Source organism: Bos indicus x Bos taurus, chromosome 28 (assembly GCF_003369695.1).
Source record: "Bos indicus x Bos taurus breed Angus x Brahman F1 hybrid chromosome 28, Bos_hybrid_MaternalHap_v2.0, whole genome shotgun sequence".
Lineage (NCBI taxonomy): Eukaryota > Metazoa > Chordata > Mammalia > Artiodactyla > Bovidae > Bos > Bos indicus x Bos taurus.
The window spans coordinates 35,749,836-36,037,042 of NC_040103.1; the positions used below are offsets into that span (position 1 = coordinate 35,749,836).

Below are 287,207 nucleotides of genomic sequence, written 5' to 3' on the forward strand. Positions count from 1 at the left end.
TCGCTTAGTCAGGTCCGACTCTGCGACTCCATGGATGGCAGCATGCCAGGCTTCCCTGTCCTTCAACCTTCTCCCAGAGCTTGCTCAAACTCACGTCCATTGAGTCGGTGATACCATCCAACCATCTTATCCTCTGTCAACCCCTTCTGCCTTCAGTCTTCCCCAGCATCAGGGTCTTTCCTAATGAGTCAGATTTTCACATCAGATGACCAAAGTATTGGAGTTTCAGCTTCATCAAAAGTCCTTCCAATGAATATTCAGGATTGATTTCCTTTAGGATTGACTGGTTTGAGCTCCTCACCATCTAAGGGACTCTCAAGAGTCTTCTCCAACACTACAGTTCAAAAGCATCAATTCTTAGGCACTCAGCTTTCTTTATCATCCAGCTCTCACATCTGTACATGAATACTGAAAAAGCCATAACTTTGACTCTATGGACCTTTGTTGGCAAAGTGATGCCTCTGCTTTTTAATATGCTGTCTAGACTTATCATAGCTTTTCTTTCAAGTAGCAAGTGTCTTTTAATTTCATGGCTGCAGTCACCATCTGCAGTGATTTTGAAGCCCAAGAAAATAAAGTCTGTCACTGTTTCCATTGTTTCCTCATCTATTTGCCATGAAGTGATGGGACTGGATGGCATGGTCTTAGTTTTCTGAATGTTGAGCTTTAAGCCAACTTTTTCACTCTCTTCTTTCACTTTTATCGAAAGTCTCTTTAGTTCTTCTTCACTTTCTGCCATAAGGATGATGTCATCTGCATATCTGAGATTATTGGTGTTTCTCCCAGCAGTCTTGATTCCAGCTTGTGCTTCATCCAGCCCAGCATTTCACATGATGTACTCTGCCTATATGCTTATACATAGAGCCAAGCCTAATCAGATGGATCTTTCTATGCATTGAAGAAATATTTCCTTTTTGTGTTTGTTTCTATGGAGACTTATTTAGCCCTGGATTTTGTGCAGAGCCTTCATATTTCTTGCTAATGATGCTAGGAAGATATAAGCACACCAAGGAGCAGATTGAACATAATAATGGTAATTTACTGAGTGCCTGTCAGGTTCAAGCATGGCTCTGGGAGAGACAAAGTCCCTGCCCTCCTGGAGCTTAGAGAGCAAGCTGAGCCAATGATGAAGATGAAGCTAGAGGAAGGACAGAAGCCACCATTCAGATCACCTTGTATAGTTCAGGATCTTATAAATGTGGCCAGCTCCAATCTGGGTCTGAACCAATGGAGCCTCCAAACAAGCAGTCCACGTCATGATACTGGGTCAAGTCGTCTAAGAGGAGTCAGGTGTGACTGGTTTCAGGTGTGAAGTGAAATTTTTGCAAAGGAGATGATGTGTTTGTATGTGTGTTTTGCTTGGCCATCCATGCATCTATCCAGTCAAGTAGAGATGAATTAAAATCCCAGCTCTACCTTTTCTTTGCTCTATGACCTTGGCCAAATCACTTATCCTCTCTAAGCCTCCAGGGCTCATCTTTAAGTGGAGGGTAGCAAAGTTTTCTTTACAGAACAGACATGAGAATTACCTGAGATTACTTACGTAAAGCACTTAGGATTGGGCCAGACAGATCATGCAACATAGTAACTGGTAGTTGTTAGTTTCACTATTGTAACAATTACATTAACACAAACTACTACGTGTCAAGCATAGCTAGAAACCATGCTTGGCTCTTCATAAAACAGAGAAATCAACTTAGTATAATATTTGCACTGAACGAGTTTCTAATCCAGCGGAAGAGCAAATTATACACCAAACAATAATCACACAAGACTGACTGGAATCATGTCCCAAGAGAGGAACCACAAGGCATAAGAGAATCCAAGGCAGAAGTTGCTGTGCGTGTAGGAAAGGAGAATTAGTCTAGACCTTTGGATCTGAACACAAGTAGGGGAAGCAGGGGCAAAGATCGGGCCTATGGACCCAAGATGGTGCAGAGGGAGCCAATCCCACCAGCCAGGGTTGCTTTTCCTAGGAAAAACAGAACACAGCTGGCAGCCTAGTAGGAGCACCCAGGCAATATCCTTGAGAAAGCGTCCTTCTTCTCCAAGGCTTGCAGTAACTGACAAACTAGGTCTAATAGATGCCTCCCTTGAGGTCTCATGGATTCCTCAAGAATTCCTCATGAAGAGAAGAAACATGGATCTGCTCAGAGAAGTTTCCAAAGTGCCAGAGAAAGACTAAGCTCCTCTCTTAAGTCCTAGAGCCTCCTACATTCCATGATCACCTGAGGACACATTCAGCCACCCCCATCTGTAACACTGTCTTTACAGCTAGCCCAGGCCTCATAAATCAACCTCTAGCATAGATACATTCCTGCTGAGAGCATGGATGAAATTTTCAAGAAGGAGATGGCTTCGATCTGGGCCTCAGTGGGATTTGCTGAAGAGGCTCTAGAAAGGGAGAAGAGAGAAGTAAGACAGAGGCAGAGGCTGGAATGCATAGACTCTGTGCACACTGTACATCTAGTAAATGATCAGACTCTGCTGGAGCAGATGACACCCGTATTATTGGCAAAAAGTCCTATTTCAAAGTGCTCCAAAGACTGCTTACATTGTCCTGGGTTTTATGCTAAGATCTGTCATGCATTATCTCATCACATTTTCAACACTGCTGCTGCTGCTGCTGCTAAGTCGCTTCAGTCGTGTCCAACTCTGTGCGACCCCATAGACAGCAGCCCATCAGGCTCTGCCATCCCTGGGATTCTCCAGGCAAGAACACTGGAGTGGGTTGCCATTTCCTTCTCCATTGTGTGAAAGTGGAAAGTGAAAGGGAAGTCGCTCGGTTGTGTCTGACTCTAGCGACCCCATGGACTGCAGCCTACCAGGCTCCTCCATCCATGGGATTTTCTAGGCAAGAGTACTGGAGTGGCTTGCCATTGCCTTCTCCAATTTTCAACACTAGATTCTGTTATCTTTGTTTTTCTTTAATTAAGGCTGAGTGAGATAAGTGACTATCTAAGACTACAGTTGTTGCTCAGTTGCTAAGTCCTATCTGACTCTTTTGTGACTCCATGGACTGTAGCCCATCCGGTTCCTCTATCCATGGGATTTTTCAGGCAAAAATAGTGCAGTGGGTTGCCATTTCCTTCTCCAGGGGAGCTTCTTGACCCAGAGACTGAACCAGCGTCTTCTGCATTGGCATGCGGATTCTTTACCACTGAGCCACTTGGGAAGCAAGGCTACAGAGATAAAGCCTATTAAACTAGAATTTAATCCTGACCCTAAGTTTAAGCTTAAGTCACTATGCAGTGTTAGCTTCCAATGATGTTGTTGTTCAGTCACTAGGTCGTATCTGACTTTGCAACCCCATGGACTGCAGAACAAAGGCTTCCCTGTCCTTCACTATCTTCCGGACCTTGCTCAAACTCATGTCCATTGAGATGGTGATGCTATCTAACCATCTTATCCTCTGTCACCCCCTTCTCCTCCAGTCCAGTTTTTCCAAGCATCAGGGTCTTTTCCAATCAGTGGGCTCTTCGGATGAGGTGGCCAAAGTATTGAAGCTTCAGCTTCAGCATCAGTCCTTCCAATGAATATTCAGGGTTGATTTCCTTTAGGATTGACTGATCTGATCTCCTTGCTGTCCAGGGGACTCCCAAAAGTCTTCTCCAGCACCACAATTCAAAAACATCAATTCTTTAGTGCTCAGCCTTCTGTTTGATCCAACTCTCACATCCATACATGACTACTGGAAAAACCATAGCTTCGACTATATGGACCTTTGTTGGCAAAGTGATGTCTTGGCTTTTTAATATGCTGTCTAGGTTGGTCATAGCTTTCCTTCCAAGAAGCAAGTGTCTTTTAATTTCATGACTGCAGTCACCATCCACAGTGATTCTGGAACCCAAGGAAATAAAATCTGTCACTGCTTCCACTTTTTCCCCTTCTATTTGCCATGAAGTGACGGGACCAGATGCCATGATCTTTGTTTTGGGGATGTTAAATTTTAAGCCAACTTTTTCACTCTCCTCTTTCACCCTTATCAATAGGCTCTTTAGTTCCTCTTCACTTTCTGCCATCAGAGTGGTATGACCTGCATATCTGAGGTTATTGATATTTCTCCTGGCAATCTTGATTCCTGCTTATGATTCATCCAGCCCAGCATTTTGCATGATGTACTCTGCATAGAAGTTAAATAAACATGGTGACAATACAACTTTGTCATACCTCTCTCCCAATTTTGAACCAGTCAGTTGTTCCATGTAAAGTTCTAACTGTTGCTACCTGACCCACATACAGGTTTCTCGGGAGACAGGTAAGATGGTCTGGTATTCCCATCTCTTTGAGAATTTTGCAAAGTTTCTTGTGATCCACACAGTCAAAGATTTTCATGTAGTCAATGAAGCAGAAGTAGATGTTTTTCTGGAATTCTCTTGCTTTCTTTATGATCCAGGGATGTTGACAATTTGATCTCTGGTTCCTCTGCCTCTTCTAACCAGCTTGAACATCTGGAAGTTCTGAAAGTTCTCAGTTCACTTACTGCTGAAGTCTAGCATGAAGGATTTTGAGCATAACCTTACTAGCATGTGAAATGAGTGCAATTGTCCAGCAGTTTGAACATTCTTTGGACTCCCCTTCTTTGGAATTGGAATGAAAACTGACCTCTTCCAGTCCTCTGGCCACTGCTGAGCTTTCCAAATTTGCTGACACATTGAGAGCTCCACTTTAACAGCATCATCTTTTAGTATTTCAAATAGCTCAGTTGGAATTCCATTATATATACTAGTTTTGTTTGTAGTAATGCTTCCTAAGGCCCACTTGCCTTCACACTCCAGGATGTCTGGCTCTAAGTGAGTGACCGCACCACCGTGGTTATCCTGGTCATTAAGACCATTTTTGTATAGTTCTGTGTATTCTTCCCACTTTTTCTTGCTTCTGAATACCAGACCACCTTACCTGCCTCCTGAGAAACCTATTTGCAGGTCAAGAAGCAACAGTTAGAACTGAACATGGAACAACAGACTGGTTCAAAATTGGGAAAGGAGTACATCAAGGCTGTATATTGTCACCCTGTTTATTTAACTTATATACAGAGTACATTATGCAAAATGCCAGGCTGGATGTATCACAAACTTGAATCAAGGTTGCTGGGAGAAATATCAATAACTTCAGATATGCAGAAGACACCACCTTTATGGCAGAAAGTGAAGAGGAACTAAGAAGCCTCTCAATGAAGGTGAAAGAGAAGAGTGAAAAAGCTGACTTAAAACTCAACATTCAAAAAATGAAGATCATGACATCCGGTCCCATCACTTCTTGGCAAATAGATGGAGAAACAATGGAAACAGTGATAGACTTTATGTTTGGGGGCTCCAAAATCACTGCAGATGGTGACTGAAGCCATGAAATTAAAAGACGCTTGCTCCTTGGAAGAAAAGCTATGACCAACCTAGACAGCGTATTAAAAGGCAGAGACATTATTTTGCCAACAAAGGTCTGTCTAGTCAAAGCTATGATTTTTTCAGTAGTCATGTACAGATGTGAGAGATAGACCATAAAAAAGGCTGAGTGCTGAAGAACTGATGCTTTTGAACTGTGGTGCTGGAGAAAACTTTTGAGTCCCTTGGACAGCAAAGAGATCAAACCAGTCAATCTTAAAGGAAATCAACCCTGAATATTCATTGGAAGGACTGATGCTGAAGCTGAATCTCTAGTACTTTGGCCACCTGATGCAAAGAGCCAACTCATTAGAAAAGACCCTGATGCTGAGAAAGATAGAAGGCAGGAGGAGAAGGGGACAGCAGAGGATGAGATGGTTGGATGGCATCACCGACTCAATTGGACATAAATTTGAGCAAGCTCCAGGAGATAGTGAAGGACATGGGAGCCCAGCGTGCTGCAGTCCATGGGGTTGCACAGAGTCAGACATGACTGAGTGATTGAACAACAACGAGAAGAAGATAGGGCCTTGAATACTAACAAAGAATATTGCACTTAGAGAAGCTCAAGTTCTGGAGTGAGAACACTTAGGAAATATGCAAGGTTGTAGTGGAATCTCCTTAAGCCTGAGCAGAGAGATGTATGCAGACCAAGCCAACACTCAACCCTTATCTTAGCAGAAGAACTCTGATTTGAGATACGGTAATGTCTGCTGGGAGTGTGACTCCAGATCTAGGGCACAGGGAACATCTTCCAGGTATAGTGCCATTCCTTAGGAAGAGTTTAGGCTTCTGTTATCTTTAGAAGCCAAAGACCACTCAACTTGTTTCCATGGGTATACATATTGGTGCCCAGTAAAAATGAGCTACCCAGGAGGCTGATGAAGAGAAGAGAGTGGAACCGATGAGAATTTAGTGCATTGAAGGGCCTCCCCTCCTGCCCTGACTCTGCTTGGGACCACCACTGACTTGGGCTCCTCCTTTCCCCAAAGAAGGAGGAGGGGAAACTCACCAGAGCTGATGGAGAGCCAGGTTGCTCGAATAAGAAAAGCATCCAGCCGTGAGTCAGGTCACCCCGAATGTGGATGATGACCTTAGGCAAATCTTTGGGCCATTTGTAAAATAGAAGGACAAACCCAGTGATCCTGAAGAACCTTTGCTTTGTTTTATTGTTATTGTTGCTTTGTGGTTTAAAAAAAATGGGCAACATAAAGTTTACTGCCTTCATCATTTTCAAGTACATGGTTCAGTAGTGTAAAGTATATTTATGTTGTTGTGCAACAGATCTCCAGATCTGTTAACTCCATTAAACCCCCAAGCCACTTTGTCTTTCTGTGAATTAGATGACTCTAAATGGAGAAGGCAATGGCACCCCACTCCAGTACTTTTGCCTGGAAAATCCCATGGATGGAGGAGCCTGGTAGGCTGCAGTCCATGGGGTTGCTAAGAGTCAGACACAACTGAGCGACTTCACTTTCACTTTTTCACTTTCATGCATTGGAGAAGGAAATGGCAACCCACTCCAGTGTTCTTGCCTGGAGAATCCCAGGGACAGGGGAGCCTGGTGGGTTGACGTCTATGGGGTCACACAGAGTCGGACACGACTGTAGTGACTTAGCAGCAGCAGATACATCATATGGAGAAAGCAATGGCACCCCACTCCAGTACTCTTGCCTGGAAAATCCCGTGGGCGGAGGAGCCTGGTAGGCTGCAGTCCATGGGGTCGCGAAGAGTCGGACACAATTGAGCGACTTCACTTTCACTTTTCACGTTCATACATTGGAGAAGGAAATGGCAACCCACTCCAGTGTTCTTGCCTGGGGGAGGCTGGTGGGCTGCCATCTATGGGGTCGCACAGAGTCGGACACGACTGAAGCAACTTAGCAGCAGCAGCAGATACATCATATAACTGGAATCATACAAAATTTGTCTTTTGTGGCTGGCTTACTTCATTTAGTATGATGTCCTCTGGGTTCATCTGTGTTGTAGCATGTGACAAGATTTCCTGCCTTTTAAGGCTGAAGAATATTCCGTTGCATATATATGCCACATTTTGTTTATCCAGTCGCCAGCTGATAGATCTTTGGTTGCATCCACCTCTTGGCTATTGTAAATAATGCTGTTATGAACATAGGTATGCAAATATCTTTCCAAGATGATGTTGAAAGCTCATGCTCTCTGTATACCGGTGCTACATCAAACCTTGGAGACAGTTTTGAGTGAAGTAGAAAAGGATAGCTTTACCAGACAAAGGGAGACACAGTGGGATCCTGCCTCAAAAAAACTATGTGTCCCAACTTGGAGAGGATAGTAAGAAGTTTTATGATTCAAAGAGGGTGTGATCAATTTGAAGACATTCTTCTGATGGGTTGGTGGTGAAGTATGTAGGAGTCAGCATCATCAACCTTCAGGTTCCAACTGGTCTGGAGTTAGGGTTAGGGTTAAAGTATGCTTGTGGGGCAGCATGCCATCGTTGATCTTAACTTCTCCTACCTGGAGAGGGCTTCAGCATTTCCAAAATAGTTCAAAGATATTATCAAGGGTATCCCTTGATGGGCTTTCGTGGTGGCTCAGACAGTAAAGAATCCTCCTGCAATGCAGAAGACCTGGGTTTCATCCCTGGGTTGGGAAGATCCCCTGGAGGAGGGCATGGCAAGCCACTCCGGTATTCTTGCCTGGAGAATCCCCATGGACAGAGGAGCCTGGTGGGCTACAGTCCATGGGGTCACAAAGCGTCGGATGTGACTGAGTGACTAAGCACAGCGCATCCCTTGATATAGAAGCAGGACCTTGCCCAAGACCGCACTATTGTTTCTCCTGCTTAAATCTGACCGTTGGACCTCAGGGAAGGTCATGGAAGCTGAATGAAGGCTATTTCTTGTAATCAAAGAAATGGGGAACATAAAAAGTCTTTGTGCCCAGGAACCACACAGGACCCTGCTTAGTATCAAAGATCCAGCTTGACTCTTGGGTTTAACATACAATCAACTTGGTTGCATGTTTTATTAGTACGTTCTTTAAACGAACAAATAAATAAACATGAAGCCTTCTGAGGAGTGAACTAACTGAAATTAACATTTCAGAGACTGCTGGGTGACATTAATTTGGGAAGTTTGGACACTCAAAGCTAAGATTTTGGTATTCAATAGAGTCCCAAAGCTGCACCCCCCAAGAAGGTACAGACCAGACTTAAATTGTACTGAATAGCCTTAAATTGTACCCCTAGAACAGCTCTAAATTGGGGCCTTGCAGAGAAAGTCCTGGAATCATTATGAACTTTAGTCACAATATTATCTAGGAAACCCTTTCAGCAAAGATGAGTATCTAGTAATATAAATCGTTTGCTAGATGAAGCTATGCATTTACTTGTTGGAAAATATGGAAGACTACATTCCAGGTGTTCAGAAAAAACATTCTTCAAATTCAGTCATGTATACTACACCCCCAGGGAAAAATATTTAGGAGCCGTACAGCATCCTTTGGAAGAAAGATTTGCCTTTTCTCTCCTGAGTAGCGTGGTTGAAAGGTCTGGCCAGTGATCAAGCTGGTAGGCATGTTACTAAATATTGGAACTTCTGACTTCAGCACAATGACTCAGTGGGGTGGTGAGTGTTTGTTAGATGCTTAATATTTCAGTAAAGGTGTGCCTGCTGGTTGGTGTGCAGAAGTAACTTAAATCACTAATCACAGAATCCTCTTTGGAGAAAACTGTTGTGAAACCTGGCTGATCCATTGAAACCTTCCTCTCTGGGTTCGTTTCCACAATGAGAATGTGTATATCAGGATAGTAGTGGGAGAGCCAAGCCATTCTTCTTAATAACAGTTGCCAAGTCCCTGTCTGGGAGTATGGCTGTGATTAACACAGTCTCTACCCTCGAGGTCCTACTCCAGTGGGGGAGGCAGAGAGAGGTAGGCAGTGTGGGAACAGAAATAAAAACAATCCTCAGGAGCCCAGAGGAGTGAAATTAACTCAGGTAGAGTGCGAGGAAAGCACTGCACAGATGACAACTGACCTGGGTGTTGAAGAACAAGGAGGAGTTTCACAGGCAGAAAAGCATAAGGAAGCACAGTTTAGACTGGAGGAAACAGCACATGCAAAGATACCTTGATGTTTGGAAACGCATATGAGTGGCAGGATGGCTGAGTAGCAGACGGTTGAGGCTGAGGCTGAGACTTGAGAAGCCTTCTTGATGAAGTGTGAGAACCCCAGAAGAGGGCTGCTGTGTCCCTGTTGGGTGGATCCAGTCCCATTCCTGGTCTTTCTGGCTGCCCACAGTGTCCAACCAGGGCTTACACTGTGCAGCTGTGTACCCAGAACCAAGGATGGAAAAGGCATTGATTCATGGGTGGCACAAGCATTGCTTTAATGGCCATTTGCAGGGAGGAGGCATTCAATCAGCAAAGAGGAGGCCTTGCCTGCTTAGAGGGGAGGCTTCCTGTGGTGAAGCTGAGGAGCGTGTGAGGAATATTCACCTCTTGGCTCTTTCCTGCAGCAGCTCTGGCCATCCCAGTCATTGACTTGATGCTCATTAACATTCCTGGGAGGCAGAAACAGCATGCACTGGCTCCAGCCAGGTCCTTGGGTGTCTTGGCAGCGTGCCAATGAAGGGAAGCTGGTGGCACTTTGAGATATCAGCAAGAGAACATAAGGCAAGGTGACTGCAGGCGGGGAGGAAGCCTTCATCTTCTCCCAGAAGGATTGGCTGGTGGCAGCCTACTATTGTCCAAAACTTGTTATCTGTGGTTTGGGAGACAGTGCTTTTTATCATCTCAACCACGCTTCTTCTTTCTGGGACATAGACTATACTGAATGAGACACTAAGAAAAGAGACAAAAATTAGACAGTGTTAAGCCAGTCTAGACTCTTTATGGGATGCTCTTCCTTCTAAATGTTTTTAGGAAGAAATTGAGTCTCCCCAGAGAAGCTCTAATGAATATGGAGCGGCCTGTCTTGCTACACAGGATTCTTTTCACCTGGGAGTTCTGAGTGTCTTCTCTAGCCTCCAGAAAGTGTAGGTGATCTTTAAAAATAATAATTAATAATTCAATGAGACATGGGCAGAGCTAGGAAGAACTATAGAGAGCTCCTAGAGGAGAAGGATGCCCAAAATGTGGAATACAAGGAAACTTTTTTTTTATCAGTGCAGCTATTTTCCTTTTAATTATATTGCTTTAAAAGTACCAACATGAGCCTACATGTTGAAAAGTAAATCTTTCTCCTTCCCAGAATGGAACCATCGTTATGAGTTTGTGGGGTTTCCTTCTAGAACTTGTGCTATGCACATACAGCATCAGAGTGTATCAAAACAGACCTACATGTAGCTGGATGAAGAAGAGTCAGAGAGACAGGACCAGAGTGGGATGCAGAGAGGGACAAACACACAGCTGATGTCAGCTGTTCCTTCCGGTTATCAGGAACAGGGAATAAGAAGAGCCTAACTCTTGGGAACAGAGTGAGGAATAGAAGTTTTCTGTTTCTAGTCAGTTAAGCAGAGTTACGTAAGGAGAAACAAGCCAATACTTGGGAGGAAGGAGAGGCCAGAGAAGCCAGATCCAGATTTCTAAGACTAATGGAAGAGACGCAATTGGGGTTACCCAACACAACGGAGGGCCTGAGCCCTCTCTGCCCCGGATTGCTGCAGGGTCTTTGTAGAGACTGGACTGTAAGCCCTAAAGCACTGAAGAGTGGCTTCAAGGATCTAATGCCAAGTGTGCTGTCAGCGGAGAAAACTACAGGGCTTGATTGAAAACACCAAATTTGGTGAGGATGTGGAGCAGCTGGAACTCCTACACACTGCTGGTGGGAATGAAAATCATACAGACAGTTTAGAAAACAGTTTGAGACCGTCTTATAAAGTTAAACATACACTGACCATATGACCACTCCTAGACATTGATCCAAGAGAAATGATAACAGATGTCCAGAGGTTGCAGACAAATGTTCCCAGCAGCTTTATTCATAGCTGACAAAAAGCCAGAAACAACCCAAATACATCCATCAACTGGTGAATGGAAAAACAAAGTCTAGCATACATACACAATGGAATACTTCTTAGCAACAAGAAGGAATGAAGTACTGGTGTGTGTGTGTGTGTTAGTTGCTCCGTCATGTCCAACTCTTTGTGGCCTATAGACTGTAGTCTGGCAGGCTTCTCTGTCCATGGAATTCTCCAGGCAAGAATATTGGTGTGGATTGCCATTCCCTTCTCCAGGGGATCTTTCCGACCCAGGGTTCAAGCCCGGGTCTCCCACTTTGAGGGCAGATTCTTCACCATCTGAGCCACAGGGAAGCTACAAAGGACTAGTGTACACAGCAACAAAGGCTTGAAAGCACTATTCTAAGAGAAAGAAGCCAAATAAATACTGTGTATTGTATGATTCCATTGATATGACATGCTACAAAAAAAACTATAGTGATAGAAAGCAGACCAGTGACCTCCTGAGGCTAGCGGTCTGGGGAAGGGATTGACCACAAAGGGCCATGAAAGAACTATTGATCATGGGTAACAGAAGTGTTCCATTCGACAACTGTGCAGGTGGTCGTAGACGACTGTATATGCGGGTTTCATCAGTTAAAACCGGTGAATTTTATCTCAATTCTTTAATAAAAAATTGTACTTTACTAAAGCTGATAAAACTGCTTTTAAAGAAAATTTTTGTGGTTTTATTGTAGCATGAGGCATTGAAACATCTGAACAAATCAGTATCTGAGCGGTGAGGCAGCTGCTTTCTCCTTCATTTCTTGGGTTATTAGAGCCTGTCAGTAGATTAGGAAAAAAAGACAATCTTTTGCATTACTTAAGTCTTTCCAAGGCATATGCTGGTACAACACAAATCTCTCCTGTCAGATGCAACTTATTTTTTTTTTTAATTCAAGCAAAAATAAGGAAGGAAATTGATAACTGGATTGAGAGATGGGATCTAACTAGAGGAAAAGCAGACTTCTTTTAGAATATCATTAGGAAGTGAAGTGAAGTGAAAGTCACTCAGTTGTGTCTGATTCTTTGTGATCACACAGACTGGGGTCAACTTTGAATACGTATATCTTAAAATGTAGTTGAAATGGACAATGATTCAGAAAAATATGACTTAATAAAGTGAATCAATAGAAAAGTTCTTAGCTGGTTTTACTATGCTAGCATAACCCAGATGCCCCTGAAACTATCAAGGACAGTGAGGAGTTTGAGGGAGCAAGACTTCTTTTTGTTAAATATATATTTTTTATTAAATTTTTTTTTATATTGGAGTATAGCTGATTAACAATGTTGTGATAGTTTCAGGTGGGCAGTAAGGGACTCAGCCATACATATATATGTGTCCGAGGGAGTAAGACTTTTGACACCAACTTCAAGTTTAGGGCTCTTGAAACCACACTTAGGTTTGATAATTCACTTGGGGAACCTGTAGATCTCACTGAATGCTGTTATGCTAGCAGTTATATTTTATTATAGGGAAAAGATATAGATTAAAATTAGCCAAGGGAAGAAGTACATAGGGCCAAGTCTAAGAAAGTGCCAAACTCAGAGCTTCCGGTCATCCTCTTACTGTGGAGTCATGAAAAGTGTTACTTTTCCAGCAGTGATGTGTGACAATATTCAGAATACTGGTGACCAGGGAAGCTCACTTGGACCTTAGTGTCCAGAAAAAAAAAAAAAAAACAAGTGAGAAGGAAATTAATAGCCGGATGGAAAACTGGGATATAATTATAGATAAAGCAGAGGTTTTAGAAAACATTGTATTCGCCTGAATGGCTTTATGGTGTATTCTGATACTTGGTAAGATACACTTTGTCTCATTGTTCTTTCATGTAACTTGCACAACTACTTTCAGGCGTTTGGGCTTCCCTCATAACTCAGTTGGTAAAGAATCTGACTACAACGCAGGAGACCCTTGTTTGATCTCTGGGTTGGGAAGATTTCCCGGAGAAGGTAAAGGCTACCCACTCCAGTATTCTGGCCTGGAGAATTCCATGGACGTTATAGTCCATGAGGTTGCAAAGAGTCGGACACGACTGAGTGACTTTCACTTCACTTCACTTCAGACATTTACGTTTCCTTATAAAACTTGGATGTTATATTAGTTCAGCTTCATTGAGTTACAAGTGCACACTGTTTACCCTCCATGAGTGAGTTTAATTGCTGTGTAAAAATCTTCTAAGAGATGACATAGTGACTTGGCACTAAAGTGAAAAAGTCATTGTGAACACAGTTTTCATGGAAATAGCAACTGAAAAAATAAATTTATATTAGTAAACGAAATTTGGTTATCAAAGGAACGACTTCATTTTTCTGTTTTCCTGCAAAGCAACAATCAAAATAAAAGACATTTATAGAGCCAAGAAATAAAGCTATCCCCCAATCACCCCTCACACACATATGAATTCTATTATATTTCACAAGATCCATGCCAAAGGATTATAAAGCAAAGGAAAATTCCTCAAATATCTTGATATAGATAAAAGAAATTCCAAAGCAATAAGAGATTGTTATCACAATTCATGTGTTTTGAAGGACTGCCATTAAGATGTAAAACATCTATTTATCAAAACTTCCTGTTGATTTTGAGCAGAAGACAATAGTGGAACTGTTTTTAAGAAATGCTGCATTATCAGTGTTTCTAATAACCCAAGGATAATCAGTTCAGTTCAGTCATGTCCGACTCTTTGCGACCCCATGAACCACAGCAGGCCAGGCCTCCCTGTCCATCACCAACTCCCAGAGTCCACCCAAACCCATATCCATTGAGTCGGTGATGCCATCCAACCATCTCATCCTCTGTCGTTCCCTTCTCCTCCTGCCCTCAATCTTTCCCAGCATCAGGGTTTTTCAAATGAGTCAGCTCTTCGCATCAGGTGGCCAAATACTGGAGTTTCAGCTTCAACAGTCCTTCCAATGAACACCCAGGACTGATCTCCTTTAGGATGGACTGGTTGGATCTCCTTGCAGTTCAAGGGACTCTCAAGAGGCTTCTCCAACACCATAGTTCAAAAGCATCAATTCTTCGGTGCTCAGCTTTCTTTATAGTCCAACTCTCACATCCATACATGACCACTGGAAAAACCATAGCCTTGATTAGGCAGAACTTTGTTGACAAAGTAATGTCTCTGCTTTTTAATATGCTGTCTAGATTGGTCATAACTTTCCTTCCAAGGAGCAAGTGTCTTTTAATTTCATGGCTGCAGTCAAAATCTGCAGTGATTTTGGAGCCCAGAAAAATAAAGTCAACCACTCTTTCCACTGTTTCCCCATCTGTTTTCCATGAAGTGATAGGACCGAATGCCATGGTCTTAGTTTTCCGAATGTTGAACTTTAAGCCAACTTTTTCACTCTCCTCTTTCACTTTCATCAAGAGGCTCTTTAATTCTTCTTCACTTTCTGCCATAAGTGTGGTGTCATCTGCATGTCTGAGCTTATTGATATTTCTCCCGGCAATCTTGATTCCAGCTTGTGCTTCCTCCAGCCCAGCGTTTCTCATGATGTACTCTGCATATAAGTTAAATAAGCAGGTGACAATATACAGCCTTGACGTACTCCTTTTCCTATTTGGAACCAGTCTGTTGTTTCATGTCAAGTCCTAACTGTTGCTTCCTGACCTGAATACAGATTTCTCAAGAGGCAGGTCAGGTGATCTGGTATGTCCATCTCTTTCAGAATTTTCCACCGTTTATTGTGATCCACACTGTCAAAGGCTTTGGCATAGTCAATAAAGCAGAAATAGATGTTTTTTGGAACTCTCTTGCTTTTTCCATGATCCAGCAGATGTTGGCAATTTGATCTCTGGTTCCTCTGCCTTTTCTAAAACCAGCTTGAACATCTGGAAGTTTACAGTTCACATATTGCTGAAGCCTGGCTTGGAGAATTTTGAGCATTACTTTGCTAGCATGTGAGATGAGTGCAACTGTGCAGTAGTTTGAGCATTCTTTGGCATTGCCTTTCTTTGGGATTGGAATGAAAACTAAACTTTTCCAGTCCTGTGGCCACTGCTGAGTTTTCCAAATTTGCTGGCATATTGAGTGCAGTACTTTCACAGCATCATCTTTTAGGATTTGAAATAGCTCAACTGGAATTCCATCACCTCCACTAGCTTTGTTTGTAGTGATGCTTCCTAAGGCCCACTTGACTTCATATTCTAGGATGTCTGGCTCTAGTTGAGTGTGACTGATCACACCATGGTGATTATCTGGGTCATGAAGATCTTTTTTGTACAGTTCTTCTGTGTATTCTTGCCACCTCTTCTTAATATCTTCTGCTTCTGTTAGGTCCATACCATTTCTGTCCTTTATTGAGCCCATCTTTGCATGAAATGTTCCCTTCATATCTCTCATTTTCTTGAAGAGATCTCTAGTCTTTCCCATTCTATTGTTTTCCTCTATTTCTTTGCATTGATTGCTGAGGAAGGCTTTCTTATCTCTCCTTGCTATTCTTTGGAACTCTGCATTCAAAGAGATATATCTTTCCTTTTCTCCTTTGCTTTTTGCTTCTCTTCTTTTCACAGCTATTTGTAAGGCCTCCCCAGACAGCCACTTTGTTTTTTTGCATTTCTTTTTCTTAGGGATGGTCTTGATTCCTATCTCCTGTACAATGTCATAAACCTCCGTCTGTCTATCAGATCTAGTCCCTTAAATCTATTTCTCACTTCCACTGTATAATCATAAGGGATTTGATTTAGGTCATACCTGAATGGTTTATGGTTTTCCCCACTTTCTTCAATTTAAGTCTGAATTTGGCAATAAGGAGTTCATGATCTGAGCCACAGTCAGCTCCTGGTCTTGTTTTTGTTGACTGTATAGAGCTTCTCCATCTTTGGCTGCAAAGAATATAATCAATCTGATTTCAGTGTTGACCATCTGGTGGTGTCCATGTGTAGAGTCTCCTTTTGTGTTGTTGGAAGAGAGTGTTTGCTATGACCAGTGAGTTCTCTTGGCAGAACTCTATTAGCCTTTGCCCTGCTTCATTCTGTACTCCAAGGCCAAATTTGCCTGTTACTCCAGGTGTTTGACTTCCTACTTTTGCATTCCAGTCCCCTATAATGAAAAGGACATCTTTTTTGGGTGTTCTAAAAGGTCTTGTATGTCTTCAGCATGCAACTGTTCAACTTCAACTTCTTCAGCATTACTGGTTGGGACATAAACTTGGATTACTGTGATATTGAATGGTTTGCCTTGGAAACAAACAGAGATCATTCTGTTGTTTTTGAGATTGCATCCAAGTACTGCGTTTTGGACTCTTTTGTTGACTATGAGAGCTACTCCATTTCTTCTAAGGGATTCCTGACCACAGTAGTAGATATAATGGTCATCTGAGTTAAATTCACCCATTCCAGTCCATCTTAGTTTGCTGATTCCTAGAATGTCGATGTTCACTCTTGCTATCTCCTGTTTGACCATTTCCAATTTACCTTGATTCATAGACCTGACATTCCAGGTTCCTATGCAATATTGCTCTTTACAGCATCGGACCTTGCTTCTATCACCAGTCACATCCACAACCGGGTGTTGTTTTTGCTTTGGCTCCATCCCTTCATTCTTTCTGGGGTTATTTCTCCACTGATCTCCAGTAACATATTGGGCACCTACCGACCTGAGGAGTTCATCTTTCAGTGTCCTATCAGTTTGCCTTTTCATACTGTTCATGAGGTTCTCAAGGCAAGAATACTGAAGTGGTTTGGCATTCCCGTCTCTGTGACAAATGCAGACATCAACGATTCTGAGTCTAAAAATGCAGAAGAGTTAAACTTTTGATGTAAAGATGTTTTAGGAATACCTTAACACATTAATTTCACTTCTATTTATCCTTTAAATTGTGCATGCAGTGATGTATGAGATAGACACTAACCCAGGCTTAGACCAATCAGAGCACAGAAATAGTCTGTCTACCATGACTGGCCAATCAGAGTGAGGCTCTTGACTTTGTTCCCTTCTTAGTCTAACTGGCCCCTCCCCATGCTGGGTCTTGGAAAGCATCCTTTGACCATAAGAGGAAACAGACTTAACATGAACCAACACATGGCTAACAGAGCAAAGAAGCAAAAGGACCTGGATACTTGATGACTATATTGAACCACAGGAGCACCTCGGGGCAGCACGTGTTTGGTCTCTGTTACTCGCTTTAGAAGCAAGCTTTAGAACTAAAGCTCTCTAATCGAATAAATGTGGATGGAGCAAATATAATAAGTGAGGACACTCAAGGCAGCCCTGCTGTGTCAACCGAGGGACCGAATGATCGAGCATACCATCCAGCTCTGGGTTAGTCATTGATCCATCTGGTGAACCAGGTATTGTCTACTGAGGGCTCCAGAGAGGTTTTGCTGTGAGGCACACTGTGGAGGGAGAGCATCTTTATAATACTTTTTAAAAAATAAGGAAGAGTGGAATTTGGAGATATTGGCAAGTAGAAAGATAGCTGGAGCTGATCCACGCACATCTGTTTCTGTGCTTCATACATGTTTCCAGATCTTGATTTGACTTTTACGCATCCACAGAATGAGAACCTGGCCTGAGAAGATGAAATCAAGCACCTATTTTTACTTTACTTTCATGTTGATGCTAGCTGCTTCCAGAACCGTTCCCAATGAGCCAGACACTTGGCAGGACCACCAACTTCAAGAATCATGTTATGCTGTTGGCCTGGATTACTGCTGAGTGAACAGATGAAGATAGGTCAGTCTACAGGCAGCTGTGACACTGAAAGAATCACAAATTTTTACTTACAAATCTCTGCCTCCTGTTAGCAATGTTTTCTGCCTGCCCCAGGGGATTTGTGAAGGATGGAACAGTTTCCCTGCCCCTATCGAGAGGGTAACACAGCTAAGTTGTCACAAAGCCCCTAGTCAACCCTCAGTTCTACTCCCCTAAATTCAAAATCTAGGTTATTTCATGGTCTTCAGGACACCAGAACTACTTTTCTCTTTAAAGCTTGGCAGATTGGTATTGGTGTTTTTAATCCTTGAGTTTTGTGAGTTTTCCTGTGCCTACTTGCTCATAACTTATTCTTCTAGTCTGATGACCACTTTTTAATGAGTTCAGCCTGTGCCTTCTTGGACCAGTTGGGAGTGTGAGGAGTGTGCTAATTAGCTATCAGATCTAGCTTGACTTTTGAAATCCAGAGCTTTGGAATGCTACAAAAATGTAAATATAATCCTGGCTTTTTGCATTTGGTAATTATCCAGAGCTGCAGCCTCAGGGAGCCTTCCACCTTAGGATTCTGAAACCCACAACCCCTGGATGGTTCTGTCATTAATGGTCAGTCTCCAGGGACCCATACCCAAGGGAAATGGTTTCCTGTTTTGTTCTAAGTGGCTCTTCTTCCCTGCAACCTTTCTCCCTGTTGACTAAATATCCTATTTCAGGATGGCTAGAAAAAGCCTTTTCCCTCTCCCCTTCATGCCGTAAGAAGGTATTTATTAACAGGAGTGAGAAAGGCCCTCTGGGGTAAACTGTCTTCTTATGACTACACTTACACTGAACCAAATTATATCAAATATTTTCAGGCCTTCAAATACCTACTTCTGCAAGAAATCTGCAAGATCACCCACAGATCGCTCTCACCTCCAGCCTAGAAACACCTTCTCTTTTACAACACTTCTCATCTATACCTCCGTACTGGCCTTGGGCCAGGCTCTGGGCTCCTAACGATGAAGAAAAGGAATTCACCATCTGCTAAAGGACAGGTCTCTTAAAGCAAGGATCTCCATCCTCCAGAATCCGATGATCTGAGGTGGGACTGATATAATAATAATAGAAATAAGTGAAGTTGCTCAGTCCTGTCTGACTCTTTTCAAACCCATGGACTGTAGCCTGCCAGGCTCCTCCGTCTATGGGATTTTCCAGACAAGAATACTGGAGTGGGTTGCCATTTCCTTCAATAATAGAAATAAAGTGCACAATAAAAGTAATGTGTTTGAATCATCCTGAAACCACCACCACCCCATCCCCACATCTGTGGAAAAATTGTCTTCCATGAAAGTCTCTGGTGCCAAAAGGTTGGGGACCGTAGACTTAAATGGCCCATAAATTTACAAGATACTTGGAGTCTGAATTGGGAGGGTTGGGAAGGTGAACCAGACCTCTGGACTTTGCACATCAGTAGGCAGTGCCAGGTGAACTCAGGGGGCAAAATACAGTGAGTGTGTCAGCCCTGCTATGCTGTTTCATTGCACGCTACCTGTGACTGATCAGTTGTCCCAGTGATATTTTAAGTGTTGATCAGTTCTTCCTATCTCTGAAAAGGCGTTCTCTCAATCGCTGACTTTTATAAAATAGTGTGAACATTTAACACATAACAAGTAAACGAATGTATGGAAGAACCATTTGGGTCAGACTAGACCCTGACTTCAGAATCTGTGAAGTCTGGCAACATCCCAGGAGCCAGCGCTCCAGGCTGACACTCACCACCCTCTACCCAACAGACAGCACTCTGAAGGTGAATAAGGTTGCGGGATGGGGGTCAGAGGCTGGCAATTGTGAATTTGCTCCTAAAGCTTGAAGGGACACTCACCACAATGCGTCCGACCTAAAGCTTCTCGCTCCCTATACAAAACAAAAACCCCCCAAAGACAGAAAAGCCTTGAAAAATTAACTGCTCAAAAACGGTGAGGACTGAAACTCTAATACTTTGGCCACCTGATGCAAAGAACTGATTCATTGGAAAAGACCCTGATGCTGGGAAAGATTGAAGGCAGGAGGAGAGGGGAAGACAGAGGATGAGATGGTTGGATAGCATCATAGACTCTACGGACATGAGTTTGAGTAAACTCCGGGAGTTGGCGATGGACAGGGAAGCCTGGCGTGCTGCAGCCCATGGGGTCGCAAAAAGTCGGACACGACTGAGCGACTGAACTGACTGAAAGGGGCTGTCCTCGGGCTACAGGGCTTCCACATCCAAATAGTGCACGAGAGCCTCCTTTTGCTCCAGAAGGCGCTCCTGACAAATGAGTCAGGACTCTAGGGTCACCGCTAGCGAAGGACTGAGCTAAGCTGGAGCTGCGAGAACGAGGGGCCGGAGGATAGCGGGTCTCGAGAGCCACAGAGGGTTAGACGCGCGTTCGGAGTGAGAGACAGCGCCACAGCGCCGCAGGCACCGAGCCGCGGTGGGCGGGGCGGGTCACTTGGGCGTGGCCCGCGCGGCGGCGCAGGCGCGAACCTGCGCAGGCGCGGGGGCCACCCCTGCGACCCCTTGGGCCGGGGAGGGTTTATCAGTCAACCCACCCGGCATCCTACGCTAGAGGAGGCGGGAGGCCGGGGAGCGAGAGTCGTAGGCGCGGCGCGCTGGGGGTCCGCGAGGCTCGTGACGTCCGCGAAGGCAAGTGAGGAAACTGAGGTAGGACGGGGCGAGCGAGGCCGGTTGGCGCGGGCAGGTTAGCTGGATGCCGGACTCGTTAGGTCCGCCCGGCGATCAGCTTCGGGGCCCGCGGGAAGCTGCTTCCGAGCCGGCCGGCTGCGGCCGCACCTGCTGAGCCCGAGGCGGCCCCCACTCCCGCGGAGGACGACGCCCCTCCCACCCCAGTGCCCCGCGCTCCGCGAAAAAGCCAGCGTTTGCGGTCAGAAAACCAGGTTTCGGGACTGGCGTTGATCCGTTCGGCCAAAAATCACCCTTTTCACCGCCCCCAGGCTTTGAGAGAGGCTGATTGCACAGGCCTGCCTAGATTATTAGGACAAAGAACTGAGAAACGGACTCTTGTCCTGGCGCGTCTGTCCTGTGGGGCCGAGCCGGGATGAGCCTGGGGTTGTTTCCCAGGGGGTGGCGGGCGGACCAGCTGGCAATGTGCAGGTAGAGGCCGAGAACCTGGTCATGCGGGGCTCTGTGTTTTATGGGGTAGCGATTTCTCGCTTTTTTCATAATCTCAGAGGCACCTGTTTTGCCTCCCTCCTACAAAGGCAACTGAAAAGAGCCCAACCGTACGGATTTTAAAACACTGTGCTGAAGTGTGGGAATGAAAAATCAAGGCACTGATGATCAGACAGTCGCACCTCGAAGTTGTTGTAGGGATCAGAGCTGAAGCAGTTGGAGAAGGTGGTTAAGGCCCAGCCTGGCCAGGGTCGTGGGGAGACAGCACCCCCAGAGAGGCCATATGCCAGCTTGGGCTTCAGCCCCAGCTGACTCTGGGCTTCTTTTTGTTTACACACGAGGCTGTTTCCACAGCCCAGCTCCCTACCCCTCCGTTTAGTTTTTTTTTTTTTTAATGTATTTTCCTTTGAACTTGGCAGATGATTAAAAACAGAAAATAATTACTTCGGATTTATTTAGCTAAGCCTTGTCCGGGAGCCAGCTTGGGAAGTCTCGGATGCTCCTGTTTCGGCTCAGTCGGGCAGATGAGAAACCCTGTCTCCTTGGAACGTATCCAGCCATTAGGAATCCTCCATCTTCATGTATAGACAACATTTTAGGGGCAACCACTGACTAATCTAGAAATGAGTAAGAATTACACCTCACATTCTGTCACTCTTTGTAAGGTAGCTTACAAAGCACCATGCATGCATTTAATCCTTCAGTTCTACAACTCTGTAGGTTACCTTTTGTAATTTGGTAATCATTCCTGTTTTACTAATGCAGAGCCTTGTCCAGCTTCTTACAGCTTGCAGCAATTTGAATTAGGTTTGAGTTATCCTTGGTGTGAACCTTCTTATCTTGCCGTTCTTTATAAAGGCATGCCATTTATTTGAGATCTTATGCAGTGTTCCTGAGGTGAATGAAGACACTTCTTACTTAATCTGCTCCTGTCACTTAAAGAGTGCTAGGAAAGTCTGGTGAGGACTGGAATTCTGGGGCTTGAAGCCCCAGGATCTGTTAGTATCCCAGAAATAAGGCAGCTCTCCTGCCAGCTGGGTACTTGCCTTTTTGTGAAATGTTGAGCAGAAACACTCCAAATGTCCCTCTGCTGAGGCGTGTGTGGCAAGAACTCTCTGGAGGGAACCAGCCTCACCCCTGAACTCAGTAGCCTCTGGCCCAGGGAGATTACAGCTGGGCAGGGCCCTTTGCCTTTTCTGGTGCTGGCGGGCTGTAGAAGGACAGCCTGGAGTATGCACTGTAGAGTGGGCAGAGGGGCCAGAGAAAAGCCAGGGTTCCCTCCAGACCCAGAACTTATGCCCAGGAGGCAGGCCTGCAGTGACACAGCTGGAGCAGCTGTTCAGTGTTTGGTGTCTGTTCTGCTTCACATCTCCTGCCCTTATAAGAGAATGAGTGAAGCGGAGTCCTGCAAAGAAGAGAACAGTGCTGCTTTGCAGTTCATTCCTCATTGCTCTTCTCATATTTTCTTCCTGAAAGTGCCCTTATTTTAAAGGAGCGCTGAGGTTCAGAGGGACAAGGTGAACTCTCAGAATCAAAGAGGAAGAAATAGGATTTTTGTCCTGAAGCCCAGTGTCTTTCATAGATTGAGCTTGCCTTCCCATCCACACTCATATAACTGAGCCCAGACTGGAGGCTATGCAAGCAGACGGCAGAATGGCCAGGGGTTTTGCAGGGCAGAGGGTGGGAGAAGCCTCAGGATACTGATGAGAGGAAAAGATGTCTCCCAGTCCTCACATTCCTTACACTGGCAAGTTTCCCAGTAACTGAGATGCCCTCTTGTTCTGCATTCAGCATCTGATCAGAACTTTGAATCTGGCATCTGGGAGACAGTCATCCCAAGGAGCAGAGCAGGAAGTTGGAGACTGAGGCAAGTAGGTGAGAGCTCCTTGCACCTGGCTAGTTCCTGGTGGTTGATGACAAGGGTGGGTGAGAGTGCGTCCCCTATTGCTCCTGGGGCCGTAGGTGCCATGACACCAGGCTGCTAAATTGTCATTTTCAAGGCTATCTTTTTATCATCCAGAACTGAGACGACCTTGTGACCGTGGGGAGGAGAGGTACAGAATGGCTTCTCAGCCAAGAATGGGCAATGTGACTCTCAAGAAAACATTTGACTTCGAATTATAAACTGCTTGCAAAGCACTGGACTTGGGAGAGATTAGTGCTCTCTCTAGCCACATGATTTCCCAGGCTCTGTTCAGGAGCAGTTTTGCTTTCAGCCTTCTTCAGACCAGTGAGCCTACTTGAGGATCTCTGGGCCCCTTTCCTGAGCCCCACACTGTTGCAGCCTCTGCAGGTGTGTCCAGTGCAGGCTAAATAGCCATGAACTGGGAGTTGGGAGCCCTGAGACCCAGCGTAGTCACTAACCAGTCTTCCCCAGAAGTGACCTGGGACTAGCTGGTTCCATCTCTGGGCCTTAATTTCTTCTTTTACTTCGTGAAAGAGGGGCTGAACTAGAACTCTGAAGGAACGTGCATTAGCGAGAGCAAAGAAAAGAAGATGAAGCATGCTTTCCAGCCTCCTAGTTTCTTCTGTCTTCCTGAGGACCCCTTTCTTCCTCCTGCCCTGTCTCTGCCTCAAGACAGCTCATTCTGAGTAGGGAAGATTCCCTGGGTGGGGCTTGGTTGGGCAGGTGTACCCTTAATGTTTGGAATATGATGCTGTCTCTACTTGTTTCGGGCATGAATTAACCCACCCAGTGCTGATACCTTGTTTTAGTAAGACTTTTATCAGTTCTTGCCCAGAGGCAGCTCCTTGAACAGGCAGAATGAGGCCTGGGGAAGCCGAGGGTGAGGCTGCACACACCCAGCAGGGGAGCAGTAGTGGCACGTGTCCCCATAACTTTCTGGATGTCAGAACCCTGGAGGTGCAGTCGTGCAGTAGTTCAGAGTCTTTGGATGGCAGAGCTGAGACAACCTCATAAATTTGTCAGTTCCCTCCTGTGTATGGATGAGGAGACCCAGGCCCAGAGCGTCTTCAGAGCTTGCGTAGGATCACCCTACCAATGAGCAGAGGAGCTAGGAACCCACCTAAGGTCACCTAAGCCCCAGGCTCAGGTATTTTCTTTAAGGTCAAACAAGCTACAAAGTCGTTCCCACTCTGCCTCACTGTGGAGTTGAAAGGGTAAAATTGAGATCATTGCATCCAGACATTTAATGCCTAGCAATTGACAGGATTTATGTTAAATAGATTCCTGCTGAATTTGCAGGAATGGATAAAGATGGCAGCTCCTACCCTCAGATTGATCCACCATATTGTGTAGATAGACGTGTAAATAACTAAATACACTAAGTCCATCTGCTTGTGCAATGTGCAAAAGTTATGTGTGTGTTTGCACACATGCATGCAGTCTGACCAGAGGTGAGGGAGCAGTCAGTTGTCAGGACTTTGAGGAAAGGCTCCGGGAAGAGAGTGTTAACCTGTGCCGTGCCTTTACCTAGTTGGCCTGGGTGGGGAGGGCATTCTGGATAACGGAAACAACACGAGCTGCAGTGCGGAGGCCTAACAAGACATGTTATAGTCCTTGCACATTGAGTGACCAAGGAGGGTGCTGAAATGGCTGGGAGTGAGGCAAGAATGGTGGCCTGAAGCTGAACTGTGAAGGGCCCTGGTGGTGGGTTGCAGAGTTTGTTTACAGTGAAAATCTGAAGGCAAGGGAAGGATGTGATCCGGCTGGAGAGTGTAACAGTTGATCTGCCTACAGCACGGAGAATAAGCAGAAGAGGGCTTGGAGCCAGCCAACCTCAGATCTGTAGTTACTGAGGCCAGGTGCAAAGTAACAAGGGCTTCACTCTGGACAGCAGCAGTGAAGGTGAGAAGAGGGCGGGTACTGAACCCATTGCATAGGATGGACAGAACTTCCTGACTGATTTTGCACGGGTGATGAGGGAGAATGAAGAAGAAAATGCACTTCTCAGTTTCTGGCTTGCACAGTTGGCTCCATGCTTGTGTCATTCACTGAGCTGGGGAAAAGGAACTCTGGAAGAGAAACTGACTTTAGTGGATGTCAGCTTTTGGTCACAGAGATAAACTATAGAACTCTCGAGTGGAAACTTCGAGTCCAGAGCAGCACATGGAACATGGAAGTCAATCCTAAGGTGGTGGGTGAAGCACCGGCCATAGGTGAGGTCACTGAGGCACGGAGTGTGGGTTTCGAGGTGTCTCGAAGTGGCAGGAAAAGAAGGGAAGGCAGAGGGAGGTGAAGAAGAGACAGTGGTAAGTGGCCTCAGTGGTGTGGGGTGGAGGATGGGGCAAGGAGGCTGTCTGCCTAACTTGCACTGCTCATCGCACAACAGGCCAGTAAATCGAGAGACAGGGTGTCAGGGGAAAGAATAGTGATTTTATTCAGAAAGCCACTAGGCCAAGAAGACAGTGGACTGGTGTCGCAAAGAATCATGTTACCTGAGTTAGAATTCAGCCTTCGTTTATATGGAAAGGGGAGGGGACATGGCTGATTGTTGCAAATTTCTTGATGCAGATGTTCTTTGTTCTTGCAGCTGTCAGAGTAGGTCCGGTCACAGTGTTCCTTTAAACCATCAACAAGACAATTGTTATTTTCTGTTGTGCAACTTTTTAAAGATCAAAGCCTTGAGAACACCTTTCATGTGTATTTCAGGCTCTAGGCAATGTTCTTTCACAAAGGTGCAGTAAGTACCAGCTGACTAAGCACAGAGCACGAGGGTTAGAGCTAAAGGAATAGAGCCAGCGTGGAGTCAGGCTTGTTTGTCTGTTACACAAGCAGCCATGGAGAAAGGGACAGCTCCTTTTATTTCAGTTACTGTGACCCCAGGACTGTGTTAAGGTCTGCGTTAAGGACTTTGCTTCATTAGCCTGCTCCAGAAAGCAGAGAGGGAGTCTGTTGGCACTTGATAAATGTTATAATCTGCATGACTGCAAATGACTCAACATTTGCTCAGTGTTTTGAAGGACTAGGGGGTCTTGGCAGCTGTCCATATTGATGTTTTTTGGAGATTGACTATTGGCAGCTGAAGGTGCCCCACGGTTTGTGGGTGGCCTGGTCCTGCCTACGGAGTGAGTGAGCTTAGGGCCAAAGGCGGGACTCGAGAGCCCAGCCTCCAGCCTTCCCCTGCCACCTGCTCCTTGCCTACTCCTAGCCGGTCAGCAGGAGCCGGGGTGTGTACTCTGTGCATGGGGGATGGTGAGTGCCTGGTTCCCAGGTTTGAAAGGTTGGGTATACGGGACCGTATGTGGTCAAGGGCAGGTGCCTTGTGAAGCTCTGGGTACCGGGGAAGAAATACTCTGAACTTGAGACTGGAGGGGGGTGGAGGTAGGGTCATGATCAGGAACCCAGAATGCACAGGCTCCAAAGTGAGCTGTTCCTGAAAGAATCTTGTGATGCCACTGGGTGCTTTGGAAGCTTTGCCATTCACCTTGTCCAACCCCCTCATTTTGGAGTTGAGGGAAAGGAGGCTGGGGGAGGGATCAAGCCAGCAGGGCCTCAGGAGCCCGGCTGTGTCTCGTGCCCCCATGCTCATCCCAGCCCGGCGCTGCCACTCTGAGCCGCCCCAGCTGTTGTTTGTGGTCTTATCAGGCTTCACCTTCTTCTGTGGGAGAGCCCGGATCAGATAAGTCCCACAGTGGGCAACCGAATACTGTGGTGGTGTCAGGTGAGGATCGGCTCTTCTGTAAACAGCCTCGCTATTATCTTTCAGAGAAGCACTGACCCTTTCCTTAACAGAAGGGGGATAGAGAGGGGAGGAAAGAGAAGAGACCTCTGTCACATGGTGAATTTCCTTTCAACATGTGGTTTGACTGTATGTGATGAATGAAAAAATAAGTTGATCTTTTAAAATTCTAAGACAAAAGACACCAGGCCCTTTGACCTCCAGAAACCCCACCAGTGAACGCTTTGAGAGGCCTGTGTAGTAGAAAGATTCAGGGTCTTAGTGGTCTGGATCCAGGAGACAGTATTGCTGCCTGCTAGCTCTGTGACTGGAAGGAGGTACTGAACTTCTCTAAACTTAACTGTTGTCAGCTGCGCAACAGGAGGCTATGTGCGTGATAAGACTGGAGAGAGAGTGAAATTGAGGCACTCATTTTGGATGGTACTAAGTAAGTGCTTGGAGAAGGCAATGGCACCCCACTCCAGTACTCTTGCCTGGAAAATCCCATGGATGGAGGAGCCTGGTGGGCTGCAGTCCCTGGGGTCGATAAGTCGGACATGACTGAGCGACTTCACTTTCACCTTTTGCTTTCATGCATTGGAGAAGGAAATGGCATCCCACTCCAGTGTTCTTGCCTGGAGAATCCCAGGGACGGGGGAGCCTGGTGGGCTGCTGTCTATGGGGTCGCACAGAGTCGGACACGAACTGAAGAGACTTAGCAAAGTAAGTGCTGCTGTACCGGCCACCCTCTCTCTCCAGTTAGTAGCCTTAGAGGTTCACATGATTCGGCATTGTTCCATGCAGATATTAAGCTTCCCTCTACCTCCAGGCTTCCTTTTGTGAGTGGAAATAGCTGTGATTCAGGTTTCATGGCACATGCCCCAAGGCTTGTTGGGTTGGGAATTGTTTTGCAACTTAGGGGGGCTTGGCTGGGAGGTGGATCTATACACTCTACTTCCTTCTGGCAGAAGGGCCAGCTGCTCGAGGCCCACTGGGAGCATATGTTCCCAGAGAGGCCTGCCTCTCCCCTCTGGTGCTGATAACACTCTCACATCTTAGTGCTTCGGGGCCTGGGGTTGAGGGCGGAGCTCCCCGAAGGGGTGACTCTGTGCTCAAGCCTTCTGGATCACAGCTAGAGGTGCGGATGGGGTGCTGAACAAAGCTCCTGGGGGTTCTGAAGCCCCTGTCTTGTGTTCCAGCTCATGAACTGGAGGTAGAGAGTCAGGGGCCTGTAGGACATTCACACCCAGCCAGTCTGCTGTTTCCCAGGCTTATTGAGCCGCAGCCTGGCCTAGCTCTTCCATCCTGCTCTCTGAGTTTCTCCAAAGCCACTTCCTTCTAGGTGCTTCTGTGGCTCCCCAGACCAGACAGAAGCGTTTTCATCCCTGCACTGCCCTAGCGCAGTGTTGATACCGTGCCTGCGGTGTGGTCTCACCTTTCTTTTTCCCCCTCACCTTTCCACCCTGTTACCGGTGTACTAGGCCTGTAGCTCCTAGAGGACTGTTTATCATTTAGTTAAAATTCCCAAATTGCCACTTATTAAACAGATCAGTGCTGAATAAATGTTTGGAAATAAATGTTGAGTCTATTTGAGCCTGATTCCCTTGTACTCAGGAGCAAACAGGCTCAATGATGATGGATGGGCAGTGGAGAGATGGAGCCTGTTTGTCTCCAGGAACAGCAGTGGTGTGTTAGAAGGATGCAGAGCTGACTGTGAGGGTCCCCGGACTTCCTAAAACTTAATGATGTGTCCCAGGAATTGAAGCGAGTCCTTTGGAAGGGTAGGTGTAAGCTGGCCTTTGTGAGCTGACGCAGAAATGGTATCGAATCTGTGATCAGAGACCGTAGCCTGTGGATCTGAATCATACACACTTATCAGGAGTCCAGGGAGGCTTTGGAAATACGTCAAGGTACAGAAATTGCACCCCGCTCTGGAGAATCTCCTGTTTATAGCAGGCAGGTGAGAGCTGTGGTTTTCCTCCTGATTGTTCTATGAACCATAATCCAATAATGTATAACTTTGCCACATAAAAAAACAAATTGGAAATCGGCCTGTGGAATGTTCTTTCCTGCTTGGCCCAAGTGCTTTGGTCGTCCATAAATCACCATTTCCATCACTCAGTCTTGTCACTCCAATATGCCTGTGAATGGTCTGCCACATCTGATGAAGATGCAGGTTGTGATTCCTTAGTTCTGAGGTAAGACTGGAAATTCTGCAGTTCTCCCTGGTGCCAATGCTGCCAGCCCATGAGAGCACGTTTTGAGGTTATACGACGTGCTTCTCTCCCAGTTCACTTGGTCCCTCCCCCAACACACACACAAATAGACACATACAGCCTCCCCTTCTTTTTCCTCTTCCCTCTGGTACAGATGCCAGATTCCTCTTTCTTAAAGGCTATTTTTGTTGGTTATTCCCAGTTCACACCCCACACCCACTGCCTGGAAGTCCCCTTTTATGTCTGAACTCAAGTCTAAACTTCTCAGGCTGACCTAAACACTAGTCTGGCTTACCTTTTCTGCCCAAAACCATCACCACCAAGTTACTCCCAACCTCACCTCTTGGCAGTGGACCCCTCCCAGCCCCCTCCTTTGGCTATGACGTGCGAATTTCTGGGCCTTTGCTTAAACCTTTGGAGAAGTCCTCTCCTGAGTAGAGTCTCGCAGGGGGAATCAAGTCTTTGGTTAGGTGGGATGAGGTCAAGTGGGTCACAGAGACACAGACACATAGATACTTACCCCAGGACGGTCCCAGTGATCCTAGCAAATAGAGTCATGCTAGTACTTAGGGAGGAAGGCTCCAGTGTAAGTCAGATCCTAGGATGGCTAGTGGGCCAAATGGAAAGACAGAAACTGTAAGTGGTTGTCAGGAAAAGAAGGCTGGATAGGGTATCTGTCACTCTTACAGAGGTGGGTTGCTTCGAGGAGCTTGCACCCAGAAGCACAAGGCTTCCCAACTAGAGGAAGCCCTAGTGCAGCCCCTGAGCACGAGCTGAGGATGAGGCTAGATTCCACAGGACCTGCCTGTGCCTCCATTTCAACCAGCGAGCCCCCTGCCTGACACAGACATCTGTTGCCCAGCCCTCTGAAACAGACTCCCCCCGCCCCGCCACCCCAGCACCATGCTCTTTTCTTACACGATGCCTACTCTCTCAGACTGTGACTCTGTTCCTTCAGCAGACATCTGTGTAGTTCTGTTCACAGGGGGAAATGTCAGATTAATAGTAGCCATCTCTATTAAACTATATAGTAAGGGTAGATATTTAGAGGACATTTGCGTTGTCAACTATGGTTTTATGTAATGCTCCTTTTTTGTTATTTGCTTGTTTTCACTTTGAGCCTGTTTTATTTGTATAATGATCAGAAAATAAAAGTCTTCTCAATTGGGAGAAATGTACTCAGATTGCCTGTCTGCCTCGAGTGAGGTCCTGCTGGGCACTGTTGGGGGCTGGATGAAATAGGAGGACTGGTCTCTCTGTGCCTGAGGGGTTCACAGTGAGGAGGAAGGGTAGGGTAACAAGAAGGGGATCGGCACTCTGAGTAATCTAATTACACAAGAAGCTGCTCCCTCCCCAGGGAGGTGGGAGCTGTGACTCCTGGACTGAAGGCATGGACAGGCATTGAGGAGGAGGGAGGGAAGTGCTGGGGGTTGCAGCCTGGAGGAACACCATCAGACCAGGAGGTGACAGCTTTGGGCATGGGAGAGGGATCAGCAAGAGAGGCTGTCACTCTCTTGCCTGGCTCCTGACCTGGAAGTGAGCTCCTTGGGTCAGGAACCTCCATATGTCCGTCATAACCCCCCAGGCTCCTATGGTGGCGGATCCCTTGATAGCATCCCTTGTCTAGTTCTATCTCTGATGCTGCAGCTCCCCCTCCCTTGGCCTCTGGCACCCTGATTAGCTGTCCAGCCAGAGCCCTGTCCCAGAGATCAGATTACAGCTGTCCTGTGGGAGCAGTAACATCTTCTTCCTTCCTCTCAATCCCCAGAAATGTCTTTCCTCCAGGATCCCAGTTTCTTCGGCATGGGAATGTGGTCCATTGGTGCGGGGGCCATAGGAGTTGCTGCCTTGGCACTGCTCCTGGCCAACACAGACATGTTTCTGGCCAAGCCCGAGAAAGCAGCATTGGAGTATCTGGAGGACATAGACCTGAAAACACTGGAGAAGGGTAAGTGGTGACCCCACCGGTGTCAGTACTTTTCCAGGGCACTGGGTTGCAGGCCTACTTATTTTTTTTCTCTCTGAAGTAGTTTCTTCTTTTTGTTTTCACTGAGAAGGCAGTGTAACATTAGAAAAAATTTAATAACACTTTTAAAATTACTGATAATTTAAATTTTAAATTACCATTACCCTAACACAATAATCTTTTTAATTTTTGAACATTCTTTTCCAGGTGTACATGTTGTAATATGTATTTGTGATCTGAGTGTACATGATTTCTTTTACAGTATAGCTTTTTCTTATCAAAAGCATTATTCATTTTCTCATGTTGTCTCTCTAAATGTAATGATAATTGTTCCGTAATATTTAGTAACAGTGCACCATGGCCAACTCAGCCACGCCTTCCAGAGTGTGGAGTGTGTCCTGAGGGATTCAAGGCGCCTGGGCCTTCCCAGGTGGTGCTAGTGGTAAAGAACCCGCCTGCTAATGCAGGAGACAAGAGACGTGGGTTTGATCCCTGGGTCAGGAAGATCTGCTGGAGGAGGGCATGACAGCCCACTCCAGCATTCTTGCCTGGAGAATCCCATGGACAGAGGAGCCTGGTGGGCCACAGTCCATAGGGTTGCAAAGAGTCAGACATGACTGAAGTGACTTAGCATGCTCACAGGCATGGATCTTCAAAAACAGGAGCTCCTGAGTCAAATAAGTTTGAGAAATATTGTGTGTCCAGTTCCATGTTCCTGATGCGAGCACAGGGCTTTGCTTAGTGAGATGAGGTGTCTGAATTTTCACTGGTACAGGTGTGGGCAGCCTCACCTCTGGTACAGCCAGGGTACCCGAGGAAGCACAGTCACATTTTTAGAATAGACCCGCCTGTCTCCTTCCTGGGGAGCCCACTAGAGCCCCTGCTGGATGGCTGAGAGCCACATGTGGTGACTCAGCTGCCTTCCTGTGCTCTTGGCCTTGGACCTGAAGCTCAGGGGTTTCAGTCGTACCCATACTGTGGGTTCAGTGGGCATGAGGATTAGGTGCAAGTTGGGGCTCACTGACTGGGTGGTCTCCAAGTTGACCCCTCAAAAGGAGACCATCATTTCTGTTCAGTAAGTGAGGAAGCTTGTGAAGGGAAGGCAGGAACTGTGATTGCAGATTTATGATGTAGGTTCCCTTGGTAAGGGACTAAGAAGCCATGGAGACAGAGAGCTCTGTTTCACTATGTTCAACCCAGAATTTCCCCATATGATTTGATTTCAACCCTCTCCCACCTTTATTTTCCTAGGTAACATTTCACAGGCACATGGATTCCTCACTGAAATAATAAGGGATAGTGCTTACTCAGCCCTCACTGACTCTATTACGAGATGCTGCAGTGAGCTCTTTTATATCCATGTTTTAATACCCCTTGTGGCCCAAAGTGGAGCTGCTAGGCGTCTGCATTTACAGATAGGGAAAGGAAGGTTCAGGGAGGAGACATAGCCTGCCTAGGCTCACACCTCGATGCGACTCAGGCTGACCAGAGCCGGGCTTGAGCTGCACTGCTCTGCTACCCGAAGCATCTCCTTCTTGGGCATTTTCTACCCTCTCCTGTGGATAACACTGGAGTTAACATATTGAGGTTAAATTTAGAAAAAAAAAAGTTCAGTTGATTTCTTTAAATACTTCCTTCAGAGTTGGGATTTTCTTGGCCCAGTGCAAGGTCTTGTTCAAGTTTTGGCCATGTGTTAGCCCTAAAGCACTGTTATAAGGTCCACCGAGACCAGCAAAGGAATACACTACTTTTCCAGAAATATTCCAGTTTGGGATATTGCAGTTCACAACTAGATTTTTATGGGGGAGGGGGCTTCTGGTTAGGGAGTAGGGCTCTTCCACTGGATTCATTTTCCTCCAAAAGATGAATATTGCCTGTCTGTGTTTCCTGTTTGACTTTTTCCTCAATGTGTGAAGTACTTTTCCAGGTCCTCTGTTAGGCCTGGTGCTGTTTATGAGGTGCTTAGAGGTCGGGGGCAGCCAAGAGGAAATGATACTGAATTCTCTTTTCTTCTCCTCAGATGCAGTAACTTTTAAAGCGAAGGCGCTCTGGGAGAAGAATGGAGCTGTGATTATGGCTGTGCGGAGGCCAGGCTGCTTCCTCTGTCGGGAGGTGAGTGCACTGGAGGACCTGTTCATAGGAAGGGATCCTAGCAAGTGGGAACTGGGGCATTTCCAGCCAGGACCAGCACTGGCGCAGTCTGTCATTTATTCCAGGTTTTTTGTTTTGGTCTAATTCTCTGTTTCTCTTCATGTAAGAGTTCACCTTATCCTAGGGTTAACCCCATGCTTGACCTTCCTTTGGCAATCCAAGGCCTGTGAGTCTTGTACTCTGTCCTGTACCAGCTCCAATGCCCATGTTCCTGATGTGAGCACAGGGCTTTGCGTACTGAAATGAGGTGTCTGGATTGTCACTGGTACAGGTGTGGGCAGCCTCACCTATGGTGCAGCCTTGGCACCTGGGGAAGCATGGCCACACTTTTAGACTAGACCCACCTGTCTCCTTCTTGGGGAGCCGCTGGCATTCCTGCTGGATGGCTGAGGGCTGGAGGTGGTGACTCCGCTGCCTCCCTCAGCCTTAGATCCGAAACTCGGGGATTTCAGTCTTGCTGATCATGTGAGTACAGTGGGCATGATCGTCTGTTCTCCTGCATTTGGTGCATTTGTCTTTCCTACACTCTGGGCCTGTAGGAGACGGTGTTGGCTGGCCACAGAGTCCCAGGAGTTCATGCCCTTGACCTTTCCATTTTTCTGCAGGAGGCTACAGATTTGTCCTCCCTGAAGCCCAAGTTGGACGAGCTGGGCGTCCCCCTCTATGCAGTGGTAAAGGAGCACATCAAGAATGAAGTTAAGGACTTCCAGCCTTATTTCAAAGGAGAAATCTTCCTGGATGAAAATGTATGTGTGGTGTGAGCCAGTCAGACACAGACTGCTGGGGATGGTGCTCATGCATGAAGAGTTTGGTGGCTCCCAGCCTGTCTGGCCAGGAGCTGAAGTTGGCCTCCCTTTCAGCTTCCCCCAGCCCTCTGAGCAGAGCACGAGTGAAAAAAAAAACTTAAAAACTGTCTTTCAGATTTTACTTGAGCCCTTCCTGACTTGTGACCCAGGAATGGGAGCCTTGAAAATAGCTAAGAGCTCTGCTGGGTCCCCCGCCCTGTAGGGGGGTGCCCAGCAGCAACGCCTGTCCCGTAATTCACTGTGCCCTTATTCTTTCCCCTACACTCGCCTCTGCAGAGTGTAGGACTGTTATCACTTGGTCAGGCCCAAGAAGCCTGTACGTCTGTAGCAAGAGATAGCAAGAGTTGCAAGCTGCAGGGTTCTGTTTGGTCCCGCGCAGTTTAGAGCGCTCTTGGGCGGGAGCTGTGTGTGTGTCAGGGGTGGAAGATGTGAACCAGCAGAAGGCAGGAAGGCAGGCATACGGGCTACTCACATGGGGTCTATCTTCCTCAATCCTGCAGAAAAAGTTCTATGGCCCACAGAGACGGAAGATGATGTTCATGGGATTTGTCCGTCTGGGCGTCTGGCAAAACTTCTTCCGGGCCTGGAATGGAGGCTTTTCTGGAAACCTGGACGGCGAGGGCTTCATTCTTGGGGGAGTCTTTGTGATGGGACCAGGAAAGCAGGTAAATTCCTAGCATTCACTTGGGGGTCTGAGAGCATAAGACACCAGTCTGTTGGTGGGAGGGTGATTTTCCCTAATCGGAGTCTCCCAGCCTTCCTTCCAGAAAGCCAGGGATGATGTGGATGGGGAAGCGGGCTCCTCCTGCTCTCTCGGCACCTCACGCGGGAGCCGCCTCCCCCGTCACAGTAACATCACAGCATAGTGTGAGCCTTGCAGGAGTACCTTGTGAGGGCGATGAGTGAGTGCACCAACCAGGACAGCTCCTCAGTGGCACTGTGGGGGCCTGACCCAGGTTTTCTGATGTCGAGTTCTGTTTTCCACATTAGAACAAAAGCAGAGTCTTTATTCTGTGAAAAATTTACTCCCTTGCAGTGTTCCCTGTCATTGAGGACGGATAGTAAAGTGACGAGAAGGAATGGAAACAGACCTCGCTGGGGGAGCAGCTGGGGGAGCAGCTGGGAGCTGTGGTGGGCGGGGTGCTTTCCGCATGGGGGTCCTGGTGGCAGGGCACAATTCTGTGTACACTCTGGCTTGGGTCCCAGCCATGGGGATCCAAAACAGGGGCCTAGGAGGAGAAGGTGTAGAGAGATGAGGACTCTGTGGGCCCAGGAGGTGGTGGGTAGATGTTCCATGTCAGACTCAGGGCAGTGCCAGCAGAGGCCGGGCAGGTACAGAGCTAGGACAGGGTGCAGTGGGTGCCGGCTCAAGGGCCTGGCAGGAGGACCCAGAGACTCAAGGTCTGACTTCTAAATCTCTAGGCCTGTCTCGCCAACTTTAGGCATGACGTTAATACTTGGGCTCATCTGTAAAAAAGACAGGATTGGGAATTCCCTGGCAGTCCAGTGGTTAGGAGTCAGTACTTCCACTGCAGGGGGAACAGGTTCAATCCCTAGTTGGGGAACTTAAAATCCCACAAGCCTTGTGGCACAGCCAAAAAGACAGGGTTGGTCTTCATGGTGGAGATTCCTACTGACACTGCTAACTGCATACTTTTACCAGGCAGGGAAGAATAAGCTAGTGGGAACAGAAAGCCTTCAATTTTTTTAAAAGAACTTTTTATTTTGTATTGGGGTGTAGCTGATTAACAAGTAGTTGTTGTTCAGTCGCTCAATCGTCCAACTCTGTGTGACCTCGTGGACTCCAGCACACCAGGCCTCTCTATCCTTCACCATTTCCCAGAGCTTGCTTAAACTCATGTCCATTGAGTCGGTGATGCCATCCAACCATCTCATCTTCTGTCATCCTGTTCTCCTCCTGCCTTCAATCTTTCCCAGCATCAGGGTCTTTTCCAATGAGTGGGCTCTTCGGATCAGGTGGCCAAGGTATTGGAGCTTCAGCTTCAGCATCAGTCCTTCCAATGAATATTCAGGATTGATTTCCTTTAGGATTGAGTGGTTTGATCTCCTTGCATTGCAAGGAACTCTCAAGAGTCTTCTTCAACACCACAGTTTGAAAGCATGAACAAACAGTGTTGTGATATTAATAGTTTCAGGTGAACAGCAAAAGGATTCAGCTATACATACACATATATACATTCTCCCCCAAACTCCCCTTCCATCCAGGCTACCACATAACATTGAGCAGAGTTCCATATGCTATACAGTAGGTCCTTGTTGGTTATCCATTTTAAATATATCAGTGTGTACATGTTGATCCCAAACTCCCTAATTATCCCTTCCACCCACCCGCACAACTATAAGTTCATTCTCTAAATCTTTGAGTCTCTTTCTATTTGGTAAGTAAGTTCCTTTGTATTGTTTCTTTTCAGATTCCACATAAGGGATGTCAGACGATATTTCTCCAGAAAGCATTCAATTTTAAGCAGTATTTCAAGTCTTTTTCTTTTAAACCTTGGGTATCTGCAGTTGCTTGTCTGAGAATCTAGCATGATCTGGTGTCTGGTATAACATTAACTTATTTGCTAACTTTCTGGTAAATTTATCAACATGTCTTAGTGACAGGGACTGCCAGTGAGTACCTGCCTTGTGCCAGATGCTCATCTACATGATCTCATGTCTTCTCTGCAGTCAGTCTGGGGTAGTCAGTATTTTTATTCCCACCTACATGTAAGAGAATGGACCTATGAAATAACTCAGCAGGAGAGAAAGTGACTCTCCTGCTGCAGAGACGCCGCCCTTCCCTTGCCCATAGCTCCTTCTTGCAGATGGTTCCCAAAGATCCCTTCCGGGTACCCTTGCAGTTGGGCAGGCCACTTCCTTAGGATCCTTCAGCCTCTCCCCACTCTGGACTCCTAGGATTCCTTCTCTTCCTATCCCTGCCTCTCTCAGCCCCCAGGGCAGGGCCCGGCTCCCCTGCCAGCCTCCTCTTGCCTGGCAGTGACTCACCTGGTGCTCACAGGCTCCCTAAGCCCGGCTGCTCACTCTGATGTTGCTAGGTGTGTTGCTTGACTTTGTTGGTGCCCCTGGAGCTCCTGCCTTCTTCCTTCCTGGTGGAAGGTTGACCAGGCTGGCCCAGCTTCAGGACTCACCTCTGTGTTTCTTGAGAGCAGAGTTTTTGCAGTTCCACTGTGCCAAGTGCCACTCAGTAGGGATTTTCTTTGTAATAATCTTTAAAGCATACTTACTTTTAAAATAATGCACTTTCAACGTAGGAAATATGAAAATGGAGAAGGTGGGGAGAGCTCAGTTAACAGAGTCAACTTGTTAGAACAGAGCTGAGCTGAGGGGCCTTTTATTTTTTTTAGAAAATGATATCTTACTAAATTAGATATTCTCTTTTAACTTAACAGTGTATCATGAACATTTCCTTATGTCATCATATGTTCTTCCTCAGTGTTTCTAATGTCTGCAAACTGCCCTGATGAGCAAGTAAATATAATTTAATTTCCTGCTGTCCTTCCCGGTAGTGGAAGGAGATCACCCTTCCCACAGGGTGGTGATACTTTTTATTTTTTTTTTAAGTCTTTACGAATAATGGTAAAAAGAACATGTTTACAGTGTTTACTTTTCAAATTCAATTTGAGTTTAATTTATTATGTGTCGGAGAACTCTCTAACAAGGATTCCTTGATGCTGATCTCCAGCATATTATTTTGTCTTTTTTACCACTTCAGGGTACTTTGGGGCATACCATGTCTTAGTGCATTATGCTTCACTAAATGCACTAAGACTCATAGGTAAACTGAAGAGAGGGTCACCCTTCTCAGGTCGTCATTGGGTGCCCATCAAGGCCTGACCTCGGAGTTCCACTTCCACACCATCAGGCTTTTCTGAGCAAGCTCCTGTTCTCTTCTGCCTGGAATGTCCTTTTCTCTGCACCTCTCCCTTCACCGTCCATGGTGTATTGTCTGTGAAGCCTTCCTTGATCGCCTGTTACATTAATCACTCCTGACTTCCTGCTCCCAAAGTGCTGCATGTAGAGTCCAGATTATTTTGAGGGAGACTTCCTGATCCACCTTCCCCAAAAGACTGCACTTCTCAAGGACAGAGCCCATCCTGATTTGGATCTCTGTTCCTTGCTGCCCCAAGCATAGGGCTTAATGGACAGCTGGCACTCAGAGTCTGTCTCATGAATTTCTCAAGAGTAAGGACTGATGTAGTCTCTTGTTTCCTTTTAGGGCATTCTTCTCGAGCACCGAGAAAAAGAATTTGGAGACAAAGTAAATCTGACTTCTGTTCTGGAAGCTGCTAGGAAGATCAGACCACAGACTTCGGCCTCAGAGAAACAATGATTGTGTGAAACTGCCCAGCTCAGGGATAACTAGGACTCTCACCTGTGTTTGCAGGATGTGTTGTGGTTCCACTGCTGTCCCTAAGGAGTTATAAACCCATTTATGCCATATTCTCAGTATAGACCATTAACATATTTTAATATTGTACTCTGTGTAGGTCTCATAAGGCAAAATAAGGTCTAATAAGCCCCCAAACAAGACTGATAAAAATCTAAGAAGCTAATAAGGCTTATTTCAGCTAAAACCTGGAAAATCTGAGGCTTAAGGTTGACTGTTACACTTCATCACAAATGTACATGGTGTTTGAGTGCTATTATTTGAAATGATTTTTATCTTCATGTCTTTAAAAATCTTAGAAAAGTTGATGATTGACTTGATTAAAGATACAAAGTTTTTGGCTCATGTTTTCACAGTAATAATGAATGATTTATTTTATAATGTTAAAGTAATACATAAAAGAATTGATGTGCTTTGGATGACTTGATAAAGGTAAATAATAAAGTGAAATCTATTTTCTCATTGTCTTCCATTCTAATCTTGGAAATTTGATTTTCTACAAGGAATGATCTTCTAGAAAGCATGGTTCTGGTTCTAATAAAATTAAGCATCAAAAATTGTCCATAAATACACATTTCTGATAAAACTAACAATAAAAATATTTACCATAATAATGGCTGAATTTATTAAATCATTGGTGTCAAAGATACTGAATGTGAAAAATCAGTGCTCTGCATGTGTATGGGGTATGGTTGGTAAAGGAGTTCCCCTCGTTCTAATGATCTAGGAGATTTCCAAATGACCAGAAAAGTTCATCCTGTCATTCACGTGAGTGATTTTGCTGTCTTTTCTAGAGAAATGACTTGGCATTTAAAATTGGTAGTTGCTTTCTTATTGATGGTCTTTTGGCCTAATTTGGTAACTGAAGGGAAAAAAGGACAGAGAAGATGAAATGTAACTTAATTCATTAGTTTGTTACGTTTGAAATTTTGTCCTGTGAGTAAGTATGATGCCCACAAAAGCCTGAAGGGGACTCTGCCCTAGAGAGTCTGCTCAGGGCACCAGACCAGCCCAGGAGTAGGAAGGCAGGGATGGGAGTCCAGAGGAGAGGAGTACAGTGGTCCCCCTCTACATGTATATGTTCCAAGAACCCCTCCGGCTGCCTGAAAACATGGAAGACGCTGAACCCTATGTATACCGTGTTTTTTCCTATACATGCATACCTATTATAAAGTATAAATTAGACAAGAGATTAAAAACAATAAAATAGAAAAATTATACTCTGATAAAAGTTATGTGACTGTGGTCTCTCTCAAAGTATCTTAATGTACTATACTTATCCTCCTTGTGATGCTGAGATGCTATGTACTGAGATGAAATGAGGTGAATGACGTAGGCATTGTAGGGTCAGGCAACTGCTGACCTGACAGTAAGAAGAAGGATCATCTGTCTGCTCCAAGTGATCCTGGATCCCTGAGCCATGACAGTGTTGGGGTTTGGGTGCCAGAAGCAGATGATGGGGATGCTTGTGCATCCCACGCAGGACAGCGGGACAGAGCAAGATTTCATCATGCTACTCAGAACGGCGTCCAATTTAAAACTTCACAATTTTTTTTTCTGAAATTTTCCATTTAATATTTTCAGAGGGCAGTTGACTTCAGGCAGCTGAAAGGGTGGAAAGCAAAACCATGGATAAGGGGGAACTACTGAATTTACCTAAGGGGCCAAACCGGCCAGGAAGAAGGGAGCCAGTGTTTATCCGGGAAAGCAAGAAATGAAGATGGAGGGTGGACATAAAGCTGGGAAGGTAGGCATATCGGCAATGAGCGTACAGTGAGGAGGGGTGGCTAGTTCAGGACTAAGACCAGGACTGGGTCTGATTTCATGTGGTGGCTGTATGGTGTGTGCAGTAGCCCGTGAGGTGCTGGGCTTCTTGGAGGCAGCGCTCTTCAGTACTTGAAGAGGGTCAACAGTGACTCATCCCCTACTAGCTGTGACCCCTGGGACTCCAGGTAGTGATAGGATTTTCCAGATGAGAATTCTTTGGTGCCTAGGAGACACTTGATTCTGAAACAGTTCTCATACAACCAAAGAAGAGCAGAGCCTGCAAGATGTCGCTGAAATGGATGCCTGGAGAGGAACCAACCTTATTGTGATCTTCTTCATCAGCTGTTTCACTCCTGGGTCCTCGCATGCGTTGTGTCTTCTCTCCCCAATCAGCATGGCGTTACGGAATGAGCACTGGACTGAGTTATGAGGTGAGCTCAAGTTCTAGTTTAACCGTGTGACTTTAAGCAAAGCTCTGACCTTAGGCTCTCAATCGTAGAATGGGCATAGTAATTCCTATCTGTCACTGAGGGCTGTTTATTAGAAGTCATTGAGGGAATGATAAATACGAAACGGTACTTCTCCAACTTTCATATACATGCAAATCACCTAAAGATCTTGTTAAATGAATAAGGTTAGAGAAAAGCCAAACACTAGTTAAAGGCACTGTAGGTGGAGTTTACTTGGTAACCCCTACAGTTAGGGCAGAGGCTTCAGTGCAGAACTGAATTCAGCCAGGCTGTGCACAAAGGTGACTGGAATTTTAAAGGGAAGATGAAGGAGTGGGAGGGGAGATGAGCTGGGATTTGAACAAAGTCAAAGTGGTGGAAAATTACAAACGGCAGGTGGGGGGCACTGATCACTGTGATCAGGCTGTCTCTGCTAACTGGCTCATTCAGCAGGTTAGGTTTCCATCCTTCCACAGAGACTGGAAGATGGAGCCCTATCTGTCTTGCTGAGGACATTTCAGAGGGATGCCCCCAGGTTCTTAAGGAAGATACTCCTGGGTTTCAGGAGATAACATACACATCTTAAAGGGACAGAGAACATTTACAGTTGTGAGGGGTTTTTTCTTTCCTTTTTTTTAAAGTAAATGCTCTAAGGAAAGGGAAAAAAAAACAAAAGGAAGAAAATGGAGTCTGTTTGCTGTCCACCTGAAAATATCACAATGTTGTTAATCAGCTATACTCCAATATAAAATAAAAAGTTTAAAAAAATAAAATATACATCAACTTAAAAAAAGAAAATGTAGGTCAGAGGCCTATGGTCAGATGTTTGGCTGGAGCAATGGGTAAATTCTTTTGACAGCCTTGAGCTTCCCCAGGCAAGGACTCAGGGGGCTGGATCTCCCCAAGAAACCTTGAGTGCTAAAAACTATGCTAGGGAGCATAGTTTTGTTCAGGTCTCCTACTGTGGGGGCTGGACAAAACCATTTATACTGAAAGTTACACAGTTCTCAAGACTGGAGGAGGGGCGGGGCTTGAGTTTTCACACCTCTAACAGGCTCCTGGTAATGATGTTCTAGTGACCCATGGACCACACTTTGAGAAGCAAGAATCTAACGACCCTACAGAGCAAACCTGTTAATATCTGTGTACCTCGGGCTTGAAGCTTCAGCAGCCTTTGACAAGCAGTAGCATGTTCCCTTTTCTTTATTTTATAAACTAATCAAGAATCCATAATAATTTAAACTACCTGCAGAGAGAGAGTCCTTGCAGGAAAGCTGATGGTTCTTAAAAATGTTGGCACGATAGAATTACCTGAGGAAGTTGGAAAGATTCTGATGCCCTGGACACACACCCAGGCCCATTAAATCAGAATCTCGGGGGTGGGACACAGATAAAACATTTCTGAAAGCTCCTGGGTGACTCCAATATGCAACTAAGGTTGAGAAGCATCTTCAAAGAATTTAGCATCAAGTCTAGACCAGCGCTCACACCTTAAAAGAGAATTTACCCAGAACCAGACTGCCTTTGGTAGTCTGTGATGATTTTTGTAAAATGGTCTTTGGATGGCAAGGGTCAGGGATGGCATGGACATGGATGTAGGGGAAGCCTGGGCTGAATCTTCAGGGTGGAGAAGATCTGGGTCGGTGCACAGGATAGTAAAGAGGTCATTTCAGATAGGATCAAGCCTCTGAACCTCAGAGGGAAAGTACGTAGGCATGGGAAAATGGGAGAGCCTACTTTATTTACCTGGTTCTTCGTTCTCTTTCTCAATACACTGATTTCTCAAAAGCATTACCCTTCTCACATCAATGAGGAAACAGCAGATCCAAAGGCCCAAAGGTGGGGATGGGATTGTTATAGTCAAGGAATAAAAAGAAAGCAAGTGTGGCTGTAACAACATAGGTGAGGGGGCAGAGGTAGATGAGACTGTCTAAGAGAGAAAAACAACCCTGACTCATTGGATCTACTCCTTTAGCTCCAACTCCTGTGCTCTTTGCCTGTGCGTAGTCACGCTGGCGCTGCGCCTTTGTGAATGAGTGTTGCCTAAAGCCTGAAAAACACAATAGTCCAGTCTCAAGGCTCTGACTTTTAAAAAGTTGAAGAACAGAAAATAGCACCTGTCTTCTTGGAGGTTTACAGGAACACTGTAGCCACACCTATGTGGACAGTGGCAGTCATAAAGGATCCCTGCATCAAGAAGTATGCAACAACCAGCCACCTGCCTCTCCTTTCAGAGGCCCCAAATTCTAACTCAGGTAATATGGTTTTCGGGACACTAGTCCACCATCTTCTCGGTCTGCTGGCTTTCTAAATAAAGTCGCTATTCCTTGCCCCAACAATCCCTCTCTCGATTTATTGGCCTGGCATGAGGCAAGCAGTATGACCTTGGCCTTGGTAACAAGATGAGAAGGTGGTGAGATAGATGGTGGAAATGTACACCATGTTCTGGCATACCATGGTAAAACGTCTGAATTTTACTGAGAGATGGGAATCCTTTGGAGGGTTTTGAGCAGAGGAATGATTTGACTTACATTATTCTGATTGCTTTTCGATGATCGATGATAGAAGATCAGCCATGGAGACCAGTTAGGATGCTACTGCAATAATCCAAGCAAAAGATAATGATCGCTGGAAGCTGGTGGTAGCCGTAGAGGTGGTGAGAAATTGTCAGATGTATTTGAAGATTGAAGATGGAGCTAAGGGGATTTCCAAATGAATAAATTTGGGACACACACACAAAAAAGAGGAGTCAAAGATGACTCCAAAATCTTTGACCTGAACAACTAACTGCTCGTGAATTTTGCAGTAAAAGAGAGCAGAAAATGATGGTGTAGAAGTAAGGTTTTAATAAGCTGTTAACACAATAGTTGGGATGAATGAACCAGGGGTCTAAGTATCAACTGAGATGCATAAAAACAATCTTAGGTAAAAACCAAGCTTCCCAAGGCTATACTCAGTAGCACACAATTTACATAAAATTTTAAGACTGACCAACAGTAATGTTTAAAGCTTCATACATATGAAGTAAAGTGTAAAAACACATATGGAATGATAAACTGTGTAGCCAGGGCTGTGCACCATCCGGTTGCTTCACACTTTTACAACTAATGCCCAGGCCAGACCCTACTCCAGTTAAACCAGAATTTCTGGGTGTGCATCCAGGATGGATCCAGTATTTTTTAAAAAGCTTCCTAGGGGTTATAGTGTGCAGTCAAGGTGGAAAACACTGGCTTAAATTGAGAAACAACTGTGGTATGTTAGAGAAGTATAAGGAATGTTCCTCATCTATATCTTAAGCCTTGAATAGAGCATCAGTTTAAGAGCTAGATAAGAGACACCCATGCCCTAGTTAGTATGGTGTTCAGTCCAGAAACATGAAAAAACTCTTCTGCTGCTGCTAAGTTGCTTCAGTCATGTCCGACTCTGTTCGACCCCAGAGACGGCAGCCCACCAGGCTCCTCCATCCCTGGGATTCTCCAGGCAAGAACACTGGAGTGGGTTGCCATTTCCTTCTCCAATGCATGAAAGTGAAAATTGAAAGTGAAGTCCCTCAGTCGTGTCTGACTCCTAGCGACCCCATGGACTGCAGCCTACCAGGCTCCTCCGTCCAGCAGATAAGCCCACACTGTCATCTTCCAACATCAAAGAAATGGCTGATTACAAGCTTAGGGCAAAGAATGTGTACAAGCTCACCTGGAATATCTTGTCATATCAGTTATCAAGCAAGTGCTCCAAAACCGCTGAAGGCTTGTAGAAAGAAAGGACTCAAGATCTACCGTGAAGGGTTCTTTCTTGCAAAAGATGGGACAACATGAGCATCTTTAGTTAAGATGGATTAGAACATATAAGATATGTTTAAATTCATAAGTTCACAACAATCCTTTAAAAATTTTTAAACGCTAAAAAAAAAAATTAAAAAGTCTTTGGATGATACTGGAAAATTAATTCATTTTAAAACCTGGGAAAGAAAAAAAGAAATGAGCACTTATCCTGTCTCTCTTGATTCAGAGGAACCAAAGAGTTGGCGAGAGAACCTTCTCATTACACAAGTACATGCTCAGGGCTGGCCCAGCCATATTTAGAATGGGAGAGGTCACGGAGTAGCCAGAGGCAGAGGCCAGGTCTCTGGAAACTCCTCTCCTGGCAGAGCTTCTTTCCAACAAATAATGCCTCAAACTACTCTCTACATCCAGCAAGACACGCTGGTTCCATTTCCTACTTGAAATACTCCCACCATAGACTCAATGAGTTAAAATCTTGATCCTACCCCTCACTTTATGGGGTAAAACAGAGTTACAGAAATATGATGTTATAGGATCCCAAACAGGTCAGTACCAACATTTTGAAGAAGACAAAAAGAGCTCTGAATTAAGCCCCCAGAGCTGAGGCTACAAAACCTTTTGCTGATGGCCACAGGACTGGAAAAGGTGAGTTTTTATTCTGATCCCAAAGAAGGGCAGTGCCAAAGAATGTTCAAACTATTGTACAATTGCACTCATTTTATGCTCAAAATCCTTCAAGCTAGGCTTCAGCAATATGTAAACTGAGGACTTCCAGATGTACAAGCTAGGTTTAGAAAAGGCAGAGGAACTAGAGATCAAATTGCCAACACCCATTGGATCACAGAGAAAGCAAGGGAATTCCAGAAAAACCTCTATTTCCTTTTCATTGACTATGCAAAAGCCTTTGTGTGGATCACCACAAACATTCAGTCCGTCAGTTCAGTCGCTCAGTCATGTCCGATTCTTTGGGAGCCCATGGACTGTGGCATGCCAGGCTTCCCTGTCCATCACCAACTTCTGGAGCTTACTCAAACTCATGTCCATTGAGTTGGTGATGACATCCAACCATCTCATCCTCTGTCGTCCCCTTCTCCTCCTGCCTTCAATCTTTCCCAGCATCAGGATCTTTTCCAATGAGTCAGCTCTTCACATCAGGTGGCCAAAATATTGGAGCTTCAGCTTCAACATCAGTCCTTCCAATGAATATTCAGGACTGATTTCCTTTAGGATTGACTGGTTGGATCTCCCTGCTGTCCAGGGGACTCTCGAGTCTTCTCCAACACCACAGTTCAAAAGCAGCAATTCTTTGGCATTCAACTTTCTTTATAGTTCAACTCTTGCATCCATAAATGACTACTGAAAAAACCAAAGCTTTGACTAGATTGACCTTTGTTGGCAAAGTAGTCTCTGATGCTTTAATATGCTATCTAGGTTGGTCATAGTTTTTCTTCCAAGGAGCAAGCATCTTTTAATTTCATGGCTGCAGTCACCATCTGCAGTGATTTTGGAGCCCCAGAAAATAAAGTCTTTCACTGTTTCTATTAGGGAAATCCCCATCTATTTGCCAAGAAGTGATGGGACCAGATGCCATGATCTTAGTTTTCTGAATGTTGAGTTTTAAGCCAACTTTTTCACGCTCCTCTTTCACTTTCATCAAGAGGCTTTTCAGTTCCTCTACACTTTCTGCCATAAGGGTGGTGTCACCTGCATATCTGAGGTTATTGATATTTCTCCCAGTAATGTTGATTCCAGCTTGTGCTTCATGTAGCCTGGCATTTCACATGATGTACTCTGCATATAAGTTAAATAAGCAAGTGACAATATGCAGCCTTGACGTACTCCTTTCCCGATCTGGAACCAATCTGTTGTTCCAAGTCCAGGTCTAACTGTTGCTTCTTGACCTGCATATAGATTTCTCAGGAGGCAGGTCAGGTGGTCTGGTATTTCCATTTCTTGAAGTATTTTCCACAGTTTGTTGTGATCCACACAGCCAAAGGCTTTGGCATAGTCAATAAAGCAGATGTTTTTCTGGAACTCTCTCACTTTTTCGATGATCCAACGGATGTTGGCAATTTGATCTCTGGTTCCTTTGCCTTTTCTAAATCCAGCTTGAACATCTGGAAGTTCATATATTGTTGAAGCCTGGCTTGGAGAATTTTGAGCATTACTTTGCAAGCATGTGAGATGAGTGCAACTGAGTGGTAGTTTGAGCATTCTTTGGCATTGCCTTTCTTTGGGATAGGAATGAAAACGGCCTTTTCCAGTCCTGTGGCCACTGCTGAGTTTTCCAAATTTGCTGGCATATTGAGTGCAGCATGTTCACAGCATCATCTTTTAGGATTTGAAATGGCTCAACTGGAATTCACCTCCACTAGCTTTGTTCGTAGTGATGCTTCCTAAGGCCCACTTGACTTCGCATTCTAGGATGTCTGGCTCTAGGTGAGTGATCACACCATAGTGGTTATCTAGGTCATGAAGATCTTTTTTGTATAGATCTTCTGTGTATTCTTGCCACGTCTTCTTAATATCTCTCCTTCTGTTAGGTCCATACCATTTCTGTCCTTAATTGTGCCCATCTTTGCATGGAATGTTCCCTACAGTGCAAAATCAGAAAGTGTGATGCCTCTAGATTTGTTCTTTTTTAGGATTTCTTTGGCTATTTAGGGTTTTACGATAGGTTTCCCTAAAAGGTATTCTAAAAATGCCATTAGAAATTTGATAGGGATTACACTGAGTCTGTAAATTCCTTTGGGTAGAATGGATATTTTCACAATATTAATTCTTCCAATCCAGGAACATGGAATATCTTTCCATTTATTTGTGTCTTCTTCTTTTCCTTCCCTTTTTTTTTCTTGTATCCTCTTTAGGCTCTTTCATCAATGTCTTATACTTCTCAGTGTACTGGTCTTTTACCTCCTTGGTTTATTTAATTATTTGGATGCTATTGTAAATGAGATTGCTTTCTTTTTTGCTATAATCTTTTTTATTTCTGAAAATAAAATAATGGCCCTTTTTATTAATGATTTTAATAAACTGAGTCTTTTTTTTTCTTACTAGTCTAGCTAAAGATTTGTCAATTTTGTTGATCCTTTTAAAGAATCAGCTTTTGGTTTTGTTGATTTCCTCTTTACATTTTTTCTACATTTTTATTTCATTTATTTTGGCACTAATCTCTATTATTTCCTTCCTTCTGTTTGTGTTGGGTTTAGTTTGCTCTTCTTTTTTAGTATCTTGAGGTACAAGGTTAGGTTATTGATTTGAGATCTTCCTTTTTTTTTAAATATAGATGTTTACAGCTATAATTTTCCATCTAAGCACTGTGTTGGTTGCATAAACTTTGGTATGCGGTGTTTTTGTTTTCATTCATTTCAAAATATTTCCTAATATCCTTTTTGATTTCATCTTTGACCTTTTAGTTATTTAGGAGTATGTTGTCTGTGTGCTAGTCACTCAGTCATGTCTGACTCTTTGAGACCCCATGGACCCATGAGACCCACCAGGCTCCTCTGTTCATGGGATTTTCCAGGCAAGAATACCAGAGTGGGTTGCCATTCCCCTCCAGCGGATCTTCCCAACCCAGGGATTGAACCCAGGTCTCCTGCATTGCAGGCAAATTCTTTATTGTCTGAACTAACAGGGAAGCGTAATATCCACATAATTGTGAATTCCTCAAATTTCCTTTTGTTAATGATTTCTAATTTCACTCCATTGTGATCAGAGAATAAGCTTTTGTATGATTTCAATTATTTTACTTTTTAAAGATTTATGTGATTGCCTAACATATGGTCTATACTTAAGAATGTTTTTTAGGGAGACTTCCCTGGTCCAGTGGTTAAGAACCCACCTTGCAGTGCAGGGGATGTGAGTTTGATTCCTGGTTGGGGAACTAAGACCCCACATGCCACACAGAAACTAAGCCTGATGCCGTGTGCTGCAACTAAGACGTGAAGCAGCCAAATAAGCGCCCAGAGTGTTTCCCAGGCACTTGAGCAGAATGTGTTCTGTAGTTGCTGTGTGGAATGTGCTTACACATGTCTACCGCGCGCTCACTCACTCAGTTGTGTCTGACTCTTTGTGACCCCATGAACTGTAGCCTGCCAAGCACGTCTGTCCATGGGACTTCCCAGGTAAGAATAGTGGATTGGGTTGCCATTTCCTTCTCCAGTGATAGATGTCTATTAGCTTAGCTATCTATTAACTTAGAAAGCTTAGGTTGCTTTCTTGCTCTTTTAGATAGCTTGTTGTTAGTGTACAGAAATACAATTGATTTTTATATATTGGTTTTATATCTGCAACTTTACTAAATTCATTTATGAGTTTTAGCAGTTTCAGGGTGGCCTTCAGAGTGATCTGTATCATGTGATCTGTAAACAGATTTCATTCTGATGAAATTCTGACTAGATGCCTTTTATTTATTTATTTTTTTCTTGCCAAATTGATTTGACTAAGACTTCCAGTCCTATGTTGGATAGAAATGGTGGTAGTGGGCATCCTTGTCTTATTTCTGATCCTAGGAGGAAAGGCTTTTAACTTTACACCATTGAGTATGACGTGAGCTGTGGGTTGAGGAATAATGCTTCCATACTTAATCTGTCGGTATGGAACAGATCCTTCCATACTTAATCATACTCAATCCTATCATGAAAGGATGTTGAATTTTGTCAAAGGTTAAACGTACTTCTTTCTCTTAAGGTATGACCTAGAAGAAGCATGTATCACTTTTGCTCACATCCTACTGGCCAGGATTAAGGGCTGCACGTGCATTCCTTGGAGATTTCATGGGTTCAGTTTCAGATTACTGCAAAAAAGTAAATATAGAAAATTAAAAAAAAAAGCCAGTCAGATGAATTTTTTTTGGTTTCCCAGTGCATATAAAAGTAATGTTTACACTGTATTGTAATTTGTTAAGTGTGCAGTAGTATTATGTCTAAGAAAATAATGTACATATCTTAATTTAAAAAGTTTGTTGCTAAAAACGCTATCATCTGAGCCTTCTGCAAGTAGTAATCTTTATGCAATAGTAGTAGCATCAGAGATAACTGATCACAGATCACCATAGCAAAAATAAGAATGATGAAAGTTTAAAATATTATGAGAATTACCAAAAATGTGACACAGAGACACAAAGTGAACAAATACTGTTGACAAAAAATGGCGCCTATAAACTTGCTTGATGCAGCATTGCTACAAACCTTTAATTTGTAAACACACATACACAGATAAACAAAGCAAAGCTCAATAAAATGAGGTATGCTTGTACTTAACTGTAACAGTGGCTGGGAGAATGTAGTCTTTCTCATGGATGGGTTTATACCTTGCCAAACTTTGGTGACTCTATCCCTAGAAAAAGAAAACAGAATGGATTTGAGGATTCAACCGACAGCGTCTTCCATAACATCCTGATAAGGGCCTTCCCTCTACCCTTTCTGATTGTGCCTGTCTAGGGGGAGAGAAGACTAGCCTGCTGCCCTTATCGGGAAAATAAACGAACAGTAACAGTATTTGCTTTGAGGAAGAGGGTGCTAGGGACACAGGTGAGAAGAAAATGTCCGTTCCAAAGCCTTTTTGAACTTTAATACATGTGAATGTATTAACTAATTAAATATTTTTAATGAAGTAATAAAATTAGCATTATCCTATCTGCTTAGTAAACCTCTGTATCTGATTTACTGACCAAAAGTTTTTTGCACCCTCACCCTCAGCCCCTCCGAGAGGGTTATAGATGTGGCATGAAGCTCAGGGCACATTAAATTGTATAGAATCAGTATGGCTGGGTAAGCCCAATGGGCCTGCATGGGGAGAGGAGGCCTGGAGAGGAATGCAAATTCAGACAAGCCCTTGGGAGAGTTGCTCTGCCTGTCAGTGGATCCAGTCGGCATTGGGCCTTCCCTGTGCTCTTTCTAATTGTGCCTGTATAGGGGGAGAGAAGACTAGCCTGCTGCCAGGCCCTTATCCCGGCACTGCCCATACTCAAGAGGAGGAGGAGGCCAGGGCCCTGAGGGCCAGAGGGGCTGGGGAGCTGGGCCTAGAGACACAGCCAGCTCCTTGGGTGGGCTGTGCGGCTTGCCCTTTCAAGCAGGAAGCCTTTGACACGTTTGCCAGGCAGGGGCCTCAGCTGCCCTTATCTGGCATTCATCTCTTCCCCAACATTCATGACTCAAAAGAACCTTGAATCAACTTCAGGCCTGTGTGGGGTGAGGGCTGGGGGGCCACCAGCAGTGAATCCCTTACCCTAGAGCACAGGGTCAGCCCCCTTCAGTGGCCCCAGCTGGGCCACAGGGCAGAGCACAGGACAGACACCTTCTCACCCCCGGTGCACAGACAGTGAGAGTGTCCTGCTCCCTGGACTGACTCTCAGCACCCCTTGGGCTCCCCACAGCTTACTCTTTAATGCCCAAGGAACTCTGTGTACACAGAGAAACACAGCCAGCTCCACACTTTGTCTCACATGCAACATGGGAAAGCGGAAACAGTTAACATTTCTTTAAATATTCACATACTATGTCTGACTCTTTGCAACCACAAGGACTGCCCCATGCCAGGCTTCCCTGTCCTTCACTACCTGCGGGATTTTGTTCAAAACTTAGCAAAATCCCGGAGGTAGTGAAGGACTTTTTTGAGCAGTGAAGGACAGGGAAGCCTAGCATGCTGCAGTCCATGGGGTCGCAAAGAATCGGACACGACTTAGCGACTAAACAATAAACCCCCACAGTTAACAAATTGACCTTTTATAATTTTAACAAAGTAGATTGCCCTGAACATTTGAAGTTAAGTGTAGTCAATGACACTCTTCCGAATTCTGATGATTCAGTCTCATAAATGTTTTAAACACCTTTAAAAATCGACCAATAAGACTATAATCATCACAAAACCGGATCTGCATACTCATACTCAAACTGGTTGCAAATGCTAATATGTAGATCAAACTTTATTATCTCGAGTCAGCAGCCCTAGCAGCAGACAAGAGAGGCACTATGCACTCATTTGCCATGCATCACTGCCCTCTCCTGGGGCTCCCATGCAGCAGCTCCACTGGAGTCCCCTCACCAGAGCTCTGTACCCCAAACTGTCCTGGACAGAGTGGCTGGACCAGAGGTGGGTCCTGGACTCTGAGTTAGGGCCCCATGGACTGGTCAGGTATGCAAGGCAGACCAACCTGCAAAGCTAGCACAAAAGTTTTGTCCAAGAAGTGATATAGAGGGTGACAGTCAACCAAGGTAATCAGCTTCTCACTCTTGGGGTACACAAATGTGCCTCTCTGAAAGAGGAAGAGGGCAAGGGCTGAAGACTCACAGAGGGCAGCAGGCAGAGCCCCCGCAAGGAAACTGGGGACCAATTGGCCAGAAGTAGCTGGAGCAGGAGAAAGAAAGGGAGACACTAGGGCCAGAGTGTGAGTGACACTCTGGAAGCTGGTGACATGGGAACATCCAGGCCCATTTCTTCTGAAGGACCTGGCTGAGCGGTGGGGCTGGCTGGTTTCTTCCTTCTGTATTCTCATACAAAGGGAATGGGCAGAAGATGTTCTGAGTTGAGGTGATAATATGTGCTGTGGTCAACTGCACTGGAAACAGAAGCTGATCCAGAGACCTGTGTGCAGGAAGTAAGGGAAGCAGGACAGGGTGGAGGGAGAAATTGAACTGAAACTGAACTCTGGCTTCATCTGACCCCATGGGGAGGCCAGAGCCAGGATCACTCATCACTTGTCCAGAGTGAGGTAAGAGGATTTGGCAAGCTCTGGGTCTAAGAACTCTGGGTGAGGCAGCTTCCTTCAGCCAGAAGCCATTCAACGGATTCCAACACTGGGACCTGAAGGGCAGGCTGTGCAGCCAGCCCTGAACTAGAGGTGGCAGACTGGATCACCGAGTGTGAAGAAGGCCAGTGGTCAAAGCCGTGGTTACGGGGACCTGCTCAGATGTGGTTATGGGGACCAGGCTTGTGGAGTTGTGCAGAGTTCAGGGACATAAACTTCTCAGGGCCTGGGGGAAGGGGAGCATGGAATCAAGTTCTCCTTCTAGACTGAGGCTGGGGCTCATGAGACAGGGCAAGTCTGGTGATGAACATGAAGTGTGGCCAGTGCATGGAAGGTATCTAAAGTCACATCAGCAACAGAGACCTCAGAGAGCCTGTGGAGACGGTGGAAGCAGGGAAGAGAAGAAACATTTACAGGGAAGGGAGATTCGGATACTCGGAGGAGGAGGCGCATAGTCCTGTCTGAGTGGGTAACTAGGAGAGGGGAGCCAGGAGAACTAGTGCTCCAGGAAGGAAGCAGCCTCAGACCAGACCGAAAGCCCTTTTCTCCTGCCCCAACACACAGAGCAGTGGTTCCATAAAGCCAGTTCAGCTGGCTGCCCCTAGATGGCAGTGTGTGCACGCGCAGGAGCTAGCACGCACTGCTCCCCAGGGACAGCCAGCTTCTCTCACGGAACCGGGGGAAAGTCCCCAGAGCTGTGAGGCAGCCAGGCAGAAGCGCTTGTGATGTGTACAGCATCCACCTCTGCTCTGCTCTGCTTCAGGCAGCTGGGGCAGGTGCCTCTCTGTCCCCCTCCCTGGGGTTCCTATCAAGGGTCCCTCCTGGCAGAGCCTGAGCATAGGGGTCCCAGGGGCTCAGTGAATCCCCAAATCCATGTGATCATGACTCTCCAGTCTGGGGTGGAAGATTGAGACACAAAGGTCTGGACATAAAGCCAACAGTTCTGGTTCTACGTCTTATGGGGTGAGTGACTCACTCTGAGCCTACCTTTCCATGTTGTTTTACAAACGCATAGCTTTGTCAAAGTCAGTTCACATGAGATTATTTCAGAAGGAATAATTCTTCACTGTCAAGTGATTTTCACATTTGCACACAGTCCACAGTTCCCCTAGTAGACAGCTTTCAGGGGCAAAGCTGGGGTTGACCTTACTCTTAATCTCGCTGATTGGCACCCTCCCTCTGACGTCTTACTGGCAACATCTGGACCTTCCTGCTTTGGCAAAACTGTCTTCACCCATTTGGAGAAATTACAGTAGGGTTGACTCACAGGCAGTCAAGGCTGGAAGGGCCCTGGGAGGTTACCTACTAAACAACTGTCCCCTCTCTCCCACCCTCAGTTTATAGGTTGGACAACTAAGGAGAGATAGGTAGGACTCCCCGTTACCATCATCTATGACAGTCCTGGCCTCCACCATTAAAGTATGCTCCACTGTGTCCTGTGCTCACACATGGGATCCTATCACAAATCTCTAGGGTCTGGTAGGGATACTTCTGAGGACAGAAGACTCACAGCCGCGGTGGCCGCTGCATATCGGAGCAAGAAGCCCTTGGAAATTTACAAATTCTTTAAAACAGATATTTGGGTAGGCATTGGGTGACAGGCTAACAAATTACTTTCTTTTTACCTTTCTCCACGGCTCTCTGATCTTTTCAAGAAAGGCAACCTTAATTCAAGACAGCTCAGGGTGAAAGATGTTAGCGCCCGGCTCACCTGAGTCCTGCCATACTTGACCCTGACTTCCTCACTCCAAGGGTCACTGATTCCTTCATTCCAGCTCAATCATTCCCACCCGTGGATACATCCCTCTGTCCGACCTAGCCTCGTGCAACCACTCCTGTCTTTTGTAGTCAATGAGGGCCCTCCAGCTCCACTCCCATCTTCTCCTTTCTCTCCGTCTACTGGCCCTTCCAGCTATCACTTCTCTCCCCCAACACCCACAGCTCATGATGCAACACTTCAGTGCTTTCTCTTCAATTGTCTTCAACCCTCTGTACCATTGTTTTCTATTATGCCTTTCCAGCAACTCCCTCCACACTTTGATCAATTCTCCGGTCTGTGCTCTCTACACCGGGACACACCCCAGTCGCTGAGGACTGATGAAGGCTGTCTCATTTGAGCTGTGACTCTGACTCTGGTTCACCATCCTCAAACCTTCCTGCCTGCCTTCCTCAGAAGCTTCTCTCATTTTCTACTAAGTTTCTCTAAAAATCCCTGGATCCCACCAAACAGCCACTTTCTTTCTTTCTTTTTTTTTTTTTTTTAGCCACTTTCTTTTAACAGGTGACCTATTTCTCCTATTTTCAGAAGGAAAAAAAAAAGCCTGCTTTCACTCAGGGACCCCCACTAAACCCACAAACATCTGTATCCAACTCGGCTCTTCAGTTTTTGGTTGCCCACTTGTCCTGAATCCCAGTCCCTCCCACCTTCTCCAGCAAGCATCATCTCTTTTCCTTCAGACTCTTGGATCTCTCCTCTTCTACTGTCTTTCCTGCATCATTTAAACGTCTTCAAGTCTCTCTCTTCATAAAAAATCCAAACAAACCTCTCCTTCAGCCTCTTACCCCCATCATCTTCCAGCTAACGATCTCACTCTGAGCCTCATTTAGTCTCCAGCCCACTTTTGACTCAATTATTCCACTAACCCAGCTCTCTGAAGCTGCCGATCCTCATTATTCCTCAGCTTCATCTTGCAGTCCTCCTTGCAACACTGGAAACTGGGGGCCACTCCTTCCTTCCTGAAACCCTCATTTCCCTTGACTTGTATACATACTACCTTTCTGGCTTTGCACCTGCCTTGCTGATGCTCTTTCTCAGGTTAATTAAGCCCTCTTCTTTTCTCTTTCTGGTTGGCCCCACGTTCATCGGGATTCGGCCTCAGTTACTCTCCCTTCTCAACTCCCAGTCCCAGGATAATTTCCTCTACTTTTATAGTTATTAATCAGCTTCTCTGTGCAGCTCTCTCAAGAATCATTCTCCTTTTCTTTCTGTCAAACAGGCTTGGACTTATTTCTTTAAATTACATTTCCCAGCCTCTCATGGAGCTAAGGACTTCCATGTGACCAGACTTGGCCAATGAGGCATAAGCAGCAGGCAGTGGGGATTTCTGGGAGAGGTGTGCTTTCCTTAACACAGGTGCTGCTCCTTCATCCATTCTGCTCTTTCTCCTGCATATGTGGAATGCAGTTGGGAAGCTGGAGTTGCAGCAGCCACTGTATGACCACAGCTGACTCTGAGGATGCAAGCTTCCCAGTAAGGAGAGCCAGAGCAGACTGACAGGGCAGACCTGGGCCCTGAATGACCAGTCTTGCTCTGCTTACCTTCAAACTTGGCGTTACGTCAGAATTTTCAATAAAGAGAGCAACAAAGAGCAACAAATACCATTTAGTTAAAGCAGTGTGGTTGGGTTGATGTTACAGGAACCGAAAACAAGTTCTGATTAATACAGTTCTCAAATATATAATGTTGCTTAGGTGTTTCTCCTGAACTTCAAACAGCAATTTGGACCTCTTTTCTCTATCCAGAAATCTCTCAAAGGGAAGAGGTCCAAGTTGTGACCCCCTCACCAAATACACACAGAGTCACTTGGATTCCTGGTCTCAGTAAACAGCATCACTGTCCATGCAGCCAGAATTCCTATTAGTCACCATCCTAGTAGTTCCCCCTCAGTTCTACCTCCTAAATATATTTTCAATCTGTTCACCTCTTACCATTTCCTCATTATCAATTTTCTGAACCACTGTACAGGTTCCTTCGTAACTATTTTAAAATTTTGGTCCCTCCAATCCTTCTGCAGCCTTAGGGATCTTCTCAAAGCACAAGTGTAATAATGTTACTATTTTGCCTAAAACCTTTCAGTGACTGCTTAGGGCCTAAGGAATACCAGGCATATATATACTGTAAAACTCTGCCAAGAATTAGGCTGGTCCTGCACCCACCACCTCTTCTTTGGCAAAGATGTTGCTCTACTGACCACAGGGATGGACATGTTGACCTGTACCTGGTGGAACTAGGGAAACCTCTCTCCCTTGCCACAGTGATTGGTTCAAGAGTGGGCACATGACCAGAGTTTGGCCAATTAAAGGCCTTCCTTGGGATTCCTAGAGTGTAGAGTTATGTGGAGTCACATTTCCAACATGGGGCAAGCTCTGAGCACTAGGAGAAACAAAGAGAAAAGGGCTCCTGGTCTGTGTAGCCCACAGGATCAGCCCCTAGTATCCAGAATCGATCGAGTTTCAAGTTCTTCTTTTTGATTTTGTGAATGACTTGAGTATGCTTCTAATAATTTTCCTTCCTTTGGCCTAAGCTAGTTTCGGTAGGGTTCTGTCACTTCCAACCAAAACATCCTGACTAAAGTGAGGACCCTTGGTCGTCTGGCCCTAATAAGGCATCTTTCCAAGAAAACAGAGTTTCTTCTAGCTTAGAGGATGTTTTACAAACGTTATTTCATTTGATTCTTACTACAAGCTTGTGAGGTGGGTTCTACTATCTTGACTTCACAAATAAGTAAGGCTCAGAGATGTAAAATATTTTGCTCATGATCAAGAGGCTGAGAATTAGGAACACTTGGACACCAAATCCCTCTTATATTCAAGGTGTTTCTGTTTATTCCCTACCTCTTGTCCTGTACACACACACAGAGAAGTGCTAGAGTGGAGCCCAGCGTGAGCAAAAGCAGCCCTGGGACAAGGACCAGACTGGGGCGGGGCGGGGGGCGGAGTGGGGCAGTGGGGGAGGGGGGTGATGGGAGGGTTAAAGGAGGAAGTCAGAGGATGGTAATGCCAAGTTCCTCCATTTAAATTTTATAGCCACTCCAGGTCCAGGAGAAGAAAGTACTCTCAGCTTCTTTCTTTTACCCCTCCTTGTACTATTTTCTGTTCTGATAATCTATACCTCAGGCTTGCAGTAGGTGCAATAATTCAGTTATATTCTTGGCAATTACAGTTCTAGGGGCTAGCCCAGAAACTAAATCACCGTTCAAATACAGCCCTTTTATGAGTTGGGACTGTCCATATCTCCATTCTTCCGCTTTAGGTTACATGGTACTTTTTCTTCCTTCTTTCAGTGCTATTGAGATGTAACTGACCTATGGCACTGTGTAAGTTCAAAGTATATGGTAAAATGATTTGATCTACAAGTATCAAAATGATTACCACAATAAATTTAGTGAGCAACCATTAACTCATACATTAAGAGAAACAAAATAAATTTTTCTCCTTGTGATGAGAACTCAGGATTTCTTCTCTGAATGACTTTCATATGTAACATACAGCGGTGTTAATTACATCCCTAGTACTGTATCTCACAACTAGAAGCTTGTCCCTTTCGACAGTCTTCATCCAATCCCCCTCCTGCCCAGGCCCCGCCTCTGGTAACCACAGATTTGATCTCTTTCTCCCGTGAGTCTGCTTTTGAAGCATGTAATTGACCTACAACACTGTCAGTCTCGGTGCACAACATAGTGATTTGATATTTCTGTACATTTCAAAATGATAACCACTGTGATTCCTTTTAGTTTTTAAAAAAGGAAAAGAAAATGGGCCTGCTCTGTTTTGAGTGTCCCTGATGCTCTCTGAAAGCCACAACAAATTATTGTAAAAATGGGTCAGGTAAAGCTTGGTGGGTCTCAAAGGGCAGCTGGGAATGGCAGGTGAGTGTCACAGTAACTCTCAGTGAGGGCTGGTGGGGGTGGGGTGGCGGCCTTGCTGGCTTTAGGGCACTTCCCTCACCCCCTTCATGTCCTGCAGCAGTATGGCCAACTGCGCCAGGAAGCAGCTGTCTCTCTGAGGCTGCTCATGCTGGCAGGACCACTAACATCATGGGGTCCATGATTCACAAAGTTGGCTTTACTCTCTCCTCCTTGTTCTAGGCTCACGACATTCTTCACCATCCAGGGTTAAGCAGAAATCATCAGGTGTGGATGATCATCTTTCCAATCCCAACCTTCACTGGAAATATCGTCTCTGCCTCCACATCCCTCTTAATAATGGTGGGGGCATCCTTCTACCAGAGGGGACAGCACCATTCCTGCCCACATCCCATCTCCTTCTACTTCTTCTTCCGAATCATCACTCCTGCCATCTCTCCTGAGTCATTCCTATCACTCTGCAAGCTTGTTCTACTCCCTCCACATTTGAATAAAATCCAAATATCCTAACCAAAATTAAAATTAGATATGGCTATAAGCACTGGAAAACAAAGGATGAAGTAGGTAGCCCAGAGTAGATACAGCAAATCCCTAAACATCAGGAACCCAAAAACTTGTTGCCCTAACATCCTCAACACACAGCTTCCACTTCAGCATTGAATAAGCCTGCTTGAGCTGCAGCTACATCTTTACATATTCCATTGGTCAGGAGAAAACAATGGCTGAGGCCAGGACACCACTTCCCTTTACAGCTACTTATCCGGTGTTGCACATGCTCACCTCCATTTACTTCCTGTTGGCTAGAACTGAGTCATGTGATCATGCGGAGCCCTGAGGGAGTCCTAGAAACTTGGTTTTAGTCAAGGGAGCTGTGTGGCCAGCTAGAATTGGAAAGTCTATAATAAAGGAAATAGGGGAGAATGGCTGTTAGGGTCATCCAGCATTCTCTGCCAAAGCCTCCTGTCCTTCCGCATCCCTTCTAGACCTCTCCCAGTTCTGTGTTCCCTGTTGGAGAAGCTGTCCAAACACAACCGCTCTACCATGGCGTGGCAGCCACCCACTACTCTAGGAACACTGCCCTTATCATGCGCACCAATGACTTTCATGTTGCCAGAATCAAAGGCTCCTTCCCTTTCTTCATCTTATCTGGTTTCTGAGCAGCATCTAACACAGCTGACCACTCTTTTCTGGAAACACTGTTTTGTCAGTCTCTGGGATATAGCACTCTCTGGTTCTCCTTTCGCTTCCTCAGCCTTTTGAAAAAGAAGCCTTTTTCAGTCTTCTTTCTTGCTCTGACTCTTCTGACTCCTCTGGGTCTCTCTTGAACCCCCCTCCCCCCTTCTACATCTACCTCTTTGGCCTGGGTGACTCCCTCAGATCCCAAGGCATTTACCATCTTTAGAATGATGTCTCTCAAAGCCTCACCTGCAGCCCACGCCTCTCTTCTGGGTGTGTAGTGACTGGACAATTGAACTGGATCTCTGATGGGCATCTTGAACTCAACATAAACACAGGATTCTTGATGTGCCTGTCTGAGCTGTAGTCCCTTTCCTCCAGCCTACCCTAACCAATAAATGAGGCACTGTTCACCCACTTACTCCAGCCAGAAACTTGAAAGTCATCTTTCGTTTCTCCGTTGCCTCCCCCACATCCATCCTATGGATGTCCACGTTCAAAACAGCATCTTTCAACTACTGATCTTAGTGTGGCCATCAGTTTGGTCCAAACCACAATGAGTTTGGGCCAGGGCTGCCATAAGAGTCTAACTGTCGCCTTGCTTTCATTTTTGCCTGCCACCCACCCAATTTATTCTTCACACAGTAGAAAATCAGGATACATTAGTCTTCTGCATAAAACCCTTCAATGCTTTAATGAAAGGTCTCCAACCTAAATCAAATCCCTTATGATTATACAGTGGAAGTGAGAAATAAATTTAAGGGACTAGATCTGATAGACAGAGTGCCTGATGAACTATGGACAGAGGTTCGTTACATTGTACAGGAAACAGGGATCAAGACCATCCCCATGGAAAAGAAATGCAGAAAAGCAAAATGGCTGTCTGGGGAGGTCTTACAAATAGCTGTGAATAGAAGAGAAGTGAAAAGCAAAGGAGAAAAGGAAAGATATAAGCATCTGAATGCAGAGTTCCAAAGAATAGCAAGGAGAGATAAGAACGCCTTCCTCAGCTATCAATGCAAAGAAATAGAGGAAAACAATAGAATGGGAAAGACTAGAGATCTCTTCAAGAAAATGAGAGATACCAAGGTAACATTTCATGCAAAGGTGGGCTCAATAAAGGACAGAAAAGGTATGGACCTAACAGAAGCAGAAGATATTAAGAAGAGGTGGCAAGAATACACAGAAGAACTGTATAAAAAGGAGCTTCACGACCCAGATAATCACGATGGTGTGATCACTCATCTAGAGCCAGACATCCAGGAATGTGAAGTCAAGTGGGCCTTAGAAAGCATCACTATGAACAAAGCTAGTGGAGGTGATGGAATTCCAGTTGAGCTATTTCAAATCCTGAAAGATGATGCTGTGAAAGTGCTGCATTCAATATGCCAGCAAATTTGGAAAACTCAGCAGGGGCCACAGGACTGGAAAAGGTGAGTTTTCATTCCAATCCCAAAGAAAGGCAATGCCAAAGAATGCTCAAACTACCACACAATTACACTCATCTCACATGCTAGTAAAGTAATGCTCAAAATTCTCCAAGCCAGGCTTCAGCAATACGTGAACCGTGAACTTCCAGATGTTCAAGCTGGTTTTAGAAAAGGCAAAGGAACCAGAGATCAAATTGCCAACATCTGCTGGATCATCAAAAAAGCAAGAGAGTTCCAGAAAAACATCTATTTCTGCTTTATTGACTATGCCAAAGCCTTTGACAGTGTGGATCACAATAAACTATGGAAAATTCTGAAAGAGATGGGAATACCAGACCACCTGACCTGCCTCTTGAGAAACCTATATGCAGGTCAGGAAGCAACAGTTAGAACTGGACATGGAATAACAGACTGGTTCCAAATAGAAAAAGGAGTATGTCAAGGCTGTATATTGTCACCCTACTTATTTTACTTATACACAGAGCACATCATGAGAAACGCTGGACTGGAAGAAGTACAAGCTGAGATTAAAGACTGCCGGGAGAAATATCAATAACCTCAGATATGCAGATGACACCACCCTTATGGCAGTAAGTGAAGGGGAACTAAAAAGCCTCTTGATGAAAGTGAAAGAAGAGAGTGAAAAAGTTGGCTTAAAGCTCACCATTCAGAAAACTAAGATCATGGCATCTGGTCCGATCACTTCAGTGGGAAATAGATGGGGAAACAGTGGAAACAGTGTCAGACTTTATTTTTGGGGGCTCCAAAATCACTGCAGATGGTGACTGCAGCCATGAAATCAAAAGACTAAGTTTACTCCTTGGAAGGAAAGTTATGATCAACCTAGATAGCATATTCAAAAGCAGAGACATTACTTTGCCAACAAAAGTCCGTATAGTCAAGGCTATGGTTCTTCCAGTGGTCATGTATGGATATGAGAGTTGGACTGTGAAGAAGGCTGAGCACCAAAAAATTGATGCTCTTGAAATGTGGTGTTGGAGAAGACTCTTGAGAGTCCCTTGGACTGCAAAGAGATCCAGTCCGTCCTAAAGGAGATCAGTCCTGGGTGTTCATTGGAAGGACTGATGCTGAAACTGAAACTCCAATACTTTGGCCACCTCATGCGAAGAGTTGACTCACTGGAAAAGACCCTGATGCTGGGAGGGATTGGGGGCAGAAGGAGAAGGGGACGACAGAGGATGAGATGGCTGGATGGCACCACTGACTTAATGGACACGAGTTTGAGTAAGCTCCAGAAGTTGGTGATGGACAGGTAGGCCTAGCGTGCTGTGATTCATGGGGTCGCAAAGAGTTGGACACAACTGGGCACCTGAACTGAACTGAACCAAACCTAGACACAGTCTTACATGTCTTGGTCCCCGCCCACCTCCCCATATCATCCTGGTTCTCTTTCCCAGGCTCCATACTCTGGCCATATTATTTTTGTTTTTTTTCCTTCCTAGCTCCTTGACACATTCACAACTTACCTTTCTCAGGACCTTGGCACAAGCTGTTCTTGATTTGGGAGAATTTCTCTCCCTGGCTTTTCCCAGCACTATCTCCTCATTCTCTTGACTTGAATTCCAACATCAACTCCTCAAAGACATTTTTCCTGCTGGCTCCACCTAAAGAATTAATGGCTCCTATCTTCTAACCCAGTCCCTTGTTCTTCTCCCAGCATTTACTTCAACTTGCAATTATGTCTCCATCACCAAAAATCAGCTTTATGGAGTAAGAGGCTTCCGCTGTCTTGTTTATGGCTGTATCCTGAGCATCAAATCAGGGCCGGGCACTCAATCAAACACCCACTATCTCCTCTAGATGAACGGATGGGCAGTTCTCCAAGGTCTCTGAGCTGTCTGGGTGTCAGAGGCTGGCTGCATACCCCTTAATAAGAAAAAACTGAGAATGGACCCAACAGTTCCTTTACAAGATCTCCTCCTTACATTGCATTTAACCTGTTGGTTGCTTTTACCATAAGGTGGAGCAACCAGTCTGTTGGCCCAGTTCTAACAGATTCGAATTTCCTGCTGCCCAGCAGAATAGCCTAGTTCTTCCCCACTGAATGAGTTCTAGGCTCAGTGGCGGTGCCTGGGTCTCATTTTTCAGATAGGTGGGTTGAGACCCCAAGAGGTCAGCCTTTTTAACACCAGAGCCCAGTCGGCACTGTGAATACCTGTCTACCACAGGCTGTACCTCTAGCCCCCCTTTCCCCTCAAGAACCCTCTCAGCCATCTTCTCAGGATGAAGGTGAGGGACAAATCTCGGCAGGTGGTCCAAAGAAAGCCTGGTATTTTTAGCACCAAAGCTACCAGGAGCCAGTCTTTACCTGCCGGTGGGTGTGTAAAGGAATAAACGTTAATTTACTATTCTAGGTTGGAATCGTACCCCCACTCCCAGACTCTGAGGCCGGGCAGGAACGCCTTTCTGTATCTTCAATTCAGCCATTTTTCTAACCCTGCGCTCACCTCTCTACCCGGTCACCCTCGTCGTGCCCCGCCGCGAAACGTGGCCCCCAGAGCTCGCGCTCTCAAGGAGGCTGGGTTCCGGTTGGGTCAGTGACAACGCCGACGTGGCGTCCGCATATTGCGGAGGCCCCAAACGCGGGGTGCGGGTCCCGCCTAGGCCTGCGCCACGAACCCACCCGGCGAGCGCCGACCAGAGCCGCCTTCGCCTCCCGCCCCGCCCAGACTGGTTCGAAGGGGCCCGGGGCCCCGCGGGCTCAGCCCGGGCGCGGACTGGAAGGCCGGGAGGGGCGGGGCGGGGGCGGGGCTATAGGCGGGGGCCGGGCGCGGAGGGCGGCGCCGCGCCGGGAGGCCCAGGGAAGCGGCGCCCCTTTCTCAGCAGCCACCCGGCGCCGCGCCCCCGGCCCCGCCCTCCGCGCCCCGCCCCCGCGCTCGGACGGCCTGAGTCGCGCCCTACCGCCCCGCGCCGCCGAACTTGCTCTAACTTCCTTGGCCGAGCCCGGCCGCGTCGCTGCTGTCGCCGCCGCCGCCGCCGCCACCGCTCCCGGGTGAGTAGAGCGCGGAGCCCCCGCTGGAGCGTCGGGCCCTGCCCCGCTCATTGTCTGAAGCCGATCCCCCCCACTCCCCCCAGCGCCCTCTGGGGACAAGGACTGATCCCCTGGTCCAGGTTCGGTCCCTCCAGCGCCCTCGCTCCTGCCCCGGGGCGGCCCGGCGGCCAGCGCTGGCTTTGTCTGCTCAGATAGCCCGCGAGGGGCTGAGGCCTTGGCCCGGACCCCGCTGAGCCGAACTCGGGCGCCGAGCGGAGTGAGAGCCACAGCGGTCGACCCAGCTGGCGCTCGGGGTTCTGTCGCCCTCGCCCTGTCCGCATTCCCGGACGGGTGCCTGCTGGGGCCGGGCGTGGGTGGGAGCACTCGGGGAGGGAGGGATCAGATCGCCGTGGTCGTGGGCTCTGCTCCCCTCCCCAGCCGCGAGCCTTGGGATGGGCACTCCTTTCGGTTCCGCCACAGACCCTCGGCCGCCGGGAGCTCGGGCTAGAGGGTGGAGGGTGGCGCCGACCGGGGAGGGCGGTCCCCTCTCCTGCCCCCCAAGTGTGCTCCCAGTCGCCCACCCTGGCCCTAAGTCCCATTCTGCCCTTCACGGATTTGGGGCGGTCGGAGTTTGAGTAGGTGGTGATCCTGCTTCTCTGTGTTGGTCGTTTGGAGTTGTGCTTGGGAGCAAACCAACTCCTGATATAACTGGAACTTCGGTCGAGTTGGGTCTGTGGCTGTGGAGTTCGTTCGTCCCGGGCCACTGCTCCTGCCCGGTAGGGGTGATGGTATTGGTAGGTAGGGTGTGTGTGTGTATTTGTGTAGGGACTTGTGCATCAGGACCGCTGGGACACGAATCCGGGGGAACACGAAGTTGGTCTCTCGCTGGAAGCAGTCCGTGCTGTTGGGAGTCGTGGGGAAGCGGCTGGCCCCGGTGCTGGCCTGGCAGCTTGATCTGGCAGCAGTGTACCAGTTCGCAGGCTGTCCCTGGTGGTGGGGTCTAGGGGCATCAGGTCAACCTGGGCCCTGAGTGCAGGGCATTGCACTGGAGGCTGTGCAGCTGTGCTCTCTGAACCACAGTCAGCTCCATAGGATTCTTCCCCACTTCTGAGATGGGGGTTGCCCTCTGGTTGATAAAAGTGGGTGGAGCTGCTTGCTAAATCCTTCAGGGTAACCTTTCCCCTTCCCCTTGACCTCAAGGTACAGGAAGTTAGTGCCTGCAGAGTGCTTGGGTCACCCTTCCCTGGTGGTGAAGCGAAAGCTGGCGCCTCGGTCATCAAAGCACCCCAGCACCCCTACATCACCTCTATCGTTCAGTAAGCCCTGTGGAAGGCCGAGCGCCCTTGTTTCCAGGGATCCTTCAAGCACTCTCAGAATGAAACTCATACTCCTCCATGATGGCCCTACATGTCCTTCCAGCTCCTCTGCTATCTCCAAGCTTTGTCTTATCTTGAGGATCCATGATGTCTGGGGGTCAGGCCTTGGAAGCCCAGGCTACTAGATGGATTTCCCCTTCTGTCTTCCTGCATCCTCACATCTCTGAACTCCACTGCTTGAACCACTAAACATGGTCTTCAGTTCATTCAACAAAGCGTGGTTGAGAATCTGTGGGGTGCCAGGCATTGTTGCAAGCACTGTTCTAGGCTCACAGCTCCCTGATTGGCTGTCAGTTCTATGCGGTCTTAGAACCTGGGCTGGACATGTAGTAGATGCTCTGTAGTGTTTACTAAGCTGAACTCAGTCTCAGCTTAGCAGCACTGTTCAGGCACTGGAGTTCAAGCCCACTGGTGCATCCTGAGGTTTGTAGCTGCCTTTAGCAAGAAATTTGGAGAAGGAAATGGCAACCCACTCCAGTGTTCTCTCCTGGAGAATCCCAGGGACGGGAGAGCCTGGTGGGCTGCCGTCTATGGGGTCACACAGAGTCGGACATGACTGAAGTGACTTAGCAACAACTAGCAAGAAAGGGCAGGGAAAGGAAGGCCGCGGAAGGGTTGACTGCTTAGGAAAGTTCCATCCTTTGCCAGCTGGGTAGCTGTGCAAATCTCTGAGGCCGGGTGAGGGTGCCTCCCATCCCTCCCATCCTGCATTTGGGAGTGGGAGGACAGAAGGCATTCTCCCTGGGGGAGGGGAGGGAGCTCTGCCCCATGGGTCCTGGTGGCAGTGAAGTTTCCAGAGAGGCCAGGAAACTGGGAGTTCTAGAAGCTCTGGGTTGTGGAAGCATTTCCTGAGGCCCCACGCTAGGGTTACCTTGTGCTCAGGGATTTGACTTCAACTTTTACTGGGACAGAATTCAGCTTGGCAATGCTTACAAAGTGCCACTGTGCCAGTCCTGGGAAACCTTTGCCAGATTTAAAAACTGGAGGAGTTACGGACAAGCTTATAGCAATTACATGGAATGTTTAAATGTGTAGTAATTGTGTTTATTAAGACAGTGTTTATTGAGACATATCACATACTATTGAAGAAGCTTTGTGTGTGTTCATTTAATCCTTGAAAGAACACAGTGCAGTGGGTAATGTTAATGTCCCACTTTACAGATGGTGAAACCATGGCCCAGAGAGGTCACCGAGTGAGGTCTGAATGTGAACTGGGTTTTCTCATATCTAATTAGATAAATTATATAAAGCCTCCTCTCAGAAGTGATTCAAGTTGATTAGTACACTGAAGAGCCTGGCCCACAGAGGAGCTAGTAAATTCTTCAGTGCAGGTCCCCTCATATCCTCTGCTTCTGAAAGCATTTCATCTGTCTGGGCACAAAGCAGGTGTCTCTGAACCTCTGCTGGTTGACTGTCAGTGTAGCCTTTATCTCCCTAAGGCCAGGGAATGGGAAGACCAGCACTACCTTGCACAGAACACTGGGGAGTGAGTCATTGCCTGTAGCTGTCTAGATAGATCAGGGTTTGCCGTGGTAACAATCCTCAAATCTCAGAGGCCTGAAGCATTGAAGGATTATTTCTTACTCACACCACATCCATCGCATATCTGCTTTATGTTGTTCTCATCATGGGACCCATGCTGATTAATTGGAACGCTCCTAGTTACTTGCACCTGGAGACAGGGAGCACAGTGAATCTCACCCTGGCTCCTAAAGCTTCCACCTAGAAGTGGCGTTTCAGTAGCCAAAGCAGTCACATGGCCATACTTCCCTGCAGGGTGGGGAGCAAAAGAGGACTGGAAACATTTGGGAAACAGCACTGATGTCTGCCACCTGCCCAACACTGTGCTGTCCCTGTAACTTATTTCCAAGGTCTAGATCTGAGTGTTGTGTGTTTCTGTGCCACCAGGAACACCAATCATGAATTAGTCAAAGAAATGTCATTTAGGTTAGAGATGAATTGAGGTGTCACATTTGAAGGGCAGAGGTATGGTGAACAAAAATGCTTATTAGCATAGTAAGAGGTGGTCTGCAGAAGCAACTTGTTCCTCTGACCCTGGACAAGGTATTTTGAGTTCCTTGAGTTCTTCTTTTGCTTATTCATTTATTCAGTCATCAATTCGTGGGCCCAAGGACTGGTGCAGAGACCCTAGCCAGGGATTCTCATTAAGCACTTGTTTATCTCCTTGCCTGGCGCTCGGGGCTGTGAACTGGGTTCCAGGATCCCTGTTTCCTGCTGCTGGGTCCTGTGGCCTTTAAGGAGGGATGGTATTACCCATGGTATGGGAAGCAGGCTCCTGCTCCCTGTCTCTGCCCTGACACATCAATCCTTGGATTTCTTGTCTTCCTCATATTCTGTATGTGGCGAGTAGGGGCAGCCAACTTTCTTAGAAGCAGGAGCAGGCAGAAATACCCCATAGGCTTTGCTCTTCCCCTTCCACCAGTGAGATTCCGAGGCTGAGCTTGCAGGCCTTGGGGTGTGGAAAGGTAAAGTGGTGATGTTACCTGAAGGATGGAGCCACATGGAGATCAGGCTTGGATGTGGGGTTGGGGTGGTTCTCTGGCCTGTGAAGCGGGTGGAACCCCTTTGTTAATTGCATTTTCCCACCTGGGCCACCCTTGCAGGGTGTCTAAGAGCTGGCTACACTTTGCACCCTGCTTTTGTGCTTTGTCGCCTGCTTTGTCCCTGGTGACTTCCAGCAAGGCCAGGAAACCCTGGCGGAGGTGGTGAGACCTCAGGTTCTTCTGCTTGTGGTTAACTCACTATCTTTGGGCATCTTTCCTGCTTTTTCAGGGCTTCTGTTTTCCTATCAGGAATACAGGGAGAGGTAATGGTGATCTACAGCAATGGTCTCGATTTTGGCTGGTCATCAGAGTGCTCAGGGGACTACATACACCAGTTTTTTGAAAGTCTTTGGTCTAAGTGAATGCCAGCATTCCTGGTTTGTCTTATCTTCATTATAACAATGGGGGTAATTCATAATGTGTCAACATCTGTTTTCTCCTTTAACAGCGTGTTTTTTTTGGTTCAGACAGAAAAGTGGTGTGTTGGACTAGTAGAGGGTCTGGCCTGGCCAGTGGGAAACAGTGCCTTTGCTGGTTGAATGTACCAGTGAAGAATGTTGTCCGTCACACAGAGTGGACAGTGATGAGGCCAGCTTTTGAGCTGTACCTACTTTGTCGCTGAGTGATCTAGACAAGCCTTTGAATTTTCTTTCTCCCTTTCTTGAACTTGGTGTTTTCATTTGTAAAATGAGAAGAATCCGCCCTCCCTGTTCGTGGTGGAGTTACTGCGAAGCATACACACTTGGGGTTTGCGATGCAGTATGTGCAGCTCTTGAGTTAGGCTGATATACTCTGCTTTGGGACTGCTGCCATGACTCTGATGGCTCCCAGCAAAGTGCTCACCAGCTGCGGGTTCTGGGAACCCCACTTCCTCCATTCTTGGGCCTGGTGGGGGCTGGGCGGGGCTGGGCAGGGCTGTGGTTTTCTTTTAGGAGGCAGCAGGCCTGGTAATCTGAGATACGGTGGGCCTGGGCAGGCTTCTGGAGGTCTGTTCTGTCTCCCTCACTCCAGAGAGAAGTTCCTGGAGCCCTGGTGTCCATCAGCTGGACAGCTGGAGGGACCGGCCTCTCCCTTCTCGGGCTCTGTCCGCCTGTGTTTAGTGGCTGTGAGCTGTGGTGGTGGGGCCTTTGGGATCCTAGTCAGAGGTGCATTCCTGGTGCTGCCTCTGTGTCCCCCTGGAATTTAGGAGAGCTGAGGCCAGGCTTTCCTGTATAGGTAAGGTTTGGGGAGAAGCCACGCTTTGGGACTGAGTAAGGGTTGACTCCGAGAAAAGGGTTGATGAACCTCCCCCTTCTCTGGCTTTTCCCTGTCTACCTGTACTAATCACTGGGGCCTGTGCCAGTCTATTTTGCAGGGCCCAAAAAGTTAAAAAAAAAAAAAAAGCTTGGAGGAATGTGTAGTCCTGATACTCAGGAGAGGGGCCCTCAAACAGCAGTTGGAATTACAAGAGTGTTTCCTGAATCTCTTCAATCCATACCCTGAGGTCCGAGTGGTGAGCCTGGGAGGGCCGAGGGTAGCAGCGTATCCCTGGACACAGTCCTAAGTCAGGGTCTGCAATTATGCATCAGAAGCCCCCCAGGGCACCGTGGGAAACTCAGGCTTATTGGAAAGTGGCAGGTGGGAATAAGGAATATGATCGCCCCAGCTTCAGATTTGGTCTCCCCTGGAGGGGCAACTGGGCCCCACACACCCTGCTCAAGTTCAGGCCATGGTGTGACTTTCCGCTTTCGGTGTGTTTTGATGCCCAGTCTGGAGAGCCCATTCAAGCTGTGCTCAGGACTAGCTCTTTCCACGCCTCCCGGCTGCAGCCACCAGCTGCTCCAATGAAAGGCTCCGATTGCCCACTTGAGTGACCATTGCTGCGAAGAGACTCTGTTTCCTCTCCAGGTGACTTCCCTGATGTCTGGCTACTCTGTAGCTGGTTTCAGCCCTTTACTTCTGGGCCAGGCAGACAGCATCTGTCCCTGGGGATTCTTGGGGGAGGCCAGCGTCCAGCCTGAAATGCCAGCCCCAGTTGTTCTCACAATCCAGGTCCAGGAAGACTTAGAGCTCCATATTGTTAAAGGAAAAAATATATATATATTATTCTGACACTTGTGAACACAGTAAGGTAGACTTTCTTCAGGACTGTCATGATAGGTGTAAAGACTATAACAATGGAGCTTTGCAGTAAGGGAGAGAGATTGGGCTCACCCCCAAATATTACAGGGAAAAGTGGGAATTTACAGCCAGGGAACAGAGTAGGGGGAGGGGTGGATGGATGGAGAATTTATGAGAGGGTAGGGTAGTTCTTTGTTAACAGACCTAACAGAATTCTTGCTGAAGTCAGGCTAGGGTGATCAGATAACGTGGGGGATGCTGCACTAGGAGGGTGAGGATTTGGTCAGACGTGCAAGGTGACCAGCAGTGGAGGGGTGGGGGATCCTGGCTAAACTGCCTTAGCGGGACTCTTGCTAAAACTGGAATCTAACAGGACAGAGACAGAAGGGGCAGAGGGCTCAGAGGAGCCTGACTGGCTCGGTCAAAGAAACTGTCAGTGTATGAGGCTAGCTCAGCCTTTGTTCGGTCTTGCCCACGCTTCTCGCATTGGCCTGAGCTCATCACTACTCACGCTTGTCACTCAAGGGTGGTACCCTCTTTGTGGGCATCACTCTCTTGTTTCCAGAAACCCTAGTCCTTTTCTTTTCAGCATTTACTGGCTCCTTGGCCCCTGGCTCCCTCACAATTGGCCCCTTGACCACCTTCTGCACCCAGGAAACAGACTTGGGTGAACCCTCGGCCTTGGTTCCCTGGGGCCCACCAGTGCTGGCTGCCCTTGTTGCCAGATGTGTTGGGAGCCAGATAACAGCCTTTTGACTCTGGACAACCCTCCCTACTTGACCCTCTTTCCTCGGCCTCTCTACCTTGTGTTTCCTGTTCTCCGCATTCTGGGCAAACCAGTCCGACAACTTTATGGATCTGTTTCTCTCCCACAGGCCTTGGATACAACTAAACTGCCTGACCTGGGCCAAGGGAGGTACAGTGGGTGACTCTCCCCTCCCCACCCTGCTCCACTGCTGCAGCTCCAGGGCCTTCTGGCCGGATCCCCCCCTACCCCCAACTGCTTCCTTCCGCTGTCTGTGGCCTTCCCATCCTCCTGGTTCTCTCTGACCTTCTTGTCTGTTTGCTCACACCTGCACAGATGACCCTGTTGGGTGTGTCTGCTACTCTTGGAGGTGTTCGCGTCTCAGTAGCCAGCTTTTTAGGAACGACGCCACCCGCTGTTGTGAGGAAAAAAAGGGAGTGTGGAGAAGACCTGCTGGCTGCGGGGCTCGGAGCCTTCTCCACTTCCTGAAGGCTGGCTTCCACCCCAGCAGGGGAACAGTGGCCCTGTGCACCCATCCTGCCTCTGCTGTCATCGTCTCCTTTGTCCTCGTTGTTTCCTGTGAAATACAAGTAATGATATAAACAAGGGGCCTGTCAACAACAAAAGAGCCAGGAGTTGCCTTGAGGTATTCATTCCCAAGGGAGTAGGGCGGAGCCAGTGGCGTGAACCCTGGTGCAGGGGTGTGGTGTGCAGATCTCTCTGGGGCTCCTCTGGGCTGGGGAGTCCTGATGCTCTCTCTGTGGGAAGACAGATGTGGGGAGGGGCAAGGGGGGAGGTGCCAGCTGGGATGCTGTAGGATTCAGTGTGTTGAGCATCAGTGCCTACCTGGGTGTGGGAGCCCTGCCCATTCATGCAGAAAGACTGTGGGAGAGGCCAGCCTTGGTCTGATGGACCACAGCTCCTGAGGGTCCACTGAAGGGCCAGGAACTTGTTTCCAGTAGCTGAGGTCAGAAGGCTCTGGCTGCCTGCGTGATTCTGCTTGTCATGAAGTCTCATTTGTACTCCTTTATTTCCAGCCTCCTTGTTGAACATTGAACACTCATCAGAAAGCCTCTTACAGAGTAGGGGAGCAAAACTTACACCTCCCCCATTTCTAGCCACCTTTCTCTGTGGCCTGGGCACTCTGCAAGTCCTTAGGGGATCTTTGTGGTGGGCTGGGGGTGGGGCAGGGGACCTCTGCTAGGTAGGAGACAGCTCCATCCAGGAAGCACTCACTCCCTGCCTTCCAAGTGGCCTCACTCCAATGGTCTGGCCCATCCTGGTTCTAATAGGCATTGTGTCATACCCCTCAGAAGCCAGAGAGAGACTGAGATTAGTTATTCTGTTGTCCCTTAGGGGGAAAATCACTCGGAGGAAATACATCAGTGCTTCTGAGTGCAGAGTATTTATTGATGTGTCAGTTAAAGTAGGCTTTTAAACAACATGTATGTATCCCTTTAGTAAGGAGGAAGCATGCACACCGATCTCGCAGCTCCATTTTGCAGCTTGCATTTCCTGAAAGGTGCAGGGAGTTTAGTGGTTAAGGGATTGGAGTTTAGAGCTGGGATTTTGGAAAAACTGTTTTTAGCCTGTCCTTGGAGTTGGGCCAGGCCTAGAAATCTGTTGAAATAGCTTTCTTCAGCTGCTAAAATTGGGATGGGTTCATAACATGAGGACCTTGAGCCTCACTGATGATTGGGGAGGGCCCTGAGAAGGGTCTCTGCCTAGGCCTGGGATGCCTGTGACTCAGCGCCCCCTGATCCTGGGGGTCTTACAGTCTCATCACAGATGGAGTGGACCTGGCTACAGATGGTCCTCTGTATGGAATAACTTAGGTTTCCTTTCTGCCTTGGTCAGAATCCGCTCTTGGTCTTCCTAGGAAAACTTTCTGTTTTGGGACCTGGGGAGGACTTGTGAGCCGGGAGCTCTATGAGTTGGTATGTCTGTCTTTATTTCAAAGACCGGCACCCCCCCACCCCACCCCCACCCCTTGCCGCTTCTTATTCTAGGGAACCGCCTGCAGAGAGCTACAAGCCAAATTTTTTGTGCTATAAATGAGGGGTTTTAAATGTCAATTCAGTTTTAACTTTTTTCATTTTTAAAACTACATGTTTTATTTTTAAAAATACATATTTATTTCAAAGATCTGATATGTAGTGAAAATTAGTATTTCCACCCCTGGCTCCTTCACTTCTGCTCCCCTGAGGCCACATAACCATCACCAGATGTTGGGTGCCTAGTGAAGCGTGTCTGTCCTCTTGTTTGTCCCCATGCCGTACACACCTAACGGTGTTCTGATTTCTACCCTCAAGTGTATCTTGGGATTGTTCGATTTCAGCACATGTAGTTCAGGCCATTCTTTCTAACAGTGGCATGGTATTCCTCTGTGTGGTCAATCATGGTTCACTTTATCAGCCCCCTATGGATGGACATTGAGGTTGCTCTCAGTGTTCAGCTGCTACAAGCCAAGCAGCAAGGAATGCCTTGCATGTACACGCTCAGAGGTCTGTTGTAGAGATGGTTAGATGGGGAATCCAGGTGTGGGGTGCTTGACCAGAAAAGAAACATGCTGTTTTGATTCCAAGAGGGAGAATGAACGTTTCTGAGTTTTCCTTGTGGAAGGATCTTGTGTTTATGCCGTCATACCCTCGAGCTGGAGGGGCCATGGTGCTGGCTCGTTCCCATGTGGTCTGAGCATTTCAGCTCAGGTCATCCTGCCTCTGGAGCACCTGGTGTTTGTAGCCTTTGGCTGTGCCCCGTGGGCCGTGCAGCCTGTGCACCCAAAAGTGTGATTATAAGAGTGTGAAGAGGCAGGCAGAGCCGGGGAGGGTCTGGGGAGGCCAGGCGTGGGGAACTTCTCATACGTGGGCTTGAGTGACTCTAGGAGTTTGCAGGAATTGAGCTGGGTATGAAACCTGGAGTCTTGGAGAAACAAACAAGGAACTGGGGATCAGTTTTTAGAAGAAAAGATCCTCCTTGGGTTTCAGGGGTTGGTGTGAGGCCTCTTGTCCAGGTCTCACTAGACCATCCACCGCCCTGAGATCCCCCATCTCCTAGCTGCCCAGCAGCCCTGCCTGGCTTTGTGCAACTTCAGGCTGCTCTGGAGAAGACTGCCCCCTTGTGATTTTAAAAGCCTGTCTAGACGGCACCTGGTGTAAATAATAGATGAGTTTTTCTGTTTTGAGCAGGCAGCCTCCTTGAAGAGCAGATGCAGGGGGTGAGGGCAGGTGAGGTTTTCTTACTGGGGTGGGTTTGAGGGTTCGTGTCTACTGGGAATCCTTCTGGGGGTCCTGGGAGTGCTCTGGCAGTTTCTTCACCCCTGTGGCCACCATGTGCCCCTGAAATGACCATAATATTCCCCTGTCTGGCTCTGGCGACCTCATGCCTAGACAGGGCAGGGCAAGAAGGGAGGAGATTTTAGGACTGGCTGGCAGATAGCTCCCCTAAAAAACAATGTGCTTGGTATGACCCTGCCCTGGTGAGTCTGAGGCCCACATCTCTGCCCTCTCTTTCCCACCATTGCCCTTACATGCTGCCCCGTGAGAAGTCCACAGCTTCCCATGCCCACAGCTCTATTGTATGGGGCCTGGAGCTTGGCGGCATACAAGTTTCTATTGTGGCAGGGTGGCAGCTAGGGCTGACCTGTGGGGCTGAGGAGGTGGGGCCTAGGGACTGACAGTGGAGCTATTCATGGGCTCTGCCCCATTTCCTGCTGCCTCCCATTGTGGACAATTTTGGGGGGAGGGGAGGGGAGGAGGAGAGGGGGTGGCCAGTGCAGCTATTGTTCCTGGCAGTGGGAGCCCATTATGCTTAATAGAAGTCCTTTGATGAACAGATCTTAGCCACTCCAGGGCCCCTGTCCTGTTCTCTGACGTTGGGTGAGCTGCCTAGCCCGACCCTGCCCTCTGTCAGCACTCCCCATCGCAGGAAGTCTGGAAGGATCCTGCCCTTTGGGTACTTCTGTCAAGACTCCCCTTCCTCCCTCTCAAGTCCCCAGGTTCTGCCTGGAACCTCCCTGGGTATGAGCACTGAGCAACTGGGCAAGGAGTAGGGATGCCCAGCCACCTGCCCACTGCCTCTGGGAGTGGGTTTCTGCCTGAGCTCTCTCGGCCCAGCTGCATCCTTGGGTGGGGGCCAGGCGTGTGCCTGGGCAGCTGTCAGTCTTGAGGCCCCCACTTTCCTTTGTACTTCAGCGCCCTGTGTCCCTGTGCCTCACTGGAGTACTCAGCTGCAGAAAAGCCTGCTTGCTGGTCGGCCGGCCTGCAGCCTCCTCGCGCTGCCTGAGCCACAGCCATTTTTCTTTGTTCTGCCATCTCTGGGCTCTTGAATCTCAGGCAGGCGGTGGCAGGCTGGGCAGGCAGCAGGCAGCAGGCACACAGCACCAGCGGAAGCCCTTATGACATGAATCTTCCTACTGAGCCGATGCTATGCGGTCTGCTTGCTGTACCGTCACTTCCCCCAGCTGTACCTCCGGCTCCCCAGTGGTGCTGAGATTTCTCTTTGTTTAAAGAGGGTCTTGCCATCTTATTGGATCACAGTGCTGCTGGTTTGTACAGTGGGGACAGAGAAAGGGCTCGCCTGCTCGTGCCACTGAAGATGTGTAAGAGAGGGGAAGGACTGAATTCATGGATGCCTTTGGGAGCACCGTCCTTCTGGTCTTTGGCAGAAAAAGCCACTCCCAAGTGCAAAATGTGATCTTCCTTTACCTCCTGGTCCTTCTCCATGAAAGAGTCATATCAGGACAAACTCTTAGCATTTAGTGGCAGGGGTAGTTGAGAAAACAGTGATTTTTGTTTTTCGGGGTTTTTTTTTTTCTTTTGAAGGGTCTCTATGGTTGTGGTATTCAGTATTCTTGCCTGGAAAATTTCACGGACAGAGGAGCCTGGTGGGGGCCGCAAGAGTTGGACATGACATAGTGTGCACGCGCCCCCCCAACACACACAGCATGCGCCACCCACACCCCCAACACACACACCCATCATCCCCGGCCCCTTTGCATCTGAATGTCTCTCATCCTCAGTTTTTGGTGGGCAAATTGAGCTTCCTCCTGGGGAGTCTGATTTTACCCAGTGTCAGGTCACAGCCTAAGCTGAGGGTTACTCTTTCTGAAAGTGTGCCCACCCCAGCTCACAAATCTCCAACTTTCTTAACTGCAGTCTGTAATTGTCTCCCTGCCTTTGACATAGAGTTGTTTGATATGAGAACTCCTGAGCTCTCACTACTTTCTGTATTTATCATTTTATCTTTCCAAAACCCATCCATCTTGAGATCAGCCTGGCTGTCTTATCTGACTCTTATCAGCCAGCCTCCTAAATTAGGAAGCAGGTCCCAGGCCTGGACAGGGTTGCCCCCTTGGAGTGCCCTTATTGCAGCAAACGTTGAACCAGACTCAGTAAAAAGAGCTAGGTTCGCTGTCATAAATGTTGAAACACAGATGCACCTTTTAGGGTTTTTTGTTTGTTGTTGTTCTGTCGCTAAGTTATGTCCAACTATTTTATGACCCTGTGGACTGTAGCCCACAGGTCTCCTCTGACCATGGAATTCTCCAGGCAAGAATACTGGAGTGGGTTGCCTTTTGCTTCTCCAGTGGATCTTCCCAAACCAGGAATCAACCCCTTGTCTCCTGCATCGGCGGGTGGATTCTTTACCACTAAGCCGTCAGGGAAGCCCAGTTTTTAGGGTAGTTGGGCCCAAACGAGGGTGGGAAAAGCGTGATTGAGGCAGCATGCTGCTCTGGAAAAGCACAGGGAGGTAAGGCGAAGCGTTGGGTCCCAGCTGTGCCGCTGGCCTTCCGGGTGACCTTGGTCACTCATTTCCATGGGCGTAGGTCTCTGGAAGATGGAAAGGTTGCTCAGATGAACTTTGGTTGTTTTTGAGCCGGGACTTTTTGAGTTCTATGAAACTAAGTCCAAAATGCTTGTTCACTACACAGATCCCCTCTCGCCAACTCTGGGTACGTTTTTGGGAGAAATGTCATTGGACGGGGTTAATGGGGCATCTCTTCCCATGGTTTTTTTCCCCTCATGTTCTTGAGGGACTGGCAGTGGTGATGATAACCTCCCCAGATGTCTGTGGTTTTCACAGGGAAACCCACCCACCAGGAGCCAAAAGCACACAGCAGCCCTCAGGGGCTGAGTGTGACATTGGGAGCCCACTCAGACAGACAGACAGTCTGCCTTAGACAGTAGCACTGGCCCTTATACACTCCCTCTCTGGCAAACCTGGGAGGAGGCAGTGAAGGCTGTTATTTATGTCCTGCCAAAATGAGGCCGGGCTGTTAAAAGTAGAAATAAAACTTACAAGACGGAGATACCCTCTGTATTTAAATATCCTCTTAGTTCTGGGAGGTGGGAGTGGGAGTTAGGGGAATTGGGGGTATGAGGCTGAGGTTACATTTTGTCTCTATTTTGTTAAAAATTCCAGGAGGCAAAATGGGTTTCTGGCTCTTTATCTGCCTTTCCCCACCCAACCTCTACCCCCTGGGGGACCTCCTGTGTCCCTTGGCTTTCCTGCCTTTGTCTGCTGGGCTAGGATTGGCCTCCTCGTCACAGCTCTGGCCTTTGTGCTTCCGCCCTGCCCTGCCCTGCCCTGCCTCACGGGAGGCCTGTGCTCTTGGAAGACATCCAAGGGGCAGGGAGCCCAGCTTTGATAAACATTTGGTTAGAGTAGCTTCCACAGCTGTGAAATGGGAATAAAAATAACCTGTGAGGATGCACTAAAATACCAAACAAATTCCACAGTTAAAGCATCCCTCCAAGAAAGCTGATGACATCCCTGGTTAAGAGGGGTGAGCTTTCCCTGTCACTTGCCCTAAAGGGCCTTTCGCTCCATCAGTGCTGTTGCTTCTCACTCGAGGCCTCTTACACCCTCACTGTGGAGAGTACTGCCCGCAGGCCTGTCAGCGGGCCGGGCTGCCAACACCTGGGAGCCTGTTGCCCTGCAGACTCACCCCACAGCAGCTGAGGCAAAATCTGCATTTAACAAGATTCCCGGGTGATTTGCATGCACTTTCAAGTTTGAGAGGCTCTGTCTCAGACACCTCCGTCCTGCCCTGCCCCACCTTCAAGACTGTTTTCTCTCTTTTGTGGTTTAGTTGTCTGCACCCTCCTTCCCTGCTTAAAGTTGCCTACTTTAAAGGGGTCTGGCTCCGTCTCTGGGACACGAAGATTGCACAGGTAGCCCTGGGCACTGGGGGTGTCTGGGAGGTGGGTCTGGGAACCATGGAAGCCGCCTGAGCTGGCAGCTGCGGGTGCCTCCTCCAAGCCTGTCCTCAAGGTCAACTCTGGGGCACCGGGCCGAGGAGGTAATTGGAGCCCTCCTTTGTGAAAGGGGGCTAAGAGCCTCCCTGGGCCATCTGCTGCCACCTACCCCACCGCATCCGTCCCAGCTGGGCGACATGGCGATCAGAATCAGGTTGTAAATGTTGTTTGCTTTTTGTAGACACACGAAGCATTCTATAAAAAGGTTTTTGGTATATGTTGAAGTTCAAATAAATAGTCCAGAAAACGGACTGTAAATTTATTTTTTGTAGTATTTTTTAGCGGGAAAAATGTTTGAAATGATTTTCCCGATTTCGCTAAGATGGTCTGCCCTCCCCCTGCCTTCAGGTAGAGGTGGGTGGAGGGCCTGTGGGGGTGAGTGTGGGGCCCCAAGCCTGGGGATGCCCCTGGCTGTCTGGAACTGTTTTAGGTACTAAGCTTCTAATCTCTTTGCAGATTTTTCTCAGCTTTTTTCATTAGAGTCCCATCACTGATTTGTGTTTTTTAAAAAAACATCTGCTTCTTCCTTCCCCTCCCTGCTTGTTCCTCTTCTCTCCTACATTTCAGCGCATTTCATTTTACTTATTTTTCTCCAGCAGGCTTCACCTTTTATAGCTTGTTGGGAAAATTTGCTTTCTTCCCTCTGTGAGACTGACCCCAGGCTGTTTGCCTTGCTCAGAGGCCAGGAGCCAGGCTCTGCCCTGGCTTGGTGAGTCCTGTCCGCCCTGGGCAGGATTAGGGGGTGGCCCTCCAGTGCTGACTTCGGGAGTCAACTGGGTTGGTTGGTTGGTTGGTTGTCTTAAAAAGTATATTGCAGTGAACTGTGCAATTTTGGATACAAGGATTTTGAACATCTTAGAGCCACAGTCTTTATGTCTTTCAGGCATGAAGAAATGGAAGAAAAGGTGTTTAATTCTAAGTTTTATATAGTTTGTGTTGCGGGGGAGAGGGTGGGATATCTCTGCAAAGAGAACGTTTCCCACCCACGTTAGACACTCAGGTCACATCCTCGCACTGAGTTGGAGCAGCTCCCCTAAAGGCTGCCCAGGACTCAGTTATTGGAGCAGAATTTATTTCTGCCCGAGAGCAGGCCCACTCGTCACTCAGTACGTCCGTGGCTGTTAGGAGCGTCCCATTCCCCAGCTGTGTTGGTTCTGCTGGGGCAGCCGGCCCGATGGCGCCTTGGTGCCATCCACAGGGCCTGACCCAGAGCTTTGTTGAGACTCCTGGCTGCCACCATGCCGGCTTGTAGTGGTTAAAGCTGCTGCTCTAGGGAACATTTCCTGACCAGCTTCCCGCCTCCTCCTTCCTTCCTGGGCCTCATCCTGCCCTCCTGCGCCTGCCTGACAGCATTTAGCAGAGGGAAGCGTGTCCTGAGCCCCTCCCGTGAGGTGCAGGGCTCACTCGAGTTCTTGGTCTCCACAGCCCCACTCTAGGTGCCTGGCAACAGCAGCAGCAGCCAGGACGTGTAGAAACAGGTCCCGAGGTGTTCGTCTCCCACAATAAAAGCCTTTCCTCCCAGGGACTCGCAGAGCGAGTTAGTACACTGATAGGTTGCTGGACTCTTGGCTTCATTCATTCGTGCTGTGGCCTTGCCTCAAGCCATTTGTGGAGAAGCTCAGGGTGGACAGAAGGCCCAGTCCTCTGGGTCCTGAGGTCCAGAGGTCCCAGCATGCAGGGTTCATGGGTTCTTGTCCATGTTGGAGATGTTGCCATAAACTGGGCCCAGAAACCGCATCTCGTGCGCGTCTGCTTCTGAATGCGGACATTTCATGTGCACATTGGGCTTTCAGAAACAGGCCTGCTGTGATCATCTGGGCTCAGGCTCCCCCTCTGCATTTAAACAGGCGGTTTCACATTCAGCGGCAGAGGGAAGGCCCCTGGAGGCCAGGCCGGTGCCAGGCCTGCTTCCGCAGTGCTTTGAGAGGTGGAGCGGCAGCCGCTGCAGGTGGCCCGGCCCTCACCTGTGTGGGCAGGCAGGTGAGGCATGACTTGCCTGATGTATCATTTTCAAGATCTCTGTTTGGGCCCCAGGATTGTCTGTTGCCCCAGAGTTTTCTTCTCTTCATTTCTTTTTTTAAAGAAAAATGGCCACAACTTCTTACATTTTACTTGAGGTGAGTTACTTTTGTAAACTCTTCATTTGTTTTGTTTGTTTTTTGATCATTCCTCAAGATAGGACTCAGGTTATGCATTTTCGCCGGGAACACCACAGAAATGACATGTCCTTGGTGCATCCCGGCAGGAGGGACAGCCGTTGGCTTGACTCATTGCTGGTGATGACAGTGGTGGTCACTCGGTTAAAGGTGATATCTGTAAGGTTTCTCCATTGCTGAGTTACTATCATGCTCTTTGTAATTAATAAGTGTTCTATGGGGAGATACTTTGAGACCATGTAAACATGCTGTCTCTAATCAAACTTTCGTTGACTAGTTTTAGAGCCTGTTATGGTCTAAAGGTCTTTGTGTGTTCCCGCATTCACATATTGAAATTCTGTCTGGTGCCTGGCTTGATGATGTTAGGACTTTGGGAGGAACTTAGGTCATGGGGGTGGAGTCCTCAAGAACAGGATTGGTGCCCTTACAAGAGACCCCTCAGAGCTCCCTTGCTGCTCCACCATGTGAGGACACAGTGAAGAGGTGCCAGCTTTGAACCAGGATGAGGCTTGAACCCCACTTTGTTGGTGTCTTAATCTTAGACTTCCTAGCCTTCAGAACTATGAGGAATAAACTTCTGTACTTTAGAAATTGCCTGGTCTGTCAGTTTGGTCCAGTCTGGTGTTTTGTTATAATAGCCAGAACAGACTTAACCCATTATCAGTTATTTCTGTCATACTAGAATTCTCCAACCTAGAATTCTATGGTTACTGAATGCTGATGATTTAATTACATAAATTTTTACATTTATCCTTCTGCTGTAAAGAACTTTCCCTTCTCTTCCATTTATATATTATTTATCCATTTATATGTATTAGAATGGAGTCATGGGTTATTTATTCAGTGAGTTAAAATGCATCAGTATTATTTATTTTGGTGCACACATAGTTCCAGATTGGGCCAGTGGGGGGGTCCCTTCAAACTGTCTGCTGTGAAGGACAGCTCTTAAAAATGTGGCTTTCCAGGTCTGTCACATTCACTACTGAACGAGTCTCCATGTGCAGTTTGGAAAAAGCTCCTTGAGTGATTCCCCTGATTCCTGAATTTGGGATCAGCTGGGCCAGACCCATCATTTTCAAGCATGTATGTCATAGAGCCTCCCCTTCCCCCTAGCCACTTGAAGAGAACTGCTCTGCACACCTCATGCTGGGTTTCTGGGTCAGAGTCTCTTTGTACAAAAGCTCCTGTAGCTTAAAAAGTAATAAAAATAGTAAGTTTGAAAATCGCTGGATTAGGTGACCTCCATTCGAGGCCCAGCATGTCTCCCACTGAGCCCTCGCCTCACTGCTTCCTCCTCTGCCCCACGTCCCTCCCTCCCTTGGCTTCTTTCCTGGTGTCAGCACTGAGGGAGACAGATATCTCCTCCCCAGATTAGCGAGGGGCCCCTTGGTGCTTCTCAGACTCAGCAGGTCTGGGGGTTGTGGGGTTTTGGTGGTGGAAGCTCATAATGCTGTGTTGGTTAAAAACAGTTTCAGACAGGAAGCCAAGCTCTTAGAATCCCAGGCCCATTGGAGAGCCCGATGGGGCTCAGAGCTGGTAGCCCAGGTGTTCCTGGACTTCCACCTGGAGGCCTTCCCAGGTCGGGCAGTCAAGGGCCTGAGAGTCTCTGAACTCTGGGAACCTCCCTTCCCCCACACCTGTGTGGCAGGGCTTGTCACCCGGTGATGAGGGACGGTGAGGGGCCCAGCCTAACTCCTGGCTGAGTTTGTAGTGTTTTCCCAGGGTGAAGAGGCAAACTTCTGGACTCCTGCGGTAGTTGCTGCCACCCTGTCCATTTTTGCACTGTTTGTGGCAGACCCTGAGTACGGAGAGTTGGTCCTAAGGGGTATGGGTTAGAGTAGGACTTAGACGCTTCTGGCTCTGAGGGTGAGTCGGAACCGAGTGGGGAGCCTGTGGACTTGAGGCCCTCTTTCCCCTCTGAGTGATAGTGCCCCTAGGCTGAGGTATGATATGATATCCTTCCTGTATGTGAGATTCCCTTGGGCAGTGAGGCAGCCTACTGCCCTGCCTTACGACCATCTCATTTACCCATTTCCCTTGAAAGTCGCCTGTCTCTTCCTAGACTTCTCCCCTTGGGCCTCCCTGTTCCATTGGCCTGTGAATGGTCCCCAGCACACAGTGGGCTCTGAGGACCTGGAGAGTCGAAGGCCTGTGGTGCGCTGTTTGGAGGTGCAGCAGGGCCCCCAACTCTGTTGGGAATATGGCTGCCATTCCTGGGGATTGGCTTGTGGGCAGATACAAGTACTGGAAGCCTCAGAGGTCAGGTGGAAAGGTTGAATCTTGGTCAATGGCCAGGTCTGGAGAATGAGGTAGGGAGGAGCCAGCAGAATAACTTGGTAGAGTTTTAGCTTGGGATATGGGTGGATAGTGTTGTCAGGTCAGCACAGTTCCACTGGGTTCTTTGCCTGGGGCTGTCACATGGCCCAAATCAAAGGGTTGGCAGGGCTATATTCATTTCTGGAGGATTTGGGGCAGAATTTAGTTCCTTGTTGTTTGTTTTAGTACTGAGGCCCTGTTTCCTTGCTAACCGTCAGCCAGGGTTCCCCTGAACTGCTGAAACTTCTCTCTGCTCTTTGCAGGTAGCTCCTCTGTCTTAGATCCAGCAACAATGCATTGCATCCTCATACTTGGAATATGACTACTTCTGCCCTCAGCTGGGAGAAAGCTCTGCTTTTAAGGGCTCATCTAATTACATTGGACCCACTCAGATAGTTTCCCTATTTTAAGTAAATTGATTATTCATCTTGATTACATCCGCAAAATCTCATTTGTCCTTTTATATGGTTATAAATTATACTTCCTGTTTTTCCTTTTTTTTTTACTTTGCTCAGTAAAAAGATGGCAACTAAAATATTTCTGAAGTCTTCCCAGAGATCTGTGGATTTAGTGAACACACCTAATTTTACTTTATTCTAAAACCCCACAGAAGTTAAGATAAAGGGAATTTTAAAAAATGAATCACTCTACAAGGACATGGAGAATGGCAAAGGAAGCAAAAGCAAGAAAAAATGTTCAAATCAGAAATTAGATGGGTGAGTGACCCACTTTGAAATGTAGGAGTTGGTGTCACCATATTATTTTAGGGGGGTTGGAGGGGAGGAGCCTCAGAGCTGGCTGAATATAAGAACTGTTTGAAGGCAGTTCATGTGGTTAAACGCCTTTCTTGTCTCCATGGTGCTTGGTGACTGCATTTTCCCTTTAGTGGGACATTGGAGATTCCTTGTACTAAAGGAAAAACCAAGGGCCTGGGAGATTCCAGTTGTTCTTAGTAAAGCCTTCTATCCCACTTGGCTTCTAGAACTCTGACAGCCAGCCCCTTACCTTCCAAGCAGGAGATTAAGAGACCTCACTGAGGAACCTGGCTGACCTAAAGATGTCGACAACAGGGACTTAGAGCAGATGGGCCAGCCAGATCGCCCTGCACAGAAACTCACCTACCTGCCCAGGGACTCAGTGCTTCTAGTCAATTCTTAGGCATTTACTTCTAGTCATGAGGATTACTAATGATTGCTAATACCTGAAGAAAGCACCTAATGTGAAAGGAAGCAAAACAAATGGGGCAGGGGGAGCAACTTGAAATAAATATTCTACTTGGAGAATATTTTGAAAAAAATTAGACATTTTCTCAGAGAGATAAGAGAAGTACCCATGAAATAGGAATAGGATACTATACAAAAGGAACATTTAGGGAACAAACAAAAAAATTAAAATTTTAAAAGAATAAGGGCAGAGCAAAAATATCAAACCATTAGAATAATTATAAATTTGAAAGAGTTTTCTGGAAAATAGACAAGAAAGATGAAGAGGAGGTGGATAATAGAGCAGAAGAGGTAAGATGTTTGAAGAATCAGCTCAGGTTCCCATATCTATTAATAGGAGTGGCAGAGAAAAATGCAAGTGGGAAAATCACCCAGAAAAAAGTTTCCTAGAAGGATATAGGTTTCCATATCAGATGGACTCATCAAATGTTGAGCTGAGAGAATGAAGATAGGCCAGTACCCTGATCAGTTAGACCAGTACCTTGAAATGTCAGTGTTCTGGGAAGAAAAGGATGATCTTACAAGTTTACAGAGAGAAAGAAATAGGTTAAGTACAAAATCAGGAATCTGAGTGGCTTCAGACCTCCCATTACCCTGGAATGAAGATGATGTTAGGGCACTGCCTTTAGTGTTCTCAGTAGAAATGGCTCCCAACCTAGAATTCTATACACAGCCAAACTTATTCACAAATGAAGGTAAAGTAAAGATGTTTTCAGACATACAGGGTCTGAAAAATTTTCTTCTTGCCCTGAAGATTTCTTCCCCAAAGATGAGCAAAGACTGGCTCTTTCATAGGCTGTATCCCAAATGAGGCCGAGGGAGTTCTTCTGGGCACCAGTCCAGATTAAAGTAGCTCAGAAGGTTCCAGGAGAAATTTCTTCTGGAAGAAGAACTAGAAATAGAACATCTGATGTGAGTGAACTTATTGAGAGGAGATTTGGACAACTGACATTGAATTGGGGGTTGAATATTAATAAATTCATAGAAAATTAAACAGAAAAAATGAGAATTATTGACTCCAGAGAACAAAAAAGTTGTCTAGGAAAAGTAATCATGGCTTACATGGCTCGCTGTGATGACTCACGTGGTCCTAATAATGTAGACTCTGAAAATTAGTGTCGCCATGGGTATGATTGGAGTGGAGATATGGGAAAGGAGTGTGAGGGGAGTGGTTTGGGACAGGTGGCTTGTACAGGAGTAGAGTTACATTTTCGTCTTCAGGGCAGGAAGTGGTGAGGTAACACCTAACAATGAAAAACCAGGGAATAGTAATACAAGCATAGCATGTACTGAATTTTCTAAGACATTTGGAATGTTAACATCAAGACCAGCTAGAAGTTAAGGGAGCCCCTGGAAAGGGGCTGGGGCCTTGGGGCCTAGGATCTGTTTTTGTTTTTTGTTTTTTTTCTGAACACAGCATTTGCAATCATTGATTCTTGCAGGGATATGTTCAGGAATAATTTTTAAAAAAATGAAAATAGCAAATCTGAAACACGTGGCCTGTGATAAGGGCAAGTTTTGTTTCACAGAGCTCAGATGTGTATGGGAGTATGTGTGCATTGGATTGATTGTTCAGTGTGATTCTTGTGTGTGCTAAGTTGCTTCAGCTGTGTTTGACTCTTTGCGACCCTGTGGACTGTAGCCCGCCAGGCTCCTTTGTCCATGGGACTCTCCAGGCAGGAATACTGAAGAGCTTCTTACTGTGGGCCATCGTAAAAAATTTGAAAGCCATTGTCAGTGGCTTCTCATCGCCAGTTCTCTTTGTACACTTGTGAATTGTCTAAGTATTTTACAGTTCAGCATGTGCTACCTTTTTAATTAAATAAAGCCAAGAGACGGAGGAGGCAACAATCTTACAAGTTAATATAATCCCAAAGTAGATGAGCCCTGTTTACAGTGATTGCAGAGGTCATCACACTTGTGGGGCCAGCACCCTCCACCAGCAGTGGCCTCAGTTTACATTTTAGTACAAAGGTGGTCACGGTAAGTGCCACAATAGAAGCCTTTTTAGAAAATCACTTGTAAGCCTACCAACCCACGAAGCCATTTTCATGGTTTTAGCTTCCATTTTGACCTTTAACCACATGCTTACAAATTGTTTCATAATTGCAAGCTAGGATATTTAGATTTTGAATGCTTAACTCCTATTCTCTCTCTTCTTTTGGTTTCTTTCCTTGAGGCAAACTCTTGAGTCATGAGTTTATTGGATTAAGGGTAGGACTTCTTTTTTTTTTTTTTTTATGTCTCTAACTGTATTGCTTACCAAAGGGTAGTAACACTTTATTCCACTCCCAGCAAGGTATGAATGCAACAGCCTCACCATGGGACTGCCAGCAATAGTGGTGGTGATTTTGTTAAAATAAAAAGTGTAAAACAATATCTGTGAGTTGTCTTTAATTTCATTTCCAGTGACTTTGAGTAGTTTTCCATCTAGGAATTGTTTTGTTCTTCAGTTTTAGAATACTGCCCATATCCTTTGTCCATTGGTCTAAAATCAGTCTTCTATTAAGTGTGAATTTCTTTGTGTTGGAAATAGTATTTACCTTTTGTCATAATCACTACAGCTGCAGATAATTTATCATTTGTTTCCTTTTTAATTTTAATGTTACTTTTAATTGTTATATGGGAATTTAAAAGCATATCTGTTCTATATTGATAATTTTGTACTTCACTTAGCTTAAATGTGAAGGATACCCTGTTCTTGAGTGTGTGTGTGTGTTTACTATTTAGATAGACTTTAGTGTATTATTCAATTCCTCTCAGGTTGCTAACCAGCTATCTTAACACTGAAATAATTCTGACTTTCCCTCTTGTTTTAAGAAGTTGATGTTTGGACAAACACAATGCCTCCTGCTTGCCACGTAAAGGCTTTATTCTGTTATAATAACTTTTGGAGTTGAGACAGTTTGAGGACTTGGAATTAATTGTTTTCTCTACAGAAAACACAACATAGCTTTTGGAGAGTTTTCAGTTGTGGTGGTCATTAGTAGCTGTGGAAATTTATCTTCTGTTAAGAAGCAGAATTTTTAGTTTGTGTATTTAGGGTATTCAGGGTAAATGCTTTTGGTGCTGACTGAATTCGTTAGCTGGTAGAGAGCTGAGTTTCGCCTTCCTCTGATGTGACTCTACTCGGGTTAGCAACTATGGTGAGAAGTGAGGGACCATAGTCACTCGAGTCATTTTGGCTGGCTTCTGGGTTGGATCTGGTTCTAGTTACAGCACCACCATCCTCGTCACCTTCTGGGGTTCTTTGAAATGTGGGTAACACCTCAGGCTGGTGGGGGAGCACTCATCAGTCTTTTCTCCTTCCCTGAAGTTCTGAAGCTGCCAAGCCAGACCTCAGATGCTCTTTGCCTTCATTCCGCCCCAAACCCAAGGCTCTGTGTTGGAGGATGTGGCTTAGGCTGGAGTCCAAACAGATCTCACTTTTACCTCCTTCCAGTTAAATTCAGAACTTGCCTATGTGGGGACCTGGATCTTCTGGCTGAAGCTCAGGACCTGCCTCTCTACCCACCCTGGTCCCAGGACAGAGCTGGTGGGTCAAGAGCAAGAGGCAGCTTTCCCTTGCTGCTCCTTTGACGGCGTGTGGTGCGGGACCCCTCTCCCCACCCCCCGCTCAGTCGAGCGCCTTCTCTCCCCATGGGGAGGAGTAAACAAGGGGTGAAGAAAGACTAAACTGCACTGTTTCCATTCAACAGCTTCCTCTTCTGTGGGTTGGAATGGGGAAATAAGTGTCATTAAAACACCCTACCCCAAGACCTCATACGGTTATCTTGGTCCAGCAAAAATGATGCAACGTTCAAGCAAGTGTTCTGGGGGTGAGTGGCAGGCATGTAAGGGGACGTATCTGGGGGTGGTACATCATCTCATGGATGATTAGGGTGTTTCTTTCTGATTATTCCCTAGCATGGACCTGGCTAGTATAGTCTGAGTGTTTAAGTTACCATGGAGTGAAGGCTTGGGGTTTATATCACGGTTGTTGAGATTCTCTATGTGTGGGTTTGAACCCTGACATTTATAAAGGCAGAGTTATTTCCTGGTTGGGTCTTTATGGGGTGAGACCCTGGGAGCCCAGTGGAAGAGGGGGGAACAGGTGCTGAGAAAACCAGCCCCCTGCAGAGAACCCACACTCCAGAGCACTGGCTCCCTGCAGTGTGCATGACAAGGAGCTCGCTGTGGCCATTCCATGTTCTCCCCATGTATGTGGCCGGAGCAGAAGGAGATCAGGGATCTCCGGGTGGAGAGTCCCTGTGTCACCTCAGGGTCATCATTGTTCAGAGGCCCTGGGCTAGGGGGCAGGGATGAGGTCTGCCCTGCTATGGAAAGCATACAGGCCAGTGGTAATTAGCTGGTGTCTTTGTGGAGCCAAGATCCAGGAGAAGGAAGGGAGCCTGGCTTTGTTTACTGCTTCAGAGCTTTAAGGAGAGTTCTTTACTATGGTTAGGTTAAATAACTCCAAGGAGCACCCCTTAGGATTCCTGAACTTCAGGGTATTGTGCCTGAGCAGCCCTCCCCAGTCTCTGGGGACCTTAGGGATCGGCCCCATTTTATTTGAGGCCTTGAGAGGCAGACGCTTGCTCAGGGTCAGGTCATGTGGCCGAAGGAAGGACTGTGTCCAAGAGTTCCTGTTCATCTCCTTGCAGCCGTCCTGTGTGGCCCAGGCTGTGTTCAGGCCTTCTGTGTCCTTACCGGGAGCTGTGTTCATGTGTATTCTGGGAGGGGAGTGTTGTAGAGATGCTGCTCTGCTGGTGGGACGGGGAGGTGGGGATGGGCTGCAGGGTCACTGCCTCCTCCCTGGCTGGTTTCAGGCCAGGCAGGTTGGATACTCCCAGCTGGGCCTTGACCATACTCCCGTCCCTCTGGGAGAGAGGGGGCCAGTGGGCAGTGGTGTCCAGTCTCTGCCTGTTGGTTCTGCTCTGCGGGAAGGATGGTGGAGCAGTCAGAGTACCCATTTCCAGAGGGATGTGGTTTCATGTGCCTGCCTGGCAGCACTTTCTCATAACATTACAGACCAGGGGCCAGGCCGCCAAGGCTGCCTCGGCAGGAAGGGATTCTGTGGTGGCTGCTCCACGGCAAAGTGCAGAAGCTGGTCTCTTACTGGCAGCTGTGGGTGGGTTGTCTCCCCACTGCCAGAGTAGCCTTGTTTGTTTTTGCCCTAGGCCTTGGGTTACCTCTTGTTCCTCTCCTCACCCTGGGAAGTAGGGTGAGTTCTGGGGCTAGGGGTGGGCATTTCCAGTCAGCCTCAGATCCCACCCGAGGATCAGCTTGAGGTGCCTTCCCCACCATTCAGCCACTGTTGGGCAGCAGCGGATAGTGGAGGACTTAAGGATCCGCCTGGGTTGCCATGGTGTTTCAAAAATGAACATAGTGAAGGTGGAGCAGGCCCTCGGAGTGCACTCCTTCTGAGGGCGCCTCCTTTGTAGGCTTTGGACACGGACAAAGGAGAGTTGGCCCCACCCTTCACCCTGGGCAGTTCAGAGTTCTATAATCTAAGCTTTACTGTAGCCCAAGGAGGCCAAAACAGTGATCCTAGAGGGTGGGAGGTTAGGCAGGGGAAGAGGGAATGGGGTGAAGACTGGCTGCTGTGAGTTCACGGGACCTCTCCACCCAGGCCAGGGTGCTCTGCCTTCCTTACCTCTTGAGGGCTGAGCTTGAGAGGTTGTCTCAGAGAATATTAGATGAACAAATGTGACTTCTCCTGACTGGCCACTGTTAGGTCATGCCCAGACTTGCTCTTCATCTCTTCTTCCCAAACTCGACTCTCACTAGTCGAGCCCTCATTTCTTCATTTGGTTCCCTCAACTCCTGGTTGCTTAGCCCCGGGTAGCAGTGGGTGGGAAGAACGTGGATTGCGGGGACCGCTGTCTCTACCCCTACGTTGCCTTGGTGTGGGTCCTGAACGCTGTGCTTTTTGTCCTGCTGTTGGGCAAGTCACATGACCTTTCTGAACTCCTGTTTCCCTGTTGTGAAGTGGGGGAGTAAATACCCAATGAAGAGGTGATGACCTAAATGTTTGGGAAGGTTCCCAGCAGAAGTCCACAAGACACTTTTTAGAAATTGCTATTCTCCATTCTTTGAAAAATTTTCCTCTTATTCTTTTGGCTGTTTATGGAAAGTTGACTTTGCTGATTTTTGTCTAACCTATAGCTGGCATTGATATTAAACCTATGTCTGGACTACTGAAAGAACATGGGACAATTTGGGAATTTCAGGAGTCTGTGTCTTGCCTTTGCTCCTTCCTTGGGGAGCAGATTTTGGGGAGATGGTTTGAAAAATTGAACCTGCCATCTCATCACTCTTCCTCTCTCCACAGATCCTGCTTCTCAGAAGATGCACTATTATAGATATTCTAACGCCGAGGTCAGCTGCTGGTACAAGTACCTCCTCTTCAGCTACAACATCGTCTTCTGGGTGAGTGGCTGAGAGCGGCTGTGTTCTCTGTCCTTAATTAGTAAACCGTTCTTCTTCACGTACTTTGGGTTTACCTGGCCCCCCATGAGGTGGCAGTCATTGCTCTACCCTCATGAAGCCAGTAACAAGTAAATTATAAAATAGACCATAAAGTGCTGTGATGGAGAAGGCCAAGTGATTAAAGACCAGATTAAGGTGCCCTTCTTCAGCCTTGGGGGTTTAGGAAGCCTTGGGGGTTCAGGAATGCTTGGGGCTCTGACCCCGTTTCCCTCCACCCACACTCCAGGAATGCCCCAGTGAGACATCAACTGTAAGGTCCTTTGTGCACACTGGACTGTGGGCCAGGCCCTGTCCTGGTTTCTAGGAGGTAAGGGTGGGCAAGGGTAGTAAAGCCCTGCCCTTGTAATGCTGGGGTTCAACTGGCAGAGGTATTAGCTTAAGAGCCTCAGAGCAGGGAAGGAGAAGCCACTTGGCCAGGGTGCTTGGGAAGGACATTCAGAAGAGAAGGCTTGTGGGCAGAGACCTGAATATTAATGAATACACAGCCATGTGGGGTCTTGGGAAGAAAGCGCTGGGTAGGGAGAGCAGCAGAGGTCCTGAGGCAGGAATGAGCTTGGTGTGTGCAAGAAACAAAAGGAATGCCATGTGGCTGGGTCTGAGTGAGTGCAGGGCATGGGCAACACAGGTTAGGACGTGGGCACAAAGAAGCCAGGTCATGTGGGACTCAGTGGTTCCCAGTAAGTAGCTGGAATTACTTTCTGCTCCTTTTAATAATGCTTGGTAGGTTATAAGTTGGATGGTGTCATCTGATTTTGGAAAGATTCTGAAGAGTGAAGAGATGGATGGTGGTCCCAAGTTCTGAGATGAAATTTGGGGCAGAAGAGTTAGAAAGATCTCTTAGCCAGATACTTGGAGTTGTCAGTTTCCTGGAAATGAAAGTCTTGGCCACCATCGGAGGAAAGGGTGACCAGATTATTGAAGGAGAGGAGAGGAGGAGTCTGAATACGGAGGTGGGGATGCTAGAGGTGGGTTGAGGAGGAGAGTCCACTCCAAAGTTGGCTGTGAGTGAGTGGCCTGAGGTCAAAGGAAGACCAGGATATTTTTGTGTCATGGAAGTCTCAAGAGGAAGCCCTTCATGTAGAGAGGAGTAGGGTGAGAACAGAATATTGACATTGGCTTTGACAAGGTGGAGGTTGTGACCTTGACCAGAACTGCTGGGGAGTGGAAACCCACCTAGAGTTGGCCCAGGAGCTAATGGGACGTGAGAGAGTGGAGACCAGTGACTCATGACAGTTCTTTCAAGGACTCTTGCCTTAATGAAAAGCAGAGAAATTGGGTACTAGCTGGAGACAGTCAAGGGGTTAAGAGGGATATCGGAGCATGTTGGTGGGATTGGTTCAGACAGAGGCAGACATTGATTCTGTGCAGGAGAACAAGACCACGTGACCATACACAGAGACTTTTTAAAACCTCCCTTTAATATAAGCACCGTTTCTGGTGTCTGGGGCTGCAGCCTGTGTCTGGGGGGACCAGATGGAGACAGGAACAGGGTGAGTGGTCATGACGCCACGTGTGCCTCTGCTGAGGATTTTGACATTTCCTATTTGGACTGGGACGCTTGACAATAAGGCAGACTTACCGCACTCCTCAGCTTTTCAGCCTTGTTTTTCCAGCATCATCTCCTGATGATTTATCCGGTGGGGGGCTGGGTTTCTGTCCTGGAGAAATAGGGTGGGATTCAGTGGCTTGGCTGTTTCCCCCAGGACTTTTCTGGTCCCAGACAACCTTTCATTAGCAACCACCTCATTGCCTCTGTAGTAGAGCAGTGCTGAACATTTGAGGTGGTTCCTGTGGACCCCTCCTAATGGGAGGGCTGTGGCTGCCCCTCCCTGAGATGTGTGACGTCCAGACCTGCATTGCTACCTGTGTGGAGGGGAGCCTTCTGGCCCCACCTGGAGTCCCCACCCACCAGCCAGATGCACAGTTCAGAGCCACCTGGTTTAGACCGGCGGTTTGACCTTTTCAGCTTTGTCCACCCAGCTGTTGTACCCCTCAGCCAGCTGGCCAGCTGTGTTTGCTGGCCTTACATCTCGACCTCTGACTCTCATCCTGATTTTTGCATCTGGAGTGAAACTCTCCTGTGGCCGCCGTGGCTGAGGGCCTGGGAATCTCCGTTTCTTCAAAGCCTCTTCAGAACAGATTCTTTGCTCTTGGGAAGCTTTACTAACCTACCCAGTATAATACACTGGCAGCAGCAAATTCAAATTGTAGAGTTCATGAATCCAGAATTGTAGCAGGTCTGTTTGGTTATTGAAGGGGGCTGCAGTGTTATCAGAGTTTTGCAGAATTGGCTATGTGTGTGGTTGAGAGCTAATCATTTTTTAGTTGGTGTCCACTGGGGCAGAATGGGATGGAACAAAAAGGAACAGTCAGGAAAACAAGGACGGAGAGCTTGGTTGGGAAAATGAGAGGGGGAGGCCGCCTGGCCCCTCCCTGCTGAGTTCTAGGCACAGATTTTCTGTCTTCTGTGCAGGGGCTGGAAATGTGGAGTGAGGTCTGAGAACTGGGGTGTAGAGCCCTTCTAGAAGTACATGGTGCAGCCGGGGCTCCTGGGTGCCAGTCTGGACTCCCACCTGAGCTAATTTCTTTATGAATTGCTCTCACCTGCCTGCTTCCTGCTTCACAAGGTTTCTGAAAATGTGTAATATGGTATGCCTTCTCAGAGGAGTTTTCTTTTTTAAATGGAGAAATTACAGAAATAAAACAATATAATGAAACATCCCCCAACCCCATCCCACCACCACCACCATGCTCCCATCAACTGGCTTCAAAAGTTACCAACTCAGCCGATCTTGTTTAATTTATGTCTTCTTCCACCTTGGATTATTTTGCTGGATCGTTCTGCCGAGAGTTTTTGTTTGATTTTGATGAATTAACAGTGAGCAGTGGAGCAGGATGACAGCCTTAATGGTGGACTTGGGCTCAGTAGGCAGGTTTGAATATGAAGAAGCAACTTGTTGATTCTTTGACCAGTTCTAGGTGCTGGAACAAGCAGAGGTTTTATTTAGCAGGTTGCCCCATCCAGAATTATTTTCACAGTAACATTCTTTATAGCAAATACCTGTAGTACTCTTCTTTAAGCTGTCTCTTTCCAACTTTAGGACCAAGATTTTTCCATGGAACATTTAATACTTACTGGAGGCAAGAAACACGGATGCCCCAGTATTTGTGTCTGTTCTGAATTGCATGTTTTACTAGGTGAGCATGGAGCTGGGCTTCATGGGGTTTTCATCACAGGGATGTCAGGGAAATGCTGCCAACACAGCATTTTGAGGACACTAATATTTTTTACCCTTCTTTTGGTTTTTTAAATTTATAATCATTCCTTGGTTGTGTTAGATCTGTCTCTAGGGTGGACTCTCACTTTGACATAGGGAAATGCAAATCAAAACCACAATGAGATACCACTTCTCACCCCTTAGAATGCGTATTATTAAAAACAAGAACATAACAAATGTTGGCGAGGATGCAGAGCGATTGGAATCCCTATGCACCATTGGTGAGAATGGTGCAGCTGCTGTGGAAAAAAAGTATGATGGTTCCTCCAGAAGTGAAAAAATTTACCGAATGATGCAGGCATTCTCCTTCTGGGCATATATCAATAAGAATTTAAAGCAGGATTTTGAAGAGGTATTTGCACACCCTTGTTTATAGCAGCATTATTCAGAATAGCTGAGAGGTAGAAGCCACCCTGGTGTCTACTGAAGGTTGAATGGATAAACAAAATGTAGTCTATACGTGCCATGGACTATTCGGTTCAGTTCAGTTCAGTTGCTCAGTCATATCTGACTCTTTGTGACCCCATGGACTGCAGCACGCCAGGCCTCCTTGTCCATTGCCAGCTCCTGGAGTTTACTCAGACTCATGTCCATTGAATTAGCGATGCCATCCAACCATCTCATCCATGGAATATTACTCAGCCTTAAAAAATAAGGGAGATTCCTACATGTACTCCCACATGGGTAAACCTTGAGGACATTATGCTAAGTGAAATGAGCCAGACACAAAAGGACAAGCACTCTATGATTCCACTTATATGAGGTACGTAGAGTAGTCAGAGACAGAAAGTAGAATGGTGGGAACTAGGGACTGCGGGAAGGGAAAGTGGGAAGTTACTGTTGAACAGGGTGTCAGTTTTACAAGATGGAAAGATACCTGTGGATGGAGGTGATGGTTTGACAATTCTGTGAATGTACTTAATGCCACTGAGTAGTCTTACTTAAAAATGGTTAAGATGGTTAGTTTTATATTATGTGTTCAGTTCAATTCAGTTCAGTTGCTCAGTCGTGTCCGACTCTGCGACCCTATGAATCGCAGCACACCAGGCCTCCCTGTCCATCACCAACTCCCGGAGTTCACTCAGACTCACGTCCATCGAGTCAGTGATGCCATCCAATCATCTCATCCTCATCGTCCCCTTCTCCTCCTGCCCCCAATCCCTCCCAGCATCAGAGTCTTTTCCAATGAGTCAACTCTTCGCATGAGATGGCCAAAGTACTGGAGTTTCAGCTTTAGCATCATTCCTTCCAAAGAAATCCCAGGGCTGATCTCCTTCAGAATGGACTAGTTGGATCTCCTTGCAGTCCAAGGGACTCTCAAGAATCTTCTCCAACACCACAGTTCAAAAGCATCAGTTCTTCGGTACTCAGCCTTCTTCATAGTCCAACTCTCACATCCATACATGACCACAGGAAAAACCATGGCCTTGACTAGACAAACCTTTGTTGGCAAAATAATGTCTCTGCTTTTCAATATGCTATCTAGGTTGGTCATAACTTTCCTTCCAAGGAGTAAGCGTCTTTTAATTTCATGGCTCCAATCACCATCTGCAGTGATTTTGGAGCCCCAAAAAATAGAGTCTGACACTATTTCCTCTGTTTCCCCGTCTATTTCCCATTGAAGTGATGGGACCAGATGCCATGATCTTTGTTTTCTGAATGTTGAGCTTTAAGCCAACTTTTTCACTCTCCTCTTTCACTTTCATCAAGAGGCTTTTTAGTTCCTCTTCACTTTCTGCCATAAGGGTGGTGTCATCTGCATATCTGAGGTTATTGATATTTCTCCCGGCAATCTTGATTCCAGCTTGTGTTTCTTCCAGTCCAGCGTTTCTCACGATGTACTCTGCATAGAAGTTAAATAAGCAGGGTGACAATATACAGCCTTGACGTACTCCTTTTCTTATTTGGAACCAGTCTGTTGTTCCATGTCCAGTTCTAACTGTTGCTTCCTGACCTGCATATAGGTTTCTCAAGAGGCAGGTCAGGTGGTCTGGTATTCCCATCTCTTTCAGAATTTTCCACAGTTTATTGTGATCCACACAGTCAAAGGCTTTGGCATAGTCAATAAAGCAGAAATAGATGTTTTTCTGGAACTCTCTTGCTTTTTCCATGATGCGGCAGATGTTAGCAATTTGATCTCTGGTTCCTCTGCCTTTTCTAAAACCAGCTTGAACATCAGGAAGTTCACGGTTCACATACTGCTGAAGCCTGGCTTGGAGAATTTTGAGCATTACTTTACTAGCGTGTGAGATGAGTGCAATTGTGCAGTAGTTTGAGCATTCTTTGGCATTGCCTTTCTTTGGGATTGGAATGAAAACTGACCTTTTCCAGTACTTTACTGCAATTAATTTTCCTTTTTAAAAAATTATTTATTTATTTTTGTCTGTGCTGGGTCTTCATTGCTGCACGGGCTTTTCTTTAGTTGCAGCAAGCGGGAGCTACTCTCAGTTGCGATGTGCAGACCCCTCAGTGCGGTGGCTTCTCTTGTTGAGGAGCACAGTCTCCAGGGCTTCAGTAGTTGTAGCATGTGGGCTCAGAGGTTGCTGCTCACAGGCTCTAGAGCACAGGCTCAGTGTTTGTGGCACACGGGCTTAGTTGCTCTGTGGCATGTGGGATCCTCCCAGACCAGAGATGGAACCCGTGTCTCCTGCATTGGCAAGCAGGTTCTTTACCACTAAGCCACCAGGGAAGCCTCACTATGATTAAAATTCTTGAAATATCTCACTTTGACTTCAGAGGAAGGGAAGCTGAGAGAGGCATATACAGCCTTTGTCTTTGTTCATTCTCACCCCACCTGATTCTGGAGAGAATTTGGGCTTCCCTGGTTTTACTGAGTGTATCCTCAATGAGGGATGATTCCGATGACGCTGGCAACTCCAGGATTGCTTACCACCTCAAACACTGAGTTTAATCTGCAAAGGTTCTGATGAAGCCCTTGCCAGGATCTATTTCAGAGATGGATTAAAAGTGTAGAACCGAGGCCCCTGGTAGGCACAGACGATCAGCCTGTTTCACAGAGAGCCCCTGCCCTGGGCCTTCTCAGTGACATGAGCCACAGCTTCCTTGCTTGTAAAATGCAGGAATTCGCTCCTGAGCCTCATGTGCAGCCTGTTTCTGGGTGAGAAACATGGACATTTGTGTTCTGTGACCAGCATGGCTTGAGGCCCCTTCCTTCAAAGTAACAGATGCCTCCCATGAGTAGGGTAAGCATGTAATTTGTGGTCCAAGTTGGGAAACTTTAAAGAATGAGAGGTTTTTAAGAATTTTGCCGGAACAGCAGATGTGCCCCAGGACTGCCCCAGGCAAAACAGGACAGTCCCTAATCCTAACCCTGCCCAAGAGAGGCAAAGCCAGTCTAACGTGGAAGGACTTAACAGCAGCTCCCTGCCCTCGCTCCTGTTTGTGGCCTCTCTGTGTGTGGACAGTCTCTTTGACCCTACAATGGGCTGTTGACTCTGGATCGTTCTAACCACTAGAGAATTGCCCTTATTTGAGCTGAACTCTGTCCATGTGATATTGGACCCCAAGGCCTGATCCCCACACAGATGGTTTCTCTGCTTCCGTTTCTTGGTTGTTTAATGCAATTAGAATGGAAAAGTCTAGTGTTTAATAATGTTTGTAGAGTATTTCGCTTTCACTGCTGAGAAGTATTACCTTTTCCCCTTCCAATTTTATATACTGAACTTTTGTATTTGCCTGGAAATTCTGGAGAACTACACAAGGCCTCCCAGCTTTACTGTGTTCCCTCCTACAGGCTCCATTTTCCTGTCTGTGGTCACTCAGTTTCACTTGGTGAAAGTATCCTCATCATCTTGCAGTCTGAGTTTTTGTATTAGCATCACTTAGGATAGAGCATTCCAGGTTGCCAAGTAGACTTCCTGACCACGTCTTTGAAAATTCCCTTATCGGACATTTAGGTTGTCTTTCTACTATCCTGGATAAGGACGTTGTGATTAGCTTTTGTAACACAGATTCTTGCCTTTGGGGAAAGGACGAGAAATTATTTGCTGGGATAGGTTCCCAAGGGTGAGATTAAATGGGTCAGAAGGTGTATCCATTGTTTTGACTGGCCTGACACATTTATATAATCATATTCACCAGAAGGACTGCCCCAGTTCAGAGGAAATAGATTGCCTTATCGTTTGGCCCACACAGGTATGTGTTTGTTTGTGTATTTTTCCATATTTTGGCTTGCCAAGACAGAGGGCAAGGATTACTTAATTATAGACTCCACTTGAACTGGAAGTGGCTGATCCTTGCAGGCCCTCAGCTCCTGATCTCATTGGTTCAGGCGCATCTGAGGCTGGGACCACCAGGAGGAATTTGCAATGATGGGCAGTATGTGTACTGTGATTATTGCCTGGGACATGTGATTATTACACACTCACAGGGTGGTGTCAGGGCTGAGTAACTCTGCTTCTGGCAAATAGTCAGCATGGCCCAGTCTGACGGGGAGATTTGTCATCTGTGGGGGAGTGTCCTACTCCCACCTTGTTTTACCTTTCCCCTCCCAGAAATGTGTTTTAAAAAAATCACGTCTATTGAGGTGTAAATTAAATAGGATAACATGTACCCATTTCGGATGTTCAGTTCACTGAGTTGGCAGCTGTATACTCTGTATAATCACCATCACCACAATAAAGATATCAAAGATTTCCATCACTCCTGCAACAGTCCTTGCACTTTTCTGTAATCATTCTCCCCCCACCCCTCCTCCAGCAACCATTGATCTGCCTTCTGTCATTATAAATTAAATTTCACTCTTGGATCTGGCTTCCTTTAATTTAGGGGATGTTTCTCTGGTTTTTTTTTTTTTTTTTCTGTTTTTAATTTCATGAATTTCTTTAAAAAGTTTAAAAATTTTTTATATTTAAAAATTGTGGTAAAACCTATGTAACAAAACTTAGAATTATAACCATTTTTAAGTGCCCAGTTGAGTGGCATTAAGTGCATTCATATTGCTCTTCATCCATCACCACCATCCATCTCCAGCCTGTTGCGTGGATTTCTGCTTTTTATTATTTTCTCTCTTCTATGTGTTTTGGGATCATGCTGTTCTTTTTCTGTCGTCTTGAGGTGGAAGATTAGGTCATTGATTTTAGATCTTTCTTTTTTCCTATAGTGTAAGTACCTCATTTTATTGTGTTTCCCAGACACAGCAGTTTTAACAAATCGCAGGTTTTCTGGCAACCCCGATTCGAGCAAGTCTATCAGCACCATTTTCCCCAGTAGCAATGGCTCAGTTCATGTCTCTCACATTTTGGTAATCTTTGGAATATTTCAGACTTTTTCATTATTGTATTTGTTATGGGGATCTGTGATTCATCACTATTGTAAAAAAGATTATGAGTTGCTGAAGGCTCAGATGATGGTTAGCATGTTTTAGAAGTATAGTATTTTTAAATTAAGATATGTACATTTTTTTCTTAGTCATAGTGCTATTGCATACTTATTAGACTACAGTATAGTATAAAGACAATCTTTATATGCACTGGGAAACCGAACAGTGTAGTGTGACTTGTCTTATAGTGGTGGTCTGGAACCGAACCCAAGTATGTCCAAGGTATGCCTGTGTTTGGTGATGCTCCATGTTTTTTTGTATCCCACACATTTTGAGATGTTTTCATTTCATTTGGTTAAATATCTTGTAAATGTGTACTGTTTATACAAGTGTCTTTTCTTTCCCTTCCAGGCTTACTGCAGGAGTTTCTCTTTTTTACTGGGTTCCAGCAATTTTATCATGATGTGTGCTGGTGTGTTTTCTTGTGTTCTGTTTGAAGTCCATTGTGCATTTTGGATTTGTGGGTTTATATTTTTCATCAAATTTGGGATGACTTCAATTATTATTTCTTTAAATATATACCCCATCCCCGCCTTGAATTCCTTGTTGTCCCACAGGTCACTGAGATGCTGCTCAGTTTTGTTTTTTCTACCCCCTGCATCATTTAATTTAGATGGTTCCCATTGCTTTCTCTTTGAGTTCACTCATCTTCTGTAGTGTCTAACTGGCAGTTAAACCCATTTAGTGAATCTTTCATTTCTAATGTTGGTTTTTCTGTTTCTTATAGTTCCATTTTAATCTTTTTAATATTTTCTATTTCTCTCTTTGCTTATTTTCCTGTAAATCTGAGTATATTTACAGTATCTGTTTTGAAGTCTTTGCTGATTCCATCTTCTCTCTCATTCCTGTCTTGTTTCCAGTTACTGATTTTTTTTTTCCTTTTTATAGGTCATGTTTTACCTCTTGTCTATCTGGTCACTTTTGTTTGGATGCTAGATACACTTTTTCTGCCCGAGCATTCTTCCTGTCTTGGTCAGCTTGGGCTGCCATTACCACATGCCATTGCTTTTGTTGCCTAAACAATTGAAATGTATTTTCTCCCATTTCTGGAGGCTGGAAGTTTGAAATCAGGGTGCCAGCATGGTCAAGTTCTGGTGAGGGCTGTCTTCCTGGCTTTCACGTGGCTGTCTTTCTGCTGTGTTTTCACATGGCAGAGAGAGAGAGAGAGAGAAAACACAAGCTCTGGTCTCTCTTCCTCTATTCATGGAGGCTCCACCCTCATGACCTCATGTAACCGCACTTAACCTCCCCGTCTCCAAATACCATCACACTGGGGCTGCGGCTTCAAGATGTGAAATTTGGAGTGACATAAATTTCAATCCATATCAAGTCTTTTGAATTTGCATCTTTTGTCTGAGATTCATTCTTGCTGTGGTACGTAGCTGTAGATCATTGATTCTCATTGTTGTGGGATATTCCATTGTGGAAACATATTATTTGAATTACTTGTAGTTTTAGGCTATTAAGACCTGTTGAAGTGATATAGAAACATACCAGGGTTGGAGACCCGAATTATAGGATGTCCTGGGGTTCACGTGGCTGAGCTGAAGGAAATCCTGTCTCAGTTCAGATGGTTTCGGTATGATAGTTTAGTGCAGGACGTGGCTGACTATGGCTTGCACGCCAAACCTGGCTCTCTGCCCGTTTTTGCACATACGACTTTTTTTGGAACAAGCCCTGCCCATTTTCCTGTGAAAACAGCAGAATTGAGTAACTGAAACAGAGACCTTCCACCCAGCAAAGCTGAAAATACTTACTATTTGGCTTCTGGAACTGCCGACCCTCAGCTTAGTATCTTGTTTTCTACTCACTGTTAATCATCCATCTGTGCCAGCAATGGCAGGGACTGGGACAGGGGTGAGGCGGGTTTGGGGGTTCTCACTATCGCCTGGGGCCGCTGCCTGTAACCATCCTCCGCCTTCGTGTCTTTCAAAGGCTGACCAGAGTCAGATCCCTGGCCCAGGCATTGTGTGCGTGGGCCCCCTGTTATCTGGGAGCACAGAGTGTCTGTGGAAGCTGCCCCAGGGCCCTGTGGGGTGTCCTTCCCCATCCTGGCGCGGCCCCTCACAGGGGTTCACAGCCTCTGTGGGAAGGGCACACATGCTTCTGGTTTTCAGAACCGCCCTTCCGGCAGGAGGAAAGGCTGGTGTGTGATAACTGTGTGACCCAGGGCAAGGCACTGACCCGCCCAGGGCCTGTTTCCCTCTGAGATGAGGAAGCTGGGCTCCAGCATCCCTTCCGCCTCCCAGAACTTCCAAACTCCCACCCAGAAGTGGCTGGGTTTAAGCTTTTTTTTTTTTTTAAAGAAGCAGCCCTTTTATGCTTTCTTTATGCTCCAGAGTGGATGCAGTCTGGAAGGGCAGGGCCTCCTCATCTTGACCTCAGCGCACTGGCTGTCAGGGCCAGGTTGGGTCTAAGATCTGTGCCATCTCTGGCATCCTTTCACGTGACCACAGGCATCTCTGGTGTTCCCTGGACTTGCCAGGCCAGGATTTCCAGTTCTGGAGAATGAGTGCCAGGACCATTGGGTTTCCACCTGGCATGGTTTATGGTGGCGGAGCTTAGGGAGCAGGAGAAACAGAGGTCTTTGGAGATCATTGGCTTCCACTGAAGTCGAAGAGAGAAGTGGTTTTCTTAAAGCCACAAGATGAGTTAGGAACAGAGCTGAAACAGTTTTATTATAGCTTTTTCTACTCCCTGCCCTGTTTTCTATCCATCATCCTTTCCCCATTTCACTTGCCTCCAGGAGGCACCTATTTCCTTAAACTCTACTCTTCTGACCTTGTGTCAGGACAAAGCTGTGAGTCATTGGAGGGTGGGGCACAGTGTCTTCAATCCAGCAAATGCTGATAAGGTCTGGAAGGCCCCCCACCCCAGGACTCTGCTCTGCCTCCAAGGCAAGGCAGGGCTCGCTCAGTACCCCAGGGTAAGCACATTATTCGGGATGCTTACTGAATCCTTATGACCCTCCTTTGACCCAGGAGGGGTCACCTTCATTTTGCAAAGGAAAACGGGTTCAGAGAAATTTCTGGACCCACACAAGTCCTCTCACAAGGAACTTGTAGGGTAGAGCTGGAATCAGGACCAACTGACCCATGCTGTTTGTTCAGCGCTGCCCAGGACTCCTTTGGGTTTCAGTGCTTCCTCCTGGGTTTCCTTCTGGTTCTTTTTGGAGCCTCCCTCAGGTAGCCCAGAGGAGCCTGCCTCAGCTAAAGGAATCTACAAGAGTCAGGGGCTGGCAGGCCAGCAGCCTGAAAACATTTACGGCTGCTGGTGGTTTGTCTTGATCTTGTGGAGGAAAGGCACTGGGGCCCGAGCACTTTTACACTGAAATGAAATCTTGTAAGAGATTAGGGCCACTAAATTGTGGGTGATGAGGGGCTGCTTTCAACCTACTTGGTGTTTGAATCCTCCTCCAGTCCGGCGAAACCTAGCCAGGTGTCTACACTTCCATCGTGTCTGGAACCTGCTGGGTAAAGACTTGCCCACTTAGCAAGTTGACTCCATGTGGGCTTCCAGAACAAAGCAGGGCTGGACCAGCCCAGAGTGCCCCAGAGGAAACCTCTCACCTTCTTACACAGGGGACCTTTGCTTCAGGTTATTCCTGAATCTTCACAGTGACCCCCACAGGGGTCCTGACTGGACACAGAGTGATCCTCCATTGGCTTTACTGTTGCACACCCTAGAAGCCCCTTCTGCAGCCTCCCACACCACTGGGCACTTGTGACTGCCCCTTGTGGTGGAGGGCGTATGCTGGTGCCCACTATTCGCGGCTGCCCTGTGCAGTGAGATAACGTGATGTCAGGACAGTCAGAGACACATAGGTTTGTTTCTTGACTTCTCCACCAGCTTGCTATGTGAGTTTAGGCAATAACCAAATCATCCTACATCTGAACTTTCCCATTTGAAAAATAGGGGTAACAGTACCAGTGTTATGGGGTGTGGAGGGCCTCTTTAGGTATATTGTGTTTAATGTAGCATCAGTTACCCAGGAGAGGGTGGTGCTACTCGCCCTGGTGACCACCACAGTGTGCTAACCTGATGGTCCAAGGCTGTCCTCTTTGAGCTCCTCCCAAACTGGTGGGAGTTGGACTCTGTTCTTTGAGAAGGAATTTAATCAGGTCATAGATGAGAAACAAAGGAGGTTACTCTGAGGCTGGAAGGCACTCCCAGATGGTTGGTAGCCAAGAGGGCAGCCCAACTACACAGACCATCTGTCCTGGGGGGTGGGGGCTGGCCAGGGAAGGGGCTCCTCAGGGAGCCATGCCAAGCTGGCCAGAGTCCTGGCTCATTCAAGAGGTTGCTGTTTGAGCTTCCAGACAGGTCACTTCCCTGTCTGGCCCTCCTTCAGTCTTGTCTCTAAAACAACTGTTAGTCCTTGAAGTTCCTGCCTTGGGCCAGTGTTCATTGAACCCATGATCTGGCATGTGACACCCCTCCAACCCCCCACCTCAGTTCCTGTCTTTCTGCTGCAAGTTAACTTTAGTTCTTCCTTTGAAACAGAATGGGAAAAAAAAAAATGTGAGCTCTTATTCTTGGAGCCCTGTTGTTTTGAGAGGAGAACGGGGCTGTGGTGGCACGGAGCTGGTGTCTCAGGCTGATTGTGTTCAGCGAGAGGGCTGCAGGGGCCAGACCTCCCTCACCATCCCGTGTGGTACATGGTGGTGGGTGGGCTGTCCTGGAAAGTGGTCAGGCAACCCTAAACAAAATAGAAAACTTCTCTGCCCTCAGAGGGCTTAAGTAGGGGAGGAGACACAGTAGACAGCTCACGTGGTCTAGGATGAGTACCTTGAAGAAGATCCAGCAGGGAAGGAGGTCAGGACTGACGCGTGGGGAGACAGTCTGCGCATGATGGCAAAGGGAGGTGTGTTTGAGGAGGTGAAATTTGGAGAGACCTGAATGGAGTGAGGGAGGAAGCCAGGAAGGGATGTGGAGGAGGAACCTTCTAGGCTAAGGGATCGAGTCAAAGTTCTGAGGCAGGGGTGAGGTGGGTGAGTTCAAGAAACAATGGTGGGGAGGGATGTCTAGGATTCAGCAGAGATGGCCGGGATTGGGGGCGGGTAGGTGGGTGGGACGGGGGCTGGGGAGATGGGTTGGAGATAGTGTTGGAGATGTGGGCTACAGCCTGGCTACCCAGGCCCTTGTGAGCCACAGGAAGGAGTTTGAATTTTATTCTACGTGTAAAAGGAAGTCATTGGAGCATTTTGAGGAGGAGGGTGATCTGATATTATTAAAGCGTTGTTCTAGTTGCTCAGGACCTGTGGGGAGACAGTGGCGAGGTCCCTGCAGGGGTGATGGCATGGACAGGTGGGAGCAGAGAGGGTTCTTTACGTATTTTGAAGGTAGGACTAATAGCAGGTCCTGGTAGGTTGAATGTGGAGTTGGAGGTCCAGAGTGGTCAAGCCTGAGGTCGAGGTTTTCTGTCTTAAGAGTAGATGGTCAGTAGTGCCATTTAGTGAGAACGGGGCGGGGGTGGGGTGGGGTTGGGAGGAGCCGCTGGGGATCTGGGAGACCACAGCTCCCTTTGGGGGCACGTGAAGATTGAAATGTTGCTGGTCGTATTTAGAGGACAGGTCAAGTAGTCATTGGTGTGTTTGACTCGGGATCAGCTATGGCTGGAGGTTGGGGTTTGTGCGTCAGCTGTGTGAGTTATGAGATTATCCAAGGGTTAGGGGAGGGCAGGGGTCAGGACTGAACAGTGAGGTTCTCCAGCATTTAGAGGCCTCTGATTCCAGTTGAGCTATTTCAAATCCTGAAAGATGATGCTGTGAAAGTTCTGCACTCAATATGCCAGCAAATTTGGAAAACTCAGCAGTGGCCACAGGACTGGAAAAGGTCAGTTTTCATTCCAATCCTAAAGAAAGGCAATGCCAAAGAATGCTCAAACTACCACACAATTGCACTCACCTCACATGCTAGTAAAGTAATGCTCAAAATTCTCCAAGCCAGGCTTCAGCAATACGTGAACCGTGAACTTCCTGATGTTCAAGCTGGTTTTAGAAAAGGCAGAGGAACCAGAGACCAAATTTCCAACATCCGCTGGATCATGGAAAAAACAAGAGAGTTCCAGAAAAACATCTATTTCTGCTTTATTGACTGCCAAAGCCTTTGACTGTGTGGATCACAATAAACTGTGGAAAATTCTGAAAGAGATGGGAATACCAGACCACCTGACCTGCCTCTTGAGAAACCTATATGCAGGTCAGGAAGCAACAGTTAGAACTGGACATGGAACAACACACTGGTTCCAAATAGGAAAAGGAGTACGTCAAGGCTGTATATTGTCACCCTGCTTATTTAACTTCTATGCAGAGTACATCATGAGAAACACTGGGCTGGAAGAAGCACAAGCTGGAATAAAAATTGCTGGGAGAAATATCAATAACCTCAGATATGCAGATGACACCACCCTTATGGCAGAAAGTGAAGAGGAACTAAAAAGCCTCTTGATGAAAGTGAAAGTGGAGAGTGAAAAAGTTGGCTTAAAACTCAACACTCAGAAAACGAAGATCATGGCATCCGGTCCCATCACTTCATGGGAAATAGACAGACTCTATTTTTTGGGGCTCCAAAATCACTGCAGATGGTGATTGCAGCCATGAAATTAAAAGACACTTACTCCTTGAAAGGAAAGTTATGACCAACCTAGGTAGCATATTGAAAAGCAGAGACGTTACTTTGGCAACAAAGGTCTGACTAGTCAAGTCTATGATTTTTCCTGTGGTCGTGTATGGATGTGAGTTGAACTGTGAAGAAAGCTGAGCGCTGAAGAATTGATGCTTTTGAACTGTGGTGTTGGAGAAGCCTCTTGAGAGTCCCTTGGACTGCAAGGAGATCCAACTAGTCCATTCTAAAGGAGATCAGCCCTAGGATTTCTTTGGAAGGAATGATGCTAAAGCCGAAACTCCAGTGCTTTGGCCATCTCATGTGAAGAGCTGACTCATTGGAAAAGACTCTGATGCTGGGAGGGATTGGGGTCAGGAGGAGAAGGGGATGACAGAGGATGAGATGGCTGGATGGCATCACTGACTCGATGGACATGAGTCTGAGTGAACTCCTGGCGTTGGTGGTGGACAGGGAGGCCTGGCGTGCTGCGATTCAAGGGGTCGCAAAGAGTCGGACATGACTGAGTGACTGAACTGAACTGAACTGAAAGAGGGAAAGCCCTCAGAAGAGACTGAGGCGGAATGACAGGGAGAGTGAAAGACAACCATGTGTGTACCCTTCATGTCCCCAAAGCTGAGGGCCTCAGTGGAGGAGGGAATGACCACTGTGCTGGATGAGGGTGGATAAGCTAAGGCAAAAGACTTGACCTCCCAGCTTGGAAAGAGGGAAGTGAGTCATCAGAGACTGTGAGGAATGGTGGGGAGGGAGGTCTATAGGATTCAGCAGAGAGCAACTAGTCACCTTCCAGCTTGCTTACCGCACAGTGTCAGACACTCAGGAATGGAAAGTCATGCACCCCATGAAGGAAAATGAAGTCCTTTATCAGCTGGCTAATCCAATGGGAGGACTGAAAAGTTGGGGATCGGTGTGATGTGGTGGAAGGAACCTCATGTCGGCTCCTTGGCACCCATGTTTCAGCAGCAGAGGGACCTTTGGCCGCGTGGTGCAGTGCTGTCTCCAGTGCTTGAGGTGGTGCCTAGCATTTGCTCAGTGTCCATTGCACGAATGAGTGAGTAAATGAATGAACTGAGACTCAGGATCGGGGTCTTCTCCCTCACTGCTTACTGAATTGTTACTGACCGGAACTTGGGTTCACTCGCCCAACTTGCAGCAAAGCCAGTTAATTGACACGAGGTTGTGGTGAAGGGAAGTACAAGGTTTATTGCAGAAAGCCCAGCAAGTAGAATGGGCAACTTGTGCTCAAAAGACCCCAACTCCCCAAAGGCTTTCAGACATGTGTTTTTATTTATTTATTTATTTATTTTTTAATTTTATTTTTAAACTTTACAGTATTATATTAGTTTTGCCAAATAGCAAAATGAATCTGCCACAGGTATACACATGTTCCCCATCCTAAACCCCCCTCCCTCCTCCCTCCCTGTACCATCCCTCTGGGTTGTTTCAGTGCACCAGCCCCAAGAATCCAGTATCATGCATCGAACCTGCACTGGCAACTCGTTTCATATATGATATTATACATGTTTCAATGCCATTCTCCCAAATCATCCCACCCTCTCCCTCTCCAACAGAGTCCATAAGACTGTTCTATACATCAGTGTCTCTTTTGCTGTCTCGTACACAGGGTTATTGTTACCATCTTTCTAAATTCCATATATATGCGTTAGTATACTGTATTGGTGTTTTTCTTTCTGGCTTACTTCACTCTGTATAATAGGCTCCAGTTTCATCCACCTCATTAGAACTCATTCAAATGTATTCTTTTTAATGGCTGAGTAATACTCCATTGTGTATATGTACCATAGCTTTCTTATCCATTTGTCTGCTGATGGACATCTAGGTTGCTTCCATGTCCTGGCTATTATAAACAGTGCTGTGATGAACATTGGGGTACACGTGTGTCTCTTTTCCTTCTGGTTTCCTCAGCCCACTTTCACCATTACTATTCAACATAGTTTTGGAAGTTTTGGCCACAGCAATCAGAGCAGAAAAAGAAATAAAAGGAATCCAAATTGGAAAATAAGAAGTAAAACTCTGACTATTTGCAGATGACATGATCCTCTACATAGAAAACCCTAAAGACTCCACCAGAAAATTACTAGAACTAATCAATGATTATAGTAAAGTTGCAGGATATAAAATCAACACACAGAAATCCCTTGCATTCCTATACACTAATAATGAGAAAACAGAAAGAGAAATTAAGGAAACAATTCCATTCACCATTGCAACGGAAAGAATAAAATACTTAGGAATATATCTACCTAAAGAAACTAAAGACCTATATATGGAAAACTATAAAACACTGGTGAAAGAAATCAAAGAGGACACTAATAGATGGAGAAATATACCATGTTCATGGATTGGAAGACTCAATATAGTGAAAATGAGTATACTATCCAAAGCAATTTATAGATTCAACGCAATCCCGATCAAGCTACCAACGGTATTCTTCAGAGCTAGAACAAATAATTTCATAGTTTGTATGGAAATGCAAAAAACCTCGAATAGCCAAAGCTATCTTGAGAAAGAAGAATGGAACTGGAGGAATCAACCTACCTGACTTCAGGCTCTACTACAAAGCCACAGTTATCAAGACAGTATGGTACTGGCACAAAGACAAAAATATAAATCAATGGAACAAAATAGAAAGCCCAGAGATAAATCCAGACAAGTGTTTTTAAAGGCAGATGTTCGTAGTGAGGGCCACAGGGTATGTGATTAGCTTGTGGACTTTCTTCTGATTGGTTAGTGTTGAACAGATAATGTTTCAGAAATCTGAATCATCAGCCTTCCCGTTCCAACCAGTCTGGGGTCTACACTTCTTGTGGTCAATGTGTAATTGCCCTCCTCCACAGAGTGGGGGTCTTACTTCTGCAGAACAACTTAAAGATAGTGGTAGATTGTTATCTAAATCCCTTCTGGAGGAATCGGGAGTCCTGTGACTCCTGTGTCATTATTCTAATCATTAACTGCTTGAATCTGCTCTTTGGAACAGGTAGGGGGAGGGGAGGCCAACAAGAAGCAGGGGTCATGGAGGGGCTTGTACCCGGTAAGGTCCTTCAGGGTTCTGCTCGGTTTCAGTCTCCCCTTTTCTTTGATATTCCTTAATCTCAAGGAGAACGGGGTGGGACAAGAAAGGGAATGAAGTTATGGATAGAGCGATTAATCATCAACTTGTCAGGGAACTTGGATTCAGGGAGACTTGGGTTCAGAGTTCTCGTCCTGGCCCTGTCGGCCCCTGTGGTACTTAGTCAAGTTGCGGGGGGCGGGAGCGGGCGGATCAGGTCACTTAGCAGGACTTTTTCACTTGAAGTCCACAGACTGCTGTGGGAACCAGCAATGAGGAGTCTGTGAACCCTCTGAAATTCCCTCCAAAATGTGGGGCATGTGCACATTTTCTGAAAGTGGCCTGTGATCCAGAGGAGGTTGGGAACTCCCGGGCTTTCTCCAAAGGCCTTTCTTCTGAGTCCAGCCTCCTGGGGCTTGCAGTGGGCAGGAGGGTCCTGGATCTGGAGAACACACTTGGGAAACTTGCAGTCACAGAGAACCTTGCCCTGTTGTTTATCACCAGGTCCTGATAAATGGCGGCACAACGCCAGCAGAATGTACGGCAGTTGAGCAGAACAACAGGGGGCTGCTTAATTTCCGAGACCACGAGGTGTTTGCTCTGGAAAACCCTTCCTGGTGTAGGGAGCTGTGGGGTGTATCTGGAGGGTCTCTTTTTGTCATGGGGCAGGTGGGGCACCTTGGCACCAGTGGGCTCCTGTGGATGAGAGGTCAGGGTTGGGGGACACGGTTCTGGGGTTGGCACATGGCTCAGTGCAGGCCTCTTAATTCAGTAACATAACCCAGCGTTCCCTGATCACAGGTGTGTCCCGCCACGAGAGTGTAAGTATGGTAGGGGAGGAAGCTCAGCCTGGCAGCTGCTTTTCTGTGCTTGGAGTATGTCTCCAGGGCTGGGACCCAAGAAGGGTGGCAGTCCTGTGCAGAGCCTTACCTGCACTGGGAGCCCTTGAAGGCGTCACAAGGGATGATGTCCTCTTCACACCAGGCAGTGCACTGCATTGAGAAGGGACTTGTGGAAGAGGAAGGAAGCAGGGTGTGGCTCAGTGTCTCTGACCCCAGAGTCTCTCCTGATCAGAGACTGTTCGAGATCTTTGTTTCTGCTCTCCCAAGCATGGGGCCAGCTGGGGTTGAAGGACTTTGTCCCAGCAGTCGGGGAAGACAGGTGTGAGTTACCTGAAGAGCCTCACTGTCCCACCGTTCAGCTGGAGTCCCTGTCGTCTGCAGGGACCGAGGGGCTGCCTTGCCTGCCCAGCGTGGACATGAGCCAGGAACCCCCTCTGACACTAGCAGTCTGGTCCCTCCTCTGAGAAGCATGTTCGTGGAGCTGGTTTCTGACCTAACTTTCTCTCTCTTTGCCCTGCCCTGCTCAGCTGGCTGGAGTTGTCTTCCTCGGAGTTGGATTATGGGCGTGGAGCGAGAAGGTAGGTGTGACTGTCACTGGAACCCTGAGCAGTAGTCCACCAGGTTCATTCAGCTTTAATTGTCCCTTTCTCCAAACTCCTCCCCAGAGAGCCCCTCCTGTGCAGGGCAATGATTTGTGGTCATTAACCTTTACAGAGCCAGTTCTTGGAAGTTACTTAACTTGTGATGAAAACTCTTGGGGTCCTGTGGCTAGCTTGGCTTCCCTGTGGCAGGTTTGCTGCTAGAGGCCAAGGCTGGGCCAGTTGGGATTTTGAGCCCCATGAGCATGGAGAGCCCTCTCTTCCGTTTCCAGAAGTCCCGAGTCATCCCGGGGCGTGTCCAGAGCTGTGTCCAGGGCAGGCCAGGGGCTACCTTCTGGAATGGACTGTGCCTCTGGAGCCAGCAGGTCCCTGAGCACAGCTGTGGTGATTCCTGAAGCTCTCGTTCTCGCCCATGGATAGGACCCCTGAGTCAGGGAGTTAGGCTCTGGGTTGTGCCCCCTGGGTGCCCTGCAGTGCAGGGGCACATCTTTAGCGCCCACGAACCTCATTGCCCAGCCTATGGAGGATGGGGGAGGAGAGGAAAGCAGGCTCTTACTGTCTGGAAGGACAAGGGGCATTTGGAACTCCAAGGAGGGGGCTAGACCGCATGTGAGCAGAGTGGACCTTTGGTGCACCTTTTGCACCGTAAGTCGGTGGGTACTGGGGAGGTGGAGAGACGAGGCAGGAAACAGTGAGAGCTAAAGCTTTCTCTTAAGCCTAAGGCCCAGGGCCCTCTGTTCCTTCAGTGGAGCCTCTCTTTACTTTCAGAAGGAGGCAGGAGCACTTAGGTCTGCGGGCTTTGTTGCCATGGCCTTGGGAACTGGATACGGTCTGCCTTTAGGTTTAGGCCCCTTTAAGTGCTTGCAGTGCCATGTCCCTTTGCCCTAGTGACCGAGAAGCTGGTGCAAACCATGACTCCTAGCGCCACCGTGTGACCAGAACGGAGCAGCAGCATCTCAGCCAATCGGGCCCAGAGCCTAGGCCTGGCTACCCTGGCTGCCCGGTTCCCCCTGGGCGTCTGGCCTGGCTGCTCTTTGCTTCTTCCTCCGTTGAATCCTGTAGAACTGCTCTGTCCATTCCAGTTCCCATTAGCCAGATGTGGCTGATTATATCTAAATTAATTAAAGTGAAATACAAATTAAAATGCACTTCTTCAGTTCCACTAGGCCTCATTTAAAGTGCTCAATAATAGTACGTGTGACCAGTGGCTGCCATTTTGAACAGCGCAGATATATACAGGACATCTGCATCGTCACGAAAAGTCAGCGGACAGTGCTGTCTTCATCTGTCCCTGGTGCCTGTGCTGTTCACAAGCCTGTTCGTGTTGAAGCTGTTTTCATCTCAAAATAATGGCGTTCTCCATGAATTGAATGCAGAGTCAGCTGCCAGATGACCAAAGGCCAGGGCCTTTGGGTGCCTTGACCACAGGGTCCCCCAGGGCCCCTTCTCACCCCATCTATATCCTACAGGCTACAAAAGAAGCATGGGGTCTGCCTGTGAGGAACTGACAGCCTAGATGGAGTCTGGGAGCAGGAGGGCCACTGGGAGCTGAGGGAGGCAGAGATCTGCTGGGCCTCTAAGAGGGCAGCGGGGCAAGGCCATGCGCTGGCCTGGCACTTAACGAGAAGACAGCCCTGGAAGGCAGCTCCCTGTCCTCATTTAGTTGCAGCTCAGTCCCCCCAGGGCACTCTCAACTCTTCAAGGCTGATGTTACCCTGCTTTCTCTGCCTCTTTCAGGGGGTGCTATCCGACCTCACCAAAGTGACCCGGATGCATGGAATTGACCCGGTGGTGCTGGTGCTGATGGTGGGCGTGGTGATGTTCACCCTGGGCTTTGCTGGCTGCGTGGGGGCCCTGCGGGAGAACATCTGTCTGCTCAACTTTGTGAGTGGCCCGGAGTGGGGGTGGGAGGAAGTATGGTGGGGGAGGTAGGAGTGCAGGCTCTGTAGGACAGGCTTAGCCTTATACCTGCTGGAGTGGGTGGGGCGAGGTAGCCACTCTTACAAGCCTGCCCCAGGATCCGGCAGTGAGGGGAGGAGGCAGCCCTCTGTTCCCTGCTGCCCCCTGAAAAAGGTAAGGTTCCAGGAGACACTCAGATGAAGTAGGCCCTCAGCCGGGGAAAAGTTGGGCCCCTCTGGTTTTCAGCTCCTAGTGGGCAGGGTCACCTGCCCCTCCCTCACCTTTTATCTGCCCCCTGCAGTTCCAGCTATTTGTCTGCTGGTCACCTTTGCCCTTCCTGGCTAAGATCAGAAGATGTCAATAATGTTAGGAAATCTTTTGCCTTCTCCAGTGGGTATGAATCTGTTGGATGTACAGTGCAGAATCCTCGATTTCCTGGCAGAACTTTGAGTTACTAAGAGTTAGTTTTATATTTAGATACACATTTATTTTGAAATGCGTTCAGCTAAAATTAAATAGCACCTGGTGGGGGAAACACATAATCATATTTTGCAATATATTATTTGTTGAATTTATTAGACCAAGCCTTTTATTCTGGGCTTAAATTAAAAAGCAAAACACACTTTTTTTTTTCCCCATGCTTTTCATTTTTGTTTGGTTATCTTGCTTCTCTGTGAATGGAGATTACATTCTGGGAGGCCTTGTACGTATGTATGTTTGTGTGTGTGTGTGTGTCTTATTTTGAGATACTGCTGGCTATAGCATAAATGCTTAGTGTGCGGTGTGGCCAGTGCTAGTGGCTGTGATAACACGAGCTCCGCAGGCCGGAACCCCGCCTTGACAGAGGGGTGTGGACCTGTGGCTGCAGTGGCTTTGACAGAACTCCACCCCCGTGGTGCCTCTGCTCTGCAGACGTTTTAACGCAGTTGACTATTGTATGCACACAGAGTAGGTACTGATAACATTAGCAACTCCAGAGTTGTCAAGAGCCCTGCCAGGGGACTCAGATGTCCTGCATCTCAGGCATGTGACCTGAGTGAACCTCGGTTTCCTTATCCCTAAAGTAGGAGTGACAGATTTCTAGCAAGTGCGATGGCTGTAGGTGTGAGGAGAGAGGTCAGATAGGATGTCTGGGGCACAGTCCCTACACTAAAGGAGCTGGCAGCCTGGTAGGCCAGGATAGCCATTCATTCCTATTGTGGGGTTTCCTTGTTGGAGGGGTGCTCCTTCATAGGAGATGGCTGGCCCATTGTCTTGGAGCTTGCTTGTCCTTTCACTCATCTGACTCTTACCAATAGTGCAGCAATGTGAGCAGGGATGAGGTGAAACCAGGGTACCCAGCCCATCACGTGGGATTCCTCAGCTCCAGCGCAGGTCTCTTGGCTGCCAAGCCCGTGCTCTTAGTGGGAGGCAGAGGTTCTGGGTCAGGTGGGGGTGTGGTCTGGCTGGGAGGCTGAGGTGCGGTGACACCCACTCCCTGCTTGTCCCCCCTGCAGTTCTGCAGCACCATCGTGCTCATCTTTTTCCTGGAGTTGGCCGTGGCCGTGCTGGCCTTCCTGTTCCAGGACTGGGTGAGGGACCGGTTCCGGGAGTTCTTTGAGAGCAACATCAGATCCTACCGGGATGACATTGACCTGCAGAACCTCATTGACTCCCTTCAGAAAGCCGTAAGTACCACGCCCGCCTTCTCCCTGATAGAGCTTGGTTGTCCTGGCTTCAGTCTGTGTGCGTGGCTGGGGGCCCAGGCTGGTGAGGAACATTGGACCCTCCTTCCTCAGCTCTGCCCTCAGCAGGGAGGCCAGGGTGGTGCCACCCCTGCCTCTGAACAGATTAGCTTTGTCCATTCCTGTGTGCTGATGGGCCAGGCTTGCTCAGCGTACTGTCCCCCAAGTGCTTCAGGCAGGCAGTCTAGCTTCACTCGTGACCACCCCCACTCCCTCGGGCCTGGACCTCTCCAGCCCTGACCACGCAGACAGCCACAGTCCCTTGGGCCCTGTGGGCACTGAGGGGCAGAGCTAGGCACATGACTCCCTGTCTGAGGCTATTCCTGTCCCTTTCCTTCCCGGGACCTTTTCCCCTTCCTGTTTGAGAGGACAGAGCCGCCTGGAGCAAACTTCTTTAGACCGAGAGGAATGTAACCTCCCTGGAATATGTCCCCGGAGGTTAGTCTAAGCAGTCCCAGGCGGTGACCTTTTCTCGTCTGACCTCCATCCCCGTTGTGTGTGGCTGCACCTGGAGGCTGGGACCACAGCTGTCCCCCATCCCTTACCTCCCTTCCCCCGGGAGAAACCCACTCCCCACCATGCCGGCCTGTGCAAGGCTGCTGTTTGATCTCTGCTCTACCAGAAAACCTGCTGCTGCTGCTAAGTCACTTCAGTCATGTCCGACTCTGTGCGACCCCATAGATGGCAGCCCACCAGCCTCCCCCGTCCCTGGGATTCTCCAGACAAGAAGACTGGAGTGGGTTGCCATTTCCTTCTCCAATGCAGGAAAGTGGAAAGTGAAAGTGAAGTGGTTCAATCGTGTCCAACTCTTAGCAACCCCATGGACTGCAGCCTACCAGGCTCCTCAGCCCATGGGATTTTCCAGGCAGGAGTACTGGAGTGGGGTGCCATTGCCTTCTCCAGCCAAAAAGCCTAGCTTCCTCAAAAACTTTTTATAGGGAACCTTTTGGTTCTGAGAAGAAAATAGCATTAAAAATAACTTTGATCTGTTCTCCTTATTAACCAGAACTTGTTTGCCCCGTGTTTCACGTATCCTGAGATCGATCCAGCGAAACCCATTTATGTGATCAGAGATCCTTCCTGTGTTGTTGGTAGAGACCCGCGTGCGTCTGTGAGAGTCGGCACCCCACCCCCTCCTGACAGCACTGCCTGAGGCGCCTTTTCCTTTTCTATTCAAGGCTCCTCGATTCCACATAGCCTGGGGCTTGCTGGTATCAAGGATCCAGGTCTCTGCCCTGGCCTTAAAGACACTGTAGTTTCCTCCACTGCCTTCCTCTCCTCATGGTGAAATATTGGGTATTCGTTAGAGCGCCTGGAACCCTGGAGGGTGGTTGTGGGAGAGAGACGGGCTTTTACCTCAGAAATGAAAGTAAAGCAGAAATCCTGGTTGTGGGCTTGTAATTAGGGCTGTAACTGTGTCAGCTCTAAGGACAAGTGCAAAAACAACATCTGGTTGGGACACTGCTGATGTCACAAAGCTGCTCTCAGTGCACTTGGTTTTATGAGTTTTTAGACAAAGGGAGGTTTTCTTTGCTGCTTCACCAGATAGGGACTGCTTGTGGGAAAGGAGGATGAGACCCTGGGTCGGGGGCAAAGCTTCGATTGCATTACCATTCACCCTAGTTGTAACTCTTTCCTTGGGAGTACGTGTTCAGCAGCTGTTTTCTGTAGAGACACAAAAGGTGACTGGGGTCAGCTTGGCCTTTTCTTGGGGAGGAAGGCACACTGACCATGGGAGGTGTTCTCTTGCCAGGTGATAGAGGACCATATAGGAAGGAGAACGAGAAGCCTGCTCTGGGCTGGTTAGGGGGCAGTTGGGGAAGTTCCAGGGTGAGGAGGGAGTAGAGCTGAGGCCAGGGCGCTGCCCGGGGTGTTGGGCCCAGACAGGGCCTGGACGCAGTTCCCTTCCGTAGGACCACCAGGGTCACCTTGGTCACGTCCCTGTGATGGCAGGTCCGTTGGGTGGGCCTTGATTTCTCTGCGTGATACATAGAGGCACACCAAATCCCTCGTCCCTCAGACAGACACCACCCTGTGCTTGGAGCTCTGATGGTCCCTGGCGTTGTGATTGCAGAACCAGTGCTGTGGGGCGTATGGCCCTGAAGACTGGGACCTCAATGTCTACTTCAACTGCAGTGGCGCCAGCTACAGCCGTGAGAAATGTGGGGTGCCCTTCTCCTGCTGCGTGCCTGACCCCGCGGTAAGTCGGCTCACCTGTGGACAGTCCCTCTGGAGTGGAGTGAGCAGTTCCTGCTTCCTTGAGGGCTGTGGCCACTTCTCTCCTGCGGACTCACTGAGCACCTGGCTCCCCTTCCACTTGCCTGGGGCTCGTGCAGCTCTGAAATCCTATATGTAGAAATTCCAGGAACGTTTTCACACGGCCCACCCTGGCTCTAGTGGGTTGGGTGAAGCAGGAGAAAAACAGTGTTACCCCTCCCGGGAGGGGCTCTCACTCAGAGAGCCTGAACAAGATGCTATGAGTGTAATGAACCCAGGTGTCCCTTTCTCTGGAGAAAATGCCCAGTCCTCAGAAGCCTGGGACGATGGGGTACATCGCCATCTGGGGTGACACAGAATTTTTACTGTTCTTTCTTCTTCACTGGTTTTCCTCTCCGGTCTGCAGACTAACATCCTTGAGTTCCAGAAACTGAGCTCTTGGGTGACCTTTTTTTTTTCTTTTGGTTACACTGTGTGGCTTATGGAATCTTAGTTCCCCAACCAGGAATTGAACCTGGGACCTGGCACTGAAAGCTCCAAATCCTAACCAGTGGACTGCCTAGGGAGGTTCCTCGGGTTCCCTTGAAGGAGCGCTCAGTGTTTGCCTGAAGAGGGTCTGAGCCGAGGGGACAGTTACACTGTACTGTCAGTGTGGTCACACTGTTGGTGCTGGGCCACAGGCCCTGGGCAGGTTCCTCAGATCAACAGAGGCTGCAGAGCACAGCTCCACGGTGACTGTGAATTCTTCAGCAAGGGTAGGTTTTCCCCTCTAGCACAGGGATCTGCAGACTGCAACCCCTGTGCCACAGCCGGCCTGCTGTTGGTTTTTGCCTCACCTGTGAGTCAAGAATGGTTTCAGACATTTTTAAGTGAACATAAATCAAAACAAGAATAATTTGTGACATGTGAAAATCATGCAAAATTCAAATTTCATTGTCTATAAATAAAGTTTTATTGAAATACAGCCATGCCCATTCATTTATATATTGTCAATGGCTGTGTTCACGCTCCAACAGCAGAGTTAAAAAGCAGCTACGTAGACGGGTCAGAAATATTTACCGTCTAGTCCTTCATGCAGAAAGTTTTCTGACCCTGTCCTAGCATGAAAGGTTAGCTGGCAGTGTGCTGGAAGGGTGTGTGCTGTAATGGAGTTGGTGCTCATGTTTGGTTGTGACTTTTCTAGAGCTTTCTACCACTAGTTTCTCAAGAGTACAAAAATGACGAATTTTTTCTGTTTTTTCTAACAGCAAAAAGTTGTGAACACACAGTGTGGCTATGACGTCAGGACTCAGGTGAGAGCCCCCATATTGCATATGAATTTTGAATTCTTTAGGTCTATTCCCCAGGGTCTGACTCCCTGATTTAGCACAAGTGCAAATTGGATGGGAAACCCAGGGGAGACTTAAGGAGCCAGAGGTGCCACCTAAGCTGGGAACCAGGCAAGCTTGGAACCAGCACACACATGTTCATGCACACATCCTCCCGAGAACAATGATGCCTGTGATTTCAAACTCTGTGAACTGCAATCCCAAAATCTAGCAGTTGCTACATGAGTGGAAAGAGGTCAGGTGGAAGTTTGGGAGAACAAAGGCTATATGTTGGAGAAGAGGCTCCTTGGAATCCTAGGAGGTATCTGTTATCTAGGGGTCCAGGATGGAGCTGCAGGAGCATATGTCTTGGTCCAGCTGCCGAGTGGAGACAGTGGTGGCAGGGCAGGAGTGGGGCTCAGCCCTCTAAGGGCTTCTTCAGGCTCCACTCGGATGTGAAGAGGTGAGGCCTCACCCAGCCCTTGCTCTGATGGCCTCTGCTGCTGTGAATGACAGCTGGTCTGAAAGAGAGGGATCTCAGGGAACCTGCAGACACCCCTCCTATTGGTCGTGGACACTGGGGATGTGACCCTCCTGTTTGGGAAACCTCAGCTCCCTCTGCAGTGAGCTCCCCTTGACAGGGATGGGCCCGTGTCAGCATCAGCCTCTCCAGTTAATGAATTTTGTCACCATTTGTATTAGTCACTAGGGCTGCCATAACAAAGCGCTCGGGCTGTGGGGAACAGAGGTTTATTTTCTCACAGTTCTGGAGGTTAAAAGTCTGGGATCAAGGCGCCAGTAGGGTTGCTCCCTTCTGAATCCTGTCTCCTTGGCTCAGATGATATCTTCTCCTCCCTGTGTCCTCAAATGGGCTTCTCTCTCTATGTCCTAACCTCTTCTTAGGGGACCCCAGTCATACTGGATTAGGGCCCACTCCAGTGACCTCATTTTAATGTATTTACTTCTTCTTTACAAGCCTGTCTCCAAGTACAGACACACTCTGAGGTCTTGGGGGTTAGGACTTCAACATACAAATTTTAGGGGGACATAATTCAGCTCCTAACACCGCTAACAAATGAATGTTCTGTCAGTGTTTCATGAGTGATGCTGATAGGGGAGGGGGGCCGGAGCTGGTTGCTGTGTGGGGAGGTGGGTGGGGACATAGGAACCGGCTGTGGCCCATCCCTTTGTGCTTCCTGAGCTTCCACTTGGGGTCAGGATTAGAAAGAGCCGGCCGGCTTGTGTCTGCTTATGCAGGCTCTGCTTCCTGGAACCGGTCTCCCATGGGCTAGGGGACACGACCTGAGAAGCTCCTTCCCTTCCCTCTGCTGACTCAGAAGACGCTGAACCCTCTTCTCCCAGTTTCTCTCTTTGAGGCACATCTTTCCCCCGCACCTCCCAGCCTGCTCCCCTTTCTCCAGATACGGGCTGTGGAGTGTGTTGATCTTGAAATCTGTGGAGACCCTCACAGAAAAAGTTAAAGATCACAGTGAGGGAGCCTTTACTTAGGCAGACTGTCCAGGGAGGGGCAGAGGCCAATGCCAGCTGATGTACTTCTGGAGAGTTCTGTCTGTCCATCTGTCCTCGGCATCTCCCTCTCAGATCCCTCATTCCCCACCAACCTTTGCCCTGCCCTTGGCGGGAGCCCACTAGAAAACCAACGTGGGGACAGCCTGCGTGTCACAGGCTCAGGGCAGTGTCGTGTCTCCCTGCAGCTGAAGAGCAAATGGGACGAGTCCATCTTCACGAAAGGCTGCATCCAGGCGCTGGAGAGCTGGCTCCCGCGGAACATCTACATCGTGGCTGGCGTCTTCATCGCCATCTCCCTGCTGCAGGTCTGTTCCCACTGCCCGTGTGGCTTCCTCCCCGCTTATAACCACACCTGTCCCCTTGAGTCAGATTTCACACGGGGAAAGACGCTAGTGGCTCGGGCTAGTCCCCGAGGCCAGGGGTGAGCAGGCTGGCTAGTGTCTGCCAGGAGAAGAACTAGCTAGGGAAAGTCGAGAATTCAGTGAATCAGAGAAACCAGGGGTTTTTCAGTACTACCCAGGGCTTGGAGGAGAAGCCAGCAGCCTTGTGAGCAACTTCTGAAGCAACTGAGGCTGCTGCTCTGTGGAAAAACACACCGTTTAGAAAATGTACAGCTCTGACCTTTCCTGGAAGGAGGGTCACTGACGTGGACTCGGGGTCACCAGCTGTCCATGCCCTTTTCCCTCCTTTGCTCCGTGGCTGGTTGATCTCAGAGGAAAGCCGAGAGACAGGCGCAACGGGAAAAGGAAACAAAAAAACTTACTTGCAAAGCAGGCAAGAACTCAGACTTAAGAAGGAGTGGCTCATCAAATACCAACCACAACAAGAACTTAAAACTGGGGAAAAAGCCAATTTCCTCAGGTCACCGAGTTCACATTAGTCTGTTCTTGGTAGAAAAACATCATTCTTCCCACACGGTTATCCCAGCCACTGAGGTCAGAGTGTAGCTTCAGACATCAGCACAGGCCAGGGCGTATTTATTGTAGAATCCAGGTTTATGGGAAATGTTCAAGATTTGTTATTTTGGGAATCAGAACCAGTCACTGACCCTGTCATTTCCAGTTTCACCCAGCACACAAAGCGTGTTGTGGTTTGCGGTCTGGGATATGCAGGGTCATGTTGCAGGCAGGCCAGAGCATCCCTTGTGCTTCTGTGGTGCTGCAGTTTGCCCCTTCCAGGCTCTTGGGACATGGCAAAGCAGACCCCAGGCTCCTCTGTCTTAACTGTGGGTTGGTCTCCTTTGGTGTGTGCCCGGTTGCTGCTTTCTGTCCTCAGTCTCTGTGGGCAGGTGTGGGGGTGATGGGCAGTGTGGGGTACCCTCTCCAGCATGCCCTCTGGGCCCCGATGCTGATGGCCGCTGCCTCTGCTGCCCTTTGTTTCCAGATATTTGGCATCTTCCTGGCGAGGACCCTGATCTCAGACATTGAGGCGGTGAAGGCAGGCCACCACTTCTGAGGAGCCAGAGGCAGGCAAGCGGAGCTGAGCCACACCGTGGAGGCAGCAGCCCTTCTCCAGCATTAGCGTCATGTCCACAGGGAGAGAAGCAGAAGCACCTGGCCAGAGCCGGCACCCCGCCTTCGGCATCCGCGTGATGTGACCTCTGTTTCTGCTTGCCGGTGCTGAAGACCGAGGGGCCCCCTCTAACCCGCAGAGACTTGTGACTGACACCCCCACGGGGGTCCGCCCAGAGTCAGAGGCTCCGTTTTTAAGTGGGGGAAGTGACTGAGGGACCGACTGCTCTGGTGGCTGCACCCTGGCCTCCATCGCACATGTGGTTGGTGCTGGCCTCAGGGGCAGCCCCATCTTCTGTGGACCTCCGAGTGCCAGCGGGGCCTGCGGTGTCTGCACACATTGGGGGTGTGGGCGGGGATCCTCAGCCACATCCAAGTGAAGTAAGCCTGAGCCAGCACGTGGCTGGTGCCACGGGAGTGCCTCGTCCCCTGTCCCCTCCAGCCCCCCAGGACGGGAACTGCTCCAGCCTAACAGCATTATGCCCTGATGGCACGGGGGGCGGGGGGGGGGGCGGGGGGCGTGGCTTTCCTCTTGAGCGTCAGCTCTCCTTTTCCTAAAGTGTGTAAATAGTTTATTTATAGGGGTAAGAATGTTCTCACACCACGTCTTCATTTCCTCTGGCATTCTCTCAACAGCCTTACGCGGTGTCTGGGACTGACGCCATCCCTTTCAGTTCCCTTGAGTGTCTCTCAAACCAACTCCATCAGCTTCTCCTTATCATCCCTCATCACCTAGCTGCACTCACATACTCCCCCTTTGTCTACGTGCCCCTGACACGCATACCGTCACTCCCCTCCCCACTTGGCCTCACTGTCTTCTGGTCTTGGTGCTACTGAAACTGTTACCCGGAACTTGAATCCTGACCCTTCTCTACCGCAAAGCCAGGGAACCCTAGCCAGAGACAGCCAGCCGGAGACCTTTGGCCAGGGCTCCTCTCCAGGCTGCATGCAAAGGGCCGGCTGGCCGGCCTGGCATTTTTTTGCCTCTCCTTGGACAGAGAAGCCCTGTAGCCAGCCCCTGGGCTGAGCCATGGACCCCAGCCTGTAGCTGGATAGAGGCTCATATATTTCGTTGAAGACTTTCGTGGTGACCCTCCAACCCCTGAAGGGGATATCTGTGGTCATTGTGTCCACCCTTCGTGTCAGGGTTTATTGGGGGCCTGCTTTTGGAAATGAAGTCTGTCTGATGTCCTGAATAACTTCCCGGGGGAAGCTGGGATGTCTGTGCCGCTTTGGCTGGGCTACACTCTAACGCCTCTCTGGATCTTGTCCTGCCAGTTCTGTCCTCCTCGTTCAGGAATGAGCGCTACCTTCACTCACTCGCCGAAGTGTACATGCCGGTGTTTGTTGATGATGTTGGTTTTGTTGTTTTTTACAGTTTTCTCTGTAGACTAGAGGAAGAAGAATGCTTGTGTTTTTAGGAAGTGTGATGCTTTTCTTTGACTGCCAAACTCTTTTATGGAATATATCTTTATATTAATGCTGTTGCTTTGATTGTTTTTGTTTGGGGTCATAGCAAGATGGCATTAAGCACCTCAGTGGTAAACTTGGTTGCCAAGGGAACCAGTGGGATTGGGTGTGAGTAAGCACCACAGGAAGGTAGCCGGTTGACACAATCTGAAATAAATTTCATCAGGTGATTTTTTTTTTTTTTTAGATTCCATGTGCCACTTTCAGTGATTGGAGGTTACGATACAGCAAGCTGGCTTGCTCAGCTGTAAGCACAGGGACTTTGACTCTGTAGGCCCAGAGGCAATGTTATTTTAGGTCATAAGCATATAGCCCCAGGTGGTAAGGTCCAAGCAAAAGAGCCTGGGAACACTGGGCTGGAATCTGAGACTGCGTGAGCTGTGTCCCCCAGACCTGCTGGCCCACGTGTGGAGAGGGTTAGCGGCTGTGCCTGCCTCGCCAGTATGTCTGATCCAGCCCGCCCTAGGGGAGTCAGTGTCCGCAGGCTCTCCCTGCTGGTGTGTGTGCACCGCAGCTGCTCCTCGACAGCTCTGCCGTTCCGTCTATTCAGGTGGACCTGGTGACCCCTTGTAAATATCTTTACAGGTCCCAGCCCAGTTCAGGGTGAAGTCTACCTACCTGTGACTTTTTAGAGTTGGGTTTGTTTCTTATTTTACAGAACTTGCTGACCACTTTCAGCCATCTCTTCTGACTCTGAGTTGTGCTGAGGGTAGAAGAGAAATGCAGGCTAAGGAGTGCTGACATGGCATCTCCAACGCTCTGGACTCTCCGCAGAGCCACAGTGCAGCCTCCTGGTCACGCCCTGCCCAGCCTCCCCTGAGCCCCCAGCCACTCCCTGTCCTCTCAGACCACATAGGCCAGCCTGTGCCTCTGCACGTCCCCTCCTGCCCCACCTCCCCCCCACCCCATACACTCTTGCTTGAAAGTTTCAGGGTCTTTGCTTATCCTTCCTGTGACTCCTGTCCACCTCCTCCTCCTGGAACTGCCATGCTATTATTTTTCCCAGTTGCTCTCCTTCTTGTCCCATCCCACATACCCACCTCCCAGAAAGCTTGCCTACCCAGCTCTGTGCTGCCCTGCTCCAGCTTTCCTTCCCAGGAAGCTGCTTGTCTGGCACTGTCCACCTCCCGCCACTACCCACTGCTTTTCTCACTCGCCTGGAAGCCGCTCAGCCCAGTCACCAGACTCAGTGCCTCTCTCTTGTTCCCTGTGGCTCCTGAAGCCCCAGACCACCCCATCCTCAAAGTCCTCTGCTTCTGCTGCCCAAGCTCCCAGGTGCCTGGCCCCCTCCTGCCCACCCTTGTCCCACCTCTCGCTGCACCTGTGCATGCACCAGTCTCCTTGGGCTCCTTTGACCCCAGGGCAGGGCTGCGGGTGGGGCAGGAAAGCCGGGTGGGGCAGGAAAGCCGTCTGTGCTGGTGCTGGGCTGGACTAGGTTTCCCCACATGAATAACAAGAAAAATGAATGGATCCAGAACTTCCTGGAACAAAGGAAGTACTCAGAGTACCTAACAGTTAAAAGCTGATTCAGTCCCCAGATCAGCTCTGGAGGAAACATTTTTGTGTCCAAAACACAAGAAAGGTAAGTTACCAGTGGAGATTTGGAAGAGGTGGATTGAAACTCTGGGAGCCTTGCCCCTGAAGGAGATTTGGTGCCTGTGAACCTTGCTTCTGAACCACTGATTGGTGCCTGCTGAGGAAAACCAGCACCAAGGGCAAGGCTGTGAGAAGGATCACTTTCCTGAGGAGGATCCAGTTACTGGGCTCTGTGGCAGGTTGACAACCATCCGGAGAAAGTCAGTGAAGATCCCTAGCTCTGTACCTGGATCTGGGTGCCTGGTTGAGTTTGGGGGGCCTTTGGGAGAGCATGACATCATCCCAAAGGACCTCTGTCCCACCCTGGGCTAGAGGCCCTGGTTTTGAGCCGCAGGCTCACTCCCTTTCATGACCAGAGCTGCCGTCTGGGTAGCTTACTTACCTTCATGAGCAGCAGCCTCACTCCCCTCCATGACCAGAGCAAGCCTAGTGGGCAGTGAGAAATCAGGCATAGCTTTCTCTCCCAGAGATACTACTTGGGCAGTAATGGGCATGTCTGGGAGTGTAGGCCATTGCAATCTCAGGGACACAGGGGGAGAGAGCTCCTCAGAACAGGAGGCTGGGTCAGAGCCAGCAGAGGAAGGAGTGAGTCTCGGCAGTGGGGACCACCCAATTGCCTCTTGGCTGGCAAGCTCAGAGTGTGGACTGCAAAAAAGGGGAGGAGATATTGCAGTGGTCCCAGGACATCCTTCTGCCCAGGTGTCCGGAGCTCAGCCAGGTCACCTCTGGGTCCAGTGCCCTCAGCTGTCTGGGTGAGTGGAGTGGCTGTATGACCTTGGGTGGGTGTTTTCTAGCTCCAGGCTCATCCACAGGGTTTGTAGGCTGTCTGTCCCCAAACTGTGGTAACCTGTCCCCAGGGACCCACCTTGGTACAGGCCCTGGCATGTGCTCGCCTGCCATCCAAGAGGATGCTGCCCAGCCTTCCAGGGCAGACTGGGCCTCCTGCAGCACCGTTCTCCTTCATCTGGGTGCTCTCTCCAGAGATGCAGAGAACTGTACACTTTTAGCTCCTGTAAACTCAGCAAGACCTGGTTTATCCTCCTCAAACCCAGGTCTCCTGCATTGCAGGCAGATTCTTTCCAATCTGAGCCACCAGGGAAACCCAAGTGTTAGTCGCTCAATTCTGTCTGACTCTTTGCGGCCCTATGGATTGTAGCCCACCAGGATCCTCTGTCTGTGGGATTCTCCAGGCAAGAGTACTGGAGTGGGTAGCCATTCTCTTCTCCAGGGGATCTTCCCAAACCAGGGATCAAACCCAGGTCTCCTGCATTGCAGGTGGATTCTTTAACATCTGAGCCACCAGGGAAGCCCTCAAAGACTACAGTAAAGATATACTCATTCTCAGAACCCTTTTAGGATCTCCAGGGCACCTCAGGACAAGCCGACATGGGCACTATAATACGGCGACTGTGATACAACTTTGGGATTCAAATGGATACTGTTCTGGTGAACTTGCCAGTTTTAGAGATTCCAGCTTTGGAGAAGGAGGAAGTCTGCCTCACAAAGGTCTGGGAGAGTTCTCTCTTCCTCAGTTTTCTTGCCATGCTCTGCATTTTGTATGCCAGCAGTGGCTTCAAAAGCATGGTTTAATAACTACCAAATTAAATTATCACCTAAGACTCTATCACCTCAAGTGACTTTTAAACTAATCTTTCTCTCTTTTTTCAGTATAAGTCGAGACAGTCCACGCACAGAGTATAAAGTAATAAGTACATGTTCTGTTCCCCAGTGACATCCACCACAAAGTACCCTCCTCGGAAATGTGCATGCATATTCAAGTATCTTTTCCACACAAACGAGAATTGTGTTTTGCAATTAATTCTACTTAACTATATCTCAGAAATATTTCTCCGCGGCCAAATACCCATCCACAATGCATTATCACAGTCCACTGAAGGACTGTCATGAGTGAATGAACCTAGTTTTAGAATGGGGATTGTGTTCACAGTCACAGGTAAAAGAAAACCCAGTTCAAACTGACCGAAACAATGAAGGGAGGTTTTTGGCTCCTGAACCTGGAAAGTCCAGAGGTGGGGTGAGTTTCAGGGTTTGATCTGAGTGACTCAGTGATGCCAGCACTGAGGATCTGGTTTCCTTTCCTGTCTGCTCCACCTGTCACGGTGTTCTCATCACCCAAGGCAGAGGGAGGGAAGACCCCACCATGAACCACCTGGAGCCGCTGAAGAGGACGGCATGGTGGTAAAGCCATTTAGGGGATCCCCCCAGCAGCCCCCTGTGTGTGTTCATCCCACTGAAATGCCGTGGTGGGGGAACCAGACTCCTGTAGAAGAGACGGACATGGGAAAGGCTGCCAATCACCCCTATTACACTCCTGTGGATGAACATTTTGGTTACAGGGTGTTTTGTTCTTACAAGGGCTATTAAGAACCCCACTATATCTTATTATTAGAATTACTTCCAAGAAGGTTTTTGTAAGGAAAACATTTTAAAGAAATTCTCCAGGGAGGTGGGCTGCCATCATAATGAGCAGCTACTCAGGGCTGGAGTGTTCCTGTGCTGCCAGGCTGTTGAGTGGTAAGGGTGGCCTGAGCACCTGGGATGTACGGGCTAGTTCTGGGGTGAGGGGTGGTGGGCAGGGGATGGGTGACGTGTCCTCCAGGAGCCTGTGACCTGCGACAGCACAGCTTCCACAGGGAGGCTGAGCAAGGTGGCCCTGCAATCCACCTTTGCCTTCGGAGACAGCTGGTCCTGTGAGAAAGGAGTGGTTTGAATGGCATCCTTGTGTACAAATGAGGACATGTGCGCTGGAGATCCAGGGCCGCTCTGAGGTTGCCAGGGAGGGAGCTGCAGAGCCCGGCAGACAAGCCTGCAATGGGGCTTTGGGGTCCAGATGGCTCACTGCCTGACTGCTGGGTCGACCCCCTCCTGGAGAAGGGCAGATCACCCTGATGAGCTCAGCCTATTGGTTTGGCCACTTCCCCAGACAGGCAGCTATGTGCCAGAGGCAAAACTAGACAGTGAACCCAGGGTAGGTGGGGAAGCGGGGGCGGTCTTGGCTCTGTGAGGGTGTATTCCCGTGGAGACTGAGTGGGGTTGCCATTGATCCTTTGCAGTACCAGGCTCTCTGCTCTAGATTAAGGCTTGTGCAGGAGCTCGGGCTTGAAAACAAACACCCCAAGCAAATACCTCACTGCCTCAGTTTCTTCATTTCTCAGGTGGAAATAATTTGAGGTCTTGATTTCACAAGGTTTCTGGGAGAATCTGATGAGTTTGTGTAGAGGAGAGACAGCAAGGTAAACTTGAAAGGTGCTATCAGCTGCCCAGCCACCTACTGCTCACTAGCCTGTAGCCTTTGGAAAGTTATTTAACCACTTTGGGTGTTTTTTGTGAAACACACCTCCAACATGAGGTTGTTTCAAGGTTTAAATGAGATGAGGTGGCTCATCTAAGCATTTTAACATAGGTTTAGATGGATTACTTAGTAGGCACCCCTCACAACTACTGCTAATGCAATTATTGAATTCTATCTAACTACCAGTCCCCACCAGGCTCAGCTGCCTGGGTTATGGGAAACAGCTCAAGCTCCCAGCCAGAGCTGGGATCCAGCTCTGCAGCTCCCTCCCTGGCAACCTCAGGGTGGCCCTGGATCTCCAGCGCACAGGAAAGGCTTGTTCCTTTTAGGAACAAGGTTTAGGTCTGTTGGGGGCTCAGCCGGTATTTGAGGTTCAGGGTCTGTTTGCTTTCTATGTCATGGTGGTGGGGAGGCAGAAGACGGGTTTCTTCTTGCCGGGAGTGTGGATCCTGCCAGAAACCAACACAGCCTGAGACGTAGCTACTGAAGCCCCCAGAGGAAGCAGTGTTCCTCTCCGGCCAAGGGGGCCAGCAGGGGGCCACAGCCTGCCTTCAAGAGCTCCTGAAGGGATGATCTGGGGGAGACTGGGGAAGGAACCTGGGTTAAAGGAGCTTGGACGAGAAAGAAGAACCTGAATAGATGCTCTGAAACTAGCAGGATGACGTGTTTGGATGGGATGGGAAGGCTCCTATGGTTGGAGACCATATTTGGTTCCATTCCAGGCAGGGAGAACAGAGATGAGAGAAGTGCTGGGACCCACCCTAGGCCTCAGAGTGAGGGGCTGAGTCCAGCGGAGGGGCCTGGAGCAGGCCTGAAGCCAAGGCCAGGAGGTGGTCCGTGCACCTCCCACCTTGACAAGCGAGTGTGTCCAACCTTGATGCAGGATGGCTGCAGCAGGACTGGAGGCACTCGTGTGTGTGTGTGAGAGACGCATGCAGTCCTGGAGGCATGTGTGTAAGACATGTGCATGCAGTCCTGGAGGCATGTGTGTGTACGTGTGTAAGACACGCATGCAGTCCTGGAGGCATGTGTGTGTGTGTGAGACATGCATGCAGTCCTGGATGCATGTGTGTGTGTGTGTGAGACACGCATGCAGTCCTGGAGGCATGTGCGTGTATGTGTGTAAGACATGTGCATGCAGTTCTGGAGGCACACATGCATGTGGGTGTATATACGTGTGTATGCGCACGCATGCACTACAGGTGCTGGAAGTCCTGCTGTACTAGCCCAGGTCCCCAGGAGGAAATCTTCATTTCCAAGACCTTTCGGATTTTATTTATAGCCCTAAGGTCAGGAGGGCAGCTGGTTAACAGTGTCTTAAGACTGTTCTAAGGCACATGAGCCCAGCAGTCTCACCTTCGGGCTCCACCTCGTGGCGGCACCTTCTTCTGGGTCACATCATCCCCTCTCTCCTAGCCCTCACCGCCGAGCCATTTCAGCCTTACTGTGCCTTTGCAGGGAGCCCGGGGTTGCAAGTTTTGTTTGTAGGTGATTTTGGGGGTCCAAGCAGTCATTATCAGCTGGGGCTGGGAGGAGGGCTGTGTTTTCTTTTTAGTTTTAGATCTGTTCTTGCTTTGTTCTACTTTTAAAAGTCAGCACAGCTATGATCATACATGTGGAGAACTGACCTCTGGGAGGGACTGAGCACCCTGTTGCTAGAGGTAGGCAAACCCAGGCTGGACACCTCCTGTTGGGGGTGATATGGATGGGGCTGCCGGGGAGGTTTGCACTGCATGGCAACTCTTCTCATCCCTGAGAGGCTCTCTTTCCTGTGTATTTTGTCAGATTATTTTTCAAAAATGCGGCATCACTCATCTACATGTTAAGCACATGCGAAAGATTTAACTCATTAATTAAACAATGGATCTGGCAAGATTAACAAGCAGTTCAAAGGAGAAATTGCAGTGGACTATAAATCTAAAAAGAGTAAAGCAAATGTTGAGACTGGCTTTTTTTCAGGGGGAAAGGGTCAATGGTCATTCCCCTTTCCTGAAGGATCATGCAAATATACTATATGCATGTCCATAGACAAGAAGTATTTTGCATTAACTACAACTTAAAGAGTTGTAAAACAGCTCAAAGGCAATGACATTTGAGAATCAGGATCAGATAACTGAAGGCTGTTCTCTAAACCATGCAGAGTTTTCCACCCACAATCTCTTGCTTATTCCAAATTTCCTTCCACTTCTTGTTACTCTGGCAGAGCTCACTTTTAAAAAAAATAGGACCCATTCAGGGAGTCCAAAGGAGCCAACTTCTCACTGTGAAGTGGAGCCGGGGGATGAGGGTGTCTCCTAGGTGCCCTTGGTCAGGGTCAGCCACTATCAGAGGGGTCCTAAGGGCACTGGCTGCCTTCTCAGTGGGGACTGGATGGCTCAGGTCTGCTGCCCAGAGAGCCCACTGTCAGCAAAGCCGCTTTAGGCCCACGGGGTCACCCGCTCCTGCAGACATGTAGGATTTGTCTTCGTTCCTCCAATTGTAAATCTCAGTCACATCCCAAGTTACCCTTCCAGTCTCGCCCATCTAAGCTGAGGGGACTATTGCCCATTAGCTAAATCCAGGCCACAGCCTGGATTTGAGAGCTCCTGGAGGGATGATCCAGGAATGTGGGATCACCAGGGCCCTGAGGATGAAATTGGCTCCTCCAGTCAACAGAACATCCGGTCACCTCTTCTAAAAGTTAGACATCTCACGTGTATCTGAATCTCTTTCCAAGCATAACTGCATTTTGAAGTGAGCTTTCCTCCCCTCTCTGCGGATCTTAAAACAATTCTTGGAAGCTGCAGGGGGTGGGGGGGTCTTTGCAGGATTCTCATATAAAAGAGAATCTGTAAGGATGTTCTAAGAAACTGGGGTGTGGGGGCCCAGTCCCTGGCTGGTGAACTCCCCTCCTTCCTCCGGGCAACACAATTCTTACGCCTGGCCAAGGTGTGCATTAAAAGTTTTCGACTGTGTTTTTGTTTTCTCTTTCTATATTCCACCCTGCACCTTCCTCAATCCCCAAACTGTACGGGGACAAGTGTCAGTCACTGGCCTTGGAGGCAGCAATACTGGTGAACGTCCACGTGGTTCTCAGGAGTGAGGCTGGAATGGGCTCATCTAGGACCAATATTCGTTCCTTCTGTTCCAAGTATCTGCTGCTCAAGGGCAACAGTCAGATAGCCTCATTAAAAAACCTACTTTGGGCAACACTGCTGGGCAGGTGAGGTATGTTTGACATTAGAGGAAGCTTAACACACGGGTGCCACGCATGTTGAGTAGCAGAACTGGGTTTATAGCCCAGGATGTCCACTACAAGGACTGTTCTCACCCTGTCTGAAGACACCAACTCACAGGACACAATCAGTGTACATAGAAGGGGCCGATGTGGGGGCCACACACTGATGTGGTCTAGTGTGGAGGCAGCACAGTGCCAGTGAAACAGACAGAACTGGGGACCATTTCCTCTGTAAAGTGGGGATACTGATAATAACACTGCAGCTTCAGCAACAGTGCGATGATTCTCTATGTGTGACCTCCTAGACCAGCAGCTGTGGTATCACTTGGGAACTCGTTAAACATGCAAATTCTGTGGTCCCACTCTGGGCCTGTGGTAACAGAAACTCAGGAATAGAGCTCAGCTGTCACTGTTGTAACCAGCCCTTTGGTGATTCTGGGGCTTCCCTGATGACTCAGACGGTAAAGAATCTGCCTGCAATGCAGGAGACCCAGGTTTGATCCCTGAGTCAGGAAGATCCCCTGGAAAAGGGAATGGCTACCCACTCCAGTATTTTTGCCTGGAGAAATCCATGGACGGGGGGTTGCAAAGAGTTGGACATGACTGAGCAACTAACACTTTCACTTTCACTTGGTGATTCTAACACAGGTTCAAGTTAGAAGACCACTGCATTAGAGTCAGCATTGGAGAAGGCAATGGCACCCCCTTCCAGTACTCCTGCCTGGAAAATTCCATGGACGGAGGAGCCTGGAAGGCTGCAGTCCATGGGGTCAGTCGCTGAGGGTCGGACACGACTGAGCGACTTCACTTTCAATTTTCACTTTCATGCATTGGAGAAGGAAATGGCAACCCACTCCAGTGTTCTAGCCTGGAGAATCCCAGGGACAGGGGGAGCCTGGTGGGCTGCTGTCTATGGGGTCACACAGAGTCGGACACGACTGAAGTGACTTAGCAGTAGCAGCAGCAGTCTAGTCAGCTGGTGGCTGGAGCAGGGAAGAGGGTGAGGACCCAGTGAGGGAGAATCTTAGGAAAGAGGCCTGGATGCTTGCACATCACTCGTGCCCATGTTCCATCATCTGAAGCCACGTCAGGCTGCCAGCTCAAGGTCTCTCTGTACGCCCAGGAAGAAGAGGCGAGGCTAGATATTGAAGGACACCAGCCGACTTTACCCTAAGTCCCACAGCTTGGGGAAGTGAGGATTGGGGCTGGAATCCCCCTTTGTAGGGAACTGAGAACCCAGCCTGTGGGGGGTTGTTTGCCTAGCTCACAGCCTCTGCTCAGCCTTCTCACTGCTCTGAAAAGCAGCCTGGAGGTAGCAGGCGCCTCTTCAAGCTGAATAGTATGTGGGATCCCACAGGGACAGATGTGGTTTGTGGGCAGATGGTGGCGGGGAGCAGGAGGCACACGTACTCTTGTCCATACCCACCAGGGGTGACCACTGGGGAGGTGAGACACCACTGCATGGCCCCAGAAGGACTGTTTGGCTCAGAACAAGACCCCAGAGGGTGGAGGTGGAGGATGGAAGGGCAGGAACCTGTTAGGGCTCACTAAGACTTAGGTTTAGGTCCTGGATCATTAGCAGCTGTCGACTTTGACAACAAAATTGGCCTTGGAATAATAAAACTGTCTGCCTCATAATCTTATTCTGAAAATTAAAGAAGTTAGGAGAAGAAAGGCCTTAGCACAGTGCCTGTGGCTTCATGGTGGGCATGCAGGAAGTATTGGCAGTGATCTCGGCTCGCTCTTCCAGGCCCGGATGGGAGCCCAGGGCTCCCTGGAGTTCTCAGGTGCTTATAGGGTGAGGGCACTGCTGCTCCTCTCCACTGGGCGGGATGGCCTAGGGGCCTGGTGGGGCCAGGCCTGTGGTTTGGAGGTGACTCTGCAGCTGAGAGGGGCAGCAGGCAGGCCTGGCTGATGCATGGTCTTTAGTAGGTGCCAGGGGACCTGGGGAGGTCTGTGTGGGCGGCTGCCCATAGCACAAGCCTGTTTGCCATCTGCGGTCTCAGAGTCGCCTCCTGCCCTTTGAGTTAATAAGAATCAGTCCTGGGCTGACACAGTCAATCTGTTATACTTGTGCTGAGTGGCCTGGTTCCAGGGGGATTCGGATGGAGTCAAGCGTTTTCCAATTAGCAGGACCAGGGCTCCTGGAGAGGTTTAGGGAGGGGGAATGCAGATAAGCGTAGGCTGTCTGTCTGTGATGGAGAGGGGGCAGCCCGCTCAATACTCCCTCCACCTGAAGACCCAGAGCTCCCTGCTGTACGAGCGGTGTGCAGCCCAAAGGACTCGGCATCCGGTGAGCCGAGGACCATCTCTGGAAACCACCTTTTTTTTTGCTGTGTCACTGGTTTCCTGGGGAGGTGATGAAAGGGGGGCTGGGCAGCAGGAAGGGGGGATGGCTGCCGTCAAAGAGAGAGCGGAGCCGAGGAGGGACCTCCAGTGGGAAATGGGCCATCAGAAACGGCCCTTAGAGAGGGTCTGGCCGAGGTCCTTAGTGTCATGTCCAGTTCACCCCTGCGGCATCCTTGGCAAGACAAATGCAGGACTAGCCAAGTAACATACGGGTCATGATGACCTTAACGGAGAGGAGGTGAAGCAGAAGGGGACTGTGATAACAGGGAGGAGGGTGGGGTACTCTCAGAGAGGCATGGGGCATGGGGACAGGACCAGACTTCACACTGCCCCGTGTTTTCTCTCCATCAGTGTCTCCGCCTCTTGGAACGCTGGCCCGTTCCCAGACTCCTCGAGTGCTGCAGCCACAAGTTCGAACTGTAGTAGAAAATCAGCTGATTTCTCCTTGTTTTGCGTATCGGTCCCAGGCTCAGGAAACACACCTGTGGAGAACTCAGGACTTTTCCTGTAAACCAGAAGGAGTCTGGGGACATAGAATTAGCTCCCAACACCCACCAGCCCCACCTAGTATGTTGATTCACCAAGTTAGTGAGGAACTCAGTCCCATATTAAGGAGCAGGAAACAACTCCCACTGCCACCTACTGTGAGCCTGGCCATGTGGCTCTGACATAACTTACCGCACCCACTGAATGCTGATCAAAGCCTTGTGCAGAGACCTGATTACTTAAGCTCTGAGCCACTGGAAGGTCAGGTCTGGCTGCCTGCAACCCTGGGCTCTGAAGCTAGAATCACAAATGTGTGTGTCTGTGCTTTTTATTTAACATCAGCATTGGTGTCCTCAACCTGTACTCCACCATGTACTCTGACCCCAGCAATTCCATGGTGGGGAAAGCCCCAAGCCCTCCTCATGAACTCTGTTAATACCTGGCACTCGGGCCCACAGGCCTCCCACTGCTATGTCCCTTAATGGTTCCTTTTTGTCCCTCCTCTGTCCTGGCAGAATTAAAGTTCACTTTTTTTCCTCTTTTAAATAAATCTCACAGCAAGCGTTTTGTGAGTTAAATCATTCTGATGAAGATCTGGGGCAGAGTGGTCCACCTTCTCAGGTGTGCAGCCGTCCCTTTGCTTCTTCCCCTGCCTCCTCTGGGCTCAGAGATCCTGGTTTTCAGTCCTGGAGCAACTCAGCTCACCACAGCTTGGCCTCCCAAATGTGCATATATAAACCTGGCATGGTTTCCAGAAGTTCATGGGCCGTTCCTTTTTTTTTTTTTTGGATTTACTTATTTATTTTTGTGCGTGCTGGATTTGAGTTGCGTGCAGGCGCTTCCTCTAGTTGTGGAGAGCAGAAGCTGCTCTCTAGCTGTGGTGCTCGGCTTTCTCACTGCGGTGCCTTCTCTTGTTGCAGGGAACAGGCTCTAGGCACGTCCGCTTCAGTAGTTATGGCTCATGTGCTTAGCTGCCCTGCGGCATGTGGGATCCTAGTTTCTGGACCAGGGATCAAACCCATGTCCCCTGCATGGGCAGATGAAGTTTTAACAGCTGGAGCACTAGGGAAGACCCTGGGCCTTTCCTTTTATTAGGACCTGTTTACTCTCTTTAGAAGGCACTAGGGTTTAAAATACTCTTTTTCCTGATACATTAGACTGGGAGCATCCTACACATGCTTTTCCCCACTAGTAATATATCACGATTACATTTATGCCAACAGATATGCTCAATGTCAGTTCTAATATCTGTATAGTATTTCATTCTATAGACTCACCATGATTTATTAATCTAAGCCCCTTTTATTGAATCCATCTGTTATTTTGAAATTTCCCACGATTATGACTAATGATGCAGTAGTTATTCTTTTGTATGTCACAGAACCCCTAAGGTCATGACCACTGAGGGCGATTCTGGTACAATCACAGGTAACAGGCAAGGATCTAGCTAATTATCCCAGCTCTGATTATTGAATAAATATCCATCCTCTCCCTCACCCCGTTATTAAGTGTCAATTGGATCACATTCTAAATAATGACATATGTATTTGGATCTGAGTATGGGCTTTCTCCGGTTTCCCTGGTGGCTCAGTGGTAAAGAATCCACCTGCAATGCAGGAGACAGTGGTTTGATCCCTGGGTTGGGAGGATCCCCTGGAGAAGGAAATGGCAACCCAGTCTGGTATTCCTGCCTGGAAAACCCCATGGACAGAAGAACCTGGCGGGCTGCAGTTCATGGGGTTGCAAAAGAGTCAGACACAGCTTAGTGATTAAACAACGGCAACTGGGCTTTCTTATTTCGATCTATCTGGTTTTTTGTGAGTGTGTCAGAACTGAAATGTTTGTTTTAGAAGTCTGAATACTGGCAGTATAGAGTTCAACATTCCACTGTATTTTCTAGACTGTTCTCATCTGTTCATTCATTTGGCTAACTTGGGAAACACTTTATCAAAGTGTCTTGCCCACATACCAGTTAAATTTCAGGTTTGGCTTGAAATTCTAGAAATGGATGAATTATTTGAGATTGTATTAGTTATGCTTCGCTGCATGACACATTACCCCAAAGTTCAGCAGCTTGAAATAGCACTTATACATCTTACATCCTGTCTGAGGGTCAGGAAACTAGGACCAGCTTGGCTGGGGGATGCTAGCTCAGGATCTCTCGTCAGGTGGCAGTGAAACTGTTGGCTGGGGCTGCAGTCTTATCTGACCAGATCCTCTGCCACTCACGTAACTGTTGGCAGGAGACTTCAGTTCCTTGACATGTAGGTTTTGTAACATGGTGTCCCCAGAGTGAATGCTGAGAGAGAGAGAAGAAAAGAGAGAGAGGAAGGGAGAGAACCCGAGGAGGAAGCAGAAAAATCTTTTATAACCTAATCTCAGAAGTGACAGATGATCACTTCTGGTGCATGCTATTATTGATCACACAGATGACCCTAGTATGTGTGAGAGAGACCACCCAAAGTCACAGATACCAGGTGTCCGGGATCATCGAGAACCATCTTGAAGGCTAATTAATACAGAGGTGGAGTGAACATGTTACGGTACTGCACCTTTTCAATTGTGAATGCAGTGTGTCCCTGCTGCTGCTGCTGCTGCTAAGCCGCTTCAGTCGTGTCCGACTCTGTGCGACCCCATAGACAGCAGCCCACCAGGCTCCTCTGCCCATGGGATTTTCCAGGCAAGAGTACTGGAGTGGGGTGCCATTATACCGACTTAAATCCTCAGTGTGCTCTCAGCGAGGATATTCACTTTTTTTCACATAGGTCCACACAATGTTTGTTAAATTTATTCGCAGTGTTTCATATCTGGTTCCTATTGTGAACTGGATGTCTTTTAAGTGGCTGTTGCACTCATACAGGGACACTATTGATTTTTATGGCCATGATTTTTCAGGGGAGCTTAACAGGTAACAAAGCAGAAATTCCTCTAGACTGTCACTGAGCCTTTGGATCACAAAACAGAGACCAGATAAGATCTTAAATGTGCTCTTGGGACCAGTTTCCCCAAGTGACTGCGTGCCAGGGAGGTGGGAGGAGAATGTAAGGAAGGCCTTCCCGCAGTCCGTCTTTACGTGGGGCTCGGGGCAGCAGCAGCAGCAGGGCTGCCTGAAGTCAAGATGATGAGGTTCTCTGACCATGACTTGACCCTGCCTTTAAGGGAGCCCTGTGGTCAGGGCCTGGGGGGATAGCCAGGGCAAGTGGCCAGTCCACCTAATGCCCCAGAGACTTAGCCCATCTGCCCGCGACTTCCAGGTATGAATCTCCAATAGCATCTCCTCAGAGCCCTGTTCTGCAGCGTTTACACAGCCTCTGGTCGATTCCCACATGAATGTTCCATCATCCATTCTCATTTCTAGCAGCTACAGTGTTTATCCAGCACCTGCTGCACACCCAGCAGAGCTCTCAGCACCAGGGATCAGCAAAGCACCTGCCCTTGTGATGCTTGTTACAAGTAGGGAGAGAGAGACAACACCAAACCAACTGTAAAATAGTCTTTTACAGAGTAAGTGATACAGGAATAAATAGAGCAGAATAAGGGAGGCTTCCCCGGTGGCTGAGCAGTAAAGTTTCCATCTGCAATGCAGGAGATGCAGTAGACACTGGTTCAATCTCTGGGTTGGGAAGATCTCCTGGAGGAGGAAGTGGCAACCCACTCCAGTATTGTTAACTGGAAAATCTCATGGACAGAGGAGCCTGGTAGGCCACAGTCCATGGGGTCACAAAGAGTCGGACACGACTGAGCATACACGCAACCAAGGAAGGATTGGGAATATAGAGGGGCTAAAAATTTGAGCAAAGACTTGAAGGGGCTGAAGGAGCTAGCTGAGACCTGGGCAGAGGGAACAGCCAGTATAAGGGAGGGAGTGTGTATTTGTGGAAAGGTGAGAATGGGAGTGGTGGTTTACAGGGACTTTGCGGAGGTGGGAGGGGTGGCTGGGAGGAGGCAGATTCTGTAAGCCTTGGACTCTGAGTGAAACAGGAGCCACTGCAGGGTTTCAAGTAGAGGAATGACGTGATCTACACTTTAAAATGACTTTAGATGTAAGCAGATGCCTGATAGGAAACTCTGGGATAAGGAAATGCCCTCTCTTGTGCCCTTGGTCCCCACGGGCCATGCTGCTACAGTCCTCATCACCTCCCTCAGAGACTTTGGCCAGAGTCCGCTGACTTCTCCCAACCTCCTGCTCTTCTGTCTCAGAGAAATGTCTCCAAGTCCTTATGCAGCTTAGGAACCTCTGGTGACAGGAAGGATTATCCCTGCCAAGGTTCTAGCCTTCCTGCTAGGAAGGTCTGGCTTTGTCTGCATGTCCCTCTTTGGGGGTGGGTGCCAGTGTGGGCAAGACTGTGCATGTCCTGTCCCGTGTCCAGAGGCCAGTTTTCTTGGGGGCACATTTCAGCACTTCTCAAATATATTTATTTCACTCACAGGAATTATATATCTTACTCACTATATAAAACAATACAGGACGGACTAAAGTGGGCTTCCTCCCCCTTCCAACAAGAAAGCAAGGAACCATGTGTGTCTTCTTTCATATTCTTCCTTCGTTTATACGAAAACAATCAAACATAGAATTTTACAAATGGATTGCACCATGCACAATACTCTGTCACCTTTCCATTTTTCTGCGCTGGACATTTTCCTCGGCCAAAGCAGACATATAGACTCCATTCTTTGTGACAAGTGTCAGTGTTCCTCATTAGGCCACTCCCCACCCCACTGAGGGACATTCGGGTGGTTTCCAGTTACTTTCGTAAGAACATTGCCTGCGTGCACCCTGCCCCCAGAGGGAACTGCGTTAGCATGCAAAGTTAAACACATCACATCAGCCGATGAAAAATGAAAACAAAATAAAACCAGTTGGAAGGCGGTAAAAGGCCATGTGTAAATACCCCTGGGACTCCTCACCTGGTTCGTTTCCAGTCGCTGGGCGCTATCTCGGCAGGAACTGCCACAGGCTCCTTTGCTCTGCGCTGCCGCCGCCTTGGCGTCCGGGCTCTGGACCGCCGTCGTGTACCGGCGCAGCGCGCCAGCGGCGGGAAGGGGTCCACCTGCGCACAGATCCCGGGGCGTCCGGCGCGCTTGGCCGGTGCTAGCTGCTGGCTCTCCCTCTGGCTCTCCCACGGGCAGGCGCGCCCACTCCGATTGGCCGTCAGGGGGCGCTCCAGGCCGAGTCTAGCGGCCTCCCTCGCCCTGGGACCGCGACCGGCGGGCGGAAGCCAGGCGGGAGGTGGAGCGGGGAGCGGGGCCAGGCAACACCCACCCGCGCCGGCCCTAGCACGTCCTTCCGGAAACCCGATCCAGCCCGCGCCCCGGCCGCGCTCCACGCTCGGCCTCCTGCCCCACTGACCTGGGATAGCCAGGGAGCTCTTTGCCCGCTGGAACACAAAACGGGGCGCTAGCGTCGTCCTTCCCATTTGGCTACCACCCACCCTCTCTCAAACATATCACTCCCACAAGGATGACACTATCACCGCCCTGGCCAGAGGACCAGACCTCTTGCCGATGGCAACCGGCCCGTCCCAGCAGCCCTGTATTGTGCACGCTCTCTGCCCTCCCTGAATGGGGAGGAGAGAGAAGAGGGTGGCTGGCATCCAGAACTACAGCGCTGCATGGCAGGAGCCTGTGTGTGGGGCCTCCATAGTCTGGGTCCTACTGGGACAGGCCAGCCAGACCTGGGGGTGGGGCAGCCTGGCCCTCCATACTTCCTGTGACCCCCTGGGCATAATGAGCACCCACTCACACCTGGGTTCCATCACTCTGGGGTGCCTGATCCACCTTTAGTCCTCTTGGGGAGGGAAGAGGATGTGAAGGTTACCATCCGTCCCAGGCCATAGTGCCAAACTCTGTTTTCTCCTGCTCAGGCTACAAACCATCAAAATATTCATAGTATCTAGTGGATGTCAAATTTGAAAATTAGATGAAGTCCCCAGGTGGCAGCCTATGGAGTGGGTAGCCAGAGACAAGTCTCTTACCTTCTCTGAACCTGTTTCCTTGTCTGAACACAGGGGCAGCTGGGAGTAGCTCTGAGTGCTTGTTGGGGTGAACTTCGGATCTGTTGCATGAGCAACACTATCCATCCTCATGGCCAAAGACAGATGAGCTCCCTCCAAGCAGAAAGCAACATCCCCCTCTGTCCAGGGCGCTTCACATTCAGGGCATGGAGAGCACAGAGAAAACACACTTGTATTGTTTGTGATCATGTCCAGATACTTGCAACAACAACAACAAAAGGACCAGCAGTGACCACAATTGACCCCAGACTGAGCCAGCCCATTCCAGGGGAAAGGGAGAGGATATCTGCCTCCTTCATGTCCTTGAATCCTGTGATCAAGCCCCTCCGGTGTCCCTACTGATTCCATTTGGCTTTCTTCCTTAACTGCAAGCCAGAAAGAAGGGCAGATCTCTTTTCCTCCAAGGCAGAGTGTTAGAAGCATTATCTTAGTAGGCCAACGTCCTGGAAAAGAGAAAGACTGGCAATGATGGAGCAACTAAAGGGAAAGACAGCAGCCGAGAAGCTCCTGGCTGGCTCCTCTGGCCTGTTTGATGTTGACTCAAAAGACATGGAATTCATTGGCAAACCTGCCTCCTCCTCCTCCTCTTACCTTTGGAGGAAAGATCGGTTCCTGGTTGGCTGGGGCAGTGTCATTGATACAGCTGGTGTCATCGTTACCTTCCACTAACAGATCACTCGACACCTGCTGGGCCAGGCAGGGCCAGGCCTGGGCATTGCCCGCAGAGCTGGAGGCTTTGACTCTTCCATCATCTGAGAGCCCAGGGGAGGCCACGACCCAGCCTCTTGGGGACCCAACAGAAGGACTAGACTGTTCCAGGCGCCGGATTGCCATTGCAGGTCTTGGCTGCCTCTTTCCTTCTAGCTGCCTGATCCCTGTTGTTGTCCCGAGCAGAGGAGATGAGTTCGTCGTCAGCTGGGAGCTGTGGCAGAGTGACAATGCTGCACGGAGAAGGGGCTCTGGGAGTGGCTGTGGCGTGAGGAGCCCGGGGTGAGGAGTGGCCTGGGGTGTCCTGCTGGCGTGCGCATCCCAGGCGCGGCCATGCTTCAGCAGATCCTGCATGACATGTACATCGACCCCGAGCTCCTCGCTGAGCTCAGCGATGTGCAGAAGCACATCCTCTTCTACAAAATGCGTGAGGAGCAGCTGAGACGCTGGAGGGAGCGTGAGGCTTGGGAGGCCCTGGCCCAGGTCGAGGGCCTCAGGCCCCCCAAGGTCAAGCGAGGTAGGTGGCTGGGAGTAACCAAAGGCCTGAGCCCTGGCCTCCTGGGAGATGGAAAAGTTGATAATATCAGGCTGCATTCTTTAAAATGTGTACTGATGTGATGAGGGTCAGGGGCTTGAAACCCTTGTTCTGTGAGCATCCTATCCCATTAGCCTGGGCGTCTGTCTTTTATGCAGGGCTCCAAGGCTGCACAGAGGACTGCCTGGGGACCCTGATGGCACGGACAGAGGGCAGGGTGCAGCGAAGACACTCCGTTCCTCCCTCCCTCGCGAGTGCAGCTCAGTGGCTCCAGCACGGTGCCCCGTGCCCCTCCTCCCTGTCCTGTGAGAGGATGCTTTGGGTTGTGCTGGAGCCCCACTGGGCCTCTGGACCTGCATTAAGCATGAGCAGCCCCAAAGGTAGTAGCAACTGCAGATGAGAAGCAAGGGTTCCACCCACATTTCAGGTAGTTGCCATGCAGTGATGTGCCAGCCACGGCTATGGACTGGGGCGCCTGTGAGCGAGGGCACATCTGAAGCAGGCAGGCTGCTGAGTTGTGCGGTACTCGAGACCCTGCTGGGGAGGGCACTGTATATGGGTGCTGCACTTTACCATTCACAAAACCCGTTTGTCTTCTCTCTCATTGGCTGCCCACAACAGCCCTCCTCTTAGCCTCTATACTGTGGGCCAGAGTGAGGTGTAGACTTGATCAGTTTGCAAGTTTTCAGTCTAGGATAAGGTTCTGCCTCTCGATAGACATACAGGCCCCTGAGTGACCTGGCTCCCTCTCTTCACTCCAGGCTCACCATTAGCCCCTGCCATGTTCTGCAGGCTGCACCTGCACCCATCTGGCCATCTTGCTGTAGCCTCTCTCTTTACACACATGATTCTTCTCTTGAGGAATGTTCTCCTGCCTTTGTCCTCCTGACAGACTCCTGCCTCTTGCAGTCTCTTGGGGATGCTCTTGGCACAGGAAGTACTTGCTCCTTGGTGACTGCTTGGACCCATCCCTGCCCTAGCACTTGGCACACTGTCAGTGTCTTTGATCCTTTGCTTGCTTGGCTCTCCCAGGGGACTCAAAGCTCCAGGAGTGAGATCATTCTCCATCCTGTCTTCCACCCTTGGGTCTAACACAGAGTTGTCATAGAGTATGAAATCCCCGTTTTGAGCAAGACGTGGTAGGACCCCAGGGAGGCAAAGCTGTGACTTGGCTGCCTGTGGCTCATGCCAAGGCTGGGACTGCACTGGCAGCTTCATCACTGCTGGTGAAAAAGACAGGCCACTTTCCTGCCCGACCCGCCCAGAGCCCTGGGGCCACATGTCATCGATACCGTGACTCTCCTGGGAGGAAGACAGATGCCTAAAACTTTAACTACAAAAATATTTTTACTACGATTTGTCACACGTTGACATCTACATTTTCATGCATAAATTATACATTAAGCTCATTTGGGTTTCTGGTGCAGAAGACTCTTTTCCAGATAGTTAATTTTCTGATTTATAAAGAATGGAGACGAGGAGGAGTGTGTGTATTCCAGGTCAGAATCCCGCTCAGATGTCAGCTCTTTTCTGCAGTCCCCGAGCTGTCTGGGAAGACCTCGGGGAAGCCCTGGGGGCAGGCTCAGCCCCAGAGGCTGAAGAGCTTCTTGGTATGGGTCTGGGTGCACATTGTCTGCTTCTTGTCCTGGAATCTTGATAAAGGGTTGCAACAAACATCCCACCTGTCCGAGACCTTTAATATTTACCATGTGCTTGCCCTCACTGAATGCCCCCATAGTCCTGTGATCCAGTCTCAGATGAGGAAGCCACAGCCCAATCCTCCAAAGTCACCTAGCTGCTAAAAATGGAGTCAGGATGAATATCCTGTGACTTTGACCATGGTCCAGTGACTGATGTTTTTCTATTCATTCACTTCTGAACTCAGTGCTTCAATTCAATGGATGGTCTGTGCGTGTATTCATTTGTTCATTCATTCATACCTTTAGCCAGCATTGCTAAGCTCTGATCTTGGTGAACTGGACAGAGCTTCAGCTCTTGAATCCATGGGTAAACAGATCAGATCCAAGAGAGCATGCCAACTGGAGTGTCAGGAGTGAGGCTTGGGAAAGAAGCAGCCATGGGGTGGCTCAGGGCAGGGTGTGTGGGCACAGGCTCTATCAGCTGGATCTTTTCCTTCCTTTCACAGACACTTCCTTCCCAGCTGGTGCCTCCCTCCCTCCAGTCTGTCCTGAAGGAAGCGCCTGCTGTGCCCTGTTGTACATGCCAGACTCTTGGGATCCCTGAGCACAGCTTAGTTCCCGTCAGCCTGGAATGACCTCAAACCTCCTCCTGCCTGTTGATCTCCCAAGTCCCATTGGTCCCTGGAGAACTCCATCCCACCCTCTCTCTTCTGAGGACACTTCTCAGCTCCTAGCAGGCCTGACCTTGCTGTCCTTAGGACTCAGGCAGGGCATGGTGCATCCTGACCCCGAGAACGTCTCAGCTTTCCAGTTGCACCTGCAGAGGGTAGGGATGAACACTGGTGATATGGATTATTCCGGTTTACAGAAACTCGGTGGTTGTTCTGGTCCTGGGAGGGTCCCCAGAAGTGAGCTGGGCTGAAAGAGGATGGTCATGGCTGGGCGCATCTCACTCCCCTGATCATGCAGGTGTGTCTTTTTGGTTTAGCTTTGTACTTTGCTGAGACGCTTCTGGTGTTCTGCCCTGTTGTAGAAGGTACAGACCCTTAGCCTATGTTGTTTTCCCATTTCCCATCATATTTGCTAGTTTTTCATGTTTCTGGCAAAATTGATGTCTGATGGAAAATTGTGTTGTTTGTTGAGACTCTGGGAAGGCGTGTTACATTACATTCTGCTAGATTTAAGCCACAGCCATCAAGCATGATGGTGACTGCAGCTCCTCACATGTGATGTGGGTTCTTGCAGCCTTCACAACCTCCTGGCCCTTTCTGGGTTTTCTTGGGGCTAGAGCTGTGTGTCACCTGGAACACTGGATTCAGGACACATGTGTTCCTACTGCTGCGGTGACCCAGGAAGCCTCTCCACCTGGTCTTGCTGGTTCTGGCCACGATTGGCAGTCCCTGTCAGTGTTAAATTGGTTTCTCCGTGACCATCTCCTTATCTGTCTGGACATCCTCTTCCTGGGGTCCAGACCTCTTCCCCCACTCTCCTTCCTGCTCTCTCCTTTCATGTGGCTGACATTGGCCACACTGCAAGCCAGACCTGCAGCCTCACGGAAGTGCCTTATTCTCAACCACCCAGCCAGCCTTGTGCCTGCCCCTCAGTCTGGCCTATGGGAGACTGTAGGTCTGGCTGTCCAGCCCCTACTGCTTCCGTTCCCCAAGGGTCAAGAGGCAGCTCCCACCTGTTAGGCCCACCTCTCTCTGTCCTCCCATCCTATGCCACTCCTACAAGCAGCCCTGACCTGGGGCTAGAGGGAGACACCCGATCCAGCATCCCGTCTGAGCTCTCAGCCATTCCCACTGCACATCTGCCCTGGACTTGGTGCCCAGGTGGGCCTGGTCCATGCTCTAATGAAACTTGTGGGACACAGTCTTTCTCCCTGGACATCCACCTTGTCTCTGTTTCCTGGGAACCTTCCAGTAACCATGGCAACCTCACCTGCTGGGCCTAGACCCTCCTAGCCTCAGTGTGTTCCCTTTCCGGGCGTGGGAACCTGTACTAGCCTGCAGACATTCCCAATGCATCCATCTTCTCAGTGGTCCCCCTGTCTCAGGCTCATGCCCTGTGACCTTTCTCTGCAGAGTAGCCAAAGTGCCCTTTCAACACACTAAGCTCAGGGACCTCCGTGCCCCAGTGGCTTCCATCCACTCAAAGGAACACAAATGCTTCTTGAGGGCCTCTACCCATTCTCCAACCCAGTTTCTCCCTCTTTGGAGTCCCTCTGCGCGGAATGCTCTTTTCCCAAATCCTCATGAGCCTGGGTTCTCCCCTCTGTTCATTTCTCAGTTAAATGTTGAGCTCTTCACTGACTCTTTGCCCTTAAGGAGCCCCACCCTTGTCTTTATTATAACATCCAGCCTGACTTCCCTCAAAGCACTTTACCTCATCTGAAAGTATCATTTTTCTTTTTTTGTGTGGTAAAATATACACAACATAACAGAGAAGGCAATGGCACCCCACTCCAGTACTCTTGCCTGGAAAATCCCATGGATAGAGGAGCCTGGTGGGCTGCAGTCCATGGGGTCGCTAAGAGTGGGACTCGACTGAGCGACTTTCCTTTCACTTTTCACTTTCATGCATTGGAGAAGGCAGTGGCAACCCACTCCAGTGTTCTTGCCTGGAGAATCCTAGGGATGGGGAAGCTTGGTGGGCTTCCGTCTATGGGGTCACACAGAGTTGGACACGACTGACGCAACTTAGCAGCAGCAGCAGCATACACAACATAAAGGTTACTATTTTAACCATTTTAAAGTGTGCAGTTCAGTGACGTTTAGAATATTGTGCAACCACCACCCACGTCATGTACATCACCCCAGAAGGAAAGCCCATATCCATTACTCGGTCATTCCCCATCCTTCCCTCCCACAGCCCCTGGCAAGCACTGATCTGCTTTCTGTCCCTGTGAATCTGCCTTGGAGGTTATCGTCTTCTTTTTCCCTCACGTCTGTTTGCTTGTGTACAGTCTGTCTCCTCCATTAGCCTGCATGTGCCGTGTCAGCATGGCTGGGGCTGCGCCGTGTCCATCCTAGCAAGTGAAGAAAACCTGAGGATTGTGGTTGGGGCCAGCTGTGGGCGGGGAGCAGCTGAGACCCTGGTGTGCTTGGTGTGTCAGAGGGGCTTGACTGAGGAGACAGGTATTAAAGGATTTCTCTTTTGAGTAGAAGGCTGTGAGTTGTGGGATTCCCAGGTGACTCAGTGATAAATCTGCCTGCCACGCAGGAGACATGGGCTTGATCCCTGGGTTGGGAAGATCCCCTGGAGAAGGAAATGGCAAACCATTCCAGGATTCTTGCCTAGGAAATCCCATGGACAGAGGAGCCTGGTGGGCTGTAGTCTGCGGGTTCACACAGAGTCGGACATGACTGAGCGACTGAGCACGCATGCGCACATGACTGAGCGACTGAGCACGCACGCGCACGGTGTGAGCTGTGCAGTGTGACCTCTCCCCTAGACGTTGAAAATCTTCAGTAGAAGTCTAACAGTCTCAGTATACTTGTGTTTCGTGATATATATTGTAGAAGCTGAACTATAGTCTGTAATATATGAAAAGTGTTAGTCACTCGGTCGTATCTGACTCTTTGTGACCCCGTGGACGTAGCCCATCAGGCTCCTCTGTTCCTGTAATTCTCCAGGCAAGAATACTGGAGAGGGTAGCCATTCCCTTCCCCAGGGACCTTCCCCACCGAGGGACTGAACCCCAGTCTCCTCCATTGCCCGTGGATCGTTTACCACCCGAGCCGCCAAGTGGTGGGAATTCTGTCACCTTTTCACTCGTACTTACAACTCATTTCCTTCTCATTTCTTTTTTTTTTTTTTTTAACATACAATTCACCATTTTATTTTTAAAATTCCTTTTAGGCTTTACATTTTGGGTCTATGATCCATTTGAGTTAATCTTTGTATGTGGTGCAAGATGTGACCAGTTGTTGCTGTAATTTTGCATAGAGGTGTTCTTTTCTAGCCACGTTGGTTGCTCTGTCCTGCATACCTTGTGGGACCTTAGCTCACCAGATCAGAGATCAGTCGCTCAGTCGTGTCCGACTCTTTGCGACCCCATGAATCGCAGCACACCAGGCCTCCCTGTCTATCACCAACTCCCGGAGTTCACTCAGACTCACGTCCATCGAGTCAGTGATGCCATCCAGCCATCTCATCCTCTGTCGTCCCCTTCTCCTCCTGCCCCCAATCCCTCCCAGCATCAGAGTCTTCTCCAATGAGTCAACTGGTGGCCAAAGTACTGGAGTTTCAGCTTTAGTATCATTCCTTCCAAAGAAATCCCAGGGCTGATCTTCAGAATGGATTGGTTGGATCTCCTTGCAGTCCAAGGGACTCTCAAGAGTCTTCTCCAACACTACAGTTCAAAATCATCAAATCTTCGGTGCTCAGCCTTCTTCACAGTCCAACTCTCACATCCATACATGACCACGTCAAACCCACACCCCTTGCATTGGAAGGCGGAGTCTTAACCACTGGACGCTGGGTAAGCCCTTCCTTCTCATTTCTTGTTTTAGGGTTTTGACTTCGATTTTTAGGTTGACTGACTCTGCTTTTTTCCTTTGCATCTGCCTAGTGTTCATTTCCTTGTATCTTTTCTTTCCCCCTCATTTGATACTACCGTTTTTTTTTTAAGGGAGTCGACTGAAAAGTGTATATTAAATAGCGTATATTCGTTTAAAGCTTTAAAAATATATACTTGAACCCATTTTATCTTTATCAGGAATGATAAAGATAAAATATCCTTGTTTTTTATTTTAATATCCCTCTCCATGGTTTTGTTGGTATAATCAAGAATTTTGGGTTGATTTTGTTTAGTTATCTCTCAAGACTTATTTTTTATGCCAATAGTGGTTCTATAATCAAGTCATAACAACAATAATTACTTGGACACTAACTCCACTTTGTACTGCTAGTTCTCCACATTTTTTCCTCTGAGGGGAAAGTGAGAAATATTTTATCCCCTCTCTGTGCCCCCTTGTACAAATGATTTGGCCAACCCAGCAGCATACCATTCATTGTTTGGATTCTCAGCACATCACACAGAAGTTATTAAACATCAAGGGAAATCCGTGTTTGAAGCTGTCTCCTGTCCCATCCCTGTTCTTGCTGTCATATGCAGTTGGCATGCTGATTTTCTTCAACTCCCTTTTTAAATTTCTCTCTTAGTTCCAACAGTTTTCCAGTAGCTCCACTTAGAGGACAGTGAGTATGTAGGAACGCTGGGAAATCAAGGGCATGGAAGCCCTGGATTTGGGGACTGTAACTCTTTGGGGTGTCACTCTGCTTCCCCTCATCTGGGATGAGGCAGGGGCTTTCTGGGTGGCAGTGAGGCTGAAGTGCACAAAGTTCTCACGCTGGCTCTGGCCGGGGGCCTCTGCAGCCCCCTGGCTCTCTCCCTGTCCTCCTGGCCTTCCCTGAGCCCAATGCCAGGGTTCTGACAGAGGCAGCTCTGTCAGAGCCCTCGGCTCCCTGTCTCCAGCATTTGCAGAAGCTGCAAAACTACAGACTCACCAGGTAGGCAGTGGGAGGAGCCAGGCAGAAGCTGTTGTGAGAGGATGTGGGGGCATGGCCTTAATCGCTTCTGGTGCCCAGCAGGTGTGGGTGTCCTCAGGGGTGAGGGTGCAGTCTTGTTGAATGTGGACAGAGGTCAGCCTTAGACAGAGCCCTTAACTGTCAGCTCTGAGCATCCTGGATATGGCAGACAACTGAAGGTATGGCCTTGTCCCACTGAAGGTTTTAGGGAAGGGGGCCTGAAGGAGCCCTCTGTTCCTCCTGGAATGGAGGCTCAGGTTCTGGAGGCTAAGGAGGAAGGCCCAGGATTGCAGGAAGAATGAGGCCTCAGAGTAGCTTCTTTCTCTGGAATGAAGGTGAACTCACCTAGATGGAATGTCTCACCCATCCTGGGCCCATGAAGTGCCTGTTTATCTCACCCCCTTAGGGACCTGAGGTTGGGTCCTTTGTGTTTCAAGAAATCTAAGATGGGCAATTGAAGAGTTACAGCCCCCAAATCCAGGGCTTCCAAGCCCCTGATTCCCCAATGTTCCTACAAACTCATTGCCTTTAAGTGGATCTACTGAAAAACTGTTGAACCTAACAGAGAAATCTAAAAAGGGAGTTGAAGAAAATCAGCATGCCCACCTTAGATTCATGAAATCTAAGATGCCAGAGCTTGAAAGACACACTATTTTTATATACTGCTAAGAAAGCTGTAAGTGAAACCATGATACACCATTGTTTATAAGACACATCCTGATTTCAGAAACTTTTAAGATGTGTGTCGTCAAATTAACAAAATAGGTGATTATCTCTGTTTGAATTGAGGTAGAGTTAGAATCCGGGTCCAGGTTTGTTGGGGCTCCAGGTCCCCACACTTGAGTGCACAGCATCTTCCTCCTTCTCACAGCTACTCTTATGGTGAAACAACATATTCCAGGTGACTAAAGACCAATGCAGAAAAAACAAAAACAAAATTCTAGAAGTAATCGAGGAAAAAATGAGAGCATATTGGGGAGAGTGAAGGCTTTCTTAAAATAAGACACAACAAGAAAAATAAGGAAAATAAAGATAAATATGACTAAATTTTTAAAATCTTTATAAAAGGTACCAAACTGAGTTTAAAAAGAAAAACAGGAGAGATAAATGAGAGGAAAATATTTGCAACATTTGTAACAGGCAAAGGACTTGTATCCAGAGATGAAAGAAACTTCCCCAGTCAGCAAAAGAAAAATAGTAGAAAAATGGAGGAAAGATATGAACAAGCCATTCACAAGAGGGAAATTTCAAATCCACAATGACCATGAGGAAAGGTCTTCAGCATCACTAGTAAAGTATGTCATTGCCAATTAAAACAATAATACTGGCAAAAGTTAAAGAAGTTTGATAGTAGTAATGTTGACGGGGATCCTCCTACAAGGCTGCTGCTGCTGATGCTAAGTCGCTTTAGTCGTGTCTGACTCTGTGCGACCGCATGCACGGCTGCCCACCAGGCTTCCTCGCCCCTGGGATTCTCCAGGCAGGAATACTGGAGTGGGTTGCCATTTCCTTCTCCAATGCATGAAAGTGAAAAGGGAAAGTGAAGTTACTCAGTCGTGTCCGACTCTTAGAGACCCCATGGACTGCAGCCTACCAGGCTCCTCCGTCGTGGAATTTTCCAGGCAAGAGTACTGGAGTGGGGTGCCATTGCCTTCTCCGCCTACAGGGCTAAGGAGGGACATATAAAGAGGGAGAGAGTTTCTGCAAGTACCTGAAGAGCTTGGCCCACAAGGATGGGATTCTCTTGCCTGCCTACCCCTCACCATTTTCCTGGATGCTGCCAAGAGCTCATGGGCTGTATATTTTTCTCTAGGTAAAAAAAAAGTTTTTTGGAGTGTAGATGATTTACAGTGCTGTGTTAATTTCAGGTGTACAGCAAAGTGAATCAGTTATGCACACACATATATCCACTTTTCTTAAAAGATTCTTCTCCCACACAGGGCATTACAGAGTGTTGAGCAGAGTTCCCTGTGCTCTACAATAGACCCTTATTAGTTATCCATTTTATATATAGGAATGTGTATGTCAGTTCCAGTCTCCCAGTTTACCCCACCCCCTCTTTCTTCCCTGGTAACTGTAAGTTTATTTCCTGCAGCCCAGGGACTGATTAAACAGATGGAGTTTTGCTCAACTCTGGCTTCTCCTGCCTGCTGCAGGACCCCAGCTGGGCATGCCAGGCTGAGCTGCTCGGGTTGTATTTTCTCCTCTTGCTTGAGAGGTGTTCATGCCTGCCACCTCCCTTCTTCCCTGTCCACCTCACTGCCTCCTCTTCCACCCGGAGGTCAGCAGGGGCAGTTTCTGAGAAAGGCCACCACCTGGTTATCTCGTGACTCCCTGTAACCTGACGCCAGGTCTCAACTCTCCTTAGTGGAGTCATGCTGAAGTAGCAGGTTGCAGGCAGCTGCCGGCCCCTCTGTTATCTCTCGGAGTGGCTAGTAGCATCACTGCTTTCCAGGTTTTCTCACATTAAAAACTAGCAAAGCTTCCTAGGATTCTCTCATTTGAAACCAGATTCTGCATTTAGCTTTGGGGTTTAAATTCTTCAGGTGCATTTCCACACCTGTTTCCCGCCTGTCCTTTCAAAATGACATGATTCGGGGCCTCAGGGAGCATTTATTTTTATCTTACCATCGCATGGATATGCTTATTATCTGGCCACCATGGTTGGGTTCCCTATACATTCCATAAATGATTTCAAACGTTTAAAACTTGTTGTTTCTTTTATAATGGCTGAGAATGTAGTCTATCCAGGTGAGTGCTCTGTGTGCACTCGAAAGAAAGTGTTCCATTATAGTGTGGACTGTTCTATAGTTGTCGGTTAGGTTAAGTTTGTCCATTTCTTGTTTAGACTTCTGTACCTTAACTAATTTTTAAAATTACCTTGTCAAATAATTACCAGGAGAGTTTTTCTTGTTGTTGTTGTCCAGAACAACTTTATTGAGACATAATTCATAAACCATACAAGTCACTAGTACCCTCCAGGCCCCTTTATCCCTGCTCCAGCCTTTAGTAACCACTAATCTTCTTTAGGGGCTTCCCAGGTGGTGCTAGTGGTAAAGAACTTGGCTGCCAATGCAGGAGACATAAGAGACACAGGTCCGATCCCTGGGTTGGGAAGATCCCCTGGAGGAGGGCATGGCAACCCACTCCAATATTCTTGCCTGGAGAATCCCATGGATAGAGGAGCCTGGCGGGCTACAGTCTATAGGGCTGCAAAGAGTCAGACATGACTGAAGTGACTTAGCATGCAGTCTTCTTTAGGTCTCTGGATTTCCCTATTCTGGACTTTCATATGGATGGAATAATATAATATGTGGACTTTCGTGACTGGCTTCCTGCACTTAGCATAATGTTTTCAAGGTCCATCCACAATGTAGCATATATCCGTATGTCATTCTTTTTATGGCTGAATAAGGTTCCATTATATGAATGTATCACATTTTGTTTATCCATTCATCTCTTAAAGGATATTTGGGTTTTCACTTTTGACTATTGTGAATAATGCTTCTGTAAACACTCATGTGCAAGTTTCTGAGTGGATGTATGTTTTCATTTCTCTTGGGTGTGTAGCTATGAGTGGGACTGCCAGATCTTCTGATAACTTTATGTTTAATAACTTGGGGAATTGTAGATTGTTTTCCAAAACAGTTGCACCATTTTAATGTTCCACAAGCAGTGGGTAAGAGCTCCAATTTCTCCACACCCTCACCAATACTCGTTATTATTTATCTTTTTGGTTAAATCCATCCTGGGAGGTGTGAAGTGTTATGTCATTGTGGTTTTGGTTTGTGTTTTCCTGATGAGTAAAGATGTTGAGCATCTTTTCTTGTGCCTATTGGACACCTGTATATCTTCTTTAGAGAAATGTCTAGATCCTTTGCCCATTTTTTGACTGAATTGTCCTTTTATTATTGAGTTGTAAGAATTTTTATGTACTCCAGACACAAGTTCTTTATCAGATATATGATCTGCAAATATTTACTCCCACTCCTTGAGCTGCCCTTTTACTGTCTTGATGGTGTCCTTTGAAAAACAAAAGTTTTAAGTATCAAATTTTGATGACATCCAAATCGTATATATGTTTTTTGCTGTTTATGCGTTTGGTGTCATATCTAAGAAACCACTGTCTAATTTAAGATTATGAAGATTTATGCCTATATCTATATTTTCAAATTTGTTAATACGGAATAGTATATGATATTCTCTTTTATTTATTTATTTGGTTTTGTCTGTGCTGGGTCTTTGTTCCTGCTGCCAGCTTTCTCTAGTTGCAGAGAGTGAGGGCTCCTCTTTGTTGTGGTTGGCAGGCTCTCGATGTGGTGGTTTCTTTTTTTGCAGAGCACAGGCTCCAGGGTGTGCAGGTTTCAGTCACTGTGGTACAGGGGCTTAATTGCTCCATGGCATGCAGAAATCTTCTGGGTCAGGGATCAAACCCATGTCCCCCACGTTGGCAGGCGAATTCTCGTTTACTGTACCACGAGGGAAGTCCCTGATACTCTCTTTTAATCAGTTCATGTTTTACACTCTCTTTTTTATTCCTAATTCCATGTATATATTATATATACACACATAATATATATATATAAACATGTATATGTTTATATATATGTTTTAACTTAATTTAAGCATGCTGGGTGATTTCCTATCATATTAAATTTTTTCAAAGAACAAATGTTTGGTTGTATTTATAATATATATGTCATATATTCACTAATATTAGTTTTTTCTTTGGTAATTATTTTCTCTTTTTATTTTCTTTTATTAATGTCTTAGATTGAGAACTTGGTTTATTCATGTCTCATCTTTTTTTTTTTTAAAAGAAAGCCTTAAAAATTTCTCACTGTAAAATATTTAAACATATAGACAAAAATAATAAGTAGTGTAATATGTACTTACGGACCCATATTACTAACGGTTAAAATGGTGCCTTCTTTGTTTAAAAACAAATTCTTTATTTGGCTGTGCCGGGTCTTAGTTGCAGCATGTGACATAAATTTAGTTCCCTGAACAGGAGTCAAACCCGACCGTCTACACTGGGAGTGCAGAGTCTTAGCTACAGGACCACCAGGGAAGTCCTCCCTTCTTCGTTTTTATTAAAGTGTGAAGTACACTTTAATATCTTTCTAAAATTTCACTCCTCATCACTCTCCCGATATGCAAGCCTATTATAAATACAAAATGTACCATCCTTATATCTTTTCTGTACTTTAATATATATTTTGTAAGCAGTATGTTGCTTAATCATTATATGAATGACATTATACTATATGCAGTCTGAATTTAATTTATTGGTTCTGCATTTTTTAGAGAGATATGTCTGTGTTGTTCAAACCTATTTATTTTTCTTGCTATGGAGTACTGCATTATAAAAACATACCAAAATGTATTTATCTGTTTCCCTTTACTGGTCATTTATGTTGTTTCTGATTTTTAATATTTTGGACAGTGTTTCCATGAACCTTCTATTTCAGGTTTTTCTGGGCGCATGTGTACTTGGAAGTGCTTTGTAATAATGTGTAGCATTTTTAACGTTACTAAATATTTGCCGAATATCATCAAAATGATTGTATCAGTACCTTCTACCATCAGCAATTTATAAGAATTATTGTTGTTCCATATCCTTTCCAACAAGCAGACTTTTCCATCAGACATTTTTATTCTTTCCAGTCTTGTAGGAGTGAAATGGTTGTATTTTTTCATCATCATACACTCACAGTAAAATTGATGGTGGTTTCACTCCTTGATGAAACAGTAAACCTTATTATTTTATTGTGTGACAAACTGGAAGGCTACATAAACCATTTCTGCTGCATACTGAAGTATGATGGCTGTCCTGAGGAAAAGCAGGATGTGATTTTTTGAGTTATATGCTGAACTAGCCTCCTTTGTCATGGAATGCCATTTTTATTTGAAAGAAGACTGACAAACGATGTCTTTTTTCAAACTTGCATATTTGAAAATTAATAAGATGACTCTGTCACGTCAAAGAAAACAACTGATAAAATTTAAGGCAGTGATAAAATTCCAGCTTTCAAGCAAAAATTAGAATTTTTGGAAAACTTATATCAGCCACAATGAGCTTATTGGATTTCCAATACGTAGAGGCTTTTCTTTGAGGTTTGAAGTGATGTTAACAGACATGATTTTATGATATTGTAAAATAAAATGGGTCCACATTTGGAAGATCTGCTCGACTCCATGGACCAGTATTTTCCAAAGGAACATTGAGAAAAGTTGCTAAATCATGCATGAGTGAAAGATCCTTTCAAAGTTCAACATAAACCAATGGATTTTAATTTTATTTTACTTAGAAATTTTAATTTTTAATTTTGAGGTAACCTTAGACTTACAGAAGAGTTGCAAAGTTGTTCAGAGAATTTCCCTTATACGCTGCATCTAGCTTCCACTAATGGTTACATCTTATGTCACCATGATACATTGACCAAAACTAGGAGATTAACATGACCCATGAATTTTAATAGGACAAAGTACAATAAATTCACTGATATTGTTTCAGGTTTCACATCACAACAAACATTTAAGAAACTACCACTTTAGTTTTGGTGTGGTATAATAAAAGATTATCTATAATATCTGAAAAGGCATGGATTTTTCTCTTTTCTTCTCTTTCCTATTATATATCTGTGTGAAGTCAATTTTTTTCATATGCTTCAACTAAAATTATGTATTACAGCAGAGTCCAGCTGCTTTCTATTAAGCTGGACATTCAAAGGATTTGCAAAAATGGAAAATGAAGCCACTCTCCCAATTAAATATTTGTTATTTTAGAATATATAGCTATTTTTTATAAAAGTGCTGTATATGTTATTATGTAATGGATTTGCTATTATTTTATCTTTTTTTGATCATGCCCTGCAGCATGTGGGATCTTAGTTCCTGACCAGGGATTGAATCCCTGCTCCCTGCAGTGGAAGCACAGAGTTTTAACCACTGGACACTAAGGGAGTCCTGATATGTTATTATTTTCAATAAATATATATTACAATTTTCTGTTTTAATTTTGAATATGGTAAATATTGATAGGTATAATCCACATAAACAAAAATTCTTTGAGATGCTCCATATTTTTAAAGAATATAAAGGGGTCTTGAGAGCAAGTTATTTGACAATAGTTGCTTGAAATGATACATAGTATGTAATGAGTTGACTTTTCTACAATGCATCTAGACTAGTGCTATCTGTATACCATTCTTAGAGAACTGAGAAAAAAGTCACCATTCAAATTATGTTTTCTAGGGCTTATTTCTCTCACAGGACTCTAGTAAAGAAAGATTGTTCTAGACATTAATAAGTCAATACATGTAAAATATGTTGAACCATGAATAGCAGATAAGCCTTCAGTATATGTTAACTGTTACTATTGCTTTTATTAATTGGTGCAGTTATTTGACAGTTGTGCATACTCAAGTATCTTCTCTCAGTTGGTTGCTGATTTTTAATTGTCTTTGTGGTATTTTTTTGTGTGAGAAAATTTTTAAGCTTTAATCTGTATTCAAATACATCAACGTTGTCTCTTATATTCTTTTTATGTCTCATAGAAGAAATTCTTTCCTTCCCCAAAGTAATAATGATATGCTTTTATATTTTCCTCTAAAGGTTTCTAAGTGTTCCCTTTCACAGACTCACGAAATCACCTTTGTCAAGGTCGTTGGTGACCTCCATGTTGTTGAATCCAGCGGTCAATTCGGCCTTCATCCTGTTGACCCATCAGTAGCCTTTGACACAGTTGACCTGTCTTTAATCCCCAAAATGCTTTCTCGCCTTGGTTTCTGTGATACTGGGCTCTTTTTGTTGTCCTCCTGCCTCACAGGCTTTTTTGTCCTCATCTCCTTGGGGGTCCTTCTCCTGTCTATATGTTGGAATGTGCTGGACTTCTGTCCTTCCACCTCTTCTAGTTCCTTCCTATACCCACTCTTTATCTGCTCTCATCCATTCTTACGGCTTTAAATATCTATCCAGTGATGCCTATAAAAAATTATATTTTAGTTCTAGTCTCTCCTCTGAACTCTTATTCGATTGCCTGTAGGATGTCTAGCAGACATCTCAAACTTAACTTGGCCCAAACAGAAGTGTTGATTTATCCAAGCTATTTCTTTCATGTTATTCCTTTCAGTAACACCACTTTTCATTCCGTTACTTAAGTGGAAACATTGGAGGTTTCTCGTTCTCTCTCTTTCACAACTCATATCCCAAATTTAAGCAAATATTGCTCTTTCCTCCAGAATATATCTTAAATCTTAACCACTTTATACTGCTTCCACCAGGATCATCTTAGTCCAAGAAACGATTATCTAGCCCCTGGACTATTTCAGACGCTCACTGTCCTACCGGGTGTGCTTGTTCCCTGCTTCCCACATAACGGGGAGAGCGAGCATTTTGAACTATCCATGAGATTATGTCGCCTTCCCCACTTTCCACTTGTCATGACTTCCCATCCCACTTAGAACAAAATCCACAGTCCTTACCCGCGAGGGTCGCTGAATGAACTGAAGCTGATGCTTCTCCAACTGCATTTGCGATTTCCCTTCTTGCTCCCTCTGCTTGCAGCCATTGTAACCTCCTCGCTGCCCCTTGAGCTTGCCAAGCGCATCACCAGCACGTGACTTGAATCCTCCTCCGGCCCCTGTCTCACCTGGAGAACTTTGACTCCCGTCTACCCTGTAGGAGTCACAGTCCTGGTGACCACCATTTCCTTCAGGACCCACGTGGGAGCTGAGGCTTCCACCCTGCAGACTGCTTCACGTCTGTTTAGTATTGAGTCCATGGAAGTATCTCTTGTATTCCTATACATTTGTTCTTGTTATTTTGGTTCTATATTGTTATGTGTTTGGACAAGAGAGATGTTTTCTTAAACTTTTTTTTTAATTTTAACTTTTATTATTTTGGCTGCACCACGTGGTTTGAAGGATCTGAGTTCCCAGACCAGGGATTAAATCTGGGCCCTCGGCAGTGAAAGGGCAGAGTCCTCACTATTGGACAGTGAGGGAATGTGTGGAGAAGGAAGTTTTATCTTCACTGGGACAGCAAAAAGAAAAGGCTTTAAACCTATAATTTTTCTTTTGAGCTTACTGTTACTTGTACTCATATATATATTTTTTTGCTACAACTTTTCCCCTTGATAATGTATAATTTCAGTTTTGATTTGCCCTAAGATCCATGAGTTCTCTAGGAGTATTTTCTTGATGCCTATTCCCCTCATTGATTTCTAAATTTTGTGTCATTATTAGAGAATATGGCCTATAACATTTTTCTCACAAATTGCAAGATCAGAAGAATAAAAGTATATTCTTAAACTTTAAGGGGTAAAGTTCTATAGTTGTTAAGTAAAATTTATTGACTATATTATTCAAAAACTTTATATTATCAATTTTTAAAATCTATTTGGCTTGCCAGCTTCTGAAATAAATATTGTAGAACTCTCCACTATGGATATATATACATTTTCAAATTCTCTTTGAGTTGTTAGGAGTTTTTGTTTTATGTAGTTGTCTGCTATGTTGTCTGTTGTATAAAGTTTTATGACTGTTACAGCTTCTTTGTGGGTTGCATCTTTTATTATCACATAATATTCTTTGCCTTGTCTGACATGTTTGTCCTTGAATTTGCTTTGTCTGACATTGGTACTTCTGCTTTCTTTTTGCTTGCCTTTGCACGGCCTATTGCTGACTATTTTTAACCTTTTTCTTTTTTACGTGTGTGTTATATTTAAACAGTACAGAATTGGATTTTACTTTTTTTTTTTTTTTTGCTTCAGAGAAGCACGGATTCATTATTACTTGCAGCCAGTAAGGAGAATACTTGGCCTTTCTGAAAGCAGTGTCTGGATTTTACTTTTTATTTACATCTGACAGTCTCAGATTTTTAATGGAGAAATTAATTCTGTTCCCCTTTTTGTGTTAAAGAGTATACTTAGGGTTTAGGGCTTCTGTGTTATTTTTCATTGTTCTCTGTATCAGTTAGGAATGTGCTCGGCTGTAAGTGACAGAATGCACCATTAATAGTTGTCTGATTAAAGAAATCTTTCATATTTGTATTACCACATTTCATTTAATAATTAAAGAACTTTATTTCTTGGAGTTCCTCATTTTCCCTAAATAATAAGAAGTCTGGAGGTGTACTGCAGTGGCTCGATTAATTTAGCTTCTCAGTCAGATCGGCAAGGCCTCACCTCCTCTCACATTTCTGCTTACTCATCTCTGGCATGTGGCTTTCTTCCTCATGGCTGAAAAAGTCCTCCAGCAGCTCCTGACATCACTTCTTCATTCCAGACAGGAAGAAGGAGGGGAGGTAAATGAGCAAAGAGTGAACACATTTCTCCTAAGAAGTCTTCACCTTTTGTTTAGAACAAGAAAGCCTTTCGCTGGGACATCTGCCCACATCTTCTTGGTCAAAAGTGGGGATGACTGGTCACTTCTAGGTCGACTACTTGCCAATGAGAACAATATTACATGATGGGTTTAGACCAGTTTCATTTGTCCTTTGAGACTGGAGTAGAAACTTGCCTTTCCTGAAATGCAGGGATCTCTGTTACTTCCCAAATTGGGGTTTTTAGCAAGGGAGGAAGGTGGCTGGGATGGATGGTGAGGAGGTAACTGATAGCATTTGCTATGATAGCTACTCATTTTCTGTTGTTTTCTCTTTTCCTTTTAAGTATTTTTCCAGGATTGACAAACCTGTTATCATGTACCTTTGCCCACAGCTAATTTGGAAGGTCTGCAATTCTGTAGTAGTTGCTTCCTTGCTTCTATCAGTCATAATTAAACTTACATTCCTCTAGTACTGCATTGCTTTTAACATAGTAAAAAGATAGCGATGCCTTTATATATCAGCCAGCGGAGTTAATGCTGCCGTCTGCAATAGATACATTCTGAAATTTCAGTAAGTTATAATGGAGGTCTAGTTCTGATTACGTCACAGCTTGACGTGGATTGGGTAGCTGTGGCATGGCTCGCCTTCGAACACTGACTCATGGATCAGGCCTGTTTTCTCTCCACCATCTTGGAGTCGTCAATTTCCTGCTGGGTGGGTGGGAAAGAGAATGTGGAAAAAGGCACGCTGACTGCAAACAGCCTTAGCCCGAAAGTGGCACAGGTTACTTCCCCTGATGTTTCATAGACTAGAATTCAGTCACGTGGCCCCACGGAATTGAAGGGGACCTGAGAAAAGTCACCTGCTGGGCTCAGGGAGAGGAGGTGGCGTGCTGGGCATAGTGCAGTCACTGTCACAAACTGTCATTCCAGTCATCCATGCATTTGTTTTTCTCTGCATAGATACACTCACTGCCTCCTTAATGGGGGTGCCTGCAAGTCTCACCTGGTCACTGCATCAGCCCAAAGTCCACAGTCTACATGTGTACAGCATTAGGCCCTCTAAGGTCCTGATGTGGCTCAAAAGACATGTCATCCTCACACCCTTGAGACATGATACACAGTGGGGGGAGCAGGGTCAGAATGTCCACTGTGGAAAAGGCGGGAGTATTAGCCCTACTTAGTCACTAGTCTATAGCATCATGAGGTCCTCCAGGTCAGACTCTGTGAGGACCCCCTGCGCTGGCAGTGAAGGGATGACCTTGAATGGACACTGACCGTACTCTGGAGGCTCCTCCTTGTTCATTATTCCCCTAGGCTGCATCCGAAGTGAATACAGAGGATCTCATCCTCCTTGGACCATATAGATATAGACTTTGAAACCTGCCTCCTGGTCATCGAGGTTGGGTGCCCAAGGGTTGTTTAAGTCATTAAGTCCAGACTCAGAGACTTAGTAGGCTTCTTATCTCTTTGCTTCCATGTGCCAGGAGCAACAGCTAAGATTCTTCTCTGGACGTATTTCAAAAATTGCGTTTTCCTTTGCGTCTTTATCCCACGCCTCTACTTTTCAACTGAAGGTCATCTGCATTTAGGCTCTTTGAAAAATAAGTGTGAAAGACTGCACCCTTCGTGTCTTGTTTTAGCCTGGTTCCTCTCAGGAGCACAGACAAGGTTGGGAGACAATCACACAAGAGTTTATTCAGGAAACACCTGTGAGAGAAAAAGGGCCGGGAGCTGGAGGAGGCTGGGAGAGCCATCGCGCTGTAGTCAGTGCAGGCATGACCTTGAGTGAAAGAGAGGGGAGGGAAGGTTGGGTGGAGGCGTTCCAGGCTGTCCAGGGAAGGTTTGTTACAGCCTCTGAGGAGTTGCCCTTCACAGGAGTCTCATGTCTCCCAGGAACCAGCCTGCCATGCTCAGCTGAAGGCTGGGAGCATGACCTTGGGCTCAATTCTTTCTGTTTCTTAAACACTTAAAAAAAAATTAAAAAAAATTTTGGCTGCACCACCCAGCATGTGGGATCTTAGTTCCCTGACCAGGGACTGAACCCGTACTCCCTGCAGTGGAGTCCCAACCACTGGATTGCCAGGGACGTCTCCTCAATTCTTTCTTGAACTCATTTCTTTCCCCTAACATCTTGCCAAACACAGCACCTAGAAACTAATGCATACTCCTAGTGCTGTGTTTTCCAACCTCCTTTCTTAAGAGAGACAAGTTCAGAAGGCATGAGGGTCTTTGTTTTAAGTTACAGTGTCTGACAGCTTTACCAGATGCTTCGTTCCTGCATCACATGAATCTTCAGCCAACCAGCCTGCTAAACACCACTACTAAAGCACTGACAGTCAGTTGATATTCTTGTTGCAGCCTGTACCCCACTTTGGGGTCAGATCTCCATTTTAGTCATGGTTATCAGTGGAATCTATTAGAACAGGCAGACTGAAAAATCTCAGTGACTTAATCCAACACAAATTTATTTCTTGCTCAGGTTATGGGCTGATGTGGGTCAGGGAGATACAGGGGCCGGCTGCTTCCTCTTGCAACACCACCATCTCCAATTCTTTGCTTCCAGTCAACAGACAGGGGAGATGATAGACAGAGATGAGAAATGAGAGAGAGAGAAGACTCAGAAGATCCTTGACTCCAAAGTGCCTTGGCTTATATGAAAGTGTTAGTTGCTCAGTATTGTCCAACTCTTTGCAACTCCATGAACTGTAGCCTACCAGGCTCCTTTGTCCATGGAATTCTCCAGGTAAGAATACTGGAGTGGGTAGCCATTCCCTTCTCCAGGGGATCTTTCCCATCCAGGGATCAAAGTCAGGTCTCCTGCATTGCAAGCAGCTTCCTTACCGTCTGAGCCACCAGGGAAGCTTTGGCTTGGAAGTGACACAAGTCTTCCTTCAGTGAGTCACCTGATGTCTGCTCTGCTGAAGATCTCAGGTCTCTGGGCTTGGACACCAGTTCCAGCCCTGAACACCTGCTCCAGCAGGCTGACCTGGCTGCCATATTGCTCCCTAGAGGGAATGGGAGGGGGAGATGGCTGTGGAACAGGTCAATCTCTGTCTGGCATCCTCTTTGCAGATGACAAGGTTTTGTATGGTGATGTGATGGTTGTGCACCCCTGGTCAACCCAGGTCATTCCTCACTCATTACAACTCTGACCTTTTTTTTTCCCTTCCTTCTCCTTCTTCCTCCTGTTGTGAGGCAGCAAGTGACAAGCACATCCAGTGGCTGCTGGGGACAGATGGCGAGGTCTGGGTCTGGATCATGGGAGAAGGTCCTGGTGACAAGCCCTATGAAGAGATCTCTGAGGAGCTGATTGCAGAGAGAGCGAGGCTGCAGGCGCAGCGGGAAGCCGAGGAACTCTGGTGAGAGGTGCCAGCGGGTGTTGTGGTGGGGAGAGGGTGCTGGTGCCTGAACACGGAGGCTTGGGGTGGGCTCAAATTAAGGATAATAGATTATGGGTGGGAAGGAGAAGCCAGTGCCAGGCAGCTGGCAGGCTGTTTGGAGCTGTGCTAAGATTAGGTGACCAAAGAACTAGTCTTACATCAGGTAGAGCTTGTGGTCCAAGTCCCAGTTCCACTCATTAGTGGGGAGGTGATTCGAGGCCTCAGTTTTCTACACCTGTGGTTTGGGGACCACAACACCTTTTTAATATAGTTGGATTTATTGAGATAATACATTTGATATTCTTTCGCCTCTTCCCTCACTGAGTTGTCCCTAGAACAGCAGGGCAATTTGAATATCACTCTTAAAGTCTGCTTGTTCCTCTTTGTGTTACCTCTGTTTTTCACACAAGATGGACACTGAAGCCTCTGCTGATACTGGGAGGGTCAGACTTCTTTCATAAACAACTTACGACGTATTTGTTGCTAAACTTGGAAGTTTGTATGAGGTCGGTGCCAACATTTTTCCCACAAGTTTTAATCACGGTGTTTTTGTTGTTGTTGTTTTTGACTACACTGGGTCTTCCGTCCTGTATGCAAGCTTTCTCTACTTGCAGCGAGAGGACTTCTCATTGTGGTGGCTTCTTTTGTTGCAGAATGCAGGCTCTAGAGCCCAGGCTCCAGAGAAGGCAAGGGTCTTTGGGGTCGCACAGAGTTGGACACGACTGAAGTGACTTAGCAGCAGCAGCAGCAGCAGAGCCCAGGCTCAGTAGTTGTGGTGCACGGGCTTAGCTGCCCCTCGCATGTGGGATCTGTCTGGACCAGGGATTGAACCCCGGTACCCTGCATTGACAGGCAGATTCCCAACCACTGGACCACCAGGGAAGTCCAATGACAATGTTCTAAATAATAAAATTGTGACATATATTCATGTTGAGGTTTGACAGAAAACAGCAAAATTCTGTAAAGCAATTATCCTTCAATAAAAAAATTAATTAATAAAAAAAATTGTGACATATGACCAATATTGAAAACTATAAAGAATTAATTAAAGAACAACTCAATACCCATCACCTAGGATAAGCATGATGAGGATTAGGGCAATACCTGCTCTGTAAAGTGCTGTATTCACACCTTGATAAATTGATTACTGTAGATCCACAGCATTATTCAAGGTACCTGTATAGTATCCCATTACATGAGGAACTCAACTTATTGATCCTGTTGAGGGACATTTGTGCTGTTTGCCCTTTTTTTTAATGTTATAAAAATCCTCTGATGTGCATCTCCCTACACCTTTGTAAACTCAAGCAAGAAATGGGATTCCTGAGTTTGTTTGTTTTTTTTTTTTTCCTGGCTTCCAAAGCAGTTCTGCTGATTTACATTCCTGTACAGGAGAGGAACGGTTTTTTTCCCACCTTTGCCAACATTTGTGAACCTCAGACACTTGCCATTCTGATAGACCAAGAATGACTGGGCATGGCTTTTATTTGAAATTCTGTTGGCATGTCGTCCCTTCCTTTCCCACGCCTCCTGATATCTGCTGTTCTCTTGAAAGGAAACAGAAGGAGGCAGAGATCACCAAAAAGTTCCGGGATGCTCTGGCCAATGAGAAAGCCCGGATCCTGGCAGAGAAGTGGAAGGTGGAGATGGAGGACCGCAAGGCTGCCAAAGTCCTGGAGGAGCGCATCCATGAGGAATTCAAGGTGGGCCAGTGCCTGGGTGTCGGTGTGAGGCCACCTGTTGCAACCCCCAGGCTGATCTCTGGTTGGACCAGTCCTTGGCCAACCACTCTATGCTTTAGAGCACTCTCATAGTGCTTTATGAGAATAGAAATCAGACGTGTCTGAGTAGGAAGGAGCTTGATATACCATCTTGGCTAATTCACTTCTCCTTGTACAGATGAGGAAATTGAGGGCCAGATAGGGAAGAGACTGTGTGTAGTGGTGATTGGTTTGGGGACAGAGCCAGGATCAGAACTCAGCCCTCTGCATCCCAAACCAAGGGTCCTGAAGTGGGGCCTGAAGAGAGCTGAGTCTGTGGTCAGACCAGCCTGGGATCCAGTTCCAACTCTATTGCTCACTGTTGTGTGACCTTGGGAAGCTTGCTGAACTTCTCTGAGCTTCTTGTTTGTAATATTCGTAATAACAACAATCTCCTTGAGATTTTTGGAGGATTCAAGGAGATGAAAAATGTAAATTTTTCTGCCCAGCACAGGACATTGTTTGTAAGTTTGCATATCTGTTCATTCTGAGACTCAGAGTTTGGAGCTGGTAAAGGAGCTTTACAGTCCTGTAGCAAGAAGCTTAAGTTTCCTGAAAAAAAGCTTAGGTTAATATTTTTTCTTCTGGTTCCTATTTTGAGATTTTTTTTTTTTTTTTGGCTATGTAGGAATAATATATTTCTCAGGGGGTAGAAAACTCAGAAAATACTCTAAATAAAAAGGGAAAAAAAAAAAACAGAGAGAATCATGCTGAATCTCAGCAGTTGTATATTTTTGTGAATTGTATATTAATGGCATTTGCCCATTTTTGAATTTTTAAAAACATTCCCCCTATAATGATTAGATAAAGGGGACATTGGCCTTTTAATATCATTTCTGTTGTAAATATTTTTTCTCAGTGTTGTTGTTGCGGTTTTCTTAATTTTGGTTATAGTGGTTCATGATGTACAGAAGGTTAAAATTTTTATTAGCCAATTATATGAATCTTGTTCTCTATTAGTTGTTTTATGCATAGAAAGACCATCATCACAAGCTTATAAAAATACTAATCTACATTGCTTTGTATGTCTTTCCAGATCTCATTTCTTTGTACTCAATTTTCCTTCACTTTGCTGTGTGGTATGATATATGGCTCTCACTTTATTTTATTCCAAATGGCTAGCCCATTATGTTAACATCATTCACTATGTAAATCATCCTCTCTCCTCTCATTGGATTTCCTGCCTTGATTCTTACTTCTTACTTACTTTTGGATCCTTTTGTGGATTTTTCTTCTTTGACTGATTATTCCTGAGCCAGATGTAATTGTTTAATTGTATGTAACTTTAACATAAATTTTACCATCTATTAAAGTTAGAGTGTATCATTATTCTTCATTTCTAAAATGTCCTTGGCTAATCTCATCCATTTTTTCCCCATTAGAGCTACTTTTGAATTATATTCTCAGTATCCTCTTCTCCCCTAATATCCAAAAAAATCTGTGTGGTGGTTTTCATTGAATTGCATCAATACCATTGCTGTATTTGTGGAAGATGAACATTTTTTATAATATTAAATCATTAAATCTTACTCAGGAATGTGATAAGTTCTTCCTTTTATCCAAAGTTTCTTTTTTTATCTTTGATATAGTTTTTTTTTTTTTTTTTCTAAATACCTATAAATGCACTGGCCACCCAATCCCAAACATTCTCAGTGACATATGAGGACTTCTTTTTTTTTGGACTTGGGTAAAATTTATTGTTTTCTTTAAGTGCTCTATGTTTCTTTTCTTTTAAATTTTATGTTTAATATTTTTATTGTTATTGTGATTGTGCTCATTACTTTTAAACCTACTGCAACTTCTATATATTTGCATTGTTATTGGTCTCCTTATTTAACTTTCCCATGAGTTGCCCTTTTTCTCTAGGAGATTCTTTTGCATTTTTAAGTGAAGGAATATGTACTCTCAAGACACTTCATTAAAAAAAAATTCAAACTTGGAAAAAAGTGGAAAGAAAAACGACATGAGTACTCATATATTAATATTACCACCTACATTTACCGATTATTAATATTTTGCCTCGATTTCATGCTCTTTGCTCTTCTCTTTCTCCGTCCACACATGCATACCCACAGGCGCACACACGGTCACATAGACATACTTGTACTTTTTCGTTGCTGTCAAACACTTTGAGAGAAAACTGCAGACATAGTGCTTTCTAACCCAGGAGTTGGCAAACTATTTTCTGTAGAGGAGCAGATAGTATTTTAGACTCTGTGGGTCATGCTGTCTCTGACACAACTACTCACTAGGACATCATGGCACAAAAGCAGCCACAGACAACATGTAGACAAAAGAGTGAGACTATGGTCCAACAAGATTTTCAAATAATGCCTGTCATTGGCCTGGGAGCTTCCCGATCAAACCTAATCCTTCAGTGTGCGTCTCCCACAAAGAAGGACATTTCCTGTCATAGCCACAAGAATCATTGTCACACTGATTGAAATTAACCATGTAATTCCATAGTAGTGACTCAAATCCCATCCACACTGGAGAGATGCTTAGTTTGTATTGCTGGATTTTGCATAGGAGCCTGGTGGGCCACCGTCCATAGGGTCGCAAAAGAGTCCAACGTGACTTTGCAACTAAACAATAACAATTTAAGTCTGCTGGGGAAGAAAACCAGTACTTTTCACATGTCTCCAGCAGTGAGCATCGCCTGTTCCAATCCCTAGCCTCCCTCCTCCCCAGAGGTGGGCTGAGTCCCAGATGCCGGGAGGGTAGCTTGGCGGACCTGGAGTCTTGGGGCTCGGTTCCCAGCAGAGATTCTCTGATGTCTCCTTGAGGACCTCAGTGATTGAGGGGTAGAAATTGTATGCTGGCTCTGTGTTGGGGTGTATGGAGGAATCAGTAAAGCCATATGTTCACTGAGGAACCCAAATGCAGGCTTTTGTGTTATTTCCAAAGGTTATCGTTATTGTGTGGTTTTTTTTTGTATGTGTTTTTTCTGTGTGAACACATATAAATGTGTTATATGTGTTTAATATACATAGTAAGTATGTCTGCTCTGAGGAGCCTCAGAAGTGCAAGTAGCATCTTTGAGGCCTTGGAAGGCTCATTAAGGAACATCAGATCAGATGTTGGGGCTGGATGGTCCTTGTTAATGAGCTGAGATATTTTCTGTCAGTGCGTCCGTACTTAGTTGCTAAATCATATCCGACTCTGCTACACGCCTGTAGCCCGCCAGGCTCCTCTGTCCGTGGAATTCGCCAGGCAAGAATACTGGAGTGGGTTGCCATTTCCTTCTCCAGGGAATCTTCCCCACCCAGGGATAGAACCCGTGTCACCAGCATCTCCTGCCTTGGCAGGCAGATTTGTTACCACTGAGCCACCTGGGAGCCCCATTTTCTGGCAGAGCTGTCTGTAAATGAACTACCCTTTTATTGTGACAGGCTCTCCATCACAGGAAGTGGTTATGTGTAGGCTGAAACAGTATCTGAGAAGGTTTCAGTGGTGGATTAAATATGCCTGGCAGCAAATACTTGGCCTCTCCTTCCTTTGAGAGGAGGAGTCTGGTTCCCCACCACTGAGCCTCTGTGACCTTGTGGCTAGCCTTGGTCTGTAGGGTGCAGTAGAAATGACTGTGTGTAAATTATGAGGATGGACAAGAGCAGATTGCACCCTCTGGCAAGGCTCACTTTTGGAAGCTGCCTCACAAGAAGCCTTCCTGCCCTAGGTTCCCAGGCTATCTGCAAGGACACCCAGGCTAGCTAAAGAGAGGCTGTGTGAAGGAGCACCTAGGCACCACACACGCGAGTGAAGCCTTTGTGGTTCTTCCAGTCAGTGACCTCAGCCAAGTACTCGACCATGACTGACATAATGTGCAGCCGAAAGGCCACCCAGCCAAGCCTGGCCCGAACTAGTATCTTCAGAATCTCAAGCACATAAAACGTTTGTGTTTTAAGCCACTAGATTTTGCTGATAGCTTGTTGTTATAATACTTAGCAATAGATAACTGCAACAGCTTTGCCAAAGGGATTTACGCAACGGGTTAGAGATTGGTTAGATAATTTTTATTGTGTCTTCCTACATCAAGAGGCTAACATAATACGAATCTTGCATGCAGCAATGCACCGATAACATTCATCTAATTTAATACTTTTTCCCCTGAGACCAGAAGTGGAGGTTGTTTGGAGGAGGGTGGTGGTGGTAGTAATAAACTCCCTGTTCTCAAAGAGCTTACCAGGTGCCAGGGAAGAGAGAATTCTGAGCAGCCACTCAGCCCCAACCATGACCGGAGGCACCTTAGAGGGCAGAGGTCCTTCCAGGAACCCTGCACAAAGACAGAAAATGGAAAGGAGATAAATGGGGTGACAAATGATCTGCTGGGGGAGAGAAAAAAGCACATGATGGGTGGAGGCAGACAAAAATCTGGAAAGACTGGCTGTGAGGCCCTTGAATGCTATGCCAAGGAGGTGGACTATTTTCTGTGGGCAAAGCAGACCTGCGTGTATTCAGAGGGCCATGTTTGATCACGTCTTACGAGGAAAACTGGTGATGTGATTCAAGTGATGAACATTTAGGGTGCTGCTGCTGCTGCTGCTGCTAAGTCGCTTCAGTCACGTCCGACTCTGTGCGACCCCATAGACGGCAGCCCACCAGGCTCCCCCGTCCCTGGGATTCTCCAGGCAAGAACACTGGAGTGGGTTGCCATTTCCTTCTCCAATGCATGAAAGTGAAAAGTGAAAGTGACGTCGCTCAGTCGTGTCTGACTCTTAGCGACCCCATGGACTGCAGTGCACCAGGCTCCTCTGTCCATGGGATTCTCCAGGCAAGAGTACTGGAGTGGGGTGCCATTGCCTTCTGAGGGGAAGCCAATTAGGAGATCTTTGCAATGGTCAAAGTGGGAAATGATGAGGGTCTGGACAGAGTCTGGGACTATGAAGAGATAAAGGGGATGGACAAAGAAACGCTGGTGGTGAAATCAACAATCAGTTAGATGTTGGTATGTGGCGCTAGTGGTAAAGAACCCATCTGCCAATGCAGGAGGCCTAAGAGGCATTACTGACTCAATGGACGTGTGTTTGAGTAGACTCCCAGAGTAGGTGATGGACAGGGAGGCCTGACGTGCTGCAGTCCATGGGGTTGCAGAGTCAGACATGACTGAGAGACTGAACTGAAGAGACTTAGGTTTGATCCCAGGGTCAGGAAGATCCTCTGGAGGAGGGCATGGCAACTCACTCCAGTTTTCTTGCCTGGGAAATCCCATGGACAGAGGAGCCTGGCGGGAGGGCAGAGGAGCCTACAGTCTGTGGAATCTCAAAGAGTTGGACATGACTGAAGCGACTTAGCACATGAAGGAAAGCAGAGAGCAAGGCGTCTGAGCCCCAATTGGAGGGATGGCTAGATGGCACCAGCCTTTTGCATGGGGATCTGGGAAGGAGGTTCAGGCTTGGAGGAGAGAGAATGTGCTTGGAATGGTCATGCTGAGGTTGGTGTTTGTTGCTTTTGTTTTTCCACCCAGAACAGAGAAGAGTGGGGAATGGAGGAGAGGAGAGAACCTGTATGAGAAACCTGGTGGTTGAGGGAGTTTGTCTGGGGAGCCTGGTCATAGGAAATTCATAAAATAGGAGGCATACTCCCAGAACCTTCTGTAGGGTTAAAGACAGAGTTTAAAAATAAGAGCTACAGATAGCTAGAAAACTGTTTTTTTTGTTTTTGTTTTTTTTTTTTTTTAAAACAACATTCTGTTGTGGCTGACACTGTGCTTTGTCACTCAGTCATGTCTGACTCTTTGCGACCCCATGGACTGTAGCCCACCGGGCTCCTCTATCCATGGAGATTCTCCAGGCAAGAACACTGGAGTGGGTAGCCTATCCCTTCTCCAGGGGAACTTCCTGACCCAGGAATCAAACCGGGGTCTCCTGCATTGCAGGCAGATTCTTTACCAGCTGAGTTGCTGGCACTATTTGAATGCAGTTTACATGCATACAGAAGTTTTTTTTTTTTTAGTAAAAAGGTCGTGGAGCCAGATAAAATTTGCATTTTCCCCCGTTTTTTTTTTTTAAACTCCTCAGACTGCTTTTGGGTGCTTCTCTCTCTGCTTCCACCCCCAGCACATGGGCAGCAGGGCTCCTGCTCTGCCCCTCACCCTCGAGGCCTGTGCCCTCCCTTCCCAGCCTGTAAGCCTCCTGCCCCATCCTGCCTCCTCCGGGTTTCCGTGATGGGGAACAGACTCGGCGCAGCTAAGTTCTCCTTTCATTTCCCTCTGTTTTCTACTCCAAGCCATTCTCTTTCTGTTCTTTTTCCTTTAAGGCTGGAGTTCATTTTGGCCACCTCACGACACGCTCTGCAACCATGCTATTGCTGCTTTAATTTCTCTCGAACATTTGTAGACTTTCTCTGAATTTCTCTTGGACAAGGCTGGCATCAGTGAGACACAGCATGGGGCGGTTTACCCTTTCCTCATCACAGATCATCACAAACGCTCTCTTCATCAATTCATTAATTCACCTGATCTTCTGGTCAATGTTTGTGGAACAGCTACTATCTGCCTGGCCCTGTGCGGGGTACTGGTGATAGAAAAATGAATGATACGGGCCTGGCCCTGTCCTTTGGGAGCATGTTGTCCTACAAGACACGATGGTATCACTGGGCCAGGCCAAAACCAAAAAGGACTATGCCTTCCAGAAAAAGCATGTGTCTTCGTGACATTTTCCACTGGGGTGAGATGGACTGCGCGTCTGTGGGCTCCTGTGGTGTCCTGTTACTCATGTGTTATCAGGAGAAGGGGGACTGGATCAGCTGGACAGCTCAGAGGGCTTTGGGCTTGCCAGAAAAAGGCAATCGACTCCTAAGGTGGAAGGCAAGTGTTTGCCTACCTGCCTTTTGGCTGTATTGGCCTTTTGCTGCGAACCCAAAGAAAGATGGCCTTCAGTGATCACAGATGGGCCAAAGGATTCTGAAAGTAGCAACAGTGAGAGTTTCCAGGCAATTTCAGCTGTAAAGGTTGAGCATTTTTGCAAAACCAGGGTGAGGATGATGCCATACTCTTTATTTGTGGTGGAAAATGTCTTCTTTTATCAATTCATTTCTGTGAAGAGCTTACCTTTGCCACAGTAAGTGACCGGTCATGTTCCTTTGAGGTGGAGCTTGATGCAGGTTTCTGGCTCTCTTTTAAAAGTATTTCTTTGTTTCTTTCTTTAGTTATTTGATCTTTAGTTATGGCATGGGGACTGTTAGTTGTGGCACATGAGATCTAATTCTGTGACCAAGGACGGAACCCAGTCCCCCTGCTTGGGAGCATAGAGTCTCAGCCACTGGACCACCAGGGAAGTCCTTGGTTTCTGGTGTTGTCCCATTCTCAGGAGAAAAGAATTGAGTGAACTGTGGAACTGCCATCCATCCATCTATCTGTCTATTTATTGGTAGTAAATTTTCCTCCATCTTTATTGAGGTGTGATTGACAAATCAAAATTGTATGAGAGGAGAAGGCAATGACACCCCACTCCAGTACTCTTGCCTGGAAAATCCCATGGATGGAGGGGCCTGGTGGGCTGCAGTCCATGGGGTCGCTAGGAGTCAGACACGACTGAGCGACTTCACTTTATTTTTTCACTTTCATGCATTGGAGAAGGAAATGGCAACCCACTCCAGTGTTCTTGCCTGGAGAATCCCAGGGACGGGGGAGCCTGGTTCGCTGCTGTCTATGGGGTCACACAGAGTCGGACACGACTGAAGCGACTTAACAGCAGTAGCAGCAGTAAGGTGTACAACGTGACATTTTGATATACATATACATTATGAAATGGTGACACAATCAAGCTGACTAACATATCCATCACCTCACCTACTCTTTTTGTGTGATGAGAGCACTAGTTTGATGAAGCCCATGTCCATTAAATACAGTGTTCATTTATAGTCCTCTTGCTGTACGTTAGATCTCCAGAATTTTTGCATTCTATATAACTGAAGCTTTGTGCCTTTTCGCCACACAGCTAAAGTATCTACAGATAGATTTTTAAAAGTAGTATATGTGTATATACAGCGAAATAGTATTCAGTCTTAGAAGGAAGTCCTGACATTTGTGACAACGCAGATGAACTTGGAGAACATTATGCTAAGTGAAATAAGCTCGACACAGAAGGCCAAATGCTGCATGATCTTACTTAAATGTGGAGTCTAACAAAGTTGAACTTGTAGAAGCAGGGAGTAGAATGGAAGTCGTGGAGTTGGGATAGGAGTGGGTGGGGAGGGAAGTGGGCACTGGCATTTACCATGCTGCTTCCTGTTTCCACAGCTGGTTGGAGTCGGAACACTGTATTTAATTTGAGGTGGTTGGTCAAATGCCATTTATCTATGGTACACCAGTCATAACCCTTTTCTGGGGGTACTAAGTCTCCTTGTTATGGTAAATTGTGTCCAGTTAAAATACATATGTTGAACTCCCAACCCTAGGGTCTCAGGATGTAACTGTATTTGGACCTAAAGGTCTTTATAGAGGAAATTAAGTTCAAATGAGGTTTTCAGGGCAGGCCCTAAATCAATGGCTTCCCAGGTGGCTCAGATGGTAAAGAATCTACCTGCAGTGCAGGAGATCTGGGTTCGATCCCTAGGTTGGGAAGATCTGGAGAAGGGAATGGCAACCCTCTCTAATATTCTTGCTTTGAGAATTCCATGGACCGAGGAGCCTGGCAGGCTACAGTCCAAGCTAAATCAATATGTTTGTTACCCTTAAAAGAAGAGGAAATTTGGACAGAGACATGGGTGAACACAGAGGAAAGACCATGTGCTGCTTATAAGCCAAGAAGAGAGGGCTCAGAAAGAAATCAACCCTGCTGACACTTTGGTCTTGAACTTCTGGCCTCCAGAACTGTGAGACAATAAATATCTGTTGTTTAAGCCTACCTTCCCCAGTCTATGGTGCTTTGTTATGGCAGCCGGGAAAACTAGTATCCTCACAAGGAAGTAAGACTGGGGGGTTGAAAGCCCTCTGGCTCTGACATGCTTCAACTGTCTGTAATTTCCCTGCGATCACTCCTGTTTGGAAGACTTCTGTGAGTGGACGATAGATCTATAGTCCCTGGTGGAAGCTCTCTTGGTTAGTGCGCAGTGTATTGAGCAATGTGGTGACCACAATCCGATTAAGGATTCCTGGGAGAAGAATGGGAAACCCACTTTGTAAACTGTGATGTGCCATGCCAGTGTGACGCTTCGTTTTTATGCTGCTGAGATGCTAGTGACTGATGAAAGTGAAATACAACTTTGGGGTAAAATTCGATTTTTTCTGTTTTGGAGGCAGACAGACTTTGGTTCCAGTTTTGCATCCGTCATTAACTCTCTGCTCTAGTATTTTGCATCTTAAAGAACAACCAACTCACCCTCCCTTTTCTAGCTTAACCCCACATCCCCCTCTGGCTGCTGCTTCCTGTCTCTGCTCATTTTTAGAAGGAAATGTCTTGAAAGGAGTTGTCTGTGATCACTTCCTCTCTCTCCCCCATGCTGCCTGGATGGCTGCCCATTCGCTCCACCAGGGCTGCTGTTGACAAGATCTCACATCTCGTGGTCCTGAGACCACGTTCTGCGGTCCCTTGGTGCTTCTCTGTCATCTCTTGTGGTGTCTCAGTAGCCTGCAGCTCGGCTCACCACCCCCCTTTTCTTCTCAGCTTTTCCTGCAGACGTAGCCCCCCCTGGGTTTTTATCTTACCCCTTGGTCTGCCTTCTCAGTCTCACTTTCTGGCTCCAACTCTTTCTCTCAACTTATAAATGGCTCAGTGCCCCCAAGGCATTCTGGGTGTTTTCTCTGATCTACGTTCTTTCTCTAATTGACAACATCAAGTCCGTGGCTGAGAAACATCACCCCGGTGCAGAAGGCCTCTCACTCAGCCTCTGCAGCCTGAGCTTAAGTCCCTGGGCCCCTTAAGCCCCAGGTTTGTGCATCCCCCTACCCACAGCGGGTCTCTTGGATGTCAGATGGCATCTCAGACTCATTAAAGATAGAATTTTGACTTGTTTTCCTTCCAGCTGTAATGGATAATTCCCTACTCAGACATGCCAAACCCATTTCCAATGCTGGGGCCATTGAGCCTGTGGTTCCCTCTCTCTAGAAGTTTCTTCTCCCTGAGATTCACTCATCAGCCTTCGTATTATTTAGGTCTCAGAGCAGCCCCTTCTCAGAGGATTTCTGGTCACACTGTCTAAAGTAGCTGTCTAGACTCTATCACTTACCCTGTTTTAATTCTCTGTATACTTTATTATATAATATGATATATTGTATAGTGTATTATATAAATATTATATGTAATATGATATATTACATAGTATGATATATAGTACTTCTGATATTCTGATATATTTTTTATTTTACCAGATGAGTGTTTTTCTGTCATTGGAAGGCAAGCTCTGAGAGAGTGAGGCTAAGTGCCTTTTTCACAGCTATGTCCCCAGTGCCTGGAGCAGGCAGAGTCTCGTAGGTGCTCAGTAAGGATTTGGTGAATGACTGGAGAAGCCCCTTAAAATCTTTATCCCTTAATTACTAACTCCTAGAGAGTGGGTCATTAGGAATTTGTCTTTTTTTAGAATTTAAAAACGTGATTGTTGAATTGGAGAAAAATTCTCAATCTGTGTCATTTCAGAAGCGACAAAATCCTTGTTTGTTTGTTTGTTTGTTTTTTAAACGAGGGGCTCAAAACTCAGTTCCCGTCTTCTTTGTTTTTTCTTCTTGATCCATTAAACTATCAGCGGACTGAAAAAATTATAAGCCACAGAAACAGAAAATGAGAGGAGGGGAAGAACAGATGAAAATAATGCCCAAAGAAATTTGGTTTCTGGAAGACAGAGGGAGAGTGATGGGAGGTTAGCGGGCACCTGCAGGAAGGGGCTGGTGGTCCTGAATCAGCTCAGCCCAGAGGCCCCACAGGCTCGAGACTTGGGGACAGCGGGTTCAGTGAAGGATGGCGCTGCGAATGAGGGACTGGGGGCACGTTTCTGCACGGAGCGGCTGGACCCTCAGTTCCCTGCACGCACCTGTCTCTTCAGGCTGCTTCATCCCTCCCTCTGACCGGGAGTGGAAGGGACAACACTGGGGCTCAGCGTATCAGGACAAGTGGGGAGAACAGATGGGGGCGGGTAGGAATCCGGGGGAACAAGCACAGGCTTGAACTCTGAACCGTGGGACCTACAGTCAGGGTTGCCTGTAGGGTATCCAGAACTGGTCACATTGTTTTTTTGGTGGTGTTTTTGTCTATAGCAAGTTAATAATTTGAGCTACATAGACTCAGCCTATTAACTCTATTCTGGTGGCCCAATCTCAGGTGATCCTATTATAAAAATATTCTGTTGGCCAGGAACATTCATCTGCTCACTGGGCTACCCTTCTGGAACCAGGGCTTGGCCACTGGACCTGGGAGTGACTCCATAGTTATGAATCCTGGAGGTCCATAGAGCACTTGGTTAACCCTTTGCATGGAGGAGAGGGTCAGAGAGTACCCTGAAGGGCTGAATGGGACCTGGTCTGGGTTTGGGGCATCTTACCTGAACCTACATCTGCCCCTGCCTGTCCTGGGGTACCATTTCTGGGAAACTTGCAGGGACAATTTGCAAAAAGGTACCTCAAAGCTTTGGTTTCTCATGAATCATGGGGCTCAGGCTAGGGGTCCTGCTTGCTTGAGTCTAAAGGCTGTCCTACCTGTAGCGTGCCTCCTATGCAGACTCCTGGGATGTTGGTGGTCAGGCACCACCCAGGTGGACACAGAAGATGTCAAATAATTGCAGAGAAAGAACCTCCAGGTGTTTCCACCTGAGGGTTCTCAGTGGAGTGGCTGATCCCTCATCCAGTCTTCTTAGAGTGAAACCCAAGGAAACCCCGAATACACACTCCGAGTCTCTGTTTCAGATATACTTTTTTTTTTTTTTTTTTTAGTTTGGCTGCCTTGGGTCTTTAGTTACGACACGTGGTGCTGTGCGGGCTCAGTAGCTGTGGTGTGTGGGCTTAGTTGCTGCAAGGCAAGTGGGATCTTAGTTCCCCAACCAGGAATCAAACATGTGTCCCCTGGATTGCAAGGAGGATTCTTAACCACTGGACCACCAGGGAAGTCCCTCAGAAACACACTTGCTTTCCTCTTTGAATTGTGAGCAGTCAGGGAACACCAGACATCAGAAGAAAACCTCTGACACAAATGATAGGTACCAAATAAAACAAACTTTAAAGAAAAGAACAAAACAAAACAAAAAAACCCAGAAGAAATAGACCTACATCAGAATATGAGGGAGAAAAATCTCTAAAATCCTCAGAGATGAGTTCTGGCGTTTATGAAACAAGTACAGAATGCCACAAAGCAAAAAGGAACAAGCAAAGAATAAAAGAGGGCTTGGGAATTATAAATGTGCTAGCTGAAATAAAAAATTCAGTGGAAGGTTTGGGGGATAAAGTCAGTGAAATCAACCAGGAAGTAGAACAAAAAGGCAAGAGGCAGGAAGTAGGAGAGAAAGGATAAGGCACTTAGAGGGTCAAATCAAGAAGTCCAGCAGTTGACACATAGGAATTCTAGGAAGGAAAAAGCAAAATGAGAGGAGAGAAATTATCAGAAAAATCCGAAGCAGAGATGTAGTAGACTAGGACCTGAAACTCCAATCAAAAGCACCCTGAGTGCCTAGTAATCAATGAAAGAAACTCCACACCAAGACACATCTATTAAAAAGCTTCAGAATTCAGAGATAAAGAGGAAAATAGTGCCTTATGCAGAAGAATGAGAATCCAAGTGGCAGTACTGGATGCTAGAAGATAAGGAAGTGAAGTCCTCTAAGTTCTGCAGGAAAATGATTTTAATCAAATTCTATGCTTAGCTAGCCTAGCAGTTATATGCGAAGGTAACATAGATATTTTGACATGACTCTATATGGATATATAAATAATATACATATGATACAAAATATGTATATAGATCTAGCTATACATATGTTGCTGTTGTTTAGTTGCTAAATTGTGTCTAACTCTTTGTGACCCTCTGGACTGTAGCCCACCAGGCTGCTCTCGTCCAGAGAATTTTCCCAAGCAAGAATACCGGAGGGGGTTGCCATTTCCTCCTCCAGGGAATCTTCCCAACTCAGGGATCCAATGTGCATCTCCTGCATTGGCAGGCAGATTCTTTACCACTGAGCCACCAGGGGAGCCCCTGATGGCTTTACAGTGAACTATATTTATTTTAAAAAAATTTATTTATTTATGGTTGCACTGGGCCTTCATAACTGTGCATGGGTTTTCTCTAGTTGCAGTGAGTAGGGGCTACTTTTTGTCCTGGTGTGCAGGCTACTCATTGCGGTGGCTTCTCTTGTTGCAGAGCCCATGCTTTAAAGCGTGGGCTCAGTAGTTGTGGCATGTGAGCACAGTCATTCTGGGTCATGTGGGATCCTCCTGGACCAGAGATCAAACCTGTGTCCCCGGTATTGGCAGGCAGATTCTTCACCACTGGACCACCAGGGAAGTCCTGTGAACTATATTTAATTATGTACCAATCTTTGATATAATTATGAATTGTGATGTAAATCTATTGTGAGGGTGATGAGAAGAAAAATATGGGTTTACACCAGTGTGGGAAATATAAGTGCTAAATATTCATGTACCAAAAAAAAAAAGGTAGTAATGTCTAGAATCAATAAATCAATAATGGCATTGAAACATGTATAATATCATATATGAAACGAATCGCCAGTCCAGGTTCAATGCATGATACGGGATGCTTGGGGCTGGTGCACTGGGATGACCCAGAGGGATGGTACAGGGAGGGAGGTGGGAGCAGGGTTCAGGATGGGGATCACGTGTATACCCGTGGCTGATTCATGTTGAATCAGCCGTGCCATTCATGTATGGCAAAACCAATACAATATTGTAAAGTAATTAACCTCCAATTAAAATAAATAAATTTATATTAAAAATAAATCAATAATTAGCAGCATTATTCAGACATGGATATAACCACACAAAGGAAAGCTAAAATAATTGAGAATGGTGACCTCTAGGCACTAGATAAGAGTGGGGTACTCTTGCCTGGAAAATCCCATGGACAGAGGAGCCTGGTAGGCTGCAGTCCATGGGGTCGCTAGGATTCGGACACGACTGTATAACTTTCAAGTAGACAACCTGAGTGACTTCACTTTCACTTTTCACTTTCATGCTTTGGAGAAGGAAATGGCAGCCCACTCCAGTGTTCTTGCCTGAAGAATCCCAGGGATGGGGGAACCTGGTGGGCTGCTGTCTCTGGGGTCGCACAGAGTCGGACATGACTGAAGCGACTTAGCTGTAGCAGCAGCAGCAGGTTAGGTAAAGTGGTTTAGAGAATTAATTTTTTTTTTATAACAAGCCCTCTGGCATGATTGACATGTGTGTTCATGTTGCTTTGATTAAACAAAAGTAAAGGAAAATACACACAGCCTTTTTGGAGCTTGAAAGCAGGACAATATTTGGAGATTTGGGGCCCCCGAAACTGTTTTCTCTTTGAAATATCTTCTTTGGAAATGAGGTTAAGATATAATCATATCCTCCACTCTTCCCCAGTAGCATAGTGGACACCTTCAGACCTGAAGGACTCATCTATTGGTGTCATATCTTTTTGGCCTTTTATACAATTCATGAGGTTCTCACAGCAAGTATACTGGGCTGGTTTGCCAATCCCTCTTCTAGTGGGTTAAGTTTTGTCAGAACTCTCTGCTATGACCTGTCCATCTTAGGTGGCCCTGCATGGCATGACTTCACTGAGTTATGCAAGCCCCTTTGCCATGACCAGGTGGTTGATGCAAACAGACGACTCATTGGAAAAGTCCCTGATGCTGGGAAAGATTGAGGGCAGAAGGAGAGGAGGGTGTCAGAGGATGAGATGGCTGGCTGGCATGACTGATGCAAAGAACATGGACTTAGGCAAACTCCGGGAGACGTGAGGGACAGGGAGGCAGGTGTGCTGCAGTCCACCGGTTTGCAAAGGATTAGACATGACTGGGTGACTGAATAGCAACAACAATAATCATATCCTGCTTGACTTGCCTGCAAGAAAACCAGGCTCCCCTCCTCATGCCCACTTCCCTCTTCCCCAGAATGGAAGTGTGACCAAGCGTGGCCCAGAGTTCTCTTATTATTGCAGAAAGCTTCACATATTTTGTTCACATATTTCAAGTCATTTGATCTTTACCATGGCCTGATCAGATGTAACTGTTACCACTTCATGTGTGTAGAGACAGAGTCTGGAGTGGCCTCCTCTGGCCACCTTTCCATGTGACATCTCAGCCCTGACTGCCTGTGACCTGTTACTATCACCTAATGTCATTCTGTCTCCATGTTTTTTAGAGGAAAGAGGAAGAGGAGAGGAAGCGAGGAGAAGAGCAGATTCGCCTCCAGGAAGAGCAGAGGGCGAAGGAACTCTACTGGACCCTGAAGCAGGCCCAGCTGCAAAGCCACCCCAGCGAGAAGGAGGAACGTGAGTGGGAAGAACAGTGTGAGTAGCACTTGCTTTTTTTAAAAAAATTAGTTCAGTTCAGGTCAGTTCAGTCACTCAGTCAGGTCCAACTCTGCGACTCATGGATTGCAGCATGCCTGGCCTCCCTTGTCCATCACCAACTCCCGGAGTTTACCCAAACTCATGTTCATTGAGTCAGTGATGCCATCCAACCATCTCATCCTCTGTCGTCCCCTTCTCCTCCTGCCCTCAATCTTGCCCAGCATCAGGGTCTTTTCAAATGAGTCAGCTCTTCACGTCAGGTGGCCAAAGTATTGGAGTTTCAGTTTCAGCATCAGTCCTTCCAATGAACACTCAGGCCTGATCTCCTTTAGGATGGACTGGTTGGATCTCCTTGCAGTCCAAGGGACTCTCAAGAGTCTTCTCCAACACCACAGTTCAAAAGCATCAATTCTTCGGCACTCAGCTTTCTTTATAGTCCAACTCTCATATCCATACATGACCACTGGAAAAACCATAGCCTTGACTAGGTGGACCTTTGTTGGCAAAGTCATGTCTCTGCTTTTTAATATGCTTTCTAGGTTGGTTATAACTTTTCTTCCAAGGAGTAAGCGTCTTTTAATTTCATGGCTGCAGTCACCATCTGCAGTGATTAGTTAGGTCTGCTGGATCTTCCTTTCCGTCTGCAGTGATTAATTAGGTCACTAGATCTTCCTTTCAGCATGCAGACTCTTAGTTGCGGCATATGGGATCTAGTTCCCTGACTCAGGCCTCCTGCATTGGGAGCTCAAAGTCTTAGCCCCTGGAACACCACGAAGGTCCTAAGCTTTCTTAATGAGGACTGGGAAACTGGCCTGTTTTCTCAGCCACTTTCCTCCCACATGTCTATTTGCTCAGTCATCATTCCAGTTCATCTGCTTAGCCCAGATGCCTTTAATCTGTGTCAACCATGTATATGGTTCTGCTAAGGATCCAGAGGGTAAGAGCTCCATCCTCAAGGAACTTACTTGCCTGTTGGGGAGATTTCTTATACTAAAGAGTAAAACTCTACATTTACTGAGTTACCAATAATTTTCTGGCTGTGTGCTAAGCCCTGGAGATCCAGAGATGAGGGATCATGGTCTGTATCTTGGGGGAACTCGCTGCCCAGGCAGGAGCTAGACACACAGGCTAAGGGCTTTGAGGGAAAAGGTACACGTTCTGTTGGAGCACATGGTGGCTATTCTGGTGGCATTCCAGATGAGAAGGTATAAAGTGAGGCTGCTGGGAGCATGGGGATATCGGACAAAGAGGCTGGAGAAGGTAGATGTATGTGAAAAAGTGAAAATCACTTGGTCATATCTGACTCTCTGCGACGCTATGGACTGTAGCCTGCTAGGCTCTTCTGTCCATGGAATTCTCCAGGCAAGAATACTGGAGTGGGTTGCCATTCCCTTCTCCAGGGGATCTTCCTGACCCAGGGATCAAGCCAAGGTCTCCTGCACTGCAGGCAGATTCTTTACCGTCTGAGCCATTAGAGATGTATAGGTGGCTCTTAATCTTGGAGAGTGTCGGGGGTGGCAAGAAGTTAGGTGGGAAAGAGGAAGTGGAACTAAGCTTGAAGGTGGTGTTTTAATATGTACGCGAGACTTGCTTTAACCAGGTATGGATAGGCATGCAGATGTGGAAACGACTGTTGCAAGAAGTTTTTGCCCACAGATTCCTAGAAATGGAGAGCATGGCATGCCATGCAGGGCCACACAAGAAGCACCAGGGTGAGTCAAAAGGCAGAGGAAACAAGTAGAAAAAGTGGGCAAGAGCCTTTACTATGGAGTCATTGGGAAAGGTAAGGCATGCGTGTGTGCGAGCTCAGTTGCTTCAGTCGTGTTCGACTCTGTGACCCTATGGACTATAGCCTACCAGGCTCCTCTGTCCATGGGATTCTCCAGGCAAGAATACTTGAATGGTTGCTGTGCCCTCCTCTAGGGGATCTTCCTGACCCAGGTATTGAACCGGTGTCTCTTAAGCCTCCTGTATTGGCAGGCGGCTTCTTTACCACTAGCGCCACCTGGGGAGCCCCAGAGGTAAGGCAGGACAGGGTGAACAGACAGGACTGGCTGAAGTGAAGTGGCGTCGCTCAGTGTGTCCAACACTTTGCGACCCTGTGGGCTGTAGCCGACCAGGCTTCTCCGTCTATGGGATTTTCCAGGCAAGAATACTGGAGTGGGTTTTTGAATAATTTCAGCAGGCTCTGGGGTATAGGAGCTGTCTCTAGTTCTCTATACCTGGCACTGGGGTGATGAGGGCAGATGGACAGACTGAGGAGTACAAGAACCAGATAAACGAGGTGGTTGGGGTATGGGCTTTGCATTGGTTGGTTTGCATTTGAAAGGTGCACTTGCAGCTGGGTCCTTTGCTAGCTCTAGGAAATGGCTAGATCTTGGAGGGGCAGTATTTGAAGGACCAGCAAGATCCCAGATGTCAAAACTTCAAAACATACAGGAAATAAAAAGACACGACTTGTATGCATGGACAGAGGAAACTTGTAAAGTCGAGTGACATAGTTCAGGCTGGTTTGGGGAGTGAGAGAGAGGAGGAGACTGTGGCATGATTGACTTTGGAGATGACTAGGGCCACAGCAGGGAGAACAGAGATATGAGGTGCCTTCTGCTGGCTAGCATTCTGATCTTCAGCATTTCACAACCATCTGCCCCATTCATTAGACAGACTTTAAAAAAATTGAGATAAAATTCACACACCATAAAATTCATCCTTTCAAATTATGCAGTTCAGTGGTTTCTAGTATACTCACAAAGTCGCCCCACCATTACCACTCTCCAATCCTAGAACATTTTCATCCCCAGAGAAGGAAACACTGTGCCCACTGGCAGTTACTCACCCCCTCCCACTATATCCCTGGAAATAATCTAATTTCTAATCTAATTTCTGTCTCTATGGATTTGCCTGTTACAGGCAATTCATATAAATAGAATCATGTATTATGTGGTCTTTTGTGTCTGACTTCTTTCATTTAGTGTATCTTCATGTTGTAGCATGGATCAGTCATTCATTCTTTTTTATGACAATAAAATTCTAATGTGTTCTATACCACACATTTGTTTTTCTGTTTATCAGATGATGGCCATTTGGGTTGTTTCTATTTTTTGGCTGTTACAGATAATGTTGCTCTGAGCATTTGTGTATGTTTTTGTGAATATGGATTTTCAATTCTCTTGGATATATATCCAGGAGTGGAATTTCTGAGTCTTATGATAACTCTATGTTTAACACTTTGAGAAACTGCCATTCTGTTTTCCAAACTGACCATACCATTTACATTTCTACAAGCAATGTGTAAGTGTGCCAATGTCTTCACATCCTTGTTAGCACTCGTTTTTGGTGTTTTGTTTAATATCCATCCTAATGAAATGCTATCTTATTGTGATTTTGATTTGCATCTACCTAACACTTGCCACGAAAATACTGAGGATTGTAAGAAGCTACTATGAACGATTATAGTCCAACAAATGAGATAACCTAGAAGAAATGAATCACTTTCAAAAACGTACAACTGAACAGACCAATTACTAATAAGAATGTTGAATCAGTAATAAAAAAATCTGCCAACATAGAAGAGTCCAGGACCAGATGGCTTCACTGATGGATTCTACTGAACATCTAAAAAAGAATGAACACAAATCCTTCTCAAAATATTCCAAAACATTGAAGAGGAGGGGAGGCCAGCATCATCCTTATACCAAAGCCAGACAGAGACAGTATAAGCAAAGAGAGTTACAAGCCACTATCCTTGATACACATAAATGCACAAGAATCCTGTAATATTTTGCTACAAAATATTTGAACATTTGGAAAGGCCCCGTGGAAGAAACGGCAGGTGGTTTGGGAAAGCTGAGTAGGAAAGGGGAAGGTGGAGAAGGGCGTCCCAGCAGAGGGAACAGCACTGAGCAAAAGTGGGGTCCTTGTGTTCTTGGAACACAGTACATGGTTTTAAAAAAACTTATTTATTGCTGCGCTGAGCCTCGTGGCTGTGCGTGGGCTTCCTCTAGTTGTGGCGAGAGGGGGCTGCGCTTTAGCTGAGGTGCTCAGGCTTCCTGCGGTGGCTTTTCTTGTGGAGCACGGACTCTAGACACACGGGCTTCAGTAGTTGCAGCACACGGGCTCAGTGGTTGTGGCTTGTGGGATCTAGAGTGAAGGCTGTGTAACTGTGGCACCTGGGCTTGGTTGCTCTGTGGCATGTGGAGTCTTCCTGGACCAGAGATCAAACCTGTGTCCCCTGCATTGACAGATGGACTCTTAACCACTGGACCACCAGGGAAGCCAGCACATGTTTTGATGTGCCTGCAGCCTGGGCTTCATGTTGGGTGATGATGGAAATAAGGCTAAAAAGGTAAAACCTTAGGCAAGACCTAAGAAAAATTTGTTCATATAAATTTGGAATGGATGGAGAGATAGGTGGAAAAAGAAGGCAGGACAAAAGTTTATAGTGAAAAAAAAAAGTGAACAATCACAGAGTAAAGTCACATAAGCCACAGTGTTCTGGGGAAGGAGCCCTGGGCTGGGAGCCCTGTCCCAGAGTGAAGTCACATGAGCTACTGTGTTCTGGGGAAGGAGCACTGGGCTGGGAGCCCTGTCCTAGCTCTCCTGCTTCCTACTGTATGACCTCAAGCAAGTTCTCATTCTGCTCTGTTGCTCAGTCTCTTCATTTGTAAAATGAGGGTGAGCATGGAGAGTTGAGGCTTGTTGGGAGGGTGAAATGAGAGAGAGGAACCCAGGTGCTCTCTAAGCTGTGAAGGGCTGTCACTCATGGAGCATTCCTTTTTTTGTACCTACACCCTGAGATGGAAAGTTACGGGCTGGGCTAGTGTTTAGCTGGGGATGGAGGGTGGAAATCATTTGGTGCAAGTGCTGCCTGTTTGCTAATTAATGGGCTGTGTGGCACCCGAAAATGGGAAAACCGACCCTAAACAGAGAAAAGATGTGATAATTCAGGCCCATGATTCCAGTTCCCTCATTTTATGCTTTCTTAAAGAATGATGAGCTTAACTCTGAAGCTGTCATTCAAATCCAGCAAAGCCATTCTGCACTCAATTAACTTAATATGAAAGCTATAGTGGGCCATTAATCTACTGGGAGCAGCAGTTTTTGATAAAACACCTAAATTAAATTCTCCAAGTTAGGAAAAAAAGAGGGAATTGTTCCCTTTAGTATCACTTGAATACAGAGTTAGTTATTCAGTTCAAACAGCAGAGCAGGCTCTGACTTCTAAGAAGCTCTGAATATATCAGGCAGAAATTCGCTCAATAGTTTCTCAGCAGGAATTTGTAGGACTGTGAGTTAGGTAACATCTAGTTGCCCAGAGATTTTTAGATGAGCCAGTCTGACTTGGCTAATGGTGTCGCTTATAAAAATTGGGACAGTGTTACAGTTAACCCCTCCCCTTCCTCTTTGAGCTTTATGATCCCAGTTGTGGCCCCCAACCCACAATCTACATCCTCGTGTCAACACTTTGTGGGATTGTGGTCAGAGCTGAGTGAGAAAACGTGTGCTCAAGTCTACTAGGGAATCCAGTTGTCTGGGTTCTGTTCTCTTCCCTCATAGAAGGGCATGTGCTGTGGAGTCTGGGTTTAAACACAGGGATTCTAGGAGACTCCCCAGGGATTCAATGGCTAAGACTTTAAGCTTCCAGTGCAGGGGGCCTGGGTTTGATCAGGGAACTCAATCCCACAGGCTGCAACTTAGAATTTGCATTGCCACAACTAAAGATCCTGCGTATTGCAACGAAGATCAATAACCCCATGTGCCGCAACTAAGCTCCGGTGCAGCCAGAGAAAGAAAGTCAGTGATTCTAAACTGCTGTGCACTTGACCCAGGTAGAACCCGGGGGCTTGTGGAAAGGGGATATGGTCTGGAGATGGGATGGGGCAGAGAATTTGGGGTTTGAAGGACAGCTGAAGAATAGCAAGAAAAATTTTTTTCTCTCCACTGATGGGATGGAAAACTGTGGAGTTGCTCCTTGGGCAACTGCTCCTTAAACTCCAGGTGCCATATATTTTTGGTTTTACAGCTCAGAATAATGCCAGCCCGAGCCCCCCACATGCCCGATTCACGTCCTGCCTAGGGTTCTCTCTCCTTCTGATTGCTCAAGAATCCCTGGGGAGCACTCTGGTCTTAAGGAACCCCTGATGTTGCCCCTGGTGGCCAGATGGGGTCACTGTTGGCAGCCATCAGGATTGTAAGCCAAGCAAGGATGATTGACAGCTGACCTCAGAAGCCTCTGAGTCCAGGTAGAGAGAGCCCTAGACAGAGATTTCTTGTTTAGCTGTGGGTGAACCTCACTGGATTTCTCTGAGGCTCATCAGGGTTCATTGCCTCGGTGACAAACCCATTCTTCCCCAGGTTATGGCTGTTCCCCAGGCTACCAGAGGCCTGAATGTATATCCTCCAACATCTGGACCACATGTTTCTCTTTCTTAGGGGTCAGGAAACATTCCCCATTTCCCTGACAAGGGCTTCTGACTCTATGCAGCCCCCCATCTTACACCACTTCCCCACCTCCACCCCGCTGTGCCTTAATGAGACTGGACCCTTTCTAAAGGTTGTATTCCAGTCCCCCTATCTCACAGCAAAGACAATAATATTTAATGAACTCTTGCCACGTGCCAGGAATTGTCCAAGCCCCGTCTATATACACTCTCATCGATGTCTCAAAGCAACCCTGTGAGGCCCTCATTTTACAGATGAGGAAATAAAGTAGAGCCAAGGTAATTCAAGTTGCCTAAGGTTCCCATGAAGCATAAGATGGAGCCGAATTTAAACACATCTACACACATACACAACTTGAATATTTATTGGTGCCTTTTCATGTATATAGGATTATTCACTAATTTTCAGAGACATTATGCTATTCACCCAAGGGCTTACTACAAATTGATAATGCTTTGAAGCATTTGGTTTCTCTGCAGGCTCTAACTGGCTCATCTGAATTCTATTCAGCACTGAGTCTTTTCTGTCTGGGCAGAAGTAGGGATAATGGTAGTTAAGTGCTCTAGAAATAGGTTTCATAATGAGTGGCAACTGGTGATCTTCTAAGACCTCATGCTCCCTGGACCTTCCCCCGTGAATCCCATAGGCACCTCTACCTCCACTCGTTCAAAACCCAATGCTGCTCTTCCCCCACCTGCTTCATCACCTGGCTGTCAAAGGCGGAAACTTGGCTGTCATTCTGGTCTCTTTTCTGCTCACTACTAATCCCCAAACCTACCAAGTTATAAAGATTCAACCTCCTCAATATTCTTGGAATCTACACCCCTTCTCCTCATCATCCTGACCATGTCTTAACTTTGACCCCATTTCTCTTTGTCTAGCTTTCTGTTTTGCAAACATTCATGCTTGTTCCTGTCAAGTTCATTCCCAGCAATGTAGCTAAGTCAGTCTTTGAAAAGTTCCAACAGCATCCTGCTTTCCTGCTTAAAGCCTTTCAGTGGCTTTCATCACTCTTTGGTAAAGTACTGAAATTGATTAGTCAGTGTTTTTGGGTTTCCTAAATGGCCTTATCTCTTTCTGCATCTTTACCTCTTGCTCCCTCCCCACAAGAGCTTCCTTCCAGCCATTCTGTAAGAAATGTTCCAACTCCCTTTTGCCTCTGGGCCTCTGCTCCTGAGCTTCCTCTGCTAGAACAGCCCCTCCTTGGCCTCTCTTGTTTGAATCCCTTGAGTCTACCAGGCATTAACTTAGATGCCCTCCAGAGAATTTCTCTGCTCTCTCTGGCTCCCCAGCACCCTGTCCATACCGCACAGCTCCATGCACCATTAGCTGTTGTGTTCCCCCTTCAAGGCAGTGAACTCTCCGAGGATGGGGACTGTGTCTTGCTCGTTGCTGTTTTTACATCCCCTAGCAGCAGCCAGGCTGCCAGCCGACAGGGTGACCTCGTGAAAAATTAGGAAAAAGTGCCCGCTTTTCAAGTTGCTGCACTGGCATCTACCAGGAAGCTGTCACAACATCTGTACATACTGATGGTGATCATGGGTGACTGTGCCCCCTGGAGTTGTGCAATGCACAGCTCCTGCTTGTGCAACGTGGAGCTGGCACAAGGGAGGCACTGTACACGTGTGCTAAATAAATGTGTTTTTTGTGCCCAAATGTGTTACTTAAAGTGTTAAAAATCCTGCCGCTTGCACTGACTAGCCTGGCCACGTTTCTGGAGCTGTGTAACTGCTCACAGATATGCTTCCAAGAGGAAACCCAGCTCCTGCCATTTCTCTTCAGCGTGGGAGAACTGAGCAGGAGTCTTGAGCAGAGGCTTGGACGTGATTCCAGAGCAGCCTGGAAGTTCGATCCCTGGGTTGGGAAGATCCCCTGGAGAAGGTCACGGCAACCCACTCCAGTATTCCTGTCTGGAGAAGCCCACGGACAGAGGAGCCTGGCGGGCTACAGTCCATGGGGTTGCAAAGAGTCGGACACGACTAAATGATTTAGTAAACACACACATGGGATGAAAGAGGGGGTGGTCTCCATTTTCCACGGAGGGAAAACTAAGACCTAGGGAGGTGAAAACGTGTCGTGGGCTAGACAGAGAGTCAGGAGCAAAGCCAGGCAGAACGCTCAGCTCCCCTCCCGGCCTGGGGCAGCTGAAACTCCCAGATCCAACAAGAGTGGGGCTGGACTCCTAGGACTGGGGGTCTCGGTGTCTTTTAAGCATGAGGGCTGCAGGCCGGCAGTCCTGGAAGGTGGTGTCTCAGTTCTGAGTGGTGGCCCCAGGCCGGGCAGGTGTGGGTACATCCTTGTGATAGGAGGGCAAAGCTGGAAGGGGCCTTTCCCCCTGATCTGCAGGTAAGAGAACTGAGGGGTGGCTGGGGGCACACACAGCTGGGTACATTTCTAGCTAATGGCAGCACCTGCTGTGCTCTGGCCTCTTCATTCTAAGCCCAGTGCTCCCCAAGCCAGAATGTTACAGAATGGTTTATTATTTTTTTTTAATTTTAAATTGTGGTAGGGGCCTTCCCTGGTGGTTCAGTGGGTAAGACTCCGAGCTCCCAATGGAGGGGGCACAGGTTTGACCCCTGCTGGGGAACTAAGATCCTGCATCCTACAGGCCACATGGCAAGGCCAAAAAGAAGGTAAAAAAACCCCAGCAAATGCATGGTGGTTTTGAACTGTGGTGTTGGAAAAGACTCTTGAGAGTCCCTTGGACTGCAAGGAGATCCAATCTGTCCATCCTAAAGGAGATCAGTCCTGATTGTTCATTGGAAGGACTGCTGCTGAAGCTGAAATTCCGATACTTTGGCCACCTGATGCGAAGAACCGATTCATTGGAAAAGACTCTCATGCTGGGAAAAATTGAAGGTGGGAGAAGAAGGGGACGGCAGAGGATGAAATGGTTGGATGGCATCACCCACGCAATGGACATGAGTTTGACAAAAGGCTCTGGGAGTTGGTGAAGGACAGGGAGGCCTGGCGTGCTGAAGTCCATGGGGTTGCAAAGAGTCAGACACAACTGAGCAACTGAACTGAACTGATACAGCTTCAGACTGACCATTTTAACTACTTGTAAGGGTATAGTTCAGTGACACTGAGCACATTCATGGTGCTTTGCTACCGTCACTGCTGCCCACCTCCAGAGATTTGCTTTCTTCCCACATTGAAACTCTGGCCCATGAAACAATAACCTCTCATTTCACCCCACCGCTAGCCCCTGGCGGCCACCACTTTCTACTCTGTGAATGTAGCTACTCTAAGTGCAATCCGTGGAGTATAAATGAAATCATACAACGCTTTTCCTTTTGTGTCTGCTTATTCACTTAGCATTAACATCTTTAAGTTTCAACCATGTTGTCGTTTGTGTCAGAATTTCCTCCCTTTTTAAGACTGAACAATATTCCTTTTATGTATATACTGTGTTTTGTTTAACTGCTTATCCATTGATGGACATTTGTGTTATTTCCATGTCTTGGCTATTGTGAACCATGCTGTTACGAACATGGGTGTGCAAATATTTGTTTGGATTCATGCTTTCAACTCTTTTGGGTATACATCTAGCATTGGCCTTGCTGGACCATATGTAATTGTGCATTTAATTTTTTTAATGGAATTGCTGTACTGTTTTCCACAGAAGCTGCACCATTTCACAGTCCCACCAACATTGCGTAAGGGTTTCAATTTCTCCATATCCTTGCCAGCACTTGTTATTATCGTATTTCTTTTAATTTAAAAACAATAGCTATCCAGATAGGTGTGAAGAGGTATCTCTTTGTGGCTGGTCCATTTTTCAGACTATAAATTCAGCTTTTCTTCTGGTCTTCAGTGTTTTCCTGTTGTTCAGCTGTCTTTACATTATTTCTGAGAGACGAGGTTCACTCTCCCCTTTAACAGATGGAGAAAGGAGACCTTGGAACCCACCTGAGAAGTGGGAATGGCTATGATCCCCCTTTGTTCTGCGTGCAGTGCAGGCTCTTGCCGTGCCTGCTGAACAGGCCTGTGCGAGGTCATCCTGGACTGGAACTCGGGCCGTAGGAGAAAGCGAAGCTGACTTGGTTGGGGCCCCACCTCTGCAGTGGGGTCCTCTGGAGTATGAGACCATCTGATACTTGCTGCCTCAGGGCCAAAGGTGCTTGTGGTTGTTTTTACTGGGATAGAAGAAAAAAGACTTGAGTTCTGGCTGAGGGTTTCCATGGCAGATTCACATGATTACAGTTTGAATCTATCCCAGATTCAGAGAAGGAACAGAAGCAACCTTTGAAGATTTCAGAGCTTCCTTTAGGGTAAGATGGGAGTTCCCTGAGGTCCAGTGGTTAGGACTCGGTGCTTTCACTGCCCTGGCTGGAGAACTAAGGTCCCACAAGCTGCTTGTAAACAGACCCAGAATCCATGCTACTGAGCGTCAAGGTTGCCCCCTCCTGGACTGACTGAGAACTGCTTATGTCTGCATTTTGACGGTGCTAATGCCCCCGGCAAGAATACACAGAAGAACTGTACAAAAAAAGATCTTCACGACCCAGATAATCATGATGGTGTGATCACTGACCTAGAGCCAGGCATCCTGGAATGTGAAGTCAAGTGGGCCTTAGAAAGCATCACTACGAACAAAGCTAGTGGAGGTGATGGAATTCCAGTTGAGCTATTTCAAATCCTGAAAGATGATGCTGTGAAAGTGCTGCACTCAATATGCCCAGCAAATTTGGAAAACTCAGCAGTGGCCACAGGACTGGAAAAGGTCAGTTTTCATTCCAATCCCAAAGAAAGGCAATGCCAAAGAATGCTCAAATTACTGCACAATTGCACTCATCTCACACGCTAGTAAAGTAATGCTCAAAATTCTCCAAGCCAGGCTTCAGCAATACATGAACCGTGAACTTCCAGTTGTTCAAGCTGGTTTTAGAAAAGGCAGAGGAACCAGAGATCAAATTGCCAACATCCGCTGGATCATCAAAAAAGCAAGAGAGTTCCAGAAAAACATCTATTTCTGCTTTATTGACTATGCCAAAGCCTTTGACTGTGTGGATCACAATAAACTGTGGAAAATTCTTAAGGAGATGGTATTCCAGATCACCTGACCTGCCTCTTGAGAAACCTATATGCAGGTCAGGAAGCAACAGTTAGAACTGGACATGGAACAACAGACTGGTTCCAAATAAGAAAAGGAGTACGTCAAGGCTGTATATTGTCACCCTGCTTATTTAACTTATATGCAGAGTACATCATGAGAAATGCTGGGCTGGAAGAAGCACAAGCTGGAATCATATGCAGAGGACACCACCCTTATGGCAGAAAGTGAAGAGGAACTAAAAAGCCTCTTGATGAAGGTGAAAGAGGAGAGTGAAAAAGTTGGCTTAAAACTCAACATTCAGAAAACGAAGATCATGGCGTCTGGTCCCATCACTTCATGGGGAATAGATGGGGAAATAGTGGAAACAGTGTCAGACTTTGTTTTTTTGGGCTCCAAAATCACTGCAGATGGTGACTGCAGCCATGAAATTAAAAGATGCTTACTCCTTGGAAGGAAAGTTATGACCAACCTAGATAGCATATTGAAAAGCAGAGACATTACTTTGCCAACAAAGGTCAGTCTAGTCAAGGCTATGGTTTTTCCAGTGGTCATGTATGGATGTGAGAGTTGGACTGTGAAGAAAGCTGAGCACCTAAGAATTGATGCTTTTGAACTGTGGTGTTGGAGAAGACTCTTGAGGGTCCCTTGGACTGCAAGGAGATCCAACCAGTCCATTCTGAAGGAGATCAGCCCTGGGATTTCTTTGGAGGGAATGATGCTAAAGCTGAAACTCCAGTACTTCGGCCACCTGATGCGAAGAGTTGACTCATTGGAAAAGACTCTGATGCTGGGAGGGATTGGGGGCAGGAGAAGGGGACGACAGAGGATGAGATGGCTGGATGGCATCACTGACTCGATGGATGTGAGTTTGAGTGAACTCTGGGAGTTGGTGATGGACAGGGAGGACTGGCATGCTTCGATTCATGGGGTCGCGAAGAGTCGGACATGACTGAGCGACTGAACTGAACTGAGCTGAATGCCACCCACTCCAGTATTCTTAGAGAATTCCATGGACCGAGGAGACTGACAGGCTACAGTCCATGGGATGGCAAAAGTCGCAAAGACATGACTGAGCGCCGAAAACTTTCACCTTTTTTACTTCCGATGAAAATAAAAGCTTTAGCTAACACCATGGTGCTCAAAATGTACCTGGTACAGTTATAAGTGATATATATTAGTTTCATAGTAACTTCATAACAACTTTATGAGGTAGGGACCTTTATTATGTCCATTTTACTTTTGACAAAATGGAGGCCCAGGGTGATTAACTAACTTGTCCGCTGTTACACAGCTGGTAGATGAAGTTGAGATCTGAACCCAGGCAGCTTGGCTCCAGAATCAGGCTTTGAGAAATTTGAAGAAAAGATCAAGGTCAGAGGCCTGATTTAGTATAAGACATTGCTTTTCCAAAGCACTTCATTGTTTAGAGTGTTTTATATGTTTCATTTAATCTTTATAATAACTCAGTGAGGCAGACACTCACATCATTCTTATTTTGACAGAGGTAAACACTGAGGCCTGGAGGCATTCAGGGACTTTCAAAAGAAAGCTGGCATAGAGTGTTGATGAAGGCTGGAGAAAAGAGATCCCGGGCACTGTTGGCGAGAGTATAAATCGATGCAGCCACTATGGCAAATGTTATGGAGATTCCTCAAAAAAATTAAAAATAAAGCTAACATATGACCCAGCAGTCTTCCTTCTGGGTATATATCGAAAGGAAATAAAATCAGGCTATTAAAGCGATATCTGTACTCTCATGTTTACTGCAACATTATTCACAGTAGTAGCCAAGCTACAGAGACAACATAAGCATATGTCAACGGATGAATAAAGACCACACACACACACACACATATGTATATATACACACATATACATACATGGACCTTTAGAGGTTATGCTAAGTGAAAAAAAAGACAAAGGAAAATACTACACAATTTCACTTATATGTGAAATCTGAAAAAGTCAAACCCATAGAAACAAAGAGTAAAATGGTGGTTTCCAGGGCTTGGTGGCAGGAGTGGCGGGGTGAGGAGGAGTTAGAAGTTGATCAAAAGGTACAAAATTAGAAGGTGAATAAATTCTGGGGATGCTTCCCTGGTGGCTCAGAGGTTAAAGCGTCTGCTTGCAATGCAGGAGACCTGGGTTCGATCCCTGGGTTGGGAAGATCCCCTGGAGAAGGAAATGGCAACCTACTCCAGTATTCTTGCCTGGAGAAGAATCCCATAGACAGAGGAGCCTGGTGGGCTACAGTCCACGGGGTCACAAAGAGTTGGACACGACTGAATGACTTAACTTAACCTTCAATGCACAGCTTAGTGACTGTAGTCAACGATAATGTGTTATATCCTTCTAAGTTGCCTAGAATGAAAGTGAAAAAGTGAGTCACTCAGTGGTGTCTGACTCTTTGGGACCCCATGGACTGTAGCTCACCAGGCTCTTCTGTCCATGGAATTCTCCAGGCAAGAATACTGGAGTGGGTAGCCATTCCCTTCTCCAGGAGATCTTCCCAACCCAGGGATCCAACCCAGGTCTCCCACATTGCAGGCAGGTTCCTTACCATCTGAGCCACCAGGGATCTCAAATGTTCTTGCCACAAAAAAGAAATGGTAACTATGTGACTGATGAATGAGTTAGCCAATGCTATGGTGATCATCATTTTGCAATATATTAAGGATCTCAACATCAGCACATAGAACACTTTAAGCTTATTTATGTACATCAATTATGTGTCAAAAAAAAAAAAAAGAAAGAAACACAAGAAGAGAAAAAGACCCACGAAGCCCTCCTGGAGCTGCCGCTGACCCTGACCCCACATCAGTCTCTCTCCATAATCGAGGCTGGGCGGCAGGGCTGGCTTCCTGCTTGCAGCCTCGGCCGTGTCGTCACCTCTGAGTACCCTCTGTCCTGCTGCCTGGCATTTCTGAGCTGATCTGGCTGCATGTCCATCACAGCTGGTTTGAGTTGGTGGACACCTCTGCCCAGAGGGGAGTTTGCAGAATGGTGGGGAGCTTGGTGGCCCTTGAACAAAGGGCAGGGAGAAGCTCAGAGGCCCATTGGGCTGGGAAAGAAAGTGGGTGGAAGGGGTGCTCCTTAAGGGCCAAGGGATTTGCCTTTTGTCCTGCAGGTACTGGGAGCTGCCGGGAGCCGGCATATTGCATATTGAGTGCATATTGCATATTGAGTGCAGCACTTTTCAGGATCTGGAATAGCTCAACTGGAATTCTATCACTGCCGGTAGCCAGCGTGAGGAACTCCGCCCATGACAAAGGTCATGAGGAAGGAGGCTCGGCATACGCAAAGGCGGGATCGAGCTTCAGGAGTCCCCCTGGAAATTCTCGAGCATATACCCCCAAAACCAGAGTCTGCCTACTTTCTGCTTTGTGCTTTCACCTACACCTCTGACTTTACGGGGGGCTGTCCCCCACTACCTCTCTGAAAAAAGAGTTAGCTTACGGCTCCAGTTAATAATTCCTGGGTGTGACAGTGTTTAACCTACAAACTCCTTTGGAAATCCTCTAGCCTGCCTGAATAGGTTTTTCCGGCCTCATGTGATTGTTCAGAGCCTCCCAACTGTGAGAGGCAGGAGATGTTCTAAACTGTCTAAACACAGATTCTTTTGAGTAGTTAAAAGATTGATTAGAAATTGTATTGGTGAAGGGATTTTCACTTGTTGGGCCAATGTTTGCTGCTAAGTCTCCATATCCCTTACCTGCTGTGTCCCTGGCAGTGTATTGGTTAATATAATTGGTATAAATAGTAGCTTTAATGTTTGTAACCTGGGACCCTTGAGTTAATTCTTTTTCTTGTTGTAGCCCACCACACCTTTGCTCTGTAGGAATGCAACTTTATCTAATGCTTTTGGAGGGTGGCTCCTGACCAATCACCTTTAGAGAAAAATAAGTTTTCTGAAGAAAAGGTCTTAAAATGTTAACAGGCCTCCGGGCCAGAAGATGATGCAAATCACCTAAGCTTTTGCATATGATAAGTTTGCAGGAAGAAAGCCTGGTTTGCTGCAAGACTCTACCCCTTCCCCCATTATCCTCTGTGCATAACTTAAGGTATAAAAACTACTTTGAAAAATAAAGTGCGGGCCTTGTTCACCGAAACTTGGTCTCACCATGTCGTTCTTTCTCTTACCTTCTGGCTGAATTATTTAGCCTCTTTTCTCCACTGAATTTCCTCACTGAGCTATCCTTATTTCAGCCTCTTTTCTTCACTGAATTTTACTGAGCTATCCTCATTCTATTACTCTTTATATCCTTAATTAACATTTAATTAAGCAATTGTTTCTTGATCTTCGCCTACGCCGTCTCTCCTTCGAATACCCTGGATCAGCCGGGGCTGGTCCCCGGCAGGGAGCCACTGAAGGCTTCTGAGGAAGACAATGGCCAAACCAGGGCTGGACTTTGGGAGGCTGCATTTAGTCCCTGTGTGACCCACGGCCTGCGTCCTCCCCTAGCTGAGTTCCCAAAGCCTGTCTTCCTACTTTGCATGTGACATCCTTCTATCACTGACTGTGGCTATCTCTCAAGGGCTGTCAACTCTCAAAGGTCACTGGCCCCTGAAGAGATTTCGTTGTTTAATCTCCAAGTCATGTCTGACTCTTTTGCGACTTATGGACTGTAGCCCACCAGGCTCCTCTGTCCATTGGATTTCCCAGTCAAGAATACTGGAGTGCATTGCCATTTCCTTCTCCAGGGGATCTTCCCGACCCAGGGATCAAACCCGCGCCTCCTGTGTTGGCAGGTGGATTCTTTACTACTGAGCCACCAGGGAAGCCCTTCTTGTGGGGCAGAAGCATCTGTGTTCTGTCTGTAGTCTAGTGACTGAAAAGCCCATGCTGGGAAACTGTGGTGGCAAGTATTGTGGTGTTCTTAGTACCAGGAACTGAAATTAAGTTTTTTCTCCACCCCCCGCCCCCACCCTGCCCCCTGCCTCTTCTGGATTCCTCCCTCTTCTTTCCCTGGAAAAAATCCTGTTGATCTTTCCAGACCCAGTGGGGTGCTCGGTCTCCTGTGGTGGCTCCTGACTCCCTCACAGAATGTGAGTGCTGCAGCTCCTAAACTCCGAGGCTTGTTGAGTCTCTGTTCTCCTTATGTTACAGAGATTTATTTGTCTTATTCTCCCAGCTACGCTCTGACTGTCATGAGGGACCGGTCTCGTCTTTGCTCTCTCTATATTCAGCCCAGAGCCTGGCAGGGTTAAATACTTAATGGGGTGCAGTCGTTCAAGCATATGTATCACCTGCTGACTGACGCATATGTATGCTAGGCACTGGAATGCAGCAATGAATAGACCAAAGAAAATTCCCCTCCCGCCACCCTGGCACTCTCAGTCTATGTGACCTCCACTTCTATAAATACTTTCTGAGGGACAGACTTCCCGCAGCCTTCCTCAGATCTGGGAGATGTTGTGTTTCGAGAATGGACTTCGACCGCTTGAAGAGGAGAAGCTCTTTCTTTAAGGATGAGGACCATTTGCCTTGTATCCTGCAAATGCCAAAAGAACACAGGTCTCTGGCATTGGTAGGTTGTAGTTGCGTGCTATGCAGGTATTGGATGGACTTTGGAGTAGATTTGGACTTTGGGTAAGATTTTTCTTAAGGCTTGGGCCAAGGCAATCGCTGGACCTGTGCAATGGGAACACTGCCAGCTCCAAGACTTCTCTACAAAAGGACTGGATGGGGCCTGACTTGATGCAGTCAGACTACAAAATAATCAGTTTTAATTCTAGACCGTGCTTCAGAGGTCTTCCTCGCTCTGTGCACTTTCCCAGCTCCAGGACTTCCTTTTGAGTTTTAGAAGCAGCAACTTGCAGATGTCCAACCTGCCTAGAGAAATACGAAAAGACATGCTGGTGAAAGGGGCGTCGTGGCAGACGTGGTGGCTCTGTGGGGACAGTTACTGAAGCGCCTTCTTCCCGCCCTCCAACACACTCACCCACCAGCTGTCAAGGCCTCAGGAAACGGAAGAGAAAGGGAACGGGAACTGGGACTCCAGAGTTTCCCATAACTCATCCTCTGGTACCAGGGAGTATGGGTCCCTGCCAGGCTTGCCCACTGACCCATCCAGGCAAAGCAATGTCCTTCTTGGGAACTCAGTTTCCACGTGAGTAACATGAGGAGGGATGAGTAACGGGATGGCCTTAAGGGCTCTTGTGGCTTTTTGTAGGAAATAGCAGGGGCTCTGGTACCGGATACACCTGATTTTATTTATATTTTTATTGATTTATTTTTTAAAATTTTGGCTCCACTGAGTCTTCATTGTGGCATGCAGGCCTTTTCTCTAGTTGGGGTGTGGGCTTAGTGGCTCCATGGCAGGTGGGATCTTAGTTCCCTGACCGGGGATCGGACTCCCATCCCCTGCACTGGAAGGCAGATTCTTAATCACTGGACCACCAGGGAAGTCCCTGAAAATACCCGATTTTAAAGCTTGGGAAGTGGGCACAGTGGTGAACATGCTGTCTCTTCCTTTCCAGTACGTCGATCCAAGGCGGCTGACGAGGAGAGGAGCCGCCGAGCCCAGCGCGCCCGGGACGAGTACCAGCGTCACTCGCTCCGCGCCATCCAGAAGGGCACCGTTGCCGGACTCAGCTCCAGGTTCCGAGAGCTCGGCCAGAGCCACGAGCAGGAGGCAAGACTCCACCACCACCTCCCAGGCCCGGGGCCGCTTTCACCCCTGGCCGTGCCTGGCAGGTGGGTCGTGGTGTTGTTTGAGACCTTTGATTATGGCCAACATGCCCTTAAATAAGAAATCTTGAAGACATTAATTTTATACTCGGGCAACTATTATCTACAACAGAGATTCCCCAAAGTGGGACCACTGGATTAAGGGCTACATGTATTTATAGTATTGATAGTTAAGGTCAATTTATCCTCCACAGAGATGGTACCAGTGAACACTCTTATTCTTTAGCCTTGCCAGCAGTATGTTGTCAGATTTTTGTTTTTTGTGAGAAATAACATCTCAGTGAAAGTTTAAACCTGCATTTCTTCTTCTTCTTTTTTTTTTTTAAAAAACCTGCATTTCTATTTATGCATGAGGTGAAGTATTTTGTATATGTTTAAGGATTTTTGATATTTCCGTACCTGTCTCTTTCCTGCCTCTTCTTTGTGTTATTGGTCTTTTTGTCATCTATTTTTTTGTTTATTGCTATTCAGTCACTAAGTCGTGTCCAACTCTTTGCAACTCCATGGACTATGGCACACCAGGCTCCTCTGTCTTCCACTATGTCCCAGAGTTTGTTTAAATTCACGTCCACTGAGTCAGTGATGCTGTCTAACCATCTCATCCTCTGCCATTCCCTTCTTTTGCCTTCAATCTTTCCCAGCATTAGGATCATTTCCAATGAATCAGCTCTTCACATCAGGTGGCCAAAATATTGGAGCTTCAGCTTCAGCAACAGCCCTTCCAATGAATATTCAAGGCTGATCTATTTTTAGGAACTCCTAAAATATAGGAGAAAAGATTCTCTTCTTTGTGATAAAACATTTCCCCCCCCTGAATCTGTCGTTGGTCTTTTGACTTTTACGATAACATTTTCTGTCATGCAGGAATTTTTGATTTTTATGAGATCAGAGTTTCTTTTATGTTTACTGGATTTAGAGACATAGTTAGAAGTCTTCTTCCTCTTGTGCTTTTTTTTTTTTAAGGAGACAAATAATTTGTCCTTCAGGCCCAGAAGACAGAGCTGCATGGCCTGCTGCAGTCTGGCTCCAGGCTCTCTGGGTGTAGCTGTCAGCAGGGGAGACATGACGGCCACAGCGAGCCACCTTGGGTGGGGCAGGGGGACCAGGGACCAGGCAGACAGAATGGCAGACCCAGGCACCAGAAGCCGCGCATCAGCCTCTTTCCTGTGGCTGCCCTGTGGCACAGGTCCCTGTGGCCTCACTGCCCTCAGCACTGTGGTGCCAGCACATGCTTGCCTGGCTGTACTGCGGGCAGGCACATGGCTGATGGGAGAGAGCTGCAGGGGCAGGAGCAAGGCCTCTGGCCAGGTGGCCTCTTGGAGCGTCTCCCCCGAGCATTTACATTCTGGGGGATCAGATTCTCTACTTGGAAACGAGGGACAAGAGTGAATGAATTTTCCTTGCTGTCATTTATAACCTCCTCTTGCCTTCTAAGGAGAATGAGTCTCAGAAACCAGAAGATTTTTTTCTCCCCAAGCATAGTTATTTACTGGGGAATGCAAGTGTGAAGGAAGAGGCTGGGGGCAGGACTGTTGTTTCATAAAGAAAAAGGGACTCTGAGGTTCCTGAGAAGAGGGAAATCCTGAAGGGTGGATACAGGGCAGCAAAGCTGGTTAGAGGGGCTCTGCCTGTGGAGGTGGCTGTGGGGAGGAAGGGATTTGGAGAACAGACCCCACTGATCATTGGAGAAGGTGATGGCACCCCACTCCAGTACTCTTGCCTGGAAAATCCCATGGACGGAGGAGCCTGGTGGACTGCAGTCCATGGGGTCACTAAGAGTCGGACACGACTGAGCGACTTCACTTTCACTTTTCACTTTCCTGCACTGGAGAAGGAAATGGCAACCCACTCCAGTGTTTTTGCCTGGAGAATCCCAGGGACGGGGGAGCCTGGTGGGCTACTGTCTCTGGGGTCGCACAGAGTTGGACACGACTGAAGCGACTTAGCAGCAGCAGCAGCAGCAGCCCCACTGATCGTGCCTCTGAGCCGTTCAATGGAACCTCACCCTCTGTCTTTCTTGTGTGTTAGTCACTCAGTCGTGTCTGACTCTTTGCGACCCCATGGACACTGTAGCCCACAGGCTCCTCTGTCCATGGGGATTCTCTAGGCAAGAATACTGGAGTGGGTTGCCATGCCCTCCTCGAAGGGATCTTCTCAACCCAGGGATCGAACCCAGGTCTCCTGCATTACAGGAGGATTCTTTACTGTCTGAGCCACCAGGGAAGCCCTGTCTTTCTTATGGAATCATTTTTAAAATCTGCAGTGTTCAGTATTGCATGTGAGTACATGGATTCATTTTAGGGCAAGAAAAATAGGAGCTCATTCTGGGGTTTGCCAGGAAGCCCTGGGCTCATCATCCATTTTTGTTGGTGCAGAGCAAATGCAATGACTGCATAAGGGGACAGCTGATGTTTATTGTATAAGAGATAATGACAGTGGTGGTGAATTCTAAATGCCAGTGCTATTAGGTGGACCAGACAGCAATGACAGTGAGAATTTACCAGTTTTCTGTCACTCAGGTGGAAAGGCTCTAAGTTGCAGTTGTTTAAGGTGGGCCCAAAGTCTGCTCTGCTTTCAGACCATAAATTAATACAATGGAATTTTTAAGCTTCCCTGGTGGTTCAGTGGTAAAGAATCTCCCTGCCATTGCAGGAGACGTGAGTTTGATCCTTGGGTCGGGAAGATCCCCTGAAGAAGGAAATGGCAACCCACTCCAATATTCTTGTCTGGGAAATCCCATAGACAGAGGAGCCTGGCAGGCTGCAGTTCATGGGGTCACAAAACAGTTGCGCATGACTTAGCGACTAAACAACAACCACAAATCTTGCTGCATATCCACAAACAGCCGTGCATGCTGTTATGGGGCATATGTTGTCAGACCCTTACTGGGCTTCATGTTAGAATGGCTCCAATAAAACAGAATTTCTGTATACATCCAGGAGCCACAGTACAGACACAAAGACAAGTAGAATCTGGGCTTTTGTGGGAAAATATCAGAAAGCATGGAAGTAGTGCCCGTTCATCTCACTCTAGGGATCTTCAGACCCTCACCAGATCGCCGGTCAAAAGTCAGCCAGTGTAGCGCCTTGTTCCTGCCCCTGTCTCTTTCCTCTGTCCTTTTCCTTTTTATTTTTTGGCGGTGAAGCTCAGCCATTTTCAGAGTAGATTGAGGCTGTTCCCTGTCCTGATACTGCGTCATAAATCATGAAAGCTAGTTGGCCAAGACAGGTGTCCCCTTAGATGGCGGGGGCAGGGGCAATGGGCGGGGAGATGGGCGGGGAGATGGGGAGAGGCAAAACCAGCATCCTCTTTGGTGGGGGTTTGGGGACGGTGGAGGACACGCACATATAATGATTTTGCTGGTGTTACATTAGGATCCTTCTTCATAGATTCTGCTGTTTATGCCCTGGCCTTTTCTCTCCCTCAGACATCCCCTCCTGTCCTATTTCCCACTTGCACTTGTGTGACTTTTTCTTTTTTATTTACATTAAAAGAAGTGTTGACCTTACCAGGCAACAGGCGGGATCCCAGTTCCCATACAAGGGATGAACCTGAGGGACCCCGCCCCACTCCTGGATTGGAAGCATGGAGTCTTAACCACTGGACCACTGGGCTGCCAGGAAAGTCCCCCTCCTTTAAAAAAATTTCTTTATTGGAGTATAGTAGCTTTACGAGTTATGCTAGTAGGCTTTTTTTCCCCAAAGCAAGTGATAACAGTTTTCTTTTGGGGAAAAATACGAACAGCTGGTACATTATAATCTGCAGAGAGCCCTCAAGTACTTGGATTTATTTAATCCTTTCCACAAGCTTGCGTGTGGGCACCAGGCTTGTTCACAGTGATCTTCCCAGCTCCCTCCCCCTCCTTCCTGCCCCGCCCCTGCCCCCTCCCCCGTGACTCTCCCACGCTCTGTGGTCTCTGTCTCAGCAGGACCTGGGAGCGGCCCCTGCGCCCCGTCTCCAGAGAAGTCATAGTCCGCTGGTTTAAGGAGGAGCAGCTGCCTCGCCGAGCGGGCTTCGAGAGGAACACCAAAGCAATCGCCCCCTGGTTCCACGGTAGGCTGACTTTCCAGATCCCTGGGGCAGGTTTCCACATCTCAGCCTCCCTCTGGGGTTGGGGCAGAGTCTGAAGGACTGCTACAATCAGGGGAGTGAGGACATTAGACTCTGCTAATTCTGCTCTGGCCCCACAAAGACTGGCGGTCTCCCAGGGCTAAGGCTCAGTGTTCCTGGGCGCCTGCGGAGAGGGCAGTGGAGAGAGGTCTGGTGTCTGCCCTTTCTGTGCTCACTGAATGTGCTGAGCTCGAGGCACGGCTTTGATTTCCCCATGGCATGTGCTGGAACACTAAGTGACCTTCACAGAGATCGTTAGACACCACGGCTTAACATCTCTGTGAGGGCGTCCTGGGGCCCGCAGGCCCCAGGGCTCTGGATGTGCACTGCCCTCTCTGCTGGGAAGGGATGAATAGGACTCTTGCGCACTGCCCTCACTTCACAACCTGCTTGGCCATCAAGGGCCCCACAGAGGCATTTTTCTCTGGGAATTGTGACCCCCTTCCTTCTCCTGGGCCTCCTTATACCCAACAGGATGGAGGGGGTCCTTATGGCTCAGAAAGAAGACAGTCAACATTTATCTGTGACCTCACTGTGTGTCCCTGGAGATTCCCTGCCTGTAACCTCTGTCTCAGTTATGTGTCCCTGTAGCCCCTGGGAGAGCTTCCATTGGGACCACTGCTTGCCTTTTTATTCGTACATTATTGTAATCATGGAAGCACAAAACTAGCATCTTAGGCGCCTGCATAGTGTATGACTCATAGTGTTGAGGTGGGGGTTTGTCAGGGCCATTGGCTGCTCTGCCAATGGAGAAGGCATGGCAGAGGTCCTCAAATTTATCTTTAGCTCTATTTTTTATCCCAGTTTTAAAAATGTAATTTTTATATTGTCATAGAGCAAACAGAAACGTGATTTAAGTCTTGCAATTCACACAACTGACTCCGTGTTCTTCTGACAGGTCTACCATAAAGCACGCAGAAAGGTTGCTAATACATGGACCAGAGCTATTTAGTGACAAAGTTTTCATTGATCTGTGACAAGAGGAAAGAAAAAGGCTCATATATGGAGGGTGGCCAGCTATCTTTGCTTGGAAAGGACTGTGACATATTCAAAGATAATACCCTGTCCTCAGTTTTAGTGTTAACACGTCCTGTCTCTTAGGAACTGATGGTGACAGTAAACAACGGTTATTTTTTTATATATTGCCTTTGCTTAGAAAAAGGGAGGTGTTGGTTTCCACACTTTTGGTTTGATTTGTTGTTGTTTTTTAGTAGCTAAGTTGTGTCCTACTATTTGCGATGCTACGGACTGTAGCCTGCCAGGTTCCTCTGTCCATGGGATTCTCCAGGCAAGAATACTGGAGTGGGTTGCCTTTTCCTTCTCCAAAGGCTTTTTATTGATGCTTACACCTAAAATCCCAAAGTCTGGAAGTCCTGGTATGGTCCAACTTCTTTCCCATTGTAGCAATTCTCTATAGCATCTTTAGAAATAGATTTAAGGGCCTAGATCTGATAGATAGAGTGCCTGATAAACTATGGACTGAGGTTCATGACATTGTACGGGAGACAGAGATCAAGACCATCCCCATGGAAAAGAAATGCAAAAAAGCAAAATGGCTGTCTGGGGAGGCCTTACAAATAGCTGTGAAAAGAAGAGAAGCAAAAAGCAAAGGAGAAAAGGAAAGATATAAGCATCTGAATGCAGAGTTCCAAAGAATAGCAAGAAGAGATAAGAAAGCTTTCCTCAGCGATCAATGCAAAGAAATAGAGGAAAAACAACAGAATGGGAAAGACTAGAGATCTCTTCAAGAAAATTAGAGATACCAAGGGAATATTTCATGCAAAGATGGGCTCGATAAAGGACAAAAATGGTATGGACCTAACAGAAGCAGAAGATATTAAGAAGAGGTGGCAAGAATACACAAAAGAACTATACAAAAAAGATCTTCATGTCCCAGATAATCACTATGGTGTGATCACTGACCTAGAGCCAGACATCCTGGAATGTGAAGTCAAGTGGGCCTTAGAAAGCATCACTATGAACAAAGCTTGTGGAGGTGATGGAATTCCAGTTGAACTATTTCAAATCCTGAAAGATGATGCTGTGAAAGTGCTGCACTCAATATGCAGCAAATTTGGAAAACTCAGCAGTGGCCACAGGACTGGAAAAGGTCAGTTTTTATTCCAATCTCAAAGAAAGGCAATGCCAAAGAATGCTCAAACTACCACACAATTGCACTCATCTCACACGCTAGTAAAGTAATGCTCAAAATTCTCCAAGCCAGGCTTCAGCAATATGTGAACCATGAACTTCCAGTTGTTCAAGCCGGTTTTAGAAAAGGCAAAGGAACCAGAGATCAAATTGCCAACATCTGCTGGATCATCAAAAAAGCAAGAGAGTTCCAGAAAAACATCTATTTCTTCTTTATTGACTATGCCAAAGCCTTTGACTGTGTGGATCACAATAAACTGTGGAAAATTCTGAAAGAGATGGGAATACCAGACCACCTGACTGGCCTCCTGAGAAATCTGTATGCAGGTCAAGAAGCAACAGTTAGAACTGGACATGGAACAACAGACTGGTTCCAAATAAGAAAAGGAGTACGTTAAGGCTGTATATTGTCACCCTGCTTATTTAACTTATATGCAGAGTACGTCATGAGAAACACTGGGCTGGAAGAAGCACAAGCTGGAATCAAGATTGCTGGGAGAAATATCAATAACCTCAGATATGCAGATGACACCACCCTTATGGCAGAAAGTGAAGAGGAACTAAAAAGCCTCTTGATGAAAGTGAAAGAGGAGAGTGAAAAAGTTGGCTTAAAACTCAACATTCAGAAAACGAAGATCATGGCATCTGGTCCCATCAGTTCATAGGAAATAGATGGGGAAACAGTGGAAACAGTGTCAGACTTTATTTTGGGGGGCTCCAAAATCACTGCAGATGGTGACTGCAGCCATGAAATTAAAAGACACTTACTCCTTGGAAGGAAAGTTATGACCAACCTAGATAGCATATTCAAAAGCAGAGACATTACTTTGCCAACAAAGGTCCATCTAGTCAAGGCTATGGTTTTTCCAGTGGTCATATATGGATGTGAGAGTTGGACTGTGAAAAAAGCTGAGTGCCGAAGAATTGATACGTTTGAACTGTGGTGTTGGAGAAGACTCCTGAGAGTCCCTTGGACTGCAAGGAGATCCAACCAATGCATTTTGAAGGAGATCAGCCCTGGATTTTCTTTGGAAGGAATGATGCTAAAGCTGAAACTCCAGTACTTTGGCCACCTCATGCGAAGAATTGACTCATTGGAAAAGAGTCTGATGCTGGGAGGGATTGGGGGCAGGAGGAGAAGGGGACGACAGAGGATGAGATGGCTGGATGGCATCACTGACTCAATGGACGTTAGTCTGAGTGAACTCCGGGAGTTGGTGATGGACAGGGAGGCCTGGTGTGCTGTGATTCATGGGGTTGCAAAGAGTCGGACACAACTGAGCGACTGAACTGAACTGATAGCATCTTTAGTGGGACTCCCCCTTGCTAATCTGTACTAGAGAAGAAGCCTCCTGCCGCACAGTCAGTGTTAGGGAGTCACTGCTGCAGGTTGGCTGAGGCTCTCCTCTTGGCTGATCTTGGCCGAGCATCATCACTGGGGTGGGGGGGACTCTGCTCCGTGTAGCTCTCATGCTGCTCTTGGGACCGGCAGGCCAGCCTGGGCACGCCCTTCTCAGGAGCCAGAAAGCAAGTGGCAGCCTGCCAGGCTCTTGAAGTTTAGCCTCCACACCAGCATCCATCACTTCCACCTCGTGCCATTGGCCACAGTGTGTCACAGGGTTGAGAAGGTGGGAAAAATACTCTGCTCCTTTCGTGTGAGGAACTGCAAAGCCATGTGTCAAAGAGTGTGAAGGCAGGGAGGGGAGGAGAATTTGGGCCAATAATGCAATCGACCACAATCCTAATGTAAATCTTTTCTTTCCCTGGGGTAAGCATTCATCATTAATTTAGTTGAATTTTAGGTGCAAACTTCAGGCGTAAGAAGGACTCTTGTGACTTTGTATTTTCTTCCCTTCTGTCAAACACATGTGGATGTGTTGTTGAACCGTAATCCAAACAGCAATGTGGACCGGGAGTCTGGAGATCTGGGGCCCTCTCTAGAACCTAGCGGCTCTGTGAGCTTGGGTGTGTCCTTTCAATTCCTCGTCCGTGACCATAACATTGACTCCATGGGATATGTATGAAGATCAAGCCAACAAGTGTGCTCTGTCCATGAGCACATAAACATGGGTGCTGATGCCTCCCGGAGTCTGAGACTCCTTCTCTGCAGAGAAAGTCTGGGAAAGTGGACTCGGAGCACAGAGCGGGAGGGGAGGAGGAGGTGGCTTCCCACTGGGACCACAGGGTTCTTGATAAAAGTCTCCTCTGTTAAAAAGAGAAAAAATGTTAAGTCATTTCTCCTTTCTCCTGTGTTCATTGTTATGTTCCTGGGTTTCTAAGAGATATTTCTGGTTATATAAAAATACTTATGAGAAAAGCTATTGCATGTAAGCTTGGCTTTGGGGGAAAAAATATCTATTTTTGGACTTCAACATGTATCTGAAACTATTAAGAATATCCTCTGTCTAAATACTGCCTCAGTCAGAACCCATTTCTCCTGAGCTTTACTTCTAAAAATCAGTCGCACCTGGTTCATGGCTTATTGTCTTGGCAGCAACCCACTGGCTGTCGCCAGAGGACTTGCCCTGAGGGCTTGGCAGGGACTGCGGGTGTGCAGTGAATAGTGGAGTTGGGGCTTGGGTGCTGGAGTGGGCCTCCTGATGGCCTGTCCTGCACTCAGGTGGGGTGTTCGCCTCTTAACTTTTTCTGACAACCACCAGGGCAGGGCACTCCCCATCCATGTAGTCGGTGCAGCTTGTAGGGACCCAGCAGTTGAGGCTGGCTTTCTGTGCGAAGCAGAGCTCCCAAGTAGAATGGGCACTGCTTCCTACCTCCCCATGCTATGTCTTCAGGAGACACATGGAGGAGAGGATTGTTGAAGGTCCCAGAGCTGCAGGGTTCTAGGGTGGGTCTATCCCTTCAGGCCCTTTGTCCACCTTGTTCTTAACAACAGCACATCTGATTGTGTTTGAAGCATGTCCGGGGAAGGACATGGAAGTTATAGCAATCATTTTTAGTAATTATTTTGGTGGGGGGGAATGTTTGTCTTGCAAATGTGTGTGTGGTGGGGGAACAAAGCCACCAGTCCTCAATCTCCGGAGTCCCATCTGGAAAAAGGGAGATCGTTAAGCGGATTCGGGGCTGGGAGTTCTAAAGAGACACATTTCACTTCAATAGAAGAAAGATGGTTGCAGCTACTGTTGGGCAGAGGGACGGCTAGTGGACTCTTGAGATGGGTGACCAGAGGGCCTTTAAGAATGTCCGTTCTCAGCGTCTGGTATGCAGTTTGATTCTGCTGGCACTGCCCCGGGACCACCAGTCTTATTCGCCGCTCAAGCTTCCAAAGTTTTCTCAGGTTGTTGGGAGCATGGGAAAGGTTGGCCAGGGCGTGGGGTTAGGCACAAAGCGAGCACCTGGGTGGGAGTCTGTGGGCTAAGGAGTGAGGGTGTTTTCTTCCTAAACATGATTGTTGAGGTCCTTTGTTCTTATTTGTGTCTCTATTCCTGGTACTGTCTTCCGTCCAGGAACTGAGGCTCAGGCAGTGGACACCCCCTCCTGGATGGCCCTTCCAGGAGTCCTGTGGGAGATGGGGGAGCAGACACACCAGGCTGTCCTGCAGCCCCCCAAGGAGGTGGGAAGGATTGTGCCTGTGGAGGCAGAGGGTGAGAGGCAATGTGGACTCCCCCAACTGCATGCTCTGGGAGGTCACATCCTCTCCGAGCTGCACGGAACAGAAAGAGCTTGGCTGGCTGATCAGTACTACCCGTTGGTGATCCTCCTGGCAGGCTGCTGCCATGAGGTCTTGTGTGTTTGCCTGGCTGTGTAGCTGTGCAGAGTGGTTGGATGTGCACTGTCTCAGAGGGACTCTCAACTTCTTGAGTTAGTCACGGTTGGCCTTCTACAGATAGCATCACTGATGGCCAGAAAAGCTTGAGAAATCACCCTTCTGTACCCAGTAGTAAATGTGGGAGCTGGGATTGGCTCTGGCTCCGTTTTTGTTCCTCCATTCTGGTGGCTCCTTGAATATACAGCTGGCCAGGGAGGGAGACGGGGGCAAAAAAGTGCTCCTCTGGATTCACAGTCGCTTTACTATGTTTTCACTTGAACTTCTTTCATGCGTGGCTCGAGTCCTTTTATTTTATTTAGCTTTGGCTGCACTGGGTCTTTGTTGAGGCACTTGGGGTTATTTGCTCTGAGGCAGGTGGCATCTTATTAGTAGTTCCCCGACCAGGGATTGAACCTGCATCCTCTGCATTAGAAGGCAGATTCTTAACCACTGAACCATCAGGGAAATCCCCTTGAGTTCTTTATTTTAAATCTCACCCCTTCTCATTCCTTGGACTTTGCAGAGCAGAGCTGCCTCTAGTTCCTAACCTAGCTTGATGGGAAATCAGGGAATGCCTTGTACAGTCTTTGGGATCAATCTCGGAAGCTAGAGTGTCTGGAGCTGAGAAGGAGAGAGTGAGCCAGCTGAGGCTTTTGTCCTCAGCCCCCAAGAACAATAGAAAGATAGGAAGCTATGGTGAGACTTTGGAACCTGTTGAGAGGTGGCAGCCAGAATTGGAGGGGTGGGGCAGATAGTGAGACCTGAGCATCAAATCCATGTGAAGCAAGAACTAGCTGCAGAAACCAGCGGTCATGAAAGTAACGGTGGTGTTATGGAGATTAAGTGTATAATATTTATAAAGTGTTTAGAACTTGCAATAAATGCTTCTACTTGTTATATGGAATAAATAAACACGGTAGCCTTTGGAGATGCATATCAGGATTTGAAGCATGTGAATGGTGGCTTCATACCCTTAGGGTACACCACTCCTGTCACTTGGAAGTAAAGAAAAAGATAACATCAAACAAACTCTTCACAAAAGGAAGATGGGATGTATTTAGCCTTCCCCACAAAAAAGTAAAAGTCTGAATTTTCTTTCATTATGAATATGATACCCATCTTGAAATTTTTTAAAGAAACTGTGAGGGATAACACATGGGTCATTTGGAAGGGATGGTTAGCATGTTACCATCCATCATGTCAAGTCAGATGACTGATTTTCCTCTCCGGAGCAGAATTTGGAATGGAAAATTTCCACCAACTTTTATCCTAAATGCAAACATTTCTAAAGAAGAAAAAAAGTAGGTCGGTTGACCTACTTTCTTCGTAAGTTCTTGCTTAAGCTGTTCCAACTAAGAAATAAAGGAACCTTTTTCCTTCTTTTTTTTTTTTTTAAATTGTATACTGGCTATAGGGTCTCAAAAAAAGATGACAAAGAAGAGTGGAATTATTTTTTGCTTTAGGAAAGCCTCGATTGTAATGGTGTTCTCAAGATTTTAACTCTTTCCTTTCCCCTAGTTCCATGTTTCTGATTTCAGGCCCTTTGTGTCTTGTCTACCTAACACTTTTTCTTTTTTGATGCTTTGCTGAGATTGTTTTGTGATGCGCAGGTGTGGGTAACTAAAGTGTGTGGAAAGGGACAGACGTCGGAGGATCTAGATGGCTTGGATTTGATAGAACTGATTTTTTATTCTCTATTGGGATTAAATAAAAGCACAGAGTAACAATATACTGTGATTTCTGTTGTTATTGATTTAATATACTTCTGATGGTCTCATCATATTTCTGGTGGTTGCAGGAGATTCTTCCTAATTTGCTGACACTGGGAAGTTTCTATCATCGGTTAGACGCAGGAAACTGCCTTTAGGTTTTCCGTGCCCCAGGACCTGTAGTCTAGTTTCCCACGGATGCCCAGCCTCAAGCTTGTCCCAGCCCTGGGACGAAGGGCTCCAGCTCAAGCCAGAACCTTTTCATGGCCTCACATTTTTATGATGACAGGCATGAGACGGAAGCCTTTGGGGTGGGAGGCATAGCTGCTGTCTTCCAATCACTAATGTCTTCTAGGTCAGAGGCCTCAAGAAGTGGAACACTTCTGAAAATCACAGGGTGCTAACTTTGATTCAGTCTGACCATCTTTTTTAGCAGTTAGTTGTCCTGAGGTGGAATAAACTACGTCCAGGAGCCCTGAGCACACCTACTGCTGAGATGTGTAAACAGAGGCCAGACTGCCCTTCAGTCAAGACAGTGAAGGCCTGGCTTGTCCAGTCTGATGGGGATTAGGTCAGATCACATGACTTTTCTCCCCTACCTTCCCACCATGAGCTCTTCTTTCTCTGCTTATCTAGAAACAAATATGGTGGCTTTGACATTTGCTAGAGAATGAAGTCTGGTTGCTACAGTAGTTGAGAAGCTTTCTGGAAGTGACTTTTATAACACTTATGCTTAAGTATTAAAAGTCTGTCATACTCAAATTACCTTGTTTAGTAATTAAGTTCTTTATTTTTTTTAAATCATAATTTTATTTTTCTTCACATAAATTTAAAATTATATTTGTGTCGCATTAAGCTAATATCTTCATTCATTTACCTATTTTTTAAAATTTATTTATTTTAATTGGAGGCTAATTACTTTACAATATTGTATTGGTTTTGTCATACATCGACATGAATCCGCCACGGGTGTAAACGTGCTCCCCATCCTGAACCCCCCTCCCACCTCCCTCCCTGTACCATCCCTCTGGGTCGTCCCAGTGCACCAGCCCCAAGCATCCTGAATCCTGCATCGAACCTGGACTGGTGATTCGTTTCTTATATGATATTATACATGTTTCAATGCCATTCTCCCAAATCATCCCACCCTCTCCCTCTCCCACAGAGTCCAAAAGACTGTTCTATACATCTGTGTCTTTTTTGCTGTCTCGCATATAGGGTTATCGTTACCATCTTTCTAAATTCCATATATATGCGTTAGTATACTGTATTGGTGTTTTTCTTTCTGGCTTACTTCACTATGTATAATAGGCTCAAGTTTCATCCACCATAAGTTCATTATAGATTCACATGTCAGAGCCATTTGCCTGTGTGAGTGCACGCTCAGCTGCTCTGAAGCTTTGCGGCCCTATGGACCATAGCCTGCCAGGCTCCTCTGTCCATGGATTCTCCAGGCAGGAATACTGGAATGGGTTGCCATTACCTTCTCCAGGGGAGAAGGTTTGATCCCAACTCAGGGATCAAACCCAAGTCTCCTGCGTCTCCTGCATTGGCAGACAAATTCTTTACTGCTGAGCCATCAGGGAAGCCCCATTTGCCTCCAGCTTTCATTTAAAATAGAGAGGATGCTTTGACGTGTTTAGGTCACATTCCTCCTCATCAGCCCCCAGGAGTGCACAGGGCAGGAGGGCGTTGCCTGCTCTAGGTTGCAGCCTCCTAGAATTTCCTGCAGGCGATTGATGTGGCTAGCGTGGCTTGCGATTAACATGTGTTTCCTCCTATAATCATCACGAATAGACTGTCTGCCCCCCATGCAGAGCTCACAGTGCTACCAACATTTGTACAGCCACATTTCAAGCTAATTTAAATGTACAATGAAAATGCAGTGTACTTTTCTATAATTTCTCTGATCTCATGAAGTTATCACCAACCCCTTTTACCCCTCTAGGTGGTAGGGAAAAAATGAACTCTCATCCATTCCGTTTAGTGTCATTCTTTTCAATGTGGTCATCTTTAGTTAACTTGGTCATTTTGGGGAGAATAGGCTTTGGGATTGCAGTTGTCTCACTCCACTCCCTGCTTCTCTCCAAAAGGGCATCTGAGTGTCAGAGTCTTCTCTGCACTTGTGAGGAGATGGTCAGGGGCAGGACTGCCATGCGTGTTGTCTAGACTTTGCAAGAGGATGTGCAACTGAGGGTATGAGAGAGGCCAAGATCTGGGTCTCTGATCTGCTTCCAGGTCCTGTCCCCTGCTTGGGGCCATGTCTATCTGGAGGTGCTCAGAGGTACCACTTGAATTGGTGGCATCCCTGGGCAGGTGTTGCCTGATCTGGTACCATTCCTCAGGTGTACACTGGTCTGTATTCATGGGGTTTGGTTGGTTTGCCTCATGTGTGGGATCACATCGGCTTTTATGTTTTAACTGGTAATTTAGTGAAAATTTCTTTTGTGCTTTGTGTCTGGTAAACATCAAACAGCCAGTTTTTCATTTATCCCTTGCACAATTCTCTGTGCTGTGCTGTGCTTAGTCACTCAGTCATGTCTGACTGTGACCCTATGGACTGTAGCCTGCCAGGCTCCTCTGTCTATGGGGATTCTCCAGGCAAGAACACTGGAGTGGGTTGCCATGCCCTCCTCCAGGAGATCTTCCCAACCCAGGGATTGAACCCAGGTCTCCTGCATTACAGAAGGATTCTTTACCAGCTGAGCTACCAGGGAAGCCTGCACAATTCTCTGGAAGAGGTAATAATAGTACTTGTTAGAGTTTGAAGTTGTTGAATTGTCTGGGCAGGGGCACTAGGGAGCAGGCTCCTGTGTAAGGTATTTAAATCATTTGTTGATTATTAACATTAAGCTTCAGTTTTATGTGAGACACTGTGCTAAGCACAGGGCGTATGGTGGTGAGCAAAACTGACAATTTCCTTCCCCTTGTGGCACTTACATTCACTTGCAATTGACAGAAAGCTATCAAACCGATACACTCAAAAGAGATTAGTCCAGTTTCAGGCTTTGCTTGATTCAGGGAGCTTGTTTTCAGCAACTGGCCTCTCTCCATCTCTCAGCTCCGTTGCTCTCCGTGTTGTTTTTATTCTCAAACAATACATCAGCCTGAGGTAGCATGCCTGCACTTGTTCTCCTAGTTTCAAATCTAGCTGAAGAGGGGACATACTTTTCTCTCAAATAATTTGTAGTATTAGTCCCAATATTCTGCCTTGTTGACTCTGGTGTGGTCACATGCACACTCCTGAGCCAGTCATCATGGCCAAATGGTTGAGCTCTCTGATTGGCTAGGCTTGAGTCACATGACCATACCTGGAGTAGGGACAAGTCCATCCCATTGCAACTGGATAGACTGAGTGGGAAGGTGTGGCTCCCCAAAAGAAGCTCACCATTCCCTTGCCAGAAGAAGCACAGATGGTCCTGAGTGGGCAAGACCAATGGAGGGCCACCATGTTGAGGAAAATAACTGTCCTAGTGAAACTCACAATCCAGTTGATGAGACTGGCGTGAATCAAATAATGAATTTTTACTTCCATTTGAGGTTAGTGCTATGCAAGATCCTTGTGTAGCCAGTTTCAGAAGTCATTTTGCTGGGTGGTTGCAACCCTGTCGTGAATAGTGGCATCCATAATTTGAACCTGGCATGTCAGCTTGGAACAGGCAGGCAGTCATGGCAGGGAATGGTGCCTCTTGTGCATAATACATCTGAAACCAAGAAGCTAGTCCAGTGAAACCCTTGTCTCAGCACTTAGCTGTGGCTAAATTTCATTTGGAGTTATAAAAAATGAAGGCATTGGAACTCATTCGTCACAATCTCTGTGGCTTCAGGATGCTCTGAGAAACTGTTGAGAAGGAAGAGCTTAATAATTCCAATCCCCTTAATGTTATCGTCTGGAAAGTGTGGCAATAAGAAAGGAAAGTCACAGAAGTGAATGAGAAATAGCTGAGCAGTAATGGAGGTGGTGTTGGCTGGCCGGTGAGGCATAGCTTTGGTGAAAGCTTTAAGAAATATGCATGTCAGATAAATTGAGACCCATAAAAAGTAAAATGTCATGTCTGGCCTGCCTGCCTTTCTTCCTTTTTGGGGAGAAGCCCTAACAGAGAAATAAAAGGAGCTCGTTTGGTTACTCAGGTTCGATTTGAGCTAATGATTTCAGGGACCAGTGTGGAAGTGGTGGAGGGGATGGGAACTGAATCCTGGGTCTGCTTTAGGATTTGCTAACGTGTGGATTTATGGGTCCGTGAGAGCAGAGTGTCTTCTGCAAGTGTGCTTAAAGTGCCTCTCCTTCCCTGGGGCTGCTGTCGATTAGTACAGATGGAGCAACTATTTTGATAGTGAACACTGAGTTTTGGTGGTGTTTGAGAGGAATCCAGGGAGATGATTAGGGGAGGCGTCAGGAAGAATGCTTGGGGATTTGTGCCTGAGGTGCAATAATAGACCTGAGCGGAGAGCAGCAGCTGCCCCACCTCACGGGAGTATTGGCTGCAAACTCCCACCCGTGCTGTTGATGTGCAGGTGCCAGGAGCCTGAAGTCATCCTGGACTCCTTTGCTGTGCTGGTGTACATGTTCCCTGCTGCCTCCCCACCTTCTCACCCTCACCTGATGAAACCACGGGAAGCGGACTGCTGCCCTGAAGGGCCCCTGACCCTGACCTCGGCCCTGTCTTTTCTGCGCAGAGGCCCCACAGGGGGCGTTGCAGTGAGTCAGATTACCTCCGACCCCCAGAGAAGCCTTGGGCACCTGTGTGACCTGTGGGTCAGGTCAGGTCGGACACCCTGTTCCCCTTAGTCCCCATCAAGGGCCTCCCTCTGTACGCTGGGCTTCTGCCAGATTACAGCTCTTTTTCCTTGTGCCACTGACCCTGGTGAAAAGCAAGGCATAAAGTCACTGGAGGCCCCTGCACAGCCTTCTGCTCACCCATTATCCCTCTTCCTTTCATCAGATATGATCTCTATTCTGAGTATTTTGTCCATCATTTTTTTGCTTCATATATTGTTTATATCTTGATCTCCAAACACAAGTGTTTAGCTTTGTGAGTTTTTCAGTTTAATATAAATGGAACTATACTGTATTTGTTTTTCAGTTATTAGCTTGTTTTATACTTCATTGAAAAATAATTTTTTTTTCTCATTGCGTCTTCCCACTTCTGCTGTTTGGAGGTTATACCACTCTCAATGCCTGTCTTTCAGTGGTTAATTCAGATGATTTCACATGCATGCTTTGTTAATATATATCTTTAACCTCTTGCTAAACAAATTCTAATCATCCTACTCTCAAATGATAAGGTATTATCCAGTAATTTAGTTCTATCTTTTTTAAACCCTCAAATTACCCATGATTATTGTTACTTTGTAAGTCAATATATTTTAAAAATTGACTTAAAGTAGCCATACTCATCATTTCTTCTAGCATCTCAGATTCTCTGTCTAGGATTATATTTCTTCTAAATGATATATATTCTTTAAAATTTTCTTAGTAGTCAAACTCTCAAATTTTTTCTGAATATATCTTTACGTTTCCTTTCACCTTGAGAGAGTTTCATTAAACACCACTATTTTTTTTCTCAGCATCCTGAAAATATTACCAACCCGTTGTCCTCTGGCTTCTGTTACTGCAACTGAAAAGTCAGCCACCAATTTGTTTATTCTTTGTAGGGAATCTGCCTTTTCTCTCTGGTTGACAAACTCGGACACTGAGTAGCTTTGTGCCATTTCACGATTATGTGCTGACTAATTCTCAGCCTTCATTCTTTTTTATAATTTTGACTTCTTTTAAAAAAATTTATTTATTTATTTCTGGCTGTGCTGGGGCTTCATTTCTTCCCGTGGCTCTCTCTAGTGGGGGCTGTTTTCCAGTGTGGTGCACGGGCTTCTCTAGGGCTCTTGGCTTCAGTAGTCATGGTGCGGGCTTTAGAGCGATCAACATTCGCTCTTGAGATATTCCCACCTCTTCAATCTCCTCTCTGTTTAGGGGTGTTCGGATTATTCATGTATTAGGCCTTTCATTCCATTCTCCATGTCTCTCAACCTCCTGAGAGGTAGATTAAATTTATGTCACGTCATATAGATGTCCCATGGATGTGCCATTCTTGGTCTTCACTGGGACGTTTCACTCACTCACCTCTTCTGCCCCTCTTTCACCTCATCATCACTCCTTTCTGCTCACATAGCATCTACCCAGGCTTCAAGGCGCACTTCCCATCCCTCTTCATTGCCTCTATGAATCTCGCCCTGACTTCCAGAGGTCTCATTAACCTCCTCCTTCTTGGTCTTTCACAGTACTTACTGTCTCTGCATGAGAGAACACGGTGTAGAGCAAAGAGCGCTGGACTTGGAGTCCAAGGCCCTAAGTTCAAATTCTGACTCTACCACTTAATAGCTCTGTGACCTTGGGTGAGTCACTTGTCTTGCTGAACTTCAGTGTCCTCAGCTATGAACTGATGATGGTAGGGTTGTTAGGAGACTAAATGTGATGGGGGCCACCAAGTCCCCAAGGTACTGCCCAGTGCTGGCTTCAATATCAGGCTTCTCATGTGACCCTTGGCCCTCTGCCTCACAATGGAAACTGTTCCTGGCTGACTAGTGGCTTGGGAGCTGGATACCAAGGTTGCAACTGTGGAAATGTAGCTGTGAAGCAACCCTTACGTGAGAAAGCCATCACGGAGTTGAAATCCCTGGCTTGTATGTCTCTAATCCGTACCCTTCAATCGATTTTCCACTCTTGAAGATTCTCGTGTCCTTCCTCTGTTTGGGGAAGATCAGTACTCCCCACTGCTCTCAGAATGAAGTCCATAATCCTTCTAATGGTGTCGAGAGTGCTTTGGGGCCTGACTCCTTCCAACCTCTACACGTCTTTCCACTGCCCAGCTCCTCCTCAGCTCTCCCTCCAGCCACAAAGAATCATGTGCTCTTTCCTTTTGCAAACTGCCCCCTTTTCCGTGCCCCTCTGTCTTAAGCTTTCTGTTCTCAGTCTAACTGGCACTTCCATCCCTGGGCTCCAGAGCTGGGTGGGTTACCTCTCTGAGCCCATATTCTATGGTCTTTATCACTACCAGTTACAGTGAGCTCCTCTCACACCACATCCCCCCCACCCCCCATAAAAAATTCTGCTAATCTTGATTTAAATCCAGAATCAAAGATTCTGGAAGGCAGGAATTGTTTCTCATTCAATGCTGACTCTCAGATGCCCAGCATGGGGCCTGGCTCCTAGAGAGTGGTTGATAAATGTTTATTGGAGGAAAGAAAAGGGAAGAAAGGAAAAGGAGGTGTTTTTGGAAATTACAGGAAAAACTACATTTCCTGTTGTCTGAGGGTGAAAACTGGCTCAGATAGAATCGGTAGCTGTATTCTCCAACAATTGTCAACAACCCTGGAGCATTATCTGGAAAGGCTGTATCCCTCAGCAGAAGATCTTGGTTATTAGCAGAGTTAGAAAGTTTCTGTGGTCCTGATGTGAGCTCACTCCCTAGCCAGAAGCGGGGAGGTATGCCCCGCCATTTACCCAGCCAGGAGGTTATAAAGTGTATCAAAGGAGATGGGATGGGATGGGATACAATTAATGCTGATTCCCAGTACACTTAGCTTAAGGGTGATCTGGGGAGAGAGAGATGGAGAGCAGAGTAATGGAGCAGGAAAGCAACTGCTTCTTCCCCCAAGCAACCTTCACATCCCCCAGCCACCAACTAATTCTGAGGGTTGGTTTTCTGTAAAATTGTCTTTGCCATCCTGAGCTATGAGGCCGTATTACCTTTGGTCTTGGGACAGATTACAGTTTTGAGTCCTAGGAAGGCATCAAAGAGGTATCACAGAGTTCACTGATGCTTATTACTTGAGCTGCCTGCTGAATCCCCCATATGGAATAGCCCAGGCTGGGGCCCAGGGACCCAAGTGGTCCCCTTCAGAGAAGGTCACCCTCAGCAGCCTCTGTGAGAGGACTGGGTGTGTGGCGTGTGCGTAGCACGCCCAGCAGTACTATGATCGTCGCTGCTATCAGCATGAGGTAACAGCCAACAGTAGCACATATGTCGTGTACTCCGGTACTCTTGCCTGGAAAATCCCATGGACGGAGGAGCCTGGTGGGCTGCAGTCCATGGGGTTGCGAAGAGTCGGACACGACTGAGCGACTTCACTTTCACTTTTCATTTTCATGCTTTGGAGAAGGAAATGGCAACCCACTCCAGTGTTCTTGCCTGGAGAATCCCAGGGATGGAAGAGCCTGGTGGGCTGCCGTCTATGGGGTCGCACAGAGTTGGACACAACTGAAGCGACTTAGCAGCAGCAGCAGCAGGGTATCCAGTACAGATTAGTTACGTGGTATTGGGTAGTCATTACTTCTCAGGCACATTCACACGTGTGATAAGCACATTCACGCATGTGATAAGCACATTAATACATTACTGTAATGGAGTCTCAAACAATCTAAGACATAGGTGCTATAATCAGTACCATTTAATAGACAAGGACACTGACCTGGGTTTCAGAGGGGCTTAAGTGCCCTGCCCAAGGCCACCTGTTGATCAAATCCCTGAGCTGTGATTTTAGTTCATGTGCATATTCACTGCTCTAAAGTAAACAAGCCCCCCTCCCCCCAACATCTCTGGCACTCGGAATATAAAGATAAGGTTGCTTTGTCTGTTCAGGTCATCCAAAAGCAGAAGTCCAAGAACTTTATTGGAGGAAATGCCTTTGAAAGATGAAGGAAGAGGGAATGGGACAGGTGGGGAGAGTCTTAAGAACATGGTGCAGGTCTGATACCTGTAAACGGGCAGAGGGAAGGAAGGACGGATGATTGAGAGGAAGAGCCTGACATGGGAGTGCAGCTCAGAGGAACACCTTGGTCAGGCTGAGGGGAAGCCACTGAGAAAAGACTGCTCAGTAGAGGAGTCCCACATAAGAGAGTGTCTTGTAGGGTCATCAGGAGGAGAAGGGGATGACAGAGGATGAGATGGTTGGATGGCATCACTGACTCAATGGACATGAGTTTGAACAAACTCTGGGAGATGGTGAAGGACAGGGAAGCCTGGTGTGCTGCAATCCATGGAGTTGCAAAAGTCGGACAGGACTTACCGGCTGAACAGCATTAACATAGGATAGGCATGGTGGCTCTGCTACCCCTGGACTCAGTTATAATACCCTTTGCCCTGAATCAGGCATGTGGTACCTCCTGGGCATGGTGGATCCTGCAGGGACAACAGCTGCAGATGCTGCTCCTTGAAGCAGGGTCTCTCTGAAAGGGAGGCTGAGCAGAACTCATGGCTGCCAGTCTCCATGCTTGAGCTGGTTTCCAGCTGGTTTACTAATATACTGTAGAGTCTGGGCAGAAGGTCATGAAAGCCCAAAGGTGAGCTGTCCCAACACCTGGGATAAAATGATTCCTGATGGGTCAGGCAGAATGTGCAATGAATAAAGAGAAGCCAATGGGGCTGTCCCAACACCTCCTGGGATAAAATGATTCCTGATGGGTCAGGCAGAATGTGCAATGAATAAAGAGAAGCCAGTGGGGCTAGCTTGGCTTCCCTTGTGGCTCAGCTGGTAAAGAATCTGCCTGCAATGCAGGAGACCTGGGTTCAATCCCTGGATTGGGAGGATCTCCTGGAGAAGGGAAAGGCTACCCACTCCAGTATTCTGGCCTGGAGAATTCCATGGACTGTATTGTCCATGGGGTCACAAAGAGTCAGACACGACGAGCAACTTTCACTTTCAATGGGGGCTGGTTTAGGGGAGAATGAATTGAAGGGCAGAAATGTAAGCTTAGTCCTTTTGGCTCAGAGAGGCACCTTTTTCCAGTTCAACCACCTTGAAGGATGTTTTCTAACCCACACAAAGGTAGAGTATAGGCAGCCAGCAGCCTGTGATTCCTGGGAGAGAAGAGAAATCCTTCAGTGAGGGTTCCAGGTCAGCTGGGAGAAATCGGGCATTCAGAGCCTGCTGTCCACTGTTCTTGAGCCAGGCTTTGCCAGATGGAGGTCAGTGGAAAGATCTTCCAGGGTTTTAGATGGCAGAGAGGAGGAGAAGGGGACGACAGAAGATGAGATGGTTGCATGGCATCACCGACACAATGGACATGGGTTTGGGTGCACTCTGGGAGTTGGTGATGGACAGGGAGGCCTGGCGTGCTGTGGTTCATGGGGTCGCAAAGAGTCGGACACGACTGAGTGACTGAACTGAACTGAACTGAGACGTGGCATTGTCATTTTGGTGTTACTGGTCACTTTGGTTATTAAAAAATCAAGTCACATCAAGTGTATCCACCCATTTTAACTCTCCTCTCCACCGCCAGTTGACCCTGCACTTCAGCTTGAGGCACTTCAAGTTGGGACAGAGGTGGTGTCTTCTGGTCCTCCTCCTTCATAGGCCTTGGCTTCATCTCTATCTCCCTTTACTGACCCCTCCACCCCAGCCACCTTTGGGATCTAAGTCCTCTGGTACTGGGGCAGGGAGGTGGCTGAGGGACACTGCTGAGTCTTTTGACAAATCCTTGGGACGCCCTTTTGGTTGGTCTTCTTTTGGCTGCCCCTGCCTCTCCAGCTGAACCCACCAAGGCCGTCGGGGGCATCTACCCTCCTGCATGGATGTGTGTGCCATCCTCCGGGTGCCCTGTGGTGGGGGTGCTTCCCACCCGCTTCTCTCCCCCTCTCTTCCTGGTTTCTGCTTATCCCACTTGGTTGGGGTGGGGGTTGTTGGTTGATTGCCTCCTGGTAAGTCCTTGGCCCCAGGAGGAAAGAGGTGGCCCCCATTTATGCTGTTGGCTATCTTAACAGGGGACCTGTGACTGTGTGGTGGCTTCTGTGTCCTCTGCTTTGGGCACAAGGGGGTCCTGCCACACCTCCTGTGAAGCAGGAAAGATCAGAGAAAGGAGTGTCCCTGCACTGAATCACGGCAGAGGCACTGGGGGTGCCCTGATGGGGGGTGGGGGTGCTGAGTGTGCCTTCAGGGTCAGCGTGACAAGCAGCCCAGCCACCTTCTGCCCTCTGCTGTGTGACTGGCAGAACCCTGCTGAATGTATGTAGATGGTAAATACGTGGGTGTGTAAGAGGACATTGTGTTGCAAATTTACCTTTCTCCCAAATAACAGATGAGAGCAGGAGCCCACATTCCCACAGCTCTTCTGTTTATGAAATGATTTTTCAATTCTTGGTCTCACTTGAAAATCATAACATGCCCTTGAAATAGATAGGTTAAGACGGTCATTTAAGTGTTACAAGGCCTTGGAGAAGTTGAGGGCTTGGCTGAAGGTCCCATAGGCAGGTGCCAGCAGGGATGGACAAGTAGACGAAGCCTCCCTCTCCTTTTCCCACCACCCTGCCCTCCAAAGCCTGACCCACCAGACACATGGCCCCTCCGATAGTCCCCAGAAGAGAGCAGCTCCTGAGAAGTCTTTCAGGGGATTGACACTGATGCACAAATACCTCTAAGGCCAGACCTGACTGTTGTACTCTGGTGAAGCCACATTGTGTAGAACTGCAGACCATGAGAATGTTTTGTTCTTTGAGCTGAAGTGGTGCTTAATTCTGTGCCCCTATTAAGAAACTGTTTGCCTTGTGTCCATAGATAGACAGAGGAAATCTTTTTACTTCCTAAGAGGAACTGTTGTCTCCAGGTGCTTACTCACAGGTACCAGAGAGATAACCAAGGCAGTAATCGTAAGTCATTCTGGTCTGTTCATTAAAGCAGGACTCTCAAGGATCTCCACAGCACAATGTCTGTTGTCTTGTATTTGTAATCGATAGGCGCTAAAATTCCAGCTCATTACTAGTTCTTTGCTTGCCCAATTTTACCCAATTAATCCAAATTAGTGTGGCTTAATTTGGAGGAAAGCATGCTAACCTGGGGTCTTAGTAGAAACTCTGCCCCCAAGCTCACCGCCGCTAGTTGCTCCAGGCCAAGAGGTCCCCTCAACTGGAATAAGGGAAGTGCTGGACAGCTCCTGAGGCTCCCCTTTTCTCTAGACCTTTCACAGAGGCTGAGGGGCAGGGATGAGCTGGGAAGCGTGGCTGGATGAGAAAGGGGTTGCAGAATCTGCTGACATTTTTTTCTTTTCTTTTTTAAACCAGGAATTATCAGCCGAGAAGATGCCGAAGATCTCCTTGAGAATATGACCGAGGGTGCATTTCTGGTCCGGGTCAGTGAGAAAATCTGGGGTTATACCCTCTCCTACCGCCTGCAGAAGGGGTTCAAGCATTTTCTTGTGGATGCCTCTGGGGATTTTTACAGCTTCCTGGGAGTGGACCCCAATCGCCATGCGACACTCACAGATCTCATTGATTTCCACAAGGTATTCCTCTTAGGGTTGCTGACATGGGGGAGGGCAGGAAATGCCAGGCTGTGGGCATTCTAAGAGATGAGGATGGAGAGTGAGCAGGTAGCCCCAGAAATTCTTTAGGATCACAGGGATCTAGATCATCCTGATCGAAGAGGCCAGAGATTGTCTAGACCAGGCTCTGGAATTGCTGTTTTTCTCTGGGCAACCCTTTACTCATTCGGGCATCTCCAGCTCTGGTCCGCAGGCGTGTTCTCACCTTGAGTACCTGAGTGAGAAGGGGGCTGGCTGGTTGACTTGCCTTCTGTCCAAGCCCATGTCTCACCCCCAGCTTGTTCCAGGATGTCCCTCTTGAGCATGTTCTAGACAAGCCTCTGGCAGCTTCGTAGGGTTGGCTGAAGTTGAGCAGGCAACCCTGCAGTTAGAGAAGCTTTTCTGGTGCCTCTTGTTCCAAATACAGTCTTACCACTTTTGTGTGTGACCTCCAGCAGTTTCCTTATTCATGCCAAGCTGAAGTCCCCTAACTAGGCAAACAAATGTCTTATAAATAATACTTAGCTTGGCTCCTGTGAGTCTTACATGGGGACCGTGTGTAACAGCGCCCTATAACTGTGAAGCGGTATGCGCATTCTTGTTTCCCACAACTCTATTTGTTATTTGTTCCCCTGCCGGGGACCTCACATTAGAAGAGATGTTGCCTTCCAAACAGTGTGTATAAAAAGAAACAACTTTTGTGTTAATGTGGCTTCAGTACTACCTGTGAGAAAGCCAGCTGTGGAGCTCAGTGACCCAGAAAGGTGGGGCCCAGGATTCTAGGACGGAGAGCTGTGACAACACAGGGGTCCCCATCTCCCTGAGCTTCGCAGGTGTAGAAATGTTCACAGAATTCCGTAGCCATCTCACTGGGTTTTTGCTATAAAAGGGACTCTGGGATTCGTATTACTTTTTCTTTATGGATGTCCCCAGGTCTCTAGGGCAGCTCTTACTTCAAGTAAAGCGCATAGAAAACTATCCAATTACAAATAGCTAGATGCTGGGAGGAGAGAACTGCCTGGAAAACTCGGTTAACCAGACTTTCTCCTTACATTTCAGCCATAGGACAGAGGAAGGAGGGGTGTGTGGACGTTGGCACCTGCTCTGTTTTGAGCGCTGTGCCGGTTGCGGTCATCCATGATTCGTGTTGTATTTAACTTTCGCCATGACTCTGGGTCCCCAGGTAGTACACTTGTAAAGAATCTGCCTGCCAAGGCAGGAGATGCAAGAGACGTGGGTTCAGTCTCTGGGTCAGGAAGATCCCCTGGAGAAGGGAATGGCAGCCCACTTCAGTATTCTTGCGTGCAGAATTGCATGGACCAAGGAGCCTGGCGGGTTATAGTCCGTGAGGTCACAAAGAGTCGGACATGACTGAGCAACTAACACTTTCACACCATATCCTTGAATGCATGTTTTGAAAGCAGAGTCCCTGAAATCAAGCTCCAAGTTTTAAGCCCCTGCTTCATTATTGTGTGTCATTTTGGGCAACTATTCAAATTCGGGACTTTAGTGTCTTCCTCAGTGTTGTTGTTGCTAAGTCGTATCTGACTCTTAGCGACCCCATGGACTGTAGCCTGCCAGGCTTCTCTGTCCACGGGGATTCTCCAGGCAAGAATACTGGAGTGGGTTGCCATGCTCTCCTCCAGGGGATCTTCCCGACCCAGGAATTGAACTCGCGTCTCCTTCATTGGCAGGTGGATTCTTTACCACTGAACCACCACGGAAGCCCTTCCTCCTCAGTAAGATAGGGTTAATAATAGTACTCACCTCTTCAGGGTCAGGAAGGTTTCAATGAGATATCACTGTGTAAAGCACGAAAACACTATACCTTACATTTGTGTATTATCAGGACAAGCTGGTTGTTGCTGACATGTGTCTGTGGGATCTTTTGATGTCCAGGCATGCACCATATCCTTGGTGTGGATGTATCTTACAGTTTCGTTCTCCATCCTCCTTTTGCTGGTCACTTTCGTAGCTTCCAGGTTTTCATGATCACAAACAGTGCTGTATGTGTCACTTTGGGCACACATGCAAACATTTTTCTGGGATGGATCCCTCACACTGGAATTGCTGGCTACAAGACTATGCACATTTTACTTTGTAAAGATCTGCCAGACTGCCCTCCTAAAATGTAGCGCCAATTCATGCTTCTTCCAAAACTATATGAGGCTGTTCCCCGACACTGCTGCCAATACTGGGAATTATCAGTCATTTTAATTTTTTCCCACCAGATGGGCAGACAATGTATCTCACTGTTGTTGAGCTTGCATTTCTCTCATTACCACTGATGCTGAGGATTTTTTCACATGTTTAATGGCCACTTGGATTTCTTCTGTGAATTATCTGTTTATATCCTTTGTCCATTTTTCTACTCAGGTGTCTTTTTCTTACTGATGTGTTGATGTGTCAGTTCTCCTGGCGACTAAATTGCTCTTTAGTTCTGTCCATTCCGCTCTCCAGGTCTTCTATTGAAAAAAAGTGTTGAACTTAAATGGGCGTCCCTTTCATTTCCAGGTTCTTTAATGGGTTCTTTTATTTTATAATAGTCCATTCTTGTTTCATGGGTGATTTATCTTCTTATTTCACTGAGGAATTTAATACATATCTCTGAAAGACTCTTTGTTTTATAAACCTGATATTTTCTTGGGAGTCATTTCAATTGTTTGAGTTTGGCATCTTTCTTTTATGGTTATGATTTTCCTTAAATGTTTATAAGTTTTGGGCTTTGGGAGGAATCTTTGAACTTTGAAATTCGTATTTGTTCATCTGTGGATACAGTTGCTGTTTCTCAAATCCAGGCTCTTAATGTGGCGAAGGTTGGAGTTGACAGTCAGCAGCTCATCTTTGGGAGTGGAATTGTCTGAACCGTTTGGATTGCTTTGGCTTCTGCTCCTCACGTCCTCATCTGCCCAAGGCACAGACCTCTGCTGTCTGGGGCTCCCCCAACCTGCCCACTGACAACTTGTTCTCCCCCCTGCCCTACATTTACTCCTCTGACAATCTCATCACATGTTGATTTTGGTCTTGCTTTGTTGGTGGCCTTCCTTCTTATTTTCCCATGCTTTTATAGATTTATTTCTTTTTAAGAACACTTTTTCTGTCATTTCTATAAATTTGAATGAGGAGGAGGGAGATACATATTCTTAGTCTTTCTATCTTGAACCAGTCTCTCTCTGGTGGACATTTATTTCCTTTTTCTGATTAAAAGTGAATTTTCCTTTTTTTTTTTTCCTTTTTAGGAGGAAATTATCACTGTTTCAGGGGGAGAGTTGCTGCAGGAACCCTGTGGACAGAGGGACAGCCCACCAGACTACCATCTGTTGTTTGAATGATTTTTTTCCCCCTTCTCAATTGGGCTTCATTGGGCATCCTGTTTTTGAACTCAAGAACTTCCCAGCTCAAATCCTTATGGCCTTCTGGAAGATCCACTAACATCCAGAGGAACAAGTGGATTGGTATATTTCAACAAATATGAAATATATGGTGTATGTGTTGGTGGTTCCTGACCCAGTGCCCAGGACAGAAATTGCTAATAGCTGATGCAGCTCTTTCCTGAAAAATTTAGATACGACCTCAGAAAATAAAGCCGTTTTGTCAGGGCTGACCTAAACTGAACTCCTAGAGTACACGGTCATGTTGTAATTAACCAAATAATTCCAGTGCCGAACTCTGAATTTAACCTATGGTAGACATTCAATAAATGTTTGTTGAATGAATGTACTTCTTTTGAAAGTTTTCCAACACTTGTCAGCAATGATTTCTAGTAAGTTCTATTTGTCGCTGTTTATAAAGTCATGGAGATTAGGGAAGAAATATTGTAAAGAATTCATATGGAAGGCATAGGTACTGTATTTTAAATGATATTCATTCTCACTGACATTATCATTGGAATTACCTAAGGCCTCTGAGTCCCAGCTTCCAGAACAGATGACTTCGCCCTGCCTTTGTATTTTCCTCTTCTTCTGCCACCTCTCCTTTTTCTTGGAATCATATGTTGGCCTCAGTTTTGCAATATTGAGGCAGTGGTTTCTTGTATTTCTACAGATGTGCCTAAGCCCCAGGGAGAATTAAAAATCCAAGGATGGTTTGTAGACCTCTGATATGGCCTTTGCTTTCTAGGATGTGGTCCTGTTTATGCAGGTTACTCAAATAATTAGCTCTATCCTCACAGTCCTTTTGATTTTGATTCTACTGTCCATTTATACTGGGCTTCCCAGGCGGCATTAGTGGTAAAGAACCTGCCTGCCAATGCAGGAGACATAAGAGACTCGGGTTCTCTCCCTGGGTCAGGAAGATCCCCTGGAGAAGGAAATGGCAACCACTCTAGTATTCTTGCTTGGAGAATCCCATGACAAAGGAGCCTTGTGGGCTATAGTCCATAGGGTTGCAAAGAGTCGGACTCGACTGAAGCGACTGAGCATGCATGCTTGCATGCCTATTTGTACTGAGTATGTGCTATTTATACTGTGTTTATACTGAGTACATTCTTCTTATTAACAAGAAGACTCTCCCAGTAACTCCTCAGTAACTTTCAGCATCGGTGTCTTTGCATGCTCATGTTTTACATTTATGGATTATATGTATTTCTATATGACATGTTATCATGGGAATTTTATAGGCTGCAGAATCAAGCAGACTTGGGTTCAAATCACACCCTGAAACTGACTAGTATTATAATGCTGGCAGTATTGTATTTTGTGGGAGTAAAAGGATGAATGGACTCTGGCCATCAGTGGACTGGTTACCTTACTTGATAGTTGTATCAAATATCTCTCATGCTCTATTCCACCACTGACCTCACCCATTCCTCAGATCACCTTGGCTACTTGCTACTTGTTTTACTCCAGTCTCCACCACTAAAACCAGTTCTGAATGGGCTCTACTCTTCCCTACCATGTTGATCAGCTTCATGTAAGCATTGGCCAGTGGTGCCTTGCCACGTGTGGTGCTATGGACTATTCTTCTGTTACTGCAGAGGCATTGAGACACCATGCAACCAAGGAGAGCTGGGAAGTTAATTCCCCATGCAGGGAATTTTGGATCAATGGGAGACAGAGGCTGCTGATCAGTTCTTCTCCCTTCCTCCTCTCTTCTGGATGGACTATACCACAAGGCAGTTCTTCTTATGCAAGACATATTAAGACAGTCTGATAAAACCAAGCAACTGGTCATGATGAAACAAGCAGTAGCTGGATCAGTTCCATCCCCTCCATCTCTGCGTCACTTCTGCTTTTTTTTTTTCCTTCTCTCCTGGTCCCTTGGGACTTTGTTCCCATGTGAAACAGCAGCACATAAGCATGTGCCACAGGCTTAGCATTTTGGGGAAGCCAGGGTAAGAATCCATCATACAAATGTGTTTTATATAAAATCTGCATCGTGACTCCCTGGCCTCCCTCCTATATCACTGCATTGCAGGGGCCCTGAATGGATGCAAGAAAGTGACTGAGGGAATCGGCTTTCTGAACTGCAAAGTGCTTTAAAACCTGATTATTATTATTATTATAATTACCTTCTTTCTAGTAGACTCTGAGGAATCGAATTAGAGTTTTGGCTGCTATTTAACTAGCCATATGACGCTGTTCATGTCATTTAACCTCACTAAAGTTCAGTGTAACTGAGAAGAGAATTTCCTATATGGCCATCACTAGGCCTCTTGGCAGGTCAGTCAAATGATAAACATGAGAGTCCCGTGAAATGGAAGGTATTGCTGGTGACAACTGCTTTAACAGTGACGATGGTTTCAAGTGTCAAGGGGATAGGATGTGATGATTTGCTAGGTGTTAGGAGGAACTAACAAGAAGAAACTTCTCTTCAGCAGCAGCTTTGAAAGCAGACCAGGATGGGTTGAGAACTCGATTCCCTGAGCTGTTGTTCCTGTCACCCCTAATTAACTTGTGAGAGACAACAGCTGAGTTTCCCATGCCCAGCTCATTTATTTCCTTTTATTTTGGGCCCGCATTTTCTGCATGTCTCATAGATTTTAGGTTTTACCTGGCCTTAAAATAAATTCCTTGTAAGTTGTCCTGCAAATGAAATTACTGTCTGGAAAACTGCAATCTCATCTTGAGAGTTTTATTATGCTAATAAATGTCAGGATTCTCAAATAAAGGAATTGCCTATTTTTTTTCCCTGAGGCCTACAAATATAATGAGAAACAGTCAGCCAGCTACAGGAGTCAGCAGAGGGAAAATTTACAACCCACAACTAGAAAGAGAAGTTGTAAAAAAACACTGTGCAACTTAATGGAGGATAAATTTCAAGGAGTGAAAGGGGAACTTGGGGAAAGATTTGGGGGAAGGTCCCTGTGTGTGGAGTTGGAGCTGCACACTGTGGCTGGAGGGAATATGTAAGGAACAAGGGCTGCGAAGGGCTACTGAGAGGGAATCCTTAGATGGGACATGTGTTGGGACTTCCCTGGTGGTCCAGTGGTTAAGACTTCATCTTCCAATGCAGGAGCTGTGGGTTCCATCCTTGGCTGGAGATTATAAATGCCTTACAGCCAAAAAGCTAAAACATAAAACAGAAACAATATTGTAACAAATTCAATAAGGTTTTAAAAATGGTCTACATGTAAAAAAAAAAAAATCTTAAAAAAATAAAAAACAAGAAAGGACATGTTGAATAGGAAGATCTGAGTCCCTGGGGACCATGCCCTCTTCTGTACCCTTAAATCCTTCATTATCCTCAGGATAAATTTGAAGGCAGAAAGACCTTTGTTTTGTGACTCTAACCTAAACAAGTGTCTCCAACTCTCGGGGCCACAGTTTCTCCGCAATGCCTGTCTCAGAGCAGTCGCTGGGAAAATAGCACACGATTTTGTAACAGTAACGACAAACGCTGAGTTCTGTGTGTGAGTGTAATTCTCACAGCCGTGCTGAGGGAGACAGTGCCATCATCCTCCTCTTGCATGTGGGGAAACTGAGGCACAGAGAAGCTCAGAACTTTCCCAGGGGCACTTGTCAGAGAAGTTGTCTTGCAGCACTGGGGTTCCCCAGTCTGGCTTTGGAGCCTGCGTAGACCTCACACCAGTGCTTTTCAATCTCGGGTGTGTAAATGAACACGGGTGACGTTCTTAGAGTGTCCTCCGGCGGCTGCGGGGCGGGGCCTGAAGGTGTGCATTTCTGACAAGTTTTCAGGTGCTGTCAACGCTGCTGGGCCTTCGGCCACAACTGGAGCAGCAAGCCTTGCAAATTAAAGCTGCAGGCCAAACTCGGCCTCTCTGCTGTGTTTCTACAGCCTGAGCCAAGAGTGGTTTTTATATTTTCAGTTGGCTGGAAAAAATTAAAAAGAAGAATAATATTTTATGACCTGTGAAAATTACATCGAATCCAAATTTCAGTGTCCATCAATAAAGTTTTACTGGACTACAGCTTTGCTAGTTTGTTTACCTAGTCTTTGGCTGCCTATGGTCTGCAAAGCCTAAAATATTTTCTGTCTAGCCCTTTATGGAAAAATTTGCTGACCCCGGCATTAAGTTATGGTATGTATGTGAGAAATAACTTTTGCTTTCTTTTGCTGCTTTATCTAAATTCTACTCCTTAGGAAAGATGCTAACACCATTGTTTATATGTCTGAGAAACCTAAGTAAATGTGTTACATGTTTCCATTTTAAATTTGAAACTCATCTCTAGTAATCAAAGAAAAGGCCTGTTTCTTTGTCAAAGGATTTTAACCAAATATAAGCAAGCACTATCACAGTTATATAGATACTTTACAAGGGCACAGGGTCATTTGCTTTCTCGAATGAATCATACTTCCCTACAGTTCTTTTCGTTTTGTCCTTCAGTCTGTGAGGTCCTGGAGGCCAAGTGATGCCGTATACCTGTATGTTTTATGGTGCCTTCCATCAGAAGAGTATCTGGAATAACCATTTTTTGAAGGGGGGTTGTTTTTTAAGATTTTTTTTCCTGTTTAAGGCTGAGTAATATCCCATCATATGTGTATACATTTTGCTTATCCATTTTTCTGTTGATAGACATCTGTGCCTGGGCACGATCCCTGGTCAGGAAATTGGATCCCATATGCAGCAATGAGGATCAAAGATCCCATGAGCTGCAGCTAAGACCTGGCACAGCCAAACTGACATATGTACACTACCATGTGTGAAATAGATAGCTGGTCAGAAGTTGCTATGTAACACAGGGAGCCCAGCCTGGCACTCTGTGATGACTTAGAAGGGTGGGGTGGGAGGAGGGGACAGAGGCTTAAGAGGGAGGTGATATATGGCTGATTTGCATTGTTGTATGGCAGAAATCAGAGAAGGCAATGGCACCCCACTCCAGTACTCTTGCCTGGAGAATCCCATGGACAGAGGAGCCTGGTAGGCTGCAGTCCATGGGGTCGCGAAGAGTTGGACACAACTGAGCGACTTCACTTTCACTTTTCACTTTCATGCATCGGAGAAGGAAATGGCAACCCACTCCAGTGTTCTTGCCTGGAGAATCCCAGGGATGGGGGAGCCTGGTGGGCTGCCGTCTGTGGGGTCGCACAGAGTCAGGCATGACTGAAGTAACTTAGCGGTAGCAGCATGGCAGAAACCAGTATGACATTGTAAAGCAATTTTCCTTCAATTAAAAAATAAATTAAAAAGATAAAAAATATCTTAAAAAACAACCCCCCTTCAAAAAATGGTTATTCCAGATACTCTTCTGAAGGAAAATTTGTTACCCTAGAGGCATCACATGTTAGAGGCCCAGCAATCAAAGTGACCCCACTCTGGGGGAGCTGAAGGAGAGAAGGCCTCAGGAGCATCCATGTTCTATAGAAGGGGGAGGTAGCAAGCTTATCTATGGTGGATCCTTAACGTATTCACCAAAGGGCTCCTCCCCTCCATGGACACCTCATCTTGCATCCCCCACCTAGGCAGGAGGAGGAAGCAGAGTAGAGGGAAGAGTAATTCATTGAGGGTCATCAACATGCATCCAAATCTAAGTGGCTGAAGAATAAAAGAGGCTTCTAGAAACAGGAAAAAACTGGCATAAGTAATGGTATGGCAGTATAAAAGTGCATGAGTGTATGTATGTATATATTCCAGGAAAAAGGCTTTAAAGGCCCCTGTGATCAACAAGGTCCTTCAGAACCAAAGTTGGGGTGCATATATGTGTGTGTGTGGCGGTGGGGGGGAGGTGCTCTTCAGCATCTCTAATCTACTCCTCCCTTATCACACAAACTGAATATCTGTACAACTAAACTCATCATAAGGGACTCATTCTGCTTAGATTCTCACTCATCAGCCAAGTGTCTTGGACACTTCTGCAAGCAATTTGTACCCCTAACTTGGGTGTTGGCCAAAACTTCAGCCTAGCCCTTCCATAACTTGGTTTCTTCCTCATCTATCTTTCCTTGACTCTAATTGAGGTTTCATATTGCTATTTATGCCGGTATGACTCTGGTTAATTTCTTTTTTATTCTCACATCTTCATGGGGTTTTGGTGGGGTTTTCCCATTTGGCTTGCTCTGATTGGCTGTAATTATTGTTTGTCATTTCGCCTTTCTTTAGTGATTCTTTCCCCTGCACAGCTGCTGGGCAATTTAATAAGCTGGGGGCCCACCCCCTTCCATGTTGCATGTGTGTGGTTTTCAGCCTTCTATTTCTACTCATGGTTGTTGAACAGAACTACGGAAAGTTCTCTGAGCTAATGAGGCCTCTCTCCTCATTTCCAGTTTCTAAGGCTTCTTGAAAAGTAAAGAACACTTGTGGCTTACAAGCAACTAAAAACACACAGAGCAACCAAAATAGTATGCTGAAATACAAAAATTAGTATTTAAACAAATAACTAAATCCATACGAACATCCGTGATCTAGCAACTCAGGGCCCTACTCTAAAACGTTGTTTTAGGAATAAATCAGACACTTTCCCCAGTCTGCCTAACAAAATATCGTTTTCCATTAACTGCTTAGCAATTTGTTCAGGAGGCATGGAATCCCTGAACACAAGGGCCATGGGAAAACTAATTAATGACACTCTGCATTAGAAACATTCTTAACCTTAAAAAACAGAGGCTAACTCACAGCTGAAACAGAAACACAAAAATCATTTTAGGAACAACTTAACTTTTATTACTTAGTACACACCAAGGGAGGAATACTTTGTGTTAAAAGCACTTACCTGACACTTCTATAAAACAATGGAGCCCAGGCTGGTAGATGTAGCATACAGAGCCCTCAAAGAGAAACCGTCAATATTCACAACAGAGATTTATGTTCTCAATTAAGCAATTCAATTATTGGTTTAAGGGAGGAACCATTTCTCCCAACAATTTACAAAGCCTCTGAACACTAATTTTTAACCAGTTGTACTCAAAAGTACAATGGTGACTCAAAAAGGAGAAAACGTTAGGAGAGACACTTCATAGGCTTTTATAAGCTTTTTGTCTTGTCTCAGTTTTTTCTTCAAATGGAATAATTTTCTCCCCCATTGCATATGTGATTTTTTTTTTTTTCCTCCAGTGACACTGAGGATGGCCAGGAAAAGATCGAGGGGCTGTTGGTGTCTATGTCAGTTGGGGCCCCAGTAGGAAGGATGAGGGGGCCTCAACAAGAGTCACCGGGTGAGGTTTTATTCACGAAGGTGGGGTGTAGGGGACCCCTGGTGGAAAGGGCAGTGGCTTAGTGGCATCCCACACAGCACCCCCAGGCCCTCATGCTGTGAGGAGGGGAGAGCAGTTCCAGCATGTGGAGGGAGGGACACGTACAGCCGGCCATTCTGAGCAGGTCAGGACTGTGTCCGGGGACAGAGCCAGCTGACATGACCTTGCAGGGAGGCAGCCTGGCCAAGAAATAAATAGCCTGCAATCACCCTGCTCCCTGTTTCTAACCTCTGCTGGGTGCCCCAGTGGCTGAACCTGCCTGTGGCCAGAGGGTCTGAAACTCTCGGTGAACTCTGCACAGGACAGCCACCAAAGGTGGAGGAGTCAAGAGTGTATCTGGGTAGTGGGGCAAAGTTAGTCTGAAGGTGTCCCAGCGTTTCCTGCCAACCTTGAGTCCTTGTACGTATTCAGAGATAGTGTCTCTGCTTGCTGTCCTGTTCCATCCACCGCAGTCACCTTTCTAGGTCCGTTTGTGAAGTCCGTTAACAGATCTTTTTATTTTGCTTTTGAAGGCAGAGGCCGTATCTTATCACCCAGCCTCTGGCTTTGAAACTTGGCTGTAGTGTTTCAGCATCTCCACCACAAGGACCTTCACCTTTCTCCCTGTACCTGAGGAACAGGCCGCCTGGCGGTGGTCACCGGACCCCGGGATGGCAGACCGCCATATGCTCCGCACTCCAACATTCTCTAGTTCACGCTGCTTTTCATGGATTTTCCAGTATCATCATTTTTAGCACGGAGCCCATTCTTCATACATTCCTGGCAGTGATCATTTGAACAATCTCTAGTTAAAGGTTTATTTCACTTCTAACTTTCTCCACTTTTCCCATGGTATAGATTTTCTCCTTTTTTGAATCTCCAAAGACAAAGCAATAATAGGAGACAAGGGAAATTCATCAGAGAAGCACACACTTGGAGTCAGTATAGTCTGAGCATCACGAGGGTTTTTTCCCCTGAACCTGGGGCTCAGTGTCCCAGCCCAGGAAGCCAGGGCTCTGCTGCTGGGATGCTGTGGAGACTTTGGGTCCCCCCTACCAGGTGACTCTGTCCATTTTCTTTGTGTAGTTGTTTTATGGTTTTGGCAGAACAAGAGGATGGCCATTTAAAATGGTTGTCATTTCCTTACTGGTTAATCTGAGCATGGAATGAAATTTCTAGTGTAAATTCTGCAGATTAGAAGGAAGAAGTGCAGCTCAACTACAGTTTGGACTGGAGGCAGAGTCTAATTGGACTGTATTTGAAACTTTGCACAATAAAAGGGAAACAAACCAGCAAAGAGGGGAAGGGACCTCAGTTCTGTTTGTGTCTGCCCAGACAGGAAATTATCCATTCACAGGGCTACATGATGGGCATGAACAGGATGATCTAAAGCAGTTTCCAGGGATCCTGAAAACAAAACAAAAAAACCAAATAGACAGTAATGTTGCTACTCTAGAGAGGCTAACCCCTTGGTCTGGGCTGGACCTCAGTATCAGTCTATTTTAAGTAAGTGGAGACTCTGTTTCTGAGGTTAAGTGTCCCCTCTGTGGGGCACAGGACAGTGTGGACATGCTGTCTTTGTGACCATGACGACATGTACTATCTTCATGATTTAGGTAACTGTGTGAGAAATGCCACTTTAATTTTCTGCAATTAAACCTAATTTATATCAAGTCCCCATTTTCTGAATAAAATTTGGTTATTTCAGGTTAAAGTAAGTGAATTCCCAGTCTCTCTTCTTCCCAGGATGGATTTACCAATATCTTGGACAGCAAGCAGCTTTATCCAAAGTCCACCAACTTAAATGTTTATCACATCCAAAAACACCCTTGCAAAAATCCTTGGCCACATTATCTGGGCGCTGTGGCACAGCCAAGTTGGCTCATAAAATTAACCATCACAGCAGCCCTTAACTCGAGAGGCTAATGATGGGGTTCCGCACTGGCCTGCTGATGACATGACCTGGGCCACGGTGACCCTTAATCAGTGGTCCCTTCTCTTGGGGGTCTGCCGCATTCACACGGCTGCCATTGGTGCCTCAGACTGGAAGAACACAGATCTCCTTGGCATCCCAAATCAAGCCTGTGCTAAAACCCTCTGCCTTCTTCTTGGTCCTAAAGTGGAAGGGGGAGATTGCCCCCTTCCCTCTGGCCGCACCACACCAGCTCTGTTCTTTCTCTAAGGTTGGCCAATCCAAAGGCACAGGATTAAAAATAACTCTGTCTGCAGAGTCAGCTGGGGTGAACTCTTCTGGGAGCTCTACTGTGAAAGCACGTTCGTCAGGGGCTCACAAGCCTGTCCAGTCCTGCCTTCCTTCTGCTAGTAGGCGACAAGAAGTGAGCTGCTGTAGCGAATCGCCTGTGTCCTCTGGGTATTGTATGTGACTTCAGAAGCATCTGCATTAGCTCCAGCTTCTAGGCTCTTCCTGAGGGGATGGGGAGCTGTGGGCCAGCTGTGCCTGAGAACTCCAAATGCTCTTTCACCTTCCAGAGACAGGGGTTCATGTCACACTAGACCCTTTCTAAAGACAAGTCCCTTCTGACCTTGGGAACTCCATGCATTCTTTCTTTTGTCAGAGACAGTGTGGCTAGGACTTGCAAGATAATGAAGAAAATATAAATCCAGGTTGGAATTCCCTGACCCTTGCCTGCTTGCCTCCCGTCAAGGTCTGCATTCAGCTTTTTACTTTGTTTGGCACCCTGGAAGCAATAAGCCCCTTACAGCCAGCATTTATTCACTTTTTCAACATTTCCTCAATGCCTTCTAAGCACCTGCCCTGCGTTGGGTGCTGGGAACATAAGGCTAAATCAGCACCAGGCAGTGATCCTGAGGGGGCTCCAGTGTAATGAGGCCACTGGAGCAGACAGAGGCAGAGCTCCGTCCGTCCCCGTGGACCCCATTTCATCTTTGCCACAGTCAACACTCTGCTTTCAGGAGCACAGTGGCAGCTGCCAGTCTTCCTGGAGCGTGGTGGTAGGGCGACTGTAGCCACTTGCAGGGATGTGCCTTGGAGTTATACCTTCCTTCTCCAACCCTGGCTGCCATTAACCAGTGCCCGTTGGGCACTGAGTGTGGGAACCCCGCCCCTCACCTTGAGTTGAGTCAATTCTGAGGCACAGTCCTGAGGTCCCCTTGGAAGTCAGCTTGAAGCCACCCTGTTTTACTTTGGCCCAAGATCGCCTCCTTGTTGGCTTTCTCTTCTTCCTGTCCTGTTTTCCCACTCCCTCGTGTATCTTTCCTGGAGACTTTCCTTCATAAATCATTTGTATGAGATTTCTCCTCCCAAGGTCTGTTTTTGGGGGAGTCTGTCCTAAGGCAGTCAGAGAAACCTAGTTAGAAAAATATAAAACCACATGATCAGATTTAAGGGGTGCTGGAAACATAGCTATAGGACACAGAGAAAAGTATAGCAGGGAAATTCTGGCGCATCATGATGCTAGGCTTGTGGACATGCATCTGTTATCTATCTGGCTGCCTGGTTTCAGAGCCCTTTATCTGAAGGGGTCTGGCTGGAAGCCAGGATTCTACCACAGAATTTGAGAAGCCCAATTTCCCTATTTTCTGCCTTCCTGGTTAGAAGGGCGAAGTCCCCCAGACTTGCCCAACTGCACAGTCTGCCCAGTCTCTGCAGCTGCCCAGCCTCATTTCCTGGATCGGTGATGGGGGTGGGGGGCTGGGGGTAGGGCCAGCCTTTGGGGGGCATTGGTGGACACACACTTATGGCTTCCTGTGCTTGGTAGTGGCAGCAGAAGGGTGGCCCCTGGGCTGTTTTGCACTGAAGTCTTGGTTGTGGTTCTGTCTGTGATTTCCTACACTGCCCTCCACCTGCCCAGCCACTCTCCCCAGCCTTCTAGGTGATTCTCTCAGCTCCCTGATATCCTCTGATATGCTATTCTACTGCTTATGTCACTGAGGGACAGACTCTGTTGAAACCAAAAGCTCTGGCTCATCCTTGAGTCAGAAGTTTGGGGAGGATTGAGGGAGAGGACAGGTAGGGGTGTGTGGAAAGGCGCAGAGGTGTGTAAAAGGGCACAGGGACTTGGCAGTCTGTAGTTACTGGGGATGCAGTCAGCGATGGGCTGGAGAGGGTCATGGCGGAAGGCTCTTACAGGCTCTGCTATGGAGATGGGGTTACAGTGTTTCAATCAGTCCCTGCTTCAAAATGTAACCCCAAATTGGGGGTGGGGTGGACTTAACCTAAACTCTGATGTAAAATGAACCGCAGTATATTTCATTCACAAACAAATATTTCTGCAATATCTGCTGCCTCTAAACTCCCGGGTTCTTGGGTTCAGAACTATTATGGAGAAAGGATCCCTCCCCATTTATCTTAAATTCTAACCCTTCTCCCACAAGGGGAGCCAAGGTGATGGGGATGATGCTTTTAAAAGCAGTTCACATTCTGTGTCTAATTTGGCTGCATTATTTTCATCATCTCATTTTACAGATGAGGAAATTGAGGCTCAGATAAGTTAGAGGGTTCTTTGAGGTGGCTCTGTGACAGAGCACTGGTGTTAGTATGTGAACCCAGGCCTTCCAGCTCACAGAACTGAGTCTCCTTCTACATGCTCCTCTGAAGATTTTCTGTGCAGGTCACGTTCCAGTGTCTGCCTGGAGCACGTGTGAAATACGGCTCACCTCCGGCGTGGCGATGAGGCATCAATCTTACTTCTTCTGTGTCTTTCCAGTTTGGGTGTGAGAGAAGATGCACATTCATCAGGGCCACCTGAGGCCGCTGTTAAGGACCCAACTCTAACTGATCCACAGCCTCGGGGTTTACAATTATAGGTGGATCTAACCTTGGCCATGAGGGGCTAATAAAATAAAACTGTGACGTCCATAAGTTTGAGATGCTATGATTTACATGTTTGTGTAAATCACAGCACTTTACCAGTATCTACGAGCAGTAAGCTGCTGAGGACACAGAACCTATGGGGAGAAAATTCATGTAACAGTAATAGACACTATGGACTAAATGTCTATTACATACTGGATACCATCCTAGGTAGATGTATATGGTATCCACATCACCCACGAAAAGTGCAGTCAGGTGTGTGCACGCTCATTTTATAGACCTAGAATTCAAGGTTCAAGATGATTTAACCATTTTTGTCTGGGGTCATATGGCTGGTGAGTAAAAAAAGGGGTTCAGACCATTCTATCTGACTTCAAAGTACACGCACTTTCTCGTCTCGTCACTCAAAGCGTGGTCCTTGGACTAGCAGCATTGGCGTGACCTGGGGCCTTGTTAGTAACGCAGCACCCCAAGCTCCAACCTAGACCCAGCTAATCAGAATTTGTGTTTGAACAAGATTCCCAGGAAATGTCTGTTCATGTTAAATTCCAAGGCCCCTCTCTAGGCTCCACAACGAGGCTTCATAGTTTCAGGATCTTGAGGATGGAGTTCTGATTGCTATAGTCTCAACTGAGCATGTACAGGACAAAGTCTCATGGAACACTTTCCTTCCCCTCCATGTGTAATAAGTTCTGCTTTAGTTCTACTAAAGTTCTACTTTAGCCCCACATCTTTTGTACAGGTTCTAAAACTGCTGGAGAGGAGCCAGAATCTCTTAAAGGGAGGGTAAGGCGGGCTGTGATATTCGGTTTGGCCAGCAGGGGGCACCTGCAGCATCTGCTGAGGCAGCCCCTCCTGCAGCAGGAAAGACAGGTGGGAGTCTCAGACCATGGCAATAGGAAGGGTGTAATGTAGGAAGTCATACTACTTGTGATCCACAGCCTCGGGGTTTACAATTATAGGTGGATCTAACCTTGGCCGTGAGGGGCTAATAAAATGAAACTGTGATGTCCATAAGTTTGAGATGCTATGATTTACATGTTTGTGTAAATCACAGCATTTTACAGGTATCTACGAGCAGTAAGCTGCTGAGGACACAGAACCTATGGGGAGAAAATTCATGAAACAGTAACAGACACCATGTACATACTATGTACATACTGGATACCATCCTAGGTAGATGTATATGGCATCTACATCACCCATGAAAAATGCGGTCAGGTGAAAAAGCCCTACCCTCTGCTTGCTTAGCTTGGGGAACTTAGACCTGTGGCCCAGACGTGTAGGGGTTTTTGTTAATGTGTGTGTTTCAGGGTAAATGATGGCTTTAAGTTAAGTGTGAGTTGTTCAGTCATATCTGACTGTGACCACATAGACTGTAGCCCGCCAGACTCCTCTGTTTAAGGAATTCTCCAGGCCAGAATACTGGAATGGGTTGTTATTCCCTTCTCTAGGGGATCTTCCTGACCCAAGGAACAAACCCAGGTCTCCTGCATTGCAGGCAGATTCTTTACTGTTTGAGCCACCCAGAAAGGCCCATGTACCTCTCCACAGCCTGTAAACCTGTGGATGCAGGAGCATGTGGACAGGGGACGGGGGTCCTGGGTTCTAATTCTGCCTTTGCAGACTCCCAATGTCATTCTAATTCTGCCTTTGCAGACTCCCAGTGTCATTCTGGAGAAGGCAATGGCAACCAACTCCAGTACTCTTGCCTGGAGAATCCCATGGATGGGGGAGCATGGTAGGCTGCAGTTCATGGGGTCGCTAAGAGTCGGACATGACTGAACGACTTCACTTTCATTTTTCACTTTCATGCACTGGAGAAGGAAATGGCAACCCACTCTAGTATTCTTGCCTGGAGAATCCCAGGGACAGAGGAGCCTGTTGGGTACCGTCTATGGGGTCACACAGAGTCAGACACGACTGATGTGACTTAGCAGCAGCAGCAGTGTCATTCTGGACTTGGAGTCCTTTTCTCGGCTATCTGAGGAATAAGCTGCATAAAATCAGCTCAGGTCTATTCACCTCTATAATATTTTATGAAGTCATAATTAAAGTGCCCCAATAGAACATTGTCTATTTAAAAGAATTATTTTGTTAAATCAAACTGTGTAAAGCTAATTATCACTCCTTAATTCATCTATTTTATAACTTTCACTTTTTTTCTGCCTAAGTCTTTTTTTGTTTTTTGGTACAAAAATGAATATGTAAAATATGAAAAGAAATAACAACAAAACACAAATTTAAATAAGTTGCCAAATACCACAAACACCCTCAAGTTCAAAAAGATGGTATAATGTTTTCACTAACTAGCTCTTTTTAACACACCTCTATGGTACTTTCAACTTCCTACATATCTTGGATTCGTACTCTTTGATTATATCTCTGTAAAATTATCATTTCATAATATTTTGCAAATGAATTAAAAAGATAAGCTATTGCTTCCTCCAACAGAGTTGATCAAAATTTATGTTTTAATCTTGATATTTGGGTTGTATAAACATCAGATGGGCTTCCCTGATGGCAGGGGGGTAAAGAACCCACCAGCCAACGCAGGAGACACAGATTTGATTCATGGGTTGGGAAGATCCCCTGGAGTAGAAAATGGCAACTCGATCCAGTATTCTTGCCTATAAAAACATCCTGTGGACAAAGGAGTCTGGCAGGGTACAGTCCTTGGGGTCACAAAAAAGTTGGACACAGCTTAGCAACCAAACAGCAGCAAGTGTCAGACACAGACACACGATAGTATCGCTACAGGATTGTGTTGTACAGACAGAAAAACGGAAGCAATTGTATTTTAGCCAATTCCCATTACCCCAAAGAAAATATGCAGTGCACTTATAACTTTATACACAGTCTTCTTAAGTGTCTTCTTGAGAGGAGAGAACTTCCATTTGAACTAATGTCAATGAGAATGCTGGCCTCCACCATCAATTGTATATATCTGATCATTTGAAGACTTTTTCACTGATTAACTTCTGGCTCAGGACATTTTAAACCTTGTTTCTCCTCTAACCAGTCAGCATACACAGTGTGGAAGCTGTTCCTACACTCCTGCTTTCTCCAAAGCTCTGAAGGAAATCCCAGCTGAGATTTCATCGCTGGTGTGGGTCCCTGTCTACGGCTGAACAAGACTTTGATCTCTTCTGCCCCTAAAAGGTGTCCGCAGAGGATGGGACCACTTGAAATAACTTCTTTCACAGCTGTGATTCTTCTTCACTTCTTCTGAGCTGGCTCAAACCTCAGTGCCATTTCCCTCCTAGCTCATGTGTCCTTTCCTTCCATTAACTGTTTTTCTCAACAAGTTTCCAAAGTTTGGAACTATGAGTAGGCTTGGGAAGGAAAGAGCTTCATTCTACTTTTCCCTCTCAGGAATGAACACAAATGGAAGCTAATGGTTTGGTTATTCTTTTTTTTCTAGAGAATATTTCTTAGGCAGGCGTCCCTGCCTCTTCCCTGTCCTGATGATTCTCTGCCTGTTTTTGTTTGTTTATGCTTTTAAATTACACCTCAAATGAGGATGTAGAGAGTTAACTTCAGAATGAGGGAAATGCTATGGGACAAATGACCTGACTTCTTTGATAAAGAAATGACATAAGAAAAATATTGGAGGTGGGGTGAAAAAGTTTCTTTTCTGGATGAAAAGAAACTTAAGAGACACATCCACTGAACGTGATATATGGACACTGTTTGGATCTCCATTTGAACCAGTAGCCTGTAAAAAGGACATCTGTGAAATACGGTGGTCTGGAAATCAGCTGATACTAAGGAATTTTTGTTAACTGGCTGGGTGTGAGCGATAGTTTGGATTATGGTTCAGCAAATGATGGACACTCATTCTCCTACTACTACCTGTATCCCTCCCAGGGGCAGGGCCTCTACAGATAAGGACGAGGCAGGCCCAAAGTTCTATAGAGGCAATGGTAGTGGCCTCAGTTCACGGGGTTGTGATAGGTTAGTGGGGTTAGACCCAGCTCCCTCTGCCTGATTTCTCCCATCATCTCCTCCCATTGTTACCCCTTTTCCTGCCCTTGGGCTGTCCTTTCTCTTTCGCCTTTCCTGAGGAAGCTCTCCTTTTGGCCTTACTGTTCTCTATTCTCCACCCTACTTTTGACCTGCCTCCTCCAGGCAGCTGTCTCTACCTCAGCACCTGTTGTTGCCCCGTCCCTGGAAGTCCACTGTACACCCTGAGTTTATATGCATTAGCATACAGGTCAGCCTTTGATCACCTGCTCGTCTCCCCAGTTGGACATGGGGCTCTTTGGGGAAGGGCAGGAGCTGGCTATTATGTATGCTGCACCCGTCTTATTCTATGTGCTCAGAGAGGGTTTGCTGATTGAAAAGTATATCAAGTAAAGATATTTTACCCTGGAACATATATTTGCATAAAGATGGGGTGGCCGAGCAGTGCCTATACCAACTGGAGGTGAGTTTGGAGGCAGTGAGAGCACCAGATGGGAACCTGCAGACCCCCTGGAGGATGAGTGATGTAGCTTTATTTCATCAAGTTGCATCCCTGATCATGGCACTTCAGAGATGCTCCCTGGGCAGACAAGAAATTTGTCAGCTCCACCGCAGGGGTTCTCCACCTGTGGCACCCTGTAGAATCACATGGAGTGCTGAGAAGTCAGTTCTCTTGTACAGCCCTCCCTGCCCCTCACAGACTCATTAAAACAAAATCTATGGAGGTAAGCTGTGGACCTAGGCATCTTATTTTTAAAAATTCATCTAGATGATTCCAACTGCAGCCGAGGTTGAGAAGCACTGGGCTGTGGAAATCTTTGCCCCACTACAAAGATGGGATTTAATGGAGTCATTTACAAAGCTGCCAGCTGTTCCTTGTAGGCTGTGCCAACAGAAAGAACAAGCTTATAGTTTTTTATTTTTATGCAATATGGTGAATAATCCTAACAGTAAGCAAGGGAAGGTTCTTAAAGCCACATGCTGCAGGAGAAATTCAGAGGGGTGGGAAAATTCCCTTTTTGTAGAGGAAAGGGGCTGGTCAAACATTTCAGACACTTTTACCTTCTTTGTTTGGGAAGGAAACTGGAGTGTGCAGTGGGGAGAGGGTACAGCGGGCAACAGGGTAGGAGGAAGGGGACCTAAGGAAGAGCATCACCCTTGAAATTTGTAGTTAAAGGATGAATTAAGCCTTAGGTGGACTTGGCTACTTGGAGCCCAGTGTTCCCAACCTACCACCACTCTCTGCTTTGGAGCTAAAGTGCTCAGAGGATGTGACCCAGTGGGGTGTGGCTGGGAGCTGAGGCAGGTGTGATTGGCTGATGGGTGCTGGTAAAAAGAGACAGTACCAGCCAGCTTGTGACCCTCTTTTACCACAACCAAGGGTCTGTCTCCTTCTTAGCACTTGCTACCCTAGCTGACCAATGAGTGGGTAAAAGGGATGAATTACTTACACGATACTTGAGGTTCAAAAAGGGACACATGTCCTAAACTTCCTAAATAATATAAACTCCAGCCCTGCCCACGAGGTCTTGCCATTCCTGGGTTCTCCTTGGACAAGTGCCCTGGGGCTTCCACGAACCCCGGTGGCTGCCTGTGCCTCTTGCTCTGCTTCTTCTGCTAATGACATCATTGCTTCCCTGGGAAGGACCCTGTGATGATGATCTGGCTCCCATTAGGAACAGAAACCCAAACCCTCCCTTTCTGCAGCCCATCTTAAAGGGCTGGAATAATTCTTCTTTCAACCCTCAGTGTTTAAAGCTGCCAGCTCTTCTGCTAAGACTAGCTGTTCTCATTGGATGCCTCTGGGGAACTTTAAAAACTGATGCTTGGCTCTCACCTCCAGCTTCTCTGATTTAATTGGTCTGGATGCAGTCTGGGCATAGTGATTTTTAAAAGTTCCAGGTGACTAACTTGCAGCCAAGGTTGAGAACTTCTGCCAGCCCAATTTTTCTTCACTGTGTATATAGAGAACATCCACAAACTCAACTGCCTGCAGAGGGTGAGTGGTTAACATCAGGATTATTTGGGGTCTCTCACCTGCCCACATCCAGTGTCTTTAAAAGCCTTGTGTAGGCTGAAAACAGTGGCTGCAGGGTGACCCTCAGTGGGCAGTGAGAGACCATTCACTCAAACATTTTAAAACAAAAACTTATTCATGCACGTATCCACTAGGTGAAAGAAATCCAAGACTGCAGGAAAAATATTCCTTTCGGGGAATAAGACACTGTTATAGTATATTTAAGCTAAAAAAGTCATAGTATATTTCTAGCAAATATGTAGTGTATTTCTAAATGGGGGCTTCCCAGGAGGCTCAGTGGTAAAGAATGCACCTGCAAAGCAGGAGATGTGAGTTCAGGCCCTGGGTCAAGACGATCCTCTGGAGAAGGAAATAGCTACCCACTCCAGTACTGTTGTCGGGAAACATCATGGACAGAGGAGCCTGGTAGATTATATAGTCCATGGGGTGGCAGAGTCGAACACGACTTAGTAACTGAACAACAACAACAGCATTTCTAAATAAGGTTATAGTGCGTTTATAACAAATCATCCAGCTACACGGGTTTCCTAGTTCACCCACCTTCAATACCGGTTCCACAAGACCAGGGACCACCGCTGTGGATTTCCTGTTATACTGATACTGTAGAGGCCAGAGGCTGGCACTCAGCCAATGGTTGTTGCAAGAACAGATGACTGCCTGGATGGGTGGATGGATGGGTGGATACACGATGAGTATATGGATGGCTGAACCAGAATTGCTGCCTCCTGAGAGGCTCTGGAAAACCAGCCTCTCACTTGGGGTTTATGGTTCTTTGCACAAGCCAGAATTGGCAAGGGACATCTGAAAGCAGAGTAACCTATAAATTCAATTTTTTAAAAGGCCAGAACTTCAGAGCCCCAGAAAGCTTTATTTTAGCTATTCACATAGTTGCAATTTAAGATTTTAGAAGAGTAGCCATCTCGTCAGCTTCTCTATCTTGTGATGTGCAGGCCCCACGACTGAAGAGTGGAAAGCAAATGTATTCCAATGAAAGCCATCGGCCTCAAAGAGTGACCTTTCCGATACAATGATTCATAAGAAAAAAAATGCCACAATGAAAAGAATAAGATTCCTTTCATTTTTTTACCAGCTACTTTTATTCCTAGAGGAAATACCTTTCAGCTGCCCTCTCTTCCACTATTGTGCTGGTCTTTTCTCTGCAACCAGTACAGAAGGGGATCTCCCAGGACAAAGACACCTCCAGCTGGTGGGGGGGAGATGGGAGGATGTGAGGTGGCTATTGTCGACTCCCGTCCTGACCTGGTTTCGCCCTGGCTACACCTGATCTGTCGGCAGAACTGCAGGCTTCTCACCTCTCTTCCTAGTCAGTGAGAAGAAAGTGGCCCATGTCCAGCATCACAGTCCCCCTCCAGCCAGGGATGGTGCATCCCAGGATGGGCTGTTGGTAGAACTGTGTCTCAGATGACGGATGGGTTCTTCTGTTTGCTCTGTGAGAGGTTTCAGAACTCGATATTGGTCAAGGCTTTAAGACAGGGGGGTGAAGAGGTCATAGGAACTCCTGGGTCAACAGTCTATTGACCCTTGATCCTTTCCCAGGAAAGGGACTGAGGCCCCCTGAACCCTGTTTGTAGACTTCATCATGAGTGGTAAAGCCCATGCCTGGTGGGCATCAGTGCTCTGCCCCTGTCTGCAGGAGTGAGTGCGCCAGATGATGGCTGAGGTATGCCCCACGTGGAAACATTCCCAAGGAAAGGGCATCAACTCTCCTTCGTCAACATGTGCAGGGCTGGATGTGAGGATCTAATGGACCTGGTGAACCCACAAGGCGTATCCTATTTTGAGGATGTGAGCTTTCTGTTAGAGTCCTTCTCTGTGCTGGGCTCTGTGCTTTACACATTTTATTTTCTTTAATCCTCACAACAGCCCCTCAAATGAGTATGGTCACCTCTTCTTAGAGAAGAGGACACAGAGGCCCAGAATCATACAGCTAGTAAGTGAATGAACCATGCTTAAAATCATGGCATGTTTAATGAAAAGCCTAGTGACTGACACCCAAAGGCCCTGTAGAAATTCCAGAGGCTCCGCAGGGCATGAGTAGGAGAGGCGGGAGGAGGAACACATGGGCAGGACAGTGACCTTGTCAGGCTGTGTCAGGAAGAACAAAGCTCCTGAGAGTCTGAGACTCAAGATTAATAAGGACAGGTTGGGCTCAAGGGCCTATTAATTTTGTCTGGAGTTAGTTGAACAAGGACAGTATCTGAAATGTTAAGTTTGGGGCAAGGGTAACAGCCAGAGCCAAAAGAACACTGTTTTGCTCCCCATTCCCTGTGGGGTGCACCCAGTTATGTACTGACTCAATTTGGATGGAAGAACCAATACAATGGGATCATTAAAGACTCCCAGAGACAAACTGTATCGTTTATATAAAATGAAGAGTTTTAACAGGAATAAATTCTGAGATTACCCCTAGGACAGTAACAGCAGATAGAAAGGTACAAGTCAGAAGGATCAGAGCTTTAGGACCTACATCAAAAGGCTCGAGGGTTTTGGTCTCAGTGCTCCTGACAGTATGGGGCCTAGCGGAAGAAGCAGTGGAACCACAAAATGATGTGTGTTTTTGTGCTATGGAAATCTCATGTGGGGGTTGCATGGTTCAGATGCTGCTGCTGCTAAGTCACTTCAGTTGTGTCCGACTCCATGCGACCCCATAGACAGCAGCCCACTAGGCTCCCCTGTCCCTGGGATTCTCCAGGCAAGAATACTGGAGTGGGTTGCCATTTTCTTCTCCAATGCATGGATGCATGCTAAGTCGCTGCAGTCGTCTCTGACTCTGGGCAACCCTATGGACAGCAGCCCTCCAGGCTCCTCTGTCCACAGGATTCTCCAGACGAGAATACTGGAGTGGGTTGCCATTTCCTTCTCCATGGTTCAGATGATGTTTGGTGAATTGGCAAATGCATAGGGAAGGATTCATTCATTCTTTCTTTCAAAAATACTAGTGTGTCAGTGCCAGGCTCAGGCACTCATAGATTCCCTAATGAAAAGTGAAAGTATTAGTTGCTCAGTCATGTCTAACTCTTTGTGACCCCATGGGCTATAGCCCATGAGGCTCCTCTGTCCATGGAATTCTCCAGGCAAGAATACTGGAGTGGGTTGCCATTCCTTCTCTCCAGGGCATCTTCCCGACCCAGGGATTGAACCCACGTATCCCACGTTGCAGGCAGATTCTTTACCACCCAAGCCAACAAGAAAGCCCTTTCTTAATGTACAGACTGAGAAACAAGTTCAGAAATAACAAGACTGATTCAGATACTAACCTAAGTGCATGACAAAATTCCAACACTGGTAATGTCAGAAAGTAACTGGTGAGTGGAGGTTACTTTTGATTGGGTGCCCAGGAAAGCCCTGTTTGAGGAGGTGACATTTGAGCTGATGTATGATTGACAAGAAGGAGCCAGTCATGCAGAGGTCCAGGCAAATGTAACAGCAGCAGTGGACGGCCTGATGCAGGAATCAACCTAGTGAAGAGCAGAAATGAAGGAGTGAGCTTCAGTCCTCTATTGATGGGAAGTATGGCAGCGATGGCTAACTACTCAGCAGGCTTTTTTCTTCTGCTGAGCACCCAAGTCTTGTATATTTTCTAGCCACCCTTAATATTAGGTGTGTGACTGTCCGGTTATGTTTCAGCCAATGGAATGCAAATACAAGAGATAGATGTCCCTCTATTCCTGGCTTCTGAAACCCCCCCATGCCTACTCCGTGTATGTTTTCCTTCTGCTGGTCTGATGGTGATGAGCAAAATGTTATTAAGAGCCTTGTTTTGAAGGTTTTAAAATTTTTATTGTTAGTTTACTTTTTGGAAGATCAGATCAAGGTTTCTGTTTGGGATACACTAGGTTTGAGAGGCCATTAGACATCCACAAGAATTTGCCTACCAAGAGGTTAGGAGGCACAGTCTATAAGATCATTTTCACTCCAACACCAATTGCAAGTTTGGGGACTTTAAAAACTGCCTTGATATTTAATAATTCACTAGAAAGATTCACAGAATTCACTGAAAGCCATTCTATCCATATTTATGGTTTGCTACGAGGAAAGAATACTGATTGAAATCAGCCAACAGAAGAAGCTCGTAGCAGAGTCCAGAAATACCAGACATGGAACTTACATTGTCCTCTCCCCAGCATTGTTCTACTGGTGTTAATGTGAACAATATGCGTGGAATACTAATGACTGGGGAAGCTCATCTGAGCCTCAGTATTTGGAATTTTTATTGGCATCAATTGTGTAGGCATGATCGATTGCTCACGTGACTGATCCTAACTTCCAATACCACATAAGTCAAGTTCCCTACCCTAAATCGCATTGTTAAGACTATTTTGCACAATCCAAGGCTCTTAGGCAAATAAAGATGCTCCTTTCAGGCATGACATTTTCAAAGGCTTAAAGATAACCTCTTAGAAGCAAAGGGCAGAGGCTAGACTTCTTCTGGGGCAAGGTTAAATTCTTTACTGCACAACATCCAAAAGGAAGTGTGAGGTAAACAGTTGGTATATGAATCTGGAGCTCAGTAGAAATATCTGAGCTAGAGCTAGAATGGTTGGGGTGGTCTTAGACGTAGGGATGTTATTAACAGCCAGGGCTAGATAGAGGGAATTTGAGGGCCTTGAATAAATCCTGAGCACCCAGCATTTGGAGGTATCCAAAGAGCCTGAATTCGGAGAAGGCAATGGCACCCCACTCCAGTACTCTTGCCTGGAAAATCCATGGACGGAGGAGCCTGGTAGGCTGCAGTCCATGAGGTCGCTAGGAGTTGGACACGACTGAGCGACTTCACTTTCACTTTTCACTTTTCACTTTCATGCATTGGAGAAGGAAATGGCAAGCCACTCCAGTGTTCTTGCCTGGAGAATCCCAGGGACGGGGAAGCCTGGTGGGCTGCCGTCTCTGGGGTCGCACAGAGTCGGACACGACTGAAGCAACTTAGCAGCAGCAGCAGCGGCAGCAGCAAAGAGCCTGAATTAACAGAGGACACCAGTTAGTATCAGCCAGTGAGGTAGGAGAACACTAGACACTTTCAGAGAGCTTCTGGTATAGCTATCTATCTATCTATCTATTTACCTATCTATCTACTTACTTATTTACCTATGAAAATGATTAAAGGTGTCAGAAAACTCACATACAACAGAGTTTAAAGGAAAAATAATTTATTAGTATTTAATGGAATGCTTAATATGCATTAAAACTTATGCTTGCATTGTGCACAAACTCTTTGAGCTATCTTCTCCTGTAAATCCCCCATTTTATGAAAATTACTAACATTTAGTAAGTGCTTAATATGAGTTAAGGCTGGTGTTCAATTATGCACAAGACTCTGTGAGGTATTTTCTCTATTAAATCTTCCACATTACGGAAGAGGCATTATGGCTTAAGAGAGTAAAATAACTGGACCAGGGCCAAACTAGATTCTCTCCACACCTGCCTGACTTCAGAGGTCTTGTGATTAAGCACAAGGCAACACATCTTCAGTCTGGGCACTGGGGACTGAGGACGGAATGAGGGGCCCTTAGTGAGGACAAAAGTGCTTCCTGCAGGGCCGCCATTTAGAAGCAGATGGATGGCTCAGCAGGTGAAGAATCACCTGCAGTGCAGGAGACTTGGGGGACAAGGGTTCAATCCCTAGGTCAGGAAGATACCTTGGAGGAAGAAAATGGCAACCCACTCCAGTATTCTTGCCTGAAGAATCCCATGGGCAGAGGAGCCTGGTGGGCTACAGCCCAAAGGGTGGCAAAGAGTCGAGCATGAAAGAGTGACTAAGAACTATAGAACTGTTCTATGTAGCAGCAGAGGGCAGAGCCAGGGCCCACCCTGGTCTGCTGAGAAGATTTCATTTCACACAGAGAAGACTTCCTGGGGTCTAGGGCTCTCTGAGTCAGGCTCAGGTGGTGTGGGAGGTGTGCAGGCTCGGTGAGCCATGGTCACAGAGGGTAGCCACGTGTCCTCTCTCCAGCTGACCTGCTGTTCCTTTTATGTGGACCCCATGCTTTCTGAATCATTAAGTGTAACCCAAATACCACAATCCCCACTCCTCTAAAGTTTTTCTTCTGAAGCCTTCACTGCCGTTGGGGACATACCTGTGTTGTTGCCATATAAAGCTATACTGAGCACTAATTATGTGCCAGATGCTATGTTAGAAGTGTCTCAACAACCCCGTGAGGTTGATAGTATTCCCATTTAAAGGTGGGAGGAGAAAAAATGAAGCCTGAAGCTACTGTGTTTCTCTATGAGAAGCATTCTACAAAATGTGATTATCCCCAGCTCCAAACCAAGCATGGCATCTAGGCTAGTACCTAATTCTCAGGCTTGCCCATGCATGGAGGAAAATGGGATATTGAATACTTAAAAGATGTTATTGTCACATTAATGCAGAAGCTTGGAGTGATCACAATGTGAAATTTACCTGGTAGCTCAGCAGTGAAATTGCAGCTAATTAATTTTGCCTGATTCGATAGAATCCTCCTCAGTCTTTAATCTTCTGTCTGCATTTTGCCAAAAGATGAGTGGGGGGATATGTATGGAAATGTAGTCTGTAACCTGCAAAGTAGCTTCTGTGTGTGGCCACTTGGCATTTCCTCTGTAGGCCACACGGGGTATTCAAGCACAGACATTCTCTTCTCGTGGGGGTCTGGGTGGAAAGAAAGCTGGAGGCTCTTAGGACTGTAGAGTAATTGAAAATAAGGAATCTGGAGAAGGAAAGACAAGGGGATTTAAGAGTCTAGGTGTACAGATTTGGTGGAGAAATTCAGAGAATATTTTTCAAGCTGGAAAGGTTCTTAGAAATCATCAATTCTATTCCAAACCTCCCTTATAATATTGCGATTGTCTTTAAGTTAATTTGGACTGACCCTGGGAACTTGACCTGGGAGGATCAAGTTTGGACAAGGACCCCTGAGCCTACCATCCTGGGCTTGGTAAAGCTCAAGGGTTGAGGGTGACATCTGAAAATAATCTGTGGCTGCAACCATGAGGAACAGCATCCAATCCATTTAGATCTGACTGAACTGTGCCTGACCTCATCTAGATGCATTGGCTGGTGGAGGGACCCCTGTTAAGCCAAGGTTGGGGTTCCAGCCTGGGCTGCTGAACCAACTTAGGTCTCAAGCTAAGGGAGCACAGCAGCAGGGGTCCCTCAAGCCATGACTACAAGTCCCCAAAGCATGCCAAAGCTCCTTTTGGGGAAACTTGTAGAATGTTTGCTGTTTTGCTGGTCAAAATCAGGACCCTTCCCAAACTCAAGCCATTTCTCAGCATTCTCTCTCTCTCTCTCTCTTTTTTTTTTTTGCTCTGGATGATTTGAAAGTCTTTGTTGAATTTGTTACACCATTGCTTCTGTTTTTTATGTTTTAAGTTTTTTTTGGCCGTGAGGCACGTGGGACTTTTAGCTCCCTGACCAGGGATTGAACCCACATCCCCTGCATTGGAAGGTGAAGTCTTAATCACTGAACCACCAGGGATATCCCTCAGAATTCTCTTCTTTTCCTTTGCTTGACCCTGTCTTTTTTAATGTTCCCATTAGCCATCCTGTTCTATAGCCTGACAAGAAGCAGTCTTCCCATCTTTCTCCATTCTTGCTGGTTCTACCAGTTGGTCTCTAGCCCCCTGGGAATACCAGTTCATGAAGAACTGAGCTTCCCAAGAAAAGGAATTTGAGTTTAGAAGTGTTGGAGAACCCCTGAAGATTTCTTCTCCTTTGTTAGATTCTTTGTAATTCAATAACATTTATTTTTATAATGGTGGTTAGATTTACAGAAAAAATTGCCAAGACAGAACAGAGAATTCCTGTGTACATCTCACCCAATTCCCCCTATTGTTAACATCGAATATCAGTGCAGTAATTTTGTCACAGTGCATGCGTGCTCAGTTGCTCAGTCATGTTTGACTCTTTGAGACCCCATGGACTACAGCCTGCCAAGCTCCTGTGTCCATGGAATTTTTCCAGGCAAGAATACTGGGGTGGGTTGCTATTTGCCTTCTCCAGGGGATCTTCCTCACCCAGGGATCAAAGCTGTGGCTTCTGTGTCTCCCATATTAGCAATGGGATTCTTTACCACTGAGCCACCTGAGAAGCCCTGTCACAGTGAATGAATCAATATTGATATATCATTATTAACTACAGTTTGTACCTCATTCAGTCTTCCTGAATTTTTATCTAATATCCCTGGTCTGCTTCAGGATCCCATCAAGGATATCAGATTTCATTTCATTGCCATGTCTCCTTTGGCTGCCCTTGGCTGTGACAGTTTCTCAGACCCACCAAAGTCTTTTAAATAGGGGTGATATCTGGTCAGATTTGTGCTTTGGAAACTTTGGCTCTAGAGTGATGGAAGGTAGGTATGCTCTTAGAGATGTATCTCAGGGTGTCTGCTGGCATCTAGGCTCAGACCACTAGTCTGTGGGGCTGGGGTCTGGAGCGGGGGCTATGCTGCTCACTGGGTCAGGGTCATGCTCTGTCCCTGCCAGAAGCATTGTCAAGAAACCTACTCTTTTTATCTAGGTTTTTAGATTTTTAGTGTATAATTGTTCAATGTATTATTATTTCATTTATATTGTGTCTGTTGCTAGTTCCTATTTCATTCTGTTGTTTGTTTATTTTAATATTTCCCCCTTTTATTTAGATAGGTTTTGTCAAAGTTCTATGCTGTTAATTTATCAAAGAACTAGCTTTTGGCTTTGTTAAATGTCTATTTTTTGATTATTAATTTCATTTATTTTTGCCTTTACCTGTATTATTTTCTGCTTTTTTCTTTTATTTTCTGCAACTTCTTGAATTGACTATTTGCTTTCAATTTTTGCTTTAATTTTCCTTGATGAACTTATAAATATCTGAAAAGTTCTGAAAATATCTGAAATAGCTTCTGCTATTCCTACAGATTTTGAAATGAGGTGTGTCTTAATTGTTACTGAGTTTTTAAGTATTTATTAATTTTACTTATGATTTTTTAGCCACCAACTTATTAGTAATATGTAATCCTGTTTCCTGATATAGAAGGTTTTGAACTTAAATTTTTGTTGATAATTTCTAATGTTATTATTTTCTGAGTCGAGAACATTCCTCTGTGATACTGAGTCCTTAGGATTTTCTGACACTCCCATGACTTAACACATGCTCATTTCTTGGTGCCTATTAAGTGTTCAATTAAAAAATTTCATTTTATATTTATTGAAAGTCCTCTATATTCAATACCTGCGTTATCAGATACTCCATATTTTTGCTCAATTTTATTGCTTTATTTATCAGTTTCTGGGAGTGAGTATTCATTTCGTAGCTGTAACTGTAAATTTATACATTTATTCCCACAGTTCTGTCAGTTATTTCTTTATATATTTTGAAATTATATTGTAAAGTGCATGAATATTCCTAATTATTAATATATTTTCTTACTCTGCTATTCTCTTTGATCAATACATAATGTTGTTACTCTCCTTGTTTTGAATTCCATTCTGTCAAGTGTTAAGATTGCTCTCCCAGCTTTCTTTGGCTTCACATTGCCCGGTTTATCTTTCCCCCATTAAAAACTTTTTAAGGTTTTCTCTATTTTTTTTGTTTGAAAGGTGTCTAAGACAAGATATTATTGGATACTTTTAATGAATCCATTGTGGCGGGGTGTCTCATTTTAAACTGTTGTTTAATCCATTTGAATTTTTTATTATTAGATTATGTTCTTTATTTTGATTTAGCATTTGGTCTGGGAAGCTGCTCTTTAGTGAGATTTGAATTTGTATTTTAGTTTTGTCATTTATTAGCTTGAAACTAGGCGTATTTTCTATTTTAACCTAATTTCTTTCATTTCTTTTGCAAATGGCTAATAACATGCATCTTGCATAACCGTTGTGAGATTAAATGTTTACAAAGCACTTAACAAAATAGTTATCATATAATAACCATTTGACTCATCTCTCTACTCACTTTCCTCTTTATTGAGGAAGCATATCCTACTCTTCAGAATAATATTCAAAGATATTTCCCATAAAATTTGCCATATTTTGGCACTGAGTGACCCATGATTTCTGCCCCACTCAATAGCTTTTCTTAATCTTTTCTTTTTTCAGTTAGTCTCCAGATACTTTGTGCCATTTGCCAATACCCAGAATGGGAGTGAATTATTTTGACTTAACTTAAAATATGTCATGATTTATTACCTTTAATATCATTTTTCAGGGAAGATAGAAAAATACATACTCAAACTCTTTAAACCAAGGGATGAACTTCAATCTTTGCAGTGAATTAGTTTGGTGGAATTTAGTTCTGTTCATTCAGGGGGCCAGCCCTCAAGAATTTTTACTTTTACTTGAGGATGAATCTGGGAACATTCTCTGTTTGAAAAAAGAGGCTTGCTGTACTGTCACAGGAAACCTTTTTTTTTTTTGGAAATTAATTTATTTAATTGGAGGCTAATTGTTTTACAATATTGTAGTGATTTTTGCCATACATTGACATGAATCAGCCATGGGTGTACACGTGTCCTGCATCCTGAACCCCCGCCCCACTTCCTTCCCCATCCCATCCTTCAGGGTCGTCCCAGCACACTGGCCCTGAGTGCCCTGTCATGCATTGAACCTGGACTGGCGATCTATTTCACATATGGTAATATACATGTTTCAGTGCTATTCTCTCAAATCATCCCACCCTCGCCTTCTCCCACAGAGTACAAATGTCTGTTGTTTACATCTGTGTCTCTTTTGCTGTCTCGCATATAAGGTCATTGTTACCATCTTTCTAAATTCCATATGTATGTGGTGATATACTGTGTTGGTGTTTTTCTTTCTGACTTACTTCACTCTGTATAAGAGGCTCCAGTTTCATCCATCTCATTAGAACTGATTCAAATGCATTCTTTTTAATAGCTGAGTAATATTCCATTGTGTATACGTACCACAGCTCTCTTATCCATTCATCTGCTGATGGACATCTAGGTTGCTTCCATGTCCTAGCTATTGTAAACAGTGCTGCAGTGAACATTGGATTACACGTATCTCTTTCAATTCAGGTTTCCTCAGTGTGTATGCCCAACAGTGGGGTTGCTGGGTCGTATGGCAGTTCTATTTCCAGTTTTTTAAGGAATCTCCACGCTATTCTCCATAGTGGCTGTACTAATTTGCATTCCTACCAACAGTGTAAGAGGGTTCCCTTTTCTCTGCACCCTCTCCAGTATTTATTGTTTGTAGACTTTCTGATAGCAGTCATTCTGACCAGCAAGAGATAGTACCTCATTGTGGTTTTGATTTGCATTTCTCTGATAATGAGTGATGTTGAGCATCTGTTCATGTATTTGTCAACCATCTGTATGTCTTCTGTGGAGAAATGTCTGTTTAGTTCTTTGGCCCATTTTTTGATTGGGTCATTTATTTTTCTGGAATTGAATTGTGGGAGCTGCTTGTATATTTTTGAGATTAATTATTTGTCAGTTTCTTCATTTGCTATTATTTTCTCCCATTCTGAAGGCTGTCTTTTCACCTTGCTTATAGTTTCCTTCATGTGCAAAAGCTTTTAAGTTTAATTAAGTCCCATTTGTTTATATTTGCTTTTATTTCCATTACTCTGGGAGGTGGGTCATAGAGGATCCTGCTGTGATTTATGTCAGAGAGTGTTTTGCCTATGTTTTCCTCTAGGAGTTTTATAGTTTCTGGTCTTACATTAAGATCTTTAATCTATTGTGAGTTTATTTTTGTGTATGGTGTTAGAAAGTGTTCTAGTTTCATTCTTTTACAAGCAGTTGACCAGTTTTCTCAGCACCACTTGTTAAAGAGATTGTCTTTTCTCCCTTGTATATTCTTGCCTCCTTTGTCAAAGATAAGGTGTCCATAGGTGTGTGGATTTACCTCTGGGCTTTCTATTTTGTTCCATTGATCTATATTTCTGTTTTTGTGCCAGTACCATACTGTCTTGAAGACTGTAGCTTTGTAGTAGAGCCTGAAGTCAGGCAGGTTGATTCCTCCAGTTCCATTCTTCTTTCTTAAGATTGCTTTGGCTAGCTGAGGTTTTTTGTATTTCCATACAAATTATGAAATTATTTGTTCTAGTTCTCTGAAAAATACCACTGGTAGCTTGATAGGGATTGCATTCAATCTATAGATTGCTTTGGGTATTATACTCATATTCATTATATTGATTCTTCTGATTCATGAACATGGTATATTTCTCCATCTATTTGTGTCATCTTTGATTTCTCTCATCAGTGTTTTATAGTTTTCTACATATAGGTCTTTTGTTTCTTTAGGTAGATTTATTCCTAAGTATCTAACAAACAAAAGCCCAGGATGAGATGGCTTCACAGGTGAATTCTACCAAAAATTTAGAGAAAAGCTAACACCTATTCTACTCAAACTCTTCCAGGAAGATAAACTGCCAAACTTGTTCTATGAGGCCACCATCACCCTAAAACCAAAATCAGACAAAGATGACACAAAATAAGAAAACTACAGGCCAATATCACTGATGAACATAGATGCTAAAGTCTTCAACAAAATACTACCAAACAGAATCCAATAACATATTAAGAAGATCATACATCATGACCAAGTGGACTTTATCCCAGGGATGCAAGGATTCTTCAATATTTGCAAATCAATCAATGTGATACACCATATTAACAAATTGAAAGATAAAAACCATATGATTATCTCCACAGATGCAAAGAAAGCCTCTGACAAAATTCAACATCCATTTATGATAAAAACCCTGCAGAAAGCAGGAATAGAAGGACCATACCTCAACATAATAAAAGTCATACATGATAAACCCACAGCAAGCATTATCCTCAATGGTGAAAAATTGAAAGCATTTCTCCTAAAGTCAGGAACAAGACAAAGATGCCGACTCTCACCACTACTATTCAACATAGTTTTGGAAGTTTTAGCCACAGCAATCAGAGAAGAAAAGGCAATAAAAGGAATCCAGATTGGAAAAGAAGAAGTAAAACTCTCACTGTTTGCAGATGACATGATCCTCTACATAGAAAACCCTAAATACACCACCAGACAATTACTAGAGCTAATCAATGAATATAGTAAAGTTGCAGGGTATAAAACTAACACACAGAAATCCCTTGCATTCCTATACACTAATGATGAGAAAACATAAATAGAAATAAAGGAAACAATTCCATTCACAGGAAACCTTTTAAAAGTGAATCTGTAATAGAAAACTGGAGATGGACTTTGCAGCAGCTAGAAAGTGTTTTGACTTGATTGAAGTAAAACTAATGCATTGTCAGAAAATTAAGTAAACAAGTTTGCCAAAGTGTATAGAACAAACACAGGCAAAACTAATGAGTGCTAAGGGGAGACTGGAAGTATTAGGTAATTGTTGGTACAACAGACAGTACCTGAGAAAGAATGTGAGGAGGGGTAGAAGGTTGGAGATGTTCTAGGTAGCCTGGGGAAGGAGCATTTAGATGGAGAGGACAGTATACACTGAGGAATTCAGGTGTGTAACAGCACAGCTGTCTGTGCACCTACAAGTGGCTCTACATTGGTCCTGGAGGGGCAGGAAAATGGTTATTGCTTGTGCATTTCTGGCCGCACTCAGATGGACTGGAAGCAGCAGGCGGGTGCTAGCAAGCACAGTGTTTTCTGAGGTTAGTCTGCATTTCCTAAAGACCTCCGAGGCATCAAGTTAAGGGAGGATTGGTTGTTCGGGGGAAGGCCACAGACAGGCAGACAAGTTGGGAAGTTATGGCAATCATCCACATGACAGACAGCCAAGACTGGAATCTGGTCATGTCATCTGAGAATGGAGAGAAGGGGATATGTTTGCATCAGATCAAGGAGACAAATTGACAACACTTGGCTATTGATTGGATATAGGACTTCAGGACTGACTCCCACTTTCCAGAGTGAGTGACTGAACAGATGAGAAAGCCAGTCATCAGGACAGAGTCTCTACAAAGAGGAGACAGTGGGGAAGACAAGGAGCTCAATTCAGGACCTGTTGAGGTCCTTTTCAGAAACCTTCCCCTCACCACTCAAATCTTGTCCTCATTTTAATAGGGTGCTTGTTGAAACCAACTGTCACTTACCTGCCTCTGTTGTTGGCATATCATAGCAGCTCAGTTTCAAACACGTGGCAATTTAGGGAAAGTATTTCATACATTAGAAGAGAGCCTGGAGCTAGAGCAGTCTTGGAGAAACGGCGCAGGAGTTGAAGACAGACTCAGTGTACTGTGAGTTTTGGCTACTCAGATCCTCAGGAAACTCCTTACAGTGGACAAAACCCGCTGAATCTCTGAAGTATGGTAAGCCGGTGGGGCCAGGTGGAGGGAAGAAACTAAGGCCAAAACTCATGCAGGAGATGGCTGTGAAATGGTGGAAGTTTTCTGGCCAGTATTCAACCCTGGAGGAGGCTGATGCTGGGAGCAGGAAGAGAGTGATTTCTCCCTTAAGGGCAGGCAAGTGGGCTGGTGTCCTCAATGCCTTCTCACTGCCTTCGTTGGCCCACAGGGCAATGACGGGGGGATTTGCCCCAAGGTGGGAAGAATGAGAGGTGGAAACATGAGGAAGAGAGCAAGCCAGGCTTGTTAGGAACCACCCAGGAGTTCTGTGGTCCCCAAGTGAGGTGGTGCCTTCTCCTGCCCTGCAGCCCAGCCACTCTGTGCCTCACACTGATCTCCAGCCAGGTTCTCCTGACACCTTCCCTGGCCCCGATCCTCTTTCCATGGGAAAGTCACTACATTGGTGGGGAAAGGAGCACTGCAGAAGGAAGATCCAGGGAAGTCTGTATCACTGCCTACCTGAAAAATGAGCTAAAGTCCTAATTTGTAGTGGATATCATTTATGTTTTAATAGAGGTTCTATAGATACTATCTTATACTCCAGCCAAATTCCTAGAATTTTGGTGCTTTTAGGTCTTCTTATGGAAGGGCATTCAGTCCTGCCACAAGATGTCCTTGTTTGGGCTAATGCACATGCTGACTTTTTCAGTTTTGTGGTTGTTCAGCTGGGGATTTGTGTGAAATGACACAGGCAGCACAAACCAGTGACACATAGTGCTCTACTCAGCTGGTTGGAAGTCTGGGAATTAAAACACCGTTTGCTGCTCATTATTTGATTGATTGGGGAGGTAATTTATTTATGAAGGTTGCTTTCACTGCAGTAGCATGGGGACTGGTTTGCTAATGAGACAGTCACAGGACATGGAGTTCTCTACATGAGGGGGGCAAAGTCGTGAGGGCCAAAAACATGGGTTTTAGATCCAAGTGATGTGAGGTGGAATCCTGCCCCCATTATTTATTTGCTGGGTGACCTTGACTTCCCTGTATCTCAGTTACCACACTTATAAAATTGGGGCAATGATATGTGCCTCAAGGGACCATTGCAAAGATTGGATGAGATAAACAAAAGAAGGTACCTGCAACTCAGTAGGTACTTCATTAGGGTGACTTTTCCTCCCCTCTAGAGAAGCTGGATTGGAAGAAAGATAGCAACTAGAAGCAGCTAACCTGGAACCAAGTGCCATGGCCAATCCTTCCAGCTCTGAGAAGCTCTTAGTCTCTGAGACACTTGCCTCATCTGTATGAGAGGATTAATATCATTGTTCTCTCTGATGATTTCTGACAGACGCTATGAGGTCCTCAACTTATAGTGTTGAAAATCCTTTAAGAGCCGTGAAGCCTTCCTAGTTACTGTGATGTAGGAGGATGTGTGTGAAGGGTCAGGATGGAGAGCGGAGGGTGTGAGTCTGTCTAGATAGGATTTGTAGGTGGAGAATATTCACTCAGTATCCAACAGATATTTGTTAGTATGGGTTTGCTGCCGCTGTTGCTGCTAAGTCGCTTCAGTCGTGTCCGACTCTGTGTGACCCCATAAACAGCAGCCCACCAGGCTCCCCCATCCCTGGGCTTAAGCTACGTCAGTTCTAGGAGTTAACATGGTCTGTAGGAGTGTATGGAGGTGAGATTGATCCTGATGTTAAATCAGAGGAAGGCAGTGGGATCCCTCTTGACATGAAGTACCCCTGAGAGGAAGACAGCATCATGGTGCAAATGCCTGGCTGCTGGTCAAGAGGCCACTATAGGAGGGGTGAGGTGAGATCACCAGGAAGCCTGTCCTTCACTCCAGACCCTTGGGACAGATGTCTGATCCTTAAAATAAGTGAATCTGAAGGGGCTATATCCTACTGATCTTCTACAACCCAGCAGTGATCCCGGTATTAACCAGACCTACGGTAATATACTTTAAATGAACAAATGTGTTGAGTGTCTCTGTGGGACACAGAAAAGATGAGGCACTGATAGATTTGGAATTGAGGATGGCAGTGGCATTGACTTTAGTGCTCTTGGCATTGAGCTTTGGCATCTAATGAGCATCTGAGCCTGGTTGGGCACTGGGTCATGGGCCTCACTTTTTGAGTGGGTCAAGGAAGGAGAAATTCCCATAAAAGGTGCTGGAGGACAAGAGACAAATTGCAGATACCTAGTGGTAGCTCTGAGGTCTCATTCTCAACAGTCATGTGTGAAACCTCTTGGCCACTTTGAGAACTGGAAGGAACTTGAGAGGGATCAATGTTTCCATGGAACACATTGTAGTTGTAGTTAGAGAAGCATTTTTGATAACCAAGGTATTGTATATGTGTAGGGAATGTTGGATAGAAACAAGGATGCATGAAGTAGAGTCCTCATTCCTAATAGAATTTATAGTCTAGTGCTGAAGTGAGAGCATGTACATCCCTGATATAGGAAGGAGGGAAGAAATTAGGGTCAGAAGAGAGGTCAAGGACAGGTGGCATGAGAACTCAATGGAGGGTGAAGTGTCATCTGGCCAGAAAATCAGTGTAGGGGTGGGCTTTGATCTAGGCGGTTGCCTCTACCAACGTCACGTGTGTACCATGTTCCTCTCAACTGTGGCCAGGGAAGTAGGCTCATGAGAGGAAGACATGGCTGTGGGATCTTTGCTTCTTGTCCCTCCAGTCAGATCTTAGAGATACCAAGTTTCCCTCATCAGAACTCTCTGCAGCTTGACGCTGATAGTCTGGCTTCCATGTGTGTGCTCAGTCACCTCAGTTGTGTCCGACTCTCTGTGACCCCATGGACCATGGCCCCCGTCAGGCTTCTCTGTCTATGGGATCCTCCAGACAAGAACACTGGAGTGGGTTGCCATTTCCCTCTCCAGTGATAAAGTATGAAGTGAGTGAAGTGAGCAAAGTGAAGTTGCTCAGTCGTGTCTGACTCTTTGTGACCCATGGACTGTAGCCTACCAGGCTCCTTCGTCCATGGAATTCTCCAGGCAAGAGTACTGGAGTGGGTTGCCATTTCCTTCTCCACTGGCTTCCACAGAGCCACCTAATGAATCTCCCTGAAGCATGACCATTTATGTTACGACTCTGCTCTCAAACCGTCAATGCCTCCCAATTGCCTCTGCAAAGATTTTTCAAACTTCCCTGATGATAAGAATCTCTCACTGGAATATCAGGACTTTCCCCTGGGAATTCTAAATCAGGATGTTTAGGTTGTTCCCCAGCAATCCATTTCCAAAATAAGCACTTCAGATGATTCTTAACCTCAAGTAAACTTGAGAAACCTGCAGAATAAATTCTAAACTCGTAAACCTAAGACTCTGGAGAATGCAATAAAGTAGTCTGCAGAAAGAGAGAATGGACGATATTCTGGGAGAGGCAAGGATGAAAGAGACAGAGCTTTCCACTTTTTATAAGACACCCTGTGTTCTGACAATAAAGACCTTTGTTTTGCCTAAAAATGCATGAGCAACCAAGGGATCTTGCTAATATATGAAAGATATTAAGAGGTACACAGATTGGTGAAAACACTTTCACTTCCTCTGACTCCACCTGAAGAAGGTAGCTCAGCTCTGTTACCCTCTCCTACTTTTTCTTTCCTTTTTTCCCCTCTGAATCTCAGGGAAAGGAATGTAGAGTTTATCAGATGCCAGAATATCCTTGATCTACTTCAGACTTCTCTTTGTTACCCAAATTCATTCTAGAGCACACTCAGTAAGTCCTCTGGCGTCTCCCTGAGGAGATATCTCTGCTTGAATACCTGGAATGATGGGGAGCTCACTATCTTACATAATAATCTTCATATTTTAAGAATTTCAGTGGTTAAAATTCATTTTTATCTTTCAGCATTGAATCAAGCTTGACTCTCTAAAGTGAACCAGAACAATTCTGTTCTCTTTTTCACATTATTTTTCAGCTATTTGAGATTTGATACATGTTTAATCTTCTCTTCTGTGACTAAACTTCTCCTTGGCTTTTACACATAATTCCTCACATTATTATTATTATTTTGAGTTAGCCTGGCTTCCTGGTAGCTTTTCTTTGGGAATCTGGGGTTTGGTTAGGAAAGATGATCATGTCCCTTACTCTGGCAGTGAAAGTTTGTTAAACTAAATGTAGTGTGTGTGTGTGTGTGTGTGTGTGTGTGTGTGTGTGTAGTATATATGTAACATATGTGTAACATATATGTCACATTAGCTAGGGTATAAATATTTTGGTAATACATTTGTTGGTTACTTTATAGTTAATTTATCACAGCACTGACTCAGAGACCCTTCCAGGCAATCAAAACCCCTGACCCTTTTCACAAATACTGTTAAGCCAGGTCTCTCAGCTAACATTCTCCATTTTTCCAGGCATTCCCAGGTCTTTAGAGGAACGTCAGGATACTGAGTTTTCTTTTGCAAGAGTAAAGTCTAGAATTAGCATAGCACTGGGTTTGAAGTTTGACTCCTGGATCTGGTTCCAGCTCTACCATTGACTCACACTGTGACGACTCCACTTTCTTCTCACTGGGTCTCAGTTTTTCTCTTCTGTAATCCAGGAGGCCAGGATCATAATATGGGTTTCCAGCCAACCTCTGGTTTTGGCAAGGTTCTATGGAAAGGGCAGAGATGAGCTCATAAAATGTATCCATACCTCCAAATCCCATTCCTGTTGGAGAGATGGAGGCTCAGGGAGAGGTTGGAAAAGTAGGATGCTGGGAAAGGTCCATGTGCTGAGCATCAGGTGGGACCCATACTTGCCCTGGGTGTCAGTGGAGAACAGTTCTGTGGCATGGGTGAGGCTGGTTGGCTTAAGGCCGTAGTTTCTGGATGGATAAATAAGGCTACAGTGGAATCTCTATAGCCAAAGGCAGGGGCTTCCACCAGCTTCGTGGCATTAGCAATTCAGGGTATAGGCAACTAAGATCTGCTGAGGATGTCAGTGGATCCCTTAGATAACGTCAGGCGTGGGTGCTGGGGAAGAAGCTTCAGGAATGTGGCGAGGAGGCAGGCCACTGTGCTCCCCGACCCCATCCTTCCCAGTGCCTGCTCCCCACTCCCTGCCCAGGACCAGAGATCCTTAGAATTTGAGGCGTGTGCTGTCATCCTGGTGCAGGCACAGATGGAGGGGTGGTGAAGCAGCACCGTTTGTTTTTGGGAAGCAACAAAACAGAAAACCTTGTGTCATTTTAACAAAGAAAAAATGAAACAGCAGGCAATTAGGCAGGAGTGTATCAATTAGTGAGCCAGAAAAATGTTTTACAGTATTTTGATGATTCAACACTGTCAAATAAAAATGACATAATAAAACAACCCCCAAAACAAATACCAGAAAACCCACAGAAATCATTAAATAATCAACTTCATTTAAATGCACTTAAAATACATGGAAACAGAAAAAAAAATCGAGAGATCCGTTTGGTAGGGAACAGAGTTATTATGATGTGATTGAGCCCCCCCCCCCATTTGTTAAAGGAATACACTTGCACCAATTCTCTTCTCCTGTGCTCCTTTCAACACGATCTCCTTTTGGCCAACAAACTACTGTGAGCTTCCATCCACACCCAGCCTGGAAAATGTAGCTTAGTCTCTGCACTCGGCAGCCAGGGACAGAGAAAGCACCTCCCTTATGGGTCTGACGCCACAGGCTCCTCCTCAGCCAGATCAAGGATCATATGGAATAAGTCATGCAAGTTGGAAGCTATAAGGCAGAAGAGTGTATTTTGTCATAACCTGGTCTTTGGATTGAGTTGGACTGCAGCGACTTAGCACGCACACACCAGCTTTGATACTCACTAGCTATGTGACCTCAAGGAAGATATACCTTAGCTCTGGTATGTCCAGTTTCTTCATTTGTAAATCAGGGTAATGATTCCTGCTTCAGAAGTTTATTGTTGGGATTACCTGAGAAAATACATAAAAAGCAGGTGACCTATTGTAGGTCCTAAATACATGCTATTTCTCTCCTTCCTCAGAGCTTCAGTCTCAAGGATAATCAGCATTTTCCATCCTGACTTGCCTTAGGAGTAAAAGGAAGGGCCATTTGGCTTGTGGTGGCCACAAGTAGACTTGCTGGGTACTGGGCTCTGGAAGATTTTCTGGAAGATTTGTAGAAAGTTACTTTCTATCTATAGGGACTGGTTCCCTCATTTTCAAAATAGTTTTACCTCTAGAGGAAGCCTGTACAAGGAATTGAATGTCTTTTTCACCATCATCTCCCTCTTCTCTCTAAGTGGAGAGTGCAGGTCAGTTTCCATTTGCTTTTTATCTTCTCATTGAAGTAAGTCCTTCAGTTTTGGGATATTTTTGTTGTTGTTCAGTCACTAAATTGTGTCTGACTCTTTGTGACCCCATGGACTGCAACATGCCAGGCTCCTCTGTCCTCCACTATCTCCCAGAGTTTGCTTAGATTCATGTCCATTGAGTCAGTGATGCTATCTAATCATCTCATTCTCTGTTGCCCCCTTCTCCTTTTGCCTTCAATCTTTCCCAGCATCAGGGTCTTTTTCAATGAGTTGGCTTTTCACATCAAGTGGCCAAAGGTCTTGGAGCTTCAGCTTCAGCATCAGCATCAGCCCTTCCAATGAATATTTAGGATTGATTTCCTTTAGGATTGACTGGTTTGATCACCTTGCAGTCTGGAGTATACAAAAGTCTGTTTGTGGGGGTGGAATATGGCATATGGGGTAGAGGAGGTCAAAGGGAGTGCTGGGTGAGGTGGAGAGGAGGTTGCAGAGATAAGATGGATCCTGCTGGGATGATTGTCAGTATGTGCAATGGAGTTGTGGTTCAGTGACTCCAGAGGAGCCTTCCTGTGGCTGGCCCCTCAGCCTGGGAGCAGGTGGGCAGAGTTTCCTTTGGCTGAATTGGGGAAGGGCTGAGGCTGTCCTGGGTAGACCGTACACCTGTGAGAGTTTGAGCGCCAGTCTGAGATGCACCCTGAGCTAGTCTGGCCCAGAAATGTGCAACACTCAGGTTATTATAATCATAAAAATGCATTCTCACATCCAGTACCCACAGTGCATCCATTCACATAAAGCCATGTGCTTTGAAACCCACACTTCTAGAACCCCATACCTCAGAGTGGGGCAGCTAATAGAGATCACTTACACAGCTCCATCATGATTCAAACAGGGAAACTGAGTACCAGAGTTCACAGGTCCAAGATGGCCCGCAGACCTGGAGGCAGGACCCAGCATGCCCCTGGTCCCCCTTCTCCTGTTTCACTCACTGCTACTCCCTAGACACAACATTCGTCAATTCTTCAGCTATTTTTTCCAGTATTTATCTTTATTTTTCTGAATTATGAAATTGGACTGCTGTTTTCGACCTTTCAGTTTTAGGCAATTACGCATTGACTTCTCATCAGTAGATGTACAGTTGGCTCTCCTGTCTTTTGCACCCCCCACCCCTTTTTAGTCTCCTCATCCATCCAAGTCCTCTCAGTTTAATGAAAAACACTGTTCACTAAAGGTCAAGTTGGTCCTATGATTACATTTTCTGTCTTGTACAACTTTTCATTTTCCTGGAATTAAAAACCGTACATCAGTTTTCTATTTGCATAATTTGTGGTGTACCTGTCATCATTTTTTCTCCATCAGATATGCCATAAACTTGACAAACAGGTTTTGCCAGATGGAAGCTGCATTTTCAGCCATGTCTTGGATCAGCCCAGTTCCTTACTAGTCTGGCTGGAAGAACAAATGGGGTTATACTAACAGGAGGCATCTGATTTCAGGGGACCTGCTCCATCTGCTCACCCAGGGCCTGGGCTCTCCCTCTGTTACTGAGTCCAAGCATGCTCTGCTCGCTGCATAATAAGCTGATTAATCCAGTGAATCCTAGGTGAGGTGTCGAGGTAAGGAATAGGACTTTATTCGGAGAGCCAGTCGACAGAGAAGATGGCAGACTAGCATCTCAAAATAACCATCTTACGGTGGGTCTAGATGCCAGGTTCTTTTTATGGATCAGAGATGGGGGAGTTGGGGAAAGGTGAGGAAACAAAGTAAAAAGGCCATTAATCTTGCAAATATCTCCTAGAAATGGCAAGCCTCAGGCAGGGGGATGTGTTAGTTTCTTTCTTCCTTCCTGCTATCTACAGGTGGACAGCGTTCTGAATAAAGGCACTTTAGTTTAACAGTCAGGCATGATTCTCTGAGACGGACCATTATGTATGATTATTATAACAAAAGCAACAGAAAGCAAGTCAAAGAAACTGTTTGAATATGGAGTCAGAATTGACTTCTCCCTGCAATACTTCCTTGATCTAAGGGCTCTTGGAGTTCTGGGTACTCACGAATGGCTCTGACTCTGGCCATTTTCTGTGAGACCTTTCTGCTTCTCTGCTCGCTCCAGCTCTCATCACAGCATCTCCCACTGGGGGCTGTTGACTTCTGCTAGATGCCAAACTTAGTACTCTGAAGTTCCCGTGATGCCAGCCAGTGCTGCAGTACCTGTGACAAAATGGGACTGGTGCTTCTCTGTCCTCTAGGTTACCAGGCGTTAGACGATATTGTCATGGCATTACCAGACCAGGGCTGAGCCCACCACTGCGCTGGGCCCTTCAAACATTCCCTGATGGTCGTGTGAAGGTTTTATCTTTGTGCTCTGCTCTAACGTTGCCCAAGGCCCACATTACCTGTTCACAGGAGTCCAGGCTCTCGTCCACAGGCTGGGTCAATAAGGGACTGCCAGGGCCCTTTCAGTTGGCTCCCCGATCTTTTGCTTGTTGGTATTTCTTTTCCTTCCGACGGATGCTCCCTCCCCACATCTCTCTACTATCCTTGTCACCATTAGTCACCTCCTTCCTTCTCTCCAGCCTTAAATAAATTCAGGGAGCAAAATCCAAGCTCTTGCTTTGGGAAAAACATGTTGGAGCTGGAGTGTTGTTTTGTTTTTTAATGTTTTTAATTGAAGGATAATTGATTTACAGAATTTTGTGGTTTTCTGTCATACATTAATAAGAATCAGCCATAGGTATACCCATGTCCCCTCCCTTCCAGACCTCCCTCCCATCTCCCTCCCCATTCCATCCTTCAGTCTGTCACAGAGCCCCTGTTCCAGTTCCCTGAGTCACACGGCAAATTCCCATTGGCTATTTTCACCAAGATCAGGGTCTGTGTCTTGGAGACTTTGTTTCAGCTTGGAGTGCCCCTGGGGGAACTAGGGGAGGGGAGGGAAGTACACAGAAAATAAATCCATTAAAGCTTTTAATCTAATCTACCTGGGGAGCAATGTAGATGCTGCTCACGCCTGGATCTTCCGCATTTTTAAGGGAAAAGCTGCTTTTTGATTTGATTTTTGTTCCCTTTAGGAGCCAGCAAGTTCCTGGGACTGGCCTGTGAGCTGATTCTGCAACATATGTACGTCATTCCTTCTGTGTCCCTGGGCCACTCTCTGTTTCTGGGTCAAACCTGTCCTGGCCCATTTCACCTTTGCTGAGCAGGAGGCCCCCAGTCCTCTTCACCAGCCTCTTTTGAACGGATCCAGATCCAGCTTGAGGTTTCCCTGGTGGCTCAGCGGTAAAGAATCTGCCTGCAATACAGGAGACGTGGAAGACACAGATTCAATCTCTAGGTCTGGAAGATCCCCTGGAGGAGGTAATGGCAACCCACTCTAGTATTTTTGCCGGGAACTCCCCTGGACAGAGGAATCCGGCACACTACAGTCCAAAGTGTCGCAAAGAGTTGAACGTGACTGAGCGCTTGAACACACACATAGATCCAGCTTAGGCTCAAGCTGAGACCTGACATTCTTGATTTAAATGATATGAACTTTTGAATTATACTATTTTCAATATGAATTTTTTAAATTTATTTTTTATTGAAGGATAATTGCTTTACAGAATTTTGTTGTTTTCTGTCAAACCTCAACATGAATCAGTCATAGGTATACATATATCCCCTCCTTTTTGAAACTTCCTCCTATCTCCCTTCCCATCCCACCCCTTTAGGTTGATATGGAGCCCCTGTTTGCGTTTCCTGAGCCATACAGCAAATTCCCATTGGCTATCTATTTTACATATGGTAATGTAAGTTTTCCCGTTACTCTTTCCATACATCTCACCCTCTCCTCCCCTCTCCCCATGGCCATAAGTCTGTTCTCTATATCTGTTTCTCCAATGTTGCCCTGTGAATAAATTCTTCAGTACCATTTTTCTAGATTCCGTATATATGCATTAGAATACGATGCATTAGAATACGATGTTTATCTTTCTCTTTATGACTTACTTCACTCTGTATAATAGGCTCTAGGTTCATCCACTTCATTAGAACTGACTCAAATGCATTCCTTTTTATGGCTGAGTAATATTCCATTGTGTATGTGTACCACATCTTCTTTATCCATTTATCTGTCGATGGACATCTAGGTTGCTTCCATGTTCTAGCTATTGTAAATAGTGCTGCAGTGAACAATGGGATACGTGTGTCTTTTTCAATTTTCGTTTCCTCAGGGTATATACCTAGGAGTGGGATTGCTGGGTCATATAGTGGTTTTATTCCTAGTTTTTTAAGGAATCTCCATACCGTCCTCCATAGTGACTGTATCAATTTACATTCCCACCAACAGTGCAAAAGCGTTCCCTTTTCTCCACACCCTCTCTAGCATTTATTCCTTGTAGCCTTTTGATGATGGTCATTCTGACTGTTGTGAAGTGATATCTCATTGTAGTTTTGATTTGCATTTCTCTAATAATGAGAGATGTTGAGCATCTTTTCATGTGTTTGTTAGCCATCTGCATGTCTTTTTTTGGAGAAATGTCTGTTTAGGTCTTTTTCCCACTTTTTGATTGGGTTGTTTGTTTTTCAGGCACTGAGTTGTATGAGCTGCTTGTATATTTTGGAAATTAATCCGTTGTCAGTTGTTTCATTTGCTATTATTTTCTCCCATTCTGAGGGTTGTCTTTTCACCTTGCTTACAGTTTCCTTTGCTGTGCAAAAGTTTTTAAGTTTAATCAGGTCCCACTTGTTTACTTTTGTTTTTATTTCCATTGCTCTGGGAGGTGGGTCATAGAGGATCTTGCTTTGATTTATATCATCGAGTGTTCTGCCTATGTTTTCCTCTAAGAGGTTTTATAGTTTCTGGTCTATATTTCTTACATTTAGGTCTTTAATCCATTTTGAGTTTATTTTCTGTATTGTGTATGGTGTTAGGAAGTGTTCTAATTTCATTCTTTTACATGTAGCTGTCCTGTTTTCCCAGCACTATTTATTGAAGAGACTGTCTTTGCCCCATTGTATATTCTTGCCTCCTTTGTCAAAAATTAGGTACCCATAGGTGTATGTGTTTATTTCTGGGCTTTCTATCTTGTTCCATTTGTCTATATTTCTGTTTTTGTGCCAATACCAGACTGTCTTGTTGGCTACAGATTTGTAGTGTAATCTGAAATTAGGAAGGTGATTCCTCCAGAAAGAAAAATGGAGTTCTTTCCCAAGACTGCTTTGGCTATTCGAGGGCTTTTGTGTTTCCATGTGAATTGTGAAATTTTTTTGTTCTAGTTCTATGAAAAATGCCACTGGTAATTTGGTAGGGATCACACTGAATCTGTAGATTGCATTTGGTAGTATAGTCATTTTCACAATATTGATTCTTCGTACCCAGGAACATGTTATATCTCTCCATCTGTTTATGCCATCTTTAATTTCTTTCACATGCTGCTGCTAAGTTGCTTCAGTCGTGTCCGACTCTGTGCGATCCCATAGATGGCAGCCCACCAGGCCCCACTGTCCCTGGGATTCTCCAGGCAAGAACACTGGAGTGGGTTGCCATTTCCTCCTCCAATGCATGAAAGTGAAAAGTTAGTGAAGTTGCCCAGTCGTGTCCGACTCTTAGCGACCCCATGGACTGCAGCCTACCAGGCTCCTCTATCCATGGGATTTTCCAGGCAAGAGTACTGGAGTGGGTTGCCATTGCCTTCTCCGAATTTCTTTCACTAGTGTCTTATAATTGTCTGTGTACAGTTCTTTTGTCTCCTTAGGTAAGTTTATTCCTAGATATTAAATTCTTTTTGTTGCAGTGGTGAATGGGATTGATTCCTTAATTTCTCTTTCTGATTTTTCATTGTTAATATATAGAAATGCAAGTGATTTCTGTGTATTGATTTTGTATCCTGCAACTTTGCTAAATTCACTGATTAGTAGTTTTCTGATACTATCTTTAGGGTTTTCTATGTACAGTATTATGGCATCTGCAAACAGTGAGAGCTTTATTTCTTCTTTTCTGATCTGGATTCCTTTTATTTCTTTTTCTTCTCTGATTGCTGTAGTTAGGACTTCCAGAACTATGTTGAATAATAGTCATGAAAGTGGACACCCTTGTCTTGTTCCTGATCTTAGGAGGAATGCTTTCAGTTTTTCACCACTGAGAATAATGTTTGCTGTAGGCTTATCATATATGGCCTTTACTATGTTGAGGTAGGTTCCTTCTATGCCTATTTTTTGAAGAGTTTTAATCATAAATGGGTGCTGAATTTTGTCAAAGGCTTTTTCTGCATCTATTGAGATTATCATGTGGTTTTGTATCTTTCAATTTATTAATATGGTATATTGCATTGATTGATTTGTGTATATTGAAGAATACTTGCATCCCTAGAATAAACCCAACTTGATCATGGTGTATGAGCATTTTGATGTGTTGCTGAATTCTGTCTGCTAAAATTTTGTTGAGGATTTTTGCATCTGTGTCCATCAGTGATATTGGCCTGTAAGTTTTCTTTTTTTTTTAATGTTGTCTTTGTCTGGTTTTGGTATTAGGGTGATGGTGGCCTCATAGAATGAGTTTGGAAGTGTTCCTTCCTCTGCAATTTTTTTGAGAGTTTTAGGATAAACATTAGCTCTTCTCTAAATGTTTGATAGAATTCTCCTGTGAAGCCATCTGGTCCTGGGCTTTTGTTTTTGGGGAGATTTTTGATCACAAGTTCAATTTCAGTGCTTGTAATTGGGTTGTTCATAATTTCTGTTTCTTCCTGGTTCAGTCTTAGAAGATTGAACTTCTCTAAGAATCTGTCTATTTCTTCCAGGTTATCCATTTTATTGCTATATAGTTGTTCATAAGAGTCTCTTATAATCCTTTGTATTTCTGCATTGTCTGTTGTAACCTCTGCTTTTTCATTTTGAATTTTGTTGATTTGATTTTTCTCTCATTTTTTCTTGATGAGTATGACTAAGGACTTGTCAATTTTGTTTATCTTCTCAAAAAACTAGCTTTTAGTTTTATTAATCTTTACTATTGTCTCTTTCTTTTTCATTTATTTCTGCTTGGATCTTTATGATTTCTTTCCTTTTGCTAATTTTTTTTTTTTGTTATTTTTTTTCCAGTTGTTTTAGGTGTAAAATTAGGTTGTCTGTTCAATGCTTTCTTGTTTCTTGAGGTATGATTGTATTGCTATAAACTTCCCTCTTAGAACTGCTTTTGCTGCATCCCATAGGTTTTGAGTTGTTGTATTTTTATTGTCATTTGTTTCTAGAAATTTTTTGATTTCCCTTTTGATTTCTTCAGTAACATGTTGGTAGTTTAAAAACGCGTTGTTTAATCTCTGATGTGTTTGTGTTTCTTATAGTTTTTTTTTTTTTTTTTCTCTTGTAATTGATATTTAGTCTCATAGTGTTTTGGTAGGAGAAGATGCTTGATACAATTTCAGTTTCCTTAAATTTACTGAGGTTTGACTTGTGACCCAAGATGTATCTCTCCTGGAGAATGTTCCATGTCCACTTGAGAAGAAGGTGTATTCTTCTGCATTTGGATGGAATGTCCTGAAGATATCAATGAGATCCATCTCATCTAATGTATCATTTAAGACTTGTGTTGCCTTATTAATTTTCTGTTTTGATGATCTGTCCACTGGTGTGAGTGGGGTGTTAAAATCTCTTGCTATTATTGTGTTACTGTCAACTTCTCCTTTTATGTCTGTTAGTATTTGTCTTGGAGAAGGCAATGGCACCCCACTCCAGTACTCTTGCCTGGAAAATCCCATGGATGGAGGAGCCTGGTGGGCTGCAGTCCATGGGGTCGCTTAGAGTCAGACAAGACTCAACGCCTTCACTTTCACTTTTCACTTTCATGCATTAGAGAAGGAAATGGCAACCCACTCCAGTGATCTTGCCAGGAGAATCCCAGGGACGGGGGAGCCTCGTGGGCTGCCATCTTTGTGGTTGCACAGAGTTGGACACAACTGAAGTGACTTAGCAGCAGCAGTATTTGTCTTATGTGTTGAGGCGGTGCTTTGTTGGGTGCATAGATATTTACAATTGTTATGTCTTCCTCTTGGATCGATCCCTTGATCATTATGTAGTGTCCTTCCTTATCTCTTGTAATCTTCTTTATTTTAAGGTCTATTTTGTCTGATATGAGGATTGCTACTCCAGCTTTCTTTTGCTTCCCATTTGCATGGAATATATTTTTTCATCCTCTCACTTTCAATCTATATGTGTCTTTAGGTCTGACTGAAGTGGGTTTCTTATAGACACCATATATATGGGTCTTGTTTTTGTATCCATTCAGCCAGTCTGTGTCTTTTGATTGGAGCATCTAATCAGTTTACATTTAAAGTAATTATTGATATGAATGTTCCTATTGCCTTTTTCTTAATTATTTGGGGTTGATTTTGTAGATCTTTTTTCTTCTCTTGTATTTCTTGACTATATATGTCCCTTTAACATTTGTTGTAAAGCTGGTTTGGTGGTACTGAATTCTCTTAACTTTTGCTTGTCTGAAAAGCTTTTATTTCTCCAATTTTGAGTGAGATCCTTGCTGGGGACAGTTGTAGATTTTTCCCTTTCAGTACTTTAAATATATCCTGCCATTCCCTTCTGGCCTGCAGAGTTTCTGCTGAAAGATCAGCTGTTAAGCCTATGGACGCTTGTATGTTACTTGTTGCTTCTCCCTTGCTGCTTTTGATATTCTTTCTTTGTGTTTAGTCTTTGTTAGTTTGATTAGTATGTGTTTTGGCAAGTTTTTCCTTGGGTTTATCCTGTATGGGACTCTGTGCCTCTTGGATTGGATAATTTCCTTTTCCGTGTTGGGGAAATTTTCAACTACAATCACTTCAAAAATTTTCTCATACCCTTTCTTTTTCTCTTAGTCTTCTGGGACCCCTATAATTCGAATGTTGGTGCGTTTGATATTGTCCCAGAGGTCTCTAAGACTATCTTCAGTTCTTTTCGTTTTTTTACTTTATTCTGGTCTTCAGAAGTTATTTCCACCATTTTATCTTCCAGGTCACTGATTCATTCTTCTGCTTCAGATATTCTGCTATTGAGTCCTTCTGGAGTATTTTTAATTTCAGTAATTGTGTTGTTTGTCTCTATATGTTTATTTTTTAATTCTTCTAGGTCTTTGTTAATTGATTCTTGCATTTTATCCATTTTATTTTCAAGGTTTCTGATCATCTTTACTATCATTATCCTGAATTCTTTTTCAGGTAGTTTGCCTATTTCCCCTTCATTTAGTTGGACTTCTGTGTTTCTAGTTTGTTCCTTCATTTTTGTAGTATTTCTCTGACTTTTCATTATTTTTTTTTTTTAACTTATTGTGTTTGAGGTCTCCTTTTCCCAGGCTTCAAGCATAGTTGAATTCTTTCCTGGAAGAAGGTTGAATTCTTTCTTCCTTTTGGTTTCTACCCTGCTAAAGTCTGTCCAGTGGTTAGTGTAAGCTTTGTATAGGGTGAGATTTGTGCTGAGTGTTTTTTGTTGTTGGTTTGTTTGTTTGTTTTTTCTCTGATGGGCAAGGCTGATCGAGGTGGTAATCCTGTCTGCTGATGACTGGGTTTGCATTTTTGTTTTGTTTGTGGTTTAGATGAGGCGTCCTGCACAGGGTGCTACTGGTGGTTGGGTGATGCCAGGTCTTGTATTCAAGTGGTTTCCTTTGTGTGAGTTCTCACTATTGATACTCCCTAGGGTTAGTTCTCTGGTAGTCTAGGGTCTTGGAGTCAGTGCTCCCACTCCAAAGGCTCAGGGCTTGATCTCTGGTCAGGAACAAAGATTCCACAAGTGGTTTGTTATGATATTAAGTGAGATTAAAACAAATATTCCAAAATGAGAGACCAAAGATGAACCCCAGACAAATGGTGGTTACAAAATCAAACAAATAATAATTAAAATAATGGAATATATATGCCCACGAGCAAAGTCAAAACAGTCCAACAAAAATAAAGTAGAGCAGATTGACCCAGCAAACAAAGGAAATAAGAAAATTATATTAACCAGTTAAGAATAAAACTAACTAAAGCACAAACTGGAAAACAAAACTGAAACAAGATGCCAGTTGGGGAATAAAGCAATGAAAACAAAACTAACAAATATGTTGAGAGGAAAGGAAAGAGATGAAAGAAAGAATATATATGCAAAATTAAATAGAGGTAGATGAAGATTTATATACATTAAAGATTAACTGCAAGGGGAAAAGAACAGTAGGAATGGCATACAAAGAATAAATGTAAAAAAAATATAATAGGTTTAAAAATTAAAAATAAAAATTATAAAAAAGAGAAAAGAAAAAAATGGAAGAAGAAAGAAAAAAGGAAAAAAAGAAAAAAGGAAAACTCCATAGAACTGCAAAAACCCAATGCAGAGGCAGGTATTGATAACAACAATAAAAAGTGTGACTGGGTATACACATGTACATGTACATATATATGCATATACACATATACATATACACCCATAAGCAAAATCAAAACAGTCCAGCAAAAATAAAGTACAATAGATTGATCTAGCAAACAAAAGAAACAAAAATTGTATCTACCAGAGCAAAACTAACTAAAGCACAAACTGCAAAACAAAACTAAAGCAAGGTGCCAGTTGGAGAATAAAGCAATGAAAATAAAACTAAGAAATATATTGAGAGGAAAGGAGAGAAAGAAAAGAAATAAAGAATAGGTATACAAAGTTGAATAGAGGTAGATAAAGAAGATTTATATGCATTAAAGATTAACTGCAATGGGGAAATAACAGTAGGAAAAGCAAACAAAGGAATAAATGTAGAAAAAATAATAATAAGTTAAAAAAATTTAAATTAAAATTTAAAAAAGAGAAAAGAAAAAAAATAAGGAAAACTCAATAGAACTGCAAAGCCCAGCATAGAGGCAGAGGTTTATAACAATAAAAATGTGACTGAGAAAAAAAAAGTTCAAGAGCTTAATTGGATTTCATAGTGCCAATAAAATCGACAACTACAACAGAAAGGGGGAAAAAAGAAGAAAAATCCAAATGAATCTATAGAACAAGTTAAAACATAAGAATAACAAGTGTTTTTCTTGAGTCACTGCTATCAGAGTCCTTTCCCTCGCTGGGAGTCACAGTCCACCTCACCTCCCTAGGATGCCCTCCAACACTGTGCTGATCTCTGGACCTGCTGTGCGGGCAGCTCAGATTCTAATCTGGTCCTGCTCTGGTGTGTTCTTGCCTCCAATGTCCACAGCTATCAGAACTAGTGTGTTTTCTTTTGTGGGAGCTCTCAGTCTTCTTTTATATTTTCCATAGACACAGAGTGTGCCTAGTTGATCATGTGGATTTCATCTGCAGCTTGTACAGCTGGTGGGAATGTTTTGGATCTTCTTCCTTAGCCACACTGCCCCTGGGTTTCAACTGTGGTTTTATTTCCACTTTGACATGTGGGTCGTCCACTGGGGTTTGCTCCTGAGGCTGCCCTGGAGGACTTGGGTTTGCCCCTGTGAGGGCCAAGTGTGGAGGTGGTCCAGCTGCTTGGGTGGCAGAGGTTCTGGCAGCACCAGGTACTCAGGGGAGTTGGCGGCCAGGGCAGCAGGAAATATAGTGCTCTAGAAGGGTATGGCAACCAGCTTTGGCCAATACACTCCAGTATTCTTGCTTGGACAACCCCACTCCCTGGCAGAGAATCCTGGCAGGCCATAGTCTATAGGGTTGCAAAGAGTTGGACACGACCGAAGCATCCCCTTCGTGCATAGATGCAAGATTTTTTTGCCTGTGGCAGCTCTGCCCCAGTGAGAGTTGAGCATGAAGGTGGCGCAGCTGCTTAGCTTATGGGGACTCTGGCAGCGCCAAGTGTGCAGGGACATGAACTGCCTCCTCCGCAGGAGTTATGTTCTTATCAGAGTCTTTATTCGAGCCTCTTGTGGCTGGCAATCAGAAGGCCTCTTTGGCCAGTCTTTCTCTGTAGCTCCGCCTGTTCAGGCACTTAGAGGGTTCCCTTGCCTGGGGTCCTTCTCTGTTGTTTGGTGTGTCAGGCACATAGAGGGGCCCCCCGGCTGGGGTCCTACTCTGTACTTTGGCATATCAGCTGCATAAAGGAGCACCCTGGGTGGGTCCTACTCTGTTGTTCAGTGCATCAGGCATTTGATGGGCCAGCCTTTCTATTGTTCAGCTGCCGATGCTGGCATGTGGGGAAAGTGAGGCTATGGTGATGGCTCCACCCCCTACACGTGACTCAGCAGTATTGCCTTGCTTCCATGGCTGCCTGGTTTTCCTCCACAGGTATTTTCCCACCACAATCTCCTCCCTCACATCCCCTCAATCTGTCTCTCCACAGTCAACAGCAGCCCTCGCCCTAGGATCCACAATCCCTCAACTCCAGCTCCTAGCTGTGGTGCCTTCTAGGGGACCAGCATTCCTTTCTGGCTGCAGGAGTATGTATGGCTGCAGCAAGGACCGTCTGATTCTCGTTCCATTTAGGCTGCCACAGATCAGCTGTTTCACTCTCACCCTTAAATGTTTCTCCTCTGACTCAGAAAATTGCCCCGATGTGGGGATCAGACTGCTGCTTCAGTTCCCCCACCCATCGAGGGCAGATCCAGTCGTTCTAACACTACTGTTTTTCCTCCTACTTCCTTTCTCCTACCGAGTTTTGTGTGGTTCTATATATTCTTTTCCACTGGTCAGGTACTCCTGTCCTCTCTCAGCTGGTGTTCCACATGCACTTCTGTGTTTGAAGGTGTGTTCCTGATGTATCCACGGAGAGAGATGTACTCCAGGTCCACCTACTCCCCTGCCATCTTGTTCTCCCCCTATTTTAAATATAAAATATTTTGACTGTGTAATTAATTGTGGTTGCTTTTATAACTCTTTGTTAAAACTTTTCATACAAATAAATTCACCAATCAGAGCCAGCTTTTTTTTTTTTTTTTTTTTACTATCTTCTGGTCTAGTATACAGCTGCTTCACCTGTAGAGGGACGTCCCCAGCACCACCTGGGTCTCGGTTTGATTTGTTATCATCTCCCCAGCACAGCCCATTCCAGTCGCCCAAGCCTCTGCTCTCTTTGCCTGCGGGGAAGTCACCATCAAGCAGATGGATGGGTACTTTTCAGCTTTAGAGGAAATTTTACTTCAGCAACCCGAGAGCAGTTTGAGAAACAAATGTTTCTGTTGTAAACATCTCACACAGCCATAAACTTCAGCCTCTGTTTACAGCCCCACAGAGGGTGACCCTGCCCTGCCGTGACCCTTGCAGTTGGGCACTGTGGTTTATGAGCCCTTTCCTCTGCAGCGGGAATTGGTGACTCTTTAGTCAGGATGGAGAGAAGCAGAAATCCAGGCAGCCACTCTCCAGGGCCTAAGGGAAGGTCCTTCCAGGCTGCAGTCAGGTGCCTATTCAGTTCAGAACCCTCTCTGGACCTGGAATCGTGGTGGGAAACAGGGGGTGCCGGCTGGTCCCCACCAGGCCCTGCCTGGCTGTAAGTGCAGGTCCAGCCCAGCCCGAGTCCTTCCTCCTGGCTGACCTCCGCATGGATAGAAGGTCAGCAACTGTCTTTCTAGTCCTAAGATGATACATTACTCTGCTGGAGCTGCCCTAGCGAAACCAACCTGGGAGGCTTAATCAACAGGACTGTATTGTCTCAGAGTTCTGGAGGCTAAGAAATCCAAGATCAAGTTTTGGCAAGTCTGGTTTCTCCTGAGGTCCTTGGCTTGCAGACGACCGCCTTCTTGCTGTGTCCTTACACTGCCTTTTCTCTGTACATACTCCTCTCTCTCTCTCTTTTTCAGTTAGGCAAGGTATTATTAACAGGAAAAGAGTACAAAAGAGACACTGATGTATAGAACAGTCTTATGGACTCTATGGGAGAGGGAGAGGGTGGGAAGATTTGGGAGAATGGCATTGAAACGTGTAAAATATCATGTGTGAAATGAGTTGCCAGTCCAGGTTTGATGCACGATGCTGGATGCTTGGGGCTGGTGCACTGGGACGACCCAGAGGGATGGTATGGGGAGGGAGGAGGGAGGAGGGTTCAGGATGGGGAACACGTGTATACCTGTGGTGGATTCATTTTGATATTTGGCAAAACTAATACAATTATGTAAAGTTTAAAAATAATATAAAATTAAAAAAAAAGAAAATCAACATATATTTTTCAAATAAAGAAATACATTTTAATTAAAAAAAAAAAAAGAGTACAGTACATGTGGATAGACAGGAACATGGGCAAACTCAGAGGAAGAGTCCCTGAGTTGCCTTCTGGAGTCTCTACATGGCCAAATTTTCTCTCTGGTTTTGGTACTCTTTCTGTTTATTATGGAAATATACAGTTATATATAATAATATTCATTTATTTCAAAGTACACTTTAATGAATTTTATTAAGTATACACAATCATGTTACTTCCCTCCTAACCAATATTAACAACAATCCCTTTATAACTGAAGTAAGGGCCCTGAGGAATGGGGAGAAGGCTGTTGTGGCTGGAGTTAAGTGAAGGATACGAACTAGAAAGTCAGAGAGAGAGGCAGGATCCCCCTGGCCCTAATACCGTCTGCTCATAAAAGAGCATTACACTTCAGCTCGACTTGTTTCTGTTTTCTTAGTAATGTTACATTGAGGTCTATTATATAGGGTATTTCTATTCTAAAAGTGTTCTAAATAAGTAGATTTTAAACATAATTTTATAATTTATTAATGTTTCTATTTTTGTTAAAATTAACATTTTTTTTATTAGTGCTGGTTTCTGTCATACAATGTTATACGTCAATTACATTTCAATTAAAAATACATGTAATAAAGATGTTTATAAAAGTGGTAAAATAAAATATATAAAACATTTTCATAAAGCCCCAGTCCCTTTCCCCCCAAAATATGCCCTGTGCCCCTTTGCTTTTGATCCCCTTTCTCTACCCCAGCCCCAGGCAGCCATTGATCTGTTTTCTGTCACTATAGCATTGCCTCTTCTAGAATTTCATGAACGGAATCATTCAGTACCTAGACTTTTCTGCTTGATTTCTTATATTTAGTGTAATGTTTTGAGATTCATTCATGTTGTTATAGGTCTTAATATTTTGTTTCTTTTTAACACTCTATAGTGTTCTATGGTGTGTCTATATTATTTACACTGTTTCCGGTTTTTGGCCCTTATGAATAATGCTATCATAATTATTTGCATGAATTTTTCATGGGGATATATATTTTTATTTTTCTCTAAAGGATAGTTATGAATGGAATTTCTGGAAAAGGTCATTTTCATTCCAATCCCAAATAAAGGCAATGCCAAAGAATGTTCAAACTACTGCACAATTGTGCTCATTTCACAGGCTATCAAGGTAACCCTCAAAATCCTTCAAACTAGCATTCAACAGTATGTGAACCAAGAAATTCCAGATGTACAAGCTGGATTTAGAAACGGCAGAGGAACCGGAGATTAAATTGCCAACATCTGTTGCATCATAAAAAAAGCAAGGGAATTCTAGGAAAACATCTACTTCTGCTTCATTGATTATGCTAAAGCCTTTGACTGTGTGGGTCACAACAAACTGTGGAAAATTCTTAAAGAGATGGGAATACCAGACCACCTTACCTGCCTCCCAAGAAACCTGTATACAGGTCAAAAACCTACAGTTAGAATCAGACATGGAACAACAGGCTGGTTCCAAATTGGGGAAAGAGTACATCAAAGCTATATATTGTCACCTTGCTTATTTAACTTCTATGCAGAATACATCATGGATAATGCTGAACTGGATGAAGCACAAGCTGGAATCAAGATTGCCAGGAAAAATATCAACAACCTCAGATATGCAGCAAAGAGAAACTTAAGAGCCTATAGATGAAAGTGAAAGAAGAGAGTGAAAAATCTGGCTTAAAACTCAACGTTAAAAAAATGAAGATCATGGCATCTGGTCCCATCACTTCATGGCAAATAGATGGGGAAACAATGGAAACAGTGACAGACTTTATTTTCCTGGATTCCAAAACCCCTGTGGATGATGACTGCAGCCTTGAAATTAAAAGATGCTTGCTCCTTGGAAAAAAGCTATGCCAATCCTATACAGCGTATTAAAAAGCAGAGATATCACTTTGTTGACAAAGATCCGTCTAGCCAAAGTCATGGTTTTTCCAGTAGTCATGTACCAATGTGAGAGGTGGATCATAAAGAAGTCTGAGTGCCGAAGAATTGATGCTTTCTAACTGTGGTGCTGGAGAAGACCCTGGGGATTACCTTGGACTGCAAGGAGATCATCCCTGCCAATCCTGAACGAAATCAGTCCTGAATATTCATTGGAAGGACTGATACTGAAGCTCCAATATTTTGGCCACGTGATGTGAAGAGCTGACTCATTGGAAAAGACCCTGATGCTGGGAAAGATTGAAGGTGGGAGGAGAAGGTGATGACAGAGGATGAGATAGTAAGATGGCATTACCAACTTGATGGACATGAGTTTGAGCAAATTCTGGGAGATAGTGAAGGACAGGGAAGCCTAGTATGCTGCAATCCATGGGGCTGCAAAGAGTTGAACATGACTTAGTGACTGAACAACAACAATAAATGAATGTTTAACATTATAAAATAATGTTATATTGCTTTGCAAAATGGCTGTAATATTTTGCATTCTTACCAGGAATGCAGGAGAGAGTTCCCATTGCTCCACATCCTTACCAACCTCACCAATCCTCGTTATTGATGTCTTTATCTTTAGTCATTCTAGTGGGTGTGTAGTGGTACCACATTGTGGTTTTAATTAGCACTTCTCTGAGGACTAGTGATGTTGAATATGTTTATCATATGCTTATTGGCCACTTGTATATCTTCTTTGGGGAAATGTCTGTCTCAAACTTTTGCCCATTTTTTTTATTACACTTTATCCTTTTTTTAATTAAGTTGTAAGAGTTCTTTAATCTGAACACCAGCTCTTTGTTTTGAAAAATTGTTTTTAGTGCGTGGCTAACCTTTGTGTTTTCAAATTCTCTTATAAGGACACTAATCAGATTGGACTGCTGCTGCTGCTGCTAAGTCACTTTAGTCGTGTCCGACTCTGTGCGACCCCATAGACGGCAGCCCACCAGGCTCTGCCATCCCTGGGATTCTCCAGGCAAGCACACTGGAGTGGGTTGCCATTTCCTTCTCCAATGCATGAAAGTGGAAAGTGAAAGTGAAGTCACTCAGTTGTGTCTGACTCTAGCGACCCCATGGACTGCAGCCTACCAGGCTCCTCCATCCATGGGATTTTCCAGGCAAAAGTACCGGAGTGGGGTGCCCACCATAATTTTAAGTTAGGGCCTTTAGAGAGATAATTATCTCCAAATACAATCACATTCTAAGATGGCGAGGGTTAGAGCTTCAACACATGATTCTTTTTGTTGGCGAGGTGGGGAGACACAATTCAGCCCATAAAAGATGGGAAAGAATTAGCTTATAGGGAACAAAGAACAAAGTAGAAAGCGAAGAAAAATAACGTTTATTAAGGTAAAATAGTAGAGCTTGGCATTTCAAGTATAACCTCTATGGTTCTGTTAAGACTCTGAGAGCCAGCGTTATATAATAATTTATTGTCTTGCTGGGGCTGTGATTGGAGTCTTGCATCTTGCAAGCCCATAGGTCGTTATGTTAATGAATGGCCCAGAATCCTTACCTAAAAAGGGCTCTGTTCTTCTGTACACATTTTACAAAGGAAATGGTATTGTCCAGAAATTTTTGAGAACCTGAGAATATCTATCAATGCGTGTTTCCCCTTTGTTATGGGCCTGTCATGTCCAGCACACGTTCATTTAGGCAGATGTGTGACAATCACAGTCCCCTTTCCACCTCTCTGAGTGCCTGAAACAGGTGTGCTATCTTGCTCACAACAGTGCTGCATCTTAATAAATGAAGAAACTGGGGCTTAAAAAGTTTAAGGACTTAGAAGCCCTAACTAGAGGGTGACAGTGAAAATGGTCTGGAGTGGAGCGGAGGGGTGGGGTTAGAGCCTTGAGAAGCAGAAAGAAGAGCAGATAAATAAATGAACAATATTCTAATTAATCCGGTGGAAGATCCAGATACGGATACTTGTGTCCCTGGCTTGAGCTTTCTGTTGAAGGCTTCTCTCTGGCCAGGCTCAGGGTTGGAGGAGGTGGGTGGGGACCAGGGCTAGTAGCCACAGGAAGCAGGGCTCGCCGATGCTACCGCCAGAGGGAAGACGTTTCATTTCTCCAGCAGGTGGCGCCATCTAGCCGGTTATCCGAAAAGAGCCTGCTCTGGTTGGAAAAATGGCTGTGTCAGGTACTCCCAAACTGCAGGTGCCCAGGAGTCGCCACTGCACCATGAGGACTCTGGCCTGGCGCCCTCTCCGGGGACGTTAGAGAGAGGGTATTTGTGAACACCTAGAAAATCTGATCTTTACCTGCAGGTTCCCTGGAAAGAAGGAAAACGTCTGTGTGGCTGGGCTTGCTGGCAGGGGTGGCCAGTGGGCACAGCTCCAGGGCCAACCAGAATCCTCTGCTTTCCCCCAGCAGCCTGAAGCTCTCTCTGAAACGGGATGAAAGACTTCTTAGTAGCCAAGAAAGGAAACTTCTCCCCGAAAACCTTATCTCTTCACCCAGTAACTGGCCAATTTCATTTTCTCTGCCGCTGCCCTTGAGATGTGGAAGGTCTTGGGATAAATATTTTAAAGTATTTTCCTAAATATGCTCATTTGGATATGAATTCATATGTCTAAAGGACCGGGGAGAACGTAGGTCTTTCCTGTCCTGGTACTCATAGTTTTGTGCTATAGAATGTCAGCCACAGTACGGTGGTTGCAGATACAGATGCTGAATTCAAATCCAAACACTTCTATGACTTGCTATGTGACCTGGGGAGGTTTCTCAACCTCTCTGTGCCTCAGTGTGCTCTTCAATAACTATTCTCTCATGAGTTTAACATTACGATTAAGTTTAATAAATGTAAAGTGCTTAGGGACAGTATCTGAGGCACAGTTATTATAGCTAAGCAGTTATTGCCATCAGTTGAGCACAGGACAATTTTCTCAACCAGGTCATTGTAACACTAACACCCGACAAGCAGTAGCTTCCCAGTAATGCTGAACTGGACTTAACTGGGTGATAAAAGAGTTGCTAGCAAGGAGTAAGGGGATGGGACAGTCCATACTAGTGGCTGGAGGGCAGGCCACAGGGGTGCCCACTCCCCTTCCCGAGAGGGACCTGCTGTTCTTGCCACCAAGATGCAAGACTCAGGGCAGAAGAGTTGATGGGAGAGGGTGTGAGTAGAAATTGGAATAGAGCCCAGTTTCCAGGGAAGGGCTGGCAGAAGCCATGCCCCTGGGAGCCTAGCCAACCAGCCTGAGCTGGGAAAAACCAGGAACCAGAGACTGAAACTCTTGAGGAGTCAAGCCACACATGGCCCCGGCAGGGAACAAGGTTCAGCTGGGCACATAGGAGACCACTGGGGACTTCAGTTTCCTTTGTCACCCCCGACACCTGACTCAGGAAGAGCATCAGGCCAAGGTGGGGCTGATGAATAAACTGTAGCAACCTCTCTGATGCCTTCTAGAGACCTGATGAGTGGGTACCTTCTACAGACCTCACACCTGCTTAATTGTTGGATCCTGAGTGGCGGGGTGGGGGTCAGCGAGAGGAGCAGGTCTCAAGGAGGGGGCTGAGCAGTGACTTTTTGTCAGTTTAGAAGTATTCTAAAAATTCAACAAACTGGCCATGTCTGTGCTTGTGTAACTCAGCTGAACTCCAGCCCTGGCTTTCCTCTTTATCCCTACAGTCACCTTGCTCATTGGCCCACTGAGGGTGCAAAGGGGCAGGCAGCTGGAAAGGGCTGGGAAGGAAGGCACTGCCTAACCATTGCATTACTGTTTTATTCCCACAGCATCTGGAGTGTCTCTCAGATAGGATGAGACAGGATGGGTCCTGGTGGTGAAACCTCATGGTAAAGAGCTAGAGGCTCTGTTCTCAGCCGCCTGAATTTGAATTATGATTCCACCAATCCCAAGCTGCGTGACTTGGGGGAAAGTTAGTTGCCCTCTTTGTGTCTCAAATTCCTCCTTTCTAAAATGAGAGCAATAATAGTGCCTCCCATACAAGATGCTATGAGGATGAACTGCCCACTGCATGCAGTGCATTGGGAGCAGTTGTAACTATTTATACTTACAATACTGAGAACCACTCAATATACATTAACTTTCATCACTAAGTACACATTAAATTTGCATCCTATGTCAAACTGCATAGTCTCTGGTCCTGAGGACACATAAGCTTTCAGGAAGGGACTGTGAATGCTGTGTCAGTCCTCAGATTAATGACTACGAGAGTGATTAGTGGCAGAACAGATAGTAACCCGGTTTCTTTTTCCTCCTTCCACCTAAGTGGATGCTTGGGCTCTGATCTGCAAGGGTGAGGGAGAGCTGAAAGCAGAACTAGCCAGAAGTCCTCATGGTTTTATTTCTCAAGGTCTTTGTCTCAAAGGGGAGGGGAGATTGGAGGCAGACAAGGAGAGCACCTTGGACGAAACGCACAGGGAGAAGGATTTACCCCGAGACTGGAGGGATCTGAGGACAGAGGCCCAGGGGCTGGAGAGAACTTCGTGGTGGCCTGCTCCAGGCTGCCGCTGGGATCCCCTTCCCTGTGCATGTTCATGAATTTCATCGCTGCAGGCCCAGCTCCATCTGTGGCTATTTTCTGCTGCAGAGATCTGGCCACTGCAGGAGTCTTTCAGTCAGAGCACACTCAGCAATGAATGGCAGCAGCGGTTGCCCATTACAAACACCTTCCACTCCCATTTCTGCTGGTGTATGAAGGGTTTTATAGACTGCTCTGATTCAGGTGGAAATAGAACAGCTCTGAACTTCCCACCTATTACCTGGAAGACATTTCTCATAAAGTTTTTTTTTTTTTCTATCATCCATTGGGTACTCTAGCAGCAGCTGGAGGTTTAACCATCTTGTAGTCACACAGGAATGGGTATATCGACTGTGCCATTGTGAGACCCCTGGCTGGACACACATGTGCTGGAATGGATTGGCACTGTTCTCATGATAGGCATTGTTATGAAGCTCAGGCTATGTGAGGGGCTGGGGTGCTGGTCCAGTCTCCCCCGTCCCCCCAGCTCCCAGAGCTGACCTAAGCTGAGTTTTAGGCACAGCCCCCTCCCTGGCCCATATGGTTCTGTCACCTGTAACCCATCACACATATTTTAATTTGATTTTTCTGGCTTCCACCACAGAGCGGGAAGCCAGGTCCCTGGTGGTATGGATGAGGGATGGGGCATACCAGGTTCCTGAGGAGCCTGGAGATGAAGCAGGTGGAGCCACCAAAATCAGATCTCCTGACTTCATGACTAGGGCTGCTGAAAATTTACCAGCTCCTCAGAGGGAGGCAGGGAAAGTCCAGGCTATAAACTTCTTGAAATATTGCAGGCTTCTTTCCTTTTCTTCTCCCTGTGTCTGCATCAGTGTTTAACAGCGCTTGCTCAGCCTCCCTCTGTGTGTCACTTAGGACCTGGCCTGGCTGCGGGGCTGGCCTGGCAGTGAATGGACTGCGTGGACAGAACCAATTGCCTGGCCCTGGATCCTGGGTGACTCTTTCCTCCAAGGCCGTGGATGGATGCTTTTCCATGACAGGATGCTGTGCTGATGCTATCCTGACGGCCCGGGTCCTGCGCCACATGACGATGGGGAGGAGGGTGCGGGGAGGAGGGAAAGAGTGGCTGCAAAGCCCCTGTTGGTTGCTGTAGCAACGCTCAGAAATGACTGGAGATCAATAGCAGCAGCCTGAATTTTATTTGCTTTTATTTTCTCTTCAGGGACAGCATCACGCCTAAAAATAAAAAATGGCAGAAACCAACTGCTGGGCTAGATACTGCCACTGCGATGGCTCCTGGGTCTGGAAGGTCCAGAGCAGAGGAGAGAGAAACAGGGGTCTTGTGGGTGTTCAAGGGTGGGAGGTGGGGATCGGAGAACCAACCGTGTGTGTGTGTTGGCGGTGGGGGGCGGTAGTGGAGGGCACTGGGACCCCTGCCAGGCCATTTTGCCTGCTTTGTAGCCACACAGTTTGGCAGCCTGGTCTCTCTCAGGAGGGAAAAATCAATAGTGCTATCTGCACATTTGTGCCTCTCTCAGCTTCTGACCACTTTAACTTTCATAAAGAGGCATCAAGGAGTATAAATAGAGCACAGAGGTGGGGAGTTGGATTCCTGCTGTTGCTGAGGTCTTTTGGGGCAGAAAGGGTCTTGGAGCTAGTCCATTCAGGATGCCTGGAAAGAAATCGTGAAGGCCAAGTCTAAGCCCCTAGGCAGAGAATCAATGGTCCGCTTTGGGTGAAGTTATTTCTGACACCCTGTAAGACTGTGTACTGAGATTCCCTGGGTCATCCCAGCGCTCCTGCCTTAAAAGCCTGAATCAGCACCGCTTTACAGATTACAAAGTGCACGGTATCCATTCTCCCTTATGACGGTCCTTGCACTCTGTGGGGTGTGCAGAGTATATTGTGGGTTAATTGATTGGCTGATCAATATGTTCTTCAGTTGTTCGTGCATTCATTCATACAAATACGTATTAGTAACTGCTGGGACCATGCACCCTTCAGGTGAAAGAAGGAGATTTCTATGCCCTCAAGGAGATGACAGTCTAGTTGTGAGGAGGCAGGCTCTAGGAAAACGAACAGATATCTAACATGTGAGATGGTGTTAGTGCTGTGGAGAAAAATGAAGGTCGGCACACAGTATAGCACATACAGCTGGGTGCTGGTGGCAATCTGCTGTTCATACCAAGCCGTGGGGAATGCCTCTGGTATTTGAGGAGAATCCTGAAGGAGGTGAAGGTGTGTGAGCTCTCAGTGCTCTGGAGAAAAGCATTCCAGATAGCAGATTCAAGTTCAAATGGTCTAAGGCATGAATGTGCTATTGTTTGAGGAGGAGTAAGGGGGTCAGCGTGGCTGGAGTGGGAGAATGAAGGGCAGAGAGGTGGGGGATGTCACAGGAGGCCAGGGACTGGTGATACGGACCAGGGGCCCTGCTAGGACTTGTGGGTCATCAGCAGGGTTCCCACAGCAGAGTGGCATGGCTGATTTATGTTTGGAAGGGGTCATCTACTATTTTACCACAGTTTAAGAAATTGCCTGCTAAAAGGTTGGTGTTGGGTGGTGGGAAGGAGGAATGAGAAGGCCATGGATGGAGACTTGGACCAGACAGGCCAGGGAGGTCCAGGAGGAGTGGAGAGAAATGGTGGGCTTCTGGACACATTCCAAAGTCATCACTAGCATCACTACTGAGAGATTAGATATGGTTTATGATGAATTTAATATATAATGTTAGATAACGTTAGATAGTTAGTGTAACCATTAGCATATAATTATAGAATATGAACATATCATTTATTCAAATATCACCCCATCCCTTTCATTTTATCACACTGCATTTTACAAAATGTTTTCACAAGTCCTTTCACTGAGTCTTCAAACCACCTCCCACGAAGAGTAGGGCTTGAATTTCAAGGTGAGAAAATGCAAAGATAAGAAAGAAGAAATGATTTTCCCAAGGTAACTCACCTATTTTCATTTTATGTTTTATTTGCTGAGGTCTGTCCCTTATTGCAGAGTCAAAGTTCTGACTTGAAACCCGGAAACCACATTTGGCTGTGCCTGTTTTCTCACCAGTCTCCCCACGAGAGCATGAGTTTCAGAACTCAGCCTCTGCCTCGTCATCTTTGTGCACGCTGCTTAAATTCTGTGCTTCCCACCTGGATAGGATGCTCAGGTGTCCCTGGCACCTGGCAGGAACACAGAGACCAGACTTAGCAGAGGGCAGGACAGCGTGGTCAATCTCCACACTGTGGAATGACTCATCACCCCAGCAAATGGGGTTTGAGAGCCAGAATTCCAATGTTCTTTGGAATTGTTGGCTAGCAATGAATGATCCCAAGTGGGTGGTCCAGGAAGGGCTGGGTAAGCAGCTCTTCCTAGCTGTCCATTCTGAATCCTTTCTGAAAGATTATGATGTTGAACCCAGGTCCATGCCTCTCCTAGTCTGGCTTTGGATGGTCCTTTGCCCATAATATGCCCTTGTTGTTGATGAAACAGATACAGGGCAAGCAAGCAAGGGCAACAACACCTTGTCTTTGATGCTCCTCTTAGAACTTATTAATGGCCAAGTTGAACGAGCATCTCAGGTTTCTTGGCGAGCTTCTCTCCAGAAGTTGCAGGTGAAAGGCTCTTCCTTGTGGAGAGCTCTCAGGATGTGGTGAGTTCTTGCCTGTGCTTCGCTGGGAAACTTTGAGCACCAGTGTAGGGCATGTATTTCAGAATGATCCCGGTAAGGAGTGAAGGAGACAGGATATATATATGCGGACTCCTCAGTCATTTGTTGTGCTGGGAGAGCAAAGTAGACTCGTAGATGAGAGAAAGCCCACAGATAAGGAAATATAATATTTGAGGTTGGAAATCTGGACTGCTTGCTCTGGAGGGTAAGAACCAGGGATATGGCTGTTTGCTTCAGCAAGCTGAAACAGATGACTTCATAGGATTTGCAAGTGACCACCACAAAGGAACAGGAACCATGCCTATGAAATCTTTCTAGAATCTGGATCTTTGTGATTGTTCTGTGTAGGTCTGAGTCCTTGATCTTTACTTATATATGTCAGGATTAGAACAGGATTCTTACTGTTTCAGTTTTGATTGAAGAATCAAATTTTGGCAGGAACAAACAGTAGTTTATTCCAATTCTTCCACTGTGGATAAATCCCAAAGTAAATGGGCAAGAACTACTCAAGCCGGTCCGTGAGCAATTTGTTCACAGTCTCCAATGACATGAGGAACTTGAATCAGAAAGTAGATCAGCTACATGGCTAAACACATTGTTTAATTCAGCTGACTTTTTTTTTTTTTTAATAGCAAGACTTTCTTGATGAAGGAAGCAATGCATTGGTTTATAACCCATCACAGGCTCTGTATCTCGTTTGCCAGAACCACACTCTGAGCAACACTGATTTAGGGCACTGAACCTTCTTTGCATGTTGAGGTATAAAAGGGCTGGGAAGAAGAAATTTATTTTTAATTTTTTTTTTTGTACAGGTGCTGGAGTGCCTATTCCTAACATCAAGAATAATGAGAAGTACTTCTATGGAACTATTCTGTGACCTTAGTAAGAGTTGCACTTAGAAATCTAAAGGATGAGAGAGAAGCTTGCAACAGATGGACCAGTTGAAGGAGAGGTGACCAGAATCACACTTGCCCGTGTCTCTAGAATTAATTAGGACAAGTGTTGCCTGAGTGTGTCCCGCTGAGCAGATGAAGGCTCTTGATGAGGGAACGGGTCTGGGTCATCTCCATTCCCACGCAATAGGCTGCTTGCAGGGCTGATGGTCCTCAGCAAAAAACAAAACAAAACAAAACAAAACAAAACTCTAGGGATGGGCCACTGGATTCCTGACTAAGCCATTCACCAAAATGGAGATGTGCATGTTCACATCAAAGGAACAGCATGGGAGCAATACCTATAGGACTCTCTGGAGAACTCACCATATCTCCTCCACTAAAAAAAATATCTTTTAAACATTTGCCAGGCCCAGAGAATACTAAAGAGTGTACCTGCTACTCAGGTAAGATTTTTTTTTCCTTCTCCGCCAACACTGGGAGATGGTTTTCAGAACATCGGCCAGATAATGGTGGGTGGGTGTGGTATAGTTGCAACAAGACTGGCCATGGGTTGGTGAAGCGATAACTGTTGAAGGTGAGTAATGATTGATCATACTACTCTTTGACATTTGTGTGTGCTTGTACGTTTCCACATAAAATATTAAAAAGTTAAAAGAAACAGCAGGTAACAAGTGGTAAAAGAGATGAGCAAGGAGAGAGAGGCTTTGTAACTGCAGGAAACCCTAGCTAAGGAAGTGGATAAGTCTTATTTTCAAATTAAGATTGAAGTGTTGATTATTACATAGAGCCAGACCTTCTGATTTTACAATCAAGACGGAGCTTTGTGACTTTGAATGACTACT

The 287,207-nt window shown here is 46.3% G+C and overlaps 3 protein-coding genes and 1 long non-coding RNA gene across 7 annotated transcripts; 3 read left to right on the forward strand and 1 right to left on the reverse strand.

The window, feature by feature from the left end:
* The first annotated feature begins 20,489 nt into the window (after positions 1 to 20,489).
* PRXL2A (peroxiredoxin like 2A) lies at positions 20,490 to 38,951 on the forward strand. Of its 4 annotated transcripts, none has more exons than XM_027530495.1 (6): positions 20,490 to 20,698; positions 30,789 to 30,951; positions 32,990 to 33,081; positions 33,726 to 33,866; positions 34,427 to 34,591; positions 38,167 to 38,951. In XM_027530495.1, the coding sequence occupies exons 2-6, from the start codon at positions 30,807 to 30,809 to the stop codon at positions 38,278 to 38,280; spliced, it is 657 nt and encodes a 218-aa protein (XP_027386296.1). In that variant the 5' UTR covers positions 20,490 to 20,698; positions 30,789 to 30,806; the 3' UTR covers positions 38,281 to 38,951. The 4 variants fall into 4 exon arrangements, with proteins under 4 accessions (XP_027386296.1, XP_027386294.1, XP_027386295.1 ...); XM_027530493.1 differs by having other exon boundaries at positions 20,499 to 20,698; positions 30,772 to 30,951; XM_027530494.1 differs by having other exon boundaries at positions 20,508 to 20,680.
* Positions 38,952 to 48,726: 9,775 nt separating this feature from the next.
* LOC113885507 lies at positions 48,727 to 63,079 on the reverse strand. The gene is made up of 4 exons (XR_003509232.1): positions 62,805 to 63,079; positions 61,824 to 62,223; positions 49,601 to 49,675; positions 48,727 to 49,133 (listed from the first exon to the last, which is right to left on the reverse strand). It is a non-coding gene; the product is annotated as an uncharacterized LOC113885507 (long non-coding RNA).
* An 82-nt stretch (positions 63,080 to 63,161) lies between these two features.
* Positions 63,162 to 120,967, forward strand: TSPAN14 (tetraspanin 14). Its single transcript, XM_027530496.1, has 9 exons — positions 63,162 to 63,349; positions 89,381 to 89,478; positions 109,221 to 109,271; positions 111,030 to 111,176; positions 112,688 to 112,858; positions 114,990 to 115,115; positions 116,380 to 116,424; positions 118,155 to 118,274; positions 119,353 to 120,967. Exons 2-9 carry the CDS (start codon positions 89,398 to 89,400, stop codon positions 119,422 to 119,424), a joined length of 813 nt encoding a protein of 270 aa, XP_027386297.1. The 5' UTR covers positions 63,162 to 63,349; positions 89,381 to 89,397; the 3' UTR covers positions 119,425 to 120,967.
* Positions 120,968 to 137,930: 16,963 nt separating this feature from the next.
* SH2D4B (SH2 domain containing 4B) lies at positions 137,931 to 222,783 on the forward strand. The gene is made up of 7 exons (XM_027530951.1): positions 137,931 to 139,164; positions 159,867 to 160,030; positions 161,607 to 161,754; positions 177,086 to 177,233; positions 195,217 to 195,433; positions 199,356 to 199,480; positions 222,695 to 222,783. Exons 1-7 carry the CDS (start codon positions 138,967 to 138,969, stop codon positions 222,781 to 222,783), a joined length of 1,089 nt encoding a protein of 362 aa, XP_027386752.1. The 5' UTR covers positions 137,931 to 138,966.
* The last annotated feature ends 64,424 nt before the right edge of the window (positions 222,784 to 287,207 follow it).

Bases quoted from the DNA above. Each gene is read 5' to 3' on its own strand.
- TSPAN14 (XM_027530496.1), top strand. From the start codon at position 89,398: ATGCACTATTATAGATATTCTAACGCCGAGGTCAGCTGCTGGTACAAG. The intron at 89,479-109,220 runs GTGAGTGGCTGA...TGCCCTGCTCAG, and splicing joins GCTACAACATCGTCTTCTGG to CTGGCTGGAGTTGTCTTCCT. The intron at 109,272-111,029 runs GTAGGTGTGACT...TGCCTCTTTCAG, and splicing joins TATGGGCGTGGAGCGAGAAG to GGGGTGCTATCCGACCTCAC.
- PRXL2A (XM_027530493.1), top strand. From the start codon at position 30,774: ATGTCTTTCCTCCAGGATCCCAGTTTCTTCGGCATGGGAATGTGGTCC. The intron at 30,952-32,989 runs GTAAGTGGTGAC...TCTTCTCCTCAG, and splicing joins CCTGAAAACACTGGAGAAGG to ATGCAGTAACTTTTAAAGCG. The intron at 33,082-33,725 runs GTGAGTGCACTG...ATTTTTCTGCAG, and splicing joins GCTGCTTCCTCTGTCGGGAG to GAGGCTACAGATTTGTCCTC.
- SH2D4B (XM_027530951.1), top strand. From the start codon at position 138,967: ATGCTTCAGCAGATCCTGCATGACATGTACATCGACCCCGAGCTCCTC. The intron at 161,755-177,085 runs GTGGGCCAGTGC...CATGTTTTTTAG, and splicing joins GCATCCATGAGGAATTCAAG to AGGAAAGAGGAAGAGGAGAG. The intron at 199,481-222,694 runs GTAGGCTGACTT...TTTCCTTTTTAG, and splicing joins AATCGCCCCCTGGTTCCACG to GAGGAAATTATCACTGTTTC.